At 37.8% G+C, this 266,000-nt stretch overlaps 1 protein-coding gene, 3 long non-coding RNA genes and 2 pseudogenes across 11 annotated transcripts; 4 read left to right on the top strand and 2 right to left on the bottom strand.

Annotated features, from left to right (window-relative positions):
- Positions 1 to 22,671: 22,671 nt before the first annotated feature.
- Positions 22,672 to 23,168, top strand: LOC107181136 (annotated as a pseudogene).
- A 4,285-nt stretch (positions 23,169 to 27,453) lies between these two features.
- On the top strand, positions 27,454 to 226,913 carry SRBD1 (S1 RNA binding domain 1). 6 transcript variants are annotated; one of them, XM_042981316.1, is made up of 22 exons: positions 29,528 to 29,604; positions 34,161 to 34,240; positions 36,938 to 37,118; positions 43,884 to 44,270; positions 54,146 to 54,312; positions 57,904 to 58,021; positions 59,324 to 59,462; positions 63,734 to 63,830; positions 65,117 to 65,252; positions 73,186 to 73,289; positions 77,989 to 78,096; positions 82,689 to 82,846; positions 86,070 to 86,160; positions 86,890 to 86,997; positions 132,034 to 132,125; positions 140,901 to 140,983; positions 196,798 to 196,904; positions 198,192 to 198,368; positions 202,233 to 202,415; positions 221,403 to 221,587; positions 225,083 to 225,135; positions 225,421 to 226,913. In XM_042981316.1, exons 1-22 carry the CDS (start codon positions 29,581 to 29,583, stop codon positions 225,454 to 225,456), a joined length of 2,814 nt encoding a protein of 937 aa, XP_042837250.1. In that variant the 5' UTR covers positions 29,528 to 29,580; the 3' UTR covers positions 225,457 to 226,913. The 6 variants fall into 6 exon arrangements, with proteins under 6 accessions (XP_007097916.2, XP_042837248.1, XP_042837249.1 ...); XM_007097854.2 differs by lacking the exons at positions 29,528 to 29,604; positions 225,421 to 226,913 and adding an exon at positions 27,454 to 27,532 and having other exon boundaries at positions 225,083 to 225,398; XM_042981314.1 differs by lacking the exons at positions 29,528 to 29,604; positions 225,421 to 226,913 and adding an exon at positions 28,984 to 29,001 and having other exon boundaries at positions 225,083 to 225,398.
- On the bottom strand, positions 57,593 to 57,697 carry LOC122237555 (annotated as a pseudogene).
- On the top strand, positions 100,095 to 110,534 carry LOC122237301. 2 transcript variants are annotated; one of them, XR_006215684.1, is made up of 5 exons: positions 100,095 to 100,177; positions 102,051 to 102,152; positions 103,720 to 103,800; positions 105,163 to 105,232; positions 110,464 to 110,534. It is a non-coding gene; the product is annotated as an uncharacterized LOC122237301 (long non-coding RNA). The 2 variants fall into 2 exon arrangements; XR_006215685.1 differs by having other exon boundaries at positions 103,717 to 103,800.
- Positions 159,256 to 181,356, bottom strand: LOC102955602. 2 transcript variants are annotated; one of them, XR_006215682.1, is made up of 5 exons: positions 181,095 to 181,356; positions 180,780 to 180,887; positions 179,732 to 179,824; positions 162,272 to 162,356; positions 159,256 to 160,441 (listed from the first exon to the last, which is right to left on the bottom strand). It is a non-coding gene; the product is annotated as an uncharacterized LOC102955602 (long non-coding RNA). The 2 variants fall into 2 exon arrangements; XR_006215683.1 differs by having other exon boundaries at positions 180,780 to 180,884.
- Positions 226,914 to 229,758: 2,845 nt separating the features above from the next.
- Positions 229,759 to 254,176, top strand: LOC122237302. Its single transcript, XR_006215686.1, has 3 exons — positions 229,759 to 229,956; positions 232,370 to 232,545; positions 254,125 to 254,176. It is a non-coding gene; the product is annotated as an uncharacterized LOC122237302 (long non-coding RNA).
- Positions 254,177 to 266,000: the final 11,824 nt, after the last annotated feature.

Here is a 266,000-nt window from a genome sequence, read left to right as displayed (position 1 = left end):
TGTACTCACTCCCTAAGGAACATTTCATTTTTATGGCCTTTTGTCCAGGTGGCTCCTGAACAACAAGGTTTGGGTGAAGGGTTCAAGCACACAAAGGAATTTGCACTGGGCCCAGCCCCCCAATGAGAATGGTTTTGAGACCAGGTCTGGGGTATCCCCCTATATACTGCTCTTTCCTGCAATAAGATAGAGGACTCTGCAGGACAGAGGAACTTGAATAAAAATACAAATAATAAGAAAACGTATGTGGCTAACCAGCTTCCCTTTGCAGCCATGGTTGACTTTTCCAGCCATTTAACCCAACCGGAACCCTAATTTATGTATACCCCTTGGTGGTTGTAAGTAGTAATTATTTCTCTGTCTCACAGAGAAGTAACTAAGACTGAAATGGCATTGAGCCACGTGCCATGAGGGGCAAGCCGCAGACGCACAAATGCAGGCCAGGTCCCTGCTCCTGCCGCCTTACACATGGCTTCCTGCCCCTGTCCTTCAGTGCAGGATTGACACACGCAGGCTCAATTAGATGCCGTTCCCATTCTGACTCTCCCATCTCGTGTGCGTGTGCCAATGCAAGAAACGACCTTGCCAACACAACGTCTAGAGTGTCATTGTGGTTTTTCTCTAACAAGAATTGAGAAGTGGTAAATGTTTCTCACGTTTTTTTGTTTTTTGTTTCTTTTTCTGGTGACGTCCACACATACTGTGTTTGCATGTGCCAGAGCTTGAAAATTCAACAGCAAAGTAGGTAGGGCATGCAGAAGGCAGGATGGAGTGGGAGAGGCATTTTAGAATGTATTCCAACGCAAGTTCCGCTATTCGTTTCTTAAAATAGTAATGGTAGTAGTGGTAATAATAACAACGATATAATCATAATAATAGCTAACAACTATTAATTGAGAACTATGTGCCAGGCATTAACATCTAACAACTTTTTTTTATCGCCAAAACAACCCAGCAGAATAAGTATTATCACATATCTCTAATTCTAAGACACACTTTTTTTAAAATCACATTTTAACATCTTATAATGCAAGATAAGAAAAGTACTGTATTACAGTATAATTGCTGGTGAGATTTGTTAAATCTCTTACTGGTACATAAAACTAGGGTACATTTTGCAGAGGAAGCAATGGAGATGGGAAAAAACTAAGCAATGTGCTCAGAGACCCATCACTAGTAGGTAGCACAGCCTGGATTCAGACACAAGTGGTCTAGATCTCCAGGGCCCACCCATTTATTTGTTTGTTGTCTCTGGCATCCTGCAAACATCTTCCCTAATAGCCATACATCTGTCCATCAGGAGCTGGATCCATGCTGACCACACCCTCTATAAAATAGGCATGTGTGTTTGCCATTCTTACTGATTTTAACTTGTACATGTAACCATGATTCTGCCTCTTACAGAAAACTCTGAATTTAGAAACTGCCTTAAGAAAAAGAGGCCAAATTAACCCTGGCTGGGTAGGCTTGGGGTGAAAGGCTGCAGAGATGGTTACCAAGAGAAAATAAACTCTCATGGTTGCTTCATCCTTTTTTTTGGCCTTAAGTTACTTTCACTTTCTGGCCTCAGTGTCCCCAGTTGTAAAATGAGGGGTGTGCACCACTTCCCAACTTTTTGATGATGTATCCTCTTAGCATTCAAAACATTTGAGCACACATCTTCAATATCTGTATTGTTTTTATTTCACTTACAAAGCATGAAATGTACGTGTGTGTGTGTGTGTGTGTGTGTGTATGGGTGTGTGTACATCTATGAGTTTTAACTCCTGTACAGATTTGTACAACCACCACCCCAATCAGAATACAGAACACTTCCATTACTGGCCCTGAATTCCCTTACTTTATCTTCAGTAGTGAAATAGCCTCCCATATCTAACCTCTGGCAACTACTGATCAGGTCCTCTCTAGAGTGTTGCCTTTTCCAGAATACGGTGTAAATGGAACCGTACAATATGTAACCTTTGAGCTTCGTCCACGTTACTGAGTGTATCGATAATTTGCTCCTTTTTATTGTTGAAAAGCTATCCATGAAAAGGTATGTTATACTTAGCCATTCACTCACTGAAGGGCATTCAGGGTATTTCCAGAATTTGGGTGATTATGAATAAAGCTGCCATGAACACTCATGTATAGGTTTTTGTGGGAGCATGAGTTTTCAAGTCTTGAGAGTAAACATTTAGGACTGGGATTGCTGGATTATGTAGTAAATATATACATAACTCTGTAAGAAACTGCCACAGCTACCACCTGTCACCTACCAAAACAGCAACAACTACAAAAATGTAAAAAGATAAGAAGATATTAAAGGAAGAAAAAAAGAAACTGGCAAACTGTTTTCAAAGTGTCTGGACCACTGTGCGTTCCCACTGGCAGTACGTGAGGGTTCTAGCTGTTCTGCATCCCCTCTAGCATTTTGGCTATTGTTTTACTTTTTATCATTCTGACAGATGTATCCTGGTATTTCATTGTGCTTTTAATGTGCACTTTTAAAATGACTAATGATGATGAGCATCTTTTCATGTGCTTGTCAGCCATTCTTGTGTCTTCTTTGGTGAAATGTTTATTTAGGTCTTCTGCCCATTTTTAAACTGAGTTGTTCTCCTACAGCTCGGTTTTGAAGTGTATTTATGTGTTCTGGATACAAGTCCTTTGTTGGATATGTGATTGGCTAATATTTGTTCCAAGTTTATAGCTTGTCTTTTAATTCTTTTAACAATGTCGTATGCAGAAAAAAGTTTCAATTTTGATGAAGTCCAGTTTATCATATTTTTTTCTTTTATGGGTCAGTTTTTTATGTTATTGCCAAGAAGTCATTGCCTAACACAAGGTCACAATCATTTGCTCCTATGATTTTTATTTTTTAAATATGTTTTAATGTTTATTTTTGACAGAGAGAGAGAGAGAGGAGAGAAACAGAGCATGAGGAGGAGAGGGGCAAAGAGAGATGGAGACACAGAATCTGAAGCAGGCTCCAGACTCTGAGCTGTCAGCACAGAGCCCGACAGAGGCTAGAACTCACAGACCGTGAGATCATGACCTGAGCTGAAGTTGGATGCTTAACGGACTGAGCCACCCAGGTGCTCCACTCATGATTTTTAGGTATAATATTTATGCTTTTGGTTTTACACTTAAATCTATGATTTTTTGAGGTTAATTTTTCAATATTAAACTCTGATATATAGGTTGAAGTTTATTTTTTTGCATATAGATGTCTACTTGTTTTATTTGTTGAAAGGACTATCCTTTCTCCATTGAATTGTTTTCATATTTTTGTTCAAAAATCAATTGATCATGAACTGTATGTACACTTTAAAATAATTAAAATAGGAGTGCCTGAGCGGTTCAGTTGGTTAAGCGTCCAGCTTTGGCCCAAGTCATGATCTCACAGCTCATGAGTTTGAGCCCCGGGTCAGGCTCTGTGCTGACAGCTCAGAGCCTGGAGCCTGCTTTGGATTCTGTGTCTCCCTCTCTCTCTGCTCTGCTCTTCCCCTGCTCACACTCTCTTTCTCTGTCTCAAAAATAAATAAACATAAAATAAAATAAAATAATTAAAACAGTAAATTTTTATAGATGTGAATTTTATCTTAATAAAATAATCTATCTATCTTAAAAAATCAATTGATTATAGTTGTGATTATCTATTTCTGGACTCTCTTATTTTATTCCATTGATCTATGGATCTAAACATTCACCACTACCATATTGTCTCGATTACTTAGCTTTAGATTAAGGTTTAAAATGGAATAGTGTGAGTCCTCTAACTCAGTTTTACTTTTCCAAAATTATTTTGATTATTCTGGGTCTTTTGCTTTTTCACATATATGTTAGAATCAGCCTCCCTATATGGACAAAAAAAAAAAAAAAATCCTGCTGGGGTTTTGACTGTTACTGCATTAAATCTCTAAAATCAATTGGACTCTGTAGGGTTGTCAGATAATATATAGGACATCCAGTTAAGTTTAGCTTTAAGATAAAAAGAAATGAATATTTAGCATAATAACATCCCAAATATTGTATGGAACATAATTATACTAAAAATTATTCATTGTTTATCTGAAATTGAAATTTAATTTGGCATCCTGAAATTTTTTTTTACTTCTCAATTTGACAACTCTTGCTTGGGGAGAATGAACGCTTAACTATATGAGTGTTCTGATTTATGAACACTGTATTTCTATTTATTTAGGGCTTCTTTCATTTCTTCAGTTCTTTTTAGTTTTTAGCATATGAATCTCACACATGTAGATTTATATCTAAGTATAACTTAAAAGAAATTTTTTTAATGTTTATTTATTTATTTATTTATTGAGAGAGAGGGAAACAGAGTGCGAGCGAGGGAGGGGCAGAGAGAGAGGGAGACACAGAATCTGAAGCAGGCTCCAGGCTCTGAACTGTCAGCACAGAGCCCGACTTGGAGCTCAAACCCAGGAACCCGTAAAGTCATGACCTAAGCTGAGGTCTGGTTTAATCATCTAAGCCACTCAGGCACCCTGGAGCAATAATTTGTTTTTAAAGATGCAGGATGTCAGGCAATAATGAAGAGTGATCCCTTTGAGATGGGAAAGAAACAAAGGAAGCCCTGTGATTGACCCAGCTTAATGCCTTGAGAGAATTTCCAGGCCATAATGCAATGAGGAAGAATCCAGATAGAGCTTGATGGACTGCTTGCTGAGCTGGGGAGGTAGAGCTGACAGTCTAGGAGATCACAGTGGCTGATAAGAGTTGTAGGACATAGTTAGTGGAGAAGTGAGAATGATACAGAGGGGTAATCTGGATATGTAAAGAGTTCTCACCCATGAGCTAGTTTAATATGTGTGTTAAACTATCTGCCTGAGAAAGAATCACCTGAGAGGATTAGAGCAGATAGTGATCCAGTACCAGAAATAGGGACTCTTCTCATCAGCCAGAATGGGAAACCTCACTACTCACAGAGCATTGAGTACTTGGAAAGATCTTCCCTTACTAATGGGGAAAATTAGCCTCAGATTGAGCACTGCTCTAGCTCTGCCTAATAATTGTAAAAGTATACCCAAAAGGATCAAATGATTTCCAACTAACTTAACTGTGCCCCAGAACAAGGCTTAAGAATATTTAAGGAAAACAAAAATATCCATTGTGTAACAACTTTAAAATGCACAATGTCTAACATCCAATCAAACATTACCACATATGTGGGGTGCTTGTCTGGCTTAGTAGAGCATGTGATTCTTGATCTCAAGGTCATGGGTTCAAGACCCATATTGGGATGTGTGGAGCCTACTTAAAAAAATTACCAGGTATACAAAGAAACAAGAAAATATGTCCCATAATGAGGAGAAAAATAAATTGAAATAATTGAAATGGATGAAGAACTGGCACAGATGTTAGAATTAGCAAAGACATTAAAACAGTTATTATAACTGAATTCCATATGCCCAATAGGTTAGAGATAGATAATATTAAAAAGACACAAATCAAACATCTAGTGATATAAACTATAATATCTGAGAAGAAAAACCACATTGAGATTAATAGCAAATTAGACATCACAGAAGAAAACACTGAATGAATTTGAAGAATAGCAATAAAAATTATCCAAATGAAACATACAGAGGAAAAAAGTATTTAATGAAAAGGTCATCACTGAGCTGTGGAACAACTTTAAGCAGCCTAATATATACAAAATCTGTAATTGCAGTCCTAGAAGAGGAAATACTGGGAGAGATAGAATAAATATTTGAATCCAATCCAACTCTATCACTTTTATAATTTTAAATGTAGACAACTCATTTAAAAAGTAAAATAATTTGCAGGCCAGACATTTCCAGTAGGCTGCCAGTTTGAGGTCTGTGGCATAATGGGATGAGTAAAGTAAGATACTTCCCATGGCAGTACGATTGCATAATGAGGCAATAGTTTTTCTCCCAGTGCTCCATTGCCTGAACTTAAACTCAGTGCTTAAAATCTGAACTTAAAACTGAACTTAAAATCAGTGCTGCTCAGTGGGTAAGATGCCCAAAGGATACTTTGTACTTTGGTGGAACTTGAGGTAGACTTGAAAGGTAAGACTAATAACAAGACAACAACAGTCAAGACAGTATCTCACAGGGTGTAACTTACATAAATTGTACCAAAAGCAAATACAAGTTCCATGAATTTAACACTAGTGAAAGGTGGGTTCCTGGATAACTCAAGGGCAGGGGCTGCTCCATGAAAATTGCTGTTTTGACATTTCCTCTGGAGGGAAAAGGTTTACCCTTTACCTGCAGGTTGCAAGTTCAAAATCAGGCTTTGTAAGATAAGACTAGTCTCCCTGCAGTCTCCAGGCTGATTTAAATGCAGATATCCCTGGTCATTCTTCCTCTAATAAAAAGTCTTGCCAACCTGTTTTCAGCCATATCTGCATAGCCAATCATTTTTCCAAGGAGACATCCTGAGTTCTGAAAAGAGCTTTTTCCCTGGTGCTTTGAAACCTCAGTAATTTAAAAATACTGAGTGGCCATGCTTGGCTATTTGCCTTATGACAAGGTAGCTGTCTTTTGAAAGAATATTTAAAAAAAGATCCAGTTGATATTCATTGAAATGCCTTCTCCCATAGCCCCTGGCATTTCAGAAGTATGAGGAGAGCACATGCAGAAATGCCAGATGCTTTTTTTTGCATCTTCCTTCCGGCCAAGTGCCCCCGACTAGGTATGTGCCATGTGGTAGAGCACTGCACACGGTAGAGGTCAGCCCTACAGCTGGTAGGAAAGGGGGTAGCTTGTGTGTAGTGTAGACACTGGTAGATGCCTTCCAATGACCATCCACTAACCCCTACTTCCTTGTTGAGATTGTTTTGTTTTGCTTTTTATGGGAGGTTACATGTTTCTCAGAGGCTGGACCATCCCTACTTCCCTAGCCCCAGGAGTGAATTCCTGATCAGTCTCAGGGGATCTTTCTGATAAGAAAATGATAAAAAGAAATAGTTCTTTGGTACTGCCTAAAATACCACTATTAGTGATTATTTTCCTTTTAAATTAATCATCGCCCTTTTCTTTAGGTTAATATATTTTTAATGCAAATACAACTGGAAGGAGTAATACCTGGGCTCATGTTGTCATGAATCAGTTGGACAGCAATATAGGAAGGATCTGGGTGGTTTAAGGGGATTTCATGGTAGCCCCCTAAAAGATAGGATTACCTCTTAATTTCTGGAATCTAATCCTTGGAACTGTGACTATTACCTTATTTAGAAAAAGGGTCTTTGTAGGTGTAATTAAGTTAAAGATCCTGAGATGAGATCATCCTGGATTATCCAGGTGGGCCCTAAATTCAATGACAAATATCCTTGGAAGAGTAAAGCAGAGGGAGATTGACTTAAAGAAGGTGATGTGAAGACAGGGGCAGAGATTGCAGTGATGAGGCCACAAGCCAAGGAAGCCAAAGAATGATGACAACCACCCAAATCTGGAAGAGGCAAGGAAGGATTCTCCACTAGAACCTCCAGAGGTAGTGAGGCCCTGTTGACCACTTGATTTCAAACTTCTGGGCTCTGGAACTGTGAAAGAATAAAATTTCTGGTGCATTAAACTCCTGGCTTATGGTAATTTGTTGCAGCAGCCACAAGAAACTAAGATAGGTGACCTGGGCTTGCTGAGTGATTAAATAAAATAAAGACCAAGAAAGGGAAGTCTTCAGGTCATGAAGAAGAGGTCATTGACTCTAAAAGTTCAGCTTTTCCTCAGAGTCCCAGCTTGGACCCTAAGTAAGCCAGTTAGCCTGTGTCTTGCTCCATACTCAAAGATACGCTCACAACTCCTTCTAGTCACACATTTCATCTCGACACTGGCTATAGATGTTGCTCCTCACCTTGACCATCTGTCTTTCAGATGCATGCCCTTCAACACAGGAAGTCAGATGAAACAGTATGGCACACCGTTCAGTACAAATTGTTCTCATTCTTGGGGATACAACTCAGAGGATGCTGTCCCTCCAAAAGCCTTCAAGTTTCCATGAGAAGAAAGACAGAGGCGCCTGGGTGGCTCAGTCAGTTGAGCGTCCGACTTCAGCTCAGGTTATGATCTCACGGTTCGTGGGTTCGGGCCCCATGTCAGGTTCTGTGCTGACAGCTCAGAGCCTGGAGCCTGATTAGGATTCCATGTCTCCCTCTCTCTCTGCCCCTCCCCTGCTCACGCACTGTCTCTCTCTGTCTCTCAAAAATGAATAAACATAAAAAAAAAATTTTTTTTTTAAAGGAAGAAAGACATGTTTGGTAGATTCACTCCCCCAGGTGACTCTGACCAGGTAAGTGACATAATTGAAGACTGGAAGAGAGCAAGGAAGAAAAGTTTGGGGAAAAGGAACCAATGTTTGTTGTGCAAGTACTGTGAACCTGGCCCTGTGTTAGGTATTTACATACACAATCCTATGTAATGCTCACAAGAATTGTATGTGGTGTTAGTATTCCTGTTTCACATATGGGGAAACTGAGACTCAGAGGGGACACAATGTGTCCATGACCACACAGCATGTAAGTGATAGAAACAAGACTCAGTGTGGTCTATTTGGCTTTAAAATACATGTTTTCTACACTAGAAATTGCTGTCTCCCTGTGGAAGTGAGAAAAGGCTCAAGACTGAGAGCAAAAGATGAATGAGGGAAACATTGGATTCATCCTTCTCTGTCACTCTTTCTCCACAGGCAGCAGAAAAACACCTTCAGTGTCCCTAGAAAGGAGTAATCAACTTTTTGATAAATATGTCTAGGCTAATTAAGGAAAACTGACAGTCTGCATATGAAATGACACAGAGCTATCATGTGGCTCACTGGAGGCCTGAGCTTCATGGTTACCCTGGAACCATGGATCATTCGGAAATGAAAAGATAAGAGTAGTTGCCTACCTCAGGCTTTGGGGCTTATTTCAAACCAGGTCTGATGACTAGTACTGGTGTGAGCCAAAAGTCTATTTGAAAAAGGAGGCAGTGTTGTTGACTTTTCCTATTCTTTCTTTTTTTTTTTTCTAATCTCTATTTATTTTTGAGAGACAGAGTGCGAGCAGGGGAGGAACAGAGGGAGAGGGAGACACAGAATCCGAAGCAGGCTCCAGGCTCTGAGCTGTCAGCACAGAGCCCGACGTGGGGCTCGAACTCACAAGCCGCGAGATCATGACCCAAGCCAAAGTCGGACACTCAACCGACTGAGCCACCCAGGCGCCTCATATCCTATTTTCAAATCAAGCAACCACACACTCATTCCTTCCATTAATAAGCTTAGTTCAGAAGAGGCAGGTGGAAGGCAATCTCTGGAAAACTGTTATGAGTATCTGCATTAAGACTGGCCTTTCCTTCACTGGCTTGTTTGCTTTACTTAGCTTTGAAGATTACCAAAAACTTCTCTCGTCACCACCCGGCAGGATCTATTTACCTGAAGTTCAGCTTTCCTTGTGACATTTCTCTTAGAATATGGACTGGATCCAGGTTGTAAGTCCCTGCCTGACCAGTTACCAGCTGTGTGATTTGGAGTGAATCACTACATGGCTCTGAACCGCAGCGTCCTCATCCACATAAAAGAGGAGAGTCATCCCTGCCACCTACTCACAGTGTTGATCTCAAACAAGAGAGAGAAGATATGTGAAAGCACAATGAAAATACAAGAAGCTGGTAGCAGGTGTAAATGATACCATTGTGAAAATCTTTGCCCCACCAGGATGTTAGCTGTCACCACTGCTCAGCATTCAGCACTGTTCAGAGACCCTGAACTCCAATATCTTGTAGTTTGATATATATAGAGAAGAACTCTTTATATCCATTTACACTAACAGCTCAGCTACGGCCCACTCTAAGTTGCAAATTGAGTATCCTAAAATAGGATACTATACCAGGGGGTGGGTGGTGGGAGAGGAATGCCTTTAGATGCCCCTAAGAAGATATCCTTTGTTTTCATGTTGGGAACATACACATTTCTGATGGTGCCATCAAACCTCAGCTGGGACCCTTCTGGGTAACTTCCTTTAAGGGTCCCCTTCTCATGTGGGTCAGTTACGACTGTTAGCAAATGCTTCATAAGTGAGAATCCAAACTTATCTTTTTTTTCTTCCTGCGGGAGTCACATAGAGAAGGTCTGCCCACTCCTTACAGGCTGGGAGATATTTGCTTGCTTTATATCTTTTTCAGATATCTTGTGGTTAGCATATAGAAATGCAACTGATTTCTGTATGTTGGTTTTATATCCTGCAACCTTACTGAATTCATTGATTAGCTCGAACAGTTGCACTTTTTGGTAAAGTCCTTAGGAGTTTCTACGTATAAGGTCATAATATCTGAGAACAGAGACAATTTTTTTCCTTTCCAATTTGGATGTCTTTTATTTCTTTTTCTTGCCAAGCTGTTCTGGATAGAAGTTCCAGTACCATGCTGAATAGGAGTGTTGAGAGCAGACACCCTTGTCTTTCTCCTGACCTTAGAGGAAAAGCTTTCAACCTGTCACCATTGAGTATAATGTCAGCTGTGGGGTTGTCATATATGGTCTTTATTGTATTGGGGTACATTCCTTCTATCCCCAATTTATTGAGAGTTTTTATCATAAAAGGAGGTTGTATTTTGTCAAATGCTTATTTTGCATCTATTGAGATGATCATATGATTTTTATCTTTCATTCTGTTAATGTGGTGTATCACATGTAATGATTTGCGTATGTTGAACCATTCTTGCATCCCAGGGATACACCCCATTTGATCATGGTTTACGATCCTTTTATTTATTTATTTATTTATTTATTTATTTATTTATTTATATAATTTATTGTCAAATTGGCTATCATACAGTGTGTAAAGTGTGCTCTTGATTTTTGGGGTAGATTCCCATGGTTCATCGCTTATATTCAACACCCAGTGCTCATCCCAACAATTGCCCTCCTCAATGCCCATCACCCATTTCCCCCTCTCTCCTGCCTCTCCCTCATCAACCCTGTTTGTTTTCTGTATTCAAGAGTCTCTTATGGTTTGCCTCCCTCCCTCTCAGTAACTATTTTTTTTCCCTTCTGCTCTCCCATGGTCTTCTGTTAAGTTTCTTCTCAAGATCCACATATGAGTGAAAACATACGATATCTATCCTCTGACTGACTTATTTCACTCAGCATGATACCATCCAGTTCCATCCACATTACTCCCAACGACATAATTTCATTCTTTCTCATTGCCAGGTAGTATTCCATGGTATGTATAAACCACCTCTTCTTTATCCATTCATCAGTTGATGGGCATTTAGGCTCTTTCCATAATTTGGTTATCGTTGATAGTGCTGATATAAAATATTGGGGTACATGTGCCCCTATGCATCAGCACTCCTGTATCCTTTGGGTAAATTCCTAGCAGTGCTATTGCTGGGTCATAGGGTAGTTCTATTTTTAATTTTTTGAGGAACCTCCACACTGTTTTCCAGAGCAGTTGCACCAGTTTGCATTCCCACCAACAGTGCAAGAGGGTTCCCATTTCTCCACATCCTCGCCAGCATCTGTAGTTTCCTGAGCTGTTCATGTTTGCCACTCTGACCTATGATCCTTTTAATGAGCTATTGAATTTGGTTTGCTAATATTTTATTGTGAATTTTTGCATCTGTATTAATCAGGGACATTGGCCTGTAGTTTTCTTTTTTTGCAGTGTTCTTAGCTGGCTTTGGTAGCAGGGTAATTCTGGCTATGTAAAATGAGTTTGGAAGTGTTCCCTCCTCTTCCATTGTTTGGAAAAGTTTGCGAAGGATTGGGATTAATTCTTTAAATGTTTGGTAGAATTCATCAGGGGAACCATCTGGTTCTGGACTTTTCTTGGGAGGTTTTTGATTACTGATTCAGTCTTGTATTCAGGTTGTATGTTTTTATGAATTTATTCTTTTGTTCCTGGTTGTCTAATTTATCAGCATATAATTATTTCTACTAGACTCTTTGATCCTTTCTATTTCTATGGTATCAGTTGTAATGTGTTTTCTTTCATTTATGATTTTATTTGAATCTTCTTTTTCTTAGTCTAGGTAAAGGTTTGTCAATTTTGTTTATCTTTTCAAAAAAAACCAGCTTAGTTTTGTTGAATTTCCTTAAAATAGCTATTTAGAATTCTTCATCGGGTGAATTATAGATCTCCAAGTTATTGAGGTCAGTTACTAGATTACTGTGACCCTTTGGTGGTGTCATGTTTCCTTGATTTTTCATGTTTCTTGAAGTTTTGCATTGCTGTCTTGGCATTTGAAGTAGTAATCACCTTCTCCAGTGTTTACTGACCTTTCCAAACTCATATATATATATATATATATATATATATATATATATATACACATATATACATGTATATTTTTTTTTTCCAAAAGTATGCTGGAACCTCTCTGCTGGAAAGCTGGAAGCCTTCCACAAATGCTATCTCATCCACAAGTGATTGTCTGAGACAACGTTTTCCAAGGCTCCCAGAACATGGTCAGGAAGGGTTGGAACTGGTTCATAGGTTGCTGTAGGGTCCACAGCTGGGACAGAAGTTTGTATGTCCACTGCCTGACACATACGTGGGTGATACTCCTCCTACACTCCTTAATGTATGGTGTTGGATCCCTCAGCTCCCAAAAAGGCACTTTTGTCCAAGGATGGATGCCAAATTGTTGTTGTTGTGGGATGGGACATGATGAGGGATGTTTTATTTAGCCCATGATGCTGATGTCACCGAGCTGGAAAATATTTGCACACAAAAGCCAGGTCCTCATCAGACTTTACTACTTGAGACAAAAACACCTCAAGTGCATTCCACACATGACAGGGCTTCACACCCTAGTGCCTTCCTGAGTGTCCTTCTTGGGACACACTTGTTTGTTAAAGTGTGTGCCTTAGTCATCTATTGCCATGAAGCAAATTACCTAATGTTTAGTTGCTTAAAGTTACAAGTGTATATCATCTTATATCATTTCTGAGTGTACAATTTGGTGATTTTTAACATATTCACAAAATTATGCAACTATCACTACTATCATTACTGTGTAATTCCAGAACATTTTCATCATTCCAAAAAGAATTGGACAGGAACCCAGGAATGACTTAGGTGGGTGGTTCTGGCTCTGCTCTTCATTAAGTCCCAATCAAGAATCAGTCATTTGAAGGCTTGACTGGACCAGCAGGATCTGCTCCTAAGAAGGTTCATTCACATAGCTGGTAAGTTCCTTCTGGTTTCTAGCAGGAGGCCTCCATTCTTGAAGGCCCTAGTTCCTTACCATGTGGACCTCTCCATAGGGCTACTTGAGTATCACCAAACATGGCAGCCTGCTTCCTTCAGATATAGTGATCCAAGAGAGAGAGCAAGAGGGAAGCCACAACATGTTTTATGTCCTAATATCAGAATGACATACTATTACTTCCTCCTTATTCTATAGAAACAAGTTATTAAGCACAACCTACACTCGAGGAGGGAAATTTGGCTTCACCTTTGAGGGCACCAGCATCAAATAGCTTGTGGACACAATTTAAAACCATCAGTGAGTTTTTCTAAGCTGGTCACAATGGCCACGATGGAGTAGAATCTGTGCAGTTTGCTCTCAGGTTATCATATCCCTTGATCTGGACTTTTCATCTTTTTTTTTTTTTTTAAGATTTTATTTTTAAGTAATCTCTACACCCAATGTGGGGCTTGAATTTACAATCCCAAGATCAAGAGTTGCATGCTCTACTAACTAAGCCAGCCAGGTGCCCTTGTACTTTTTATCTTTTCTTAATGCAAGTATGGTTCAGTGGTCAGGCACACAGGCCCCAGAGTCAGATAAACTGGGTTCAAAGCCTGGCTCTCCCTTTCCTAGTGGAGTGCTCTTGGACAAATAACTTCAGGTTCCCTTTCTGTAAAATGAAGAAAATAGCCATTAGCAAAGTTTTTGTGATGATCCTGGGAATACTTGACTCAATTTCAATGTCTTCAACAAGTGTTGATGAAACTCAAGACAGCATATTTTCTTTTTTTATTTTTTATTAAAAAAAATTTTTTTTAATGTTTATTTATTTTTGAGAGACAGAGAGAGACAGAGCATGAGCAGGGAAGGGGCAGAGAGAGAGGGAGACACAGAAACCGAAGCAGGCTCCAGGCTCTGAGCTGTCAGCACAGAGCCTGATGCAGGGCTCAAACCCATGAAGCACGGGATCATGACCTGGGCCAAAATTGAACACTTAACCCCTTGAGCCACCCAGGCGCCCTGTATCATATTGTTTTTTGTTTTTAATTTTTAAATGTTTATTTATTTTTGAGAAAGAGAGAGAGAGAGACAGAGGGCGAGCAGGAGAGGGGCAGAGAGAGAGGGAGACACAGAATCTGAAGCAGGCTCCAGGCTCCGAGCTGTCAGCACAGAGCCCGACATGGGGCTTGAACCCACAGACTGTGAGTTCATGACCTGAGCCGAAGTCGGATGCCTAACCAACCAAGCCACCCAGGCATGCCTTTTTCAAAAAAAAATTTTTTTAAGATGGCATATTTTCTTAAGTAGCCATTTCAGTCTGTTGATTTGTTATGAATGTTCACAGACAATTCAAAATCTCAGTTTTCAGGGTGCCTGGGTGGCTCAGTGGGTCAAGCGTCTGACTCTTGATCTCAGCTCAGTTCTTGATCTCAGGATCTTGAGCTCAAAACCTGTGTTAGGGAGGGAGGCAAACCGTAAGAGACTCTTAAACACTGAGAACAAACTGAGGATTGATGGGGGGTGGGGGAGAGGGGAAAGTGGGTGATGGGCATTGAGGAGGGCACTTGTCGGGATGAGCACTGGGTGTTGTATGGAAACCAATTTGACAATAAATTATATTAAAAGAAAAAAATGAATAAAAATTAAAAAAAATTATATATAAAAAGCCAAAGCAAACCAAAACAAAACCTGTGTTGGGCTCCACTCTGAGCATGGATGCTACTTAAAAAAAAAAATCTCAGATTTCTTTTCACTAGTAGTAAGCTGTAAAGTCTGGCCTCTGACACTGAATATCTATAAATGCCTTTTAAATTAATTTTTTAGAATAAGATAATCCACATGCTGTAAAATTCATCATTTTAAAGTGTATGTTCAGAGATATTTAGTTTATTCACAAGACTGTATCACTATCATCACTACCTAATTTCAGAATATTTTTATCATTGCCAGAAGAAATCCTATACCCATTAGCAGTCATTCCCCATCGCCCCATTCCAATTACCCTGCCAACCAACAATGTATTTTCTGTCTGTATTCATTTGCCTATTCTGGACATTTCATATAAGCAGAACCATATAATATGTGGTCTTTTGTGTCTGTCTTCTTTCATTTAGGATCATGTTTTTAAGATTCAGCCATACTGTAGTATATATCAGTACTTCATTCCCTTTAACAGCTGGATAATATTCCATTGTATAAATGTGCTACATTTTATTTATCCTTTCATCAACTGATGGTCAGTTGGGTCATTTCCACTTCCTGCTTATTACACATAGTGCTGCTATGAACACTTATATGAATACATCTTTGATTTCTCGGGGGTATATATCTAGGGTGGAATTGCTAGATCCTATGTTTAACTTTTTGAGGAACCTCCAAACTGTTAGAAATAGAGGAGTTCAAGGACAAATTTATTAAATTTCCTTTTACTGATTCCAGAGATTGGTTTTTTTTCCCCAGTAGACTGATTTTGTTTGATTTATCAATGAACACGTTGTGTGGAATTGCCAGCCTGATTGGAACTAGGTGGAAATCGAATCCACATTTCTTCATCACTTCCATGAAGATTTCATGAAAGACAGCAGACACTTTGCTTACTTACATAAACAAACTCTAGATCTTCCAAATTCTCCAGGTTATAGTTAAAATATATATAGTTATATATAATGTAATCACAACCAGGTTTAATTAAAATGTAACTCACTGGAACAAAGTTAGGAAATAATAAATGTAATCTCTTCATTTTAGAGAAAGAAAAGTAAGATGAAGTGACATGCCCAAGGTCACTATGCAGTGTCAGAGACAGGATTTGAATTGAGTTCCATTTTTCCCCGGGTTATGCTTGTTGTTCTTTTCTTTTTTGAGGGGGAGAATCTTTTTTTGTTTGAGTGTGGTTGACACACAATGCACGTTTGTTGTTCTTTATAGGTCACTCAGGGCACAGGTGAAGGGAACAGTCACCTGACTGTTGACAGGGTATGACCATTTAGGTCGCTGGCAAAGTAAGCCATCACTTTAGACACCTAGATGGCATAAGCTAGGCATAAAATTTCCAGCGAACCTATTCTGGGGCTTCCTAATTACCTCTTTTTCTTTAAATTACAAAAAAAAAGTATGACATTTTTACTTTTTAAATGCTAACGAACTATCTTTTTATTAAAAACATTTTTTTTTAATATCTATTTTTTTTTGAGAGAGACAGAATGCGAGCGGGGGAGGGGCAGAGAGAGAGGGAGACATAGAATCTGAAGAGGCTCCAGGCTCTGGGCTGTCAGCACAGAGCCCAATGTGGGGCTCGAACCCGTGAACCACAAGATCATGACCTGAGCCAAAGTTGGACACTTAACCGATTGAGCCACCCAGGAACCCCTAAACTATCTTTTTAATAATATATTATAGAAGTTTTGTGAATGAGAAACTTTACAAATCTGTATATAGCATAATCTACATTTTCGCCTTTTGTAAACACCTTTCATACCATCCCCAGTCACCTCTTCTTTCCTTCTGTATTTCACAGTAATTCCCAAGAATGATTTTGTTACATCTGTGTGTTGTTACATCTGTGTTTAGTTGTGATTTGTCTTTGTGCACACTCAGAGACTTTAACTTCTGTAAAAGGACTCAATATCATCTTAGAGTTTTTTTTTTCTTTTATGGCAAACTTAAGTCTTTCTTCATGATATTTGTTCCACGCTTTCCAATTTGAATATCTTTATCCATGGAGAAGAAACACAATAAGCATCACTGGGTTTTCTTCTCCAGTCCTCTGCAGCTTATTCGTGATCTTTTCCAAAGAGTGTCCTGTTCTTTCCCTTTTCACTTTCTGACATAGGACATACTCATTAAAGACTACTTTTCACAGTGCTCCCACGTTAAAAATGAGAACAAAATGCCTTAGATATTGATACGAAATAAGCTCCAGGAAATATTGTTAAGTGAAGCAAGCATGGTACAAATAATAAATGTAGGCTACTATCTTTTGTGTAAAATTTTAAAAAATATATAGACCATATTTCATTGGTTCTAAAATGCACAGGTTTTCACATTTTTGATGTCTTTGAAATTAGAATTCATTGTACAATCGACACCAAGACATAGTTTAATTGGCAGGGCTTTAAAAAGTCTTTTGTAGTATTATAATAATATACCATATTTATAGTATATATAATAAATAGTGTATACAGTATATATAAACATAATATTTGCATCTTATATGCAATTAATGGCATCCTAGGTTTGATAAAATATATTATTTCAATTGATTGCATATGCAAAAAATTTTCCCTAGGAGGATTTGCAAGAAATCAGTGACACAGGTTGCTCATAGGGATGGGTATTAAGTGGTTGGGGAACAGAGGTGATAATTTCTATTACATTCCTTTTCATATGTTTTGCATTTTGAATCCCATAACTATGTTGACAAATAAAATGTTAGAATCATAAATTCAAATTTAAAAAATGCAATTGGAGGGGCGCCTGGGTGGCTTAGTCAGCTGAGCATCTGACTCTTAATTTCGGCTCAGGTCATGATCCCAGGGTCATGGGACTCTGCATTGGGAACCGCACTGAGCGTGCAGCCTGCTTGAGATTCTCTCTCTCTTTCCCTCCCTCCCTCTGCTCCTCTCCCCTGCTCACACACTCTCTCTTCCTTTCTAAAGTAAAAAATTTAAAAAATTTAAAAATTAAAATTAAAAAGTCACCTGGACATGAGTCGACATCACTGCTTCATTCAGATTTGTACAGTTTTGTGTTTGTTCCTAGTAATGACAGATGAGCACTGTGAAGGAAGGGCTGTGCCTGCATGCATCACTCTTCATCCAGAGTCCAGCACTGTGCCCGGCCAGCTACTAACTCCAGCAGACATCACTCCTTTTTCCCAGGATTTTTGTCACTTGTAAATCATCAACTAGATATTTGCTGGTTTAAATTGAGTTCAATATAGCTATTTCCCTCATTGCTTCCTTGACAGTTCTACTGATGAATCTGTCCCATAAGGCAAGGCATAAATATATCAGATGTTCTGTTTTTGTTAGACTTTGACTTCCAGAAGAACCATCTAGCAGCATCTAGATGAGTGAGGAGGGAAATATCTTGAAAAGAAAAAGAAAAACATTTTAATTGGCACCAGTGCAGTTGGCAACAACTGGGATACCATGATAGCTCATACATGGTGTTTGCTAAATAAACCAGGAAGCAACTGCAGTGAACGACTCGAAGATGTTGGCAGTTATGCCATTAAAACAGCACTGCTGACTCATTCCTGTTGATGATGGTATTTAGAAATGCAAAGATCCACTTCCCAGACCACTCTGAATGTCTTATACACACAAAACGTAGTATTAAATCTCAAGTAGGCAAAATCAATCCTAGCAATCCTGAGTGGCAAAGAATAACTGATAACCAGTGTTGAAGAGGTGAGATGATACCAGGACTATTGTGAAAATAACTCAAAAGAGTTTAACACAGAAGTAAAATTTTTAGGGTCAGAACTTTTAAGCTTGACAGAGATGGGAGCTGGTTGGGTGAGGATAAGAGCGGGAGCCAGGTGGTTGCCATCAATTACTGTTGGCATTTGTGTTCCTTGTTGTAGGCAGGCTGGTGCGAAGTGAAGCAAGCTTAATGTCCCAGCAGCGAAATGAACAATTCTCAGTGGTTTGTGTTTTCGGTTACAAATACACCACTTCCTAGAATTAGGACAGACCTAACTTTATGTAAATTTATTTTTTAATAAGATTGATTGTTTAATGTGCAACTAACATAAAACATTTCCACGTGATGAAAACTTTTCAGATCTTACTCTCTTAGTAACGTTCAAATATACAGTATTGTTAACTACAGTCATTATGTTGTACATTACATCCCTAGAACTTGTTTATCTTGTAATTGGAAGTTTTTACTATTTTATGAAATAGCCTACAGACATATTTTAAGGCATTATTAATATATTTTTAAAATATGTACTCTTACTTATCTAGACTCTGTCTCTCTGGACTCCAGTTCATTCAGTTTATTTACCGGGAGATTATTTAAAATATTTACAACACTAAAAAAATTATTTTGGGGTATTTGTTTTGTAGCGATAGGTAACTAATACATAAAGGTCTAGTTGAAGTAGGCATATAACTATATATTTTTTTAGTTCTTGAGGTTTGTGGTACATATATTTAATTGTGTTCTGTATTTGGGGTGAATTAAACTTTCTAAGCTTCAGTTTCATCATCTTAAAATAGGGATAAATATATCACCTATTTGCTTTAAACAGTTACTTTTAAAACAAAGTATATACTTGGCAGAGTATCTTACAAATATCAAGCAATCTGTAAGTGTAAGCTATTTTCAATTAATAAACTACACCATGGTAATTAGTGTGGCTAGTAGGAACTGAATATCTGGTCTTCCTTTTGGAAGGGCATGTGTAAGGTTAAGCCTCGTAAAACACTATATTTAGAAACCATATGGCCACAGCTCAGTCCTCTAACTTCCTTTTTTATTTTAAGATTATTTGTTTGTTTGTTTGTTTGTTTAGAGAGCATGTGCAGGGGAGGGGCAGAGAGAGAGAGAATCCAAGCAGGCTCTGTGCTGTCAATACAGAGCCTGACTCAGGGCTCTGATCCCATGAACCATGAGCTCAGGACCTGAGCCAAAATCAAGAATCAAATGCTCAACTGACTAAGCCACCCAGGCACCCCATCTAACTTTCTTAAATCAAGTGCCCAGTAAGAATTAGACCAATCTTTTTGTAATGCATAGATACCCCATCTGATCACCTGGTGTTCTCATACACGTGTAGACACCAGCTTAAACTCATTAACTTGGGATCCTGGGGGCTAGTGGGTGGAAATCAGCATTTAAAAAGAGCTCTGCTGGTGATTCTCATGTATATTAAAGTTTGGGAAACACTAGTTAATAATTTCTAGAAACAGGTTTGAAAGTTTTGGGAATTATAGACCTGCGTCTTTTAACTGACAGAAGCTTGTGGCAGAAAGCTATAGATGGCCCTTATATATGCAATACCTATTTCTCCTTTTTTTTCCTTAAGCTTTTATTTTTAAGTCATCTCTACACCCAACGTGGAGCTTGAACTCACAACCCAAGATCAAGACTCTTGTGCTCCACTGGCTGAGCCAGACAGGCACCCCTTTGGTACCTACTTCTGCTAAACTCTCTAAGTTGCAGGATCCAGCAGGAGTTTCTTGGTAAGCTATTTGAATTTTCTTATATTCAGATCATGGTCCAGTCTAACCAAAATATCCAGTAATGTTGTATGAACATTATGGTTTAGCTAACTTTCCACATTATTTGCTAAAGCTTGTGGGTACCACCTTCTCAATTTTAAAGCATTCTTTTAGGGTGATCATCTTTCAGTGTGAAATTAGGTCATTTTTTCCCTACAAACAATGTTTTCTGTATGTGGTAATGTTGGTTGCAGGAAAATTGATGTATGTAAAAATGTTGGTGGTTTTGATAACATCTATTAGCTAGCTTCTTGAAGAACATTTGGCTATGGCAGAGTTTTCTTTGTGGTTAGAGAAGAAATCAGTTTTCTGTGTACTATTATGCTGGCAACTGCCTGTGCTAACTTATGACTCTTAAAGCTAAGTGTCATATTTGATAAAGGACTAGTATGCACAATATATAAAGAACTCTCATGATACACAAATCAAAAAACCCAATGAAAAACTGTGAAAATATTTTAACAAACACTTCACCAAAGAAGATATATGGGTGGCAAATAAACACATTACTAATAAACACCATTAGTCATTAAGAAAATGCAAATTAAAGCTCTAATGAGATACTCCTACACACCTATTAAAGGGTAGAAAAAAAAAGAAATAAAGAAAAAACATACTAACTATATAATATCAAGTCCTGGCAAGGGTGTGGAGATCTCATGCATTGCTGGTGGGAATGCAAAATGGTACAGCCACTTTAGAAAATAATTTAGTAGTCTCATAAAGCTAAATATTTACCACATGACCCAACAATCCTGTTCATAGGTTATTTACCTACCCAAGAAAATGAAAATATATGTTCACACAAAACACCTGTACATGAATGTTCATAGCAGCATTAAAAATAGCCAAAAAGTGGAAAAAACTAGATGTTCATCAACTATTGAATGGATAAACAAACTGTGGTACATTCACAACGGACTGCTAACCGGCAATAAAAAACCCTATTGATATATGAAACAACATGGATTAATCTCAAATACAGTATCCTAAGTGAAAGAAACCAGACTCAAATGGCTACTTACTGCATGATTCCATTTATATGACAATCTGGAAATAGAAAAATTATTGAGACAGAAAACAGATGAATGGTTGCAGGGGCTGATGGGGAGGAGGCTGACTACAAAGGGGCATTTTTTTTAGGTCATGGAAATGTTTTATATCTTGATTGTGGTGGTGGTTACATGACCGTATGTGTTTGTCAGAATACAATAGTTAGGTTTTACTGTATGTAAATTATACTAAAAAACATGATAAAAAAAAAAAGGCAGGTGCACAAATGTGGACATAGACTGATCTGACACACAGTGCTTTTTTGAATTTGAATTCCAGTTAGTATGTGAGGCTTCCAGTATTAAAACTCTGACAACAGGCATTCTGAATAAGTATTTCTAGCAGGCATTTTGCGGGACAGTTCCAGCTTCTTAAGCTGTAAGATGGACCAACGGTGTTAGAAACAAAACCTAGGTCTGATGTAGAGTCTCCAGACATGGCTCCTTATGGTGAGGAACAAAATAAATCTGGCCCCAAGATGCTGCCTTTCATCCCTTCCCTGCAACCCAACCAGCCATGCCATCATCAGGATCCTAATGACTCTTGTGGGGTTTCTCTGCTTAGATCTCAGGTTATTTAACGGATATTTTAGGCCTTTGAGGGGGTCCCTGGACACTACTTGAGGATGAAAAGCTCATCAGGAGAAAATTGTACAATATGTTTGCTCATGAATGCAACTGATTGAGCCAGTGAATTTGCCAGTCAGGTGATGAGCAGAACAGTGGACCTTGCAATAGATATAGTATTTCATCTATTATTCAGGTATTTTTTTGTCTTAATTTTGCTTTTAATTGCATTCATTACAAAATACCTTGAGGGTTTGTAAAAAAAAAAAAAAGTAAGTGGGACAAAACACTGGAAATCTCAGTTTTCAGCTAAAACAGAAATTATATTTTAGTTCAACATGTACGTCCTATGATTTTACTTCTTGTAAGATAAATGTATTGAATTCCTTTGAATCACACCTGAATATCCATTTCCTAGAAAAATCTACAATTAATTTTCTCAGGCTTAACTGATGGCTCTTCAAGATCCATTCAATATTTTATCAAAACTCAGGATTTTAATCCATTGAATCTATTTTCTTTTACACAAAAACTGACATACTTACCTGTGCTAGAACAATGTCCTCAGACTAGACTAGCCCTTTGGAATTATGCTGCTCTTCCCAGACTGAAAAAGTAATAGGAAAGGCCAAGTTTGGGAACCCATTCACCAGCCTGGTCTAGCTCTCTTAACAAGAAACCCCTTTGCCCCTTTCATGAAGATGGCACCGAAGGCGAAGAAGGAAGCCCCTGCCCCTCCCAAAGCCGAAGCCAAAGCAAAGGCTTTGAAGGCCAAGAAAGCAGTGCTGAAAGGCATCCACAGTCATAAAAAAAAGAAAATCCGCACATCACCTACATTCCGATCATCCAAGACACTGCGTCTCCGAAGACAGCCCGAATAGCCTTGAGAGAGTGCCCCCAGGAAAAACAAGCTTGACCATTATGCCATCATCAAGTTCCCCGTGACTACCGAGTCAGCCACGAAGAAAATAGACAACAACACTCTTGTGTTCATTGCGGATGTCAAGGCCAACAAGCACCAGATCAAACAGGCTGTGAAGAAGCTCTATGACATTGACATGGCCAAGGTCAACATTCTGATCAGGCCCGATGGAGAAAAGAAAGCATATGTTTGACTGGCTCCTGAGTATGATGCTTTGGATGTTGCCAACAAAATTGGGATCATCTAAACTGAGTCTAGCTGGCTAAATCTAAATTTTTTCATCATAAAAAAAAAAAAAAGAAAAAAGAAACCCCTTTCTCATTTGGAAAACACAGGCCATCCCCTCTCTGCTTAATAATCATTTATATTTTGCAGGAAACATCTAAGTTCGTGGCTGAATTATTGAGAGAAGCTCATTGAAGCCAATGAGTTTCAGTATGAGGAATGAGAGCTGCTAGAAGTAGGAAAGTGGATGGGTGAGGCTTATACGCAAATTCATGAAATAGGGTTTAGTTTCAGTTTGTGCATTCTCTAATCTGAAACACTCATCTGCTTTTGCCAGGTGATTACCTCTAAGGGATAAAAAGTTTGAACTTCCATAAGTACACTTGAGTTTTTATTTATTTTTTTAACATTTACTCATTTTTGAGAGACAGAGCATGAGCAGGGGAGGGGTAGAGAGAGAGGGAGATACAGAATCAGAAGCAGGTCCCAGGCTCTGAGCTGTTAGCACAGAGCCCAACACAGGGCTTGAACCCATTAACTACAAGATCATGACCTGAGCCAAAGTCAGACGCTTACCCAACTGAGCCACCCAGATGCCCCTACACTTGAGTTTTTAAATGGTAACTCACTGGTGGCAAGAACTTTAGATTACTTTCATAGTGCGAGGAAAGATGTATTTTTTTTTTACTATAGGCACATTCTTTGGGCCACGCATTAGTCTACTATTTTATTAAGTACTTATTATTTGTCAAGCATTATTGGGCACTATGTGGGTGGAGGGAAAAGTTAGAGAAGGAGAGACCAAAATGACTAAGACTTATTTCCAAGGCTTAGATCCAAGTACCTTACAATTTAGCGGGTGCAAAATATAGTGCATCTTTATTAAGAATTTTTGTTCCCATGGAACTTTGATTAGTTTGAAGTCAAGGGAGAGAAGACCCTTGTTATATCCCAGGTGGGTAGATAGTACTTTATTTAGTGTATTTAGAGATTCAACAGTTCCTGAGCATCTCAAAGATTCAGTCTTGCACTGGCCAATGTAACAGATAAGGAAAGATCTTTGCTTTGAGTGGAGGTATATGCAGGTCTTTCAGAGTACTAGGTTTAAATCCAGATCTGCAATTTAATAGCTGATGTGACTCTGGATGAGTTATTTAACTTCTCCATACCTTGGTCTTCTCATTTATAAAAACAGGATAATAGCAGTATCTCATTGAGCTGTTATGTGAGTTAAATACACACTTACATGTAAAAACTTAATTTAGTGCTTGGCATAGGGTAGATGATCAATGAATATAAGTCATTACTATTATTACAGTCTCCTTGGGGAGACAGAACCATAGGAAAGGACTTGAAAACACAGATAATAACATATAAGTGATAACATACCAAGGAATATCATATGAATAGCTACATGCTTTGCAGCAATAAAATAAATAGCCTCCAAAACATGTTTCATTACTCCAAAACTCTGTTGCAATAAGTCTCAGGTGAGCAGCCAGATTATTCCAGGCTAAAGTCATGACGTTTTTGAAATTCAGCACTTAAGGTGCAAAAGTAAACAATAGATTGGGCAAGGACCTGGAGAGAAAAGGCAGTCTTTGTGGTGGGGCCTGGTTTATACTTCGTGATTATAAATTTCCCTTGACAGCTTTTAGTGGGAGTGGCTGTCTTGCAAAATTCCAAGAGAAATGTTTTCTGGACAGTCTTACTTATCTTTGGAGCAGGTTGCCACCTGCATTACTTTTAGAGGACACCACCCCAGCTTTTATTTTTCCCAGATGTCTGATGTCTAAAACCTTACAGGTTATTTACTTTCACTTACTAATCATTTTTCTTCCCCAGTTGAAAGGCAAACATCTCTGATGGAGGAGTCAAGATCCAACACTCCAGTGTTCAATCCTTATACTCATTCTCACTTTGCCACTGTGGCTACTTTGATATACATCTAACCCTTGAATCCAGACTGTCTTGTATGGATCTCTGTCTCTTACGACTGTATATATTCTCCAGTCTTGTTTGTAAATTCCTCCAGGGTAGAAATTATGGCAAAAGATTTTGCAAAATACTGGTTTATCTTGACCGTTTTTACTTCCTACCTTAAACCTGTATAGCACAATTCAACATCAAAAATAGGTGAATAGTAAATAGTAAATTATTGTTGATTATTATGGCCTGGTTTCCCTTCCCATAATTCTGGACTGTAATGTGTTCTCTAGTATTTTCAGAACTAGAAATTATGGAGCAGACTGTGATTGCAGCAGACAGTTCCAAACCTTCTGGAATCACTGTGAAAGGCAACAGAAGACTACAAATTAAGGAGGAAAAAAAAAAAAAAAAACCAACTCTGAAAAATCTCAGAAACTGATCCTTACTGACCAAGAATCTTAAGATACAGATGAACAGACTTACTAAATTGAAAAAGAGTCCTATTTTCTTCCCATAGCAAACATTATCTAGTAAAATTTATGTTTACTTTGGGTGAATCTATAGTTAGCAAGGCCCACTCATAAGGTATTTCAATACCTTGCTTGGCCTTTCAGTACTCAAAACACATGGAAATGAGTCATTAGTATGGAAAGCTGCTCTATATAATCTTCTAAAACAAATTCATGTTTGTTTTCTCTGTAGAGATTAAAAAAAAAATTGTTTTCAGGTAAACTGTATGCCAAATATGGGGGGCTCAAACTTAGGACCCTGAGATCAAGAGTCACATGCTCTACTGACTGAGGTAGCCACACACCCCAAATCCAGGGTTTTGATCTAACAACAGACTTTATTCCCTAATTTTACGTCTAATTTTGTTGTCTGTTTTTGTGAGTTTAGAATTTAGTGTGTTTGGCAAAAAAATACATCACCAAAAAACAAGTCATTTTTTCTTTTTACTGAATACTGATTTTGAGAAAATATATTCAAGGTAAAGGGAAAGAATTGCTGGGGAGGCCTTTATAGCTCTTAATTTGGGTTAGTCAAAAAAAAAAGTGGAGCTTAGGGAATGGCAGTGGGGTTAAAGCTTCTGACTTCAGCTCAGGTCATGATCTCATGGTTGCCGAGTTTGAGCCCCACATCGGCTCACTGCTGTCAGCACAGAGCCTGCTTTGGATCTTCTGTCTCCCTCTCTCTCTGCCCCTCCTCTACTCAGGCTCTCTCTCAAAATATAAACATTTGGGGCACCTGGGTGGCTCAGTCGGTTAAGCCTCCAACTCTTGGTTTCGTCCCAAGTCTCAGTCTTCTGCCCCTCTCCTGCTCGTTCTCTCTCTGTCTCTGAAAAATAAATAAACATATATATATATATTTATTATATACTTATATATACATAAACATTTAAAAAACAAGATACCTTGGAGTCATTCAAACAAAAAGCAGGAGCTACTTTTGTGTTTAGTGGAAAGGGAAATGGAAATTTGGGATACAGAGGAAGACTCACCTAGGACACTGTTATTAGGACTTATAAGTAAGTCATAGCACTCTCCAAAAATCTGAAAATGAAATGGATCAGGGTTTTCCCATTTTTGCCCAAGGTGAGTTATCTGGGACCTGCGTTTATTTGAGTAAATTAATTGAGTTTTTACCTCTAATATGGAACGGGGTACCTTACCAGGTGAGGGGTAGGATGGAAGGGAAGCCGGGAAAACAAGTTCAAAGACATAAAAGGATTTGCCCAAGTCTATCAGTAAGTTTCTAAGAGAACCCGGTTTCCAAATCGGTGTACCTGGCAGTACCAGCTGCCTGAGAGACTGAAGCAAGGCAGACGTGACTCTAGGGTTAAACTCCATTAAGGTAGCATGCACCTCAAGGGCTGTGTGAGGGCTTCTCAGAAGAGGCCAACTTTGTGTATTTCCATAAGACTAGAGCAAAACCCTTATCTCGGGGCCCAGGAAATAATGAAACAGGCTAAAAGTATGCTTAAAACACACTGAGCGAAGTTCATTAACGACACTTAAAATTGACTTTAGAAAGAATATAACTTGCTTCTCCTTTTTCTACTGCAAATTAAAAATAATGTAATGAAAAGAAACATTTTTGACTGAATTTCAAAGAGCAGGATGCAAAGGGTAAGGCGGGTGAGGAGAAAGAGAAAGAACAAGGAGGTGGGTCCGCGTTAACAGCACCTCGGGCTCCGCTTCTGGCAGTATTCGGGGAGAAAGCGCTCGTTTTCAGTCTCGCCACACCCCGGGTAGAGCCCCGCCTCAGAGCTCCCGAAGGATCCTCGCCTTAGCCCCGCCTCCGTCCAGCTTGGCTCCATCCCGCTCCGGCAGTCTGAGCTGCTGCCGCGAGTCAGGGAGAAGCGAGGCGGGACTTCCGGCGTTTGAAAAACTTCCGGCGGGAACCGGAAGATGCGGTCACACACAGAATCCCGGGCCTTCTGACTCGCCGGGCGGGAAGGTGAGCTGAGCGTCCGCCTTGGCGGTGTTCCTGCGGGCTCGCGTGAACCCGGCGCCCGGGCTCCGGTAGTTTTGGGGCCATTTAAAAAATTCTAAGCGCTCATTTGGGAAATAACATCCCTTTTTAAAGTGAGAAGTGTCATTACATATTACGGTCTGCGGTATCTTCCAACCTACACCCGGAAAACCCCTCCTAGCTGCCGCGTGTCACCTGGCGCGTCTTCTCAGTCAAATCGCAGCTCTTAGCACGTAGGGACAGACGTGGGAAAACCCAGGCAAACCTAGCTTGTTTCCACACCTCAAGTTATCGGACATGGGGGAGGAAGCACCCTTTTTACCATCAGATCATGGCCTTGTCTGCATCATCCGCATCCTCAGCAGCGTGTCTGGCATTTGAAGGCGCTGAATAACTCGAGGGAAGGAATGAATGGGAACTCTCTAGGCAACTTTCCTTAAACCTCCCCCGGGCTAGCATGTTATACTATAATGTTTGTGGAATGGGAAACAAGGCTGGTCTTGCTGTTTGGGGCTTTGGATTCTACCTACATAATTAGAACATTCCCTTTGAGTAAACCATCTCATCTGGATCTCAGGCTTCTTATTCATTAGGGGGGTGGGGAAGGACTGTCTGATTTCTTAGGATCTTTACAGGTCTGTTACTTTGTATTATGTAGGAATCTTTGCTGACATTCCAAGCACTTCTGTTTGTACCTTGGGGAAACTTCTTCAGCTGCCTCTTAAAAAGTTGTTCCCCTCTGCTCTTAACATTTCTAATTGTGGTTTTCCCATTTTTAAAGTAATATTTATGTGTGTGCAGGTTTCTTCACACCCCCTTCCCGATTTTCACTCACCCTAATTTAGTGCCTTCTCCCTTAGGACCATCACAGCAACTGATTTTGAATATGCTCTTGTGTCCACAGAGATAAGACAGCGTTGAGAGGGAAAGATCTTAAGCCACTAAGAATAAGAATGTTCTTCTGTACCATCACTTTTTCAAAAAGAAAACAATGAGTGCCATGTGTGATATTGCCTAATAGTTATGGGGGAAAATGTATATTCCTTTATAGAGACCATTTTGTATATATTCTTATGTTCATTTAATACACGTATGTTATAGGGTAGCTATTAAATGCTAAGCTCTGTGTTATGCAGAAAAAGGCAAATGTGGTTTCTTCCTTCATGGTGTTTACTGCCATGAAGTAAACATGGGGGATGCAGACAATAAACAAGGATAATTCTAGATTATGTTATATAGTACTGTATAAAGGAAATAAATAGGGTCCTATAATAATACTATATTTTGGAAACCCATTTTAGGCCTAAAATGCTGAGCTGTAAGAAATGAGAAAGAGCTAGTCCATTGATAAGCATCGGGAATAGTGTTCCAGAGTGAACCTGAGATGGCAAAGAATCGTGGTTCATTCAGGGACTGAAAGAATGTTGTAACTGGCTGAAGAGCTGCAACAAATGGTAAATGTGGTTAGAAAGACAGGCAGGGGGCAGTCCTGTAGGGCATTTTAGAAGGTCATGGTAAAAATATGATTTGATTCTAAGTGGAGGATGGAGTGGGAAGTGGGAATGGTTTTTAAGCATTTTCTAAATGATCTTTTGGGTTCATATGTGGAGAATGGGTAGTAGAGGCAAGAGTGGAAGCAGGGAAGCCAGTTAAGAGGTTATTATAGTCTAGATAAGAGATATGGGGACTAAAGAGATCATAGAAATGTAAGCTGTATTTTGGAGGAAGAATTTATGTTGCTTATTAGTAGACTGGGAGATGACAGGAAAAAAAGATTTGCAAGGCTTTAGCTTAGCAAATGAAACTTTGGAGGATGATAGATGTATTATCTTGGTTGTGGAGATGTGTATACATATTCCAAAACTTACCATGTTTGTACACTTTAAGCATGTATAATTTATTGTATGTCATTTATAGCTCAGTGAAGCTGTTAAAATTTTTCCAAGGTTCTGGCTTAGCCACCTATTTAGATGGATGATGGTGCCATTTACTGAGATGGGAAAGACCGGTAGAAATGGGTTTTAAGACAGGAAATGGTTATCAAGATTTCATTGTGGGTATGTTACATTTTAGGTAAGTATGAGGCATCTACATAGTTTCTTAGGCAATATGAATAATTTATTATGTAAATCTGAATCTTAGGCAAGATTTGGGTTGGAGGTATTAGGATTGTTAATAAGTAGGTGATACAGATATTTAAAAGCATGGAAATGGATGGAATTTTGGTTAATTGAATGAGTCCTATGATATGAAGACGGGAACTTGGGAGGAGTGGAGATGGAGAAACAGCTCCTAGAAACATCAGTCTTTAAACTTGAATATGTATACCCTTGGGAGTATACCTGGCATAGGCAGTTTTGAAAAAATAATTTCTAGGTCCTTAGCTTCTATATATACTCTTTCTAGAACTAGTCTGAAACTGGCCTCCGTGCTCAAGCATATTCTCCTTCCCCACCTCCCTTTTCAAATTCATATTTTTCTTCTTGTCAGAGGATAAGTTTACATCTTACTCATCATTCAATGGTAACATTGCTTCCAGGGTGCCTAATAAAGGGGAATTTGGACATATTTGTTTCGGGAAAGAACAATATTTGTTTAATGGTTACTCAGAATTTTATGAGATTACCATGGGTGTGTCTACCCCTATTTTAAACACATTTCTGTTAAAGTGTGGAGTGAGAATTGGTGCATGGTGGTCTGTATGGGAATGTTCTGAATTCCGGTATATTGTAGAATGGAGAGGTGCGAGTAGATGCTCTAGTTGGGTTGTTTGTTGGGGGAATTTAGTATCTTCAGGTTTTTATTTTTGGGCTGGTCAGATTCTCCAGAGAAGAGCCTTTCCATTTTCCTCCCTGGAGAAAAGGTCTGACTAGGAGCTTAGTAGCAGAAGAGGACTGGTGGGGAGGGGTCCTCTTCATTTACTGTTTGGTCTGTATGTTTCTCATGCCCACAACTGTATTTGGTGTCCTGTAGTCTAAGGATGGTTTTATTCTTTCCAGACTTTTTCCCCGGGCAGTTGCTTAATAGCATGAAGTGGAGTAGGGCCTCTAGAGATATTTCTTTGCCTTAGACAACTTACACCAGCCCTTAGTCCCTTCATTCTTAGTTCCAAGGTATCAGGTACTGCTTCTTGTGATTTTTTTGATGATAGTGCAGAATAAATTGGTTTAGTTCTGAAGCACTCCCACTGCTGACTTGGAATTTTAATTTTTATATAGTGAAATCTGTTTGTCTTTTGGCTTTTGAAATTTTGAGTTATGCCTAGGGAAACTTTTCTTCCCCTACCTCCACTCTAAATTATGAAAATGGTCATATTTATTTTCTGTAGTACTTTTGTAGTTTTATTTTTTTTAATGAAATTTTTTTTATTTTAGAGAGAGAGCGCATGAGTCGGGGAGAGGGGCATAGGGAGAGAGAGAGAGAGAGAGAGAGAGAGAGCTTTTTAAAAAATTTTTATTTATTTTAGCGAGAGAGAGCTCGAGCAGGGAGAGGGGCAGAGAGAGAGAGAGAGAGAGAGAGAGAGAGAGAGAGAGAGTCTTAAACAGTCTCTATGTTTTGCACAAAGCCTGACTTGGGGCTCAATCTTGTGACCCTGAGAGTATGACTTGAGTTGAAGTTAAGAGTCAGACCCTCAACTGACTGAGCCACCCATGTGCCCCTTGTAGTTTTATTTTGTACATTTTATTTTTAATTTATTTTTTATTTTTTGACTATCTCTTTTACATTTATTTTTTAATTATTATTTTCTCTTTTTTAAAATTTAAATTTTAGGTAACATACAGTACAATATTGGTATCAGGAGTAGAATTCAGTGATTCATTATTTATGTACAACATCCAGTGCTCATCACATGTGCCCTTTTTGGTACCCATCACCCATCTAGACCATCTCCTACCCATCTCCCTCCATCAACCTATAGTTTGTTCTCTATTATTAAGAGCCTCTTGTGGTTTGTTTCCTTCTTTTCCCCCTCTTCCCATATGTTCATCTATTTTGTTTCTTAAATTCCACATGTGAGTGAAATTATATGGTATTTGTCTTTCTCTGATTGACTTATTTTGCTTAGCATAATACATTCTAGCTCCATGTTGTTGCAGATGGCAAGATTTCACTTTTTTGATGGCTGAGTAATATTCTATTGTGTATATATACCACAACATCTTTATCCATTCATTAGTCAGTGGATATTTGGGCTCTCTCCTTAGTTTGGCTATTGTTGATAATGCTGCTGTAAACATTGGGGTGCATGTACCCCTTCAAATCTGTATTTTGGTTTTTATCCTTTAGGTAAATACCTAATAGTTCAGTTGCTGGATCATAGGGTAGTTCTATTTTTAGTTTAGTTTTTTTTTTTTTTTTGAGGAACCTCCATACTGTTCTCCAGAGTGGCTGCACCAGTTTGCATTCCCAGCAACACTGAAGAGGGTTCTCCTTTCTCTGCATCCTTGCCGACACCTGTTATTTCTTGTGTTGTTAATTTTAGCCATTCTGACAGGTGTAGGGTGGTATCTCATTATTGTTTTGATTTGTATTTCCCTGATGATGAGTGGTGTTGAGCATCTTTTCATGTGTCTGTTAGCCATCTGGATGTCTTTGGAAAAATGTCTGCTCATGTCTTCTGCCCATTTCTTAACTTGTTTTTTGGATGTTGACTTTGGTAAGTTCTTTGTAGATTTTTGGATACTAACCCGATATCAGATATGCTTTTTGCAAATATCTTCTCCCATTGTGTAGGCTGCCTTTTAGTTTTGTTGATTGTTTTCTTCACTGTGCAGACTTTTATCTTTATGAAGTCCCATTAGTTCATGTATACTTTTGTTTCCCTTGCCTTGAGTGATATGTCTGGTAAGACGTTGCAGTGGCTGAGGTTAAAGAGGTTGCTGCCTGTGTTCTCCTCTAGGATTTTGATGGTTTCCTAGCTCACATTTAGGTCTTTCATCCATTTTGAATTTATTTTTATGTATGGTGTAAGAAAGTGGTCCAGTTTCATTCTTCTGCATGTCGCTGTCCAGTTTTCTCAACACCATTTGTTGAAAGACTTGTCTTTTTTCTATTGGATATTCTTTTCCTGCTTTGCTGAAGATTGATTGACCATATAGTTGTGGGTCCATTTCTGGGTTTTCTATTCTGTTCCATTGATCTTTGTGTCTGTTTTTTGTGCTGGTATCATATTGTCTTGATGATTACAGCTTTGTAATATAGCTTGAAATCCAGAATTGTGATACTTCCAGTTTTGTTCTTCTTTTTCAAAATTGCTTTGGCTATTTGGGGTCTTTTGAGGTTCTGTACTAATTTTAGGATTGTTTGTTTTAGCTCTGAGAAATATTTTGCACGTTTTAAATTATTAGTTGTGTGGAATATATTTTTGTTCAGGGTATGGCAGTAGGACTTAAATATTTGTTTTCCTCCAGAAGGATAGCTTGTTGTCTTAATACAACTTTTTGAACAACTCATTTCTGCCTTGATTTGAACTGGCACCCCATGATACACTAACTTTTTCTGTTTGTGTTTTTGTTTTGTTGTAGTCAAGTTCATATAACATAGAAATCAAAAGTTACCTATTCCTTTATGATCAGTATCTAGAAACACTTATTTGAAGAAGGCTGACTGGCATAAGCGTACAGTGCCACAAAGGGAAGTGAAGGAAAAGATGGAAGATTATCCTGTCCACTTCCTGGAGACTGTTTTCCTTTTGTTCTACTGGTTTACTCTGGGTGCACTCTTGACTAATCTGCAACTACTGGACTGAATTGAGCTAAAGAGCCGAGGGCACGTGTATGCTTTTGTGACAACCCCTTTGTATTTCTATGAAGCATTCCTTCTTCTTCTAAGTGGAAGTTAGAACTGGAGGCATTGTAACATGACTGGTTAAAGGGTTCCAAGCATGTCAGAGTCTAATGTAGATTTTAGGGTTTGACATACACTCTTTAGGTAATAAAATTTATTAGCTGAAGTAAATTTGCTGACTTCCTATATTGTAGGATGTCTCAGGTTATTTGTCTCCGTGTTTTGAAGAGCTGGTAACTATTTCTAGTGACATTAGTGATTATTTTTTATTTTCCAATAAGTCTTTTATTTAAATACCATAAACTAAGGGAATAGATGTTCTTGTTTTAAGAATAACGTGGCTGCCTTTTCAGTCCATCAGCATTTATTTGACTGTCAACTTTATAGATAGGCCTTTATATTGTAAGAAGATATAAAAGTGAGAAAATACTTCTTATCCTTAAAATAGTTTGATAAAGGACTTTATAATTTGCTGTCTGATAAAACATCTAATAGTGCTTGCGGTATATTCACGCATGTAACTCTAAAAAAACCTAAAAGTTGTCACCCTACCGGAGCTTACATTTTTCCAAAGGTGGCCCACATTCCTCAGGCTTTTGAAACCATTGGAAGGCTGTTAGCTGCTCTTATATTTGGTAGCCTCATAGGAGGGGAAACCGGTGTTTGGGCTTTTGAATACTTCTCATTTTTTTTCTGTGGCATTTTTTTTTAACAGCGGAGCTATTGGAGTGTTAGTTTTGAGTGGCACATCGCTTTGTAGACAACGTAAGTGATCAGTTATTCAGGTGATTCACATCATGCTGATTTTATCTTCTGTTTGTTCCAGATGTCATCATTGCCAAGAAGAGCAAAAGTCAAGGTCCAGACTGTGGTATCCAAAGATGAATTCTCTTCCTTCTCAGAGTTGTAAGCATATTGGTTTCCTATGGGGTTGGGAGAATGATGTATATTTTAAGGACAAATGCATTCTGTTACTTACTAATGTAAGTCATTTGGGTTGAGGAAGACTGTTGTCTTTTTCATTCATTCACGGGACAAATATTTATTGAACTCATGTTGTGTACCAGGCTCTGTTTCGGTGTTGGTATTCAACTATTGAACAAGGAGAGAGAAAGTAACCAAGTATATACCATGATATTTACACTAGAGTGTAAGCTCCATGAGAGCAAGGAGTTTTTTTATATCACTTCAGAACAGGGTTTCTCAAAATCAGCACTATTGACCAGATAATTCTTTGCTGTGGAGACTGTCTTTTGTATTGTAGGATGTAGTAGAGACCAGGAATGCTGGTCTCTACTAACTAGTGCCAAAAGGATCTTCCCAGTTTGATAAAATTGTCCCAGTTGTGACAATCAAAAATGTCTCCAGACATTGCTGGATGTTCCCCAGGGGGAAAAAATTGTCCTCAGTTGAGAGCCTCTGCTTTAGAGCACTGTACTGTATGTGCCCTGAAGTTATTTGTTAAATAGTGACTGATAAATATTAGGCAGTAATAAGTACTCTAAAAGAACATTAAACAGGGCAAGGGATAGCATGGTGAGTGTTCTGGTCAGGAACCATCTTGGATACAGTATTCAGGAAACTTCTTTTGGAGGATGTGGCAAGAGATCTAAATGAGATTTGGAAGTAACAACTTGCAAGGATACGGGGATGGGTGTTCCACGTGGAAGGAGCAACAAGTGCAAAGACCCCGAGGCAGGTGAGTTTGGTGTGTTTAGGCAACAGCAAGACAAGGGTGGCCAGACAAGAGTCACCAAGGCTGAGAGTGACTAGAAATGAGATTGGAATGGATGGGACCTAATAGGCCTTGACAAGGTGTCAGCATCTTATTTTGAAGTTATCTAACTGGACCAACCTGAGTTTGCTCCTAAGTGAGTCACAGATACACCAGGTGGAGTTGTCACACAAAGTAAACTTTATTTGCAACAAGTAAGGAGATCACTGGGAATATCTTGCAAAGCTGTGACTCCCCAAAAGAGGGTGAATAGGTACCTTTTGTTTAGGGTTAGGATGACAAGAGAAGCCTTGTCATTGTATGTGGAGGTGGGCATAAGGTCACACATGCACCTTAAGGAAACATGCCCATACATACATTGCATGTTATGTAAGTGAGGCTTGTGGCCCTCCTTGGGTGGAGGTTTTAGTATTATAACAAGGTAAAGGTAATTGCTGGACATTTCAGGGGTCACCCTAAGGTCTGTCTGTGCAGGTGCGAGTCAGGTTTAGCCCAAAGGGACTGGGTGGACTGGCCCTGCAAGAGGTCTTGTCAGGGAAGTCCCATCACCTGAAGGGTGGTTTTGGGTTTCATTTGCCTGATTTAAGGGATAAGTTGCCAGAAAGAAGAACTTAAAGGAAAATGTAAGACGGGAAAAATGTTAGTACAAGCAAGTGGGCAGTAAAGGTTAGGTCTTGGGGTCTAGCTGGTGACAGGGGGTTGGGAAGCCATTGGAAGGTTTGGGCAGAGATGTGACATGATCCGGTTTACATTTGTAAAAGATCATTCTGGTTTCTTGGTGGAGAGCAGACTGTAGGGGAGCAAGAATGGAAGCAGGGGATCAGTTAAGGAGATTATTGTAGAAGTCTAGGGTCCTGGAAGTGAACGTGGTGAGGAGTCTAATTTGGGATATATATATTTATTTATTTAAGTTTATTTAGTTATTTTGAGAGAGAGAGAGAGAGAGAGAGAGAGAGAGAGTGAGTGAGCTGGAGAGGGGCAGAGAGGGAGAGAGAGAGAATCCCAAGCAGTCTCCACGATGTGGTCAGTGCATGGAGCCCGATGCGGGGCTTGAATTCACTAACCGTGAGATCATGACTAGAGCCGAAGTCGGATGCTTAACTGATTGAGCCACCCAGGCACCCTGGTGCTGGCTTTTTATGTAATTTAGGATGTTTCCTACAGCTATTTCCCACTCTTTACATTGGTTTGAGGAACTTCATTTAAATTAATTTGATTACCACTTAGGAAATTGTTAAAGTGCTTTCATTGGTATAATAGCAAACCTCACAGACTGTGGTGTGACACCACCCAGTAACTTGCGATACGTAATGAATGATTTCCTCTGTCTTGAGTGAGTGTGTGTGTGTGTGTGTGTGTGTGTGTGTGTGCGCGCGCATGTGCGCGCACACGCCTGTGGGTGCATGCGCTGTATAGGTGAGAGGGGAATGGAGACACCTGTGATTCATCGCATATCCGGACTATTTTTACATTGGCCTTTGATCAGCTCTTGTTTCAGTACTTAGCAATATGTATTCATAGCTTGTACTCACATCCCATTTTACATTAAACACCTCCTACTTTATTCTTTTTTTTTTTTTTAAACGTTTATTTATTTTTGAGACAGAGAGAGACAGAGCATGAATGGGGGAGGGTCAGAGAGAGGGAGACACAGAATCCGAAACAGGCTCCAGGCTCTGAGCTGTCAGCACAGAGCCCGACGCGGGGCTCAAACTCAAGGACCGCGAGATCATGACCTGAGCCGAAGTCGGCCGCCCAACCAACTGAGCCACCCAGGCGCCCCCCTTATTCTTTTTTCGAGAAGCGTGTCTTTTTGCCTTTAACATTTGGCTTCATTTTTCCTTCATTTTCTATCAATTTACTCCTAGATCATCTGCCTCTGAAGAAGATGACAAGGAAGATAGTGCCTGGGAGCCCCAAAAGAAAGTCCCCAGAAGTCGTAAGCAGCCTGTTCCCAAGGAATGCAAACCAAAGAGGGTGCGACGGGTAAAGAAGACCACCCTACAGATGAGTGATGGCTCTGAAGGTGTGGCTGTTAAGGAGGAGCTGGTAGGTGCTTTAGTTGGATGGAGAGAACACTGCAGTGCTTTCCTAATTGGCAACGCTGCTTTCTTCTAACAGAGAAAAGGATGAAGCAGGTAGATGACAAAACTTCTCGGGCAGTGGTATTCTCTGCTGTGGGCCTTAATAGTATTTATCATCAGGTCCACTGTATTGGAATGGAAAGGGTATTAATCAACTCACATATTTTTTGCTATAAGCAAACACTATATCTCTACCAAACTGGATTTTAAAAAAAAGCCAAAAAATAAGTTATAGACTTTATTGCATTACAAAAAAATTAATGCATCTCCAAAATCATTCTCTGTGCTATTCCTTTAAATAACTGCTTCCATAGTACATTTGAAAGAATACTCTTAATATGTAACAGAAGCCTGACTTTCCAGGGACATATTTATTATGTATGGTTGGGGACATTACATTGTACTTTCCTGTGCCCTTGGATAGGGCTTTTATTTAAATCAGTCTTTTCTCCTATTATCCTCTGTTTCTTCATCTTTGCATACAAGCTTTTCACTGAACACACTTTTAATGGGCGAATGGGCATTACCTATAGCTGAGAAAGTGTTGACTTATATCATCTTGTTGGCAGAATTTGGAGGTTTTTTCATTAAGCATGGCATGGCTTTACTTAAAGGTAGCTTGCTTGCCTAACCTATGAAATATCTCTTAGTTCAGTGGTTGTTGGTATTAGAGTCATAAACCCTTTGAGAATCTGATAAAAGTTATGAATGCTCTCTTCCCATGCCTGTCTTCTAAATTTTAAAGTATGGTTCAAGAAGTTACAGTTTAAGAAACCTTGTCATGGTGATTTCTTGATCCTTCCAATGATGCTCAGTTATATGTGTATAAGGGGAAAAGAGAATTCAAATAGAAAGTCTCTCACTTAAGAAACATTCTGGGGAGCATCTGGGTGGTTCTGTCAGTGAAGCGTGCAACTTCGGCTCAGGTCATGATCTTGCCATCCATGATTTCAAGCTCCGTGTTGGGCTCTGTGCTGATACCTTGGAGCCTGGAGCCTGCTTCGGATTCTGTGTCTTTCTCTCTGTTCCTCCCCCGCTCACACTCTGTCTCTCTCTCTCAAAAATAAACAGAGATTAAAAAAAATTACATTTAAAATAAGAAACATTCTGGGAAGTTTTTAGAATTTCTTCCAGAATTGTCAAAATTCACATGTTTTATACATCAGTGAAAGTACTTTTAGCATGTTAGAAGATTTCATTTCATTGGATTTGGCATTTTGCTCCTCTAGCCACCGCCAAACAAAGTAATTGAAAACCTTATTTTGGGTCGAGCTAGAATTGGTAGCCTGCTGATAACTTTGTTTTTACTAAACATCATAGACAAAATTCATCATTATTTAGTGTCTTCCTCTCTGTGTTGCTGGCATTGGCCAACCCATTGGCCACTCCTCTTTGTTTTTTGAAGACTTCAGCTCAGCTCCTACTTCACATCTCTCTTTGCCACCTTCTGCCATTGTTTGTAGTGATTTCCCCTCCACTGGGATGAGCTCCCTAATGCCCTATGTTCCTGGTTCTTTGACCTCCTCATCTCCAGGGACTGTTTCGTCTTCTCTGCCTCTATCACCCCTCTCATGAACTCAGCCTGAATCCTGTCATCATTAGAAACTGTTACTACTGGCATTCTTATTCAGCCATCCCACTTTTGGGGCACTATCTCACCATTTCCTGTTCTCCCAGCTCCCTGTTTAGGTACTCTCACTGCCACTGTTTTATAGCCTTGACACAACTTCTCACTGGTAGCTCTCAACCTGTGGAACTTGAAAAAATGTCAGTGACAAGGTCACTCTAGTGTTCTAGTGACAACCTCTGTTCTAGACCAGTTAAGCCTGGAAAGAATTGTGGGGGTTAACCTGAGCATCCGTGGTATTACTTTCCTAAAGCTCCTCAGGTGACTTCTGTGGACAGCCAGGGCTGAGAGCCATGACCCAGATCTGCATCACAGATCACTGCCAGTCAGCCCTTTTCCTGCCTTACCTAGTCTAGACTACATAGTGTCTCATTTAAATCACTTTTTATTAGTCACACCAGTTTTGCCCTTCTTGCCTTCAATCACATGTGGATGATCAACCCGACACTGGGTGAGCCATCGCCTCTCTTCTGCCAGCACTGAGCAGCTGACTGTTGCTGAAAATGGCCTTGACCTAATTTGTTTTCCTTTAGATTCATAATCTCAGACCTCAAAATTACACTAAAAATACCTGGTAGACTCATTTTTTTTTCTCTGGCAGATTTGTTTTTCCAATTTTTTCTCTTTTCTTCAACTTCCTAAATTTCTTCCTCCTCTTTCCCTCTCAGCTGATGACATTGCCTTTTGCATATTTGAGAATATATGGAGCTTCCTGTTGTCTCACAACCGGGCTAGCTGTATTTGTGTTCATTGTCCTGTTACAGTGGAGGAAATGTCATCCCTCCTATCCAGAGTTAGTCCCACTGCTGGGGCTGTCAATGCCATCCCCTCTGGATCAAGGTCTGTGTCGTTAGGCATCCCCTTTCTTTTTTCTTGTCAACTTTTCTTCCAGTGGCTCAGTTGCTACAGAGTGTAAAAATGCTCTTTAAAGTCTAATTTTTAAGAAGCGTCCCCTTGACTCCTTATCCCTCTCCAGTTCTCTGTCAAGCTCACACAGTACAACACAAGGCAAGGCCAAGGCCTGCTGACTGATTTGACTGGAAAAGACACAATGAGCCACATTTTTACCTTAGTTTACTACTTTTGGAGACAGCAAAAAGAGGAGTGATCTGATTTTTCTTGGATTTAGTCATAGGCTACATAACAACCATTTGGAGTGTTAAGGCTGATTAAAAAAACCAATGAAGGCAGAAGAGAATGAGCTTTGATTATTTAGTCTGCCAAAGATTGAGGTTGAATATAAGGAGGGAAATGTTCTGATGGAGGCATGTTAAACTTGAGTATGTCACTAAGACAGGCTATAGAATCTTATAAAATGGGGAGATATTTCCCTATGTTTTTGATAGTTTAGATCCACATTTCTCAAAATTATTGGTCTTTGAACCCCTTTACACTCTTAAAAGTTACTGATGACCACAAGGAACTTTTGGTTATGTGGGTTTTTGATACTGATATTTACCATATGAGAAATTAAAAATGAGAAATTAAAATATTGATCAATTTAAAAATAATAAACCTATTATATGATTATGCAACTAACACTCTCGTGAAAAAGAAGTATATATTTTCCCAACCCACTACAAAAAATTAGAAGAATGACACTGTTTTACATTTTTGCAGATGTCTGACTTACTAGAATATGACAGAAATTGTATAAAGAACACCCGCCTCCACACAGATACGTATTTGGAAAAGGGAGAGGTGTTTTAAAAGCTTTTTTCAGATAAATGTGGATATTCTTATTCGATGCAGTACCAAAACTTAGGAAGTGGTAGTTTCTTAAAAGTTTGTTTCATTGTGGAATCCGAAATCAAATTAATGAACTTTTTTAGACAATTACATTAAAACCCTTTGGTCTGTGTTATTTGGATGGATCTTTCACCCATGCATGAATATGTGACATAAAGTATATCAGTCTTTTGCAAAATATCGGTTCACTAATTTATGCAGATCTCCCAAATGTTAGCATCTTTCATTATCTGATGATAAAATGTTACATTTATTAATATAATCACCAGTCTCATCACGGTGTTGGGAAGCTGTCAAGTTCACAGTGTATACAAATTTTTCAAAATTCTAATTTTCGCTTTTAAATCTTGAATTTTACTGTTGGTTGCAAATGTCAGGTGTGTCCTTAACAGTGACAGTCTCAGTTCATTTATGAGAAAATGTCTGCCAGATCCCGTCTGAAAATCCATAACTTGTCAGTCATTATTTCAAGTAAACATGGTGGTGTATGGAAAAAGAAGCCAGTTCAGTTCACAACTGACACAGGTGCAGGAGAGCTTTGCTCCAGACGACCGGTGCATATCTGTATGCACCCGCACGCAGCAGAAGTGCTTTACGTGGACTGACCAGTTCAACATAGAGGATTAAAGAGGTGTGTTTTCAAGGAATGAAACCTTAAAAATTAGTAATTTTTAACTGCATTGTGGAACTCAACATTGTTTTATTCTAAGTGTGTGGCTGTGAAGGGAACGGTGATTGCTAGTACTGCTTTGTGTCATTGCCTTTGGGTGTTGCTACCGTTGCTCTCGTACCATCAGTGAATGTCAAAAAAAAAAAAAAAAAAAAGGCAAATAATGTCTTAGCGTTATTTTGAATGGAGTTGGATCTCATAGACCCTGAAAGGGCTTTAGGGCCCCCAGGGGTCCATGGACAACACTGAGAAACACTAGGTAAGTCTTACCCAAAGACTCCAGAGAGGATACCCTTAAGGGTCTTTATGACTGTTGACTTTTCTTCTTTTCCTCTTAGTCATTTTACTTTTTCTTCGTTTTTTTGTCTACTTCCTTTTCCCTCTCCTAGGAGGTGGTCTAGGTGTGGTAGTGGTGGTGTTCACAGATATTTTAGTGCTTACCCTTAGTGAGGCAACATGATCAGCACTTCAATTGTATGAGCTTACTTCATCCTCACAACAACCCATTGAGGCAGATGCTGTTGTTATCCTGACTTTATAGATGAGAAAGCCAAGGTGAGAAATGCTAAGTGACTTGCTCATGGGTAGCATGTAAGTCATGGAACTGGGTTTCTTTTTTTTTTTTTTTTTTTTTTTTTTTGACGTTTGATTTATTTTAGAGAGAGAGTAAGAGAGAGAAAGACAGAGACAGAGTGTGAGCAGGGTGTGAGAGAGTGTGACAGAGTGTGAGAGAGAGAGGGAGACACAGAAACACAGAATCTGAAGCAGGCTCCAGGCTTGGTGCTGTCTGTGCAGAGCTCAAAGCAGCGCTCGAACTCATGAACTGTGAGATCGTGACCTGAGCCAAAGTCGGACGCTTAACTGACTGAGCCACACAGGCGCCCCTGGAACTGGGTTTCTAAGTTAGCAACATGATTTTGTCAGCATTTCAGGAAACGGTATTATCTCTCTTGGGTGGTTTTACATCAGCCGTGCTCATAAGAGTGGTTTAATAATTAATGACATTTTTCTGACTGGTATCATCACTCCTCAGAGGTTGAAGTAAGTAGGCACTTAAATGAGAATCAGAAATTTACTTGATGAGCATGGATTCAGATTGGGAGAATTAGATAAATCCATTTTTTTGGGTCTATTGAATGCCTACTGTGGCCTAGGTATTATGTTTGTCACAATGACATCAAATGTTTTAAATGCACATATCTAAGGTAGTCTGGTCTGTCCATCTCACAGGAGGGCTATCTTACCATTGGGACCAAAATACTCAGAATCTGTATGCTAAGCTTCCCTCTTCCTTGCACCTTGCTTAGAAGAATGCTGGTCATATTTGCTTTTTACAGTTCCTCTTTTTCTTCTCTTCTGTGGCTGACAGCCCTCTGTATGATTGACACCTTTCTTTTGCTATGTCAAGTCATATGATCAGAGTTATTATCAACTCATATGGACCTAGGACTTGTTCTATTTTTATATCTCTGTTCTTACCCATTATGTTGCAGCTAAAAATGTAATACCCAGAGGGCTACATCATTTCCAGGTTAGGTGGTGGGAGGGGTGCTCTTTATTGTAGTTTCCAGTATTTTCAGTAGTCAGGAACTCTGGAAAAATACTTGATAAAGGAGAGAGAATTGGATTTTGACTGAAAAATAGTTAGGGAATTCTTGCTTTGGTTGAGTTTGTGCCATCTGCATCACTTAGGCAATCCCAAACAGGCTAGCTTGTGAAATTGTAAACTCCATACAGGCAAGGTCTATATGTCATTTACCACTCCATTGCCAAAATGAATGCCAGGTATCAGTCCTTCACACTTGAGCTGTCACGAGGGCTGGGGGCGGTTGAGAGAGTAGCCCCTGAACACTAGTGTGGACTGCTACTCAGACTCTTCCTAAAGAAAAACTCCTGGCACTACTCTGCTGTCATGCCATGTTTTCTCTTCCCTAGCCTTCTGCATAAATTGGTGGCAGGTATAGCCTGTTGAGTTTTATGAGTGTGTGAGTGTTACTTTTTTCCCCCAAAGAGTTGACTTTTGATTGTAGGTTTTAAATCTTGGTTTTTCCAGCACGTGTAAACTTATCCTTTACTCATTGTTAAAAATTAAACTTTTTATTTCTAGATAATTATAGTTTCACATACAGTTGTAAAAAAACAATACAGAGACCGTGTACCCTTTAATTTCTTCCAGTGATAACATTTTGCAAAACGATAGTAAAATGTTACAACCAGGATATTTACATTGATAAAATCCAGGGATCTTATGAGATTTCTCCAGTTTTATATGTGTATATCTGTATGTTTAGTTCTGTGCAGTTTTATCACATGTATGCCTATGTGTATCCACCATCCAGAACAGTTCCATCACTACAAGGATCCCTAGTATTGCCTAATATTTGCCTTTTTGTAGCTGCATCCACCTGTCTCCTGACCCTTACCCCAGTCTCTGACACCCAGTAACCACTAATTTTGGGGGAATGTTATATAAATCATAAATCATTAATATTATGTAAAATTATTAAGTGTGTAACTTTTTGCAATTGCCTTCCCCCCCCCCGCCTCCATTCAACATAGTTTCCTTGAGATTCTTCCAAGCTATTGTGTGTACCATAATTTGTTTCTTCTTATTGCTGAATAATATTCCAGAGCATTCAGTTTTTCTCTTTTAATTCTCATGTGTTCTATTTACCATTTGATAGAATAACTCTGTGGCTATTGCTGATGTTGATTTGGAAGACAGAAAAAATAAGTTGGATACTGTGCAGACTCTGAAAACAGCAAAGACAAAACGGAAAAATTCAGCTCAGTTACCTTCAGGTCAGAGGACCAAAAAGCTAAAAGTTGATGAAGAAGGCAACAGGGCCAGCACCATAGAGAGTGGGCACGAGGCTGCAGAGATGCCGTCCACAAGCACCATGTGGGAAGGTGCGTGCAAGAAGGAAGAGAATGGAGATGACTTTACATTTGGTCAGTCCCCTTTAAAGAAAATGAAGACGGAAACATGTCCCCAAGGGCAGCCTGTGAGGCTTCCAGCAAATGCCACCAGTATTAAGGAGGAGGTGGAAATGAACTGGGACATAGTACAGGTATGTGCAGTTGCTTTCTGGCGTTTTAGTTCATTTGATTCCTTTCTGTTTCACTAAGTAGGAGTGGCACTGGCTAAGGAAAGGGTTGGGAGTTTTTAGTTCTCTTTTGTTTTGCCAGTGATTTCCGGAGGCTTTGGGCACTGGTTCCTGTCCCAGGTACGCCGTTGTGTATTATAGCACTCATCATCACATCATCGCCAGCTCTTGAACTACGAGCTATGACCTTGGGCAAGGTTGGTCTCTGCTATGGTGTTGGAGTGAACATGCACTTTGTAGAGAGATTGTACCAACAGACTGGGCCTTCAAAAGTTCATTGTTAAGTTTTTGTTTTGAACTTGGCCTGTGTTTCCCTGTAAAAGTAGGTGAGTGATTAGGTCATTAGCCATTAGTACATCTCTAACTCGTAATGTAATGTTGTAATATACTATAAACAAGGCTAGAAATTTCTTAGGAAAATTCTGAATTTCAACTTGAGCTGCCATTGACTTCTCCCAGTTTCTTGACTGGCTTTGGGAATGGCAGAGAAGACCTGAAGAGTGACTTTTAAAGAGTGATTCTCAACCTTCTATGTGTGCCAACACACTCTGGGGGACATCTCAAACTTAATTATGGCAGTGCCCATCCGGGTAGATGGGCATGACCTCCCTCTTTCTTACCTGTCTTGTGGTGATTCTGATGTAACTTCTTCTGCTTCTGTGAATTACTGCTCTGCAACCTGGGGCCTCTGCTGGCTTCTCAGCCTGGGACTGTGTGTGGGTTACCTTTTTCTTCAGAGGAACTTTTTTTTACCCATGCTGTCTCTTCTATTACCTATTAGTCGAACATCGCCAGTAATTTTTAATTATGATTTTTCTTTTCTCTGGTCCACTAAGGAATAGGATGCTGCCTCAGAGTTTTCTTCTCATCTTTGTTCCTCAACTAAATAGTTCAAAGTTTCTTGGAGAAACAGTGTATAATTAGGCTCCTTTGTATACCATCTTTTTCCTTATTCACTTAAGCCTACAAAGAAATGTTTTAAAAGGATGGTTTATGGACCACCTGTATCCGATTCATGTGAAGACTTTCTTAAAATGCAGACTCCTTGCTTAGTTCCAGTCCAGACTCACAGGGACAGGTGGATATGTCCCACTTTCCTTTCACTAACGCTTACAAGCTTATTTCTGTTATTGACACAGGTCTGCCTCTAGTAGTGGACAGTGAGCAGGAGCGGGGGGGGGGGGGGGGGGGGGAAGGTTTCAAAGACGATGAAGTCTCTTGAAGTGTGGTTGTAAGTTCTTCAAAATTAAGGGCTCCTTACTCTGTGGTACCTTGCTTCACACCCATCCCCTAATCTATGTAACAGAAAAAGAGAAGAAAATGGTCCTGCCTTACCCAGTTGTCTCTCGGTTACAAATAATACAAAACTACTTGTAATGAGTTTAAAATGAAAAGAGTTTATTTATTACCAAGAACACCGAGGTCTTTCAAAGAATGTAAGGGACAAAGTGTGATCAAGTCTCCTAAAGGCCTTGAACCAGAAATTGAAAAACCATGAGGACTTGAGGAAGATACTTTCTCACTTCTCTCTCTTTCCTTTCAATTCCAAGCATTGTTTTCTCCTCCCCTCCCTTGTCGGAAGTGATTTTTGACAGCTCAAACAAGCGTGTCCTGGGGCACCTGGGTGGCTCAGTCGGTTGGGCATCCGACTTCAGCTCAGGTCACGATCTCGCAGTTTGTGAGTTCGAGCCCCGTGTCGGGCTCTGTGCTGACAGCTCAGAGCCTGGAACCTGCTTCAGATTCTGTGTCTCCCTCTCTCTCTGCCCCTCCCCTACTCACACTCTGTCTCTGTCTCTCTCTCTCTCAAAAATAAATAAACATTAAAAAAAAAAAAAAAAAAAAAAAAACAAGCGTGTCCTTGGAATCTGGCACTCCTTGCTTGTGAATTAGGAGAAGTGGTTGCTACAGCGGCCACCTTCACTGAGCACCCTGACAATGAGTAAGCTCAGCATTTTCTAGGTGGGTTTAGGGGTTGCCTGGGGAACTTTAGGTGTGATTTGCATTTGGGTTTTTTGTTTAACCAGATGTAGTCATCCTTGTCCAACCCTGAGTTACTTTTTCAGACAATTCTTGTGATATATATGGATCTTTTTCATTCCTTTCTTATTCCCCATAAGCAGCAGAGAATAATTTTATCTTGGCACTGCATTCCTGCTTCCAACATGGTTGACAACAGTGGCAGGTGTTAGGGGAGAGGGGATTGAGAAGAGTGAGATTGACCAGTGCTGAGTCTGATGATCAGGAAGGCCTTGAACCTGTGGGTGAGGACCAGACTAATTGAAATGGCTTTGATATGCATATTATCTGCCACAGAACACAATATATGGCCAAGGTCTTTGGGAAATCCTGAAAAATACTTAGTAAGGAATGGTCAATGGAAATTAATTATATAGAGATTATTAATCATTACTAATTGAACATGTGGGAAATGTCTTTTATATTTCTTTCATTTTGTGTGCTGTTCCCCGTGGCTCCTGCCCACCATGACACCATGACCTTCTGTTTTTTTCCCTTCGTGGTGTGTTTCTCAACTCTGAAAAGTCCACTGATTTTTCAGGACATCACCATCTTGTTTGGGGACGGAAAACTGCATTGCCATTACTTAAGTACTTAAGTTATTTATAGACTTCATTAGAAACATACTTTGTGTCCATTTCTTAATCAGGCTTTGGGGATCAATGGATCCCTTGAGCAGAAGCAACCTATTCTTCAGCCCTTTCCCCAAAACTACAAATGTGTGGTCACTATCAGAAACTGGTTTTTGTTAAACACATTATATCATTATGCAAATACAATATAAACACCATGACCTTTATGAGAGTTTGAAGAGGTGACTAGCTACAACCAATTTTTGAGAAAAATTAAATGCTTCAAAATGGTGATTGCTATTATATAGTTTCTTTATTTTGAGGGGGCTGAAAGTAGGTGAGTAGAACAGCCACATATAATATATTAGTAAAGTTTGCTAAATTAGGAAAAGCAAGCCAACCCTCTTTATTAGCCATTTTTCTTGCAGGAAATGATCAGGATGATGGGATGACAAAACTGGGGAAAGAAGGGGGACAGGAAGGAGGTGGGTGTCTCTAAATTGGCTTTTTCACTGTAGTTTTGCACATAAGCACACACCACCCATTAGGTTACCTGTTGTTCCAGGAGAGATTAAGCACAACAATGGAATTAGCCCTTTTTGTTTCTTTAATTCATCTGGTATTTGTGATGGGCTTTAAAAAAACCCCAAAAAACTGAAGGGTGCCTGGGTGGCTCAGTCGGTTGAGCATCTGACTTCAGCTCAGGTCGTGATTGTGCTGCTCCTTGGTTTGAGCCCCATGTCGGGCTCTGTGCTGACAGCTCAGAGTCTGTAGCCTGCTTCTGATTCTGTGTCTCCCTCTCTCTGCCCCTCCCCCACTCATTCTCTCTCTCTCTCTCTCTCTCTCTCTCTCTCTCTCTCAAAAATAAAAAACATTAAAAAATTTAAAAAAACCTGTTTTTGAAGTATGTATACAGAAAATTATACTTAAGTGTATAGCTCTTGAATATTTGAAAGTGTGACCATGTAACAAGCTTCTAGTTCAAGAAACAGAACCTTACCAGCATCCTACAGTACTCTATATGGTCCAGTTTCCTGTCGTCTTTCCTATAACCACTATTGATTATAACAGCATAGTTTTTCCTTTTGCAGTCTTTAAGGAAGCTCCTGTGTGTGATAAATAAGTGATATAATAAAAATAAATAGACCAGGGTAAAGAGAACAGCAGGGATCAAAAGCTTTTCAGAAAGGAGGTGTCCAACTGCTGATTTGGAGATGATTTTGAGTAGAAAATTGCATCTCTCAATTCTCATTAGGGTTGAATTTAATTTAGATGTTCTTTTAAAATGTAGATGCTGCCCGGGTGATTAAAGCTATAGTTTGTTGATACCCAGATGTTTCCTTTTTTAACTGAGGGAATCGAATATAGATTTGGAGAAGTAAATCTCAGGACACTCTGGGAGAAGTCCATTTTGTTGGAAGTTTAGACACCAGAGGGCAGTATGAAGGCACCATGTTTCATCTCTAGTGGGATTCAGGAAGAGAAGTGAGGATGTTTGATTAATTTATATTTTTGCCTGAAAAAATCATCTTGCTTTGCACACATCAGATTTTTGAAAAGGTAATATAGCTTGTGGAACTTTAAGCAATTTAACTTTTTTGGACCTCAGGTTTTCTGTCTCTAAAATGGGAGCACTAATACCTATCATATAATTTGAATTAATGCTGAATAAGTGAAAATGTTTAGAACATAATAAGCCCTATTCAAGTGTTAGCTTCAAATGACAGTCACAAAAGGTGCTTCTATTATTTAAGTGTTAGGGTTGAAAAAAATCTTGAGACTGCCTTCCTTTTTACTTTACTCTCAGTCTTATCCACCAGTTAACTATAAATATTATTAGATATTAGCAAATGTGAATAGTTTAAAAGTAAAAACTATAGTATTTCTCTGCCTTACCCCTACCTATCCCTAAGGTTTGGTCTCTGCTTTTAACTCCTTTAGTTATGTCTTTGTTGTTCACCTTGTTCTTCTGAAACACAGATTTCTGGGCCCCACTCAGAGTTTCTGGTTCAGTGGATCTGGGTGGCATTCAAGAATTTGCATTTCTGACAAGTCCCCAGGTGATGCTTATGCTACTGGCTTGAGGACCACACATTGTGAGTCACTTGCTCTAGTCCACAGATCTCATTGACTCGTAAATGTCACAGGGTTCATAGGGGGATTGACTCAACAACTGCAATTCAGTAATGAGCAGATCATTATTGAGTGGGTTACTGTTGAGTATAGAATAATGTTCAAACCTATATGGAATTCATCCCCTATCTCCATCCACCTTTCCATTTTTCACCTCATCTCAATATCCCTTGTACATTTTAGCATTGCTGAACTTAGAGCAATTAAAAAAAATTTTTTTTAATGTGTATTTGTTTTTGAGAGAGAGAGAGAGAGACAAAGCATGAGCGGGGGAGGGGCAGAGAGAGAGGGAGACACAGAATCCGAAGCAGGCTCCAGGCTCTGAGCTGTCAACACAGAGCCTGATGCGGGCTCAAACCCACGAACCGCGAGTCATGACCTGAGCTGAAGTCAGATGTTCACCCGACTGAGCCACCCAGGCGCCCCTGAACTTGCAGCAATGTTAAAATGTGCAGTGGTTTCTCATCAGTGGCTTTTGATATGCTGTTCTCTTCCTGGAATTCCTGCCCCTATTGGCTGCCTGGAGATACTTTCATTCTCTTTGGTGCTTTTCCATCGCTGCAGAGTTAGATGTTTCTACCTTTCATTTGCTCTTAAAACAATCCATATGTGCTTCTGTCAGAGTACAGATCACACTATATTTCAACTTGTCTGTCTGTCTTCTTTCTAGCTTGTAAGCTCCTTGGGAAGAGGGACTTGGTTTTTTACATTTGATTTTCACTGGCTTGGTATGGTTATTGGCATATAACATGAGCTAAAATAAACGTTTGACTAAATTAAGACAGAAGAAATTGGGTGATTTGGAGGCCCAAGCGTGGTGACTGCTTATGGAGGGAGTTCTCTTGTCTTAAATTTCAAGGAGCAAATCTATACAAGCAGCAGCATACACTCCCTTAACACATATGATGCTTCTGGATTTGTTAGGACCTAGTATGACCCAGATGTGGAAGTTGGACTGAGTTGGAGCCCCTTTCAGTTAACGGTAGCTGAGGTAGTTTAGGGTAGTGGGAACCCATAGGTTGCTGTAACAATCACATGGTTCCAAAATAATGAGTATTTTGGTCATTTTCATTTCTGCAATCTATCTTTCAGAATCTGGCCTATCTTTTAAGAAAGGGCCAGCTGAAATACTACCCCTGGAGAAAGTCTTTCTTGATTACCTTTCTCTTCTCTGAAAACATTATATCACTGGCACATCCTGTTTTATTTGTACTTATTTACATTAACGTTTGTTCTCCCTTCTAGATTGTTTACTCCTTTAGAATAGTGATATTTGGAACCACACTTGGGAAGGGATTTTATTTATTTTTTTATTTTTAAAAAAAATTTTTTTTTTTTTTTAACGTTTATTTATTTTTGAGACAGAGAGAGACAAAGCATGAACGGGGGAGGGGCAGAGAGAGAGGGAGACACAGAATCGGAAGCAGGCTCCAGGCTCTGGGCCATCAGCCCAGAGCCTGACGCGGGGCTCGAACTCACGGACCGTGAGATCGTGACCTGAGCCGAAGTCGGACGCTCAACCGACTGAGCCACCCAGGCGCCCCGGGAAGGGATTTTAAAACTGTGCCACAGTGGCTGGACTTTTACCAGTAGGTAGATAAGAGTCATTGGAGCCTGTGTTCAGAAGAAAAAAAAGAGAAAAAAATACAGAATTCATTATGTCTATGTTTTAGAAATATAATCAGGGGCTCCTGGGTGGCTCAGTTGCTTAAGTGTCCCACCCTTGATTTCGGCTCAGGTCATGATCTCACAGTTTGTGGGAGTGGATCCCTGCCTTGGGCTCTGTGCTAACAGTGCAGAGCCTGCTTGGGATTCTCTCTCCCCCTCTCTCTCTGTCCCTGCCCTGCTTGCATGCGCTTGCATGTGCTCTCTCTCTCTCTCTCGCTCTCTCTCTCTCTCAAAATAAATAAATAAACATTTAAAAAATGCATAGAAATATCAGCAGTAATGCAGAGGCTGAGTGGAAGGCATAGAAAACAAAACTGCTCTGTGGTTCAGATAAAATAATGATACTAGCAGAAAGGGAACTCAAGAGGAAAGAAAAGACATTTTAGAAGTTCAGTTTGCTTCCTTGGTGACAGATGAGATGGTCATGATAGAGAACACACAGCGATACTGAGGACATTGATTAGAATGCTTTTGGTTGCAATAAGAGAAAACCCATCTCAAACTAGCTTAAGCAATAAAGAAGATTTATTAACCTGTATAATAAGAAAGTTTGGTCATTGCACTGAAACAGTCTTTCCACGATTATCTTAGCGCTGCCATCCTCAGCTTCAGGAGTCTAACATGTACAAGCTGTGTTTCTCCAGAAGAAGAAATTGTACCTGGGTCCGGAGTTGAACCTAGATTTTGAGCTTCATGCTGATTGGACTAATCTTTCTGGCCACACTCTGGCTGTCAATTATAAAAGTCATTTTTTTTTAAATGTTTTATTTATTTCTGACAGAGAGAGAGAGAGAGACAGAGCATGAGTGGGGGAGGGACAGAGAGAGACTGAGACACGGAAGGCTCCAGGTTCTGAGCTGTCAGTACAGAGCCTGATGTGGGACTCGAACTCACGGACCGCGAGATCATGACCTAAGCCGAAGTTGGACGCTTAACCGACTGAGCCACCCGGGCGCCCGTCTGGCTGTCAGTTATAAAACAACTGTGTTATACTTGTGGACAAAATGCTGTGAAGGTAGAGTTGAGGTCAAGTGCTCTCAAGTCGCATGGCTGCTACATAATGAGAAGGTGTTGTTGGAGGAGATAGCCATAATATTCCTGAGGCTTTCTGTGGTGGAAGATGATGTTGGCTGGAATAAGAAAGAAACAGGAAGAGGTTCAGGTTTGAGAAAGCACTGATAAGTGATTTTTGGAGGGGTCAGGGAAGATAGCAAGAAGAGCATTTCTGAATGAGGGAGCAACCTTAGGAAAGCCTCTAAAGAGGGAAGCAGCTGGGCTTGTTCTAGAATTGCGAAAAAGCCTTTGGGGCTGGCATCTAATAAGGGGAAGGGGAAGGCTGGAGGCTCATGTTTTTTGAGTTGTGGTAAGGAGTTTGGATTCTAAATGTACTGGGAAATCATTGAAAGGTTTTGACCAGTCAAGTGACATGATCCAGTATACATTTTAAAAAGGTAATTCTTGTTGGTTCACGGAGACTAGACTAGAAGGGATTGGAGTGGATGCAAGAATAGTTGAAGGCTACTAAGTAGTCCTAGATTGAACTAGGTGGGTATGGGGAAGAAGAAATGAAGAGCAGTGATGAACTAAAGAAATATTTTGCAGTTAGAGTCAAATGTACTTGTGATACAGTATATTTAAGAGTTGAAGTAGACAAAAGGGTTAGGCTCTTAGTTTTCTGGCTTGAACTGCTGTTTGGACGTAATAAGGGGAAAACTAGAGGAAGTTTCAGAGGAAGATCACTTTGTAAATGCAAAGTGTGAGATGCCCATTATGTTTTCAAGAGAATGTGTCAGGTAGTTGGCTAAACGAGTTGAGCTTACGTGGAAGAGAGCTGAGGCCAGAGATGTGATGTGGGGGTTCTCACTCACCAGAAGCTGGTATTGATACATCCAAGTGTTGATAAGATGTAGGCCTCAAAGGGCGACTGGGTGGCTGAGTCGGTTAAGCGTCCGACTTCGGCTCAGGTCATGATCTCGAGCCCTGCGTCAGGGTCTGTGCTGACAGCTTGGAGCCTGGAGCCTGCTTCGGATTCTGTGTCTCCCTCTCTCTCTGCCCCTCACCCACTCACACTTTGTCTGTCTCTCTGTCTCTCTCAAAAATAAATAAACATAAAAAAAAAAGGGTGTAGGCCTCAGGATTTAAGATTCCCAGTAGAGTGAGAGTGTACTTCATAGTCTCTGGACTACAGCCTTTTATCTCGTCTGTAGTTTTGAAATTCATTCTGTTTTGTATATTAACTTGATTTTGTTAATGAGTTGATTATGATAATTCTTTAATATTTTTCTGGGTTTTTTCCTTTCCATTTTTGGCTGATCTTGGGCATCAAGATTGAAATAATAATAAAACTTAATGCCTTATGTATTGTGCTTTGAAAAATCTTCTTCATTTTTGAGAACAGTTACTGAAATTTGCATTTCCCTGTCTCTTTTTTTCAAACTGACTTTTCTGAACTTTTTTGCTTACATGTATATTCTGCTGAAACCTATAGGTTTGTTTTTTAAAAAAGAATTATTTCACATATGTAGTGTATGTGCATGATACAAAAGATTTATAAAAGAGTTTTCCTAATTAAGTCACCCACTTACCTTTTCTGAAAGTAAGCCATGTTCTTGTGAATCATTCCTTATCAGTTCACATAAGATTAGTTGCATGGTATTCTACTCTATCGTGTCATGATTTATTTTTTAGTTCCCCATTGTAGATTTAGGTTTTTGCTGACTTTTACTATTCTGGAAAAAGTTCTTCAAAAAATATCATTATATTATTATTATTATTATTATTATTATTATTAAAATGTTTGTTTTTGAGAGAGAGAGAGCTGGGGGAGAGGGGCAGAGAGAGAGGGAGACACAGAATCTGAGGCAGGCTCCAGGCTCTGAGCTGTCACCACAGAACCTGACACGGAGCTCAAACTCAAAAACCGTGAGATCATGACCTGAATTGAAGTCTGACTCTTATTTGACTGAGCCATCCAGGCATCCCCAAAAATATCATTATAAATAATATAATTTTCCAGGGGTATGACTATATCAGGATAAATTCCCAGGAGTGGGAATGCTGGGTCAAAAAGAGTTTATGCATTATACGTTTTGATAGATACTGCCAAATTGCACTTTCTCAATAGCAGTGATTGAAAGTACCTTTTACTGTCACTCATGCCAACACAGTGAGTTACCAACTCCTTGATCTTCACTGCTAATCTGAGAGGTGAAAATTGTGTCTTATTGAGCCCTGTAGAACTTGTTTACAGAGTGGCTTTGATTGGATTTTATTTAATTAGTAAACTGACTATTTTATGGTTGCCAGTACATATGTGTATTTTTTTAAACCACAGCAAGTAGTTTCTAAGTGACTGGAGAACGATTATTTCATGCTATATTTAAACCATATGTTACAATATAGATGTGTAATTTTCAGAATTTTAAATAACTACATATCCTTAATTTGCAGGTTTTATCTGAGAGAACTAATATTGAACTTTGGGTTTGTGCCAACATTATTCGTCTCTTTAATGACGATAACACAATTCCCTTCATTATACGGTATCGAAAAGAACTCATTAATAACCTTGATGCTGATTCCTTGAGAGAAGTTCGACAAACCCTAGAGGAGCTCCGGTAAGAAACCTGGGAAGGGATGAATGTACTGTGAGTGGAAAGAGAGCCCATGAGCCAGTGAGGAGAAATAGTGAGGAAGTGAATGGCAGCATATTTCAGCAGTTACGCTGTTTTATTTTCTTGAATAGTCTGAATATAGTCATCTTCTGACAGAGAAAAGTCAGCTCTGTTTTCCTTATTTAGGTGTGCACTCCCTCTGCTGGAGTGTTTGTGCATAGCTTGAGTGCACATGGGGAGAAAGGAGCTTTGCATTAAAAGTGTGCACCTGAGAGTTTGACCTCATATTCTCTCAGAAATGACTGTGCATAACGGCAAAGGAAGGACACTTCTCCACAAAAGGAGAAAGGCACCTCTCCACAAAATACTTAATTACAAAGAAATAGAGTGCCTGCACCATGGAGAAACCCACAGATACTATCAAATGATCTAAAGTCATAAGTAACAGTACAAATGAAAAGTACATTTTAGTCTGAATCTTCAACAGCTTATTTAAAACTTCCCTCTTAAAACTATAAAGTCCCTAAATGGACTTTTTGGCAGTATAGAGTTTGGTGGGAAATATGTCTATTTCCTTTTTCTGTTCTTTTAAAGGGCATGGTAGTTTGATATTAATGGGTTTTACGTTTTGTGTGGTTATAGAATGAAAAGCACCCTTTAAAAAATTATTACTCTGGTCTTACTGTAATAACTCAGAAATAAGCATACAAAGACTATCAGATTAACTGTAATTTTTAGTAGAGTTTATTAAAACACTCTTCACCATTTCTGCATTTATTGCATGTCTCTTACATGCCAGCCACTGTGATATCAGTGGGTGTGTTCTTCAACTTTATGACAATGTATATAGTCTTACCATCAAGCCATTCTAAAAGTGCTAAAGGTTATTTTTACAACAAGCCTAATAACCATCCTGTGATTTCAGGGGAACTTGCAACTCACTAGCATTTATTTCTACATCTTTTGTTGACTTTCTTTTAGTGCCAGGAGGATTAAAATGCTAATTGTGGAGAGTTACATTTCATTGAGAGGCAAATCAATTAGCCAACTCAGTGGTATAAATGACTAGTTAATCAGATTCAAGTCTTCTAGGACCAGGTTAGTATAATAAGGCATCAAGGGATATGAACTGGAGACCCAGACTTCTAACTGCTGCCCCTCTACTCCAGCAGATTACTGACATGCAGACTTGTCTACCCAGTTTGACAGCTTGTCCTATTTTTTAAAAGAACCCTTAATCTGAGTTTTTATGTAAAAAATTTCTGGGTCAAACAAAACCATCTACAGGCCACATGTAGAAGGCCAGTAGTTTATAAATTCTGAAGCTTTCTATTTAGGTGAAGGCAAGGTAATGAGGAAAATCTGAGGATTTGGGGATCTGAAGTTGGGGAAAGTGTCACAAACAAGCAAGAATAGTTTGTTTTAAAAATTAGAGGTATTCTAATAATATTTGGTTGTATGGAGAACAAATGGAAACTTAATGTCAAGATTATTATTATTTTTTCTTTATCTATAGAATTACTTCTGCAAAAGAGTTAATTCTCTGGGTATCTATTAATAGTGAAATGTATTGAATATTAGGAGAAGAATAGTTCTCTGAGTGAGTGAGAGCATTGACTGGGGCTTGGAAGATCTTTTTATATTATATAGAGATTTGGTAACGAGTTATGGTCTTTATTTTTTTTAAGCTCAGCATTTTCTATTCCTGGAGCACTGCTTTTTCAATCTGTTAATTGCTACCCGTAAAGGAGTAGTGAAACTAATTTAGTAGGTCATTACCACTTTAACAAAAATGAAATAAAGAATAAAAAATGTAAGACTGCAGTTTATGTAGTAAAAGTAAATAGTGTTTCATGAAACTGTTTATTATACGTTTATATAACTTTACTATATATATTTATGTTATGTTTATATAATTTTATTATATATGAAATTATATATGTGTATATAATATATGCCAGATTGCAAAGTAAAAAATATGTTTTATTGATGGTCTCTGTTAAAAATGTGAATGAAAGAGGTTGATTTTGGATAGTAAGAAAAACTTCCTGAATTTTCTCTAAAGATGCCTTTCCTCCTTTTTATATGAAGACCAGTAGTTCATTGGCCTTTTGTCAAAATGACCCTGGTGGTCTTCAGCCCCTGAAAATAGTCTTGGGTTACCAGGAATGTAAAAGATACATCGATTGTAATCGAAGAACTCATGTGCCTCCTCTTTAATTTACCATCTTCTCTCTTTTTTTTTTTTCTTTTTTCATAAGTAGATTTAATTTTTTTCCATCAACCATTTCTAATAATGTATATTGTCATCTAACTTTTTTCTATTATTTTAGCAATTTCAGTTGCTAAATATAATGATAAGATTGTACATTCACAGTACAAAATCATCATAAAGTGGTGGAACAACTGTGCCTTTGCCCCTACCTGTACTTCGATTCCTGGTATCAGCTTTTTTCTCTGTGGTATCCTGGCTCTCTCCATTGGAGAACTGTGTTCAGAAACCAGTTATGGATGGTGTTATGCATGCTGAGCCTGAGTGGTGATACCCAGTAGCAGTGAGCACATCTAGCACCCATAACTTGGTTTCTATGTACTATTCGTTTGATTGCAGGGCCGGGGCAGAGAAAGTAAAAGCCTGGAGTATCTTGTGCCAGAGAATAAGAAAGTACTCACAGAATGATGGGGACATGTCTAAAGAACACAGAAACTAGCTTGAAGAGGTTACTTCTGGTCAAATTTGGAACAATTTGAGCATCAAAATAAGTGTTAGTAATGGATTATAAAAAAATCATGAGTCCATGGTGATATAAATAAATTAGTGAATAAATTGAGAGTTTAGTAAGGAATGGGATAATTAAATAGTTTCAGAGCACCTCTCCACAAAATACTTAATTACAGAGAAATAGAGTGCCTGCATTGTGGAGAAACCCACAGACACTATCAAATGATCTAAAGTGATAAGTAATAGTACAAATGAAAATTATTTGCTGCCTAACAGGATATAGTGATAAGAACATGGCATTACTCTATTACAATATTCCTGATCAGAGATAGACCATCTGAATCAAATTGTGAAGAAACATCAGAGAAACTCAAAAGTGTAGGACATTCTACAAAACAACTGGCCTGTAACATTCTAAAGGATCAAGGCTCTAAAAATCAAGGGGAGACTGAAATACGGTTTCTGCTTGAAGGAGACTGTAGACACATGGCAGTTATATACAACCCACTCTTAACTGAATTCACTATCATGGACATTATGGAAATACTTGGTGATACTTACATGAGGTCTGAGGATTAGAATATAGTAATATATCAATACCCATTACCTGATTTTGATGGCTATATTGTACTACACTTGATCTTAGCCAAAAGGCCGAGAAGCGATTGATGGCTATATTGTTACATAGGAGGAGATTCTTGTTTATAGAAAACATACACTAAAGTATTTGGGTGAAGGTAACTTATCCTCAAATGGTTCAGAGAGCGAAAATGTTTTTATCTCCCCTATAACTTTGTTGTAAGTTTGAGACAGCTTCATAAAGGATGTTTTGACATAGAAGTCTTGTATATTATGAAAGTTTTTATTTTCAGGGCTGTTGCAAAGAAGGTTCATAGTACAATCCAAAAAATTAAGAAGGAGGGGAAGATGTCTGAGTGCTTGTTAAAAGCCTTACTGAACTGTAAAACTTTTGAAGAACTAGAACATGTGGTAAGAAACTCTTTTAATCTTTTAATATAATACCTACCTAAGTATATAATTATATGGATCTTTTTATAGTTATAAAAGATCTGGAAATAAAAAGCTAAAATCATCAGCCACCGTTATTTAATTCAACAAGGTGTTTATTCTTTATTCAATAAATATCTATCAAATGCTTTTTTGTGTTTTCTAAGATAGGTGATACACAGTCCTTGTCTCCAAGGCATTTCCAGTTAAGTGGGGGGCAAATGAAAGTAGGTTATGGAATTGAATTGGGAAGCCTAAGGGGGAATGCTGAGCTGGAGACCTAGCTGTGAGCGTCTTCAGCATGTGGTTGGTATTTATAACCAGGAGAATGGAAGATTTCACTCAGGGAGAGTTTGTGGGTAAGCAGGTCAAGATAGACCATTGAGGAACACTAACTTTTGAAGCACGGGTGGAGGAAGGGTGAGCCAAAGGCGGAGACATGGAAAGAGTGGTCAGAGAAATAAGAGGAGAATCAGGAGATGATGACATCTTGGAAGACTAGGGAAGAGAGTCTTAGAAGGAGGTAACGATCAGCAGTTAAGTAAGTAAATGTATCAGTGAAGCTTGGCAAGGTGAGGACTGAAAGATGTATATTTGGTAATTAGGGGATCATTGTGGTTCTTTGGGTTACGACTTTCAACAAGGTATGTGGGCAGAGAAGTCTGATGGCTCAGGTTGAGGAGTGAATGTGTCTTAGGCAGTGGAAGCCTTGTGTATTTGCAGCTTTTGGAGGAGCTCCCTTGGGTTGAGGAGAGGGCCTTACAGTTCTTTCTGTCCAGGCACTGAGGTTTTTTTTTTAAATAAATATTCAATATTTACTTAATATATAATGAGAGAGAAAGAGACAGAGTGCAAGCAGGGGAGGGGCAGAGAGAGAGAGGGGAAGCCACAGAATCTGAAGCAGGCTCCAGGCTCTGAGATGTCAGCACAGAGCCTGACGCGGGGCTCGAACTCATGGACCTTGAGATCATGATCTGAGCTGAAGTCAGATGCTTAACCGATTGAGCCACCCAGGTGCCCCCGGCACTGTTTTTGAGATGAGTGAATCCAAATAAATGCCTAATGTCAAGTGTGTAGAAAAGTATAAAGAATCAGATGAGGAACAACCATCTTTGTATAGCTAGTAGTCTCTGGTTAGTATTAATTTGTCTCTGAAGGGTTGAGAAAAGGATGTCTTTAGCCTCCCCACCATGTCTTCTAATTGTGTGTTTTAATTTTAACTTTTGCTTTTTAACACTGAATGGTGTGGTGTATTTTCTGACTTTTTTTTTCCTCCCCCTGCAGTCAGCTCCATATAAAACTGGGAGCAAAGGCACTAAAGCCCAGAGAGCAAAGCAGTTGGGATTAGAAGGAGCAGCCAGGACACTGCTTGAGAATCCAGGGCAGCTCAATCTGCTATCTTACATTAAACCCAACATAAAAGGTACCAGCTTTACTTCAAGAGATCATCCCTGTTTCTTTTTCTTTTTCTTTTTTTCCAAATTTGAAAACTATGTTAAAAAAATATTTCATTAAGTAATGACTATACAAAAGAATATTATAGCATATAAAGAATAAATAATTCTAATAAAACAAATCCCCATATACCTCCTGCTTAGCCATCCAGCTTCTTCTTTTGATGAAGTGCCTGTTCTAGTCTTTTGCCCATTTTTATTTTGTGTTGTTGTTTCTCTTTTCTTATTAATTTATAAGTACTTTTTAAGATATTCTTTCTCAGTTATGTGTATTATAAATCTTATCTCCCAGTTTGTAACTTCTCTTTTCACTTTCTTTATGCTGTCTATTAAATAAAAAGAAAATAGAAGATCTTAATTTTATTGTAGTTGAATTATTAATCTTGTCAATTTTGCTAACCTTTTCTTTTAAGATAATTGCTTTCTTTTCCTTTTTAAATAATTTTTTCACATCCCAGTGTTATAAAGAATGTCCTATATTATCTTTTAAAATACTCTGTTTCTAAAAAAGTATTTAATTACAAAAGTTGTATGTATTCTTTAAAAAGAATTTCAATGATTCTGACATACATGAGTTATAAAGTGAACGCCTGCTTCCACACTTCTACTCTCCAGGTGTAAAGTTTCTTTCTTCTGAAGTGTATCTTCCTCTCCTTTTGTGTGTGTGTGTGCACAAGAGAGAATGAGATGGGAAGAGGGTAAGAGAGAATTCTAAGAAAAACCCAAGGAAAGTGACAACTGATGCATGTCAGGATACATTGGTTTTATTGACAAAATAAACCCTAGAGTGAGAGCTTTGAGTAAGCACGGCTTTTTTTGGGGAGTGCTCTGACAGGATGGGATGGGGAGATTGGTGCTCTCCTAATTCCTGCACTCATTCTAGTTTCTTTGGCCTTCTGTTGATTCTTTAGGCTGGGAGACTTAAGTGTCTATAGGGGGCAGTCTCTGATAAGAAATTCCACAGTATGTACTACTACACTGTAGAGAATCCTAGCATACTGTAACCTGTGTTCCTTTTAAACAATTCAGTGTGAGTTTGTTATTAAAAAATTAAGGATGAGTGTCTGTAAAACTCCGTATGTCTGTTCACATACAAATACACTTATCTTAATCTCTGTTTCGAAAAAGGCAATAATTAAAAGAAAAAGCAAATTAGTATTATTTGTGTTTAGAGATGGGTTGAAATGAGTAAAAGTGAAGTTTGTTTAATTTTTTTTTTAATTTTTTAATGTTTATTTATTTCTGAGACAGAGAGAGACAGAGCATGAGTGGGGGAGGGGCAGAGAGAGAGGGAGACACAGAATCTGAAGCAGGCTCCAGGCTCTGAGATGTCAGCACAGAGCCCGACACGGGGCTCGAACTCACGGACCATGAGATCACGACCTGAGCCGAAGTCGGACGCTTAACCGACTGAGCCACCCGGGCACCCCCCTGTTTACTTTTTTAACGTGTGTTTTTTAGTTAGATTTTCAAATGATTGCAAATTTAATGTTTTAATAGTAGCTGAGACTGTATAGACAAGCATGAAGGTCAGCCACAGTGGGAACTTTCTTGGCCAGTGATAGTAGGTTTTCTTAGAATCAAATGTTGGAGTTTTCGGAATATCAGATGCATAAAGTTTTGTTGTCTGTTCTTATTTTTCTCTTATGGTCGATTTCTTTTCCTTTTACCCCCTTTGGTACAAAGTTTTCCTTAGTTCACTCATATACTGAATTCCTACTGGATAGGTTTGATAACTGTATCTCTGAGTGGTTATATGTAGTGATGCTCATGGACTACATGGTGATGACACTTGGTGATACTTCTGATAATGCGGATCGGTCAAGGCTTATTGCAGCTAAGGTAGTATTAGCACATGTTTTGGACTTCCTGTTTGCTTTATTCCCTTTTTCTTTCACTCTTATCATAAATGTCAAAGAATTACAATTAATTCCAAACAATCTAGGTACTGGTTTTTAAAGTTCGCTTGGAGTGTTCTTTTCTTTGCTCTTTTAGGTTATCTACAGACTCATGATCACCCTCAGATCTCTTATTGTTTCTCTAAAGAAGTATTTTCATCATTCCCATCATTTCTCAAAGAAATGTCTAAGAAACCAGATATTTCAGTGTGAAGTAGAAGACACTTCTTGCCACAGACCAACAAGAATTTGATCTGAATCAGAAACATATAGATGCCACAAATGGAATACATCCTAGAATTTCCAGAATATCCCTGTTTTGTTTACGAAGAGAAGTAGCTGATTGCTCTGTTGTACAGAAGAGGTAGCCTTAGTGCAGATAAAGTGAAAGAAATGTTGGTCCTTCAGTTTTTGTTAAATTTGTGGAGCTTTGAAGAATCTGTGGCTGGAAAGCTTTCACTACAAGAAAGGAAATAAGATTTTTGGCTCCTGTAGTCCTTATTTTCTCCTGATTTCATTGAGGTGCTAAACTTTGTGGACTTACATTATTCTTGGCTGTATTAAGCCCCAATGACCGAGTCTTTCTGATGGAAGAAGGTGCTTTTTAAAACACACAAGTCTCTTTTCCAGTCTTTCTCTTGAGAGGGCTTATGTAATTTGGATGAGTCCAGTGATTGATAATTTCTACCTCCCACTAAGAACCACTGCTCTAAGAGTTCAAGGCACCTCCCCAGCAGTGTTGGTTTTTTTTTTTTTTTTCCTTAAACTTGAATGAGTATCAGAATTATCTGGGATGCTGTGTAACACAAAAGTCCCAAAGCCTAGGAATCTATGTTTGTAATAAGTACCTAGTGTGATTGTATTCTGGGGTCCTTAGACTATAAAAACATTGCTCTAGAGCTCTAGCATAATTTTAATTATATAAGATTTATTAATTATAAAAAGTTTACAAATTGTGTTCACCCAAAATGATGGGGGCTTTTCAGAGGTCTTTTGTTATAATAGCAAAATCTATAACTTCCTCTTTCTGTTCTCTCTCATCGATGGTTGTTATTGGAGATGGGTTCCATCTTCACTTTTCACTTATCACCCTGGTATTCTCATTAAACTTTGTGTAATGATGCTGTGAGGTGCTTTTTAGTGCATAGTGACTGGTTTTCTAAGATGAAGACTGATCTAGGGAGATAGCTCACCAAGAACAGACATTTATTGACTGCTTACTGTATGTCACAGCTGTTCTAGGTCCTTTACATATACAGCCTTCTACTTCTCAAAGGTAATTCACTCCTGAAAATCCCCTCATGGGGAAATTCTCTTAAAATGTAAACAGAATTTGTATTAATTTTAATCGTTAAATTCCTTTAAAATAAATGTAGTTACTCAAGATTAGTTATAACAAAACTCAACAGCGCATTTCTCTTTGTTAATGACTCCATAAGTCTGTCCTCCTGTTCTCTTCGTCTTTTGTACCTATTACTCATTAAAATTATGCTCTCAGAAAAACCTACTTATGATACTTAGTGCTTGTGTAACTCAAGCTTTAATGCAAGAAAAAAAAGAAGCTTTAATGGAGATAGAACAATTAAGATAGAAGAAACGGAAGAAGGCAATGCAGATGATTTCTCTCAATGTATATAGAAATTGATATCACAGGGGCTATAATGTTCAAGAGTCACTGCTATAAATTAGCAAACCGGAAGCACTTAGAAAGAACATAAAGCACCATTGGTAGACAGTTCAACTATGAAATAGATGAACAATCACAAATAGCTCTTGTTTTGTGCTCCTGAGATTTGAGAAATTCAAGTGGGTCATTAAAAATGTGAGTAAACGCCTCAGAAGTCAAAATAAGAATATTAATAAAATTACTATTTGTAAAGGATAATTTTTCTAAGTGGTATGAAATGGTATATCTTAGGTTATGACTCTGTTAATACATATTTCCCATAATACATTTAACCTCTGTAAATACTTCGTGAAGTAGGTACTATTTTGCATTTTTATAGGAAACTGAGGCACAGAGAGGTCAAGTTACTTGCCCAAAGTCAGACATTTGGTAAGTAGTGAACTAGGATTAGACCAGGCAGATGGTTCTAGAGTTGCATTTTTCACCATTAGGTTATATGGTATGTAAAGGTCCTGTATTCTTGCTTTGGAGACTTGTTACTTTTTTTTCAGAGGTAAACTGGTCAGTGCTATGATACTTTTCTGTCTTAAGTTTTTCCATTTAAGGGTTTATTTTGACTGGAATAAATTTATTGTGATTTAATTATAGATTAAAAAAAAAAAAAAACCAATCTGTAGTTCTTGCTTTTGTTTTCCCTCTTACCCATTTCTTAAAGGACTTTCAGCACTCCAGGATATTGAAACGGGAGTGCAGCATATTTTAGCAGACATGATTGCTAAAGACAAAGACACGCTTGACTTCATTCGGAAATTGTGAGTAACTCTTTTATAGAGTTCTCTGCTTTGTGGACTCATGCTGGTAAGGGTCATATGGTTAGTGCTAACACCAGTGTTCATTAAAAACTTTATTTTTGGACTGTTTTTTGGTAGCAGAACTCTTTGTTCAAGCAGCAGAGCCCTAATACATAAAACAGATAAAAGTAAAGTTGCTTTAATTGAATTCTAGGCAGGGCGTCTGGAACTCTGCCTGCTCATCCTCCTTACACTGAAACCCCTCAATGGAGGGCTGTGAGGAACAGTTTAAAAACTATTGCGTGGTTACACAGCGTGTGCTAGAGAGATCCATGTTCATTTAGAGCGGGTGGCATGCTTTGTGAACATATGTGATGTGTGTACTATACATGTATTATATAATACCATTTAACTTTAATAATAGGTAAAGATAAAAGTGTTGACCTCAAAATGAATTTCAGCTGATGGAGAGAGCAGCTTATCCATGGGATCACAGTCCCAATGTATAAGAGATTAAAACTTCATGACCTAAGCCCTACTTGGGCCTTTGGATTTTATGCCTCATTAAAGAAAGATATCTCAAAACCCTGTTTTAATATATTTTTCAGCTGTGTATCAGCAGACAAGACAGGGTTTTCCAGCAAAAACCTTTATGCTCTTACTCTTTCTCCACATCCCTGGCTGAGTGAGGTGTGCAGAGGAGAGGAAGGGAGAGATGAACCCGTTGACTACCATCGCTTGTCAGGGTTTTTGTTAATCCAAGGGAGAGAACTTTCCTATTTCCTCAGTGGCCCTAGTAGGAATGAGTCAGAGAAGGAGAACTGCCCGGATTTTAATTGTGTTTTTGTAAGTAATTACACTGCTGAATTTGGCCTGTCATTGGAAGCTGTCCCACCACATCCTCTTGTTTCCCTTCTTTTTAGCTTTTACTTGGCTCTGACTGCTTCACTCAGTGGTTAGGAAAGATATCTAGACTAGAATTATCGATCTGGTATCTGTAGATACCAGATGGTATCTGAACTGACATAGGCATTTTATAGGAGGATTGATATACACATAGCTCTGGAGGACCTATGCTAGCATGAATGGGCAGAGTCCTCTTTTGACGGGTCAGTACATTTTTATAGTTGGGCATCATTTAAAAATTTTTCATTTGGTAATGGCTTAAGTTTTTGCTAACGTTATTTCCATAAAAGGTGTTTCTTTACTAAGGCATAGTAATAACTATGCCTTAACTTTTTTTTGTTAATTTTACATTAATAAAATGTATTTGTAACTGCTTGTTTTGTGCATATTTATCTGAACAGGTGCCAAAATAGGTATATTTGCATCCAGTCATCTCTGGCAAAGGTGTCCTCAAAAAAAGTAAATGAGAAAGACGTTGATAAGTTTCTGCTCTACCAGAATTTTTCATGCAACATAAGAAACATCCAACATCATCAGGTAAATAAGGAAACTGCTTATCCATGCTGATAGTAATAATAATGATGATACTTTGAATTTGCCTACTACTTTGGTTTTTAAGGAATTAAAGTTTTTAAGGCAACCATTTTTTTTTTCATATAAATTCTTACAATATTGTCATATCCTTCCCATTTCAAAATGGGGTAACTCAAGACGCAGAAAAGTTGCTAACATTGAGAATTATTAGTAGGGCTGACAATACACTACTTCAGATATTTTGACTTTCTGGCTGGTGATCTTTTGTATTAGACTTTGCTTCTCAGTGTGCTTGGATTTGAGCTCAATTCTGGATCTTTTTCATATGACATACAAATTAGAGGTATTCTGATTTAGAATAAAGTATGAGAGATCTCACTTAGTTGTATAAACATAGTTGTTTTATCTCAGTGTTTTAATTTCATTTTTCAGTTTACTGATTTTTTTCCTAATTGTAGTCATAGGTTGTCTCTACAGTGTATAAAGTGGCTTTTATGTCACATAGGGGAAAAAAAGATTATTTACAAACTGAAATTTTAATTACTGTTTTTTACTTATGTAGCTACTTTTACCAGTGTTCTTTATTTCTTTGCATACTTTTGAGTAATTGTCCAGTGTCTTTTCATTTCTGCCTAAAGTAATTCCTGTAACAATTAAATGTAAGGCTGGTCTATTAGTGACAGACTCCTTCAGTTTTTGTTCATCTGTAAGGTCTTAATTTCTCTTTCTTTTTTAAAATATATTTTTAATTGTGATAAAATACACGTAACATATGTGTTTAACTTATAATTTTACCATCCTGGTTTTTTTTTTTAACTTTTTTTTTTTAATGTTTATTTATTTTTGAGACAGAGACAGAGCATGAACGGGGGAGGGTCAGAGAGAGAGGGAGATACAGTATTCGAAGCAGGCTCCAGGCTCCGAGCTGTCAGCACAGAGCCAGATGCAGGGCTCGAACTCACGGACCGTGAGATCATGACCTGAGCCAAAGTCGAAAGCTCAACCGACTCAGCCACCCAGGCGCCCCATTTACCATCCTGTTTTTAAATGTACAGTTCGGTATTGTTAAGTATATTCACATTGTTGTACAGCCAATCTCCAGAACTTTTTCAGGATATAGAATTCGTGGTTGACATTTTTTTTTTCAGCAGTTTGAATTTATCATCCCACCGTCTTTTGGCTTCCATAGTTTTGATGAAGAATCAGCTGTTGATCTTACTGAATCCTTAACACATAATGAATTACTTCTCTTACTTCGAGGATTCTCTGGCTTTAGGTTTGGACAGTTTGATTATAATGTGTCTCACTGTGGATCTCTTTGAGTTTATCCCTCTTGGGATTTATTATGATTCTTGGGTGTGTTGATGAATGTTTTTTTTATCAAAACTGGGAAATTTGGGGCCATTATTTCTTCAAATATTCTTTCTGCCTCTCTCTTCTCTCCTGGGTCTCCTGTTATATGTATGTTGGTATACTCGATGGTGTCCCATAGGTCTCTCAGACTCTGTTTATTTGTTTATTTTTCTTCTCAGACTTCATAAATCACAATTGACCTATCTTCAAGTTTGCTGATGAAATTCTGCTTCCGCTTGCTCAAATTAACTATTGAACCCTTTTAGTAAATTTTTCATTTCAGTCATTGTAGTTCTTCGCTCAGAATTTCTATTTGGTTTCTTCTTATAATTCTCAACTCTATTTATATTCTGTTTTTGTTGAGACTGCATTCTCTTAATTCCCTTTAGGTCTCTGTCCATGATTTCCTTGAACTTGGAGCATATTTAAAACAGTGGTCTAATTAAGACTAATGTCTGAGCTTCTTCAGGGATAGTTTCTGTCAGTTTCTTTTTTTTCCCCTGTAAATGGGTCATACTTTACTGTTTCTTTGTATGCCTTGTGGTTTTATGTTAAAAACTTGACATTCTGAGTGTTATACATTGCCAACACTGAAAATCAGATCTTCCCCCCACCCCCATCCTTGGTATATGTTGCTGCTACCTTTGGTGGGGAGGTTTGTTGATTTTTTTTTGTTTAGTGCCTTCTGAATTATTTTTGAAACATCTGTATTCATCTTTGTCATGTGTGACCACTGACATTTCTTCCATTAGCTTTGTGGACAGCTAGTTATTTGACAGAGGTTTTCTTAATGCCTGGAGCCAAAACAAATAACAAACTCTCCCCAGTTCTTGCAGATTGGCTGTGTGTGGGTAGTCCTTCAACATTGGCCTAGAAAGGCTGTTTACACCTCTGCCTTAGCTTTCACTTCCTGTTTGCATGGAGCCCAAAGGTCCGTCAAAGGTGAAAGCTTAAGGTCTTTCCAGAGTGTGTGTCTTGTCCCAAGCATGCACGCAGACTCCCGGATTCTCTAATCTATGCAGGAACTTTACAAAGACTCTTTCCCCTTTAGTATCTAATTTTCAAGCCTCTTTTTCATTGAGGTTTTTTTGACGTTTGTTAGTTGCCCTGACTGTAATCCCTACATCTACTGTTAGCCCTCACCCCTCAACACTGTGGCACAATCATTTGCCTTTAAATACTTCTAACAAATGCCACTCAGGAAACGGCTTCTGTCCTGGGGAAGCTCTGAGGCAAAACAAAGGCCAGCCCTTGAGTCTGTCCTTCAGGGAGCCATCAAACAGGTCAAAACACAAGATCACAAATATTTGAGACGATGATCCATGTCGCTCCCTCTGGCCCTAGCAACCTGCCCTAGGAATGAGGCTGTTATCTTCATGGCCGCTGCTCATCTACAGAGCAGAGGAGAGCAAATGGTAAGTTCAAAGTGCTCTTTTACCAAGATTCTGTGGCTTCTTGTTTCTTTAAGTGTTCCTCTGGTTGTTATAAGCTTTTTACTAGGGTCCAGAGTTCTGAAAAAGTTGATTCTGACAGTTTTTGCCAGCTTATTACTGTTGTAGTAGGATGGACTTTTGGAGTTCCCTACTCTACCATGTTAGTGATGTCTTATGTAACAGCATCTTTAAAGTGTGATATGTAGTCCCCTTGCTCTATTCCAAAACCAGAATGTGGCTTTAACATTATAAAGTGTTCTTCTTTACCTCATTTAATGGTTTTTAGCTTGAAGTCTACATTGGTATCAGGATTGCAACCTGTATTTTCTTTCTTTTTAAAAAATTTTTTAATGTTTATTTATTGTTGAGCAAGAGAGAAGGAGGGACAGAGAGAGAGGGAGACAGAGGATCTGAGACAGACTCTGCACTGACACAGGGAGCCTGATGTAGGGTTTGAGCTCACAAACTGCGAGATCATGACCTGAGCCGAAGTCAGACACTCAACCAACTGAGCCACCCAGGCTCCCCGCAACCTGTATTTTTTAATGGATATTGATTCCATTTTAATCTTAGCCCTACAGTTATATGAAGTGCCTGGCCTTAGTCCTTTTGCCAAAACTTTCCAGTCCTCTTTTGGGTGAAGCTTATTCTCTAGTCGAATAGAGAGTTGGCAAAGTTTTTCTGTAGAGGACCAGAGAATAAATGTTTTAGATTTTCTGAGCCAGGTGGGTTTTCTGGCAATTACACAGCTGTCATTGCAGCATGAAAGCGGTCATAGATAATACACAAACGAGTGAGCATGGTTGTGTTTTAATAAAATTCTATTTATGAAAACAGGTGTTATCTGGATTTGTCCCATGGACCATAGTTTACTGACCGCAACTCTTCTGTATTTTTCAAGGATGGCATATATGAACAGTATTTTCTGAGTTCTAACACATTCACAATTGTTTCCTATGGGCTTGATACATAGACAGCTTGGATCAGTATATTTTTTGTTTTCACTTTCTTCCCTTAACTTTCTTAAATATGTTGCTCTGCTGTTGTCTTGCTTTGTATGTTGTTTTAGAGAAATCAGATGGCAATCTAGTTCTGGTTCCTAGAAATGCCATAGATGTAAGTCCTGTGTTATTTTATTTTTATTAAGGTTTTATTTTATTTTACTTATTTATTTTTAATTTTTATTTATCTTTGAGACAGAGAGAGAGAGAGAGAGAGAGAGAGTGACAGAGCGCGAGCAGGGGAAGGACAGAGAGAGAGACACAGAATCCAAAGCAGGTTCCAGGCTCTGAGCTGTCAGCACAGAGCCTGACATGGGACTCAAACTCACAAACCACAAGATCATGACCTGAGTGAAGCTGGACGCTTAACTGACTGAGCCACCCAGGTGCTCCTTATTTTATTTTTAAATGGTTATGTATTTATTTTGAGAGAGAGTGATTGCATGTGAGTGGGGGAGGATCAGGGAGAGAGGGAGAGAGAGAATTCCAAGCAGAACCTGATGCAGGGCTCTATCTCACCACGGTGAGATGATGACCTGAGCAAAAATCAAGAGTTGGGTATTTAACTGACTGAGCCAGTCAGGTGTCCCTCTTTATTAAGGTTTTATAGGAAGATGAAGGGGAGATTTGGAATCAAGAGATTGCCAGTTTCTCCAAACTTGGAAGTGCTCACTATAAACATTTTTAAAATTGAGTTTTTCTTCCATCTGCATTTTACTGTTAAAAGAGAGGATAACGAAAAGATTAGAGTACATTACTTTTTGTGGGATATTTCTCATCATAACAGCTGTTAATTTTTGTAATTTACGATGATACAGATGTGAAAAGGTGTTTTTTTGGTGTAGGGGTAACATGGAGAGTTGTCAATTATCCTACAAATTTTTCTTGAACACTTATTTTATATCAGTTCCTACTTGGAGTGTAGAGGTGACATGGTCTTTGCTCTTGTTGTAAGTATTATTTATATGTTCTAGATCTAACTCTTTTATGTGATAACCGATTTGTAAAACTTTTCTTCCATGTTATGTGTTCTTTTCACTTTCTTTTTTATTTTTAATTTTTTTAATGTTTATTTATTTTTGAGAGAGACCGCATGAGTGGGGAGGGGCAGGGAGAGGGAGACACAGAATCCGAAATAGGCTCCAGGCTCTGAGTGTCAGCACAGAGCCCCACGTGGGGCCCTAGCCCACGAACCGCGAGATCATGACCTGAGCCGAAGTTGGACGCTTAACTGACTGGCCACCCAGGCGCCCCTCTTTTCACTTTCTTAATTGTATCCTTTGAGGTATACTGTTATTGAAGTCCAGTCTATTTACTTTTTTCCTTTAGTGATTGTTCATGTAATATTATATCTAAAACCTTACCTAGTTCATGGTCACAAGGATTTTCTCTTATATTTTCTTCTAAGAGTTTTATAGCTTTAGTTGTTATGTTAAGGTCTAAGGTCAGTTTTGAACAATTTTTGTGTATGATGTGAGGAAGGCGACCAGCTTCATTTTTTTTGCAGTCAAATACTGTACCCCTGTAACTTCATTCTTTTGAACATAGCTATCCAGTTGTCTGGGCGTCACTTGTTGAAAAGACTGTATTTTCCCCAATGAACTGTCTTGGCATCCTTGTTGAAAATCAGTTAATTCTGGGCATATGCATTTATTTCTAAACTCTTTTAATTTTATTCCACTAAGCTATGTATCTATCCTTATGCCTGTACCACACAGTTGTGATTACTGTTAGCTTTGTATTAAGTTTTGAAATCAGAAGGTGGGAGTCCTCCAACTTTGTTCTTCTTTTTCAAGGTTGACTCTGGGTTGCTTGAACTTCTATATGAATTGTAGAATTAGTTTGTCAGTTTCTGGAGAGAAGCTAGCTGGGATTTGATAGGTGTGCATTGAATCTGTAAATCAATTTGGGGAGTATTGCCATCTTAGCAATATTAAGCCTCTGGTTCATGAACATGGGATGTTTTTCCATTTCTTCAATTTCTTTTAACAATGTTTTGTAGTTCTCAGAGTTTACGTTTTGCATGTCCTTTGTTAAATTTATTCCTAAGTATTTTATTCCTTTTGTTGCTATGGTAAATGGAATTAAAAAAAATACTTACTTTCAGAATGCTTACTGCTAGTGTGTAGAAATCCTGCTGAACTCTTTTTTAGTTCTGATAGCTTTATGGTGAATCCCTTAGGGTTTTCCATATATAAGATCATATTATCTGCAAATAGATATATTTCTTTCTTTTCAATTTAGGTGTCTTCTTTTTCTTTTTCTTGCCTAATTACTCTGGCTAGAACCTCCAGTACAATGTTGAAAATAGAAGTGGCAAGAGTAGACCCTTGTAATCTTAGAGGGAAGGCATCCAGTCTTTCACCATTAAATATGATGTTATCTGTGGAGTTTTTGTATGTGATTTTTATAGCATTGAAGAAGTTGCCTTCTATTTCTAATTTGTAGAGTGTTTTTATCATGAACAAAGCTGGAATTTTGTCAGATATTCTTTCTGCATATGTTATGTAAGAAGATAATTTTGTAATTTTTGTTTTTTATTTTATGGGTATCACGTATTATGCTAGTTGATTTTTGGGTGTTAAAGCAACTTTGCATTCCTGGAATAAATCCCTTTTGATCCTGGTGTGTAATCCTTTTTATATATTTATGAATTTGGTTTACTACTTTTTTATTGAGTATTTTCATGTCTATATTCATAAGAGATAATGATCTTTATTTTTTTCTTGCAATGTTCTTGTCTGGTTTGGGTATCAGGGTAAATAGAGTTGGGAAGTTTTCTATGGTATATTTTGGAAGGGTTTGTGAAGAATTGGTATTAATTCTTTAAATGTTTGGTAGAATTCTGTGGTGAAGCTATTTGGGCCTGGACATTTTCTTGTGGGAAAATTTTAAATTTCTAATTCAGTCTTCTTTACTTAATTTAGATCTTTTTGGATTTTCTGTTTTTATTTTACTGTTTGGCAGTCTGTCTTTTTAAGAATTTTTTTCATTTTATTTATGTGATGTAATTTGACGTGCAGTTGTTCATAGTATTCTGTTATGATCTTTTTTATTTCTCTAATTTCAATAGTAATGGCCCCCCCTTATTTTTGATTTTGGTAATTGGAATGCTTCCTCCCTTTTTTCTTGGTCTAATAAAAGGTTTGTTAATTTTGTGACATTTTCAGAGAACCAACTTTTGGTTTTGCTAGCATTATTTTCTATTATTTTTCTGTTCTCTTTTTATTTTCCCTCTATATTATTTCCTTTCTTCTACTTGCTTTAGGTTTGTTTGCTCTTCTTTCTTTTTCTTTTTTTTTTTAATTTTTTAATGTTTATTTTTGAGAGAGAGAGACAGCATGAGCAGGGAGGGGCAGAGAGAGAGGGAGACACAGAGTCTGAAACAGGCTCCAGGCTCTGAGCTGTCAGCACAGAGCCTGACATGGGGCTTGAACTCACGAACCATGAGATCATGACCTGAGCCGAAGTTGGATGCTCAACCTACTGAGCCACCCAGGTGCCCGTTTGCTCTTCTTTAAAGGAGTGTTTTTAATATATTTTAAGACAGTTACTCTTTTAATATATTCATTAAGAGATAGCTTGAACTGAATTTAAATTTTTCCTTCATTTGTAATCTTTGTTATTTGGGACAGAGTAGTCTTAGAAAAATTATTATGTAAAATGAAGAAAATACATACCTCACTGGTGGCTTTGAAAATTAAATGAGGTAAGTATTTAAAGTGCTTAGATGGACTTGACAATTAGTAAATGCTAAATAAATGGTGACAGTTAGTAGTTACTGTTCCACATGGGAATTTGCATGTTTGTAAATCTCAGCCATAAATTTTCACAAATGTGAAAAATATATTTTTTAACTCCAGATGATCAAAAATTTTCAATTAATCAAATCTGAAATGAGATTCTTAGATCACCAAAGTCTCTTTCTGTGAATGTCATAGGCTTTATACCAGTATTTTATTAAAATAATTTTTTTTAAATATAAAGAAGTGATTATTTTTAAATACATTTTGGTAAATAAATGAATGAAAAATTCATATAGCTCTAGACTGGATAACTGCTCTTTTATTTCACAAATTTTGACTGATTAAATTGACCATTTATATATTTTGTGGATCATCAGTCTTTGCCATATATGTTTTCATTCAGATCCTGGCAATTAACCGTGGGGAAAATTTGAAGATACTGACTGTTAAGGTCAACATTTCTGATGGCGTGAAGAATGAATTCTGTAGGTGGTGCATCCAAAACAGGTCTGTTTATAGATTTTTAAAGAATTTCTTTCTTTTCTAAAATAAATATAAATGTTGTGTATGTTTCAATAGGAAACAGGATGTATTGAGTATTTAAATAAATTATTCATATTACTTATCTCTAGGGAGAGGGATTTTTACTTAGTACTTTTTTGTACTGTTGGAATCTTATAATAAGAGTGTTTTCTCTTATGAAAAGCTAAATTAACAAAAACATGCTGTATATGACAGATCTGAAATGTTTTGATCATTAAGGATAATTGAAGCAAAAATATAATTTGTCAGATATAATATAAATCTCTAAAGCTATATATGCAGTTTACCTAAAATATTTTGCACAGTAAAAATGATTGCAGTTAACATTAAATTTATTGGAAATTTCAGAGAAATGTCTAAGCTTATGTAACTTTTTATAATCTTTTTTCATTTGTTAACAGAACCTTTTAAAATTGCACCATATGTTTGTATAGAACTTCTAACTTTTAGTTTTCCCTTTTCAGAGTGTATTTGATCCTTATAACAATCTGGTTCGTTGGTAGAGCTGATTTGTAGCTGCCATTTTGCGAGTGAGAAAAGTGATACAAAGGTCAAGAAGATTGCCTGGCAGTTAGGATATGTAATTCTGTGTAACCTTAAGTTAGGGAGATTGCTGGGAAAGCTATTTGAAGAGTCGGATGAATTTTTCTTTGAGAGGAACCAGTACTGTGTACTTTAGAAATTAGCTCTCTCATCCAACATAGTACTTTCATCAATTCATTGGAAGCCGCTTTGCCAAAAACCAGTTCCATGAAGGATTAACTTGCTTAATGACCAAATAATGCTAACCAAGGACTCATGAAGTGAAATGTCTATCTCAATGTTACTCAGTAGGTAAATTGTGTAAGCTAATTATGTTATAGCCATACATGGAATTCTGTGCAGCCATCTTGAAAAGTTGAGATAGAGCTGAACTTGAGATACAAACATGTCTTACTGGGTTAAAAAGACAGCTTATAATTAGTATTTATAGTATGGTTTCATTAATGGCAAAAAATGTCTGTGTGTAAGAACATTTTTTGGAAAAATACAAATGATCTATTCCATAGCTCTGGTGTGAGATTTTAATTTTCTGTTGTATACTCTCTTGTGGATTTTGTAGGTGTTTTTTTAGTGAATGTTTATTTTCTTTGTAAACAAATAAATTTCATTAAAAATAAAAAGGAAGTAAATACCTAAAAGAAATCATAGATTTAAACAGTAGTGTGAAGAAATTAGATAATTTTAATTTAAAATATGATGAAACTCTGAGATAGTTGCATAGAAAGAACAAAATCTTGAGGCCCCTGGGTGGCTCAGTTGTTAAGCGTCTGACTCCTGATTTTGGCTCAGGTCACAGTCTCATGGTTCGTGGGACTGAGCCCCGCATCGGGGTCTGTGCTGATGGTGCGGATTGGGATTCTCTCTATCCCTCTTTCTCTGCCCCTCTCCCGCTCGGCTCTCTCTCTCTCAAATGTAAATAAGTAAACATTTAAAAACAAAACAAAAAACCCCAAAATTCTAAGAAGCAAATATATCTGAGTTTGAATTCCAGTTATATTACTTCTTACCCTTGTGACTATGAGCATGTTATTTCTTTCTCAGTTTCATTATTGTCTAAATGATAAGTAATACCTTTTTCACATGTTTGAGAGAAGTAAATGATAGTCCATTTAATTGTGTAGCCTTCAGTGGTATCTGTTATTACAAAGTAGTGGGATTATTGTGCATATTTCCTTTTTAGAAATATCTTTTATAAATAGGGGGACAACACCTATCTTATTTTCCTATGAATATTCATAATACTCAGTATCAGTTAAGGAAGTATTAGTTATGGTTTTAGCCTATTATCTTCATACTGAGTAGATGTTAAGGAGTGGTTTCCTTACAGTGATTTAAATGGTTTTTCTTGGCTCATCTATATTTTATTTTATTCAATTCTTCCTCAATTGAATAATTGGTAGTATTATTTAACCTATACTATAATACTTTACTATGGTATAGTGATATGTTTCAGTTACATTCTAGAAGTTTCTCTGTATATAGATAATTGAAGAAACACTTCTATGGGAAGTAAAGACCCAAAACAAGAGCTAGCTAAATTATTTCTCTGGGAACCAAAGAAACATTCTCAGGGAATTGTTTTCTTTTTTTAAAACACATTTGAATGACTGGAGATGCTTACTCAAATCTTTCCTTCTTCATCCTCTTCTGTTTTGTTTATTCTCTATGCCCCTTCTTCTTTCACCTTCCACCTCTCTCATGTATTCATCCATTCAGGTTATATGCTAGATGCTGGAGATCCACCTGTAGCCTTATGCTACAGATAAATACGCTCTTTGTCCTTGGTGACAATATAGTTTAATGGAGAAGATCTTGACAAATGGTTAAGGGTATGCTGAGGTTATAAAGGAGAACTGCAGTGTTTCATGAGTCTGTAACAGGGAACCGTAATGGAGTCTGGGTTGCATGCATATGTAGGTCAGAGACAGAAGGAGAGGAACAAAAAGCAACATGAAATGACGATTGACTTGTAGGCATGGGCCGGATCGATCATACCTAGCCTTCTAGACAGGGAAGGACTTTGTTCTTCTTTATCTTAAGGGTAATGGAAAGCCAATAAAAGGTTTAAACAGAGGATTATCATAATGATCAGTTTGCATTTTAAGATCACTCTGGCTCAGTATAGGGAATTATTTGGAAGGAAACCAGAGTAGATGTGGAGGCAAGAGATAAGGTTTAAGGAAGACTGTTGAGGCTTCCAGAAGGATCAGATAGGCAATGTTAAGGATTTCTGGTTTCTTCCTACTTGCAATGGGGAAACCTTGGTTTGGCCTTAAAGGGAATGATCCCCAGCAGATATCAGGTACATACATCTAAAAAAATCTCTCCTTTAGGGCCTTCCTGCCTCTAAGGACTGTCTTCCTATCTTATTGTCTCATGACCCAGGACTGTGTTCTCTCCTAACTTGCCAAGCTCCATAGCATGATGTATAAGACGCTTAGTGATCTGGGCTCTGCCATGTTTTCTAGCCCCCTCTACCCCCCCACCTGCTCCTGGCAGTTATGCTCTAGCAGTACTAATCTACTTGTAGTCACTTAGACTCATCATGTGCTTTCATGCCTCTGTGCTTTTTCATATGCTATGGTTTCTTACCAGTATGCTTTTCTTTCTGGGTCTTGTTTGATAAAGCACAGTTAATTTTTTCAAAACCCATCTCAGATGCTTCTTCTGGGACATCTTTCTTGACATTGGGCTCTCCAAATTAATAATAACAGTAATAATAATATTAATTTTAATATTAATTATGTGTATCCAATTCATATCCTACTCCTCCCTACCCCTCATGCCCTCAGATAAAGGTGACAGTAGAGAGTTACAGAGATTTGTGTGGAAAGATGTATGTCCTGAAAGCACTTTCATTTAAATTAAAAAACAAAACTATATGCTACTCAGATAATAATCTTCTATGGAAGGGATTCAATTAGTTATTATGAAATCTTTGGTATACTATATAATTGATTCTTGAATGTTTATTCACTGAAGTTTAGTTAATTTCCTACCTGAGATAAGTAAGGGAGATGACAGTGTCCCTAAGGTATATTAATGGTTTATTTTATTATTATTTATAAAGTAAATATTTATTAGTGGTTTATATTTAAGAGTCATTGAAGGGCAAGGGCAGAGATACTCTAGATGGATGGAAACACAGAAGGGGTAAGGCTGAATCTGTCCTTTTTAGCTTATGCTTTTCTCTTATTGTTCTCTATCCAGTGTCCACTGACATTTATATCCATCAGCATGTGTGCAGATACACTGCATGGTAGAGCACTACAGCCTGAGGAGTAGAGTGAGTTCTACTCAGGAATGGCAAGAGGCAAGAGTTAAAACAGAGTTTGTCCTTTGCTCAGTCTACTCTCTCAGGAAGAGATAAAGAAATGGGCAAAGAGGATACATGTTTGTCTTAGCTTTGATGCCATAACAAAATACCATAGACTAGGTGGCTTAAAGAACAGAAATTTATTTTCTCCCAGTTCCGGACACTGTAAAGTCAAGGTGCAGGCTGATTTGGTTTCTGGTGAGAACCCTCTTCTCGGCTTGTAGACTGCTGCCTTCTCACTGTGTCCTCACCTGACTGGGAGAGAGAGGGATGGAGAGAGGGCAGGCTCTCTGATATCTTTTCTTTCAAGGCACTAATGCCATCATGAGGGCCCTTACTCTCACGACTGTATTTAAACCTAATTATCTCCCAAAGGCCCTATCTCCAAATAACATCTCACTGGGGGTTAGAACTTCAATATATTAATTTTAGGGGACATAATTCAGTTCACAGCAGTGCATTAGTCATTTTCTGGTGACTTTTTTTTTTTCTGGTGACTTTTTTATATCTTAATGTTTTCACCATTATTAATAATGCTTCGGGAGACTCTTCCCAGAATAAGAAAGTTTTTTCCTCCTTTAAGTTTTATGTGTGGCTGTGGTTACCAGGTTTTTAAAAATAAGAACTCCAGATGTCATAGTAATAATTTCCAGACATCACAGTCTTTCCTCACAGATTATGTTACTTTGGCTTCGATAAAGTTTTCCCCCTCTTCTGTTCCACTTCCTCTCCCCTCTTCCAGGAGCCCTTTCATGGTCTTGTTATTGTTACATCAGTTTTAGTGTAGGCTTTTCTTTTTTGCAGGTGGAGACCACGTGGCTTTGCAAGGCCGGAGTTAATGAAGATCTTACACAGTTCACTGGATGATTCTTTTAAACGCCTTATTTATCCTCTCCTCTGTAGAGAGTTCAGGTATGTATCTTATTTAATTTTATATACCATTTATTATTATGTATGGTAATACATACATTACCATTAAAGCATGAAGTAAATATTTGTTGATCCACTAACCAGTCCAAAGAACTGAGTCAGAATCACAAAGTAATTATAGTTAAGTCTCAGTTTCAATCTGTAGAGGCAGTCACATGCATAGATCACAAAACGTAACTCTTAGTTACAACATACTTTTCAAATCTTGACCACTTAATGTATACCCCTTCCAGTCTTACAATACCAGTTTTGCACTTCGACAGCCAAGACAAGCAAATGGTTTTATTGATGAGAGATTTGACTTGGGAATAATAAACCAAGAAGTTAATGAAGAATTTAATTGGAAGCGGTTTTTGGAGATAAGAGAACCAAAGACACCATAAGGAAATCCATGGAGCACATGATGCATTTCTTACTATGAAGAGAGAAGGCTAATATATACGTTTTTAACTCCCAACTGGGAGTTATTTGGGTGAATATTATCAGCAATGATGAGTGAATATTAGAGGAGATGATTAAAGTGACCATCTAAGTGGACTAGCAGAAGGACTAAGAGTTACAAAGAACTGCGGAAGAGCTAAGGTGCAGATTGTGAGTTTTTGTCGGGGAGGAGACGGAAAGAAGTTGTGGGAGGCAAAACCCTCTTTCCTGCTTCTCTCTTGCCTTTGTAGTCAGTCTTCAAACCCGCCATTCCCTTCTATATTCCTTCCTATGTGCTTTAGACTTTTCTTCATTCTCTTTTATGGGTTTCAGCAAGGATTACTTGAGAGTAGATTTCCAGCCATCTCTTCAAGCTCACTAGAATTGATAGCAACCTTTATAATGTTTGGCTGTTTTTCTTTTACTGGACTTGGCCATTGACTTTGGAGGTGTTATGAGCAGGGTTTGAGGAGGGGCGCCTGAGTGGCTCAGTTGGTTAAGCGTCCGACTTCGGCTCAGGTCATGATCTCATGGTTTGTGAGTTCGAGCCCCGCATTGGGCTCTGGGCTGACAGCTCGGAGCCTGGAGCCCGCTTCAGATTCTGTGTCTCCCTCTGTCTGCTCCTCTGCTGCTTGCACTCTGTCTCTCACATTGTCTCAAAAATAAACAAACATTAAAGAGTGGGGTTTGAGGAGGTACTATTGAAAAAGACACACAGCTTTTTTAACCAGCTTCTTTTTATCAAAATCATGCATTTTCTTGATTCATCCTTCATAGCTCAGTTGTCCCTTAACAATATTGTTTCGGTTTGAATCCTATTTCATTTCAAGTCTGTGTGAGGTACCATCTCTTGCTTTTGAGTGCTAGGGCATAAAATTTTTAAATAAGGGATTTTGTTTATAATGAAGGAAAAAGAAAATTACTTTATTCAAAATTTTATTTCCTTTTATATATTTTTTCTTTATCTTGTTTTTTCATATTGCATGAAATGTCCAGTAGTGCTTTTGACATTTTTGCATACATTTGATTTGAGTAGCTTTACTGCCTATGGAATGATTTCACTGAGATTTAATGTAAGCCATTTAGGTGTGGGTGTGTTAATGTATAACCCTTCTTTGACTTATATTAGCAGTGGGCAAGCAAGACCACTTTTCTTCTCTTTTTCTAAAATGGCTGTGGTTAAAAAAAATATGTATCTTATTTTAGTCTGTAAGTTGGTTTGCAGACATTGTCTGCAGATGTGTCTCTTGATAGAAATACTTGTAATTACCTGAACAGCAATTGAGGGAGAAAACTCCCAATTGATTTTTCTTTAAGGAAAATTAACTTGATTCTCTAATTAAAAAGAAATTTGTCCTAATGTAGAAAAATTGAAAGAATTAGTAAAACATAAAGAAAAAAGCTCACAAAATTTCACTACCTAGAGATAATCATGAACATATACATTCAGTTCAGTTGACTATATATATATATGTATATATATATATAAGGCAGTCTACTTTGGATTTCTTATTTCTGCAAATATCAAGATTATTCATCCATGTGTCATTTTTCACACCTATCTCTTTCATCAGTCCTGCATTGTCAGTTACCAAGTACTGTCTATTCTCCCATCCATCCTTTATCATACCTTGAATTTCGCCTCCTCTTATTCTCTGTGGTTACGGTTTTAGTTCAGGACATCATAATTAGTTGTCTGGATTAGTCTTCTAGGGTCATAGATGATCTCTGTCTTTGTTTTGCAATAACACATTTCACTTTGCCATCCTAAAACTCTTATCTGATTATTTCATGCTCTTCTACTTAAAATTCTTCAATGGCTCTTCTTTGTCTCTAGGATTAAATCCAGGCTCTTCAGAAGAACATGCCTAACCCTTTGTGGTTGGATTTTGTTTTGACTTATATCTTGGTATTTCTTTTTACCTTAGCATATGAAATTAGTTGGTTTTCCATCGCTTGGAACACTTCCTCTATGTCTTCCATCCACTCTCTCTACCATTGTTTTCTTATTACTCTATTAGTATTCTTTTTTTTTTTTTTTTTTTTTTCTATTAGTATTCTTAATTCACCTGAGAAAGTTCTCCAGTTTAGGGGCACCTGGGTGGCTCAGGTGGTTCAGCATCTGACTCTTGATTTTAGCACAGGTCCTGATATGACAGTGGTGAGATTGAGCCCCACATTGGGCTCCTTGCTGGACTTGGAGCCTGCCTAGGATTCTCTCTCTCTCAAGGGGTGCCTGGGTGGCTCAGTTGGTTAAGTGGCTGACTTTGGCTCAGGTCATGATCTCACTGTTGTGTGAGTTCAAGCCTCATGTCAGGCTCTGTGCTGACAGCTCAGAGCCTAGAACCTGCTTCAGATTCTGTGTCTCCCTCTGTCTCTGCTCCTCCTCTGCTCATGCTCTATCTCTCTCTCTCCTTCAAAAATAAATAAACATTGAAAAAAATTTAAAAAAAAAACCTCCCTGTCTCTCCTGCCCTCCCCCACTCACGCACAAATGTGCATGTGCTCTTTCTCTTTCTCTCTCTAAAAAAAAAAAAAAAAGACTCAAGACAGAAAAGCAGAAATTAGTTAGCTGTGTCTTCAAATGTTTTTTTCATTTTTTAATGTTTATTCATTTTTGAGAGAGAGAGAGACAGACAGACACAGTGCACCAGTGGGGAAGGGGCAGAGAGAAAGGGAGACACAGAATCCAGAGTGGGCTCCAGGCTCTGAGTTGTCAGTACAGAGCCTGACACAGCGCTTGAACCCACAAACCATGAGATCTTGACCTGAGCTGAAGTCAGACACTTAACCGACTAAGCCACCCAGGCAGCTGTGTGTGCCTTTGGATATGTAGATAATTGTACCTCAGCACTGATATGAAATGTACTTTGAGTGGCTTTTGTACTCTTTTCTTGTGGCCGTGGCATAAATTTCTTAACCTAGTCTAATGGCGAAGACATGCTTGTTATGTCTTATTACAAAATTCATTAAGAATTTCAGGACATGATAATGTTCAGGGCTTTTGTTAAGATGAATGGTGTTGAAAACTTAGTTTCCAGTGGACTTTTAAGTCCATCGTGGACATATATATTTTATCCTAGAAAAAGCTTTAAAATTAGACTCTTACTAACTTCTTTGGAGTAAGCTGGGAAGTTATGTACATGAGGCAAGATTCTGGACTGCTTACTGGTATCCTTGATCATGTCACATCTCTGTGAGAATGACAGGGTGGGGACTCAGTGTGGGGAATGGAATTGAATGATTAGATACTCAGATTCGTACAGATAAAAGTGTAAAAGTTTAAGTGTTGATAGAAGAGATTACTTAGGATTTGATAATTTATCACTAATTTTGTGTTTGTGGGCACCTGGGTGGCTCAGTCAGTTAAGCGTCCAACTTTGATTCAGATCATGATCTTGCAGTTTGTGAGTTCGAGCCCTGCTTCGGGCTTTGTGCTAACAGTTCAAACCCTGGAGCCTGCTTCAAGTTCTGTTTCTCCTCTCTGTTTCTCCTTTGCTCACACTCTGTCTCTCTCTTTCTAAAAATAAAGAAATGTTACAAAAAAATTAAAACAAAAACTAATTTTGTGTTTGTATATTTAATCAGCTGGTAAGCTTTAACTTGACATTCTATGTGATGTCCAAGTCTTTATATGCTCTATTTCTCTCACATACACAGATATTTATAGATATAGATTTTTGCATAGAGCAGATAGAGAAGGAATATAGGCATGACAAACTCCTCAGATTTGCTTCAGAATTATTTGTGGTTCCATGTATTACTGCAGTTAGCAAAAATCGACTCATAGTATAATTTTATATATGATGTTTTTTTCCTTTATTTTTTATTTATTCTTTATTTTTTTTTGAGAGAGAGAGAGGAGGAGCAGAGGAGGGACAGAGGGAGAAGGAGAGAATCTTAAGCAGGTTCCATGCTTAGCGCAGAGCCTGACATGGGGCTTGATCCCACGATCCTGACATCATGACCTGAACCTAAATCAAGAGTCTGTCACTTAACTGATTGAGCTACCTAGGTGCCCCTCCTTTATTTTGTTACAATAAGTATTCCTGTGAAGAATAAGTGGAATGAATTTTGTTCTTTTTCAGGAAGAGACTTTGGGTGAATGAAAAACTAAATCCGTTCTTTTTCCTTTTATTTTTCGGTTTCTAAAGGGCCAAACTAACATCAGATGCAGAGAAGGAATCAGTAATGATGTTTGGACGGAACCTTCGTCAGCTCCTTTTAACAAGTCCTGTTCCAGGGCGCACCCTGATGGGGGTGGATCCTGGTTACAAACATGGTTGCAAATTGGCTATAATTTCTCCTACCAGTAAGCACATCTTTCAGCTTTTCAAATAAAAGTTGGTTGGCTGGTCATAACTTTTACATGGTATATGTTGTGAGGGTTTGGAAATTATGTTAATTTTTGAGGCTTAGAAAATGGTTGTCTCACATATATGGAAACTAGAAAATCAAACTTCATATTTGTCTTCTTTGGTGACCAAAAGTCTCAACATACTACTATCATTTATGAACTTTCCTATGTCACAGTGGAGATATTGAGGATTAACTAGACTCAATCTTTAATAACTATCCTCTAACAACTTCTGTTTATTGTAGTGTATTTATATATGATGCATTTTAACTCTGTATATATTTTAATACCAGAAATTTTTGTTTTGCCCAGCATTTTTTCCCTTACTCTCTACTTTTTCTGTTGCTCTTTATTTCTTACTGCATTTCTGTGTTATTATTTGAGATCATTTTCTTTCTGCCTGACACTCTAACTTGTTAAATTTAGTGTGGGGTCAGCTGGTGACAAATTGTGTCAGTTTTTGTCTAAAATATTTCTGATTTGCCCTTGTTTTTGAAGGATATTTTTGCTGGGTATAGAATTCGGGATTGGTGTTACTTTCAGTACGTTAAAGGTGTCATTTCATTTTTTGTTGGTGTTTTTTCCCACCTCTGGCTACTATACTTTTTGTTGAGAATGAAAAATCAACCAAAAATCTTATTATTGCTCCTCTGAAGGTAATGCTATTTTTTTTCCTCTGACTGCTAAGATTTTCTTTGGTTTTCAGAGATTTTCTTATGATGTGCTTAGTTGTGTGTGTGTGTGTGTGTGTGTGTGTGTGTGTGTGTGTGTGTGTGTTTGTTGTTGTTTTGTTTTGTTTTTTGCTGGGTTTTTTGCATGAATTTGGCTTGGGGCTTGTAGAGCTTTTTGCATTTCTTTCTGGGATTCCAGCTACATGCATATTAGATCTTTCAACTTCTTCTGTTTTTCATTCTTCTATTTTCTATTGTTTGTCTTTATATTAATTATGTTTTATTGTATGTCTGATCTGCAATTAAAGCTATCTATTGAGTTCGTTATTTAAATTTCTATGTTTTTAAGTTTTGGAATTTTCATTTGGTGCTTACAAAAATTCATTTCAGTTCTATAGTGAACTTCACTTTAAATTTTTTTTAACTTTTATATTTTTCTTATACCTTATGGTTCTCTTATTTATTTATATTATTATATGCTATTATAGATTACATGTAATATATATATAAAAGGATATTATTATATCCTGTTATATTTATTCTTGTGTTTCTTTTGGTTTTGTTTTTTCTTTCTAAAATAACTTTTTCTTTTATGCTAATTCACTTTTGAATTCTCATTTCTGGGGTTTTTTAATTCTGATTTATGTTATTCTTTTTTTATGATTTTTTTGTAGATCATTCTTCTATATTAGGTTACCATTTTTCTCTGTTTTGTGGACACATCTTTCTGTGTCCTCTTTTTAATTTCCTGTTTTTAAAAAATAATCATTCTATATGGCATTTAATTGTGATCCTTTTCTGTTGGTCAGTTTTATATAAAATTCATTTTCTCCAACTTTTAGGATAGAACACCAGGAAAGGTTTTCTAACAGTATATCTCTAGAACTGTCACTTATTTTTTTCCCAAAATTATTGTGGGGGAAAAGCTCCTCTGTATCTATATGAATAAAGAGATGGTCTTCTACTTTCTGGAGTCTGTTTTCCCAGTGCTTTCCTCCCTTTTACTGGGACTTTCACTCCCTTTTCCTTTGCCCCTTTTATCCTTGCCTTGCTCAGTGTGGATATGATTCTCAACAGTTTGTCCTCAGTTGGGGTTTTTGTCTTGAAAAGCATATTCTGCTTGTTTGTTTCAAGAGTTCATAGAGAGCAAGGTTTTCCAATCCTGCCTGAACTCAATGGGCAACCTTTATACTGACCTATAAATTAAGAGTGTGCAAAGGTCTTTTTCCCAGGGAAGTGCTTTTTGATATTTTTGGTCCATGAGATACTTCATTGCTTCTTTCTTCTTGCTCCCACAGAAATGCCCATACATGTCGGCCTTGATAGTTATGTTATTCCCAATTGATCATCCTTTGGTTTTCTGGAGATGCTTTGTTATAGATATAGTCATGGGTTTTTCATTTTGCAGTTCTACTTGGTCTGTTTTTTTTTTATGGTGTACATTTTTACAGTAAATGGGAAGTATATTTTATTAGTGTTTTTTCCTGCATCTGTTGAGATAACATATGTATTTGTGTTTGGACATGATATTATTTGTACTACTTGTAAGATGACTTTAAAAATACCATATACACTCCCACACGTATATATGTATGTATATATTTTCAATCTGTTTTGGTAAGACATTTCCAAGAATTTATCCATTGTATCATTTAATCTGAATTAACATGAAGTTGATTATCATAGTCTGTATCTTTTTAATGTGTGCTGAAGCTCCAGTAATATCCTCTTCTCATTACTAATATGATTTATTTGTATCTAACTTTTTTTTTAAGTTATTTGTGTCTTCATTCTTTCTCTTGATAGGTATTGCTAAAAGTATGTGTTTTTCTCAAGTGATTTTTAACTTTAAACTTCACCAATCCCCTCTATTATATATATTTTTTTCTGTTTCATTAATTTCTGTTTTTAACTTTATCATTGCTTTCCTTCTGCTTTCTTTGAGATTTTGTTGTTTTTTTCATAACATTCTAAATTGGTCACTTAGTTCATTATTTCTGTTCTTGAGGTCATTACCATCAAATATATTTTTCACTGAAATATAATATAGAGAAGCACACAAGTCATAAATATGCAGCTGAAAGAATTATACAAGGTAAAGAAATTCACATATCTGTTTATACAAGGTAAAGAAATTCACATATCTGTAACCCAAAAGAAGAAATAGAATAGTATCACAACATTGCCTGGCACATAGTTAATATTCAGTAAATGTTAGCTTGGTATTAGGTGTTGTTAAAAACCATTTCTCTTTTAGGCATCATGACATTTAATCTAATGATTTTGTTAATAATAATAAATAGCAAAGTAGTGTCCTTGTAACTTTGGAAGTAAGAAAATTTTAGAGTACTTTGGGAAAATTCAGTTTAGTGAATATGAATGATTCATGCAGCATTTTAAAAGACAAAGCAGTTCTCTTTTTTGGTTCAGATTGCTCAATCAGATCATCTGTGTGTTATGTTTTGTAATTTGTTACAAACTGTCTTCTTATTTTCATTTTTTCTAAGGTCAGATACTTCATACTGATGTGGTTTACTTGCATTGTGGACAAGGCTTCCGAGAGGCAGAGAAAATAAAGAGGCTTTTGCTGAATTTCAAGTATGAAAATAAGTAACATTTTGAGTACTTCACTGTCTCAGCCAATCAGAGATACCTTTGACGCTTCTAATTTGGAGGGAGGGATTAAGGGAAGTGCCTTGGTGAGAGAGAAGGAACCATGTAAAACAATGCTGGGGCAAATTGCTGGAGAACTCTACATTTGGAGACTCAGGAGGGACACTGCTCCCTTCCTCTGCCGCCTTCACTAAACAAAGGTGGTAATATGAGCAAAAGTGAGCATTGACTTCTTTTATTTGGGCTTCCTCTGTCTCCTTCTCTCTCTCTCCCTCACTTCCTGTCCGTCTGTCCTTCCTGCCTTCTTTCCTCTTCCATTCTTTTTCATGGACTTGAGGATTTGAATGGATATGATAGTAGTTTGAAGCTTCAGAGATTACTTGACAATATATCACGTAGTTCAGGCATGACGTCTTCATTATGGCGTGGAATGTACCAGAGTTTCTTATCCATGTCTAAATTTGGTTCCTTCTAGATGGGAAGTAAGCTGATTGTTCTTAATTGTGTCACAGTGAAATATTTGTCCACTGCCTCCCATAGCAAATGCAGTGGCATTGCCCTTAATTCTACCTAAGTCTGTGTCTCCCTTGTGATACAATGGAGAGAGTAAGATCATCGTATGATAGTATTTGTGCATTCTGTACGTTTTCTCCTGATTGATTTAGAAGCATGCCTTGAGCTCATTCCATTTCTCATCTTGTTTATCCCTTGAAGCTGCAGCACAGTGGTGATTGGAAATGGAACTGCCTGCCGGGAAACAGAAGCTTACTTTGCTGACCTGATAATGAAAAATTACTTTGCACCACTGGATGTTGTTTACTGGTAAGGATGTTAGGAATGTTTGTTTTCTTTGAGGGACAGGGGAACTTCTGTAGTTCCTTCTGTGATGAGTTCTCTCTTCTCTTTTTATGATATGCCTCTTTTTTGCCTGTAGACCATGTCTTGCTGTTCACGAGAGCTTTGCAGAACAATGTAAAGTGTCTGTCTCTCAGAGAAATTTGAGTTTCAGTATCCTGAAAACTCTCACAGGAATAGCAATATAGGACTTACCTGTTTTCATGGGGTTTTCCAGGCTGTACCTTGCATGAGGGCTCTAATTAACTACTAACTGGTACATAGGACTGTGGATAACTTAGCTTTTTTCTCCCAAAGTTCTGATGCCTATAAATTGTTGGTTTTCAGAACTGAGAGCCAAGGTAAGTATTATACATTCAGAGCACTTCTGATATTCCTTTCTTATTTGTGTCTTCATCACAGGCTTTCATTTCATATAGTTATCTAGTTAACTTCTGAATAGCTTTGGATTCGCATCACCCATTTCTCTAGTCCTGCCCCTAGAACTATAATAGTTGTACTTTCGTTCACCATTGTTTTCTTACTTTCCCTTTGTACCTCAGGTAGCCATGCTTACCTTTTCCAAACTACAGTAGAATATTAAGTTCTTAAGAGTTTAATTCTACAAGAGAAGAGAATTACTATACCTGATATCTAGGGAAGAGTGCACGAGCACCATTTTCCACTCCTGTTTGAGAAATATCATAACTAACTATAAGTCACAACTGATGAGTATGTGACTGACAGGACCAACAAACAAAACCTAGCATGAGAAGAATTCTAGGATCCATGGAGATAGGCCAAAAGAGGGGGGGCCTCGTATTTAGTATAGCGTTCCACGTGCCAAGAGTGTAATCAAGATGTCAGGAAAACAAATGCAGAGTAACCGAAGGGGATTAGGAAGTCAGGGACAAACTGTAGGTACCACAGGGCCATGGTCAAGGAAAGGACCAGATTGAAATGTCTACCTCAGCTTTTTTCCCTCTCCCTCTTCTTGTTCAGGGTAGTGTGGGGAATACTGGGGATCTTCCCTATCCTGGGAAGTGTGCATATACATCTAGTCCTTTTGAGAACCTAATACAAGGACCTGATAGAGCTAATTCAGTTTATTTCAGGCAGCTTCTCTGATTTTTCTGTAACTTGTTCATGTTACTTTCCTAAAAATATCTTGGGTACATTTTAAGTGCTTATAAATAGAACTTTCAGGGCACCTCAGTGGCTCAGTTGGTTAAGTGTCTGACTTCGGCTCAGATCACTATCTCACAGTTCGTGGGTTCGAGCCCCGTGTTGGGCTCTGTGCTGACAGCTCAGAGCCTGCAGCCTGCTTCAGATTCTGTGTCTCCCTCATTCTCTTCCCCTCCCCCACTCATGCTGTTTGTCTCTGGCTCAAAAGTAAATAAACATAAAAAAAATTTTTTTTAAATAAATAGAACTTTCAAATCATTGAAAATATTAAATAGTGAAGGTTTCTTGAATTTTTCTGGTTTTGCTTATGGAGTATCCGTTGACTGAACTTTCAGCAATATCTTGCCGTGGAAAAGATGAATTTTGGAGTCCGACAAATCTAGGTCTGTCTTTTTTGTCACCATTTACTGGCCAGGCAAGTTAGGAAGACTTCCTGTGCCTCTCTGAGCTTCACTTCACTTCATCTTTAAAATGGGGAGTAGTTTTGCTTTCAGTAACACTTTGAAGTTTTCTTCATAATTATCTTGTATATTAAATATTAAAACTTTCTTTTGTATTTATCTCCTTTTGTGTATCTATTAAGAATTATTTTACTACATTACTTTATCTCTGTATAAAAGAATACCATTTTTTATGTTAATTTTGTCCCTAGCCATAGCACAGAATTCTTTCATTGTTTATAATTAGCTTTTTAGTTGATTCTCTTGGATTTCTAGGTAAATGGTCATATCATTTGCAAAAGATGATGAATTCCCTTTCAAGTTCTATACCTTTTGATTTTCTGCTCGTTTAATGGTACTATGCAATATCTTTGAAAAACTATTAAATATTAGTAATGATATTAGACCCTTTTTTTTCCTTCCTTTACTTTTATGAGAATGCTTCTAGCACCTCCCTCAAGTCTAATACTGACTTTTGTATATTTCTCAAAAATCACTTAAAGGAAATCTTTTTTTTTCATGCATGTTGAAAAATACTGATTCCTTTTTTATTGTTTTAAAAATCAAGAAAGAACGTTTATGCTTCTTTAGAATTCTGCTGTAATTGTGTGTGTTTTTTCCTCTTTTGGTCTATCATTATGCTGAATTATAGTAGTAGATTTCTTACACTTGAACCATCTTTGCAGTTCTGATTTGAGCCCCACTTAATCATAGTGTATTTTTTATGTACTGTAAATCTGTTTGCTAATATTTTAGTAGGTGGTTTTGAAGTCCTTAAACAATGCAAATACCTAATCAGAATTTATAGTGAGTGCTTTAGGAAAATCAGCTGATTTCATTTTTTTGTCAGTTCACCTTGCCTCTACAGAAAACACTATTTTCTCATCTAACACTTTGAAGTTACATTACAGACTATATTGAAGTTGAAATTTCCATACTTTCTTTCGCAGTCATTTTTACTACCCCCTGTACAGATAATCTGATATGCATTAGTATAATCCTGTCAGTTATTCATTCTGAAAAATCTTTTCCTAACACATCCACCAGCATATTTTCTCTTATCTGTTCTTTCCAATACTTTTTCCTTGGCATATCTGTCATAGGTTAACATACTGTGTGACTTACCTCCTGACTCATAAACCCCATGTACTTTGACCCATCCATCCAACTTCCCTATCCCATTTCTCTCCCTACTCTTAAAATATCTTAGACTCTACTATTTATACATACTATGGGGGAAGTCTTTGAAAGCTTCAAATCCCAATTACTAAAGGAGGAAAAAAAACCCTGGAATTAAGTTGTAGAACTTAATTAGAACTATGCTAAGGCTTACTTATACATGTTTAAAGTTGGAAGTGTACTATAAACTACACATTAGACTTCTTTCTTCTTCTTTCATTCCAGTAGTGTGTCAGCCATTTCATAGAAAAGAAATATAATTTAAGGAATCGCAATTTTGTTGCTTGAGTTGTTGTATCTTCCAGAGTCTAACTGAAATGCAGAGAAAAGCTTGAACCTCGAAGGGTTAAACTCATTTGTTAAAAATGCCTAAGACTGAAGGTAATGAAAATCTTTTGCCTTAAAATTAAAAAACAAACATCATTTCTTTAAAGATTTTAATATTTATTATCACACGTTGGAAAACACAGATAAGTGATAGGTTTTTCTATTAGCAAAATTGTTATTTATATTTTAGAGCATTTTTCTAGATTGTGTGTGTATGTTATAAAAAGGAACCCACACTGTACATGTTTTACATTTCTCCCACTTAATATATTCGCATGCCAATAAATGGACTTTACAAAATCGTTTAAAATTACTACAGATAAACTCTTATATGAACTTCTATTTTATTTATTTATTTATTTATTTATTTATTTTTTAACGTTTATTTATTTTTGAGACAGGGAGAGACAGAGCATGAACAGGGGAGGGTCAGAGAGAGGGAGACACAGAATCTGAAACAGGCTCCAGGCTCTGGGCTGTCAGCACAGAGCCCGACGCGGGGCTCGAACTCACGGACCGCGAGATCATGACCTGAGCCAAAGTCGGCCGCTTAACTGACTGAGCTACCCAGGCGCCCCTGAACTTATATTTTAGACATTCCTCATTGTGTGACAGCTGGCTTTTTCTAATCATCACCATTATCAGTAAAGCTATAATAAATGTTTTTGTGCTTAGATCTCTACACATCCTTTATTTCTTTACAATACATTCTAAGAAATGGAGTACAGGTTTAAAGATGTACCTGACCACTGCTCCTAAACTGAAATATGCTTAATTACCAAACTGAGTCTATTACTGAGATTATTTCCCTGCTATTTCTCCTTCTTCTCATTGTGTTGGCTAATTTGGGATGTCATTGCTTAAAAACATTTATGTCACAAGTCCATATAAAGGTCCAGATAAAATGGTAAGGAAAGAAAGGATTTCTTATTGTGAAATATATCCAAAGAATATAGAACCTCTGTATACAGTTTAAAGATGAGTAAAGTGAATGTCCTTGTTCCCAGCTTTTAGGCTCCTTATGTGTTTTTCCGTGGAGTGCCTCCACCCCATGTAATCACTGTCTTGGGTGGTATGAATTATTGCTTGAGAAAATTTTCAAATATTTGTAGGGCTTTTGAACTTCATTGCCATGCTGTCTTTTAGAGTGACTCTGCCAATTGATACTCTTACCTAGGGTGTCTGTTCCCATTTTCCGGGGACCTTGGGTATTAGTACAGTGCATGCTTGCTCTGTCATTTTTGTTTCAATTACATAGTTGAAATCCCAGCATCACTGGTTATTAACTACTTGTGTGAGTTTGGACAAATTACCTAACCTTTCAGTTTCATCATCCATAAAAGGAGATGATAATAGTACCCATTTTACAGAACTGTTGTGATGGTTAAATAATAATAAATATAAATGTATATATAATATATATATATAAACTGCTTATAACAGTATTTAGCATATACTTGTGTTATTAATGAAGTCAAATATATTTTTGTATGTTCACTGGCCATTTCTGGATTTTTTTGTGTATGTGTGGATGGCATGTGTCCTTTGCTCATTTTTTTTTCTTTTGGAGGTTTTCATCTTGTTCATAATGTTTTGTACATGTTTTTATATATTAATTATTGATCGATTTGTCCTAATTTTTTGAGAGACAAAGTGAGACAGCATAAGTGGGGGAGGGGCAGAGAGAGAAGGGGGACACAGAATCTGAAACAGCCTCCAGACTCTGAGCTATCAGCACAGAGCTCGATGCAGGGCTCGAACTCATGGACTGCAAGATCGTGACCTGAGCTGAAGGTGGACACTTAACCGACTTAGCCACCCAGGCGCCCCTGATTTGTCCCAGTTTTTGCAAATTATACAAGTAGTTTTCTCTATTTTGTGTTTAAATTTAAGAATTTAAACCTTATTTCATATAGAATTCTAAATTTTATTTTTTAAGATGTATCTGTCTTTTTTCTTAATGGCTTTTGAGTTTTTTATTATTCTTGCGTCTAGAATATTAAAAAGCTTATTAGTATTTGTAGAAAATATGAACCTCTCCTATATCCGGAGAATCCGTTCTGCTAGTCTTCTGGAGGTTTTCTGGGTTATTTAGGCAGGTGTAGGTGGAATCTAAGTGATCAGCAGGACGAGGTGAGCCCAGCGTCCTCCTATGCCACCATCTTCCTAAACCTCTCCTATATCCAAGAATATCAAGGTTTTTTTTTTTTTTAAGTGCAAGTTTTTATTTCCCTAATTTTTCTTTAAGTGTTTTGACTTTTCTTTGTGAAGACATAAAACCTCATTATTTTCTCAGTTACTTATATGGTTGCTTTAAAGCTTTATTCTTTAAGAAAGAAACTAAAAATTAACCAGAGAACCTTAATCAGCTTAGGTAACAAAAACAAAGAGTTGAAGGCTGTAAATTAGCTTGAGAGTAGTTTTGAAAGAAGAATGGATGCTGATTTTTCCCTTTCTTTCTTAAGGCCTTTGTGACCAGCTGTAGTATTTTGTAAACAGAGCCATCTGATTTCTTTCTTTTCCTCCTGTCTTCTCCTTCCTACTTTCTTTCTCCTTCCTCATTTTTCTCCTCCTTCTCTTTCTCCTTTTTTGTCTTTAATTCTCTTGTTTGGTTTCACCTTATTTTAGTCACTTCCTTTTGTTTGGCAATTGATTATTTTTGATCTTTGATGTATCTTTAGTTTTAAACCTGTTAGTAAAAACTTATCAGCCATAATTTCAGTATTTATTTCCAGGCATGGGTAGTATGGGATTTGTCCATAACCTGTTTAAAGTTAATTTTTATACATGGTATAAAGTTCTTTTTTTTGCCTATAACTATGCACTATTCCAGTACTATTTGTGAAAGGTTTTCCTTTCCCCATTGAACCGCTTTGACATCCTTCTTGGAAATCAGCTCACCATACACCTGTGAATGTATTTCTGGAGTCTATTCTGTTTAATTGATCTATATATCTTAACACTAACAAGTCATGAAATTACATAGTGTAAGTCCTTCACTTTTGTTCTTTTTAAAAATTGTTTTGGCTATCGTAGGGCTTTGTTCTTCTACATAAACTGTAGAATTAGCTTTCCATTTTCTACAAATGGTCCTGCTGGGATTTTGATTGGGATTAAGTTGGCTCTACAATTTAATTTGTGGAGAATTGACATCCATTCATGTAATTTTTTATTTTATTTTAGTGTAGTTGACACATGATGTTACATTATTTTCAGGTCTAGGATGTAGTGATTCAACAACTCTGTACATTATACTATGCTCGCCACAAGTGTGGCTGCCATCTGTAGTAATTTTTATTGTCAGTTCTATTTTTCATTTCTAGAAGCTCTGTATTTTTTCAAACCTGCTTGATCATTCTTATAGTCTTTTGTCATTCCTGAATATATTTTCAAATCTATCGTTTACTTCCTTAATCATACTAACCATTGTTATTTTATAGTCTGTGATAATTCTAGTAATGACAATCCTTGAAAGTCTATTTCTGCTATCTGTTTTTACTGCTGGTTCTGCTGTTTTGTTTCCTTTTCTGTTCGGTTAATTTATATTGAAAACTTCTATTTTCATGGAACTTTATCTGTGGGAATTCATCGAGGCCTGCATTGATGGGGAGATGCTTCAATGAGGATTTGTACTTACTTCTGTCAGGCTCCTGTAGACACCACTGGTTTGGAATCACTTAAATTCCCAGGTTGAGATTTTTTTTCTGGCTACCTAGGTATTGTGAATTTCGGCTGCACACTAGAGAGATGACTTATTGTTCCATGTTCTCATCAGAGATTCCCCCTATGACAAGGGTTGAGATAGTCCATTTTTTAGCACAGTATCCAGGGGGTAGGGTTTAGTGAGCTTATTTTTCTTTGACCCTTATACTGGGGGTTAACCCTTTAGGACCATATATATATATATATATATATATATATATATATATACTGGGGGTTTAACCTGGGGGTTTTATATGTGTAAGGGTAGTTGGGGGAGTCTTTTCTTAACATATATTGTAGGTGGACCCTGGGTTTTATATTTTAATCCTCTAGTTGTGTGAAGCTCTGTGAGACCTTGAAGATGGAAAATAAAATTCACCTGGTTGAGCACCTGCCCTCAGGTGAATGTCAGCTTCAGAAATCAAGGTTCCCACATTCACTTCACTTTTTTTTAGCTTGAGTATTTCTTTCTTGCCAATTTACTTTTTAAATAAGAAAATGTATTACATCTAGGACTTTTTGTTGTTTTCAATAAAATATCGGTCCAGGAGACTGATCTTCCATATTACTGGCAAACAAGGTTATAACTTGATTTTCTATTTTTGTTTGCCTCCCCTCCACTTGCTTTTCTGTTTTTAATCTACTTTAAATTTAAAATTTGGTGTTTTCAGACATGAAAGACATAAAACATAAGGTAAAATTCAGTCATCATTTTTAATCATCTCAGTTTACACTTTTGAATTAAGAATTACTTATTTCTTTTATTTGCTTACTCTGGGTATGAATGCCTACTGAAACGTGTGTGACATTGTTCTCTGGCAATTATATATATATATGTATGTATATATTTTGAAGCATGCTTAAAAGAGATTTTGAAAAATCCAGGAAAATACAAAGAGGAAAATAAAAATAATGTGTAATCTCACCAAGAATGGTATCAATATTTTTATATATTTTATTTGTGTATTCATTCCACAAGTATTTATCACGTGTAAACGTGTCATCGAATGAGATAGACTCAGTAAAGGTGCAAGAAGAAAACAACTACTTCTTTCCCTCCCATGCCCACTCAACTCATGTTTGGAGTAGTTCTTTCATCCCTGGCTGAAATAATAGGTCTCAGCTCTGTCAGTCCTGAGAACAGTCTCACTTCAGTAATTGAAATATCTTCTTTAGTGTAATAATCAAGCCTCCAAACTTGATAGGCATTAAATTCCATGTCATGTCTGTTTCACTCTGGGAAGCACCACTTCACCCTAGGGGTTTGCAGGGGGCATGGTTAGCTTCCTCACTCTTCCCTCCTTGTTATTGTTTTCTTTCTTCTCAACCCACTAGCTGAATTTTCTGATTCCTTTAAGTATAGTGTTCAGAGTTGGGAAGAAGTGAATAGTCTACACAGTGGTGACAGTTGCAGTTTGAGCATAGGGCCCTCTGGGTGGCGCACATGCAGTTGGTAATTTATATGGGGTGTTTTTTAAAAACTTGACTTTTATTTTTGTTACCTGAAATCTTTCCCAATAGGATCTTTGAAATGTCATTGCTGTGACTTGGCAGATAATATTCTCAGGCTGACCCTGACCCCCCTTCTTCAGTCCTGGGTTTTAGGCAGACTGCTGTTGTCTGAATCACTTTGCTACTCAGTCCTCTTGGACAGAATCTCTTTAGAGCACCCCACCCCCCAACACTTCCTTCTACAGGCCTGTTTGGTTCATACATCCTTGTCTCCTCTAAAAGGGGGATCAGCAACTTATCCCTGGTACAGATCTCTGCCTTTGTTATTCTCTCTCTGTCTCTTTCTCTCCCCTTGCATCCCCTCGCCTACCCCTGTGCTTGTGGTTTGCATCTGTTCTCTTTCTAATGTCACACTCACATATTGGACCCAGGGAGGCCCCTCTCACCTGGCACAGGGGGAGTGGGACACTCCTCTCCGTGAGATTTTCAGATTTTCAGGCAGCAGGAGAAAAGCCACAGCATTCCAACAGTCTTCTTCAAGAAATGTTCTCTTTCAGGGGTGCCTGGGTGGCTCAGTCGGTTAAGTGACCAACTTCGGCTCATCTCAATGCATAGAATGCCGTTGAGGCATTCTATGAATAATTTTTTTTTTTTCTTTTCTAGAAGAAGGCTGTAAATTACATTACACAAGAATGGTTCTTTGCCAAATGAAGTTTGGATCAATTTTAATTTTACACTCACACATTTTTCTTAATTTTTTGATATCTGCCAGTATCTAGTATTTGATTTAGCCCTGTGTGTTTAATCATATGATTTAAAATTCATGTATTCCATCATGTTCCGAATAGTGCATGTTGACTTCCAGGGGATTTACCACCAGTAAAAGACTGGGAACTAAATCAGTTTATGTGTGTTGGCTGCAGGTTTTGAGTCCATTGTATGTTTCAGTATATGTGCTGCGGAAGTGAGCACGAGTCCATTGTATATTTCAAAAGGACAAATACAAAGCTGAAAAAAGTGTAAGTAACCAAGAGTGTGTAACAGAAGAATCACCGATCTGCCAAAAATAGTACAGGAAGACTAAAGCTTCAGGCCTGAATCCCTCTGTTTACTACCTCCCCACAAACGTTAAGTGTATCAGAAAAGATTTATAATGATTATCTTAGGAAAAAGAGTGAGACAAGAGATCCCACTGCTTGTAGATTATGTCACCTCCTCATCAGGGGCTATGAGAAAGTAGAGTTATTCACCTCCTCTTTTGATTGGCAGGTTAGAATGATTTGTGGCTGACAAGATAGGATAAGGATCACCAACGAAAACCAAAATGTAACTAAAATAGGGCATCAGGAAGAGAGTTCACATTTCTTATTTCATCTTTCAGCTCAGATGAAATATTTCCTGGAGCTCTGGGTGGACTTGGGAATAAAATTTTGGTGCCACCGTTGGTTAATTATTGAGAAACTGTGGAAGCTTAGAGAGAGGCAGATGTTGTTTTAATGTTCCAAAGGAGAATTCAGATAGATAATGCAAATGACTGTTGAGTGTGATCTTGGTCAGGCAAGGCCTTTATGAAATCAGAAAAGGATGGTTTATGTGCACTTAGGAAATGACAATAGAGTATATCCACTGGAAATCAGTGTGTGTTGCTTATAAATAAAATATTTTGGCTTTATCCTGTTTCATTTTCTGTGTGGAAGGGTAGAACTGGTAGACACAGCTAGATCTCAGCACAGCTTTGAATAGTCTCTTGATACTTTTATGGAGGAACTAGAGAAATAGAGATTTGGTTACGTGGCTCCCAAAAGGAACTGATTAACTACTGAATTGATGTCTGGTGTGAGGTCTCTAGCGGCTTGCCACAGACATTGTATTAACATTCTACTCACTGATTTAGTCAAGGTTTTCAAGTTTGTGGATATTGAGGTGTATTAGGATCAGGATCAAAAAAGTTTTTGAAACACTTCAGTTGTCGAACCTAATCTAAGATGAACTGGAACAGGGACAAGTGACTTTTGTGATGCCCGAAGGAATTTTCAGTAGAGATTTCAATGGGATGATTTAAAAAAAAAATTTTTTTTTTAACATTTTATTTATTTTTGAGACAGGGAGAGACAGAGCATGAACAGGGGAGGGTCAGAGAGAGGGAGACACAGAATCTGAAACAGGCTCCAGGCTCTGGGCTGTCAGCACAGAGCCCGACGCGGGGCTCGAACTCACGGACCGCAAGATCATGACCTGAGCCGAAGTCGGCCGCTTAACCGACTGAGCCTCCCAGGCGCCCCGTCAGTGGGATGATTTTAAAGTTTCCTTCAAATCTGACCGTTGAGGATTCTGTCAGAATAACGTGTAGCAGATACCCTGAACCACCTGGACCTATTTTTTTGTTTTGTTTGGGTTTAAGGATATTTGCTTTCCATCAAATCAATAAGCTTAGCTATGTGACTTAAGATTATCTAGCTATGTAAAGCTCATTATGTTGTGAAGTTGAAGTTATTTTATATGGAGGAGAAACTGCTGTGGTTACTGTTATTTACTTATCTTTTTTAATGTTTATTTATTTTTGAGAGAGAGAGAGAGACAGAGCACGAGCAGGGGAGGGGCAGAGAGAGAGAGGGAGACAGAAAATCCGAAGCAGGCCCCAGGATCTGAGCTGTCATCACAGAGCCCAACGTGGGGCTCAAACTCACAAACCATGAGATCATGACCTGAACTGAAGTTGGACACTCAACCAACTGAGCCACCCAGGCACTCCAATTGCTATTATTTACTTTTGACTAGTGCAATAATTTCTGCTTTCCATGTGGAATGTAAAAGCAATTTGTTTGTATTTAAAAATATGGTCTTCTCCATCTTCAGTTTATAGCAGTGATAAAGGCATGACTTAGTCTTGAAACTTGGGAGAGCCTAAAAGTGTTTTTTGGATATTAGTTTGATTATTATGCTTAATGACAAGTTAGAGTGATAGAATATTTGTCTCACTTCTCTCTACACTGATAGCTTGAGAAAATGTACTGTGATATTCTAGGATTTTATTGCCCTTCACCTATTTTTTTATATAATTTTTTTTTTATTCTTTAGAGAGAGAGAGAGAGAGTGCTAGCCTGTGAGGGGGGAGAGGGAGGGAGAAAGAAAGAGAGCGAGAGGGAGAAAATCTTAAGCAGGCTCCACACTCAGCATGGAGCTCTGATGCAGGGCTCTATCCCAGGATGCTGGGATCATGACCTCGGCCAAAATCAAGAGTCAGATACTTAACCAAGCCACCCAGGTGCCCTGCCCTTCACCTATGGATTGTTACTTCTCTCTCCGTTTCTGTGACTGTCATAAACACTGGACTCTTGTTTATAAAGGCTTCCTTTCTGGGATGCTTGTGACAGTAAGTAAATTTTAAAGAAAAATTATTTTACAACTCATATGAATTATGTTCATTTTGTTGAAGTGGCCAGAGTACTTTTAAAAAATACATATTTAAATGACCATTTCAGTGAGCTAGTTGGAGAGGAAACATAAGGAATGAGTCATTATGGGTGGATGTGGATGTGTGTGTGGTTTTAAAATACTATTTGGATTCAGATTCAGTTTGACAGTTTTTGATGAAAATAAAATATTTTTTACTAGCTTTGTAACCCATGTGTTTCTGTATCCCTAAGTCCGATCTAAGTATCTGCAGGAGGTACATCCACCCCCCTTAGCTGTAGCCCTTCTTGCAGATCTTTGTTTATTGACTTAGATTAGAACTGGCCAAGAGCCCAGTGATGGTCATTTCTCCTCTTAAGGTTTTTGGTTACAAATCTGCTTTTGTTGCCAGATCCAATAAAGATTTTTGATTGTTTTTGTTAGTTTTATTATAAGTTCTTGCCAAAGATACAGTGTATTATAACCAAAACAGATGTTCTGTTTAGACAAGTGTATTTGCTATAACAGAACCTAAAAATGTAAATTAAAACAATAATGTGTTCAGCATTAAGGTAATAAGTGATGAACTTTGGGACTTTGTGAGTATTTTTGGTAACCTTTAGAAATAGAAGGAACAACACCTTATTTTAAGCAATTGTTTTATTTTTTTCTCCATCTGAGTTTGTGCATGTATACTCTTACACTCCTAGATTCTCTTCCAAACTGACATTTTACTGTGATCGTAAAAGTGGAGTGGGTTTTACCATTTTCATATGTACATAGTTCTGTTATTAAAGTGTATACATCAGATAAATCGTATTTTCTGTCATAGAGACATCAGTTGCATAGAAGAGTTTTTAAGATTCTAATGTTTATAAATGTAAATGAAATAATTATTCACAGACCTCTCCGTAAATGGTGTACTTGGTAAAGGTAGGAACCCTATTATAGGGTTGTAGTATAGATCTTTTGGGATGCTAAATGTCTCTGTGATTAGGGCCCAGAGCCGTCTTGATTTACTCTGAATTCTGTGTTGTAGTGAACATAGCTATGTAGTAAATACAAAATGAATGTATTTATATTCTGTAATTTTAAGTCTTGTTTTTTATCATAGTCCCTCAATAAATTAGATGTGTAAGGAATAAGATCACATTATTAACAAATTGTGAATGGATAGAGTTTTACCTTGAGATTTTTAACTCTTTGGCCCATTCTGATTCATATTTTCCTCTTTTCTTTGGCATTAAAGAGCTGTTTTCTCTCACTTTTGGCTGACATTAAAAACAACAACAACAAAAACATGTTCAATCGATTATTTGGGAATATTTAAGTTTTTTTTTTAATTAGGAATGTTCAGGTTGTACAGAATCACTGTGATGTGTGTCTCATTTCATTTGCATTAGGAGAATGCAAGATTGCTAGAATTCTTTGTTGTTGAGATCCTTTTCATTTGATTACATAGGACTTGAAGATTCTGCGACCAGGAACCGGTACTTGCAAATAGTTTTTGAATCCATCTTTATTTGTGTTTTATATTATTTTCTGTTTTGTTTTTGTTTTTTGAAGGAGGAACCTTTTGAGTCTAATATATTTTATGTGGCTAAATCTTTGTATTATGCTCTTCTAACTTATTGAAATACCACTTTCAAGTTCCCCCACATCCATACATTTCTAAGGTTACACCCAGCTTAATTCCCATTACTTTTCTGCTTCACAGCACTTGCATTTTGAAGGGACCCTAACATTTGGGTTCACATTATGATAATTAGGTTTCAGGGGCAGGGGGGATTAAAGATGTCTCAGGTCTAGTTGCAGAATAAAGTTCAGAAGCACTTGTAAAACTTGCCCGATTGGTGGTGGAGGTGCTTTTATTTATTCACTACTCATGCAGCATTAATCCGTATTTCATCAGGTACCTACAGTGCTGTAATTCTAGATGTGACCTTGGGACTTGATTTACTTCGGCTTCGTTTTCTTTATTAATGTGCCATGAAAGAGGTACATGAAAGATAGCCAACATCAAAGTACCTTTTAAAGTAAAATGGTTGATAGGAATTCCCTGGTATTTAACACTGTCTGTCAAATGTTTCAGCTGGTTTGCATCCTTTTACAAGCTATTGCTTGCTGCACTAAAAGAAATTTAAAGGAGTTGTTTCAAGTCTTTTGTGTGTGGGGGGGGGGGGGACACTGATCATGGTGGTGGTGGCTGGGGTAGTAGTGGTTGGGTGGCAGTAGTTAGCCAGAGCCGCCAGTAAACGAGAGGAACAACCTCATTTTCAACTATGCTCCTCCCAAGATGGTTCATTTTGGTATTTTTCTTTGGGTTGGGGAGTCTTTAGTCCAAAGTGGTGCTAGAGTTGAAGAGGCACTCACCTTGGTTATAAGGAGATTGAAAAGGGTGGCCAGATAAGATTCATCAAACCTCAGTGAAAGAGAGAATAAAAGGCAAAGTCAGTATCTTATTCAGAAACAGTTTACCCAGTTTAACTTTACAGCCTGTTTATTCTTTACTGAGCCATCTGAGAAAAAGCTTTTCAACATAATAATGCAGGAAACTGAGTCTGAAGAAAAACAAAGGAAACAGGACTCAAACAAGGTCTGCCATATGTATTGTGGAGTATTTATTTTCCTGTAAATGCATAGTTTAGAGGCTGTTGTCTCTGTTCTGGGCTAAATATATGGCGGTAGAACTTCTCGTGGCTCATTTTTATTTTTATTTAAAAAAAAATTTTTTTTTTAATGTTTATTTATTTTTGAGACAGAGAGAGACAGAGCATGAACAGGGGAGGGGCAGAGAGAGAGGGAGACACAGAATCTGAAGCAGGGTCCAGGCTCTGAGCTGTCAGCACAGAGCCCGACGCGGGGCTCGAACTCACAGACTGTGAGATCATGACCTGAGCCGAAGTTGGACACTTAACCGACCGAGCCACCCAGGCGCCCCTCGTGGCTCATTTTTAAAACTGCTTCCTTCTTTGTTTCAAATGTTTTTTGGATGTTTCTCTCTACTTGAGAAAAAATATATAAAAGCATTTTGCTTTTTAGATATAATCATAAGGATTATCTGCGGATCTATTCCTATCATCTTTATCATAGAACTTATCTTAATCTAAACAGTGAAAAATAAAAATCACAGAATGTTTTAGAAAATGAAGTTTACTTTCAAATTTATACTTTGTTTTCAAATTACTTCATCTTGACTTACAGAAGGCTTTTAAAATCATTGTAATAAAAAGCTTTTTATAATTAGTATTTGTTAAAATGTATTTGTATAGTATTAAAATGCTCTAAAAATAGCATATTCTCTTGATATTCTATAATTTTGTTTGCACTTAACCTGCTTAACTTTTTATTCCTATATGGCAGGAAAATAAATTTCAAGCCACACCTGGTCTTGGCAATTTATTGAACCTAAAGTCTTTGGCCTGTCCAGTGTAAGAAACCAACGGTAAACCTGACACAGAGGAGGTTGGTAATGGCCTTTCTCACTGTCAACACAGTGCTACAGGGCTACAGAGGTCTCCTGAAGACAGATAGCTTAGTTTATGTGGGGAATGAGCAGTGCATGCAACTTATTTGGCGTTTGAGTCTACGATTAAGGAAGTGGGTGGAAGAGGTACATCTTGGCCCTTTTACTGATACGGGAAATTCAGAAATTCTTGCTGCCCTAAATGACTCACCCCTGGCATTAGGAAGAGTGACCTCGGGTTGAGAAGGGAGGATGTTAGGAAATCGGTAGTAGAATGAAGGCTGGAAGATGTGTACCTTTCCATTCATGCCACATTTTCCTCTGCCCCTTCATAGTTAACAGCATCTTTTTTTTTGCACAGAAGATATGTTCCTTTAAGAATTTGCTTTGCCTCATTATAGTCCGAGGGAATTGGGAGACAGAGAAGCATGATACTGCCTAGAAAGTCCTCAGGATCTTATTTTGCCAGCATTTTAGCGTTCATGAGACAGAGTATTGTCTAGTTCTTTGGTTAACATAGTGATCCACGCCTTTTTTTTTTTTTTTTTTTTTTTTTTTTTTTAAGATTCTGAAGTTTTGTGTATCCCATCTAATTTCGGGCCAATGTAGTTAAAACACCTGAATTAGCCCTAATATTGTATAATTAATCTTCCAAACATATTAACTATGTTAATCTAAAGCTTAATTGGAAGGATCAACAGAGTCAAGGATCATAAGTATATTTCTCAGTTACTTAGTGGTAAGCAATTTGAGCTTGTGAATGAGCCACCAGCTTATAGTAGATTGATATGTTTTCGACTGGTTTTTAGGTTTGCTTAGTTACCCCATTTACCTAAAATTCCTCTTATTCTTCAAAGCATTTTATTTTTCCTCAGCAGAATGCTTTTCATGAATCTAGGAATATAAGGGATGACAAGAAGTGTGATAGACTCCCCTCCCAGTTCCCAACAGGTTTGAATTCATACAGTTTCCGTGGTTTAAATGGTGACACTGTCATCATTGCCATTGTCACGTTCTACTTGTTATTTTAAGTTACACTCAGTAATATATTGCGGATGTCTGTGGCTCCAAATTCAGATGTTGGCATGGCCAAAATGCTAAAACTCTGAGGAGGGATATGATGTGAAGAAGCTTCTGTAGTGTCTTCAACGTATAAGAAATATTTTGAAGATGTGCATTTCTATTCAAATCATGTGCTCTGATTTGTACGAGTCAGTGATTTCCTTGTCTTCCAGGTCCTAGACTTATTTTGAATTAAAATTCACTGGTTATATAAGAGGAACCCAAGTACCTATTTTCTTTCTTACCTGAACTTCCTTACTGGAGGGCCTTTACCTCTCAAGCTCTTTAGGAAATCCTGTATCTTGTTCTAAATATGAAGTGCTACTTTTAGGTTTTGACTTTGGTGGGAAAAGTAACAAGTAAAATCTCTACCAAGAAGTTGGTCTTTTTCTGTTTTAATAAATTTTTGTTAGCTGTAGAAAGACTGGAAGGATGTTAAAGAGCCATGCTTAAATTTTCAGATTTGAGACTTGATGTGTTTCTGATTCATGGTTTTGGCAGCAGGGTATGAGAAGTGGATAAAGGAAGCTGACTGGAGAATCTCCCAGTAACATGTTGAGCCTTTGGAGCATCTTAATCTTTCAGGTTTGGTTTGCTTCTACTCTTCTTCATTTTCTTACTGGCTTTTTTTCCCTCCTTCTGGCTACCTTTCCTTAGTGAGAAGTGACAAGTCTGTGTTAAGTGGGAAAAATTTAAATGTACCTGTCTTGTTGAATTTAATAACTTGGAGGAAAGTTTGTCTCCAGAATTCAGTGTAAGTACAGCATCCTTCATTTGTTTTTACATAGAAGCAATATTTTTCAATTAATATTTGGTTCAGCTTATCTGGACTCCTTTTCAGTTTATATTCTCATATTTCTCCCACTTCTTTTAAATACTCTTCTATTTCTGATCATTCTTTTTTTCTATGCGTCCTTCCACCTCTTCTTTGCTCTTCAACTTAGTGCTCCAAATATTTTCTTCATTCCCTTTTCCTTCTCTATATATCTTCCTTTCCTTGATAATTTCTCTATCCATTCTTCTGGGGCTTCATCTTTTCATCTGTGGGTTCTAAATGTATATCCTTAGTTTAAAATTCTCTCCAGAGATCTGGACTCAAATTTCAGTGGCTAGTGGCCAGTCATTTGAGTATCACTCTGGTGCCTTAGATTCAACCAAATTTAATTCCATGCTTTGGCTCCCAAAACTATTTTTCTTCATGTGTTTTTGTTCTTTTTATAAGCCCCTACTTTGCTAGTGATTCCCTTGGGTACAAAATTGACAAATTCAGCTATATACTCCATTCAGACTACTTTCAAATCCTGTCGATTCTCCCTCAGGAATGTTTTTACTATTTCTTTCTTTCCTTCAGTGTCTCTTGTTGCCATTCTACTTTAAGAGTTTGGGTTTTTCATTAGCTGGCCTCAAGCTACATTTCCGAGATAATCTCTTGATATTCCCTTCTCAACCCAAGACGTGGTGTTTATCTTTCAAGCACTTGTAGTGTGAGTCTGCATAGTTTTTTTACGTTATGCTGCTGATATCATTCATTAAGGAATAATATGGGGCGCCTGGGTGGCTCAGTCCGTTAAGGGTCCGACTTCAGCTCAGGTCATGATCTCATGGTTCGTGAATTGAGCCTTGCATTGGACTCTGCTGGCAGCTCAGAGCCTGGAGCCTGCTTTGGATTCTGTGTCTCCCTCTCTCTCTGCACCCCCACCCCCCACTCGCATTCTGTCTCTCTTTCTCTCAAAAATAAATAAACATTTAAAAAAATTTTTTAAAGGAATAATATGTTACCCTTCCTTATAAGAGTTAGGATAGAGTTATAATTTATAAACCTGTATTTTATTAAATAAAAGCTAAAATAAGTCCATCTTCAGTATTTTATTTTTCAAGGTATTTCATTTAAATCTTCCCCTGATCTGTTTCTATTATTTATAGTGAAATTGTGGTTCTTATTTTCAGTGGATTCCACTTAAATGCCTTCTTCTCTCATATTGGGTATCCTCAGATATCAGAAATTCTTATATGCCAGGTAAATTGGAATATTTGTTCTTTGAATATGGGTGGGTTTCTTTTTCTACTTTTGTAGTTAAGAAAACAGTCTGTGGATAGCTTCATTCCTTACTGCCACAGTGACTGTAGTTAAGTCGCTTAATCTTTTGGTCTTTTCGTCTCTAAAGTGGGAATGATAATATTATCCACCATAGGATTTGGTGAAGATGAGATGGGGTGATACACCACAAAATGCTTAGAATGGTGCTTGGCACATAATTTGTAATCCATAGTGTTTGTAAAAGGGTCCTTGGCTGTGCAGTATGGCTACCCCTTTGGTCATACCACCATCTTACCTCACACCCCAGCCCTTTCAAGCTAAACCTTGGTCTCTGTTAGCTCAGGGAAGAGAAGGCCTTTACCACAGCAATATAGGGACAACAAGCTCATCTGGCCTGTTGTGTGCCCACTTAAGGAGCTCACGAGGTTCTCTGGAGTAAGCACAGTTTCGTTGTGCTCCATCGTCCCCATCGCACACTCTGGGGAGTGCACCGTCAGCATACAGGCTTGTTCTGCTTGTGGTAACTCCTATAGCCGTGTCTATGTGCTGGTTCAAAAGCAAATTTTGTTACTTCTGCTGACTTAGGCACATACATTACGTGATTTTTTTTTTTTTTAATTGTGTGTTCATTTTTCCTGGCATCTCAACTCTAGAAAGTCTTGATGCCTGCATTTAAGGTGTTTTTCTTTCAGAGAGGATGGAATTTGCCTCTGTTAGAGGAGTGGTGCAGTCTTTTAAATACTTTCTTCATTAACTCATTTCATCCTTACAACAATCTTATAAAGTTGCTCTTCGTGTTTAAAAATATATATCTAAAATATGAGACATAGAAATGACAAAAGTAAAGAATGGAAATTTATATCCCAAGCAATTACTAGTCAAAAGAAAGCATTTCCAGATGTCAAAGGGGGCCCATCCAGCATTGAGCAATGAGCGGTGAGCTGTGCAGAGGCAGCAGCAGCAGGCTCTGTGGCCCCATTGATACTTCTGTGCTGCTGCCGGTTCGAGTTAGGCCCATGCCTGCAGGAGTGTATCTGCTCAAGCTCTGAATCTGGTTTCACTGAAGTACATCTGGAAGAGATACCCCTCCAGCCCAGGATGCCTTGTGAGAAAGTGGATTCACACCTCTTCACACAAACTGCCAAAGAGCAGTTTGCTTTTGGCATTTTTGATGACAGCCAGAAGATCTCCACGTTTACCACCAGGATGCAGCCAGAAACCTACAGAGATCTAGCAAAGCAGCGAAGAAAGGGCTGGTTCCAGCATTATACATACAGAACTCCCACAACTCTACCAGAAAGACAGCCCAATTCAAAAATTAGTAAAGGACTTGAATAGACATTTCTCCAAAGAAGAGATACAAATAGCCAATAAGCACATGAAAAGAAGCTAGACACAGGACAAATAAATATTGCATGGTTCCACTTCTATAAGGTACTTAGAATAGGCATTCTTCATAAAGACAAAAGGGGAATAGAGGTTAACAGGAGGAGGGGTGGGAGGAAAGGGGGTAGGGCAAATTATTATTTTTTAATGGCTATAAAGTCTGGGTTGGATATGATGAAGTTCTGGATATAGACACTAGTTTGTTAAACAACATTGTGAATGTATTTAATGCCACTGAGTTGTACACTTATGAATGGTTAAAATGATAATATGTTGTGAATACTTTACCATAATAAAAACAAAATTTAAAGCAGTGATGGTGATGAACAAATAAAATATAAGAGGGTAGAAACAATATAAAGCATGCTCCATAAGCACAATGAAATGAAATTAGAAATTAGAAAGAAAATTGGGAAATTCACAAATACATGGAAATTGAATATTAAATAATTAACCATAAATAAACAAGAAATCCAAAAGGAAATTAGAAAATATATTGAAAGGAAATACAGGCATAACATACCAAACTTTATGGGATACAGCTAAAGGAGTGCTAGGAGGAGAACTTATAACTGTAAATGCCTGTGTTCAAAAAAGAAATCTCAAAGCAAAAACTAGCCTTTCACATATGACAAAGAAGAGCAAACTAAACTTAAAACAGGCAGAAGAAAGGAAATAATAATAAAGAACAGAACATAGAGAAGAGAACAGAAATAGAGAAGAGAAAAACAGTAGAGAAATTCAACTTTGAAATCAAAAGTTGTTTCTTAGAAAGTATCAACAACATGGACAACTTATTAATGAGACTGACCAAGAGAAAAAAAGAAGACTAAAATCACTAAAATCAGAAATGAAAAGAGGAAATCACTACTGACTTTACAAAAATAAAAATTTATATAAAGGATTAATAATGTATAAAAATATATAACATTATATATAATATGTAAAAATTATATACCAGTAAATTAGATAACTTAGGTGAAATGGACAAATTCCTGAAAAGACAAACTACTGAAAATGACTCAAGAAGAAATAGATTATTTGAATAGGCCTATAACATATAAACACAGTGAATTAGTAATCAAAAAACTAACCACAAAGAAAAACCAGATCCGGTTGGCTTTACCACTGAATCCTACCACACATTAATTCCTCATCTACTCTTCCAGAATGCAGGAGGAACACTTTGGAACTTCTTCTGTGAGGCCAGTATTACCCTGATACCAAGACCAGACCAAGAAAACTATAGACCAGTATCAATTATGGATATGAATGTAAAAATTCTCAACAAAATACTAGCAAGCCAAATCTAGCAACCAATAAAACAACACACAATGACCAAGTGAGACTTATCCCAAGAATGTAAGGTTAGTTCCAAATCCAAAAATTTGTGAATGTAATAGATCATATCAAAGAATAAAAACCAAAATTCATATGATTAGTAGACAGAGCATTTGACAGAATCCAACGTTTTTTTCATTATAATAACACCAAAAAAAACAAAGATTAAGAGAACCTTCTCAACCAGATAAGTAGCACATGAAGAAACTTAGAGCTAACATCATAGTTAATGGTGAAAGACTGGATACTTTCCCTAAGATCAGTAACAAGATAATCTATTCTGGGCACTTCTATTCAACATTGTATTGGAGGTTCTAGCCAGGGCAGTTAGGCAAAAAATAAAATAAAAAACATCCAGATGGGAAAAGAAGAAGTAAGACTATTTCTGTTCACAGATGATATGATCTCATATGTAGAAAATACTAAAACATATACCTAAAAAAACCTTGCTCAACTAATTAAAATGTTCAGCAATGTTACACGATACAAGGCCAATTACAACAATTATATTTCTATATACCGGACAATCCAAAAATGAAGTAAATTCCATTTATAATAGCATCCAGAAGACTAAAATAAATTTAACAAAAGAAATGTAAAACCTACCCTTAAAAATTACAAAACATTGTTGAAAGAAGTTTCAGGAGATCTAAATTAATGGAAAGACCTCACAAGTTCATGGATTGGAAGACATTATTAAAATGGCAGTAATCCCCAGACTGATCTACTTATTCAGTGCAATCCCTATCAGAATCTCAGCTGACTTCTTTGTAGAAATTGGCAATTCTAAAATTCATATGGAATTGCAAGGGATTCTGAATAGCCAAAACAACCTTGACAAGGAAGAACAAAGTGGAAGACTTGCACTTTCTGATTTCAAAACTTCAAGCAATTATGGTATGTGGTACAAAGATAGACATATAAATCAATGGAATAGAGCTGAGAGTCCATAGACAAACCTTCACTTCTTTGACCAACTGATTTCAGCAAGCGTGCTAAGATCATTCAATGGGAAAAGAATAGTCTTTTCAACAAATGTTGGTGGCACAACTGGAAAGCCACATGCAAAAGAATGAAATTTGACTCTTACCTTGTAGCATATACCAAAATTAACTTAGAATGGATCAAAGACCTGAATGTAAAAGCTTAAAACTGTAAAACTCTGAGAAGAAACCATAGGAGTAAATCTTCATGACCTTGAATTTGGCAAAGAATTCCTACATATGACCCCAAAAGCATGAGCAACAAAAGAAAAAATAGGTAAATTGGACTTCATCAAAATAATCTCCTAGCAGTGCTCAAGGAAGTTGGGAGGTATTGGGGATAATTACTTAAATATTCAGTAGATTCTTTGAAGAGTCTGTATTGTGTGGGAGAGCCAGAGGAGGAGAACTAAGTGTCACGATGACTGGTGAGGGGTTGTGGAGGTGGAGGAGTCACTGCCTCTTTGGTAGATGAGATGTCTAGTGCTAAGTCTAGGAGCATAGACTTCAGAATCCTACGGTCTCGAGTTTGAACTTCAGCTCTGCTCCTTATTAGCTGTCTGACTTCGGGCAAGTTTCTTCATCTCTCTGAGCTTCTGGTTTCTAATTGGCAAAATTAGAATAATATCTGCCTCTCAGGAGTATGAAAATTAATGAGATGGCTGCATTGTGCTGAATGTAGTACACAGCTCAAAATAGCGGTTAAGAATTTGGGCTCTTAGGTCAGACTGTGGGTTCCTGTTGTAACCCTGCCACTTCTAGTTGTATTAATTTCAGCAAATTACCTAACCTCTTTGTGCCTCAGTTTCCTCAGCTGTTATATGGGATAACAGCAGGGTTGTCGTGACAATTAGAGAAAGCTAACGCATATTGGAGAACTACAGTGTCAGACCCTGTAAATGCTACCACTCAGTAGCTAATCTTAAGTCCCGTTTCATTCAGAAGTGCCTCCACACTTCATGTCCAATAGGGTATCATCACATCTGCTCTTATTCCTAGATTCTCACTGAATGTGCTGTTCTGGAGCTTAAAGCACTATTAGTTTCCAAGTGTCTCAGTCATATTGCTCAGTGGTATGTTTTCTCATGAGATACAGAAATGCCTTTGAAAATGAAAGAGTGACATCCAGTGATAAAAGGACTGAATAGGATATTTGGTAAAGAACACAGTCTATGATAGCTGTTCATAATCTAAGACAGACTTGGAGTTTTGGGCTGAAAATGCTTTGAAAATTGTTAGTGCTATAAAATTTGAAGGTATAAGGAAGTTGTTAATAATTTTAAAAGTGGTTTAAATGAGAATTGGAACACTTTGAAAAGCATTTATTCCAGAGGGACTGTGATGAAAATAGATATTTCCTCTGGAAACCCTGACTCAGACTGTTCATCGATTTCCATAATGATGGAGCCAGAAGGTCTCAGACAGTTCCAGCACCCCCATTCCATTTTATTCTTGCTGAGAAGGGCCCAGAAGTGTGACATGCATTTGTTTTCATTTCAGTCATGGATTATGGAAGCATATAAAATTGTTTTTCTGCTTAATTTGAGCCTGAAAACTAGCTGAAACTAAGTCACAGGTAAATTATTTGTTTTGGGATGCATTTCTGAATGGTGTTTTTGCATTTTAGGAAATAATGTATGGCAGTAAAATAATCTTTTTTTCCTTTTCTTTCATAGGTGAGTTGCCACATAAATTTGATTTCTCACATTTGTTCTTTGTTGAGATTCATACCAGTTTTCTTGGGAAGTTATACTTGTATCATTTAGTGATTACCCAGGACACTACCTCACCACAACCACTTCTTCCTGCTGATTTGCTCTGTCAGTACGTCACTGCCTTGTAGAATGTGATTTCATAAACTGGGAAGTCCTCTCAGTAAGAATTTCATGTGGCTGGTTTGTAGCAAAAAGGTTACTTCAGTCAAAAATCAGGAACCTTGCTTTCAAATATTGACTTTAGAGTTTTACCTAGAAAATGTCCTTTATAGTAAATCATTTTGTGTTCTGTTATGTATTTCTAACTTAAATCATGATATCCTTCTCTTATAGGTGAAAAGAAGTAGATTTTACTAAATTCTTTACTTCAGGCTTCTTTGTAATACTATCCCATGGCTTTCCTACTGCCTTCAAGCGCCTTTGCACCCATCCGATCTGATCCGTATTTGTTTCTCATGGTAAACCCCTGGTTGTTAAGTATTCTTTGCATTTTACAGGTGAGGAAGCTAGACTGCAGGCTAATAGGGATTAAAGACTTAGTGGAATGGGAACTTGGGTCAGGCTACCTGATCTTCAGTCTCACACTATTTCCAGCACACATGCTTTTTCACCTCTCTATTGTTTAAATATGGTAGGCATTTCTGGGAAGTTTGACTTAAGGGAATAAACTTGCCTATTTTTAACACTCTTAATTTACTCTTTTATCTTTGATTGTTCGTTTGGAGAAGTTGGAGACAACAGCAAAAACCTTCCGAACAGGACTGAGTTTATATTCAGATTAATCCATTTTCATCTGTTTTTAACATTAAAGAATTTCCCCAAATCATGCATAATACAGTAGTAGGGTCAGAATACCCTCAAAGACCTCATGTTCCTGAAGGGGCCTGAGGCTCAGTGATCAATCTAGCCGGATTTTGTTCTGTGTGGGCCCTCAAACTCTTTTAAATGGTTTGTTATTAAGGTAGTGGAATACAACACTTCTTGAGTTTCCCACCCTCTTCCACTTTTAAATGTTTTAGAATTCACCATGAACTAAGTTTGTCTCAATGCTGAGTTGAAACCATTTCATCAACTGGTCATTTTTTTAAGGAAGCATTCTGGAGGAGTGGCCTTTTGGGGGTAAACTCGCCCTTGTTACGTAAGTAGGCAGTTTTGAGCCAGAAATCTTAGCAGCTGATAGGAAATAATCACTGAGGGATTACCTTTGGCCTGACATAGTTTTTATATGGTGAAGAATGTGGAGGAAGAAAGAGATCTCTCCACCACTTCTGGTGTGCTGTCCTGTGGATATGACCTCACTGGAGCCTTGGGTTAAGTGTTCTAGAAGAATAGTGGCGTGACGAGGAAGGAAAGAATTTGAAGGTAGAGCTTGATTGATTTCTTGGTTTTGTAGAGGAGGGAAAACTTTTCCTTGACTTAAAGTCCCTGACTGGGTCTGAAAGTGAAACTGACAAAGATAGATTAACAGAGAAAAGCCTGCACATTTATTTCATTTAAGTTTTATGTGACACAAGAACCTTTATAAGGGAATGAAGACCCAAAGAAGTGGTTAAATCTGAGTGTTTTGATACTAGGTTTGAGGAAGAGTGGATAGTTGTGGAAAAACATGATAGGACAAAAAGCGTATGAGCTTTGGGTAGTAAATTGGTGGAAACTTGGCAAGGCCCATGTATTGGGTTTCTCGGCATCCCTCCATTTTCAGAGGTAAGGATGCTTCCTTACTCAGATACAAGGAAGGTAGCTCTGACAGGAGAGTTTCATGACCTGCCTCAAGGGGGAAGGGGTTCCTGTACCTGCTGTTTCTCAGATTCCTTCAACTTAAAATAATTATTTTGTCAAAGTGGCAAATTTGGAGGTGACATATCCTGAAATCCTTCACTTTCAGATTTCACTTCCAGTTAGCTGAGGGGATGTGTCCCAAGGGTAATTAGTGAGTGATTATTGTATTTTTGCTTGGTCCTTCTCAGCAGGAGGTTTTTACTTCTTCCCATTTCCCTTAGGAACACAAACTAGCTTTAGGTGAAGGGGGACAGGCCTTTCTTTCTTCTAACAGTAAAACATGGAGGTTCACGTTTCCATGATTCATATAAGTATGGTGCAGGCGGAAAGAAAAGTATAATTCAATTATGCAAATTCTAAACACAGAATCACAAGTTAAAAGCTCATAATGGAAGGGATGACCAATTGCTTTATCAAGTAATTTTTTGCACTATTAAATTTCACTTTGTAGTTCCTTTAGCTGGGGAGCTGTCTTGTTGCATTTAAAATGTATTTAAAATGGAATTTGACTTGTGAAAATTCAGGTTAGGAGCAGATTTTCATGAATCCACCTACACCTAATGCAAAATCATCCTCTTTTTGTTCAAAGCCCAAGCTGATTGTCACTTGGAGATAGTAAAGACTTCAACATATGCTCTTGGCATAAATGCCTGAATTTGATGTGCCAGAAAATTGTATTATTCTTTGAAATTTAAAAAATCTCTTCGGGAGATGAGTGTAGTTTAGTATGTTGATACGATTATTTTTTATAGATTCAGGTTTTCTTTCCATTTGGGTTAAGTGATGGGTATTCTTCTTGAATAGACCAGACTAAAAGTTTCTACGTCCAGAATTGTGGTTAGCAGTAGGGCTCCGAAAATTAAGTATACTCAGATCATGCAAATCTAGGAAAACTAAGGAAGGATAATCCGTAGGCAGAAAACTTGGGGAAATGAGAGTCAATTACATGAAGATTTTCATTTCCTGTCTTTAAACAGCCTTCAGGTTTAGAAGCATACTTAGAAAAACAGTGTTTTAACCAGTCTTAACCAAGACTTCTGTCTTGACAAAGGCATGTGGGTCTGCATGCTACTTTGCATAAGAGATGGATGGTAGTGATGGGAGTGGAGAGAAAGGATTCAAGTGTATTTCAGCCGCTTTGCAGGATAAGGCAAAGCAAAGAAAATAGCCATGCTGTGTGTCTCAAAGGGCCCTTGTGTGGGTATTTCAGCTTGAAAGGGGATTAGCATTGGAAGTCTGTGATCATGTCAAACATTTGTAATTGAAGGTGGCTGTTGAAAATAATTCTTAACATAACTGGATTCTAGCAGTCTTGTTGATGATGAGGTAAGTGGAGTGAATAGGAAATGATCTGTTTGTCATCGCTTGAGCCACAAAGCCGAGAAACTTAGTCTCCGGGAATGGAAACTTTAAAAAGCAACCACACTGGGAAATGTTTGATATTTCAAATCAAAGAGGCTTTTGGTGAAAAGTACAGAAGGGATATATAGATGGGAATATATACCATTGAATTTTTGCTTTTAATATTATCTCTTGATTTAGTTAAAACCAGACCTTTTGATTACTTTAATAGCCACAGGTCATACAGTGCTTTTGCCAAATTGTAAGACTAGATAACTTAAGTGCATGCCTCATGTAAACGGTTGTATTTTGTGAGCTTGTCTGTCCTGTTGCTTGTATGTATTTCTTGTCCTTTGAAATCAAGGTTTAGAACTTTTGGGGGGGAAGTTCATGGACAATCAGTAGCTCTAGTAGGTGCACATGCCTTCTATGTCTGTGGGTAAATGACAAGTATCATATTATGTAAATTCATCTGGACTTTTTCAACGTTTTTTGTTTTTTTTTTTTAATTTATTTTTGGGACAGAGAGAGACAGAGCATGAACGGGGGAGGGGCAGAGAGAGAGGGAGACACAGAATCGGAAACAGGCTCCAGGCTCCGAGCCATCAGCCCAGAGCCTGACGCGGGGCTCGAACTCACGGACCGCGAGATCGTGACCTGGTTGAAGTCGGACGCTTAACCGACTGCGCCACCCAGGCGCCCCAATTCATCTGGACTTTGAAGTGATAAAGATACAGTAGGATTGGCTGCCAAAGAACATCTGTTACGTCTGCACACTTACACTGCTAATGAATGAACACTTCCCCAAGGCAGTCTGAGTGATATGCAGCTTTTGGGAAACAACAGAGTGAACAGGAAATGTTTTCCTTAGAGGTTTTTATTTGCTCATCTGAGGCAATAGAGAAACATTAAGTGATTTGTGGTGGATTTTATTTTCCTGAAGCTCCTTCTATAACTTGAAATTCAATCAGTTATTGTGCTAAGGGATGGGTGCACTGACCTTGTCAAAAGAGTGAGCAAGGATTTCATTTGACTTTGGTTTGTTAGTTCACAATACTCATGTATATCTGGGTCTCTAACCTTGGCTTTTTATAACTCAGTAATCCTACACAGTCATTCACTATGAAAACACTTGTGTTTCTCTTTTTTCTTTGTATTTGTTCATTTGAAAAGCCTTTCAAAAGGAATTGCAGCCTGCATGTGATTATAGCTATCAGTAGCACTTAAACTAACTGCTGAGATGAAACTTTTCTTTCTGGACCCTGCTAATTTCAGTTATCAATAGAAAAAGAAATTTTTTCTCCATTAAGAGGCCCGACTTTACTAATTGGTAGCTGTGCTTTGGGTTGAGCCTACATTCCTTAGGGACAGCATTTGATAGAATAATTTTTGACATTTTAATTTGACAAGAAACAATTCAGAGAAATGACCTAGACATGTGCCCGAAGTGAAGTCTTCTCGCTGTGATTGTGATACTCAGTGCCAGGAATGCCTTTGAACGTCTGCAGCACTTTGTAAACCCTGTGATCCATTTAATATGATAGTTCAAGCTTCTTGGCAGGTGTTTTCATAGGACCTTCCTTCACCTAAATGATTCTTACACAGTTTAAAGACTTTTTTCCCTATAGATACTAAGATGTGGGGCTGATGCCATATATTCTACGTTTGTGATGAAAGCACAACTTTCCAGGAGAACAATAAACTTGGGTATGAGTTGTGTAAATTTTATGCCTTTTTGTTCTCTGATTATACTGTAGACTCCATCTTTTTAACTCAGAAGTATTACTTGGCTTTAAAATTTTGCTCCTCGCATTTGAAAATGGTGGAATAGGCTAATTTCAGATACAAGTGATCTGTTATGTATGTATCTCTATATAATGAAAAATTTACATTTTTAAATGGTGAAGTTAAAGCTTGAAGCAAATCTAGAGTGTACACACACACACACACACACAAAAGCATGCATGCTCACTTATTTCTTAAAATTCATCTTAGAATCCTGCATTATTCCAAGTGTATTGGGGAATATTTAAAGGACCAAACACTTAAATGGGTGTTTGAAAAATATATGCTGACAGAAGCCTGGTTTCTAAGCCTGGGAAATAGGCTGAAAGAAAAGGAAAAAGTGATTTTTAGTTTCTTCTTTGTATGTGTGTGTTTCAAATACGTGAGGTTTTGTTTTTTAACCACCAGATAAGGTTAGAAATGGATACTCTCAAACTTGCTCATGATGATAGTGATTTATTCCAGGTGAGGAAAATGCATTCTTTTTACTACCAGTGTATCCCCTGAGAGTGGGGTGGGTAGATGGTTTGGCAAAGAAGACTGCTTTGAGTCGACTGGTTACATTCTGTTACTTCTTTATAAGCCGTTATTAGTTTGTATCCTGTGTACTTTCGTGAAAAAAAATACTTTAATGGATTTGCCAGCCATGTATGTGTTATGTGTGTGCTTGCTTGCTCTTTTTCTCTCTCTCCTGAAAACACTTATCTGTCTGCTTCCTGTGTCTCTCCCCCTCCTTTTCTCTCTTCTTTCTTTTTCTTTTCGCTCCCATTTAAATATGAGGAAAAAGTTAACATCCTCCCTCTCACTGTGTAAGAATGCCTCTGTCTACAAATAATTTGTTTTGTTTTATAAAGACCTATTATTTAAATCATTTTTATATTTGTTTTTAGTAAAATCATTTATTTACTGTATTTAGCAATCCAGTGTTTATAATTGCACATAAAGAAGAAACACCACTATTCAGTTTTCCTCTAAGAATCAAAAAAGTCATAGTTAACATTAACATACATACACTTGGGCTTGTATTTTAACACTTTTGTTTTTGTTTTTACAACTTTCAAATGAAAATGATGTTGGAATATTACTCCTGACTATGTGATGTGCTACATTAACATTACTTTAAATATTGTAGTTTTACTTATAATCATCCTAAATTTGAGTTAGAAAACTTGAAATTAACAGGAAAAATTCATTGGATCCCTTTGATATAAAATATATTTTTAGAACAACATCAAGTCATTTAAAATTTACTTTGGAATAGAGACTTCATACTTAAACAGACTTAAGGGAAATAAAATCATTTTAAAACCTTTTTCAGCCATTGTGCACAGTTACTGTTGGAGGTGATTGCCAGCACTGGAGAATCAGGAAGTGTGTAGTTTAAATTCTTCAGGATCAGATTATATCACAGATTTTCTTTACACATGGTGTTAAGTAGATATTAAGTGACAGCATAACTTGCTTTTCCTTTCTTACCTTTGGGAGTCTCAAGAACTCAGCTTTAGCTTCTAATTTGTGTTATTTTTAGGTTTGTTTTTAATTTTAAAGAGTATATGCCTTTACATTGTGACTAAATATCTGAACAACTTAACTTTCTTTAGTATAATGTGTTTTTAAAAGTATGTAAATATCTAGTGGCCAGGTTTTAAAATTTCGGGGCAGGAAACTTTATGAAGGAATGGGGGTGATGTCATTACTTTTAGGTAAGATTAGACGTGGAGGTTATGTTTATTCATTTGTTAGTTTTAGGATCCTTTACTTCCTGTTTATGATTTTCTTAACATTGAGTGTTGTTGAGATAAAATATGTTTGCCAAAAACATAGAACATATGGAGTAGAACATATATGTGAGAGTACTCTTCAGTCCTTATGTGAATGTGGGTCTGTGTTAATCGATATTTACTTTAATCCTTCCCATAAGAATAAGATCTAAAAGTACAAAGATGAGACATTATGTGAGCAACTGCACACAGTTGAAGAATAGTGCTTGCTTGTTGCTTAGAAGGCAAGACAAGATAATGTAGATTCCAACGAATTATTTTAGTATGGAAACAGACACAAGTATATGAAAAGTGAATGAATTTCAGTGGTGTAGCCATAGTAAGTAAAAATGTAGAAAAAAACCAACTGCTAACTTGAATTCAAGTGAGGTCCTGGTTCCTGTTTATGCTTTGTCTTTTGAAGTATGGGAAGAAGTCAGGTGTTTTAATGTATAAATCTTTGGTGCAGTGATCCCTTTGTATATTTGAATAGAGCAAAAACCCTAATGATAATGGATTTCCTATTCCATGGATGGATTAGATCATTATATTGTGTACTCTTCATCTGAGTGAATCCTAGTTTATTTAGTTTCAGATGTATCTAACTAGATGACCTGATAAATGCTCCTCCGTAAACAAATAACTTATTTTTATGCTTCTCCAGCATCTCCTGCTTTGAATATTCCTCAGAAATCATTATTATGTCTTTTTAAAAAATTTTTTTCAAAGACTTGATTTTTTCATATGTTTTATTTATTTTTGAGAGACAGAGCACAAGTCGGGGAGGGGCAGAGAGAGAGGGAGACACAGAATATGAAGCAGGCTCCAGGCTCTGAGCTGTCAGCACAGAGCCCAACGCAGGGCTCGAACTCACAAACTGTGAGATCATGACCTGAGCCAAAGTGAAGATGCTCAACTGACTGAGCCACCCAGGCGCCCCTAAAGACTTTATTTTTAAGTGATCTCTACACCCAGCTTGGGGCTCAAACTTCAAGATCAAGGGTTGCCTACTCCACCAACCAAGCCTTCCAGGTGCCCCTCATTACTGTTTCTTAAGAGTCAGATCTGAGGAGAAACCCGAGACCATCATGCCAATTACATTAACCTCTGGGAACAAAATGCTTATTGATTGACCTTCACAGACAACTTTCAAAAGGCTCCAAAGCTTTATTATCGGGAAAAGATGATTGGGAGGCAAGGAACAGACAAAAGTAGCTATCTAAACAGAAAGAAGTCTGGCCAAATAGTTTGGAGATCACTTTTTTCTTTTTAAGTCTTGGTTTCACATGATCTTGGCCTAACTTGAGCTCTTTGGTTCTCTTTTACTCCTTTTACTCCATAGGTAAAATGAAGAGGTATTTGTGATGCTGACTTCCTTATGGGAAGTTAGAGTTAGTAGATTTTAAAACGCTTTCAAAAAGGTAAAAGTACTATGCAAATGCAGGAGATGTACATTATTACTTTAGAATAACTGAAAGGGCCCTTGTGAAAATAATGCCCATGTTTAGACTAAGCAAAGCATACTATAGCCATTTTCTTCTCTGCATGGAAGGGGCTAGTTTGACCAAATTATCAGACAGACAGGATAGGGATAGGTACCATTGCACTCAGCTATTTTCCCTTTTGTGAGAATCTTGAAGTTCAGTGTTTCTCCGGGCAGCTAATCTTTGGCAGCGAGGCTTTGTTCCGATAGTGGCATCTGGCACCAGATTGATTTAACCACGTCTGAGGTTTGCTCTTTTCAGAATGTGCTCTCTAGGCAGCTTCTGTGTGGCTGTGACATGACCACACGCTGTTGCTGCTTTTCCTGCCTTCTAGCACCACATGTGAGGCTAAGGCCTTCTGACACCTGCCATTTGGAACTTTTACTTGCTGAAAGATGTCAAGATTTTCAGACAAGATGAAGACAGATATAACTGATCGTTCTTTCCTTTCTCAGGAATCAGATGAGGGCATTTGTTCCATGGATGAATTGCTGAAGTATGCAGCTCTGTTAGCTTTGGAAAGCACATGGGGTTTATGTAGATTTGTGTGTGCTTGTTTATGTGCTCTTATTCTCCTTCATACCTATTTGGTGTGATACCCATTTGCTATTTGTATAAGTAAAGGTTTTAGTGTTTACTTTATGGATTTCACTGGATAAATGGTGAAGGTTAGGGCAGAGTACTCCTCTGTATTCCTCATTTTTATTAAGAACCTCACTAAGAAATTGCATATTTTCAAGGACGAGCTGCTTTTATGACCGTATTGCCATACACATGCACACACTAATGACTGTCAAATCTTCAATGGCCAGGAGTAAGACATCTTACTTGAGGTCCTTGCTGCTTCTGTTTTTTTCTGCCTTGAGCCATCCAGAGGAAAGACTGGTGAATAAGACAGAAGTGCTAACCTGTTGAGTTTGTTCCTTGTAGTAACTGGTATCTAAATGATTGAGGAAAGGAGCTGAACTCTGGTATAAAATGAAAGCTTAAAAAGCTATTATATTTTGCTTATTCTTACCCTTCAGTTTTGTGGCTAAATCATAATTGGCTGTGTGCTATTATGTAAACTCTTCTGTTTCTCATATCTTGATATTTATGTTGGATCACAAGCCCAGTAACATCACAAAGATGGTGATACCCTAACTTGTTATAATTTAGGAGTTTTCCACTGACTCGAGTTATTTAATTGAAAAAAACCACCACCACCACCACCACCAACAAAAAACGTAAATGGGGTGGATGAGAAGATGACTAAAAGTGAAGTTATTGGGATTGTTGAGACCGTGTTGAGAAGCCATGGATCACCTGTGAAACTATATCTTCTGGCATCTCTTTGGACAGCTTCTATTTAGTGGCCTTAAGTGGCTAAGTGGAAAAGGGAGAGTGAATATTGGCCAATAGGCTTGTTCCTTGTAGTGTAATGTATGGAAATTAGTAGAAATATAAAATCTGTCTCCAGCAATTGGAAGGCAGTGAGGACTAATGACTTCTGTGTTAATCAACAGTATCCATGCATTGGAACAGAAATATTTGCAAACATTTTAGTGGAAGCCTGGTAGTCTTACAGTAATCAAAGCTTCCTGCTTTACATTCTAGGTTAACTTGAATTATATACGGGACTCGTGCTGCAGATGGATTTTCTTTATCTTTTAACTGGATCCTTCCTATTTTTAGGGTTTTTCCATAAGGTCACAGAATATGTATCTCAGGTCATGGTTATAGAAACAATGTTCATATAAACTTCTTAATCTTATGATTTACTTTTTGGGTAATCATCAAGGGATAAACATATAGTGTTTTGGGTTTCACCTTAGAAACTACTAATCTTACTACTGCTTCTACATGAATTAAACCTACCCTATATATTCTTGAAGTATGTTTCATACACTTGCAAGTTATAGTTCTAGACAAGATTAAAACTTTGGTTGCCATCTTTGGCTCCTCTTGATTTAAGGTTCAATAGCTTTTCAACAAAGGAAAAGTTGTAATGATATATGAATTATCTTAAAAGGCCCTTAAGTGAGGAAGGCTAATAAAATCAGACAAAAATATCAAGATAAATGTATCTTTCAGGGAATGCTCTTGTCTCGATAATCTCTACCATGGCGCACGATTTATCTTTGTTCCCATTAATTTGTAGAGTTGATATATTTCTTACATCTTTAAGCATGGTGTTAAAAGCCATAGGACTGATTAATAATTTTGAAAATACTGGCTCAGAAGTTCATATTGTGTAGTGCTAGCATTCCTTCCATTGTTCCCAGTTGATATCTCAGGCCCATTTGCAGCTGAATATATTCACCCCATAATATGTTAAAGCCAATTAGTTCCAAATTCTCTTTTCCTCCTAAAAACAGTAAATATATTTAGGATGATAGTTGTGATAGGCTTTGCTAAAACAAAACAAAACAGAAAAGTGGATGTGAGTGACGTTTACATATTTGCTGATGTAGATGGGAAACCACTAAGCTTTCACATTTTTGAAGGGTTTTTTATTTCTTTTGAATTTTTGAGGCTTTAGAACAGTGGTTCTCAAAGTATAGCCCTAGACTTCATCAAAATTAAAAACCGTTGTGTTTCAAAAGACCATTAAGAAAATGACAGGACAAGCCAAAATTTGGAAGAAAATGTATGCAAGTCACGTGTCTGATAAAGGACTTGTATTTATAATGCATAAAGAACACTTCTGATTCAATAACAAGGAGACAAGCCAATTAATGGGCAACAGATTTGAATAGGTATTTCCTAAAGAAGATTAGGGAAGGCCAACAAATACGTTGAATAAATGCACAGCACCATTATTAATTAAAGATATATGAATTAAACTACAAGTAAAAAGATACCACATAACTACTAGAATAGCTTTAGTCAAAAAGGCAGACAATAACAAGGATCATCAAGGAAATGAATAAATTGGAGCCCTCGTTAGTTGCACCTAGACAGTTTCTTTTAAAATTAGGCATAAACTTATACTTCAGCATTTCCACTTCTGGGAATCTGTCCAAATGAAATGTGTGTCCAACATAAAGACTTATTCTTTTTTTTTTTTTTAATGTTTTTGTTTTGTTTTTTATTTTGTTTGTTTTTCTGAGAGAGAATCTCTGTGCCAGCAGCACAACAAGGGGGCTTGATCTCAAAAACAGTGAGATCATGACCTGAGCTGAAATCAAGAGTCAGATGTTTAACCGACTGAGCCACCTAGGCTCCCTGCCGCATTATTCTTTTTTTTTTTTTTTTTTAATTTTTTTTTTAACGTTTATTTGTTTTTGAGACAGAGAGAGACAGAGCATGAACGGGGGAGGGACAGAGAGAGAGGGAGACAAAGAATCGGAAGCAGGCTCCAGGCTCTGAGCCATCAGCCCAGAGCCCGACGCGGGGCTCGAACTCACGGACCGTGAGATCGTGACCTGAGCTGAAGTCGGAGGCTTAACCGACCGAGCCACCCAGGCGCCCCCCTGCCGCATTATTCTTAATACCAGAAAATTGGAACCAACCCCAAAGTCCATCAACTGGTGAAAAGATAAATAAAATGTGGTGTACCTAGAACAATGGAATACTGTTCAGCACTAAAAAGAAAACACTGATGCTACAACATGGAAGAATCTCAAAAATCTCATAAGTGAAGAAGCCAGACTCAGAAGACCATATATTTTATGATAACATTTATGACACATGTCCAGATGAAGTGAATAGAAAATGGATACCTGGGGCTGGAGGTGGGAATGAAAACTGTAAATGGGCACACACTGTCATTTGGGGATGAAAGTGTTCTGAAATTGGATTTTGATGATGCTTGTGTAACATTACTAAAAGTCATTGAATTATACACTTTAAGATGGGTGAATTTTGTGAACTGTGAATTATACCACAGTAAAGCTGTAAAATGAAAAGTGTGGTCCTAGGCCTAGCAGTGCCAGCACCACCAGATAATTTGTTAGTAATGCAAATTCTTGGCCTCAGGGGAGCAGAAACTCTGGGGGTGGGGCCCAGGGAGCTAAGGTTTAATAGCCTGCAGCACATTCTGATGCAGGATCGTGTTTGAGAACCTTTGTTCTAGAATCAAGGAAGGTCAAATGAGATGATAGTTTGGAGTATGGTGTGTGTACATTCAGACTACCCTGTTCCTGTAACTGCAGGGAAGGTTTGAATTAAGAACTGTTGTAGTAGAGCTAAAGAAAATTACAGGGCAGTGGGAATAAAAATAAACTGGCCTTTCATGTTCTTGCTATGTCCCCACGAGAAGCTTTATGATTGTGATGTTTGTGTACCACATATGTTAGTAAATTCCTGTGTACTTTTAGGCTTGCTGTTACTTAACAAACATAGCATAAACAGGTTCATTTGCCATAACGACAGTGGAAATTTAGATCCTTGAAGGGAATTATTTCTCCTAAATATTTACACAGTATAATACAGCAGAGCCAGAAATGTGCAGTGATCCCAAAAAAGTAAAGATCTGACTATAGATAAAGAAGTAAATGGAGCAGTCAGCTGAACTGAAATTCATTCTCTCCTTCCATCTGTTCAGTGTATCTTTAAAAACCATGATTAGAAAAGTGGTTGATCTGGAGTAGTGGTCTTATTTATTCATGGCCTGTGTGTTCAGGTTTGATTTTTTTTTTTTCTTTTTCTTTTGTTTCTCCCTGGCATTATCCGGGTGGCCAAAAGAAATTCTGACGGTAGAGGCTGCTCCAGAATTGGGCTTGGTAATCCAACTTGCAGGCTGCTAGCTGGTGAATGTGTAAGATGATGTTCCTAGATAGGGTCTCCCTTAACAGGGATTGGGCAGCGGCGGGGGAGGGGGGGGATGGGTATGAAAATTGATCAATGTGTGTCATTAGTGAAATTCACTGAGATTGTCAATGGTATTATTTAGAAGAGTATTAGGGAATGTAACACAAACCATTGCTGTTACCAAAACTTTATTCTGTGGGTAGAAGGAACTGGGCTACAAGTTGTTGGCAAAGTAGGTCTGTGTCCTTTTAATTATTGTTATTATTTTACTTTTCATTGTCTCATTTCCTTTGCTTCTCCCCTTTTTTGTTATTGTTCTTTCTTAAAACTTTTAATAATTAGTATTGCATTATTGAACACTTACTATTACTGACAAATATTAGAATAGTATATCTTCTAAGTTGGTAATTCCGATTCTGGGTTCTTTGGGTTTTGTTTTGCTTTGTTTTGTTTTTGTTTTTTTAGAGAGAGAGAGAGAGAGAGCTGGAGAGGGGCAGAGGGAGAGGGAGAGAGAGAATCTTAAGCAGGCTTCTCACCCAACGTGGAGCCTGACGTGGGAGCTCGATCTCACAACCATGAGATCATGACCTGAGCCTAAATCAGAGTCAGACACTTAACTGACTGAGCCACCCAAGCTGCCCCTGACTTCTGTTATTGGGTGGATAATAAAGGAATAAAATATTTTGCAGTAAGTTTCATTCTAAAAAGTCTGTGCTCTAGCAATCTGAACTCATATTTACTAGTGGATAAACTCCCATAGATAAACTAGAAAAGGTGAAAAGATGAGTTAATGAAGCAAACTTTTCCCTTTGTAAGAAAATTCTACACAGTTCTCTGTGCAACTCTCAAATTTATATCTGAATAGCATTATGTTTGAAAAAGAATAAACAAATGCAGATAATTGGTTTATTATATGAGTAAGTACACATTGAGTCAATGAATGATTTTGGAGTTAAATGTAAGAATCAGAAGAAGCATACTTTTTGATGTATGGGGGTAGGGGACTCGGCAGATAGGTTGACATCATGTTCTTTAAATCAACACATTTCAAAATGTTGACCAAAGGACATTTTCACTGTAAAATCAGGTCATTATTATTTTTGTGTCTTATCAGTAGTGAACGTGGAATGTTTCCAGTACTGCTGCAGACGACAGTTTCCTCTGCAGTTAATGCTCCTCTCTTTGGGCCGGATTTTCTTGTCTTGGAGTCAGGAGGCCCTGTCCTTTTGCTTAGTCTGACATCACGTAGGCTCCAGGCCTTGTGGTTGCTCCTGTGGCAGCTTTTTCTTGAGCTCCCTTCGTGGTACCATGCAGTACTTGTGACAACTTCATGTTGATCTCAAACGTAGATGGGGAAAAAGAAATAAAGAAGGGATTTTTAAAAGAGAAAGCAGACAGTGAAGGGAAGGGAGAGAGAGAATAAAAGGGATGCTTACTGTGGAGAGTAGTGGAGAGTAGTGGAGACCAAGCCATTCTTGGTCAGGAGTAGCTTCTACCTCACTTGAGGGACCCAGCCTACAAATGGGAGACTAGGGGCACCTGGGTGGCTTAGTCAGTTGGACGTCTGACTGTGGCTCAGGCCATAATCTCACATTCATAAGTTTGAGCCTGTGTCGGCTCTGAGCTGACAGCTCAGCCTGGAGCCTTCTTCAGATTCTGTATCTCCCTCTCTGTCCCCTTCCCTCACTGGTGCTCTGTCTTTGTCTCTCTCAAAAAATAAATAAACATTAAAAAGAGACAAACCAAATGGGAGACAAGCTCTGCATCCTTTTTGTCTTTCAGTTTGTTAATTTGCTTTCCCCTATAATAGCATTTGAAGATACCAGTGATTTTTGGCATCTCTGGCATTGAATGTCCTACTGCCAGTAGTACCAGGGATTTCAACGTAATATTTTGACACAGTGGTCCACTGTAGAGACATAGCATCCTTGTGAACATAGACCTCTGATACTAAATAGCATCAAAACTAACCGTTGGTTTGTTTAGAGCCTGGAAGGATAGGTAGCTGGTGCTCTGAGGAAGCTCAAACTCCAAATTAAAGTTCTGCTCCATAGTTGCTAATTTGGGTCTTCCTTTTTTTTTTTTTTTTCTCTGTGGCTGCAAAGTGTTCTTTATATCTATGTATGGAGCACTGAAGGAAAGGTAGCCAAGGGAATTCTGTACTGTTGAAATCTTGCTGTGTGGGTAAGGTATGATAGGATGTCCATCTGAGAGTACATACCCACCTTTGGTAGACATTTGAAGTTCTCCCGGGATTATGATGGGTCCTCTGTGTGATTACTGTACCTTTGCCAGGCTTATTCTCTTTGGAAAATGCTCAGATTTTGAAAGAAGGCTTGGAATTATGTTTTTTTCTTTTCTTTCTCTCTTTTTTAAAACTAGCAATTGAATTGTTTCTAACGAGTCATCCACCAGATGGTGCTAGTGTTACATATCTGAAGGTGAACTTCTTTGGCGCTATTGAAATCTTGAGCTTGTGTGTTTTCTTTTTCTCTTTCACCATATTGTTTTTAGCGGTTTTTGTTTTTTTTTTTTTCCACGCACCCTGCTTTCCTGGCACGCTAGCGTGTCACCTTGCTTCTGGTACGCTGTGGGTAGTGAACTGATTGTTCCTTGGTGATCATGAAGGATAACTTGGGAAGTGGATTCAGAGGCCAAGGACTGAGTAAAACTTAAGGATATATGAAATATGTAATTTCTAGTAAAACTTTTCATCATACATTTGTTTCTTATCTAGCCTGTGTGTATAAATTGAGAACTTGTTCTTTCTGCTCCAGCTTTCTTTTGTTATGGCAATGTCATAAAACTTATTGTTTGAGATCTAGAAGCCACGTGTGGAAGTTATTTGTAACAAATGATATGTTTACCCATATTAAATTCAAAATAACTTTAATAACTGTACAAGAAAGTTTGGTAGAATAAAAGAGAATGTTGGGTGCTATGTGACACCATCTTTTGTGGCAATTAGGAATTGTTATTTTAAACTTAAATTTTAAACTTTTTCTGTTTACAAATACTACATGGCTATTGAAGAAAAATTAAAAAAAAAACAAGAATGCAATTAAAGGAGTAACTCATTTAAGCACTTTTAACATCACATAAATCTTTTTTTCTTTTTATGTAAAAATTTAGGTAAATTTGAAAATATTAGATTGGTCTTATAGCCTTTTTTTTTTTTTTTTTTTAAGTTTATGTATTTATTTTGAGAGAGAGAGAGCATATGAGCTGGGAAGGGGCAAAGAGAGAGGTAGAGAGAATCCCAACTAGGCAGAGCCTGTTGCAGGGTCTCAACCTCACAAACTGCCAGATCATGATCTGAGCCAAAATCGAGTCAGAAGCTCAATTGACTGAACCACCCAAATACCCCTCATGTTTTAGTCTTATAACCTTTTTTTTTTTTCACTTAGTTTTTGGCAACTAATTTTTAGTGACAGTATAGCTTTTCATTTAATGAACCCTCTAATGATAGGGGTTTTGGTTTTCAGTTTCTTTCCATTAAAGCTATGCTCTGACAAATAGCACTTGTTCATTTTTTGTGTATTTTTAAATATCTTTTGTATAAATTCTTAAAAATATAATAACTGATTCAGAAAGGATGCATATTTTTTTAACTTCTGATTTATATTTTCAGGATACCATCCAGAAGAGTTCTACAGCTTAAACCTCTTTAACAGTTTATGATTTTGCTTGTTTCCTTACTTCCTTATCATCACCAGGTTACCCTAGTTTTTAAAGTGACTAGACATTGCTCATTTGAAACTCCCTGAAATGACAGTTCATCACTAAATATAGGAACTTAAAATTGCTTTGATATTGTCCTAGAAATAAACTTTGTACTTTAACCATTAAATCCTAGAGTGCCTTGTGTTCACGGGGTTTTGGTTTGGGCCTTGTTTCCTATCCCTAAAGGACAACAGCCGTCCTTTCATACTTTAGAACAGGTTATCTTGTGTGCAGAGCACAGAATCCAGGTCTGTGTTGCCTAACTTTTTTAGTACTGTGTATTACTTGTTGCGGAGCTTAGCTCAAAGCATTTACTCTCTCTCCATATGAATGTTTCTCAGTCTGAAAATTTGGAAGAAGAATTTTTAGATCAATTATTTTTAAAAACTGTAGTGAAATAAGCTGTGCATTTAACGTAGTAGTTAGTGTGTATTATTATTATTTTTTTGTTGGGCAGAAGGAAGATATGAAAACTGTTAGCTAACAGTAAGGTTTGAGGAATTCCAATGTACTTTTGAAAAGAATTAAAAACACATCAGTTTTTGTTAATTTAAGCAATATATCCTGGCTGATTTTGATATCTTCCTAAATAACTGCATTTTCATTTAAGTAGATTACCTTTGAATTAAATTCTCCTGTTAACATGAGGAGGCATGTGATTTAAAATAAGAGAAAACAAAGCTATTTTCATATTTGGGAAATGGGGAGAAGAGAGGAGACATCATGTAACCTTGTAAATGAATGTGAAAACTATTAGCCTAATAACTTAAAAAAACAAATGGCTAGTTCCCCTGTCTCATGAAAGGAATCCCCACCCCCCCATCTCAATTTCGTAAAAGAAAATTGCCATTTTCTTATTGTCAGAATGAATAGTCACTCTAAGAAAACTACTTGAGAACTGGGTTTTAAAAGATTCATCAACATACAATCTCTTTTGGCAGAAGATACTTACAAATTCTGTAGTTTAAGCCTAGCTTTAAAAAAAATAAAATTATATTGATAAATGGTCAGATTTATGTAATATTGAATTTTACTTGAGATAACAAAATTTAGCATTTTTAACTTAAAGAGTTTTTATTAAAATTTTAAAAAATGAATTTAAGAGTAAATGCATCTGTGTTGTGGGCATTTCAGTTTTTAGTTTTGAGTGTATGGTTTGTATATTTTTAAATAAAAGAGACCCTAAAATCATGCTGAGTTTGATTAGGTGTTTTTAAAAATGCCTATTTAATTACAGAGCATTATTACAGTAACATATATATCTGGTAAAATGTGAGTCCAGTGTGGTAGCTCCTGAAATGTACTTTCATATTTTTAACACTTGAGATATTTGCCATATGTATATATATATTTAGGTATTTACATGTACCAGCAATTTCATTGAAGGAACTTCAGAGCACTGTAATAATATTGAACCCTTAGTTCATTTACAATTCTCTCATTTAAATTCCCCCCAAATAATAAGTTCTGCTCAAAGTCTTGTCTGCTTTATGGCAAAATAAAGAAAGTAATCAAATTGCTAAGATTATGAGTCCAGTTTCTTTACACCTGAGAGAAATTTGTTTTATGGAATATAATATTTATTAAATCAGGAGCTGTCTGAATTTTATGTAAAGTTCCTTTTTGCTTTTTTCAAAATATATTGGAGATAATTGGAGTCCTTTTCCAATAATTTATTGGGAAACTTGGAATACACAGAAAGTGGCTTATAAAATCTAGCATGCTCTCTGAATGTCTATCCTTGAAATCCAAATAGGAGTGAACAGAATGGGGGTGGGGTCATTATAACTTTTGTTCTTCTCAGCTTCTCCTGGAAAAAATCATCACCACTCCCAGCTTGATTTGTTTCATTTAATTCTTGCCACATACACTTCTTAGGTCCTTCAATGTTTTATATTGAAGAAGTCAGTGTTGAGGTTTTTCTGTTCATTTAGATTATTGGAGCATTCTGATCTGTGCTTAGTACTGAACTGTTTATTGGACCCATGCTATGTAATAACTAAAGCATATGAAATTTACTACATTTTGTATTGATTTAATATTAATGTTAATCTAAAATCTTTTGGTGCAGTGTGTCACATCTGTTTTGTATTCCTCTGTTTAAAAGAAGTGGCAGTGTGGTATTTGGAGGAATATTTATTATCTGAGTGTTTTTCTTTGCAACAGTTTCCCTCAGTCTACTGAGAATTATACCTTCCAAGAGACAGTGAATCACCCAGAAAATTCTCAGGTACCAAGTTGCTAAAGGCCACACTTAATTGGAATTTGTATTTACCACTTCAGTCTCCTTTACTTAATAGTGGTAATTTTGGAGCCTTCTTGAAATGATAGAAAATAAATTTGTGGTGAAATTTTAAAAAGTATTCTTTTTCCTTAATAATAGGTCCAGCCTGCACTTCATGGATGCTCTAGGTTTTTTTAGGAAAAACAAAACAAAACAAAACTTTGTTAGACTGCTGATTTGTGTTTGAAACCAGATTTTCCATGACTAGTGACTGAATATTCTTATACTGTGATGGTGCTTCCTAACCTCTTTTGGGGTTGTGGATTTCTTTAAGTAATCAGTGAAAACTATAATCCCTTTTCCTAGAAAAAATGGATAAACACAAATATTTTGTGTACAGTTTTTATTAATCCTGTTTTTCCTTGCCTAGAAGACCAAGGGCCCCAGGTAAGGAAGTACCACTATGATGGAACTGAAAAATCCCTTCTAGTATGTTGGTTTTAACATCCTATTATGCCACACTAAGAGTTTTCTTCACTTCAAGCTTTATTTGACATTACATTTTCTCCTTGATCATTACATAGTAGAAGATAAGCAGAATCGTAACTCTTATATTGAAGAAAAAGCACAATTACCTTTTTATTTTAAAGTCCATCTCTGAAATCATAGAACATATTTGACCTTCTCCATGCTTTAGGTTCTATGTTAGACACAGAAAACAAAACCCATTTTACCTTTTGATTGGAAGTGAAGGCATTGAAAGAGAGAAATGTGCTCCTATGGATCCATTATTTAAGAAAATGGTTCTTCTTTAAAAAGATATTATTACATGTATTGTTTAGTACAAAAATATGGGTTTTCATTTTAATGAGGGGTTGTAAAACTATTCAGAAGTTATTTGTGCTTCTTTCTGCTGGTTAAGAGCTCATTCTTGGGTTTCAAGCAGATTAGGGTTCAAATCTTCCTCAGTAGTTGACCTTCCAAACGACCTTGGGCATATTACTTATCTGTTAAAGCAAATTTTGTAATACGCACTCAGTTACCTCCTTTTGTATCCTGATGGTAGTAATAAACAGCTTTGCTTTTCAATCGCAGCGTGTTCATTTTTCCTATTATGAAATTTAGGACAATAGACTTGGTTGCAAAAAAATATAAATCTTCATATTCCCCAAAATAATCTTCTCAAATCTTGGTGGTTTTTAATTGTTGTCAAAGTTCAGTCAAGAGTTCTTGAAACACAAGGGGTAGCAAACTAACTTTTTCACACTTTTCTTTATCAGTGTTCAGCTCTTAAAAGGGGACAATATGTTAAAAGGTATCCACTAAACTTGTCTCATAATTGAAGTAAATATTGAGGAACAGAGAAGGGAAGAAGTTTCTAATAGTGGATTAAAAATTAAGTGCTAATATGCTTCTGCTTTTGAGTCTTAATGCCTAGATGGCATGGCAGAGAGGTATAGGTCTTGTAAATTCTAAGGGTAGATGATGTTTCTTTGCGTGTTTTGTCATAAAAAAATGCCTCTAATTTTAAAAATGTTGAATGAACTGTAGTGATGTCAACCACCATAAACAGGTCAGCTGCAGAAGAGTGGTGTATGAAGTGTTTGGAGGCAAAGAAGAAAGGAAGAGGATGATGTATGGGATGCTTTGATTAAATAGATGCTGAAATGAAATGGTTTGACCAACTGCCTGAAGTCAAAGGCTTCAAGTTTACTGAAGGATGATTTTAGATTCTCCTGAAAAGATGTGGGATAATATCCCATCTGATCCCCTTCCTGTTCACATTGCGGTTGTTGATTATAATTGAGTAATAATAATGGAAGTGTCTATCGCAGTGGTTTTTGTATATATCCATATATGTACATATCCACACACATGTGTATGTGCTTTCCATGATGCTTTAGAATGGTTAACTCAGTTGGGAGTCATTAAGTATCAGTCAACAGTGGATTATAAAGAGAATTTCAGTGTATTCTGGAAATTTGAAGTTGGCATCAGGGGAGAGTATCCATTGTGTTTTTCTATAATCTATTTGATTACTATGGACAGGAAACAACTGAATGAATTCATTATGTATTTAAACCTGTGTATTTCTGGGGCACCTGGGTTACTCAGTTAAGCATCTAACTCTTGCTTTTTGACTCAGCTCACCATCTCATGGTTTGTGGATTCGAGCCCTGCATTGGGCTCTGCGCTGACAGCTTGGCACCTGCTTTGGAGTCTCTCTTTCCCCTTCTCTCTGCCTTTCCCCTGCTCGCTCACTCTCTCTCTGTCTCTCTCTCTCTCTCAAAAAATAAATAAACCTAAAAAATAATAAACCTCTGTATTTCCTCTGTGCAGAACACAAACATTACTTGATCACTTATGTTTATGAAAAATTAAATGCTATAGGTACCACTGAAATAAAAAGAGAACAGGTGTTTTGTTTTGTTTTTTTTTCTTATAATACCCAGTCTTACTCATTTATTTTCTTCGACCAGGCAGAAAGTTTGGAAAATTATATTCCCCCTTTTGTTTCTTCTCAGTATCGTCAGTGAAGCAGGGGCATCAATCTACAGTGTCAGCCCTGAAGCTAACAAAGAGATGCCGGGGCTGGACCCTAATTTGAGAAGTGCAGGTAAGAAACTACGAACCATCACAAAAGCATGTGATTGTGATACTTTGGACTTATGTTTTAAGCAAGCAAAATATTTACCCAAAATCATTTAGAAGATATATATGTAAGAATTGGCATGTTAGGAAGAAAGTGGTTGATTAGGATAATTAGAATTATGGAACAGAAGAGGAAGAATACTAGAAATTAGCCCAAAATCCCTTTAGTAAAATTAAATGCTTGAAAGTTAATAATAAAATTAATAAGATACTCTAAGATCTCATATTATTACTATAAAATATTATTTATTATAGCTTTTTATTGGCAAAATTAATATATTAACCTAAATATATTTATATTGCAAATTAAACACGCATAGTTTATTGCTAAATATTTGTCAGATGACCAGTTTCTCTTGTCTTGCTAATGCGGTTTCATTTAATGTTTAAAACAGCCTGCTTTGAGTTTAGTCACATTAAGTTGCTTTGGTTTCTGTTTTGTGGAATAGTTAAAATCTTGTGTGTGAAGAAATTAAGATAGTTTGATATGTCCTGTGAAAATAATTTGTATTATAAGGAAAATGTTAACTCTGGTCAGAACATTTTTCTGTGTAATAGCTGGAAATTTAGACTTTGTTAGAAAGGGACTTTTGAAAAAAATTTTAACTTAAAATTTCATTGGCTATTCTTCAAGTTTCATTGGCTATTCTTGAAATATGTACCTGGAGATACATATTTGAAATTTTTTGCGTTAATCTGAGGCTAAAAGCCTACTTACATCCAAAAGAGCTTGTAGTTTCCCTTTGATTGTTTGCTCCATGATACAGTCCCCTGTCTAACATGGTCATCTTCTCAAACTCAGATCCCAGCTCAAAATTTTGATCCTTCTGTGAAACTTCTCCCTGTCACAGCAGTTCAGTGTGGGCTTTGTCTCCTTGCCATGTGCTCGGTCAGAGGAGGAGATATAGTAATCATATTGGGAACTGCTAATACTAATCTTTTTTAAGCACTTAATATATGTGAAACATTGTGGTAAATGCATTACCCGGATTATTTTGTCTTAGTCTCATAATTGCCCTTTGAGACATTTATTATTCCCACTTTACAGATGAGGAAACCAAGGCTTAAAGAGGCCACATAACGAATAAGTGTATATATATGTACTTCTATAATAAAAGGATACTTTTCTTTCTTAAATAATAAAATTCAAAACCTTCCAAGTTGGTGGCACTGAAAGATAATCTTCTAACAGAACGTTTGAGAGAAATATCGTCTGGGGGGTGGCAGTCTCTCAGACCTCCCACTGCTACGGGGGCTGCTGTTTCCTCTTCACCACTGGCCTGTGTGGGTGTGTAATTGTCACAGTGTTGTGGGTGAGACAGGATTACAACATCCCAACAAGACTCTCTGAAAATAGGAGATAATAAAAAGGGGAATCATTCTATGGTCCTACTTACTCAGATTCCAAATGCTGGCTGTGTCTTCAGTGTGTGATTCACCGCAGGTATGCCTTCCTTCTGTGATTCAGCTTGCTCTCATATGGCAGTGACTATGTTTGATCCATATCAACTCAAAAAATCTACCTAGACATACTGAGTCTTCCAGGAGTGGTCCTGAAGGCAAATACTGAAAGAAGCTTGGAGTCTCCATTCTTGGTTTTCTAGGGCCACCACCTTTTCAATTCCTGATTTCTGACCAGAGGTCCTTCTCTTTCTTAGTGACTGATGCCAGGGATGACTTTATACTTCATTTGAGACCTGTGCTACCTATGGGTGTGGGTTTTACTTTTTAACCCTCTGTAAGTTTACTCTGTCTGAACGTAACAGAACCTTAACATTCATACAGTGTTAAACATAACGTAAGATGACCTTCCGATCACTACATCTTCTGACCTGTTTGTCAGCTTATTGAAAGCAGAGGTTATCCTTATATATGCTTATAGTCTCCCATAATAAGTTCATCATACATGAGAGGCATTTCAATTGGATAGATAGAATAGTAGGTAGGTGATATTAAAATGTTTATTATAGATTTCTGACTTAAAAAAGAAGATTGAGTATACCTGTTATTCCTTTACTCCTTTCTGAACTCCCACCAAAATGACAGTAACATGACAGAAAGAAGGCAGAAACTCAGGACAAGGAGGATGGAGAGGAAAGAACAGCAGCAATCATTTTGAAGCTAGAAAGCAGATGACTGAATAAGAAGTAAGGTAGCCAACTTGAGAGAGTTGAATACTAAGAGAGCATGTAGAAAACAGAGAACTAACCTGAAATGGGCATGGAACCCTTATAGGTTCAGGAAATTCACCAGGTTACCTTTAGAAGTATCTTGTGAGGGCAGTGGGTGGGTCTAAAGTAAGAGGATTGATTGAAAGTTTTGTTTAAAGGGCAATTAGACCAAGTTAAACCCAGCAATTCCACTCCTAGGTGTATACTCAAAGTTGAAAACAAAGACTCAAACAAAATACTTGTACACTGTGCTTATAGCAGCACTATTCACAATAGCCCAAAGCTGGGAACAACCCAAAGTCCATCTGTGGCTGAATGGATAAACAAAATGTGGTATATCCATACAATGGGATATTATTTTTAGCCATAGAAAAGAAGTACTGACATGTGCCACAACATGGATGAACCTTGGAAACATGCTGAGTAGAAGAAGCCAACACGAAACGCCACATATTGTATGGTTGCATTTATATGAAATGTACAAAATAGGCTGAGCTATAAAAGCAGAAAGCTGATTGGTTGTCATCGGGCCCTGAGAAGAGGGGAAAATGAAGAGGGACTGCTTAATGGGTACAGGGTTTTCTTTGGGGGGCGTTGAAACTGTTTTGGAGCTTGATAGAGGTGGTGGTTTGTACAACAGTGTAAGTATAAAAAATGCCACTGAATTGTACTCATTGGTTAATTCTATGTTACGTAATTTCACTTCAATTAAAAAAAAAAAAGACCTTCCATTCCACACAGTTAAGTGATTGTTCTTTCACCTTTGCAGAAGACCGGAGATTTGTTTCTCTGGAGAGGGCTAAACAGAAAGTCTGTATACTGGAGGACACAGGTTATACATGAGAGTTGGGATACCTACTGAAGAAGGGATTAAATAATTACTTACATGCTGATGTAGAGATCTTGGAGAGCACTAAGTCCTCCATGCAGGAGATAGGGGAATTCTGACACCTAGACAAGAGAAAATACCTAAAGAACTGAGATCAGAGGCACAAACAGAAATGGGCCAAATCACCATATAATGAAGCCCACAGCTGATAAACTTCACATTTAGGCAAAGCACTTAGAGGCAGCTTTTTGGTACCCTCTTCCTGATGGACAGTCAAGGGTCACCTGTCATTTAAGGAAACTTACACTGTTAAAGATAGTTGGGGGGGGGGAGGGGACAGTACAGAAGCCACTTAGGTGAAATAAAGACTTTAGAAAAAGAAGAAAAACTTTTACATCCTTAGAGAAATGAAAGATATTTCATTCATTTAAACTTTACATAAAATAAAATTCACCCTTTTTAGGTGAATTTTTGAATTTGTCTATGCATTTTGAAAAGCTTAAACTAGTCGGGTAACCACAACCACTGACACCACAATCAAGATAAAGAATATTTTTATCAGGTCAACAGATTTGTCAACTTCTTGTTCAGAAATGTAGTTATTAATTAGGGGATCAAGATCATTAATAAGCTTTATAATGAAAAAATTCTTATTTGGAGTTGTTGAATGAAAAAAGACAGCACTGGGAAATTTTACTTACCTTCCTCTGTTGCTGTCTGATGGCAAGGGGAAATTTAAAATGAGGTGAGTGTTGGACTTTAGAAATAAAAACTTCCACTTTGATATTCTTAGATAACAGAATATGTCATATTTTTAGATAACAGAATAAGGCAAATTTTTTTAAATCTCACTAACCTTGAGATCATGACCTGAACCAAAATCAAGAATTGGATACTCAACCAACCAAGCCACCCAGGCACCCCCAGAATAAGGCAGATTTAGGAGAATACAGTTATTACAGTCTTTTAAGCAGGAAGTTTATTTGCTTTAGAAGCTTTAAGATTCTAGATATTTCATAGAACTGAAGACCAAAACCCGTACCTTTTTATCCTTCAGATAGAAGGTATATTATGAAGGAGAGGGAAACAGTGCTTTCAAGGGTGCTACATACAGTGGTGCAGGTTGTACACTGTACATCCTGCCTAACCACATGCCGAAGCTCTGGTTGCTTACCTTTAGCACTCAGTCTGTGCTCCCTGCCACTCTTTTTGGTGTAACTAACAGAATTTTTTCCTCTAATGCTTAACTTTTGTCTTAGTAGCAGTTGAGTTGTCTCCCTTTACACATCGAGTTACATTTTTCCCATTTAACAAGTTACCATATATTAAAGACTAAATTCCTGTGTATCCTTTTTGTCATCTTTTCATTGGTCTGTCTAATGTGCCACAATGCAAGAAGCTCTCAATTACTGTGGCTTATGACGTGATTTGCTTTAATCTTCTTTTAATGGCATTTTTCTTAATTTTTTTTAATTTATTTTTGAGAGCGCACGCGCGCGCACACACACACACACACACACACACACACAAACACACACAACAGACACGCGCGCGCGGGAGGGGCAGACAGAGAGACAGAGAGACAGAGACAGAGACACACACACACACACAGAATTGGAAGCAGGCTCCAGGCTCCGAGCTGTCAGCACAGAGACTGATGCACGGCTTGAACTCAGAACTAGGAGATCATGACCTGAGCTGAAGTCAGATGCTTAACCAACCGAGCCACCAAGATGCCCCTTAATGGCGCTTTTCTTATGCATTTCTTTTTTTCCATATAAATTTTAGAGCCATTTAATTAATATTTTAAAATCTCTAGAATATAAAGTGAACTTCTTTCTGTTAAATTGGCACTTTTATCTACATTCTGTACACTTAAAAAAAATTTTTTAACATTTATTTATTATTGAGAGACAGAGAGACACAGAGCGTGAGCAGGGGAGGGGCGGAGAGAGGGGGAGACAAAGAAGCAGGCTCCAGGCTCTGAGCTGTCAGACACAGAGCCCGATGTGGGGCTCAAACTCACAAACCGTGAGTCAAAGTTGGATGTTTAACCGACTGAGCCATCCAGGGGCCCCTGTACACTTTATTTTTATTACTCGCAGGCAATATACAACACAGTAAATGGATTGTCCTCCATGGTATTTTCTTATTGGTTGTTGATGGCATATGGTACTGCTTAGTTATTGTCTGGGTGTCTTTTAAAACCAGCCAGTTGAAATGTTGCTAGTTTTGATATTTTTTCAGTTGACTTGCTTGGGTTTTCTAGGTAGTCAGTCACCATCTGCAAATCATCGTCATCATCATCATCATCATCTAGTTTCTATCTCTTCAGTAATTATACCTTCCTTTTCTTGTCCAGTTGCGTTGACTAGGATTTCCTGAACAATGGTGAATAGTAACAGTGATATAGGGATATATTGACATCATGTGGGCAAAATAGTATTTGGCATATGTTTGGATATACTACATTTAAAAAAATATAGGGGTGCCTGGGTGGCTCAGTTGACTAAGCATCTGACTTGATTTCAGCTCAGGTCATGATCCCATGATTCATGAGTTCAAGCCCCACGTCGGGTTCTGCTCTGGCAGGGCAAAGCCTGCTTAGGATTCTCTCTCTCTCTCCCTCTCTGTCTTTTCCTCCCCCACTTGTGCTTTTTCTCTCTCTCTCAAAATAAATAAACCTAAAAAAAATAAAAATACATAACCACTTCATTGACATATAACTTACACAGCCTCAAATTTGCCCTTTTAAAGTGGATAAGTCAGTATGTTTTAGTACAGTCAGAATTGTGTGACCATCACCTCTATCTAACTGTAGAACAGTTTCATCCCAAATAGAAACCCAGCACCCATTAGCAACAGTCCCCCTTGCCCTCTTCCCCCCAGCCTCTGATAAATACGAATCTACTTTCTGTCTGTATGGATTTGCCTATTGCCAACATTTCATATAAATGGAATCATTACAACATGTGGTCTTTTGTACATGGCTTCTTCCACTTTAGCATAATATTTTCAAGGTTCATTCACGCTGTAGCATGTATCAGCACTTCATTCCTTCCCATTGCCAAATAACTTTCTATTGTATGAGTATATCACATTTTGTTCATTCGTTCATCTGTTGATAGATATTTGGGTTGCTTTCACTTTTTTGGCTGTTATAAATGATGCTGCTATGAACATTCATGAATAACATTTTATGTAGACATATGTTTTCACTTTTCTTGAGTGTATACCACCTACGAGTAAAAATTGGGGGACATATGGTAACTCTGTGTTAAACATTTTCTAGAATTTTGTTTTCTATCTACTGCTATACTTTCCTCCCTGTTTATTCTCTGTCTCTTTCACTGTGTCAACCTTTTCTTCTCTATCTCACAATGTGAATGTGTCCCCAACCTTTGGGCCATGACTCTTCCTTTCTCTTCATTCTCTTTATCAGCACTTTATATAATTCCCTTTGCCTGAGCTACCTATCTGTCTCTTACCTTCAGGAATCTGTTGTCAGCCTGATCATTCTTAACCTACGGGTAGGCATTACTGTTAATTAAATAACTTCTTTCTTGTGTACCCTGACAGCACCATCTTCTTTTGAAAGCCTGGACATACAACTTTCCAGTGCTACTTCAAACAATGTTTAAGTTACCTCCTTCAAGAACAATGAACATCCTTCAAATGAACAATGGTCATTTTCCTCTTGTCTCCCATCTCTCCCATGCTTGGGTTTTTATGCTCTGTAGAGTGAGTTGCTCTGTAGAGTGAGTTGCTCGGTAGAATGAATAGCATCTGAAAGCAAAACACCAATTCTGGAAATATTAGGATCTATGTAGAGGTTGTGTATTGGGGACACTGTAATTCCAGAGGCTCTTAGGACGTACTGGAGAACTGTCATGTCCAGTTTATTGTTGCTGCATTTAGCAATATCAGGATGAACAGAGGAGATGCTAGCAGTGAACCAGTTAGGAACCAGGTCGAAAATAAGATAAAACCCTTTTGTGTATTTAAAAACTTTTTAAAATATGGAAATCTGCTCACACTTAACAACTTATACAACTGTCTAACCAGTTTCTAAGTATAGATTTTCATAATGTGGGTTTTCCTGAAGGGGTAGATTTGAGAGATTTACTTATTTAATATCTTTTTTTTTTTTTATTTCTAATATTGCCTTCCTGCAATGAATGTTCTGATGCTTGTATTTTTTCACTTGGTTTACTGTTGTGGGTTCTTGTTTGTTTGTTTTTTGTTTTAAATCTGAAAGTATTTTGACTATGTATGTGTTTGAAAATCAGTCTTATTGGCTAGAATAAAGGAATGCTGCTTGCTTTCAGAGACTATGAGATGTTTCCCTGGTGGCATCTATTCTTACTGTGTAATTATACATGTGATTACTGGGGGGAGGCATTTCCCCTGTAACCTGCAGTGCTTGCACTCATTATTAACCTTTTGTGAGGTTTGAAAAGAAAGTGTATGTGAAGGCCTTGGAGTCCCCATCTCTTTGGTGGGGAAATAGGCAGATTATATGACACCAGCTTATCGCTGTCTGCTAGCTTTGTAAGCTGCCATTATCACTGTATGTTAGAAGTAATAATAAAGATATGAAAAAGACTTGAGTGACCATGCAGTGAACTTGATGCTCAGAGTAGGTCTTATCTCTGGTGAGGAGATGGTACAAATCAGTGACAAGAGAACATGATAGTCCCTTGCATGAGGTGGCTTCTGTTGCCAGACCTTGAACAGTTTAACACAAGAACAGGCATGGGATCTCCTCTGATGGCCTTCATGTTTTCACTAACTGAGTTTGTATTTCATCCAACTGTCTGTGTAAGTAGATGACACTGACTAGCTTTCTTGAATTTAGAGGAAAGCTGTTTGTAGGTAAGGACCCAATGTAACTATATTACTGGGGAAAAGAAAAAAAAAAAAGAGCTGTCTTTGGAGGCATCCTTAATATTCATATTACATTTCTTTTCTCCAGCTAAATCTATCTTTTAATCTAAGTTAGATATGAAATTTTGTTAACATTTTGTAAAAAAAAAAAAAAAAAGACAATAAATGATGACCAAGTATAAAACCATGACAACAGATAAAGGAGTGTTTGAAGCTAACTCAAATCTCTTGAACATGGATTGTGATGTTCAAGAAAGGGTTGTGATTTAGAACTGTGAATGTGTTAAGAGTCAAGCATTTGAGACTCGGATCACAGTCAATCTTGCAATCGTATTTAAGGCAGTACAAGTGTGTTCAACAAGCAACTGACGTGATCTCTGGTTGCAGTAAAATATGATTCCGTCAGTTACTCATCATTATCAGGATCTTGTCCTAGTAACATATTTGATGTGCAAATGTATGTCATAATCAGGATTATTTAAAAGTAAAACAAATATATATATATACTTGTTTGTTAAAGCGTGAGGTGCCCTACTATGCTGTTTCAAAGAATGAACAGATAATTGTGTACGCATTGTAACTGTTTTCTATGTTTTTCCAAATGTATAACCCTTTCAACCTGTTTGTGCTCAGAAATGCCTAGGGATTCTGGTAACAAAATTAATCCTGAAATTTTGCCTTTACTGTTTTTGTGTGAAAAAAAAAAAAAAGATACTTTGAAACTTAAATTGCTGGTCTCCTTGTGTGGGAGAAGAGGGAAGGAATTAAATACTTGCATTATGAGGAAGTAACATAAGTAATTATCTGGATACTGCTTTTCACATTAAGCCATACTTATTTTCTGTTTTTTCAGTTTCCATAGCAAGGCGTGTACAAGACCCATTAGCTGAGCTGGTGAAAATTGAGCCGAAGCACATTGGAGTCGGAATGTACCAGGTAAAGCAGTGTGGGTCATTTACTTTATGAAACCCATCAATAGTATGCAAACTTGGCATCGTAATTAGGTGTCAGTGGAAATAGATTCCTACTTCCAAAGGTTTTACAGTTTATGGGAAGGTAGTTAGGAGTTATGTTATTAGGGAAGGAGGGAATTTTTTTTCTGGTGTTTATGGTTTGGATCAAGATTTAGAATTGACTGTAGTCCGATTTAAAGATTATTAAAACATTAGCTCCAACTAGTAACTTAATCCAGAGAGTCTCTCCTTTTACCATTATTATAAAACAGGAGAGGATATGAAGCAAGGTGACTATGTTGGCTCTTTGTGTAAACCAGTATGAAATATTGATCTTTATTGATCTTTGAGGAAGAAGCCTTTGGTACTTACTGTGCCTTCTTTCTTTTTTATGTCCCTATTTGATTATTATAATTAATTTTTGGCCATTACCCAGGATGAGCTAAAGCCTTTCAATTGTTACTGTGTAGCAGTCGTGGTAGTGGTGCTTCTTGTTTTTACTGTATTTTCAGTTCTTGAGGTCGTATGTGTTCATTGGGCAATCAAGGCCGACACTAAATCTTCGCAGAGTGAATCCATGGTAGCTTATCTTTAGAAACCTTGAGTTGAATTATTTTTCTCTTCAATGCAAGTCTTTTCTAAACCTGAAATCAATGTTATCTTCTGTGTAATTGCCATGGGAGCTGAATGATACGTTCTATACTTTTCTCTAAGGAAATGTATTAGAGCACGGAATCTGTGACCACTAGAAATGGAAGAGATTTTAGAAATTATTTGACAGAAAAGGAAGCTGTGCCCTGCAGTAGTTAGGATTTTTACTCAGAATCACACATTGGCAAAGCCTGAACTAATATACTAGACTTAACTGGGAGTTTTCCCATTTTATTGACTGGGCCAGCTAGGTGCCCTCTGGGAGTATTCCCATTTTTCTTTTCTTTTCTTTTCTTTCTTTCAACATTTTTTTAAGTTTATTTACTTATTTTGAGAGAGACAGAGATAGCATAAGTGGGGGAGGGGCAGAGAGAGCGAGAGAGAGCGAGAGAGAGAGAGAAAGAGAGGAAGACAGAGAATCCCAAGTAGGCTCTGCACTGTTAGCTTGGAGCCCTATATGGGGCTTGAACTCACAAAACCGTGAGATCATGACTTGAGCTGAAACCGAGAGTCAGATGCTTAACCGACTGAGCCACCCAGGTGCCCCCCATTTTTCTTAACGTTTGTTTATTATGAGAGAGAGAGAAAGAGCGAGTAAGCTGGAGCAAGCAGGGGAGGGGCAGAGAAAGGGGGAGAGAGAGAATTCCAAGCAGGCTCTCTGCTGACAGTAGAACTTGATCCAAGGAACTGTGAGATCATGACCTGAGTTGAAATCAAGAGTTGGAGGCTTAACCGACTGAGCCACCCAGGTGCCTCAGAGTATTCCCATTTTATAGCAAGTTAGACTAAGAAGCACCTAGACCTTTGACTTGTTCATTTGGGAAGGATTGTTGCTGAAAGGACAGACCTAGCTTTAGATAGATAGAAATGCCTAATGTCTAAAGAGTACAACTAAGCAATTTTATTATATAGGCATTGTAGTTAAGAGGAATTGTGGCTATATTAGTTCAAGATGAAGTTGTGGAATGCCTCAGCAAGGTAGTAGAACAAAGAACAGTCAAGCTTATAGAACCCAGGCAGGCTAATAAGCTATTGGCATCAAAAAAGTCTTTAATAAATAGCAGAGACCTAGCCTCCAGATTCTTCAGATATATAGCATTTAACATGAAAGAGTTTGGAATTCATTCCAATAGCAGTGAGAAGTAATGGTAGAGCTTTATGCAAGGGAATGATATGATCAGATTTGTATTTTTAAACATTGGCTCTGGCTAATCTGGGGAGAATGCCTTAGAAGGGAAGAGGAGAAGCAGTTAAGACCAGTTCAGAGACTTATATAGCTCAGGTGAGAGATGATGTGGCTTGGACAAAGTTAATAGCAGTAGACATGGAAAGAAGTTAAATCTCTTGCAGGGACTACTTGGTAATAATTGGAGGAAAGGGAATTGTCCAGAATTTGCTCCAAGGGTCCTGGTTTGTGAATGACACCTGACTAGAACAGATTTGGTGGGGGTAAGATGAGTAATTCAATTTTGGATGCGTTAAGTTTGAGATGCCTGTAAGAAATTCAAGAGATGGCAAATAGAAGTTGTATATACAAGTCTGAGATTTAGAGGAATGGTCATGTTAACATTGGAATACATGCTTCTCAGCAAATAATGACACTGAGAAAGTGATCAAGATGGTAAACTGTCATATCTTATGATATCCTTTAACTACACGACCACTACCACTGTCATATCCACAGTTCGACCTTCCATAAGATGACAGAGAAGGTGAACATGTTTATTGGTATCCATATAAACATGTATTTACATGAATAAATTGATAGCATGGGAAAAGAAGAAAGGGTTGGTGGATGGGAATTTCAGGAATTCCTGAAAGCTCTTAAGCATGAGGAAGCAAATCCATGGACAAATAAAACCTGATGGAGCGATAGCTCAAAATATACAGATCAATAGTGTTCTCAAACCAGTCATGTTCAAGTAGTGGGGAGGAGGCCTGTAGTATTAGATAAGGAAATGCATACAGAGTGACCAGTCCCATACTGACGCCCTTCCTCCATATACCACGAATCCAAGCGGAAGCACTGGGTATAACCCAGAGGCCACAGAGAGGCTGGGAGATCCCTCAGGTAGCCTCTGATTGTCAGGAAGCTCAAGGAGCCTCATGCTGGGAAGACAAACTCCTGACATATGCCTGACACCAGGCATCATATCTCACATTCCCTACGTTATCACCAGATGCTAGATAACCCAGGTAGGCTAATAAGCTACTGGCATCAAAGAAAGAGAGAAAGAGTTAGAGCAAGCAGGGGAGGGACAGAGAAAGGGGTGGGAGAGAGAATCCCAAGCAGGCTCTGCGTTAACGGTGGGGCTTGATCTCGCGGTTCGTGAGATGGTAAACAAAAACAGCACACACAGACAAATGGAGACTCTGAAATGACTTTGCTACTAAGAATCACTAAACATTTGAGGGAAACCTATCTTAGCAAAAAGAAGCACCAAATGTAATAAGCAAAAAATAACAAACCATGAATAGGCAATAGACTTTGAAATAACTAAAATTAATATTCAGAGAGGTAAGAGAGGTTATTGTATGTATAAAACAAACCTAGGATAGAATGAATTAAACCAATCTTAGCATTAAGAAATACGCTTGTCGGGGCGCCTGGGTGGCGCAGTCGGTTAAGCATCCGACTTCAGCCAGGTCACGATCTCGCGGTCTGTGAGTTCGAGCCCCGCGTCAGGCTCTGGGCTGATAGCTCAGAGCCTGGAGCCTGTTTCCGATTCTGTGTCTCCTCTCTCTCTGCCCCTCCCCCGTTCATGCTCTGTCTCTCTCTGTCCCAAAAATAAAATAAAAAATGTTAAAAAGAAAAAAGAAATACGCTTGTCAAGATACAAAAAAAAAAAAACAACACAAATGGAATAAAGTGGACACAGCTAGAAAGAAATTAATGAATTGAAAGATCGAGCTAAGAGATTCTTCAGAATGCAGTCTTAAACTGAGAAAGATGGACAGTATGAACAAAAAGTCATATATAGAGGCCATTTTATTTTTATTTTTTCTATTTTTGTTTTGTTTTGAGGCCATTTTAAAGCTTCAACATTCATCTTCCAGAAAATTCAAATAAAGACAATGGAAGAGAGTTAAACTCACAGAAATGATAGGAGGAAATTTCTCCAGACTGATGACAGACAAGTCTTTAAAAAGCCCAGTGAGTACTGAATAAAAGAATAACTGAAGACCTACACTCAGACACCTTCATATGAAATTACAGAATGCTAGTGATAAAGGAGGAACTGACTAAAAGCTTCCAGAGAGCACACAATTCACTTCCAAAGAGAAGAAGCAGTCCTATTACAGGGAAAAACAAGTCATACAAGATAAAATGCAGTAGTTTTGAAGTTGTGGGAAAAATTTTATTTGAGCCCATAATTCTATATTCAGACAAATCAGCAATTCAGTGGGAGCAGAAAATAAAAACATTTTTGGACCTACAGTGATTTACCTTTTTGGATTGTTACAGATCTTCTTTGAAAGAATTATTTATGGAAGTACTCCTGAGCCCGAAAAGGGGGGAGTAGGGACCAAAGAAGGGAAAGGCATGTCATGAAGACACAGTATTGAGGTAAAGAAACAGTGGAGAGCTTTACAGTACACACATGTGCAGTAAAATGTTGAGCCTCATAGTTTCTGATCTATGATGTTCATCTTTAAATATGTCAGCTTAAAATGGGAGGCAGAAGAAAAAGAAGTGAAGTATTAGGATTCTTTCTCAGGAAGACGATTAAGATATAGATTAGCTCTACACTTGTTTAGAGAAGCATAATCTGAAATGTATGAAGAATAACCGCAAATAGGACATTTAATGTAAATCATGAGACTAAAAAATTAGAAGTTAATCATTCCAACCGAAGGCGGAGAAAACAAGGAAGTATAGTAAATAAATAAAGTATGTGATGACAGGAATAAGTATAGGTAATAGGTAAAGGTGAATGGGTTGAATTCCCCTTGTAGTAGAATCCCAGACTTTTAAAAATAAAACACAGCTCTTAGCTGTATGTCTGTGTGAGATAGTTCTAAAGAAAAAAGTAACCTTGAAATTAGAAATGTGGAGAAAAATATTCCACACAAATGAAAAAGCAAGTCATAGTTCTGCTAGTATCAGATGAAATAGAATTTAAGGGAAAATGCATTAACGAGGTCAAAAAGGGATATTTCATATTAATAACAGATACAGTTTCCCAAAAAGATGTAATTGCCCTGAACATTCTATGTTACCTAACAACATAGCTTCAAAACATATGCAGTATTAAAAACTTCTAGAGTTAGAGTAAGAGACAAATATACTTTTTTGGTAAGTCTTAATAGACTACAGTATATTAACACATAAAATTTTAAAAGCAGCTTTATTAAGATATGATCACATACCATACATACATACATAAGTTCACCTATTTAAAATGTACAAGTCAGTGAATTTCTATATATTCAATGGGTTATGAAACTATTATTGCTATCTAATTTTTGAGCATTTTCATCACCCTAAAAGGAAGCCTGGTGACCGTTAGCAATGACTCTCCACTGCCCCCTCCTTCCCTGCCCCAGGCAATTACTAATCTGTTTTGTTTTTATAGATATGTCTGTTTTGGATATTTCATACAAATAGAATCATACAGTATGTGGCTTTTGGTGACTGGCTTCTTTCATTTAGCATAATATTTTCAAGTTCATCCATGCTGTGGCACAAGTCATTACTTCATTTTTTTCTTTTTTGTTTTAAGTTTATTTATTTATTTTGGAAAAGAGAAAGAGCAAGCACAAGCATGGGAGGGGCAGAGAGGGGAGGGGGAGAGAGAATCTCAAGCAGGCTTTGCACTCTCAGTGCAGAGCCAGATGCAGGGCTTAAACTCCTAAACTGTGAGATCATGACCTGAACCGAAATCCAGAGTCGGATGCTTAACTGGCTGAGCCACCCAGGTGCCCCACTTCATTCTTTTTTATGGGCAAATGGTATTCCATTGTATGTGTATAGTACCACATTTTGTCTATTAATTCATCATGTGATAGAAATTTGGGATATTTCCATTTTTTGGCTATTATGAGTAATGCTATTATGAACATTCTGTACAAATTTTTATGATGTGTATTTTCATTTCTTTTAGATACATACCTAGGAGTATGTCTGCTAGGTCATTTAACACATAAATTTAAAGCTAGATAATGAACTAGGGAAATTATTTGCCACAAATATATATGTACATATGATAACTACATATTTTATTATTAAGGTTTTGTTCTTGTTGATTTGCATACAATTGTATATTATTTTACATAAAACCTTTACATAAAATATGTAAAGAACATTTAGACACCATTCATCATAGATGAAATAAAAATTTCTCTTTAACAGGGCACCTGGGTGGCTCAGTCTGTTAAGCGACCAACTCTTGGTTACCACTCAGGTCATAATCTCATGGTCTTGGGATCTAGCCTCACATTAGGCTCTGTGCTGATACCGTGGAGGCTGCTTGTGATTCTCTCTTTCCCTCTCTCTCTGCCCTTCCCTTGGTCACTCACTCTCTCTCAAAATAAATAAATAAACTTAAAAAAATGTTTCTCTTAATCAAAGAAGCCCAAATTAAACAAGAGGATATCATTTCAATCTGACAATTGAGTAAAGTTGTAATAAAATGATAAACATCTGTGCAGGTGAGAAGGCTACAGTGAAATGATCATTCACATACACTGCTGGTGGAAGTATAAATTGTTATTTCTAGCAAGTAATACCTATCAAGACGCACTTTTAAAGAATGCATCCCATTGACCTGGTAGTTCCCCTTTTAGGGATCTCTTCCAAGGCCATGTTAAGAACTGCTGATAAGGGTGCCTGGGTGGTTTAGTGGGTTCCAACTCTTGATTTCAGCTCAGGTCAAGATTTTTTGGTTCCTGATATTGAGCCTCATGTCAGGCTCTGCACATACATCATGGAGCCTGCTTGGGATTCTCTTACTCCCTCTCTCTGCCTCTCCCCTTCTGGTTAGCGTGTGCATGCACGCTCTCAAAAATAAATAAACATTAAAAAAAAAAAAGAACTGCAGAGGCTCCTGGGTGGCTCAGTCAGTTAAGCATCTGACCTTTGACTTCAGCTCAGGTTATGATCTCACAGTTCGTGAGTTTGAGCCCCACATTGGGCTCTGTGCTGGCATCGTAGAGCCTGCTTGGGATTCTCTCCCTCTCTCTCTGCCCTTCCCCTGCTTGTGCTCTCTCTCTCTCAAAATAAATAAATAAACATTAAAAAAACTTGCTGATAATATTTATACACGTTTGCTATTATAGCAAAATTATTGGAAGCAACTACAATAGAATAATATATCCACCAATTGAAATATTGTACAACCGTTAATACAGGCTTTCAAGGAGGATTTAATGACATGAGAAGTTGTTCTTGACATAATATTTTAAAATTGCAATAAAATTGATACAGAATAAAGCCAATTTCTGTTTGGAATACATAGATATGCATTTACACTGAAGAAAAAAAAACTGGTTGGTGACTGATATTTATATTTTTGTTGGTGTGATTAGGAGGTTTTATTTTCTGTTTTACTTTCATTCAGACTTTCTATACGGAATATGTATTAGGAAGAAATTGTTGTAAAATATATATCCATATCCATATCCCAACCAATGGTCCACTTAATTTTTAAGCCTTGACACAATAGACTTCCAATATAACCAGAGTGGGACTGAATTTCTTTTCAGTTGGGACCTCTAGATGCTTTGAGTATAAATTTAATACTTGAATTTATTCTGATTTAAAATATAAGTAGCTAGACAAACATTGTTGATTTTAAAAATGAAAGCTATTCAAAGAAAGAATGTTAAATACTTAGATGAAATAATAGAAGCTATATTATTATTTCAATAGAAACTAAAATGCTTTTGGTTTAATAACAGCTAAAAATGTTAAAGGCAGCATTCCAATCCTTGTCTTAGAAAATAGGGAGACCTGATTTTAAAAACACATGCCTGTCATAATTTCTGGAGAGAGAGGCCGCCAGTGTGGTTGAATGACAACATATCCCTAACTGACCCCTAAAGACTTTGCTGGAAAGTGGCTTGGTGTTACTCCCAAGCAAACACTCTAGGGTGAGAGCAGGATGATGCAGGGTTGGCTCTGTTGAGTTCTGTGGGACATAGAGAGTGTGGTTTAGCTTGGCCTTTTCATATCCTGAGAGCACAGCTTAAGTAAGTTGGATTTACTTGTTCTTTATTTCTTCTCTGGACCGTGTTTTAGATACTTTTTTGCTCATTAACACCTCAATTTGTTAATGAACATGTACAGTAAAGTAGGAAAGACAAAACAGCCCTCTTCCTCCTTTCGTGCCTCTCTGTTAGATCATTTGATGATTTTAGAGAATGAAGTGGTGTTCCAAAATGAGTTTTTGGAACCCTTAGTGGATTTTCTATATCCAGGCCATTTTTATTCCTTAATATTATGGATAATGGAGAAGTCACTGTGAAAGGAAAATCATCTTCCCAGCTGAAATTTTTCATGGTAGAACTTCAAAGGTGGGAATTTGTATTTTATTTCCCTACTGCCCCACTGTGGGATCAGTTCTAGGTAAAAACAAAAAAGCAACTCTTCAGTAGTGATATTACTCTGTTAAAACTGTTTTATTTTTTTTTAATTTTTTTTATTTTTTAAATTTTTTTTTCAACGTTTTTTATTTATTTTTGGGACAGAGAGAGACAGAGCATGAACGGGGGAGGGGCAGAGAGAGAGGGAGACACAGAATCGGAAACAGGCTCCAGGCTCTGAGCCATCAGCCCAGAGCCTGATGCGGGGCTCGAACTCACAGACCTCGAGATCGTGACCTGGCTGAAGTCGGACGCTTAACCGACTGCGCCACCCAGGCGCCCCTGTTAAAACTGTTTTATAGGTAACATGGATTATGAAATGTTTTAGTTTAGATCTGTAAAAGGTAATAATATTATGCCTGCAAAATACCTGTAAAAGGTAATATCATATTGTTTGCCCAAATCCTTTTAAACATATTAATCCCTTAATTATTTGTTATTGTAGAGTGGGATATAGGAAAGAGTAGAGTGGATGTTCACTTAGATGACTTTTACCTGGATTTTCGCTCCCTACACTAAAGCAGTATTTTGAAATAGATAAAGTAAGAAGTAAAACATGGAGGAAATTTGTGCTAAAAATCAAGCATCACTTACGTAGATGAGTTCCTTGCCAAAATGTTTTTACAATCTTGTCCCTTAACTGTAAGTCCCAGCTAATGGCCTGTTATCTAAATCTGTTTTATCTGGTATTGTAAATGAAAGTCAAACTTAGCCTTGCACTTTAGATATTTCATTCATTTGTGACCATAACTGAACTATTTGTGTAACTGAACAAAAACAAGTAATTGACTTTGGGAGTATGAATAAACTCATGTATTACAATTTGGTAATTATTCCTTAAACTTAGTTTTAAAATGTCTTTTTTTGGGTATTTTTTTCACTTCAGGATGAATTATGCATCTTTTCATTGAAGTATTAGCTTCAGTTTTCTCAGATTCTTAGAAATTCCCGACAATGTAATAAGTCTTGTATATGTACACACACCCTAGTATAACACCATACTTATCTTTAAATGAAATGTGAAATGTTAGTATGATTTGAAGAAACTGTTATCAATAATGCCTTAAATTATTAACAATGAAATATCTAATTTCCTTTATCTTTTGTTTGCTTACTCTTTGTATATCATTGACCTTGGACAATGAAACGAGATCAATTTCAGTTTCTACTCAAGTTCACCTTTTAGTTTTCATACATCAGCACAAGGTGGTAGGATTTCTAAAACATTAAGCTGTTTTCACGGTGTTTAAAACTAGTAATTGTTTAGGATGATTGAAAAAAATTACACATGACATTAAAAGTACTACAGTAAAGGAAAAGATTAATACATTTTACTGCATTGGAATCTAAAACATCTCTGGATCATAACACAGTATATAGAAAATCCACAGACAGGGAGAACGTTATTTGCAACACATATAATCTGTAAAGGACCCAGAATACATATAAAGATCTTCAAATCAAGAGGAAAAAAGACAACAGTTCATCAGAAAAATAGGCAAGGCATATGAACAGGCAGTTGACAAAAGCAGACACACACACAGACACACACGCGCACAGACACAAATATTTTTTAAATGATCACTTTCACTAGTAATTGGGAAAATGCAAACTAAAGCCAGTATAGGAAACCTGTCAGGTTGTCGAAACTTAGTCTGACAGTTTGGATGTTAGCAACTATGTGGAGTATTGGGAATTTTGTATATAACTTGTAGGAGTATAAACTGGTACAACCTCTTTGGAGAGCAATTGGATATTAATAAAGCTGGTGATGGGGATTCTTTTCAGGTCAACAATTCTGTTGCTAGATATACATAGCCTTGAGAATTTTCTGAAATTTGCACAGGAAGACATGTATAAGAAATTCAATGAAATACTATTTATAGCAGTGAAAATTTGGAAACAGTATGTCCAACAACTGGATAACAGGAAAATAAACTAGACTATACTGAGACAGTGGAATATTATACAGGAGTGGAGATGACCCAATTAGAGCTATTGGTATTAATATGGATAAACTTCATAAGTATGTACATTACTATAGGATTGGTATAAAAATTTTAAATATGAAAAGTAATACTGCATACTATTTGTGAATACCAGTATCTATAGTAAGAATATAGAAATAAGCACTGGAATTTACAATTGTGATTACCTTGGATGGGCATGGAATGGGAATTGCAGTTGGTTCCAGTTGGTTTTAATTTCTTCCTTACATTTGTGTATGTGTGTGTGTGTGACAATGAAGTTTTAAAGAGTCAGGAAAAAACAGCTACTTTCAATTTTCAGTGAAAATGAGAAAAAAACCCACATTTGTTATTAAGTTGAATTTCTCTTGATAATATTCCTTGAAATTTTCATCTTTAAGTCCCTAATTTTGCACCAAATACTTTTTTTTAATTTTTTTATTTTTTAAATATGAAATTTATTGTCAAATTGGTTTCCATACAACACCCAATGCTCATTCCAACAAGTGCCCTCCTCAGTGCCCATCACCCACCCCCCATCAACCCTCAGTTTATTCTCCGTTTTTAAGAGTTTTTTATGGTTTGGCTCCCTCCCTGTTTTTTGTTTTTTGTTTTTTGTTTTTTGTTTTTCCCTTCCCCTCCCCATGGTCTTCTGTTAAGTTTCTCAGGATCCATATAAGAGTGAAAACATATGCAATCTGTCTTTCTGTGTATGACTTATTTCACTTAGCATAACACTCTCCAGTTCCATCCACGTTGCTACAGAAGGCCATATTTCATTCTTTCTCATTGCCAAGTAGTATTCCATTGTGTATATAAACCACAACTTCTTTATCCATTCATCAGTTGATGGACATTTAGGCTCTTTCCATAACTTGGCTATTGTTGAAAGTGCTGCTATAAACATTGGGGTACAAGTGCCCCTATGCATCAGCACTCCTGTATCCCTTGGGTAAATTCCTAGCAGTGCTATTGCTGGGTCATAGGGTAGATCTATTTTTAATTTTTTGAGGAACCTCCACACTGTTTTCCAGAGCGGCTGCACCAGTTTGCATTCCCACCAACAGTGCAAGAAGGTTCCCATTTCCCCACATCCTCGCCAGCATCTATAGTCTCCTGATTTCTTCATTTTAGCCACTCTGACTGGCGTGAGGTGGTATCTGAGTGTGGTTTTGATTTGTATTTCCCTGATGAGGAGTGACGTTGAGCATCTTTTTATGTGCCTGTTGGCCGAGATACTTGCAAATGACATATCAGACAAAGGGCTAGTATCCAAAATCTATAAAGAACTCACCAAGTGCTCTTTAATGCAAAGTTCTAACACTATCTTTAAATTTTTTCTCATTTCACAAATTTGAATTTTTCTTCTGTAAATTTTAAGAATTAAATATTGTTTGTTGGTCCTATTATTTGAAATGGTCATTTCAGAGATAAAGCATAGGACAAAACTGTGGGTGATCATCTTTCTAGTGCTTATTTACAGGGCAGAGTTAGGTAGAATCAATGTTTAAGGAATTGTTAGTAAGTTATAATAATGGTGCCATAATATGACTAGCATTCATATGTACTAGTTTCTTTTCACTGCTAGCTACTCCCCCAACACACTCCTAAATTATCCAAATTAGGAACTTTAAGATCAAGCAGGGGAGCTTCTATTTTTGTTTTAATGTTTATTTATTTGAGAGAAAGAAAGAAAAGAGAATTTGAAGCAGGCTCTAGGCTGTCAGCACAGAGCCTGATGTGGGGCTCAAACTCATGAATTGTGAGATCTTGACCTGAGCTGAAGGCAAACGCTTAACCAACCGAGCCACCCAGGTGTCTCAAGCAGGGGAGCTTTTAAAAATAACTAGCCTGGGGCATCTGGGTGGCTCAGTCAGTTGAACATCCGACTTCAGCTCAGGTCATGATCTCGCGGTCTGTGGGTTCGAGCCCCGCATTGGGCTCTGTGCTGACAGCTCAGAGCCTGGAGCCTGCTTCTGATTCTGTCTCTCTCTCTCTCTCTCTCTCTCTCTCCCCCCCCCATCAAAAATAAATAAACATTTAAAAAAAAATAAAAATAACTAGCCTAGGCCACATCCTCATAGATTTTTGTTTAATTGGTCTGGGTGTTGGGCCCAGACATTAACAAACATTTTAAAGTTCTGCAGGTGATTCTAATGTAGACCAAGTTGAGAACTGTTGGTTCTTAGAGACCAGCAGCATCAATATCACCTGAGAACTTGTTAAAAGTGCATCTTCTTACACCTACTTCCCAGGTTTATAGAATTATAAATTCTGGTGGTGGGGCAATGTCAAGCTTGAAAGTGCATTAAAAAAACCTTTTGGAGTCTTGTTAAAATGCAGATTCTGGTTCAGTTGGTCTAGGGGTGGGGTATGAGATTCTGTGTTTCTAATAAACTCCCAGGTGATACCAATGCTGTTGGTCTGAGGATTACATCTTGAGTAGCAAGAGACCCTACTGAAAGCCGCTTGGGCCCCAGCCCAGGCCTGTTGAATCAGAATCTGATTTTAACAAGATTTCCAGGAATGCACATTACAGTGTATGTAATGAAAGAGGAAGATCAGGACACGCCAATATCTAAGGGATATGAGAATTTGGAGAAGCAGAAATCAACATGGTAAAACACTGCAAAGATAAAGGTAGGATAAAAATTGAAAATGTATCTTTCACATTTAATTAAAAAAAAATGTTGGTGGCCAAGAATTTCATTGGAGTAGTAGAAGCAAAAGTCAGATGAAATATTGAAAGCTGAATGGAAGATGAGCACGTAGAGACATGTGTATACAGATCTCTAACGAAGAGAGGTTTTTAAGGAGGTCGGGATTTGAATGTGCTTAACTGTTGATAGGAAGGAGGTAGAAGTAGAAAGGGAGAAGTTGAAGATGCTGGAGAGGCAGAAGCTGGAGGAGGCCTGAGGAGATGGCACCTATCACTTCCCTAAGGGAAGGGAATGGGCAAGAGTTCAGAAGAGAGAAGCCCCCACGGTGGCAGGTGGCTGGGAAGAGGTGGAAGAGAGCAGGACTGGGAGGGGTAGCTCCCCTACCTGGATAGTTTTATTTTTCTGTGAGCTAGGAGCCTACTGTTCAATACCCCTTCTTCCCCCCAGGAAAAAGAAAAAAAAAAAAAACAGCTGATTTTTTAATTTCTGGAATCATTGTATTATTTTGTTTACTGTCTGTCTCTTCTAATGGAGGACAAACCCTTATATGAGGACAGGGTATTTCCACCTTTATATCTACAGCTCCCAGGGCCTGGCACACAGTAGATACACAATAAGTATTTGCTGAGTGAATGGCGGAGTATCAGTACGGTTGCTCTTTCATTGTACTTTTCAACTCTGTTGTGAACACACCATAAAATTTTGTAGCCTCTCACTTAAAGTTTTTGTTGGGTAAAGGTGAAATGTGAGTTACTAGTATTTTTTCTAATGAGTCCTATTCAGGCAAAGTGAGAATTTCAGAGCAGAGAGCATTAGCATAGCCAAGTGGTTGCAGTGAGAATGACCAGAAAGTGAAGAAGGCCTGCTATGGCTGGAAGAACGGGAGTTCTCCACTTCAACACCTGTTGCTTCCTTCCTTTCTCGCTCTATAATGCATATTCTGTTCTCTGTGGAGATAATTCTCCCAGATATCAGGCGGAGCACTCACAGAGGAGTGTTCTTTGTGACAAAATCTGCCAGTCAGTCTATATCTTTATCATAGAAAAAGTTTTGTTGCAGTGGGATTCATTGAAATAGAGTCTTCAAAGTGAAATGATCTCCTAAAATGTAAGTTTATGAAACTTCTTAACAATTTTATCTGTGCTGCCACAGGGCCCTGAGGAAGTTTTGGTATACTGGTTAGGTCTGATATTGATTGTGTGCGGATGGGCAGTCTACAGACTAAAAATGGTGGAATAAGATTATTCCAAAAGTGTTTAATTCTGACATTCAAATAGATAATACGTTCTGTTTTGCTGAATACATAATTATGTGTGGATAACTGGCATACTAAAAGAGAATCTTGGATGTAATTCTTAGTGGAAGAAACTACTATCTGTATAATACAGTAATGTTCATATTAGAAAGGATTCTTGAAAGTCCAAATATAAGATTGTGTTAGGTAATTATAGCAATCAGGAAGAGATATAAAATGTATAAATATTGGGGGGGGCCACTTCTGAGAATTTAAAAACTATATTCTGAATACCTGATATCTAATATTTTTAAAGAATATTAATGAACTCATTATGTGTGTGTCTTGGGGTAGGTGTTGATCATGGTCTTTAAGAATATCACAGGTTAAAAAAAAGAATAGCACAGATGTAAATTTAATTACTTGTAAGATTATATTATATTTTAAATTCAAGGGGAAGGCATTGTGACAGAATGCCTTAAATGCATAGGAAAGAAATGAACCCTGCCGGCAAAGTGATAATAATGTGATGCAGAGACAAGAAAGATGGCCTCATTAAATTATGGCATGGATTCACTCACAGCACATTTCTCCTCGAGATCTCTCTTATATTGTGGATGGTTGTATAACAGTGGCTTTCTTTCTGGTGATCACGGAAAGGAATTCTAAGGGGAAAAGTCTGTATGGAGGAAAAATTATACTGATGAGAAGTTTTTGGGGGGAGGGGTTGCTCTCAAGACCTTCAAATATCATTACAGGTAAGAAAAGTTAATTTGCCTGCATTTGTATAGAATGAAGATTGTTTTCTTAGTTCCACAGAGAGAAATGTCATGTGTCATTTGTCTTGTTGAACAACCAACTTTAGAAGGGATCTTTGGTTTTGGGTAGGCTAGTTGGCTGCTTTCTCTGTGCACTGCTAACTCTGGTGATGTATTTTCTTTAATAATCCAGATCAGGCTCCCAAGCTGTTTATCGTATAGTATTATTAAAAAGATGTATTTCCCTTTCAAATGTATAATTGAAAGCGAGAATTTTTTCTGGACATATACACGGCTTTTGTTTCATTATTTATTTGGGATAAATGGGGCCAGACGGTATGAGTGCAGTTAGGTTTTGTTGGAGGGGGGCTTGCAAAGACTTTTTGAGGCATGATGTGCAAGTGAGTGTTTTCAAATCTCAGAGGTGTGATTATGTCATAACAGCCATAACCTCTGGGCTTGCTTTATTACGTTTATTAAAACAAATCTGTATGGGGGTGCTATGTATATTTTGGTGATGAAGGAAATGAGGTGGTTAATTTATTATGTGAACAGCACTTTCAGCTAACCACAGTGTGATTCACTGAGAGAACGGTGGAAAAGCCTCGCTCTGTAGAAATGACTGCTTTTTGATTTGTGGACCATAACTTTCAACGCCAGAGCATGAAGTTTATCTACAAAATGGTTCCCCCCTTCCCCCCCCCTTTTTCCTGTAATGTTTCTGTCCAATCTTAAACTTAATTTTTTTTTCCTTCATTTTATTTTGGGCATTTACTGAATATGAATGATCTAAATCAACTTAACTTGCCAGCAAGTTAAGGGGAAAAAATAAAAGAAGAGATCCATGTGTTAAGAGCATTAGGGAAGTTGGTAGCATCTTTATGGTTTCCAACCCATATATACCTCATAGGAGGACTTCATAAAGTAAATCAGTATTACAAACCTGCAGCCAATGAGGATAACTACCTGGTATCAGATGTGAATTAAGGGAAAGTGAGGAACCTATTGTCCTTCCCTTTTGTAGGATGTGTTTAGAAACGTGCTGTTTCGGAATACTATAGTGGAAAGGAAATCATTCTCATGCAGAGTAGTCTCTGACAAATGTCTGTTCTGAAGTGGGGCTTGGCTGTGGGAAGAGGTGAGGATGTAATGCCACATAGAGGCACACATAGTATAGAATGGAATCACGGGATGCCTGGGTCACTCAGTTGGTTAAGCATCCGACTATTGGTTTCATCTCAGGTCATGATCTCATGGTTCGTGAGTTTGAGCCCTACTCCGGGCTGTGCACTCACAGTGTGGAGCCTGCTTGGGATTCTCTCTCTCTCTCTCTCTCTCTCTCTCACTCTCTCGCTCTCTGTCACTCTCTCTCTTTGTCCCTCTCTCTGCCCCTCTCCTGCTTGTGCTCTGTCTCAAAATAAATAAATAAACTTAAAAAAAAAAAAAGAATGGAATCAAAAGAAGATCTGTCCATCTAATGAGCACACAAGGTATAAAGCACTTGTTATATACTCATAAACAGCCATTTCAAGATCAAGAAAAGTTTGTTTTCTGTGGAGTTATGCCATAAACAGCATGTGATGATGTGAACCTGCCTAGAGAAAGAGTGGAAAATAGGTCATCTTCCTGGCAATATTTTTGAAAGACCCCCTTCATTTTCCAGATGTGCCACGTACCAACCATTCACAAACAAAGTCTTGGAAATCAGTAAGGCCTTTAACTGATAAGAATTCATTAAAGCATTTTATATTTGGGATATTACATGGTTCCATGAAAGACCATGGATGACCATCAGTTTTCTATTTTATTTCTGCTGCTTTGCAGTGGCACACCACATTTTTTCAGAGTCCTCAATTTGCTCTAAAAATTATGTCATTCCCTCATAGCACTTCCCCGGAGAGTTGGTAAAGACCAGGAGAAACATTATTTGTGTAGTTTCAAGACAGAGTGTAGAGGAGGGAGGTCCAGGCCTGTGGTTTATGTAAACAGGGTAGACTGAGAGGGGGCACTTGCACCCCTGGTTAGGTTATTACTCAGTCATCATGAGCAGTCAGTCCTGGTGAGAATGTGTCCACTCTGAGACTGCTCCAGCCCCGGTGATTAGCCATGATCATCCACGGCCCCAGACTGGGATAGACATTTAATTTTAAAAGGAATTGGCTTGTAGGCAAAACTTCATTTTAGTGACGTTGGTTGGGGCTCTCAAACTTTTGAGACTTCCTCACTAGGAGAATGAAACTATGTTTTGGACATTCCCAGAGACATTACGTTTGATACCATGTCAGCTAGCTTTTACTGGGCTCAAAGTGGATTTATCTTCACAACGGTTTGGTTACTTTTTAAAAGATTGAAATTTTAAAATTATTCTTGAGAATTGGCTTTAAAAAGTCTGTTACCCTGCCTTCCCCTCCTAAATGCCCATCACAAACACACACAGAGCGTAACAGTTATTTTAAAAGCATGGCTAATGGAGAAACCTTAATTCCAAGCATGCCCTCCATTTTTCTCTGCCTTCCTCAGCATTTTCTCCTGCTGAGTCCTTTTGCTTATGTGCCTCTTTCCTCATCTCCCTTCCAACCTCCTGTGAGCTGTTTTTTGAAGAGGTAGTTTGTTCCCTAGTCCCTTTTCTCGGGGCCCCTCCCTTCATATGGTGTGAAATACAACCAGGCTTTTAAAAAAGTGAGTCTACCCTCGTTTACGATTTGAAACCTACTCAGATATGTGTTGACAAATTTAAGCAACTTTGAATTTTTCAAAATACAAATTTACGGGCATGTTCCCAGAGTAGCATTAACCGAGCACAGACCCACTGATGGCAGCAGAATACAGAAGATATCCAGCCCAATCTGCTAGATGGTAAGAGCATGATTTTAAATAAAATGGAACCCTGTGGTTGTGAGAGAGATAGGAGCTATCTTCTTGTGGAGAAATCCTCTGTTTATCATTAAGTTTGCAAAGGAAAGTTGGATTCTAGATTAAAATACTTGTTAGTCATACCTGGGATGCATTAAGTATGCCCATTGACATATACTCCTCCTTGTATTGGGTAGTTATAATGCAGGGTGTGTTTAATCAAAATTTCCCAGAGAGGTAAAGCTTCTATATGGATAGGGAACCTGCCTACCACTGAAATTGCGTGAACATTTTCACTGGCCTCCCAACTCATTTCATTGTGGTTCAGTGGAAAGAACACAGGGGACCAGCAAAAGGAACTGTGATCTTACCTTGGTTTAGCTACATTTGCTGTGTGACTTTGGGAAAGTAATTTTACTTCTTCGTGGCTTGTTGGAAAATAAAATAAGGTTACCTATATGCTTTCTGAAAGGGTGTTAAAAGGAAATAATGTATATGTATTAAAAAAAAAAAAAAAACCTCACACACAAAAAGTACATGAAAGTGCCTGAAGGTGCAAATGTGAAAGTGATTTTATTTCATATGACAAGGACATCAAATAAAGATTCCATTTACGTTTGTGGATTTTTTTTTTAACCTGTGATGTTAAGGTTCTTTTTATTCCCATTATTGATTCATACGCTAAGCTTATCAAGTATTCCTAGAATCATTTAGTTTCAAGTTACAATGGACCTTAGAGTTCACACTGGCAGATCTAAGCATGCTCATTCCCTGCTGCTAAAAGGGAGGATGGAAGAAGCTACGGAGAAAGCTTCCAGAACAAAGGATCAGAGTGGCAGCATTGCTGGGTCATAATCCAAGAATGAGGAAACAGGCCCATTGCCGGAGCTGCCTCTTATAAATAGTAATGACAGGACGTGTTGCACAGGGAAAGATAGCCATTTGAAGTTGAATTGGAAAGTACACTTTAAACTTCTGTTAGTTATTACGTACAGAATTTTTTTTATAAGTCTGTAGTGCTTTACTTGTTATCCTTGTGTATCCGATTCTTCTGTTGTGGTTTGCATCTAATGTTTAAATCGACTCAGTATTTTGGACGTGGGAGGGGAAGGGGGTGGAATAGTTAAAAACAAACACAACAGCAACAACAGAAACAAACTCCTTAGTTTGTTGGGATGCACGATCTAGTTATGGGTTGTCAATAAGAAACAGCTGTTTGTTTGTTGACAGCCCGCCTTGCCTCTCCCATAATCAAGCTGTTTCTCATCATATAATTACCAGCTCTTTAGTATTTGAGGCTTGTTGTGGATTTATAGTTGGTTATATAACGTTTGCCAAAACGTCATAGTTTAGATAAAAAATTAGTGACTCCCTTGTAGTTGTTCTACTGAAATATGAATGTGGGCTGTAATAAAAGAAAGATGCCTGAAGAGACTTATGAAATTCATTTCGAACTCAAGGGAATGTAGAGGGTGTTGTGTGTGTGTGTGTGTGTGTGTGTGTGTGTGTGTGTGTGTGTGTGTGTGTTTTCTAAGGAGGGAGTGTCACCGTAAGTCTTGCCCGTCCATCTCGTAGACTCTATTGCCATTCCGAAAAGCGTTCAGTGTTCTTCTCACGAGTGTAGTTAAGCAGCACAGATGTGGGTGGCAGGATTGATTTCGTTCTGATCTAGAAGGACATGGTTTCGTTCTCCCATCCATTCTCTTCTTTTTTCTGTCTTTTCAAAATCCTGTTCTGATGTTGAAGCCAGAAATGAAAGGAAATAAAGTCAAGTTTCAGTTCTCTGAGAGTCCAAGGTGATGTTTCAGCCCCCTGGGTAGCTTTACTAGTTGAACCAAAGCTGGATGTGCCTCCTACCCTAAAGAGAACCTATCTAGGACAGTTTTATAAACAGACCCCTTTTTCAGTCTGGGTTATGCTGAGTGAGGTCCTTTTTGAAATAAGGATAACCTGTGTTTTAGGAAAAGAAGCCAGAAAGGTGACGTTTCCATTGCTCCATTTAGTTTTACTCTTCAAAATAGAGCAAAAACATTTCCTAATCGTGCTTAAGTCACAGCTTCTTTTGGAATGAAAGTTTCTGTCCATAGTCTTCTCATAGTACCGTTACTTCAAAAAAAAAAAAATCCCTTTTGAAGACTATAGTTCCACAAATTTTAATTTTCATAGATTCCAAAGTAATGTAACAACTTCTCCTTCCTTTAATAGGTCTAAAATTATAATGGAATTTAGAATATTTTTAGTAATTTTCTCTCTTCGGTCTCAAAGGCAATGTTACATAAATTAATTTTTTCCTGTATAAATATTTATCTTGAAAGATAAAATAATATGGGAATACTAAGTGCTCTTCTTGATAGAAGGTGTGACCAGGAAAAGGGAATACTTCAAAATTTGTAAAAAGTAAAATTTTGAGGGGAAATGTATATTTTGCGTGTGTATAGTTTTTGTTTCTATCTTTTTAAAGGTTCATGCTGTATCTTTCATCAGAAGCCCACATCTATTCTTTCCTAAAAGCAAAAGTCATAGAAATATTTTACTTTCCTTTAAAAGAATATGTCAAAATGCTTACTCTCTCATAGTCCATGCTCCCAAACGTCAGTGGGAATTTGTCTAACAATGATTTCCACCAGGTGGCCAGGGATAGTCAGTACTTAGGATTATTACCAGAATATGAAATGTTCTGATTTCGTGTGTGTTTTTAATACATCATGAGAATGACATTTCATATAGCTACTTGAAACTCATCGGAGTTACTATCAGGGCAAGATTTAATTCTTGATTTTAACACCTGGACTGTGCCATGAAGTTGGAATCCAAAATTAAAAGATTATGTCTAGCTTAATCGGGACAGGTAGGATTGATGGAGTAAAAAAATGAATATTTTCCTTTGTACAGCTGTGCATATATTCTTAGGATCCGTTAGTTAGCCGAAATCTGTTGTCTTAGCAGTATTCAGGTGCATAATTCAGTCAAATGAATCACAGATGATCCATTTTAGAAGCACTTTACTATTTGGGTGTTAGGAAGATAATTTAGTTGTAATTTTAAGAAAATCACTTAATGGTATATTGAGTTTTAGCTCCCCCGAATCTATGTGGACAAAAATTATTGTTATAAATAAAAGAAGTGCAAATCCTTTATTCCAACTGCCTGTTTTTTTTTGGGGGGGGGGGGATGAAGGAGATTTAGAGATGTTATAGGATGTAATTACAGTTTTCTATTTTGTTTCTCCATTAGACATTTCTGTTTGGAGAAGTTTTCTTAAAAACTATGCTAAAAATCCATTGTTACAGGGCCATTAAAAATGCTGTTTTATTATCCAGTGATTAATATCCATGACCTTTATTTTTGGATCAGGTTCATAAATATATACATTTTTCTATGTCAGTCATTGTCTAGAATTTCATTTTTGTTCTGCTTTCCATTACATACCATGAATTATATGAAATTAATTTAATCGCTCCTACAAACAGAAATTAAATGTGCCCTAATCCAGAGTTACGTTGTTTGCTTTTACAACTGTAAGTCATAAGTAATTAATTTTCCTTGGAAAATTAATTCACTTACCATTCCCAGTAGCATCATATGTTGACACAGGGTTATACATAGTTTAATATTTTTCTTCAGCATGCTGGCCTCAACTTTAGAAGACCTTAAATGAAAACAAATTAAAATTGACTCAACTGTATATAATTTGGAGTCATTTAAAATAAGTGTTGTTGTTATTGCTATCATCCAGGTGACTGGAGAATTACATTCAAACCTTACAAAATCTCCATTAGTATATTAACAAGTCTGAAACAATAGTAGTCATTAGTATTTTCTGTTCCTCAATTCTGGGTAAAACAGTTTATACAACAACCACCAGACAGCAGCAGCATGGTGTTTTACCATCACTTAATTGCTAGGGAAGCGAAGCAGGTAGCTTACTTGCTGGACGTTTTACCGCCTAGAGTATCAGCCATCATATCTGATTCTTACAGAGCTTATTTTCGGTGTCCGACATCAGTCAGTAGACGGATTTTCTTCAAAGTCATCTTAAAACATAGACTATGAAAGATATTTTGTTTTAACCCCCTACATATTTTTTATTTTAATGACTGCCTTTCTCTGATTCTTTCCTGTTTAATACTTTTTTTTCCTTTGCTTTCCATAAAGGCTAATGTGGAAAATGAAATAAGCAAAAGTCTTTCAGTTAAATAAGTTAGGTTTCCCCTAGCTGCTTCTTATATTCTGGGAACTCAGAAAATATGAGCAAACCAAATTTAGCTTTTCTTTTGCATTTGCCAGGAGGTTATTTTGTAAGGTGATTTTTTTTTTCTGGTTCATAGAACTCTATAAAACATATAGTGTTTATTACTTTATTTATATTTATTTAAGTCACTAAGGTGAAACTCTAGTGATGGTGGCAATGTTACAGTTTTAACAAGTGGGGGCTTATTTTATAAAGGTGCCTTTGTGGCCACAGCTTTCAAAAATGCAGGGGGTTAGCAGTGAAATGCTCTTTATGCCTTTTGGAAAGAAAATCTGCTGTTTAATTCCAGTGTAAAGGTACTACTATAATACAAAATCACCACTGTTATTTTTTATTATTTTATTCATTGTTACAGTTAGTTTTTTTGATCTGTACTCAAGGAGTGAGCTATGTACATTCCAAAGCTGCATGAAGAAGAAAAGTGTTTTACTTGCTACTTCTTTCATAAGGAGGATGACAGAGGAGTCCCCTTCCCTGTGCTTCAAAGGGTTTCTCTGAGTGGCCTTCAGAGTTATGATAATTAACTTTAAATGATAATTAAAATTAAACCATCGCACGTGTCAAGTCATATACATTTATGCTTATGCTCTGACTCAGACACAGAGTGTTAGGCAGTCAGGTTTAAGGGAAAGCAGTCTTTCAAAAATAATTTATGTAGGCATTTTAGGCAATCATTATTCTAAAAACTTTCTAAGCCGCTCATCATATACCTACAGTGCGATTACCTATAAATATGTATGATAATCCTGAGTGCATTCTCACACAGCTTCTAACAAAAATGCCTTTGCCTTCTTTCAGAAATGAATACAACAGGATTAGTTTATCCTTGTTTTGAGATAGAAAAGTAAACGTGTGCCGGTAGGCATTTGCTGGTATAAATCTGCATTGCATTTTATAATATACTCTCTCAAAATATTACATTTAAATGGGAAGAATTTGTCATGTCCTTTATTGACTTTTATTTTGTATCAAAATGAACACCTTTTAGAGAAACATTTATTTTTCTATTGAGCTAAGAAGTGTAGAGGGTTGTATGTGGGGCGCGTACACAAAAAGGTTGCAAGAGTGTGGAGAAAAGAAGGGCTGAGTTTCAGCGACGTGGTACTTTACTCAAAGCTGGCAAATGCACGTTATGTTAAAATTTATAAGAATTATGGATTCAAGAAACAGTGTTAAGAGAAGCAAAATCTTTCACTTTCCATGATTATTTTGTGGATTCAATTAGAATGGAACTAACAAGACTTTGTGGTAGAAATGAGTGCTCTTTTTAAAAAGTGTATCATATGGAGATAGTACAAAGCTTATAATCCGCTGAATGATAGTTGTGACAGATGTTAAAAACTATTTGTGCTATTTGTGACAAGTCGACAAACAAGTGTGTGTGTGTCAGGAGGATTCTGAGGAACTTTGAACACATGCTGGCTTGGGTTTGGTCAATAAGATTTTATTTTTAATCTGTAAGCAGAGCATAAATAATAGCTCCCTAAAGTATGGTGGAAGTGGGTTTTGCCGATGGCTGATACCTGTTGGAGAGTGACATTGATGTCTTATAACCTGTTAATTGTTCAGTAGAGTCCTTAGCAATGCCACTAGTAGAAAAGCAAACTTGTACTTAATGAGATGTGCAGCTATTATGTTCTGTTCCACACTGCTCTGTCAGAAGATTAAACTTAAATGAGTTTGTAGTTCTATTCACGAAAGTGATACTTAAATTAAAGGGATGTATAGAAAGGTAAAATGGCAATTTACCACCACCTGAGGTTTACAGAACTTTTCCAGATCCTTCAAACTGAACCATGCTCCCAATCACATCCCATTCAACCTTAATCTTACACATTGACGTGGGATAGGTTGGGTTACATTTTTGCTTTTACTAGAAACTCAAAGAAAATGGTAGTCAAGGCAGAGAGTACTACATGGGAATATCCTGTTTTTATGCTTCTTTTAATTTTATATACAATATTATATTACATCCTTTTGGCTATAGTAAACAGCTTACCTAGATATTGCCCTTTTCTTTTGCAAGCACCATTCATCGTTTTGGATTGTCTTCAGTCTGATATATAAGAACCCTGCTTCAAAAGACTCTGTGTATATATAAGAATGCGGAATAATTTAATGTCCCCTTTTGATGGGTTTAAATAACCTAGAGACTTATGTTAATTGCAGTGGATGGATTTCCTCATTTGTCCTACTAAACCTGCTAATCAGAAGATGAAAGTGGCAGGAGAACCTTTAAGTAATGTCCCGTCTCCAAGTTGTTGTGTCGTGTTTGCATATTAACCCAGAAGATTTTTGTCTGTAACACACACACACACACACACACACACACACACACACACACACACTAGAGGAATCATTTTTGGATTTGATTTTTATTAAATTTGCAGAAACTCCAAGAACTTCTTACCCATAAACATTGCTACTACGTTTATCATTTTTAGAAATAACACTAGTTAGAAGCTATTTAATTTGTTTTAGTTTTAATATTTACCAAATTTATAGGAATCCTCACAGTGTTGTTTTATTTTTTTTCCCTCCATATATGTAAACAGAATGAAGTTAAAAATAACTGGTGATTCTCCCCTGGAGTGATTAAAAGAAAAGTAATGTATTGTGTTTGCTAATAGCAAACTTGGACTTATTTTTAACTTATCTTGAAGTTACTATACACTCTATATGATATAACGTGGAAATAAGGAAGGAAGATAGAAAGACTATTCTAGCTAATAAGAGAGTTTCATTCTAGAGGGGCCACCAAAGAGTCTATTGTGATTGACAAGTATTCTAGTGGAGTCTTTCTTCTTTCTTTCTCTCTCTCTCTCTCTCTCTCTCTCTTTTTTTTTTTTTTTCTCCTATAGCAGTGTTGAAGTCAGTCAAAGTATATATACAAAGCTGAGTGAATACCAGTTTCCCCAGTACAGGGGCTATTTTTTCAGGAAGTCTAACTCAAACCAGATGTTTTGCCTAGACCCAGAGTTTGTTGCTGCCAAGCATCTCATCAGAGGTCAGAGTTCTGGGCTCCGGGCCCTGCTAGAATTCTTTCACAAATTGCTATTCGGTGAGGTTTTAATCCTAATGGAAAGAATAATGTGCTTGTAAAATCTACAGTTATTACAAACACAGTATACATATTGTGGACTTCAAATGACTACATATTTCATTCCCATAAACAGGGAACACAGATGAATGCCTTGTGTGATAGCTTTAGACATTCTAACTAAAATCTAGTATACAATTTATACCGCATTAACCATTTGCATTTGTAATACCCCCATAAAAGTAACTGTTATCTTTGGGTGACAACTGGTAACCAACTCATGCCCCCCTCTCCCACCAACTTTTTTAAGAAGCTCTGCCACTTCATACAGCTGTTCAAATGCAAGAATTAAAAGCATTTGGAACTAAATATTGGGTATTCTCTTAGGAACCTCTATGAATGCTATAGCACTAAATGAAAAGTTCTTAAAGTAGAGCAGAAGATGCTGTTGCGCCAAGGCTTCACTGTCCCGTATTTGGAAGCACATATTAAAACTGAATTCATTTACTCACATTAGAATGAAGACTATTTCTCTGTAATGGAGAATGTGATTGGTGTATATAGCTGACCTTGAATTGTGGCTCTTTTGAAAAGATTAAGGGAGATTAGTGAGACTTATTATATCTCTGCTTACTTAATTTTATATACGAATGGTATTAGGTGCTTATTTTGAGTCTTTGCTGTTGTTGATTATAAGCCCAAGAGAAATTCCCAGGTAGATATAGGTGTGTGAAACCAGAGAATCACAATTTGGGCTAGAGTTAAGTATGTTAATTAGACCATACCTACTAAAATTAAATCTGCATTTGGGAGAGATGTGTTTCAGTTTTTGTGTCAGCAAAACAGAGAGAGACTAAATTTCTGAAAATGAGGGAAGTTGAACTTAAAAAGACATAAGACAGCAGATTCTCGCATCCCTGAATTATGTCATACCAGTATGAAAACACTTCTTGGTTTAAATAGTTTGTAGCATTTATTTGGGAGTTGGAGTCTAATTTCTAAATACCACCTGTTTGTTTTCATATTTAAGTGTCAACAATATGGGGTATAATAAGTATATAAACAAAGCTCAAACAGGTTCTCCAAATCTTCCAAATACATAAAATTTGGTTAATCTTGGGAGCCCAGAAAATTCTAATAGAACCTTATGTATGGTATAGGTAGTACTTTTTAAACTACAGTTTTGACTTTCCCTACCATTTCTACAAAAGAAAATCAGTGTTAATATCCTCTCTCCTGCACAGACAACTGCATTGGTGTTCAGAGGAGTCATCATTTCTATGAACATTAAATTCTCCTATTAGCTGTCAATGAGTGGGAAAAAAAATAATTTGTGGAAGTGTGTGATGTAAAAAGAAAATGTTTGTAGGGCATTTGTGTTGCATCACTCTCTTTCCATTGTGCAACAGTTTTTAAAAGCTATTTTCTGGTCAATCTGTATGCTGCTTTATGCCTCTGAAAATCTAGTGTGCTGACAGGTCTTCTACAGAGTCTTACTTTCTGACGTGCATGTTCCTGAGTAAGTACTAGCTCCTTTCCACATACAGTACATCATATTTGCTACCCTTATGTAGTTTCACCTTATTATAGCATTGCTTAGAAGGGATTTTTTTCTTGGAAGAAAGGTGCGAGATCTCGTGGTATTTTTACTGTCTTTGACATTCTAAAAGTGAAATAATGTTTTTTAAAATTTGATTATAAACTATAATTGGTGACCTCCCCCACACTCATAAAGACAGGTGATACCATTATCAATTTCTGTAAAGAAGTTGAAAGTAAATGTCAAAACTTGAGGCTACATTTCATTCTGTATTGTATAATCATTCAAGTGCAATTAAAAGAATAGTCTGAGACTGTGATCAGTTAATGAGAAACAAACAATTTCATATTAATGAGTTCCCATTTGCCAATAATTCTGTCATTTGTAACTTGAATCAGTCATCACTCCTGCAAATAGCCCTTTCAAGACATTATTTGCAATTTTGCCCTCTGTTTTCTGTCCTTGATGTTGTGAAAATGGCCGTCTACTGTTACAGGAATGAAAAGAGATCCCGTTCAAACATCTTTTGTGTTTCCACTTTCAGTGAAAAATGTTTTTCAAACCTGCAGCTGGTTATTTCTGCAGGAGTTCCCACTTATGCTCAGATTTGATTGACATTTTGAAATGGCAGCTTTTCATGAAAAGCTGTTAACTTGTAGAATTCAGTTATGGTACTAAGACAGACTGACTTTGTTCTGTGGCTGGGACCTGTCCAAACTAAATAGAACCCTGCATCTGAATTTAATAGTGCTACTCAGCCAAGATAGGGCAGTTTTGCCTTTTTTTTTTTTCCTCCAAAACTCTGATGCTTCTTATGTGTTCTAAAACTAACGTGATGGATATTCATCCCAACATCTTTCTGTTCTATAATTGCTTTAATTGGCATATATATTCATTCTCTTACTTCCCCCCTTGAACATCTAATGAACAAGGGCAGTGCTTTATTTTAAGATACGGTGCTGAGAGGAACTTATTTCACAATTAATGTTATAAAGCACAAAAAAATTAGGAATATTATAATTGTTTTCTTCCAGCATAGAGGATATAAAATGTTTGGAAACATGTTCCTACCAGGACTTACAGATTCAATGGTTCTGTGAAAATATTTTGAAAGCCATTTTGCATACAATACTAATCAAATATAGTTTATTAATATTATTTATTCATTTACTCAATAAATAATTATACCCTCAATTTCAAAGCAAATGTGCTATAAACCATGGGAATCACAAAGAACGTGATCCCTGCCCTTAAGGAACTTTGAATTCAGTATCTTCATATTAAACTTAACTGATAATTAGTGCTTCCACATGTACCAATTTATAACATCTAGTGATAATGACGTTTAATTTTTCAAATGCCTCGCTGTTCTTGTACTTGATTTCCGTATAATAGTCTCATGAGATGAGTAAGAAAATTTAGTATCCTAGTCCTTTGTGTTTTTTTTGTTTTGTTTTGTTTTGTTTTGTTTTGTTTTGTTTTGTTTTGTTTTGTTTTGTTTTGTTGTTGGCGTTTAGGTGTGTGTATGGTCCCATGCTATCCTGTTAGGAAATGTAAAACTCTGGTTTCACTTCCAGATTTTGGGGCACTATTTGTTTTGTTATATGGGGCTCTTAAACCTGACCATGATACCTGGTTTCACCTGTCCTAGAGAACTGAGACCGTTAATTACTAAAGACCCTGATCACTTTTATGAAGTGATCAGCTTTACCCCTCCAAGTTTCATTGAAATAGGTGACTCAGGTATGATTATACAGTTTGTATTAACTGTAGCTGGCGAATTGCTACTGCTTTACTCTTAGGTAGATAGACTTTAGGTTCCATAGCACATCCCGGCGGGAGCTAGAGCTCTACAGTAGGCTCTGTGACAATGTTGATGTAAGTAAGATGCGGTGTTTTAATTTTTATTCCTATACTTCTGAAACAAAAAGAAATTCAGGGTTGATGTTGGTTGAAAATATTGCTAGGATGATAATTTTAATGTTTCCCTGGACTTTAATTTCTTTTGATGATGTGTAAGGAGTAGTTTCAGAATCTTAATTTAACATATGTGTTAGACATACCATAGATTCATAGTTGGCAAACAGATAGCCAAAAGGCATTCCTTAATCTTTCTGTGGGATTAGTTACTGATGTAACTATTTCAGTGTTCAGATGGACAATATCTATCAAGGGACTTTAAAATGTCCTTTTTCATTTTGACCAATTCTTGGGGGGGGGGTGCGATTATGTCCTAAAGAAGTAAGTTAACTTTTAAATTTTATGCATAAACATATTCTTACAGTATTACCTATAATTAAATACTGAGAAAGCAAAGGAAAATGTTCGATTTTTAAAAAGACTTTGGATTACTGAAGTGTGTCCATATAACTGAATAAGCTACAATTATTTAATGTTAAGTTTCCAAAGAATCTTAAATCAAACGTCCATATATTCAGTCAAAAACTTGGGTTTGTATTTGTATTACAAAAAGAAAAATATGCCTAGGAAAAGTTGAAGGAAAAAGGAAAATCCCTAAACATTAAGATCAGTTGCTCCCCAGTGATAAGATTGTATGTGTCATTTTCTTCTCCTTTGTGCACCTGCACACTTTCCTAATTTGCTGTAATTAAAACATGTAACTCTTATTCTGTGGGGGAAAAAAAGATTTATTAAAATGAGAAGCCTAGAAAAAAATCATAGCAACACATTGGAATCTTAGAATCCTGTTTTCTGGTATCTTTCTAAGGGGCAGCTTGAGAGCTTAAATAATGGTTTTAGTTCAGGCAGTGAAAACCAGTTACCTATGGGCCATATTCCACCAGCAGAGGATTTCATTTAGCTAGCACTGGAATTTTAAAATAATTTTTAAGTTTGATTGGAAAGGACACACCACCCGTGAACCACCAGCCCTTACCCATCTCCGTCATATTCCTGGCCTGATTTGTGTAACCTCCCAGGCCTCTGAGATGCATATATTGTATTTGTATAGGGTCTGTGCCTAATGCTGAATACTTCTCTCAATAGTAGAATGATCCATTCCAGTTTTGGGGTTTTGTTTTGCCTGCCCAACAGATGAGAATGGTGGTGGTGGTGGTGGTGGTGATGTTGATCATAGCAGTTAGCATTTGTTGAGCCCTTATTCTGTGCCAGGCTTATAATAAAACTTAGATTAACCATGTAATCTAATCTTCACCATATTGTTAGGCCAGGCAGTATCTCTTCTTCCATTTTATCGAGGAAACAACTGAAGCTCACAAGGTTAAAAATCTGTTAATAGTAGAGCCAAGATTTGAAGCTAAGTCTACTTTGATTCAAAGTCTGTGCTCTTAATAGTTAAGTTGTATGCATAATTAATATAATTGAGCATCGCTGGGCATCTGTAACCATGCTGCTTATGTTATTGAAGAGAGGACTTGGTTACAGTTGCCATTCTTGTTTATGCATGTCACAAATGAAAGGAGAAAAGGGTTTTGGTAGTATTCTTTATACTTCTGTTAAACAATAAACCATGTTACTTCATTTTTAGTTTGTAACTGTACACTGTATGTTAAGATATAGAGAGGAAATACTGGCATTTACAATGAAAACTTGGTATAAATGTCATTTTCTATACTAAAGAATTGAATACCTGTTTCTTAATATAAAATTATGTTGATTTCAAATATGCAATTCTTATATGTTCAGTCCCTGTTACGTAGCATATTCAGGAACATTACATACCCATGTCGTAAGTATCTAACTAAAAACAAGGCTCTCTGGTAAATACTTTGGTACATAGCTTTCATACCTCTGTATACCTAATGCCTATTATTTCACATATATGCTTTGTTTTACCATTTGGTTTTCTTTTGACGAAAGAGACCAATTTGGGGATTCTGTGTAGAGGGAGAAAATTGGTTTATATAGAACAAAATAATGCTTTCCAAAGTTTTTAATAATCTCATGAGGGTTAAGTCACGTGACTCTGATCTCTGAATCCCATTTAGGAACTGTGACATGCCATTTTCAAATTGTTTACAAGTGATGGGAAAAGGAAAAAAAGAAGTGACCTCTGCTTTAAACTCTCCTTCATTCAGCAAACACAAAGCATTTATTACACTAGTAGTACGTGGAAGGTTTGAAAAGAGGAAAAAGCAGTAAGTAAAACCCTACCATTGATAGATAACTGTTTGGAGGTGTGTAAGAGGTAAAGGCATTTGACTCTCACACTTGAATAATAGTTTCCCTGGGTGCAGAATTGTAGGTTGAAAATAATTTTCCCTCCAAGATTTTGTTGCTTCCATTCTATCACTTTATATCATGCAGTGGTATTGGTGGTGATCCGATTCTCATTCCTTTGAGGGGGACCTGTTTTTCACATCCCTGGAAGTTTTGTTGTTGTTGTTGTTGTTGTTTTTCCATTTTCCTTTATATGCCTAGGTGCTTGTCTCTTTTCATTCCTTGGGCTAGACACTTGTATCTTTTATAATCTGAAGATGTCATTTGGCTCTATTAAAATACCTTGTGCTATGCATTTGATTTATTGTCCTGTGTTTTCTCTAACTTTGCTAAGGTAGATAAGGACCATCTTAGGTGGAATCTGTCTCTCTTTTCTGAAATTTTCAGCCTTTGAATTTTGTCATTGTTGTGCTGGGCCAGCCCTCAACTTTACCTTCTAATCATTTTATTTTGAATATATCATTTTGGTAATCTTTTTTTTTAATATGAAATTTATTGTCAAATTGGTTTCCATACAACACCCAGTGCTCATCCCAACAGGTGCCCTCCTCAATCTTAACTTTAATTTCTAAAAAATGATCTCTTGATCTATAATTCCTTTCTTATGGTATTATTTCTTGTTTGTTTTTATTTTTAGCTACAACATTTTATTTTCCTAAGAATGCAAACCAGAGGGATTTCCCCCTCTATCTGTTTCTCCTACTTTTTTTGTTTGTTTTGTTCTTCTGTTTTCTTGATATTCCTTGAAATGGAGACTTTTTCAGTTTTTAAGAGAGCCATGGTGATCTCTTCCTATTTAAGAATATGGCCGTATGAGGCCAGGTGGAGCTTTGCTATATGCAAGTAGTTTGCTTTATTGTGATCTCTTGAGGAGAGGTGTCCGTTCTTTAACTGGGCAATGTCTACATGCCACATTTCAGAAGACTTTTTCCCTGGGGCCTTTTTAGTTTCCTTAGTGAAGAATCCTACATTTTTTTTCCTCTTTGGTGAGGGAAGGTAAAATAAATATTTGCTGTATAGGTGGAATAAATGTTTTGGATGCTGCTTGTGGTGAATTTGGAGGTATACTGGGTTGACTAATGTGCCCCCCAAATTCATAGCTACCCACATCCTCAGAACATGGTCTTACCTGGAAATAGGGTCTTTATAGATATAATTAAAATAAAGCCATACTGGATTAGGGCTCACCCTAATCCAATGACTGGTGTCTGTATGAGAAAACACACACACAGAGAAAAGAACACTATGAGAAGATGAGATAGGGATTGGAGTGAATATAAGTGGAAGCCAAGGAATACCAAGGACTGCCAACAGTACCAAAAGCTAGGAGAGTGCAGTGGAGCGGGTTCTCGCTCAGAGATGGTGGACTTCTAGGCTCCACAGCTGTGAGAGAGTACATTTCTGTTGTTTTAAGCTACCTAGTGTAAGGCAATTTGTCGCGACAGCCCTAGGAAACTAAAACAGGGGGTGCAGCAAGCAGTCTTAACGATCTGACCAGCACGCTCACCAGACCTTCTGAGCAGTGTCTGTTGCCTTCCGGCCTTCTGCATCTGGGCACTGTACAGAAGAATTGCAAACGGCCAGACCTCAGACTTGAGAACTCAGGCAAGAGTAAAGGATTTCCAATCCTTAGGTCTGTGAGATTTTAGCTTTAAAGGTGAGGGAAGGATTCGCCTCTCCCCTGGTGTGAGTAAGGGCTAGAAAGACTCAGTCGTGGCAGGGTGTGGCAGAGTTTTTTGTCTACACTCCTGTTCTTCTCTCTCAGCATGTGTAGTTGGGAGACCACCAGCCCATCCCTGGCATGGTAGAAAGGACTGTGGTCTCTGGACTTGCGGTTCCAACATTAGGAGCATTTATGAAGTAGCGACCTGATTCCCCACCTCAGATTTCTATCAGGATTGATTGTCTTACGCACCGGGCTCCTTTTTCCATGGTGTGCTGTCCTGAACCATCTCCTTTTTATGTGAAATCAGCCTGCCGAGAGTCCTGGCACGTTAATTTTTACCTCTCACAGAAGGCAACTGTTTTATAGTCTGACTCAGAATGAATGCCCCAGGTCTTATTCCAGTATGGTCTCTGGCGTACCCCAGGCCAGAGCTTCTCCAGAGGTTCCGCCTGGTTCATGAGCGCCTTCCTCATCTGTGTCCTCTGCGTGATGTACCAGCCTGCAGCCTCTTCCTTCTGACTTTCCTTCCTCAAGACACCTAGACTAAGGCCTTGAGGAACACATGTTCCTAGCCACTGGACTTTCTCTAGTACCAGGTACCATGGAGGTTTAGGCAGGGGGGAAAGTCCCAGCCTTTTTGTCTTTTTAAATTATCTTTCTATTTTTGTTACACTTTCTAGGGAAGATTTGTAGAACTCAAGCCTTTAAATTCAATTCCTGTTAAGATGGATAGTTTCCCAGGTGAGCTATCAATGGTTGAAAAGTATATCTGATTTTTAGAACTAGCCATTATTAAAACAAGTATGGCATGGTTTCAAGTCACTGACGACATGTGGTTTTCTATGCTGTCTATGCATTGCTTTCTGTAACGAGTTTCTCACTTTGTTCCATGCCTTGACTAGCACTACTTCCTTTTCTACCACTTCTTTGCTTCTGGGAAGGTATTGCTTCTGTAGATTTCACATTGTAGAGTGAAATTCACCTTATGGTGACCCCTAACCTATGTAGTAAATCCTCTGAAATTAATTTTGGTTCTTTCTGATCTGTGCCCCCATATGACTCCCCCCAAGGTTTCATTATTAGATTTTGACAGCCTTTTAAATTTGTAAGTGCCACAAATTTGTCACTAGAGATGAATGGGTAAAAAGAAAATTCCTTGCAGTGGAGGATATGGGTAAAATATTTCAAGCGACAGATCTGCATCAATAATGTTAATGTTTATAGGGTGATGAAAACCATATAAGTCTTAAGCCAGAATCTTGTTTCAGCTGAGTCCCAGAAATTTTGACCACAGAAGCCAAGGCACATTCCATTTATTCCAACAAATGTTTTTTTCAAGTCCTTTCCAACTGTCTGAAAGACAATTGTCACTCTTGAATGCCTGAAACATTAATTTTTTTCTGCCATATTAGTGAAAAGCAATGGAAACATTGTCTACTATTCCCAAGGTGACTTTTGTCTTGCCTTGAGTTCTAAAATGGAAAGCAAATTTGACAATGTTATTTTGCCCTCTATTTTTCATGTTCATTCTCTGGCGAGGTTTTTAAGAAATTTTGCATCATTCTTTTTAACTGACTTCTGGCCTTGTTTCATGCCAGAAGATTGCCTTTACTGAGCACTGAGCAGCCACAGTCACAGATTTTCCTTGTTATTGATACCAATGGCGTTCGCTCAGTGGTTTCTAATTTTGGTGAAAAAGAGTATTAATATTTGGGGGACGAAGAAGTACATTCAGAAGACATCTAGAAAAAACATAATTGAAACTATCATGAATATGATGCCAATGAGCATAAATGTGTATGTATATGTATTTTTTTAAAGAGAAGGATAAATAATATTAAACCATTATAGTATGGTCTTTTGTTTATCTGCGTAGTGATTGTCATATTTTCTTAAAAAACATTAACGAAAAATGATTTATTAAAAAGTCAGCTATTATAAAGTTTTCAAGGGAAATTAAAAGTAGTGCTTAGGAAGAAGAAGAAAGAAAAAGGAGAGAAAAATACCAAGATTAAAAATTAAAAATTACTACCACCACCCCCCTCCCCCTCTCCAAGCCTGCATAGAAGCTTTCCTTGACTATGGGTATTTTTTACCAAAGTCATCTGGAGGTGATACCCTAACAATATAGCAAGCATGTTCATTTTACAATGGAAATTTCATATTACAGAAAGCATTATTATATTACAAGTTGTTATGAAGACAGGTTTCTTGAAGTGGGCCCTTATATTACGTTGTCCTAAGTAAGTTATAATAAAATAGCTAATTAGTATTTATGAGATACTTAGTAAGGATGGAATGAGATTGTTTTCTCCCTTTTGCAGTGGATGAGAGAGTAAGGTAGCAAGATGTTACTTAACTTGTTTAGTGTTTCTCACTGTCTTTCATTTTCATTTATTTCCAAGGGTTAAGATATGTAGCATAGGCTATACAGTCGAATTTCCTGAGTTCAAATTTTGGCTTCATCATTTATTAGCCTAGTGAACCTGGGCAAGTTATCAAATTTGTCTTCATTGTCATCTTAATCATCATCATCACCATCATCATCATCCCTAGTGTAGAATTGTAGTGTGTTAGCACTGGAAAGTATTTAAGAAACTATCAAATCCAACCCCCTTATTTTCTAAAGAAACCTAGGCAAGAAAATCAAGTGACTTAATTTTTCAGTAACTAGAAGAGTAATCTTTTAACTTTTATGTCCTTTCTATTGCAAAAGTTTTCAGATTTGATTTTGTGGTCTAGTAAAATAACTTAAAAAAAAAAAATAAATAAATGTGGTCCTGGTAGCCAGTCTCCAAAATGGTTTAAAGTAATCCCTACCTTGTGGTATTAACACTCTGATATAGTCCCTTCCCACATTGTACTGGTCTTTGTGACCAGTAGACAATGACAGAAGTAATGGCATGTCCCTTCTGAGATTAAGTTACAAAAGTCATTGTGGTTCTGTCTTGGATGCTTTCATTCTCTTGGATCACTCACTGGAGGGAAGCCAACTTCCATGTCGTGAGCAGCCCTAGGAGAGACCTATATGGAGAGGACCTGAGGCCTGTGGCCAACAGCATTTGAGGAGCTCAGGCCATCAGCCAACCATGATGCGAGTGAGCCATCTTGGAAAAAGATTTTTCAACCCACTCAGATCTTCAGATGATTTCAGCCCCAGCTGACAATTTGACTGCAGCCTCATGAGAGCTAGAACCATCCAGCTAACCTGCTCCTGGATTCCTGACCCATAGAAACTGAGATAATAAATGTTTGTTGTTTTAAGCTGCTAGATTTTGGGGTATTTTGTTACACAGCAGTAGATAGCTAATATAGTAGGGTTATGGAGAGTGATATATTTCTGAGATTTTTTTCCCCCCACATAACAGGGAAAAATTAAAGGACTGTTTTAGTACCAAAATAGCAGGAGTGTCATAATTATATAGTACAGGACAGTTCTTTAAATTGAATAAATTCATCTCGTCGAAAAACTTTGACATTGTTCTTTTTCTCATTTTGCAATTGACCACTAAAAAGTTTGTCATGAACTGACATTTGGGAACCATTGTACTTCATCATACTGTATTGCAGTTAGTAATTTTTTTTTAAAACGTTTATTCATTTTGGAGAGAGAGAGAACACAGGCAGGGGAGAGGCAGAGATGGGGAGAGAGGATCCAAAGCACGCTCTGCACTGACAGCAGTGAGCCTGATGTGGGGGCTCATGAACCAGGAGATTGTGACCTGAGCTGAAGTCAGATGCTCAACTGACTGAGCCACCCAGGTTCCCTGCAGTTAGTAATTTTTGACTTTGCCTTCTTTTGTGTCCTCAGATGTTTGGTGAATAAAGGAAAATTTGTTGTCTTTTGAAATGCAGCTATAGAAAAACCAAACTGAGAAAACTTGGGTTGTATTCCTTGTTCATGGTAGAAGGTATAAGAGCACATGAAGACAGTCCTAACTTCAATCACTGTAGCCAATATCTGTGTACAGATGTTCTCATCTGTGAATTGAAAGGTTATACTATGACCTCCTGTAAGACTTTCCAGTCCTAAAAGTTTTGAGAAGTTATTGTAATAGAAGGCCTTCTATTGGAATATAGTCTAATATGGGAATTTACTTAACTTAGGAGAAACGGGAGCATAGGTCCTGAAGACCTTTGGCCATCATTCTTTTCTCTTGTACTATTTGCCTAAAAAAGGGAGGTAGCCATGAAATAATTTGCTTTTTACATTTAAAAAAATGTAATTGTTTAGAACTTATCAGGACTGATAGTTACCCAAAAGGAGAAAGAAGGAAAACCACCAATAGAAGGGACATAACTCCTTTTCTTCTGACTCTGACATGAACATACTTATGTCCTAACCTCCATACTTACTGTTCTGCTGCTGTGAAGGAACCAACCATAAATGAAAATGTCCCGGGGCACCTGGGTGGTTCAGTTAGTTAAGTGCCTGACTTTGACTTAGGTCATGATCTCATGGTTCCTGAGTTCGAGCCCTGCATCAGGCTGTCTGCTGTCAGTACAGAGCCAACTTTGGATCCTCTGCACCTATCTTTCTCTCTCTCTGCCCCTCTCCCACTGGTTCGTGTTTGTGCGCTCTCTCTCGTGCGCGCGCGCTCTCTCTCTCTCTCTCTCTCTCTCTCAAAATAAATAAAAACAAACAAAAACCCAGAAATGGAAATGTCTCAAAGCAGTCAAGTTTCCCTTGAGAAAAAGAAAAAGTATCTGTCATTCATAGCTGAGCTGGTTAGGTGGCAAATCATAATTATTTTCAGTGTGTCAAAATGCCGTAATTGATTTTTCTTATTGACAGAAGGATAGAAAAATTAGAGGGAAAAGGAACAGGAGAAAGTAAATTATAGTTTTATAAGAGAAAAGACTAGTACCCTGTCAAAACAAGGACTGTACTTTCTTCACAAATCTCCTTTTTTTTCTTTCTTTTCTTTTCTTTTCTTTTCTTTTCTTTTCTTTTTTTTTTTTGTCATTACATAGACACTGTCACCATTTACATCAGATTTGTAATAAGAACAATGTGGTACAGAATTTTAAAAGCATACCTATTTTGTCAGAATATTTTTAGTTATGGTAAGCCTTATGAATGAATAGAAAATATTACCTTGTAAACAAAAAATTTGTTCCTGGTTGTTACAAAACTTTCCCATAAAAAAAAAAAAAAATAGGTAAAGTCAGTGGGTTTTCTTTGCAACCCAAGCAAGAGAGCTGGAATTAGCATCGCTAGATCAAATGATACCACTTCACTTCTGAGAAACAGAGAATGGCATTGTGTTCAAAAGCTTGGGCTCCAGCAATAGACCCATTGCATTCAGCTACACCCTGGCAGTGTGACCTTGGGCAACTTGCTTAACTGCTCTGTGCCTCTTTACTCTTAGGCAAAATGGAGCTAATTATACAACAATAATAACAACCACAGGGGTGTGAAGATGAATTAAGTTAGCAGTATAAAATTCCAGACATTTATTAACACCCAATATAAATATTTTCTGGTGTTATTACTAAAAAAATGGATTTTCTTGTACAAGGAACTTGAAGAACTTTGACAGCTTAGTATATAGCTTCTCTGCAGCCCTTTGTATTTTGCCCCTTCATGGTGGTAACACCCGAACCAAATTATGAATTCTCACTTGACAATTCAGTCCTGTCATGATCATTTACTTATGGAATATCTATCATTAAAGGTTAAGTGTCTCATCCAATGAAAATTACTAGGTGTTCATAAAAAGGATTCTGGAGGGAACACTCAGTATAAACCAGTGTAGTTTTTAGATGAATTTCAGAATTATTTGCAAATAGCAACTGCAAAAGAATTGTATTCAGTTTTTCATTTTTATAGCTGCTTACAGTGCACACTTCCACCTCTGTCCCTTGTTGCTGCTCGAACCTTTCCCTACACTTTGCCTCCCTCCCCAGGTTTTAGATGTTTATTATGTTCATACCTGGAATGCTTCCCCTTACATCTCTCCCTTGAGCTCCAGATCCCATATATTTAGCTGCCAACCTGACTTTTCAGTTTGGAAGTCTAATAAATAGACTTGTCTAGAAAAGAACTCTTGGCCTTTGTCTGCTAACTCTCCCTACCTTCCCCAGATTTAAGATGGAAACCATTAAGTGAATCTCTGCCATCTTTCCCTATTTTCGATTAATGACATCACCATCCACCCAGTTAGTAGAGCCACAAAGCTATCCTCATTAAAAATTTATTTTTATTAAAATCCTTGATCCTTTCTTTTGCTTCATCATCTCCCAAAATTGACTGCTTCTCCTTTTTTCCACTCCAACCTCCTGACTCTAGACCACAGTCTAGGTACACTGAAAAAGCCTCTTACCAGGACTCCCTGTTTCCACTTCTGTCTGTTTTCAGTCCATTTTATACAGCATGCTTTTTTGCAAATGTGTGTTAGATCCTGTCTCTGTCCCCACTGTAAAAAGAATAAAATTCAGACTCCTTGCCATGGGACCTGTCAGACCCTTGTCTGCTTTATCTCTGACCACTTTTCCTTTTGCCCATTATGTCCCAGCCACACTGCCTCCTTTCAGTTTTGTGAACATTTAGCACAATTCCCTTCTTAGGGCTTTTGCGTTTGTTTTTTCAGCCTAGAATGTTCTTTCTCTGGCTCTTTGCATGGCTGGCTCCTTCTCATTCTTTAAGTGTCTGTTTTACTGTATTTCTTCAAAGAGTCAATCCCAAATCATTCACGTAGCCACCTCCATTCTCTGTGACTATCATGTTACCCTATTTCCTTTATAGCATTTATCACATTATAATTATAATTTTTATTTGTTTACTTAAGTTTTCATCCTGTTTGCTGCTGTAATCTTATTAATTAGAACAAGGCCAAATACAAAGCAGACACTCAAATAATTTATAACACTCATTGAATGAATAAGTGAATAGGTTTTTATAAGCATTAGAAAGTTTGTTTTTTATTTGCTTGCTTTTGAGTCCATTCAAGGCACTTCTAAGCTTCACTTTCAAGCTCATTCAGGTTGTTGGCAGAATTCATTTCCCAGTTGTATGATTGAGGGCTTCAGCTTTTTGCTGGCTGCTGGCTAGAGACCACTTTCAGGTTCTAGAGGCCACCCACAGTTCCTTGCCACATGGGCTTCTTCAATATGACTGCTTACTTCATCAAGAAATTAGGAAAATCACGTTTCCCCTGTTAGGTAACTTGATCAAAAGAGTGGCATCCTGTCACCTCTGTCATATTCCACTGCTTGGAAGCTCACACTCAAGGTGAGGGGATTATACAAGGAGTGATCACCAGGAGGTGAATCTCTCTGGAGGATCTCCTTGGGGTCTGTCTGCCACAGTAATTAATGATAAAGTTAAGTGTGACCTGGATCAATGTGACTTTTAAAAAGAGTGAAACTTACTACTTCTTCCAGTTGGAATGACGGAATTGGGTTGCCTCTTGAAATTTTCTGTTCAAAATAGTAGGTGTTATTTATAAACCATCTCTTATGAACCAAGAGACACCCCTGCTTCAAAGGGAAAGAAAGAAGTTTTGTTAGAATATTATAAAAGGGAAGGGACATAAAGAAGAAAGCTTTCATATAAAGTGGAAGTAAATTTCTAATTCACTTTAAAAGTCAAATTTATTTAAAATTGTCAGTTCTGAGATGTACTCCATCAGAGTATTCCTCTTAGTGGTTTGAGAAATGAATACCATGAATTATTTGTGCTCTTACCTGCTTGTGTAGCTGATCCTATAAGGACCAGTGTTTAGTTCTTATATCCTAGAATTCTTTCCTTAGTAACATCTGTATCCCTCTTCTAAATTCTGGAATTCTCCAATTTGTATTTTCTTTAACTCTATGACCTAACCCTTGTCCATGGCCCAGTTATTCTATGGATCAAATGGGCTTGATTCTGCCCAATTCTGCAGTGACAGAGATATCTTGGGAAAATACTACATTGAGTCTTAACGAAACAATTGTGTGTAAATATAACATATTTTCATATCAAAAGTATTTTGTCCCCAGGGTGCCTGGGTGGCTCAGTCAGTTAAGCGTCTGACTTCGGCTCAGGTCATGATGTCACAGTTCATGAGTTCAAGCCCCGCATTGGGCCCTGTGCTGACAGCACAGAGCCTGGAGCCTACTTCGAATTCTGTGAATTCGAATTCAGAGAGAGAGGGAGCTCTCTCTCTGCTCCTCCCCTGTTCACACTCTGTCCCCCCCTCTCTCTCTCCAAAATATAAATAAACCTAAAAAAAAGTTATTTTGTCCCCAAACCTATTAGCGATATCAAGGTTATGTACCTGTATCAAAGTTTGCTCTTTGACCTTCCTTTCTGGTAAAGGTGCCTAAGTCCATTTTTATTCATCCTGGTGATGAGATCGTCCATGGTAAATGGAGTCCTATGAATGAGTCTCAGAAATCTTGACCTGAGAGCTGGCAAGTCAGGACTTTGTAAAGATTTTTTTACATTCTAGGTCAAATCTCTTAGCTTCCTTGGTCTTCTTTTATTGTGTGACAGGATGCTGTACTTTAGCTTATGTTCAAAATGGCAGAAGCGTAAGTTTAATTCAGTTGCCAAGAGAAGAAAGACTTAAGCTTTTCTAATTAATAGCCTCAGAGATTAGTCTATGAGTTAACAAGAACTGTTTTTGACCTAGAAACATACCAGAAACTGTTCACCAGAGGATTTGGTGGCTTGGAATGAGAGACCCTGTGACCATGGTTAGCCTTAACATGCCATGTTAGGGCATCTCAGATTTCATTTTCGGATTTCACCTGAGCGTGCTGTTGATTGGTGCTTGCTAGGACAGTTTTCCCATAATATGAATGTGGGTTGTAGTGCTGTAATGCCCTTAAACAATCTCTAGTCACTGGCATCTCCTTTTATTTTAAGGCAACTCTTTTTCTTAAACCAAATTCCCAGCTTCATCAAGAAGAATCCAAAAGCAAAACTGCCAGAAATTGGCTCTTGATTGTTCCTTCCTTTATGCCTTTAAGTTGTAATTTATTGAGTCTGCACCATGTGCTAAGGAGCATAGTGTTAGGAAGTGGGAATACAGAGGAAAGTCTAACTGGCTAGCAAACACACAAAGAGATCCTCAACTAAACCAGTGCTCAAGGAAATGCAAACTAAAACAGTAGTAGGATTGAGCACCTATTGTGTGCCAGGATATAGAAGTGAATGAAATATAAATATAAATTTATATATTTTAAACACACAAACACACACACACACACACAACAAACCCGTGTGTAGTAGATGATAAATACTCTAGATAAAAATAAAAAAGGACCTGGGGATAAAAGTGATGTAGAGGATGGAGTTTGGGAACCCTGTCTTCACTCCCACTACAGAAAGCTAGGTGCGGAATAATTGTTTCAGATTCTGTGGAGCTCCTAGGCTGAGCCATACAGAGGCAGGGGACAGAGGCAAACAAAAGGGAACCTTGCCTTACTATATTAATGCTTCACCTGTGGAAGTACATGAATATGGATTCTGTGCTGGTGTTGTCAGCCTCAGGTGTAATTGGGAAAAATGTACTGTCCACAGTTTTAATGGACCGGAAGATGTTTCATATATGGCTGTATGTGTGGCCACATATGAGTATATGTATGTGAATTTGGGGAGACAAAATGTATCCTTAATGCTTATTACTGGAAATATGGACAGGGAACCTAGTTTTTACAATTTGGGGAGGAAACAACATTTTTTATTACTTTACATTATATCCTCCTTTTATCTCTACCCCCTGTCCCCACCTAATAATTTAAATAGTAGACTGTCAAAATTTCTATGCACAAGGATCTCTTTTTCTCTCTCTCTCTCTCTCACGTGCACATTCACACACACAGAAGTTTCAGATCAGATTTTCTACACACTGTGTTACTTTTAATTTATTAAAAGGGAAATTTCTCTCTCATGGCTAAATGTTTGTACCCTACATTTTTCTTAAGTCTGCTTTTATGACTAAGCTATAAATCTTATAAACAGAGATTTACAGTGGAAATGCCGACTTCTTTGTATTATGTCAGGTCAAAATGTCTAGCTAATTGGTATGCATTTGTTCATGCATGTGTCATAAACTAGGATTATGTTTTAGTCCAGGTCCTATATTTGACCACACATGGGGCAGATAGGTGTGGTCCAGTTCAGATGTGTTAATGTTTTTCTTTTTTTGTGGTGAATTGGGTGGTATGAGGCATTGCTTTGGAAAAGCATGTGGGCAAGGCAGGCATTTAGGATTTATGGACCTTTACTTAGCTAGTATTGCCCTTATCTTTCTTCTACCATATCGACCCGTATCCACTAGGGGACATAAGAGCACCTACTAGAAGACAAAATGAAAGCCAAACTAGATTAGAATTTTAACACTGAACTAGTATGATAGCAAAGACTCATTTTTTAGCTTCATACTTCATAAAGAAGTTACACATTATGTTTAAATTTTTTAATCATCATGATAACTTTTTAGGGCAGGATCTCAATGAGATAGTTCTTAATGAGAACTAACAAGCGGCTAACTAGCCAGTCTGTGCCATCTAACTGAGTGCATTTGTCATTAACTAAGTTCCTATGCGGTCTACTGAAGCTGTGCTGAGAATGATTCTGGATTTGCAAATTACTTTGTACAAAAAAGAATTACCTTTTAGGTTCAGGAGGTGAGATATCTGGGAAGAACATCTACCATCGGATTCCAAAGAACAAAAACCAGAAGTGGTCTATATGTTGTATCCCAGCCATCTGTTCCAGAGCTATGAATCCTGAGACTGAGCTGTAGTTAAGGGCATCACTGTTCCCAGCTTAATGATTCAGAAACTTAGGTATTTTTATTTATTTACCATTCTTTTTTCTTTTCTTTTAAGATATAATCTACAAACAAAAAAGGGCAAAGTGATACAGTGCAATAAGTTTTGACATGTGTAATCCATGCATATCAAGATGTAGAACTTTCCTCTCATCCCAGAAAATTTACAACTGTCCCTTCTCACACTCAGAACACGTATGTTTTCACCATAGATTAGTTTTGTCTGTTTTAGAATTTTACATAAATGGAATCATATAATGTATAGTCTGTTGCACCCGAGTTCTTCCAGTCAGCTTAACATGTGTGAGATTCATCCATGTTTTTGGATGTATCGGTAGTTCTTTTTAGTGCAGAATAGTATTCCATAATATGAACATAACTACATTTTTAACCCATTCTCTTATTAATGGACACCTGGGCTATTCCTAGTTTGGGGGGTTTTCTGTTTTTTCTTATTAGTCAATAAAACTGCCATAAATATTTTGTACAAGGTTTGGGAGAACATATTTAAAATTTTCCCTTAGATGAAAAAAAATTTTTTTTCTCTTAGGTAAAAACAATTAACAATTGAATTGCTACAGGTATTTTGAAGCTCTGTAATTAGGTAATAAGCATTTTGTGTTGAAGTCTTTTTTGTCTAATATTAATATATCCACTCTAGTCTTCGTAGTCTTAATATTTGCATAGTATATTTGTTTCGATCATTTTACCTCCAACCAATTTGTTTATAATTTACTGTATGTCTCTTGTTAATTGACAATCTTTGCCTTTTAATAGAAACATTTACTTCATTAACATTTAGTGTACTAATATGATTGAATTAAAATTTACAATTTTGCTATTTGTTTTCTATATATCCCATCTGTTTTCTATCCTTTCTTCCTTTTCTGCTTTATTTTAACAGAAAATGAAATAATTTTTAGTTTTCTGTTTTAACTCTTTTAGTAACTTTTCATCTGTACTTCTTGGCTTTTTTTTTTTTTTTTTTTGGTGGTCACTCTAGTGATTATAATTTATATTCTTTTCATAGTCTGCTGAGAGTTAATATTATACCACCTCACTACCCTTCATTCTTTGTGTGATTATTTTCATATATATATCCCAAACTATTCTGTAATTTTTGCTTTGAATGGTCGTATGTCTTTTAAATAAAATTAGAACATAATTATATATTTATCATATTTACCATCTGGTATCAATTTTCCTTAGTCTGAAGAATTCCCTTTAACATTTTTTATAGTGCTAATCTGCTGGCAGTGAGTTCTCATCTACCTTAAAGTGCCTTTATTTTTCCTTCTTTGAAAGATACAGAATTTGGTGTTTTTAACTTTGAGTCTTATTTTTTAATGCAGCACTTTATTTTTTTTTATTTTTTTTATGCTTATTTTTAATTTTTTTAATTTATTTTATTTTTTTTTTAATATATGAAATTTATTGTCAAATTGGTTTCCATACAACACCCAGTGCTCATCCCAAAAGGTGCCCCCCTCAATACCCATCACCCACCCTCCCCTCCCTCCCACCCCCCATCAACCCTCAGTTTGTTCTCAGTTTTTTAACAGTCTCTTATGCTTTGGCTCTCTCCCACTCTAACCTCTTTTTTTTTTTTTTTTCCCTTCCCCTCCCCCATGGGTTTCTGTTAAGTTTCTCAGGATCCACATAAGAGAATGCAGCACTTTAAAGATGTCATTTCTTCATCTCTGGCCTCTGTTGTTTCTGATAAGAAGTTAGCCATTTCTCCTGTTGTTCCTCATATGCAATGTGTCCTTTCTTTCTGTCTGCTTTTATAATTTTCTCTCTCTTTATTTTCCTGTAGTTTGACTATCATATCCATAGATGTGGCTTTCTTAATATTTATCCTTCGTAAGATTCTTCACTGAGCTTCTCTGTTGTATACATTAAGTTTTTCAAAATATTTTGGGAATTTTGGTCATGACTTTTTCAAATTCTCTCTTCTTTTCAATTACACCTATTTAAATGTTTTGATATTGTCACACAGGCTGTGAAGGCTCTACTTTATCTCTGTTCTTCAGACAGAATGATTTCTGTTGATCTCCCTTTTTTCTGCTTTTCTCCAGTCTGCTGTTAAACCCGTCCAGTAAGTTTTTCATTTCAGATACTATGTTCTCAGGTCTAGAATTTCCATTTTGTTATTTATAGTTTCCATTTATCTTCTGCTATTTCATATCTATTCATTTATGACCATATTTCCTTTGCATGAGTGAAAGTTCCTGTCTACTGTTTTCAATATCTGGGTTTATCCAAGGTTGGTTTCTATTTATTGATGGTTCTCCATGCCCATTCTGTTATGGGGCATATTTGCCTGCTTCTTTGTCTAGTTATTTTTTTATTGTATGGTGGACATTGTGATGATGTTGAGATTACAAATTCTGTTGTCTTCTTTTAAATAGTATTGAATTTTATTCCAGCAATCAGTTAATTTTCTGTCACATCAGATTGAATCTTATGAGGAGTGTTGTGGGTTTTTTGTAATAAACTTCAAACTTTTTAAAAACTTTATTTCTAGAACAGTTTTTAGATTCATAGCAAAATTGAATGGAAAGACAGTTTTCATATCCTCTTTGTCCCCACATATGCACTATCTTCCTGTCAACTTCCTGCACCAGAATGGTACATTTATTACAATTGACACATTAATATCGCCCAAAGTCCACAGTTTATATGAAGATTCTCTTTTGGTATAATACATTCTGTGGGTCTTGACAACTGTTTAGTGACATGTATCCACCATTATAGTATACAAAGCAGTTTTACTACCCTAAAAATCCTCTATGCTGTGCTGATTCCTCCCTCTTTTCCTGATAATCACTGGTCTTTGTATTATCTCCATAGTTTTTCATTTTCCATAATTCGATAGAGGTAGAACCATATAATGTGTAGCCTTTTTAGATTGGCTTCTTTCACATAGTAATATGCATTTAAGGTTCCTCCGAATCTTACCAGGGCTTGATGGCACATTTCTCCTTAGCAGTGATTAATATTCCATTGGCTGGATGTGCCAGTTTATCCATTTACCTCCTGCAGAACATCTTGGTTGCTTTTGTGTCGTGACAGATAGTCCCCTATTTGTGGTGGTTTCACTTAGGATTTTTCAACTTTAAGATGGTGTGAAAGCAATACACATTCCGTAGAAACCGTACTTGGAATTTTGAGTTTTCATCTCTTCCTGAGCTAGCAACATGGGGTATGATGCTCTCGTGATACTGGGCAGCTGTAGCAAGCACAGCTCCCAGTTAGCCACATGAGCCTGAGGGTAAACAACAAGGCTTACAACCATTCTGTACCCATACAGACATTCTGTTTTTCACTTTCAGGACAGTATTTAATGAATTACAGGAGATATTTAACACTTTATTATAAAACAGTTTTTGTGTTAGATGATTTTGCCCAGCTGTAGGCTAATGTAAGTGTTCTGAACATGTTTAAGGTAGGCTGGGCTAAGCTATCATGTTCAGTAGGTTAGGTGGATTCAATGCACTTTTGACCTAGTGATATTTTCAACTTTCGGTAGGCATATCGGGATGTAACGCCATCGTAATTCAAGTAAGGTCTGTATAAATAAATCTGCTGTTTTCTGGAGGGGATTGTAGAGAATTGGTATAATTTCTCCCTCAAATGTTTCGTAGAATACACCAGTGAATTTATCTGGACAAGGATTACTTAATAAACTTTGTTAGGATGGGTGTAGAGTCACCCCCTACTCTAGAACTACAATAGCTCCACTTTTTTTTTATATGAAATTTATTGTCAAATTGGTTTCCATACAACACCCAGTGCTCATCCCAAAGGATACAGGAGTGCTGATGCATAGGGGCACTTGTACCCCAATGTTTATAGCAGCACTTTCAACAAGAGCCAAATTATGGAAAGAGCCTAAATGTCCATCAACTGATTAATGGATACAATAGCCCCACTTCTAAGGCCTGTCCATTCTAGAGTGTTATTGGAGTATCTGGGTGTTCATTGAGGTTTCTCCACTGTTGGCTGATAGGGACATTCTGTGTCTCCCAGCTCTGTGCATTTTCAGAAGTCTCTGTATAGTCCAAAACTCCCAGGCAGCTGTTTTCTAACTTGTCTTATAGAGTCTTGTCCTGGTGCCCTGGGTATATGCAGCTTAGTATTTGGCTAAATACTTTCAGAGTGTCATACAAATTTCTGGAGTTCTACTCTTTAAAGCTCCGTTCTCTCTGGTATCCCACTCTTAAAAGTCCAGTTACTTCAGCTGGCCAGAACTCTAATCTTTGCTTCCCCAGCTCAGTGAGATGGCTGTGCTCTGCTAGCCACTTCCCCGTGCCACAGTCTCCAAAGTCAGACAGATCATGGGCAGCTATGGGACTCATCTCATGTAGCTCTCCTCTCTCTAGAATCATAGACCTGCATTGCTTATTGTCTAACATCTAAAATTAGATATATTATGCCTGGCTTTCTAGTTGTTTATGGTGGGAAAAATACTCTGGTACAAATTACTCGATTGTAAATAAAGGAGAAGTCTTAACTGAGAATAAACTAAAGGTTGATGGGGGGTGGGAGGGAGGGGAAAGTGGGTGAAGGGCATTGAGGAGGGCACCTGTTGGGATGAGCACTGGGTGTTATATGGAAACCAATTTGACAATAAATTTCATAAAAAAAAAAAGTAGAAGTCTTGCTTTTTTTCAAAATATCTTTAACCAGATATTAATGTGCACACATGTAGGCACAGACTCCATAGGCCTAACATAGAAAAGCTGCCGAGGCTTTGGGAGCTGAGTGGAGATTCCAGAGGTTATACATTGCCCTGGAAACACAGGGGTTCTAGCCATCCATAGTGGGAAGACGTCACTGGAAGAACTGTAGGCACTCCTCTGAGAACCCCCAGAAGATCCATGCCTTAAGAGTGGGGCTACTCTAGCCCTAGAGTCAGGGTAGAAGGTTGGGTTCTAAAAATTAGTTTCCATTTGTCTTGTGCAGGACAAGGAAGACAGTTGCCCCAGGGATCTTTCTGTCAAGTTGGCTTGAATAAATTGGTTTCTGTTAAATAGCGTAAGTTAATGCAAACTAAACTGGGTGCCTAAATACTGAGTTAGCAATAAAGGAGTCTTCAGCATACCTTCCATGTGATTTTTTTAAGGGAGGAGGATTTACAAAGATAATCTCTTCCTGTGTTGTTTTTCCCCCTCTTATGACCACTGGCCATACTTCATGTTTCCAGGTCTGGAAAAAAGTCCCTCCAGTACTGAAAGACTGATGCCCTTTGCCGTCTTAATTCCCAGAGTCCCATAAGCATAATGAATTGTTCACTGTATAATTTGTTCATTTAAAAATAAAAATATGCTGTTAGTGTTCAAACTATTTTTTCTTAAAAGAATGCGTTTATGAAGAAATATTTTAAAGGCTTTTATCAAGAGCATTTGTCTCATTACATATAAATATCTCTGATCTAGTAGAGCTAGAACACGTAGGTTTTTAGAAGATTAAATACAGTATTTCTATGGTGCTGACCGTTGTCTTAGTCTTGAAAGGGAATATACTGTATACTGGCTTTGAAGAAGTAGAGAAGGAGCTACTCTTAAGCACATATTCTATTTTCTGAAATGTCTCCATTCTTCTATCAGTTCTGCCTTTCATGGGTCATCAGTACCCACTCCCCTAGATGACTTCTTAAAACTGTCACATGTCAAAGAAAAGTCAATGCAAGATGAGGAAGTCACCTTGCTTTATGTGATTGACTAGACTTTCCCTGTAAAGCTTTTTTGCGTCTTTAATTCCTAATTGCATTTTGTATTTTGATGATAGTAAGAGGTAAGAAGAACCATGAGTGAGTGATTAATTTATAAAGAAAATACTCAAGAATATTATAGGGAAAACAACTTGGGAATAAATTTAAAGTTTAATATGGAATATGCGAAGTGCAGTTTCACTGCTGTAAAAGTTATAGTCCACAGACAAGGTTTCATCTGGAAGGACTTTTTAAAAATAGTTGTGAGATAATTTTAGTGCTTCAGGACAAAAAAAAAAAAAAAAGAGCAGTTTGGATCAGCAATTCTTCAGAAGTTTGTGGTGGAGTAATAATAAAAACGTGGATTCTGACCTCAAAAAAGCTGACTGGCATGAATGAGTGCTTATATTCCTAAAATCTCATAAATTTTAGGTAAAAATGTAATGGCCCAAACAATATTTCTTAGAATTTGAAACAGACTGTTTCTACAATTCAAGTAACTTATCCAACAATTCAGTTAGATAATTTTTTAAAAAATGGAGTAATTCATTTTTCTGGCATCAAGGCCTTGACCATTAGCATAGCCAGTCCTGGGGTCCTCCTGCTCTTCTACTCATGACTGCCAGTAGGGGTGTGTGCCTCATCTCAGCTTTTCACAGATGTCAACTGGGCTTCTTAAAGGCATGGACTTCATATGTTTTTTCCTGTACTCACAACACCCAGCACAGCCAGCCCAGTGCCTGGTGCATAACAGTCGCTTAGAAAACGTTTTTAGAATGACAGAATCAATGCCTCTGCTTTACTGCCACAGATATTATTGTGGGACAGTATGGAACTTCGTTCATTATTTCCTCCCCTAAAGGTAGGTGATTTGTACTTTTAGAAAACAGTGTTTATTTTTTAATACTTTTCCTAAGCAAAAAGTTGGGGAAGAATGTAGGCCAAACCCAGGAGTATAGGTCACAGCAATTCTTGCAGAAAATTTTCTAACGTAAGTCTCCCTACTAGAGGAATTAAAAAATATTTGAACTCCATAAGTTATCTTACAGGGTGTTTTGGTAAATAGCTGCTCTAATTTACATGTTTTAGTGACTTCATAATAGTTCACATTGGTGACTATAATTTATTTGTATCAGTCCCATCTGAGTGTATTTTTAGATTGTGCGTACACACACGTCCTATCTTTGCACATATCTTTCTATTTCCTTAGAATAAATTCTTAACGTGTGAAGATGCCACATTATATTACATGCAAATTTTGTACAGTTGTAAGGATTAAATTAGATAATATTGTAAAGCCTTATAACAATGCCTGACAGTAAAATCTCAAGGGTTTTTGGTAGTAAAGTTATTGGTTGCTGTTTTTGTTGTCTCAAACCTTCCCACTAGACCTTGAGCCCCTTGATACAATAACATCCGTTAGAAAAACATCAGAGATCCCAATTCCACATGACTTGAACAATAAGTAAATTTATTATTCTTTATTAAATAGTAGAGAAATTTCATTACAATAAGGTCAGAGTAGTGGTGAGTTCAGAACTGGTTAATATAAAGTCTCAAGAGTATCATGAAGAACTACATTCCAGCCATGTGTGCCACCTGCCATCCTCACGGAGTCAGCTTTGTCCTCAAGCTTGTCCCAATCACATGATACAGTGCTTACCCTGGCTCCAGTAGTCCTATTTGAATGAAAAGAAGAAAAGATCCAGCTCTTCATAAGGCTCTATATACAAGGGTCTTTATTTAAGTTAGTCTTTAACCTCTTAGTAAAGAAGGCTTATTCTAAAGCCCTTAGCAGATTTACCCTTGTATTTCATTTGCCATCATGGAATAAATGGAATGGGACCACCATGACTGGCTTAGACCATTATTTTTCATACCCTTTGATCGTGATACACAGTAGGAAGTACATTTTAGACCATAACCAAGATACCTATCACACATGTATGTGTATATGTATACGTCTTACACAATTAAACATAATTCAAAATAAAAGCTTCTCAAAGTAATACCCTTATACCTATGATAAAGTTAAATACCATTTTTCTTTATAATTAAATACAAGGTTTTTTAACCCTCAAATACAAAAAAAATAGGAAGATTTAATTCAGTGTATAGGTATAATGTTCATGAATTTGTTCCAGTCTGGAATAAATGAGGACAATGAGCATATATGGTACACTATTAAGTCTACTATTTTAAATCCTGATTGAATCAAAATTGAAAATATGGAGCACTTGGGTGGCTCAGTTGGTTGAGCATCTGACTCTTGATTTCTGCTCAGGTCTTGATATCACAGTTCATGGGATTGAGCCCCGCGTCGGGCTTTGCGCTGTGGGATTCTCTTTCTCTGCCCCTCCCCTGCTTGCACTCTCTGTCTCTGACTCTCTGACTCACTCTCTCTCTCTCTCTCTCTCTCTCTCTCAAAATAAATAAATAAATATTTTAAAAGGACATAATTTAAAAAAATTGAAGATACTTTTTCACATAACTAGGTCACTGAGTGGTAAAATAATCTTAGTGATAATTCATGCAGATAAGACTCCTGAGTGAGTTCTACACTCAAGGAGACAGGCTGCAAAGTACCTGCATACCAGGAGTTGGATCAGTGAGAACCATCTTGGAAGCTGCCTAGCACAGAATATAGAAACATAAGACAACTAAGTGTAGTGTGTGATGCTGGATTGAATTCTGGATGGGGAGGAAAAATACTGTAAGTACAATTGGGGGAGTTGATGAAATTTGAGTATGGGCTCTACATTAGATAATAGTACATCGGTGATAACTTTTCTGATTTTGATTATTCTATGGTGGTATGTAAGACAGTGTCTTTGTTGTTTGCAAATATACACTGAGGTACTTATTTGAGGGAAAGCTAAGGAAATTCCTTGCATGTTATCCTCTGATTTTGAGATCACTTCAAAATTTTTAAAGTTTAAAAATGCCAAGAGAAAGTATTTTTCACCTGAAAAAAAATACGTATGTGGTTCTTGAGTCCACATATACTGAATGCATCCTATGTATATCATGTGTTTAATCCTTCTAATATACTGTTGGGTTTTGTTTGCTAGTATTTTGTTGAGGATGTTTGCATCTATCTTCACAAGGAATATTGGTCTATAGTTTTCTTTACTGATGTTATCTTTGTTTGGCTTTGACTTCAGAGTAATGCTGGCCTCATAGAATGAGTTAGGAAGGGTTCTCCTCTCTTCTGTTTTCTAGAAGAGTTTGAAAAGGATTAGTGTTAATTCTTTTTTAATGTTTGGTAGAATTCATCAAGCTGTCTGGTCCTGGGCTTTTCTTTGTTGGGAGATTTTTGATTACTGATTGAATCTCTTGCTTTAAGTCTGTTCAGATTTTCTTGTTTCTTCTTGAGCCCATTTTTGGCAATTTCTGTGTTTCTAGGAACTTGTCCATTTTTTATTGCTTTGCAGTTTATCTAGTTTAATTTGTTTTTAAATTTTTTATATACATTTATTTATTTTTGAGAGACAGAGAGAGACAGAGCACAAGTGGGGAAGGGACAGAGAGAAGAAGACACAGAATCAGAAGCAGTTTCCAGGCTCTGAGCTGTCAGCACAGGGCCTGATGTGGGGCTCGAACTCACAAGCCGTGAGATCATGACCTGAGCTGAAGTCGGACGTTCAACCGACTGAGCCACCAGGCGCCCCTTATCTAGTTTAATTTGTATTGAACAAGAATGCATTTTTATATTGTGTATATATATGTGATTCGGTTTTATGTGAATTTATACTTAAACCATACAAAATAAATCTGCCATAAAACTGCCTTCCCTTGCCTTGCATACGTGACCTAAAAGGCATTTATCATGTTGGTGTTTTGAGCATTCCATTGGCTTCACATCCTTACCAGTACTTGGTATTTTCCATCTTTTGCATCTTAGCCATTTTGGTAGGGATGTTCCCAGTGTTTTTGTTTGGTTTTTAATTTTGCAGGTTTTATACTGTCATCTACAAACGCATTGTTACCAACAATGCCATCTGGGGTCGATCATTTTTATTGTTTTGTGTATTTGTAAAATCATTTTTAAGTTTATTTTAAAGTCTTACAGGGTTTGTTTGTTTTTTTTTTTTCTATTTAAAATGTGCCTCAAGTCCAGTTGAATGGAGGAGTCAGCATTTTCTCTCATTTTTGTCACTGTTAACACTTCCAAATCTGGTAGTTGAGCTTGCTTCATTGCTTTTCTTTTTCCTCAGAGTTTATGGTGCTTAAGGTCAACTTGAGCTAACTTAGTTAAAATATTACAATTGCTGATAATTCAAAAAGTGTTACACTCAGTAACATCCTTTCTGAAAAATACAGTGAAAGTTTGTAACTAAACTTGGTTGAAAGAATCAGAACTTTGCCAATAGATGATAAACTTCTCATACTTTCTTTGATACTCTGCTTCATAAACTTGTAAAGTTACTCTTTAACCTTTCCGTCAATCTGTGACAGTCATTTATTAAAAGATCTAATGAGACAACCAGGAACATTGAAATTGAAATTGTCCATGTTCCTGGCCAATTTATGTATCCCTCTCACGTGGTACCCTCACCTGGTTGCATTATTGATTATACTGTTTATTCCATGTTGAATATGTGCAACATGCTCTGTGTGGGTTATTTCTGTCTTGACTTTTCTGTGCTGCTGGCCAGCCACCAAATTAACTTTATGACCCTCTAATTGATCACAACCCTCAGCTTGAAAACCATTGATTTTACGGTTATTATCATCTGCTGCAGTGAGGCCAGTCTCCCCAAATCATATGGTCTTCCAGGGATGGGGTGGATGCATGGAACACAGTCACATTTCTGTTTGGAAGGAGGAAAAGAGGGTTGGAGACTAGAGGTTAGGCAACCAAGACCGTCCAGCTACAGGGACTACTTACCAAGCATCTGGTGTGGTTTGACATATGTGGGGTTGTTTGCCTTTATTCTAATGGCTCGCAACTATGACTTTTAGTTTTTCCTATTTGCTTATAGTTTTGTCTCTTTCCTCAGATACTTTTCTTGTCCCTGTCATGGTGCTTGCTGCTACGTTGTCTGCCATCTCCTACCTTCTCATTTTTAAACTGTCCCTTTTCATTTTGCTGTTTCTCATCTACTTAGGCCAAGAAGACTCTCCAGCTTCTTAAAAGTTGTGCCTCAAAAGTAATCAGGTTCTTAGCAGGGTCTTAGGTTTTTCTTTATGATCCTTTTCATGATTATGTTTGCTTATTAGGACTTTTAAAATTATGTCTGTAGTTTTTAGCTGTGGCCTAGATAACTAGGTTATCTCTGAAATATGAGAATACTCCTGCACCCTTCAGTCTTCCAGAACAAAAACTTCTATTACTAAAAGATAATAGTGTAATTACAATCCTTAAGGACTCTATTTACTCTATGGTCTTTGTAAGAGTTTAAGGTTATCAAACTTAACCTTGTTTTCTTGAGACAAATGGGGAAGGATGCTGACCTATAGTTTCACATCTGGGAACAACAACTAGAGTACCTTTAAGTTTAGAATTATGAATAACATCAAGTGTATTAGGAGGTACTCATTGTGGTAATCTGGCTTCAGTTAGCCAACAAATATTTACCTTCAAATACTGTGTTTCATAAATACTAAGATGCACATTTTCTTACATTTTAACATCTCTGAAATCAGGATGCTTAACAATTAATGGTGTCCCAAAAAAATTAAAAAAAAAAATTAATGGTGTCCTATGGTTGCTGTTGGCCCCGGGGCATATCGTGGTGTAGTTTCTGTGCGAACTTGATTATTAATCTTGGAGCCATGACTGAACTGCAGGCCCTTCGCTGTTTTAGTCAGCAAGCTATTGAACAATAAAACACTTAAGGATCTTTAAGGAAAGAATAGGAGTTTTGTTGCTGTCCAAAATCTCTTCTGTTGATACTTTCTGTTCAGATTAAGGTAGAACTACTACCACAGCTTACAGAATGAGCATCAGAAGCTTTAAAGAAACTCTCAGAGACTATGGAGTATAACTGTTTCAGGAAATGCTCCATGACCTGGGATCTTAAGAGTTCAAGGGCAATACTGAATGGAGAAATTTGGACATCTAAGGCTCCGAGTAAAAAAGTGGTTCAGAAGAGTTGAATGCTGAATGTGAAGAAATTTTAGAAATACCTTAACCAGTTTAGATTGCTTATATTTTCCTTTTTATCTGTGCATAATAGATGATTTAAGAACTTCCTAATAAGTCTAAAAGAATTCTTTCAGTATTTAAAAAAGTAAAATTTTCAAGCATCGTGTCATGATTTAGCAGGTTTCTTTCTTAGTGGTACGTCAACTAACAGTGCCTTTGATAAGCAATAATATCTTCACTGTGATGAAACAGAGTTTGATTTACTGTCACACTTCTTGTGTATTAGTGTACTGCTTCCTACGATAATTTACGCTGTCTTCTCCTAAGAGGAACTAAGGAACAATGCACATGTGAGTGAAGGTAACACCACCAGGCAGCGTGTGAATGATGGAGACCAGTAGGTCTCCAAGTGTGTTCCTGGAAGCAACAGCGGCAGCACCACCTGGGGGCTTATTCGCATGCAGATTCTCAGGCCCCACCCCAGACCCACTGAGTCAGCCTGTGTTTTAACAAGCCCTACGGGTGATTTTGATACCATGCTAAAGTTTGAGAACTACTGTTCGGGCAGAATTCTGGGAAAGGGAAACTTACTGGTGCTGTTCTATTGAGGTTAGGTATATGAGTGATTTAGAGGGTAAGAAAACATAGATTCCTTAAGTTCAGCTCAGTTACATGCTCACAGTGTGTTTAAGAAAAGTGAAAAAATGTACTACGTTGTGTCTCAGCCAGCTGCCGGTGACACAGGTATATAATGGAGTAGGCCAAAACCTGCCTGTCTTGCTTTCACTTTTGGTTGACTTTTGATCTTTGTCTTTTTAGCATGACGTATCTCAGACTTTGCTCAAGGCAACACTGGACAGTGTTGTAGAAGAATGTGTCAGCTTTGTGGGAGTGGATATTAACATCTGTTCTGAAGTTTTGTTGAGGTGAGACGAGAGGTCTGTGGCTGAAGAATACAGAATCTTCAGTTTAACTGGCTGTTCAGTTCAAACTGAGCTAACGTAAGGAGACACATGTATGAAGTTGTCAAGTATAAAAAACCTCTGAGTTCCTACCTTGCTCTAGGTAATCAGTTTGAGGGGAAGACATCGTTCAAAAAAAGACTTATAACAATTCACATTATCCTTTTTAATACTGCAAATCTAAAGTGAAGAGCATATGGTAACCATTGAGTGCATTAGTGTTGCTAATAGAACTTAAATAAGGTTAACATGGAAAAGAGCTATTTCCCACCACATGAGAGTAGATATTTTTCACTAGTTCAGTCTCTTGCATACATCTGTCAAAGCTGGCAATAACCAGAAGATAAATTCTGAGGGTTCAAAGTATGGTTACCATATTTTTACCTGGAATCTGCAAGTCACATATCAAAATCTTTATCGTACTATAATCATGTCTTATATACCCTTTTTAGTGTGGTTATAGAAGAGCTGCTTTTTTCCGTTCATAGTTTGGCATTTATTACACAAGTCTGCTGATGCAGCATGAAATTCTGGACCTCTGTAAAAGATCTAGACTTCTTTGCTTTGAGATTAGTATAGCAGAAAATATCCCTTACATTTAAAGGTGTTGACTTTCTACCACAGCTACAAACAGTCCATAATTTCATGTATAAAATTCAGTAATAGAATTAAGAATCTCTTAAATAGTAATTTTTAAAGTTAGCACCAAGCAAACTACTTAATGATAGAGTTTTTATATTTTTAAACTAACCAGGACAGTCATGACTTTCTATAGTTTAAGGCTTTATGTTAATGAGAATAGGCTGATTAAAAAAAAAACAGGGTACTACAACACAGCTGAAGCTATTGTAACTTTTGCTCCTAACTCACTTTGTAAACTAAGCAGGAAAAGGCAGAATTATTACTTGATTCAGAAACACGAGGAACATGAATAGTATAGAATTACTGTGGGGAACAATTCTTTTCTTTTCTTTTCCCAGTGTCCATCAGTTTACCAGCATCTTTATGACAGCTGCTGGTTTTGTCATTATTTTGCATTGTGTTGTCCTTGCCTCCTCTTGGACAACTCTTTCCCCTTTGTCTTTTTTATTTAACTCCCCTTTGGATTTACTTAACTTAGAGCCATATGACAGTATGTAATTGCAATGGTTTTTATGATGCATATCGTTGACTTTCCAGATGAGATCTTTTCTTTGATTATTCTTAGAACTATTGTATCTACCACATTATTCATTTTGTTTATTTTTTTAGGCATATTGCAGGACTCAATGCCAACCGAGCCAAAAATATTATTGAATGGCGAGAGAAAAATGGACCCTTTGTCAACCGAGAACAGCTAAAAAAAGTGAAAGGGCTGGGTCCAAAATCTTTCCAACAGTGTGCTGGCTTCATCAGAATCAACCAGGATTATATTAGAACATTTTGCAGGTGATTATTAAAGTGTGCGCTTTGGGTTCTGTTACCAACCTTCTCTGTTACTGTTGCCCATCCTGCTCACTGGCCTAAATCCTAGGTGTCCATTTGTTCAGTCCTTCAGTATATGTTGACTCTAATCTTTGCTCGGCACTGGGAATCCAGCAGTGAACAAATCAACAAATTCCATGTTCTCGTGAAGTTAAATTTTAACACGAGGCAAACAATAAATAAACTAGTAAAATAAATAGTTTCAGATGTAGTAAATATTATACACATTAAAACAGAGTGATACGACACTGTCTTGGGGAGCGGTACAACTGCTTTCAATGAGTTATTCATTGAAAAGTTATTTGAGCTGAATTTTGAATGAAATGAAGGAGCTAACCACACAGGGATTAGAAGGAAAGCATTATAGGAAGAGCATGCGGGATGTGTGCAAGGTCCTAAGGCACGACCAAATTTGGTGTATTCGGGAAATGAAACTAAGGCCAATGGGATTGGAGCATCACAAGTGGGAAGGACCGGTACAAGAAGAGGTGACAAAGAGGACTTCACAACAGCCACTTCATATTGACAGCTGTTTCCCTAAGTATACTTGGGCCTCCCCACACCCTCCTCCCTGACCAAAGCATAATTGTCAGTTGTGTAGATTGAGAGCTAAATTCTTGCTCTTAATTTCTAATCCTGCTAGCACAAAAGCAAAGAATTTGGGTAAACTTCGCATTTTGTAATCATGAAAGAATAGTTTTTATGTACTTGCTACTTTGGGACTACCTGTCTATATTCGTTTCTATTATGTTTTTCTTTTGACAAAATTATAATAAAGGGGCGCCTGGGAGGCTCAGTCAGTTAAGTGGCCGACTTCAGCTCAGGTCATGATCTCGCAGTTTGTGAGTTTGAGCCTCACCTTGGGCTCTGTGCTCAGAGCATGGAACCTGCTTCGGATTCTGTGTCTTCCTCTCTCTGTGCCCCTCCCCTGCTTGTGCTCTGTCTCTCTCTCAAAAATAAGTAAACATTAAAAAAATTTTTTTAATAAAAAATTGTAATAAAAGTAATATGGAAGAATAATCTTTAGTCTGGCAAAGACTAATAAGGGAAAACCAGACCCACTGGACAGTAATAATGATAATAATAATAATGGAAAACCAGCCCCACTGATAATAATAATATTAACAATATACAGTTATAGTTTCATAACTGGTTTTGATGTAGAAATAGATGAGAATAAAGTCTGCAATTCACCAAAATATAGACAGAATTTAGTTTATGATAAAGGTGGAGTTTCAAACACTGGTATTATGACAGCTGGCAGGAATTTGATATGTGTAGGGGAAACTGTAGTTGCACCTCATACCTTATACCCAAATAAATCCCAGATGGATCACAGACTTAAAAAGAAGAAGTGAAACTGCAAAAGTACCAGGAGACAACATGGGTAAACTTTGCAGAGGATTGGAGTGGCAGAAGGCCTTTTCTGAGTAGACCACAAAACCCAGAAGCCAGAAATGAAAAACAACGGAGGATAAAATAATCCCATGTTTCTTAGTTTATATGTTTTTTGAACACTTAGTTAGAACAGTATAAAAAATAAATGAAAAGGAAAGAGTACCTCAGCTTCTGACTTCAAATAGTTTCTTATATATTGCTTCCTGAAAGTAAATTTATACTTCTATCAACTTGTATGTTTATTATTTAAAAATTCAGGGGCGTCTGGGTGGCTCACTGGGTTGAGCATCCAACTCTTGATTTTAGCTCAGGTCATGATCCCAGGGTTGTGGGTGCTGCTCTGAGCGTGGAGCCTACTTAAGATTCTCTCTTGCTCTCTCGCTCTCACTCTCCCTCTCCCTCTCTCGCTCTCTCCCTCCCTGTGCCCCTCTCCCCTGTTTGCATGCTCTTTAGAAAAAAAAAAAAAAAAAGGATTGTGCTATGCAACTATTTGCAACTTGCTTTATTTGTTTCAGTAATACATCTTGGTTTTCTTTCCACATATTACATATCGATATAGATCATTATTTATGGTGTCTGCATAGTATTTAGTTTGTGGGGGAAACCATAGCTTAATCTAATCAGTATCCTATTGATGAACATTTGAGTTATTTTTAAAGCCTTATATTTTTTCAACTGATAATGAAGTACTTGAAGTTTCATGACTGTTACATCTTCTTGATAACTCATACCTTTGTTCGAAATGGACTGTTGCTATGTCATTGAGTGTTTTGTGCATTGAAATCTATTTTGTTTGCTAGCTATGTTGCTACACTTGCCTTTTCAGTATGCTTGGTATTTTTTTATTTTCAAACTTTCTATGACATTTAATTTTTGTTACAACTCTTGTAGATTGATAGATTTCATGGGTTTATCCAATTTTAATTAATACATTCACATTTACTACATTTATTGATATTTTGGACTTCATCTATCGTATATTTTCTCTTCATCATGCTTTCTGATTTTCTCTCATGCTGTTTGTTGGATTTCTCAGCTAACAAGTTTTCCTTATTTTTCCACCTCGTTTTTATCTCCCCTTAGTGATTTCAAGTTGTTTGTGTTTCTCTGGTGATTATCCTTAAGTGTGATTTGGACTGGCCTCTGCAGTTAATAGGTGTCTCTGTCCTCCCGGAAAAGACTAGCACCTTAGGACTCTTCCCAGCCTCTTTCCTTCAGCTGTATGTTCCATGATGAGATGACTTGGGATTTTAGTTTCAGACTATCCTATATATATATATATATATATATATATATATATATATATATATATATATATATATATAATATATTTATTTATATATTTATAAATATACATATATTTATATATTTAAATACATATGTTTATATATTATATATTTATATATTTATAAATAAGTATATTTATATATTTATATTTATATTTATATTTATTTATTTTGAGGAAGGGAGAGAGAGTGTGTGAGCAGGAGATGGGCAGTAAGAGAGGGAGACAGAGAATCCCAAGCAGGCTCCATGCTGTCAGCGCAGAGCCCAAATCAAGAAGCAGAGGCTTAACTGACTAAGCCTCCCAGGTGCCCCTATACATATATTTTTTACATTATTCATGAGCAGTTTTTTAACGTAGCAAGATTTTATAGTTTCTGTGCTCATCACTGTTTCTTGTAGCCCACATGATCACTCTTCTTGAATTTGTTGTTTTTGCTGGAATGTATTCTTAAATTCTTTTCAGAGAGAGTATATATATTATATGGGTTCTACTTCAATCCTTACATGTCTGAAAACAATTGTCATTTGCCCTCCTCTCTGAATGCTAGTTTGGCGAAGTATATGATTCTCGATTCAAAATCATTTTCTCTCAGAACTTTTAAGATACCAGTTCACTGCATTCTAGCATCTGCTGTTTATCAGGGAGTAATCTGATGCCAGTCTGATTCTAGTTCCTTGGGAAGTATTCTGTTTTATTTTTCTTTCTTGATTCTTAAGTCCTATTCTAAAGTTGCCCCACAGTATGTCAAATCTGAGTCTTTTCCCATTCATCCTATTCTGTAATCAGTGGGTTCTCTTAATTTGGGAACTTGTATTTTTCTTCAGTTCTGGGAAATTGTTTTCTCTTTCTCCTTCTCCCTTTCCTTTTTATTTAATTTATTTCTCTGCGGTTTTCTCTGTTCTCTCCTAGAATGATACTTTTACAGGCTAAATCAGTGAGGAATATTTTTGGCTTTAAGTAACAGGAAACTCTGTTAACAATGTTTAAGCAAATATGTGTTAATTTCTATGAAGGGAATGGTCAGAATGTGGGTGCTGTTTGTGCGTATTTGTGTGGCAGAAAAATAAGCACATTTTAAAGACTTTTCTTTTCTTCCCAATTTTCCCTTCCCTCCTACTCCTTGCCTCTTTCAATGGTGATAGTAGTCAGCAAACCGAATCTGCGGGCCAAATTCAGGGAGTTGCTGTGACATCTTCAGCAGGTGTTGAGGTCACAAATGAGAAGCAGGGCAAGAAGAAGAGCAAAACTGCAGTAAATGTTGTACTGAAGCCAAATCCTTTGGACCAAACTTGTATTCACCCGGAATCGTATGACATAGCGATGAGGTAAGTCTGAGGTCCATGTGAGAATTCTCCGTGTCCAGAGTGAGTTCTCTACAGCAAACGACCTTTGTTTTGGCATAATGGAGACTTAAAAAATATGGCCATATTTAACATGACAACATTTTTCAGAAGTTCCGCATTGCTGAGTTATGTGACACATTATTTTATTTCAGTGAGGAATGAAACCATTATTCCTGGAGCAGTGTCAAGCTAATAAACCCTGGTACTAATGGTGAAGTGTGTGTAATGGAAATTGCATGGCACTCTCCTCTGTTTGTTTTGGAAATTAACAAGACACAAATGACTAGCACCTGGCTTAAAGCTTGTGCTTATCTAAAGATAAAGCCCTTTTGGAAGTAAACAGCCAACTCTCAGATTTCTAATAAGTATTGCCCAGCTAGGTTATTACAAAGTCTAAGAAATGATGTACTTTTAATGAGCATACATTCCACAGAATGATATGGCGGAGGTTTTTGAGTACATGGAAAGATTTAATGCTAGGCATTAAAAGAAAAAAAAAATTAGCACCACATTGAATTAGTTTAAAAATTTTTAATTAGTGCAGAAACTGTCTCGCTACAACACTAAATAGTTTAAGGCTTTTAGTGAGTTAAATAACAGTAGGTTTTAAGATAGTATTTTAACGTTCATTGAATCTGAAGTGAGATTTTTAACTTGTTTTGAAAAATTTATATTTGATTATTTTAGTAAATGGAAATTGTTTTCTTTTTTAAAAGATGTTTGAAATTATACATTATATACCACATGTAGAGAACTTAGAAAATAGGGGAAAAAGAAGAAGTGAAAAATAATATTCTGTCAACATCAAAACAGTGGTACCTGTTTTTCCCCCAGCATTTTGTCATGGAAAAATTTAAGCATAAAATTGAAAAAACAAAGTTTACAGTGAATTCCTGTATACCCACACCTAGATTTTATCATTAACATTTTATTATGCCTGTTTTTCCACTTACCTGTCCATCTATTTGTTCCTCAGTCCTTCTTATTTTATGTATTTCAAAGAAAATTGCAGACATCAGTACACTTTCAACTAATACTTCAGTATGCATATCATTAACCAGAATTCTGATTATTAACAACATTTTTTCCTTTGAGGTAAAATTCACGTACGATTAAATTTTAAGTGTATATTAGCTGAGTTTTTGGCAAATACTTATATGTGTATAACCCAAACTCCTCTCGAGATCAAACAAACAAACAAACAAAAAAAACCTTGCCATCATCCTAAAACCTTTCCCCATCCTGGACAATCCCTGTCCAAGCCTCCTGGAGCTAACTGCATGTTCTGTCTTTTTCTGCCAAAGGTTACTTTGCCTCTTCTAGAACTTCTTATAAATGGTGCCATACAATTGTACTCTTGTGTAAGCCTTCTCTCAGCCTAAAGTTTAGAGATTTTTATCCATGTTGTAACAAGTTTGAGTGGCCTGTTTCTCTTTATTGCTAATATTTCGTCGTATGAATGTACCACAGTTTATTCTCCTTATTGAAATACCTTTACTATTTCCAATTTTGGGCTATTATGAGGAAAGCTGCTATGAATATTCTTATACAGTTTTTGTTGTTGACATTTGCTTCCATTTTTCTTGGAAAAATACTTAGGAGAGGATTTTCTGGCTCCATAAGGTAGGTGAATGTTTTAGTATTCTTAGAAACTTGTAGCCAATGCCATTTTGCACTCCCATTAACAATATATAAGAGTTCTGGTTACTGTGCACCGTTATCATCATTTGATGTTAGTCTTTTTCATTTTAGCCATTCTCTTATGTGTGTGGTAGAATCTCTTTGTGGTTTTGATTTGCATTTCTCTGATGACATTGAGTACTTTCTTGTGGGCTTATTAGCCATTGACGTACCTTCTTTTGGAAACTGTTCATATCATTTAACCATTTTCTAATTGAGTTGTTTACCTTTTTATTATTGGGTTGTGGGAATTTTTTAAATGTATTCTGGGTATTAGTCTTTTGTGAATATATGTTTTGTCCTGGGTTGTCGTTTACCTCTTTATTTTCTTATTGGTGTCTGTTGATGAGCAGAAGTTTTAAATTTCGATGATGTCTAATATATTGATATTTTCCTTTTATAGTTATTGCTTTCTGTGTCCCGTCTGAGAAACTTTTGCTACCTCAAAACATTTTTCAGTGTTTTCTTCCAAAAGCTTTTAGGTCTGTGATGCATCTGAAATAACAATTCATGTATGATTTGAAGTAAGGATCAAGGTTCGTTTTCTTTTGTCCATTATGAACATTCAGTTATTTTGGCACCAAGTTTGAAAAACAACAACACAACTTTGTTTTTTACCCGTTGCTTTGGTGGCTTTGTTGCAAACCAAGTGACTGTGTAAGTGTGGGTCTCTTTCTGGCTCTCTTCTTGTTTCATTGATCTGTTGGTCAGTACCATACTATATTGGTCTCTATAGCTTTATGCTAAGTTTTGAAGTATGAGAGTGTTAGTCCTCTAATTTTTTTTAAATACTACTCTGAATATCATAGATGATTTGTATTTTCCTGTACATTTTATAGTGAGCTTATCAAGTTTCATTAGAAATGATTGAGTTATGATTGGGATTACATGGAGTCTGTAGGTGAATTTAGGAATAGTTGATGTCTTCATAATACTGAGTCTTTTCACCATGAATTTATCACATCTTTTCACTTATTTTGGTCTTTCATTTCTCGCAGCAGTGTTTTAAAATTTCCACTGTACAGGTCTTATCTTGCATGTATTTTATGTTTTCCAACTTATAAATGGAAGTTTTTGAATTTGTTGCTAATTTTTGCTAATATGTAAAAATACAATTAATTTTTCATAGCAACTATGTATCCTGCAGCCTTGCTAATAAGTTCACATACTAGTTCTAGTAGGTGTTTGTAGGTTCTTTAAGTTTTCCTACATAAACAATTATGTTACTAGCAAATAGATGGAAGCGTTACTTCCTCTTTTTTAATCTTAATGCTTTTTCCTTTTCTTGCCCATTGCAATGGCTGGGACCTTTAGGACTGTGTTGAATAGGAGTGGTGAGAGTGGACTTCCTTGTCCTGTTCTCAGTCTTAGAACATGGTTCTCGTTTTTTTGATATTAAAAGAAAGTGTGGTCTCATGTTATAGTAATTGTGTGTGGTCTCATATTATAGTAATTGTGTTTTAAGTGTTTGTTGTTTGAGAAGATGCATGTGTACTGCACATGATTGTATACACTTCTTGCAACAGCTGACATCTTCATGGGTACTAAGTCAGCATTTTGTTATATGCAGCTCAGTGTCTTTTTAATAATGTATATTTTTGTTTGTTTTCCTAATATAGTTCTAATATAGTTTATAAATTTTTCAGCTTGCCTTCTAACATAAGCACAATTTTTTATTTTATTTCTGCCTATCTCTCTTTTTAAAAAGCTGGGTAATATTCCATCACATGATTGAAGTATAATTTGGTAATAGCAGTGGTTCCTCATGATGGATGGATTCCTAGAAGTGGAATTACTCTGCCAAAGGGTTTGAGAGTTTATGTGGCTCTTGATATATGTTGCCAAGTAACATACCAATTTGTAATGCCACCAGCAGTGTTGAAGCTGGAGAAATCTTGAATTTCTCCTTTTAAGCAGGACTTTTCTGCCAGTTTTCACATGGGCCACTGTCTGCATGTGGAGCATAAAAGCCCTACCAGCCCTACCCGTCTCTATGCTTCCTTTGGGAGTAACCTTGTCTCTCAGAAGGAGGATACTTGTAGACTATTTCATGGGAAGTTGTTTTCTACATGAAGTTCAACTCCGGACCTTTAAAATCTGGCAGCAGAACTAGTAATTTATCTGATTAAGCTTACCATCCCCATTATCCACCTTGGAACGATGATAGTCATTTCTGGCTCTCAAACATACTTAGTATAGACGTCACTCAACATACGTAGCTCGTACTTTCATATAGTGTTACACAAGGATCTTCCCAGGGAAGGAAAGCTCATAAAGCTTATGGGTAGGTCATCATTGGTTTGACCTCAGTTCTGTAAAAGTAAGTTCGACTGCAGTAAAGTTCATTTTTAGTTACATCAGAAAACCGGTAGGAATGTAATAATTGGCTTTCATGCCCCCCCTACCATAATGTCACTCCCAGATATACACCAAGATATGAAGCTGTTAAGTCTTTTTACTTCTGTATTTATGGTATTCTTTCTCACATAATATTTAGAAATCGTGATACTTTTTAACCTAACTTAGTCATTTAGTGGTTCTTTAAAAAGTCTATTTTTAAGCTATTTTTATTATTTATATTACTTTTTAAAAGTTTTATTTTACCAGTTTTATTTACATGTAGGGATTCTCTGTTAAATATTGAAGTGATTTGTTGTGTGTTTTCTAGTTTGTTTACCTTTTTTATCTCCTTACAATGCTATTTTGTTTTTGAAATATGGATGTTTAGCTTCTTTTTGCTTTTATGCAAATTGATATTCTCTTAATATAACTGATCTCTAAGATCAATACAGTATTTCCTATACTTTTTTCATATTCTTTGTGGTTTTGGTTTTTTACTCTATGAATTGTATTGATGATTTTATTTATTGTTTGGAATGTACAGAGCATTGTGGTAGGGCCTGAAGAATATGAAAATGAATGGAGGCACTTCATGCTTTCAGGGAACCTACCAAAGTAGAATAAAACTTACTCACAAATAATCATAACAGAGGTCAGCAGTCAATGCCCTTTGTGAAGCACAAAGGTGTTCACCGGACTGAGAGGTCATTGCCCAAGGGGATTGTCTTGTAAGGGCAAGATGACTTGAGGCCATTTGGATTGAGAAACTGAGAGGATGAACTGCTCTATCTGAGATGAGGAAGACCATGGTTGGAGCCAGGTTTGGGGGAAAGACCAGGAACTGGGTTTAAAGCATGTCCGGTTTGAGGCATCAAGCAGGGAGTTGGATGCACGAATCTGGAGTTTGGAAGAGCGGACTGGGCTGAGGATATTAATTTAAGACCCATGTATTTTTTTTTAAATTTTTTTTTTTTCAACGTTTTTAATTTATTTTTGGGACAGAGAGAGACAGAGCATGAACGGGGGAGGGGCAGAGAGAGAGGGAGACACAGAATCGGAAACAGGCTCCAGGCTCTGAGCCATCAGCCCAGAGCCTGACGCGGGGCTCGAACTCACGGACCGCGAGATCCTGACCTGGCTGAAGTCGGACGCTTAACCGACTGCGCCACCCAGGCGCCCCAAGACCCATGTATTTATGCAGGTCCTTAAATCCATGAGAAAGGAAGAAACAACCACAGGGGTGACCAAAGTTTGGTTAGTTCTTCAACTGCTCTTTTCCTCGTTCCCTCCAGTAACAGTTTCCACTTCCTCCTCCAGTGTCTCTGATGTTCATGTTATTTTTGCCATTTATATCCAGTTACTGTCTTTTATACCCTTCATCCAGTCTGTCAGACAACAGTATTGGCTGTCCTTTTATTATTTTTAAATTTTTTTTATTTATTTTTTTAAGCAGACTCCACACCCAGTGTGGAGCCCAACGCGGGGTTTGAACTCGTGACCCTGAGTTCAAGACCTGAGCTGAGATCAAGACTTGGACGCTTAACCAACCGAGCCATCCAGGCTCCCCATTCGTTGTCCTTTTAAAATATACCCAAGGTCTGACCACTTTTCATCAACTCTTGTGCTGTCATCTTTGTCTCAGTCACCATCATCTCCACCTGGATTACTGCATTTAGTCTAACAGGTTTCTCTGCTTCTACCACTGAGCATCTATCTGGATAGTCTAAGCATGACAGACAACTAGATTCTTTCAACATGTAAATCAGAGTGTGTCACTCTTCAGCATAAAACCCTGGTCTCAGTTTCACTTAGAATTAAGGCCAAGTCCCTATGCCTTCCAATGCCTTTTTGACCAGTTTCCTATTTTTCCCTCCCTTGCCCGTTCTACTCTAGCCATGCTGGCCTCCTTGCTATTCCTTGAACATGCCAAGCCTGCTCCCACATTAGGACCTTTACACTGTCTGGTCGACCCTCTTCCTGGAACACTTTTCCTCCAGATATCTGCACAGCTAACTACTTTACCTCCTTTACCTCACCAAGACTTTGCTCACATGCCACCTTGTCAACAAGACTGACCCTGACTACCCTACTTAAATCTGGAAGCCCTTACCCATAAGCCTGGTAATTCTGAGCCCCGTTACTCTGTTCTTTCTCTTTTTCCTACAGCACTTATCACCTTTATCATACTTTACAGCTTATATATTATGCTGGTTATATACGATCAGTCTCCCTGAGAGCAGGAATCTTTGAATGTATTCCAAGATTGCAGAACAGTACCCTGGAATACAGCAGGCACTCAGAAGGTATATGTTTAATGAATGAATAATTCTGTGAATACGAGCCTCGGTTAGTGGAAAGAAGTAGTGCCATTAACATTCATTATGCAACAAGAGAGGAGGACCAAGCCTTTGTATTTGTTGTTTTTGTGCGGGGCTGGTGAGGGCGGATGGGAGGTAAGAGATATAAAGAGAGGGAGAAAGGAGGATACAAATTTCAGCTTTAGATACGTTGAGTTTGAGTTGCTAAAATATTCATGAGAACCTCTCTTGCAAGCAAAAGGAAAGGTAGAGCTAGAGTTTAGGAAAAGGGCCTGGACTAGACATGATGACACATAGGATTGGAATTATCAGTGGAGAGGCAAGAGATAAGGAGTCATGTGAGCAGAGGCACTCATCCAAGGAAGCATGTAGAACAAGAGGAGAAGGTGGCTAAGGTCAAACACTTGAAGAATATCTACATTTAGAGGGCCAGAGGAGGGAGAGAAGTCAGAGAAGATAGAATATGAAAACAAACATCATGAAAGAAGGTCAGTAAGTTGATGGTGTCACATATGGCAGAATGGGTAAGTGGTTTAAGGATGTCACAGTCAGGGGGTCATTAGATGGGAAATTAACTTTAGTAGAGTGTCAGGGAAAGAAGCCAATGTGTAAGAGACTGGGGAAAAGCAAGCGGTAAGAATTAGAAGCAGGTAATTCTTCTGAGAAGTTTGGCAGTGAAAAGAAGGAGCCATGTGATGGAAGTCCAGGAAGAGGTAAGATAAAAGGTGGTTGCTGCTTTTAGCTTTTAGGGAGCGTAGAATGAAGAGACTGCAGCGATAACACATCTGTGGCCAAAACAAGAAGAGTAAGTAGTAGAGACATGAAAGATACCAGAGCCAGTCATAAAATTTTATAAAGCTAACATGCCTTATTCATTTAGCTCACTCCCCATCCCTAACCCCTACCTTTAGAGGTGAGACAACTATACAAGGTGGAGAGGTCAAGAGTCCTTAGCAGCCTGTGAGGAGTGAGGGTGGGGAGAGGAACAGAATCACCAGATGGAGCAGTAGCTTAGGGAAGTATGGATTAGGATGAGTAAAGATATGAAGACATCTAAGGAAGGGGATTCAAAGGTATTTTTGAATCTTTCAGTGAAGTAGGATTTAATGGAGTAAATGTGAAAAAGGCCCTGAAACAAGTAAAAGAGATTTAGAACAGAATGGCTTCAAAGGATTACTGAAGGAAGATCGATCTGTAGCAATAGTAGGTTTCTTAATCCCCTGTTCCACTTAAATCTGTAATAGGGATTCTCTGTGTTTTTTTCATTGACATTTCCCAAAAGCCTTGCATTATTCCTTACTCTCTCTCTGTTACTTAAAAATATCTTCTAGTAGAGGTGGGTATATTTCTGGGATGAATATGCTATTCCTGCTCTACACCCTGTTCCTCTCCTAACATGAGAAGATACCAAATTCGGTCACTATCAAGTTGCTTCTTTTGAAATGCACAGGCCCTCATTCTGAAAAACATAACGGAAGGGAATTCTTTTAATGCAATATTCAGGAAACATATCTGCAGCAGAGCAGCATAAAATCCTGCAGACTCTATGTGAAGAATTCATTTCCTACAGATCCCTTAATAAAATAAATAGGCCAAGTTTCCTTTAATGGAGGAGGTAATGTTTTCTCCAGAGGAAAGGCAGAGTCTAATTTCAGCCATGTGATGATAGAGAATAACAGTCAAATCCAGCGTATTCCAGCTACTCATTTCTTTTTCCTTTCCTTAGGAAACACATATACACATCTTGGTACTTTTCTGTGCTAAACACATACCATCTTTAAGGATATGATATCCTTAATCCGAATGATCGTTATGGATGTATGTATGATTATATTTAAATATATGGTTCCACTTAAATCAGGTTCCAAACCAGCTTTTTAATTGTAACCCAGTTAAGAGATCAGGCTTTGGAGCTAGTTAAAAGCTTAGGGTTTGAAGTGTCATAGATCTGGTTCATATCTTGGTTCTGTAAGCTGAGTTCTGTTAGTTTAGGCAGATTGCTTCACCTACCTGAGACTCTGTGTACCTTAAAAAGTGGGAATAATAATACACCAACCTCATAAGATTGCTCTGAAGTCAACAAGATGATGTTTCTAAAGTGCCTGATAATGAGGGAGATACTCAATGAATGTTTATTATTTGTATTGAACTATTAGCTATTCCCCAAACCTGACTGAGCTATATTTTCTTGTCCCAACGCTTTAAACATCTCTTTTCCACATTCTACTGGTTGAAATTCTTAAAGACCTAGCCCAAATGTCACCTCCTGTATGAAATCTTAGAAGGATACTCCTCTCTGGAAACGAGCTCTTTCTCCTGTATACAACTTCTGTACTTCACAAAGGCCACTTACTAATTATTGCCCTGCGTTACGGTTATTTGTAAGTTTTATCCTATTTTGGCTAAAAATGAAATGAATGAAATGTCTAGCTTTACTTCACTCCAGATATTTTTTCTCTCATCTAAAGTGGCTGAGGTCAATGCAGTTGCATAAGCCAAATTATTGATAGAACATCTAGAGCATCCTTTCTGCAATTGCCTATCCCACAAGTTGAGTGACATTTCAGAGTCCCTTATGGATTGAAGGTGTTTTCAGACCTCCCCAAGTTGAATCCCACGCCTTCACAGAGCATTGTGTCCAGAACCTTCCTAGATTTTACAGACTAGAAAAGAAGAGAGACTGTGAAAGATTACTTACCATTTTCTGTCATCAACCAGAAATTGTCACACTGTCCTCATGTGTGAGTGATTTCGTTGTGTTGGTGATAATGGGTCATGAGGAAAATTTCTGCCGTACTATGAGTAGAATGAAGTCCAGAAACAACCTATTTAGGGGTTGCCACAACCCCATGCCTCTTCTTTTTTGCCTTACCATTTTGGTTGGTCAAGAGAGCCAAAGACAAGCATCTGATTTCTCCTTTTTCTTGAATAAGGTATTAGGAGGTAGAGCTTTGTGCTGCGCATTATGCTGATTTGTACATGTCACCGTGAGACCTGGCACTGTCCCAGAGAATGTCCTGCATTGAGAATTTGATTCACTGCAGATAGTTAACCTTGAAAGTTGTGATGTTCTGAATTTAGCTTGAAAAAAATTCCAGGAAATTTAATGTCAAGACTGTCACGTGGCGCTCATGTCGATAAAGTATTGGCTGGTATTTAATTGTCATTTCCATTTTGGCCATTAGGGAGACATTTTAAAAGACTAGTTTCTGGAGGTGGTTAGTAGCCTGCATAGCAGGAACACACACGCAGCACCATTCTGATGGACTAGGCAAATGTGTATCAAGGAATGATTTGTGTCAGTGGCTGTACTGTGCCGTACTAGCACTATCATTTCCTTTATTACTGCCGAAGCACCTATTCCTGGCCCTTACAATCAATGCTGAAAGTATGTTTTCAGAGAGTAGACGACTATCCATTTAAAATCCAGGTCAGGGACAAGAGTGATCATGTAACTTGACAAAATATTTACTTGGGGAGGGCGAGGATATCTTCTATATAAAAGCCCAGTGATGTGTATTCTTAATTTACTAAAAACCTGTATCAGGTTTTTAAGACCAACAGTTGGTAAAAGGGTACAGACTTTCAGTTATGAGTAAGTCCTGAAGATCTAATATACAGCACGGTGATTATACCTAACAGTACTGTATTATGTACTTGAAAGTTGGTAAGTGAGTAGATCTCAAATGTTCTTACCACAAAAAAAGAAATGATAAGGGTCTCCTGGGTGGCTCAGTTGGTTGAGTTGTCCAGCTCTTGATTTCGGCTGAGGTCATGATCCCAGGGTTGTGGAATCGAGCCCTACATTGGGCTCTGTGTTAATCATGGAGCCTGCTTAAGATTGTCTCTCTCTCCCTCTGCCCGTCCCCTGCTTGCACACACTCTCTCTCTCTAAAAAAGAAGTAAATACCTAAGTAAGAAAAAAAAAAAAAGAAAGAAATGGTGATTATGTGACCTGATGGAGTTGCCACGATGGTAATCATTTTGCAGTTATGTAAGTGTCAAGTCAACTGGTTGTATACCTTAAATTTGTATAGTGTTTTATGTCAATTATGTCTTAATAAAGCTAGGGGGTAAAAACAAAAGTAGAATTAAGCCAACAGATACACAGGATTCTGTGATGAGATAAATGGATAAATGGATCCCAATGAGTGTTTCTGGCCCAAAAACAGTTGGGGACTAGGGTTTGGGGAGGCCCCGTAGAGGTCCTTCCTTGTCCCTGGCACGGAGCTACAGTAAGTCAACCCAGACAGTGACAAGTGGCCCATACTGAAGACCTTTAACGAGTGAGCACATCTTAGACTCGGTTTCTTTCCCATTCCTATTCAAGGATTTAGCATCTCAGAACTGCTCTTTTGGAATGATTTTCAGAGGCTTCATCACATTCTTCCCAAACTTAGCTCTCTGCCCAGCAAGAGCTAAGTTTTTGGCTAACGAGCAGCTGTAGTGCAGGGAGTTTAGATTGTTATTTTAAAACGAAACAGAACAACAAACAGCAGCATTAGAGCAGTGAGGTTTACAGATGTGACATACTTAGCTTTGACTGTGAGCAACCCAGAAGGCGCAGGACTTGAGGTGATTTGTAACTTTCCTGAGCTCACACACTCACACACCTCCTCACATCTAAACTTCACCGCAGCTTGCTTCTGCGTTCGCATGCCAGCTCACTTCTGCAATGATAAAAACATGTCTCTTTGTGGGGAAAGTTGCCTGAAAAGAAACCCAACAACAAATAAATGCCGTGAAAAAAAAAAAAAAAAAGTGAAGATTAGGTAAACAGATGTAAGAAATTATTTGCACATTTGAAAGGTGCATTTTTCTGGGCTTGCCTCACAAGAGTTGGCAGCTTTGGGACGTGAAAATTAAGACAGAATCGTTGCTGACTTGTGACAAGTGATGTGTTAGCATGTGTGTTACCCAGCCGGTTACCCTACGTTAGTTCCTGTGGAGCTGTGACTGCCTCTTCAGAGAGATACACAGCCTCATAAGAGGGTGGCCAAGCCTAAACTATTAAGGTAAGTGGGCAGGTTATAAAAGTGATTTTAGGTTTTCTTTTCTTTTTTCTTCTTTTTGGTAGTTAAAACCCCCAAACATCAGATCGTAATTCCCAGGAAGTAACATTTATCACATTTTTGAAAGGGCCTTCACAAAAGAGCCGGTCAAAGAGCATCTGCCCATTTGACAACCAGATGACCAGGCTGTGGGCTCTTAGGAAGGGACTGTCATGTCTCATGCCCTGCTCGCTGTCCTGACACACCCTGTTTCAGGCAAGTCTGGTGGAGGGAACTGGGAACTTGAGGAATCTGAGACAGTACCTGACTGTCCCCTAGCTCTGTCTGGAAGCGGTACAGTACCAGACTACCTGGGTTCACACCATGCCTGTTTGATCTGGGAAAGTGATTTAATCTCCCCATACCTCAGTGTCCTTGTCTGTTCAGTGAGGAAAAGCATAGTACCTGTCTCATGGGATTACATGAGTTAATATATCTAGAATTCTTAGCCCCTGGGGCAGAGGAAGCTATTGTTGTTGCTCTAATTATTATTGCTGTTTTCTCTAAGTTTATGTATTTATTTATTTAGGTAATCTCTACAACCCAACGTGGGGCTCAAACCCATGACCCCAAGATCAAGAGGCACATGCTCTTACAGCTGAGCCAGCCAGTTGCCCCTTATTGCTGTTATTTTTGTTGTGATTGAGGAGGGGCTGTCAAGCTGAGCCTTTTATAAAAGAAAAGGGGGATGTGGTTTATAAATATTGGTCTCCCAGGAAGAAATTGTTCTACCATGTGATCTGGCGATAATTTGGGTCATTTAACATTGCTAATTAACATTAACTCTGGGTCTTGGGACTAAAGAAAATGCTGTGGTTTCTGTGCTGCGTTGTTGGATCAGCCTGTTAGCACCCAGTGGAGGAGGAGTGGCAGGGACTTGCCAGCCAGCCACAACATTGCGTTTGCTTCAGTCTCTCTCATCTCCAAAGTATCGGCCCTCTCCTTCTCTCCTCTTCTTCAGGCTTAGATCACTCAGTCTGGAGCCTGAAATTCAGTAGGGTATCGATCTAGTCTCCCACTGTCTCCCTCCTCCCTTTCCTGTCCCCAGTCTCACTATGGATTTTAACTTTAGCCTGTCTTCTAACTCTCTGTGGGACCAGAAGCAAATTACTTTCACCTCAATTGCACACTCTCTAAATGGAATAAAAATGGCTCTGCCCATTCAGAGGACAGCTAGGGGTTTTATGGAAATGACAGATGTTTAGCATTTTCAAATTCCTTGAAAGGAGGATTCTTTGGCAGTACCAAATTCATAGTAAAAAGGCTGTTTTCTCAAGGAGGAAAGGCCTTACCCTAATACCTGAGCTTTATCTCCTAGTAGTGCCGGAGCTATTTAATTTCAGCTCTGCCATCACTAGCCTATATGTTTTTGAGGACTACTTTTTTTATTTGCTCTCTTCTTTCAAATATTCATAGGCACTAATCCACATTATGGCTTTACAGCCAGTAAATTAAATTATATGAATTCTAAACACAGTGTTTTTGAGCTGTAGAGAGTGTACAGCCTTTGAAACCACTAACTTAATTTTGTCCAACTTTTACTGAGTAACTCAAAAAGAGCCAAACTTTTTCCTTTTGAATTTGGTTTGAAAAAAAAAATAATAAATTGTTCCCAGGCAGTGGTCCTTGGGTGCCAAAGTTTAGCCGTGATCTAAATCTTCTGTCTGCATTGAATATTCCCCAAACTAAAGGGTTAAGGAGTGTTAATGAAGAGGTGATATATGAGAGCTTTTTCCTTACCTACATCCTTGCGGTCTCCGATGTGTGACTTGGGGCACATCACTTAATCTATCAGAGTTTTGATTCTCTTGTCTGCAAATCTATATCCACAATAAATTTTTGAGAGAGTTCAATGAAATCATCTTTACTGAGCACTTTCAAAGTGTGTTTATCTGCAGGTAAAATCCTACTTCCTGCTTCTAGAAGACCAGGTGGAAGTGGAAGATTATTTATTCTGACATATTGTCTTTGCTTAAAATTAGACTTAGTAAGCTCATCCGAGGCAGAGGCTCTGTCACCGTCTTTCATAGTCTTCTTCCACAGTAAATAAATACTTAGTGAAAAAAGCTGAATATGCTTCTCTAAATTATTTTTCAGATGCTTCAAAATGCTTTAGCATTTTGTCACATTCCTTTGAAGAGCTGTGTGTGTGTGTGTGTGTGTGTGTGTGTGTGTGTGTGTGTTTAAAGCAACCAGACTCCATGGAAAGAGGATGATCAAGCTGAGTAATATAGGATTGTTGGGGTTTTCTCTGGTTCTTTTTATTCGAGAGGAGGTGTTGTTGTTTTAAAAAATGTAAGAAAACTAATTTCCCTTTGTCACTTATAAGTTTATTTCTAAGGCAGCTCCTAAAACAGATTTTAGAAATGATGTGATTACATCATTTCAGTGCATGATGCCTTCCCATTTTTATCTACTCATACCCATTTGGATGTATATGTATATACATTTTTAAAATTACAGTTTTAATTATATTATCATCACACAGTATACCATAACCTAGCAAGTGGTTCTGAAATAGGAAAAGCCACATAAAAACCAATACTACTTATTCTTTGTGGCATTGGTTATTTATTATTTCACTGATCGTAGATGTTTTGTTTGATGCAACTGTGTAAGCACACTGGCATTTTTTTTATAAAGCTAATTCCCTCTACTAAATTGCTAAAATAAAATAAAACAGCTTTCTAAGGATATGTTCTCTACAGACAGTTAATGCAGTGTGCATGCCATGTCCAGTTTCTATGCATGTATACCAGATCTTTGAAAAAGAAGGAAACATTTGAAGTTCTTCAGAAGTTAGAAGCAGGTAATAGTGTGATGCTTCTAAACCAAGTCTTTTGGAAGACAAACTGCTTCTTAGTCTATGACAGCTCCTTTTCAATTGCTCTTGTTTTTTGTTTTTATTTCTGCCACTCATAGATGCAGGGGGGTGTTCAGATGCAGGGTTTGTTCAGATGCAAGAGGTGCTCCAAAGACACGCCAACTGATACCAAGCCAGTGCCGCCGAAGATGCCCCTGGCTGCCTCCTGGATAGCCCCATACCATTTAAAACTCTACTCTTAGATAAAAGTCCGTAAGGGCTTTCAGAGCAATTCCTGTATCCTTTCTTGAAAGGGTTACATTTTTTAAAAGTTTATCTGCAGGCCTCAGAAGCCAGTTGGCTGTAAGTTCTTGTGAAAAAATTGCTTGCGGTAAGTTTCTCTGGTTGATCACATGCTAAGAAAAACCACTGAAGGGTTATCTTCAGTTACCTACCAGCTTCTCCAATACAGTAGATTCTGTGGGCCTCTCCCTGAACGCACTCTACTTGAATTTACCATTACTCATGGATTTTGCACCAGCAAAGAGTTTTAAGGATTTTGGCCCAGTTCAGTGTCTCAGTTTAACACAGAGGTTAGACGATTAATGATTAAGGTGCAACTCACATTGCTGCCCCTTTGACATGGCTGCTGACACAGCAGATGCGATAAAGCCAGCACCCTCCCTCCAAGCTGAACTAAGCGTGTACTGCTGTGTGCCCACCTGTGTAGATGCAGCTCCTGTAGGTAGTGTGAAAGGAGTCCCGGGTCTTTCTTTTCTGCCACAGTGGAACTTATAGTTGGTCTTTAATATTAAGAGCAGTACATTTGAAAATACACATAGAACCTGTGGTATTGGCATAAAAAATTATTTCTGAACTTTCATTTGTGTCCCACCACTTACTCTGCAATCATAGTTAGAATGTCGGGCTTTCTCCTAGAGTACAAGCTCTCCTTTTAAATCACTGAACATCTCCCTGAATTACAAATCACGACCTGCTTTGTCTGTACCTACTCACTTACAAAATGACCGTGCTCTTGCATTTTATGTTTTGTTTACTGATAAAATTGCAACTGAGTCAAACGAATGGATAAAAATAAACCAGTACGAAAGTCTCTTGGAAATGTTGAGAGTGGACAGACGACTTCAGGCCCTCAGCCCTTGCAGCCTGGCTCTTTGCGAAATTGCGAAGCCTGTGTGTTGGGCCCACACACAGGCTAGGAGCCTGTTGCTAAGAGCAAGTTGTTTTTAAAGCAACCGACTTGCATCACCATGGTTCTCCTGTGCTCCGTGGAGTGCCTTGGTGCTTTAATGCCACAACGCCAGTCCCCGGCTCCCGAACTGAACTGATATATCTGAAGTCTTACGAGTCTCAAGAATTTCTTATTCTTTGGGGGAAAATCTTGCAAAGATTAACTCTGTGAGAGGAAAACCCTTGAGTATGTAACAAGTTTCTGTTGCAAATATCAGCGATTTTAGGTTATATAAGCATTCTGCTTGAAAAACAAGCATCATCTCTGCTGCAAGGTCTGTGTTTTAACTTTGTGCAGATGTGCGCTAAAAGAACATGATGTGCTTATTTGTTGCATTTATGCTACTTTCTTACTTAAGTAAGATGGATGAAATTTCATATTAAATAAAAACAGCAGCTCTGACGGCAGTCCTTAGCAAACTGAAAAGCCTTCCAAAGACAGTGGAGAAAATGACACTGTGACTTTAATAACTCATTCACGTTTGAGAGAATTGTCTACATAAATGCATGTATGTAATAATTTCTGTGTGGGATTTATCAGTATTAGCTGTCTCATGTGTAAAACTAATCTGCCATTAAATCATGTTGGTGAAATGTTACCAGAAGTATTATGTTTTATATATAGCCCTTATTTTGACATGACTGCAGTTAGAAACACGCTGATGTGTATGGCATGAAACTCCAGTCAGTGAAAATGGCTGTGTGGCCTTGGGCAAATTATTTAACTTCCCTGAACCTTAGTTTTCCTTTTCTGTGTGATAGGACACTTAGCCTTTAGGATTATTGTCAGGATTAAATGAGGACATCGATCGAGCACTTGCGTAATTCCTGGCACTTACTTGTTAGTACACGTTCACCTCCTTTCTGTGTTCCAAGCTTCATAAAAGGCAGTGTGTTTTTATATGGTATTTTTGAGGCAGAAAGTACTTTGTATTGAGTATTACTTAGCCTATCCAGTTCTAAAATGAAACTTTGTATTACATGTTACTTACCACATTCAACTCCAGGGTGAAAATTCAGAATATGTAGAATAAATTTTTCTTAGGCTATTTAAAGAACACATATTTATTGAATGATTACCAACTGTAAAACATTGTTTCCTATCATTTACAGTTGAATGTATTTGAAATCCAGGAGGGGAGCAATCAGTCTGAATGCTATATTCCCAGTTCATTTTACACTCCCTCTCCCCCTTTTGTTTGCTATTTTTCCTTTTTCATCAACCCTGTTGTAACTTTAAGAAAGTTGTCAAAATAAAGTAGCATTTGACTTTGTTCCATAGTCATTTAAAAATAGGATTGATCAATACGAAACATTAGCCAGGAGCACAATTTGGTACTTTTTTATTGATTTCAGTTACCAGTGCCCTCGGGCTTCTGGTGTGAGAATGAAAATGATATATGAAATATGCACCCAGGTTAAACAGACTAATTTTCTTTTTACATCTGCAACCACTATAAACAGAATTCTTTATATGGAAGTGGCTTTGGAAGCAGTTTAGTCTCACACGCATGGGCACGCGCATGTACACACACACATGCACACACACACACACACACACAACCTTAAGACTCCAAGCAGCCTCCTAAGCCAGTGTTTTTGTTATTGAGGCCAAGACTTGTACAGTGCTTTGGAAATTTTCTGCCATTTAGTTACTTTTATTAATTATAAAATGCCATTCAAAGTTATAGATTTACAGCCCATGAATCTGCTTTGGCATCTTAATGGTGATTATAAGCCAGAATCTTGAGGATTTGAAAGATGTTCTACTAAATAACTAGTTACAGACCAATCAAGCCAAGAGGATAAATACCGGGGAAGCCTGCTCAGCAGGGCATATGCATCATTTAGAAAGTTGTGCACAAAAGTTGGCTGTGGGCAGAAGTTGTCATAGGTCAGCTGTCCCATCAGTCAGCTTCAGCAGCTGTTCCCTGTCACCAGGGCCCTTATGTGCTACTGCCTGTCCAACAGCACCAGCAGATACCGGCTACCTCTCTGGTGGGCTGGAGAAGCCATGGACACACACACTTACAGTGTAGGTCTCACTGGCCACCAGCTTGGACAGCGACCAAGCACCAATTTTTTGGTCTTTCATTAGACCATTCACCAAGATCTACTCTCTAGAGAATTAGTTGGATTTTGGGGAATCTATCTGTTTTTCAACAAAAATATAGCCATGGGAATATAGAAAGATGGCACATTTGGGCCCAAAGAGATGCCCTCAGTGAGAGATGAGAGAGCTTTCTCCACCAGGTGCCAGATGATCAGTACCACATGATCACTGAAGAGGCTTTTCTGGTTGAACACAACAATGCAGAACGAGACTGGAAATGACAAGCATTCCTTTTGTGATAATGCAGCACCCTGCCAAATGGGATACATCCCAATTCTGATTATAGACAAGCCTCCAACAGTTTTTTTTTTTCCCTTCTTGTGTTCCAGAAACATCCTTAGAGGAAAGGATTTGAGGGCATTAGTATCACTATCTGTCTGATTACTGTGTTGACATTTTTAAAGTGCCATTAATCATAGGAAATGGAACTTAATGATGTTGAAAAATACCCAGCCAAGAACTGTCAAGAAAGTTAGCTACGGCCCAATATTCAGATGAAACTGAAGGGGGTAATTCCTTAACCCTTTGCTTTTTTCTTAATTATTACTGAACTCGGAAGCTAAGTAATTGAGAGGCAGCAAATAAGGGAATGCTAAACATAGCAAAGGGAAATTGAGAAAGACAGGTATTTTTATTTTGTAAATATTGCAACTACAATTTATACAGCATATGACGATAATATTCATCTTAAGATGATGTAATTGAGATCTTACTTGCCTATACCCCTTCCATTTTGTAAGAAAGTTATTTTTTCTTTTTGATATCTCCTCCCATATTTTTTCTGTGGACTCAATACTTAATATACTTGATATAATCTATTCCGTGTGAAGCTTGACTGGCGATGAGATTTGAGAATTCGTAGGCTGACAGTATACCTGTACAGGTAACACTGCTGTCCTGGGGCCACAAAAGTAAAAAGCAGTGATATGGCATATGAAAAGAATAATTCATTTGTCAAAAGCTGGCAGTTCTTACTGGATATTTTGCTGGATTTTGATAGCATCAGTTCTTGTTTGCCTGTTAGCGAATTTAAATTCAAATAAGTGTTCCTAACTCAAATTTAGGAAACATGAGGTAAACTGAGGTATCCTTACTTAGAAAATATATATGACACTAAACACTAATGAACATTACACTGTAAAGTGTTTCTGATCCTGATTTTGAGCAGGTGCTTCATTGGGAAACAGCACAAGAACCTAAATTTATCGCCTCCTCTTTTTTTTTTTCCAAGATAGATCATTCATCATAGCACGGGACACATAATAGATACTCAATCAAGACTGATTGATTGGTTGATTAATGGTACATGGATCTGACATGAATGAATTTTAGGGTGACCTCTTTGAAAAATAAGTAATATTTGGAAAATAAGTAATACTATTAATAAGTGTTGGGCTTTTTTTGTCCCTGCAGGTTTTTGTCATTCATCAGAGGGACGCTGTATGAGATTGGAAAGCCTGAAATGGAGCAAAAAATAAATTCGTTCCTTGAAAAGGAGGGCATAGAGAAAATTGCAGAAAGTTTGCAAACAACAGTTCACACCTTACAGGTCATCATAGATGGTCTCAGCCAGCCTGAGAGCTTTGACTTTCGAACAGGTAAATAATTAAATGTGAATAACAGCACCTTTTACTTGTATAGCTCACGTTATCTCCCGTGGCCCTCACAACAAACCTCTGCCATAAGCAAAAACGGATATTATTCTCCATTCTGTACGTGTGGAAACTAAAGCACAGTGACCTTTCTTCAAAGTCATTGCAGGTAGTTAGTATCCAGAGCCAAAGCTAGAAGCCCTGTCTTCCCACTCCTTATCCCATGCTTATTTTCCATCACACTAGACTTAAATGCATCACACACTGGCTGCTGTGTGCATGGAGGCACACATTTTTCATAATCCTTTTGTAAGCTGTTATCTCGTAGGAGCCAGAAGTCCAAGGTGAGGCATTCAGTTCATAAACTAAAAAGTGAATCTTCTTCCTAAATTACAGCCTTCCAGGTTACTGGATTCTGTGTCAGCGAACACACTGAACAAATAAGATACTATCTCTCTGTTGATTTTCCTTCTAATTAAAAGTGCTCTCAGTTTTCAGCATAGGTAGATGGTGAGGGAACAGCCATAGTTGTTGAGAGCAATGACCCGATGAAAAAGAATTAAGGGATCAAGTGACCTACTTCCTAAAGAAGTTTGAATAGGAAGCACAGATTTAAATGAATCTGTACTTGTATCATAACCAGTTTTATGACACCATGTTTAGGGCCTGACTCTTTTCAGTCTGAGTTAGGCTCTGTTGAGGGGGTTAGACATGCTTCTTTGAAAAGGTTTAAAGGAGTTTAAAAACACACCCAATAAGGGGTGCCTGGCTGGCTCAGTCGGAAAAGCAAGTGACTCCTGATCTCAGGGTTGTGAGTTCAAGCCCCACATTGGGTATAGAGCTTACTAAAAAATAAATAAACTTAAAAAAGAAGAAAAACTCACCCAGTGAGTTATACTATTCCCTCAACTTTTCTGTAAGTCAGAAATTACTTTTTTTTTTTTTAAGTTAGAGAAAAAATACACAGTAAGATGTATGACAAAAATGTAGGAGACCCCAGGGTGGTCCGTCCAAAGTGGATGTTTCAGTAGACAGATCCACCTTCATTTGGAGTCCTGATGTCCTTGTATGTGAATTCTCTGTTGTTTAGCAGGATACCAGGAAGAGCAGCAGTTCTCAAACCTGGTGGGATACGAGGCTGGTATGCCTAGGGCCACCACATATAGAAGACTGGGAACTATTCTCTCTCTAGCTGCAGGCCTCCTGTACTGGGTTTTCTTCTCCGTCTTCATTTTTCTGTCTTGGTGTCGATTGCTCCATTATCCTAGTTACATTGTAGACTAAGAGCAAAGATCGACATTCAGATTATATGGTTCAATTAAACAACCAGCTGCTAAGTAGAGGTCCTCACCTTGTCATGCCCTTAGTGAGCAGAAAACCTGGGCTCTGGACCAAGCTTACCAGTTACTGTAGTGTTTTATCAGTGTGACAAGTGAAATTTCAAATAAGTCTCTTTTAAACTCACTTTGGAATTGACCTTTGCCCTAGTGTAAGTCACAATTCTCAAAATGTCTGAAAACTTTTATTTTAATACTAAAAATATCCCCAAGAGGGAAGGCAAACAGTCATACTTGAGAAGAGGCAGTTAGTATGTTGGATATTTCCTCATTACAGTATTTATAAATGTTACATTTTTTCTTTTCTCTGTCTTCTCAAAAATATTCCCTTCCTTGATGCCACATTCTTTCCCTGTACCCATCCCGTCTTCTATTTTCTCAGTGGCGTGATCAGTTCTATTTCTGTTAACACTCTGGTTGCTAGTTAGTTCCTATAATTGGGTTTGTCAGAAGCAGCCCAGTGACAGGAGACTGACTATGTAGGCTTGGCCATCAAAGTGTTAATGTTTGCCTGGTACATGGAGGATTTTCTGATTTCTCAGTGGCCCAGGCTGTCTTCAGGAACATGTTAAGTAGTTCCTGACTCTGATTTTCCATGCAAAATTAAACTAAGCAGCTGATCAGGAACCCTTGGGGAATCTGTGGCAGCTGAACCTCTGTAAGAAAAAAGAATTTCCAAGCATAAAAACAACGCCTGTGAGACCTCAAGACCATCCTACCTCTGATCCTGATCAATGACTCAGTTTCACTTTGCTTTGATACAGTCGCTGCCCAGTGTAATATTACAACAGGTTTCTTGCTTCTGGAATCCACTGCTTCGGTGTCAGGGGAAAATCTAAAGAATCAATTCATTTTTGCATATTCCTTTTTTATGAGGAAAATGAGATTTGAGGTTTAAAGAGGGCTTTTTTGTTTTACAGGCAAAAGGTAAATTAAAAAAAGAAAAACAAACTTGATTTCAGGATGGTTGGACTGGGGGAGGGGAACCAAGAGGTGGCCAGTTGTTAGTACAACTGTAAAGGATAGCTTTAACAAGTAATCAGGATCAAGCCAACAGCTGTGGAGGAAAAGGAAGTGGGATGGGTGGAGGGAAAATGAGGCCTTGGTAAAAGGAGATCCAAGCATAGAATGTTCTTTGTTATTAGAATCAACATTCAGTAATCCTAGGAAAGGGGGCCAAGAAGAGCATGGGAAAATGGAATCCACAGATAACCCCAGAGTCCCACTTAGACTTTTATTTCTACCCTTCTCCCTCATGAAACCTCTGTTGTTGTTTTTGTTTTGTTTTTACTAGAGCCATGATTCCTTGGCACGCTTAATACCCACTTTTTGGGAGGACGGTGTTAACAAACACTGTACACATACACCGGGGCGAACAAGAAAAGAGGGCTGTGAGGAACTTGAGAGCAGAGATCTGTGTGTCTTCATCTTTGTAGCTCTAGCACCCAGCAGAGTGTGTGGACAGGAGCTGATATATGTTTGATGAGTTGAATTGAAGGAGGAGAAAGAAGATTAGGTACTGGCCGATCTGAGTTTCCGAGCTATAGATAGTCAAGAATCTATTAAGTTTTTGATTGGGTAAATATATTCAAAATGGAGGGAAATTGATTCCTGAATCCCAGATTCATAGAGGGAAATGAGAGAGGAGAGCATTTTAATTTCATCTACACTTGACCAAATGTTGACATACTTTCTACCACCTGTAACCAGTTTGAGAATTCAGGAACTGGGGGGAAAACTCCCCATCTTCTGTCAGGGAAGATCTTACTTTTCTCAGTGTTTGTCATTTGGCCTTGTGTATTCATTGAACAAAGATGTTTTCCTATCACCTCCTCATAAAAAGGAACACAAGACCGTCTATTCTTCTCGGTCCTTGTGTGTACTGCTAATGTTTGCATGTTAGCAAGATAGAGTTTGGAGGGAAAAAAGTGTTCAGGTAAATTCTCCTGACCGTTCCTACTATGCGAATGCTGCTTCTCCAGCTGAGATACATTTTCCCTGAAGGCAGGCCTGGGTTTCAGCTTCTTTCGTGGCCCCTCTCAATGCTTACTCCTGGTCCAGCATGTAACTGACACGTGGTAAATACTTATTTACTAATGCATATTGTGTCTAGGAGGTACAGGACCTACTATTTACACTGTCTTTTTTTCCTGTTTCCTTGTAGATTTTGATAAACCTGATTTCAAGAGAAGCATAGTCTGCTTGGAAGACCTGCAGGTTGGGACAGTTCTCACAGGCAAAGTCGAGAATGCCACTCTGTTTGGAATTTTTGTAGATATAGGAGTGGGGAGATCAGGGCTGATTCCCATACGAAATGTAACAGAAGCAAAACTTTCTAAAACAAAGAAGAGAAGGAGTCTTGGACTGGGCCCTGGAGAAAGAGTGGAAGTCCAAGTACTCAACATTGACATCCCCCGATCTAGGATTACTCTGGACCTCATTCGGGTGTTGTGAGTGTCGTACTAAAAGTCAAATACTGATTTTATTTCCTCATTTCTACAGGTGGGCAAGAATAAGTCAGATGTTTGTGAATTCTAGGTAGCAGGTGAGAAAGAATTCACTCAATATCAGAAGTATTTTTCAAACGCTTTCCTTATTTTTCTTTCTGAATAAATAGAAAAGTAACAGCTCAATTTCTTTTCCCCTTAAAGAAAACAACTAATAGACATCCTTATGGTCTTTACTTAGTAATGATTTTTTGATCCAAATCTTATTTTTTGTACTTCATCTTAGACTCCTTTTGCATTTTGTATAACAAATTGTTTCATTTCTACTTGCCAGCTTGCCTTGCTGGACTTGTATGGAATTGCTTTCTTCATCTGAATTGTACGATGTTTCTTGACATAGAAGGATGGGCAGTGTTTCGCCCTCCCTTTTTTACAGATTTTTTTAAATCAGGTCTTTTGGACTTGATTCATGATTTTCTCTTGCCAAGTAAATAAAAAATAGGCCAATTAGATCCTGATGTGTTCATAACCATCAAGTGAATGGCTCAAAACATTTCTGAGAAGGATATATGTATCGACCCCTACAATAAAGTTCTGTGGCTGGTGATCTTGTTTTTGTTATGTTAACTCAGTGAATGACCTAGGAGTACATCTTGATTAAAGATGTGGCACATATGGGAAGCCTCTGGAAATTGGAAGGATGGCATTCGGTTTGACTTTGCTTAGCACAGAAGGGTATATATTCTTTCTTAAGCATTCAGATTAAACTTCAAAGGGGGGAAGAAATGGCCTTCCTAAAGACTGACTATAGATCAGGTATGAAGGGGCAAGAAAAACAAGTAGATAAAGCAAGTGACTCTTAACTCTGTTTTTGTTCAGTGGAGATGGTGAGTATTAGCATGCCCATTCAGGGTCAAAATTGTTTAAATAGAGCCCATACTAGACTGGTGTTTTGTCCATTCTGGCTGCTCTGGCTGATTTGCTTAATGGAGTCATTTGCATGACTGAATGAATACCTGGTTTTCTCCATGTGTAATGAGTGGAAGATGGTTCCTAAAGAGGGTAACCAGTCCTGCGCTTATTGCCTGGAACAGTCCTAGTAAATACTCATTTGTCCTGGTATGATTTTTCATAGTGCTTCTTTTTTATTCCCAAACTGTCCCATTGTGCATAATAAGTCATATGATCACCTTAGTAATACAGTCCCTTACAAAGTGGTAAATTGGACTGCATTTATTGATAGTTCTGCCTGGTAGTTTGCCAGTCTCAAAATATGCAGTCTTCCAACTGTTGTACGTAGATTTTTTTTAAGGCAGTAGGTCCCTTAAAAGTTGTATAACTGAAGGCCTGTTTTCCTGACAGTTTCATTTCTGAAATGCTTTTCTCTCTGTTACTGGTCTTTAAGAGACAATGGATCTTAATGTTGTACTTTAAGTTGACCTTCCTACTCCTTCCAGTGTTCTTCCTGGTTCATAATTTGTAGATCAGTGATGAGTGATATGCACCCAAAGAGTCTTATTCTGAAGCCTGCAATGTAATTTAAAAAAAAATGCTTTTTTTTTTTAAATTGAAGCATAATTGGCATATAACATCATATTAGTTTCAGGTGTACAACATGATTTGATATTTGCATATATTTCAAAATGATTGCCATAATAAATCTGGTTAACATCTATCACCATATATGGTCAAACAGATGCTTTTGGGGAAGAGGTCCTCTCCTTGGCCACTTTAAATGCAGGAACGAGAGCATTTGAAGCATCTCTGTTGACCTGGTAGCTAAGCCTTTGTAGACACAAGAAGAGCTTGATATTGAACTGGGTTGCGTGGCTGGTCCTTTCCAGCCCAAACATGGTGGAAGCTCTATAAGGCCTACACTGGGAAAAGTGGGGCATGTCTCATTCATCATGTACCCCTAGAAAGTAGCATGGCGCTTGGTGGTCAGTATGTTCAACTAATCCTAGTCCCTATACTACTGATAATCCACAATGTGACTTTGAGCTGGTATCTTTACTTCTCTGGGCCTCCTTTTCCCAAGTTTAAAATGGGCATGATTGTAATAAAGCATTAATTCTCCCAAAATTTATCGGTGGCCTCCTGACACTGACCATACAGTTATGATGGGAAAATAGACCTTATCCCTGCCCTTATGGAGCTTAGAGTCTATTGAGGAAAAAAGAATCTTTAATTGAGAAATCACATGCAAATATAAAGTTACATTGAGGATAAGCAATATGATAGCTAGCATGTAATAGAGTGGTTTACTTAGTCAGAAATGTCAAAAAATGTTTCAGAGGGGTTTCACTGAAATGTGAAAGGTGTCCAGAAGTTAACTAGATAGATATTTTGCTGACCTTAACAAGAGTTGTTTCTGATAAATGGTAGGGGTGAGAGCCTGATGGGATTGGTAAATAGTGGGAGGAGTTAGATTGGGGATTTTGAATATAGACAATTTGTTCAGGAGGTTTGGCTGTCAAGCGAGAAGAGAAATCATATCGTGGTTGGCAGGGGAAAATGGAGTCCAGAGAGAGTTTTTGTATTTTTTTAAGAAGAAATAATAATATGTACAAATGGAAATGAGCTAGTAAAACAGGAAAATTTGAGATGGGAGACCGAGAGGAATCGCTGGAATGATACCCTTGAGTAGATGAGACTGGGTGGGATCTAGTACACAGTGACTGGTCTGAAATAGGAATACAAACAGTGTGTCCATCTTAACAAGAGAGAAGATTGCATGGGCCCAGACATAGGGAGGAGGACGTGATGATGGAAGCTCATAGAAGGTCTCCTTGGGTCACTTCTATTTCTCTCATTGAAATAAAAAGGAAGGTCATCATAGGAGCCTGAAGATCAGGGGTAAAGAGAGTTGGAGGTGTGAGAAGAAAGGAAAAGGAAAGAAAAGGATGAAAAGAGTGAAAAGCCTAGGGAAATAGAGTGTGACTTCCAGTCAATGTTAAATGTTCCACTGCAGGTTAAGGGTCAGGCAAATGGAAGATCAGTGCACTTGCTTATATAATTTTCTTCCACCACATCAGCTGGATGGGCACAGGTGGTGAGGTGGATCTAATCAGGTTTGGGAGTTTGCCAAGTGAGTAAAATGGAGAGAAGAGCAAGGAAGTTGAGGGAATGTGGACAAAGAAATTGTTGACCATGGAATTTAAACTCCTTAAGAAAGAGTGTAATGGGAAAATGAGGGGCAGTGAAAAAGCACAGAATTAATGATTGTAGGTCCTGATGGAGTTGGAGGAATGTTAGAGTGGAGGTAACAGAGGACATAATGGGCGAAAGAGTGGCCATCAGCAGTGGGAAGCTTAACTTTGAAGTTACAGCTTTCAGGGTTGCAGTGCTTGGTAATTATAAAAAGGGGAGGGGATGATCACAGGAATAGGTAGCAGCGGTAGAAGACCAAGGATAAGATCATTAGAAAGAAAGTCAAGGGGCTCCTGAGTGACTAGTGGATTAAGCAGCCAACTCTTGATTTCAGCTCAGGTCATGGTTTGTGAGTTCAAGCCCCTCACTGGGCTCTGTGCTGGCAGTATGGAGCCTGCTTGAGATTCTCTCTCGCTTGCTCTCTCGCTTGCTCACGCTCTCTCTCTGCACCTCCCCTGCTCACTCTCACGCACTCTCTCTCTCAAAATAAATATTAAAAAGAGGAAGTCAGGGAATTGAACCTTCAGGAAGAATTATCTATGTGGATAATGATTTTAGGAGGCTGTCACAGTAATGCAGGCATAAAATAATGGTGGCTTGGACAAGAATGTTAGTGGTAGAAATGGTGAGGAGTGGTGGGATTCTGGATATATTTGGAAGATGAACACAGAGCCAAACAGGATTTCCTGGTGTATTGGATATCAGATGTAAGACAGACTGGAATCTAGGATGGTTTTTGGCCTAAGCAACCAGAAGGATGAAATTGTTATCTACTGACATGGAGAAGACTGTGTTGGATGGTTTGGGTGAAGGACTTTATTTTGGAACAGTTGAGTTTGAGATCCTTACTAGACATCTAAGTGGAGATGCCAAATAAGCAGTTGGCTCTTTCAGGCTCTTTCTGAAGTTCAGGGAAGAGAGCTGGGCTGGAAGTGTCAGTTGGTAATCGGCAGCATAAAACTGTACTAACAGCCCCAAACTGAATAAGATTACCAGTGGGTATAAATTCTTTGAACATCTCCCTAAGGGCAGGAATTTGTCTTGTCATGGCAGGGCCTGCCTAGATACCTATTCAGAATTCTCCCCCTCTTCCTTACTAAAAGAATTCTGATTTGAGGGGAGCGATAATGTGACTAATGGACACGGATGTGGCTATGTGGTGTAGTTCTGGCCAGTGAGTGTAGGCAAAAGTCATGGGGTGGGATTCTAGAAAGGCTAGAAACAGTGGTTGTCAGGACCAGCTATCATACTTTTCTTATCCGGTACCCTTGCCCTCCTTCCTGCTTGGAGTGCAGACAGAATGCCGGAAGTGCTGGAGGTCAGACAGTGACAAACACTCAATAGCGACTGCTGGACAGAAAGATAGAAAGTTCCTGAATCCATCTTGGCATTGTAGAGTCACACAACAGTCCTGAACTGCCTACTCTGGACTTCACGTTAGGTGAGAAAAATAAAAGTTTTATTCATTTAAGCTATTGAGGGGGCAGGGGAAGGTTTAGAGCAAAGTATATTCCATAATATATATCTGTGTTGTGCCGTACTTAAATACCCTATATTTAATACCAGCATGTGACAGGTACTCAATAAATGTTGATTGGATGAGTACATACCTAATAAAAGAGTTTAATAAAAATAGTTGAATATAAAATGTTCTCTAAAATCCAGTTTTCCTTACTCATGTTAGACAATATGATGGAATAAACAGTTCCCATTTATTACAACAACACACTGTAAAATATCTAGAAATAATCTTACAATGTACAAGATCAGTGTGAACAAAATGTGTAAAGCTTTACTAATGAATATAAAATAAAAGCAGAAAGCATGAAGGCATACCGTGTTCCTGGATTGGAAGACATGGTATTGTAGAAAAATGAGTCCTCCAAAAATTATTATATATGTCTACTTTTGGCAGAAATCTAGTTATTCTAATCAGCTTTGCTTTTGCTTGTATGTGTATTTAAACTTAAGCTAAAAATTAAACTTATTTCAGGGCGCCAGGTGGCTGAGTTGGTTGAGCATCCGACTTTTGATTTCACCTCAGGTCATGATCTCACAGTTTGTGAGTTTGAGCCCCACAGTGGGCTCTGTGCTGATGGCGCAGAGCCTGCCTGGGATTCTCTTTCTCCCTCTCTGTCTGCCCCTCTCTTTCTCTCAAAAATTTAAAAAAAAAATTTTTTTTTTTACAGTTTAATTAAAAAATACTAAACTTATTTGGAAGAATATGTAAAAAAAATTCAAAACAATACCTTAAAAGAATAATATGAGGGAATAATATGAGGGAATTTGTCCTTCCAGATATAAAATATAGTCAAGAGCTGCCATAATTTAAACAGTATGGTAATAGCACAGGAGATAAACAAAACGGTAGAATAACCAATTCAAAATCAGTGGGGATTTGGGGGACCTGGATGGGTCAATCCATTAGGCAGCTAACTCTTGATCTCAGCTTAGGTCTTGATCTCAGAACCATAAGTTCAAAGCCCACATTGGGCTCCTCCCTGGGTGTGAAGCCTACTTTAAAAAAACAAAAACAAAATCATTGGAGATTTAGTGTGTGTTAAAAGTGGCATTTCATATTGAGGCAAAATCATATTGACATGCTGTACACAAAAATAAATTCCAGATGGGTTAAACCCAGATAAAATTGTAAAAGAACTATAAGCAAACATAGAAGAAAGAGCTTTAAGAAGTGATTGAACAGTCATGGTTGTAGAATGCAAGAAAAAATAGAACATGGGCCTATAGACCTAAAAGTTCCATTTAGAAGACATTTATTGGATACCTCCATGAGATCCCATGCCAGGTACTGGAGACAAAAGATGAATATGATATCTTTTGAGGATGTCTGCAGCCATGGGGAGTTGGAATTTAAACTGCGGCACAGAATATTTTAAGTTAAATATCATGGGCGGTTTGGAGTTAAGCCTGGCTGCTATCTACTTCAGAATATGGTGTCATCCCATCTCATTTGCAGCCAAAAGACCCTTTGGAATACTTGGTTTTGCATTAATGGAGTGCTCATGTTGAGGTGTCTATACCTCTAATCCTGACCTCGGAGTTAGCACTTGTGTTAAAACTAGAGATGGAAAGAAGGGACAGAATGGAAAAAACAAAAATACGTATTTAGTCAGTCTTGTCATTTTGGCTTCCTGCCTGAAATCAGTCATAATGAGTTGGATTTAAATAACAGATCATGGAGAACTTCAGAATGACTGGGCTCATTGCCAAAGCAGTCTGTTCCACAGGAAGAAAGATATAGATTTCTTCCCACTCACTCATTTTATATGGTGAGGATGATTCTGTGCGTGGAGGCTGAGTTTATTATTTAGAGGCAGAGTAGGATAAGCAGACTCTGGTCCTGTCAGCACTAAAAATTACCTTTTTAGAAATTAAATGTCACCCCCGAAAAGATTCGCTATTCTCTTAGCTCATCTCAAGAATCTAAACAAGGATTATAATCCCCCTCCTCCCCAGTATTTTTAAGGAGAAACGTCTATCCAAGAAGAGAGGAAATAAATTATCAATCTAAATACTGTGGGGAAACCTCTCATGTACTGGAGAATTTGTTACAGCTATATAGTCCATCTCATGTGACAGGTCAATCCTAGCAGAAAAATCTAAAGTTAGAGATGCAGTGTTGAAGGGAGAGATGGGTGAGGGAGGGAGAGCAGTGGAATAGCCCAGCATTGTTTTGTCTCAAGTTTTGAGAGTCTTGTTTTATCTAAGTAATGAGGCCAAATGTAAGTCTCCAGATTTGTTGTAGTATTTTGCAAAAGCAGTCAAGTAATAGATGGACAAAAGCCTGCTACTGAAAGCTTCCCACTTCTGATGAACTTTCCACCTCCTTATAGCCAAGCGCACAGTAACTGGGGAGGTTCTCCCCAAGAGAGCAACTCGCCTTTGGATGTCTTTCTCCAGTCCCAGCCATGGTTCTTTGATCACTTGATGACATTTACCCACCTGCTTCCCAGGTTTGAATCTCTTGGCCATGAAGAAGAGAGTGGCACCAGTGAAAGTCACACCTAAGGTTTGTTCAAGTTCTTTGCTTCACAAGGTTAAAAATGATTCCATGAAGCTAAAACTTAATATGCCAGCTGAGTCAAATTTGGTATAATTTGCTACTTGGGTAACCAAAACCACTGAATTTCTGGTAAACCAACAACCTCACTTCACCTATAATGGCACCCTCAAGGAACATCTGAAGGTATTTTGGTCATTTTCTTTTAACTTTATTTTCATTATTTTTCCCAATTGAAAGAGTAATACAAATATTGTCAAAAGTGCAAATAATGAAATACAAAAGCTGGTGAAAAACAAAAATCCCCTGTAATTTGAGGAGTAGCCACCTTTTCTAGTTTATATTTTTTCTCAACTGTTATTCTGTACATAGACTTCTTCATATATAAATATTTTTAACAAATCAGGGTGAGATTATATACACTATACCTTTTTATAATGTAGTACGTACATCTTTCCATGTTAGTACCTACGTATCTACCTTGATATGTTTCATCGTATGTATGTAAATCACTGCGAACAGTTCTGTGGTGAACACCGTGGCACATTGTTCTAGTGCTAGTACTCTTTCCAAGTATACACACGTTTCATTGTTCACAGCTATTATGGAAAACCCCATAAAGATAAAGATCATGTAATGAAACTTCCATTTTGGTATGTCTGTCTGTATATTTGTATTGATACTAGGTTAAGATGTAAAATACATTCTTTATTGTGGGTTGAGATTTTTTTTTTAAGTGTGAAAACTGAGGGGCGCCTGGGTGGCTCAGTCGATTAAGTGCCCAACTCTTGAGTTCAGCTCAGGTCATGATCTCACAGTTGTGAGGTCGAGCCCCACATCGGGCTCCACACTGGGCGTGGAGCCTGCTTAGGATTCTCTATCTCACCCTTTGTCCCTCCCTTGCTTGTGCTCTCTCTCTTTCAAAAAAAATTTTTTTTTAAGTATGAAAACCAAGGCTGGGAGGCATCTTTCTCTGTGGAGAAATCATTTCTGCTCTCCTGAACTGAGCATGCTCCCCCTCACCACAGAGCCTGTGTAGGTGTCCTGTCATTCCTCTTGCCCGGAGCAGCCTCCCTTTGTTCTCACCCCCACCCCTTTGGATGTCACCCCAGATGGCATTTTCTCAGAAAAGACTTACTGAACTCCCAGACTAAATCAAGTTCACTTTTGTAGGCTCTCCTTGCACCATGTGATGCAACTTCCCTTCACTTCCTACACACAGTTTATGACTATACATTTATGTATGTGATAATAGCATTTAACTAATATCTTCCTCTGTCGATTGGAAACTCCACCAGGACACCAACCTTGAATTCCCATCGCTATCCATGATATTGGAACCTTCCCCCCTTTTTATTCATTCCTTACATCCTCAGATTTTGACTCCAGCTTCACCAGACCTGAGTTGTCCATTGTTTACCTTGATTCCTCCGGATACAGTGGTTGGCCTTGGTCTCTGCATTAACTCTGCATTAGGTTTTCTAGAAAACAGCATGAGAAAAAAGCTTATGTACTCATGTTCTATTGGGGTTTACAATTCCAGGGCAGGAAGAGCAAGGGAAAGGGGAAAATGAGTCCAGGTAGTGAGAGGGCAAAACGAGATGTGCATACAGCCTCATAAGAAAACCCTGCCAGCTTCTTAGAGGCCAGGTTGTCTTTGAAGAAGTTATATGGAATGATGGTGGCTCAGATGTTAAGAGGGTGGAAGGAAGGTAGGAAAGAGGAGGAGTTTATCTGCTTTCTCCTTCCTGTCTCCTGTTTCACACTGGTCACAGTTCATCCTACCAGGCATGGACTCCCCCATGCTTCTAGGTTGCCTTCTGTGGACAATTGCTAAGGAGGTAGGTATGGTTGGGTCAGCCTTTGTGTTGGAGCTACTTTGAGTCTCACTGCAACAAATGTGATAGAGGCCACACTGAATTCTAGTCCTTATCCCCACTTCTCCAGTAAGCAGCACTAACTGCAGTGCTCAGCCTCTGGCTGAGGATGAGAGTAGGGGTCACCTATTGAGGCTGGGTGAATCTGGGAGCATAAACAAGTCCAGTACAGCCTCTGGAGCATTAGAATTGAGCTTCTTCCAAACTAACTGTTTCTGTGATCCACTAGCTCATGAATGCCCACCTTCCCTCCTTTTCCCCCCAGTTATCCCTTGCTCCTATTCTGTACTTGTAGAGCTCAACTCTCACCCAGCTGCTTAGCCAACTCTCCAGCAAACCAACCCCAGCATCTACCCATCCCTGGCCTCATAATGTATGGCAGCACTGGGTAACCTAGGTGCTGAAAAGCCTATGAACCTATTTGTTCATTATTTACAAGGTTCCCTTAGATTACTTCCCTCCCACCTGCACCTCTAAGAACACTGAGCAGAGACTGCACTTCCACTAAAGAAAGAAAATTAGAAATTCAGAGCAGTGGGGAGATCTCTGTGCCTCATAGAGAGTTTGGCTCCTGTATGATTGATACTGGAAGCTGTTGGAGTTGAAAATGGACATGAGTCAGGGGCCAAGAAAACTAAAACTGACAATTAATTGGCCCTTAACCCATCACATTTTTCAAAGAGGAAAACATACCCTCCATACTCCACCCCATCCCCAAGATAAAAACATCAAAAACCCTAGGAGAGGATATGCAAAACCAGACTGTGTATGTCTAATTTGACAAAGGGTTATTTAAAAATAAATTGCTCAAGGCAAAGCACAGATGAAGAGAGTTCCTTTGGGCTTTGGCCAACTCTTCACTAATACTGTCTGCTGGCCCCAGTGAATAGAGCCAGGACCAAAGAAAATAGTCTGCAATCACAAATTTGCCTCCAGAAACTTTACCTTGGTCTTGTTTGAGTTTGGGTTTTGCTAACAGCTTTATTGAGATATCATTCACCATTTTTAAAAATTTCTTTTTATGTTTTTTCATTCTTGAGAGAGATAGAGACACACACACAGAGAAAAAAGCCGGGGAGGGGCAGAGAGAGAGGGAGACACAGAATCTGAAGCAGGCTTCAGGCTCCAAGCTGTTAGCACAGAGCCTGATGTGGGGCTTGAACCCACGAACCGTGAGATCATGACCTGAGCTGAAGTCGGACACCCAACTGACTGAGCCACCCAGGCGCCCCAGTTCACCATTTAAATAAAGAGCACAAAGCAATGATTTTCATAGAGTTATGCAACCATCACAGTGAACTTTAGAACATTTTCATTACTCCAACAAGAAACCCTGTTTTTCTACATCCTCCTCACCACTTGTTATTCATCTGTATTTTTTATTACAGCCATTTTAGTGGATGTGAAGTTGTTTCACAGTGTGGTTTTAAATTGCATTTCCTTCATAAATAATAATATTGAGCATTTTTTCATGTGCTTATTGGCTGTTTGTATATTTTCTTTGAAGAAATGTCTATTCAGGCTCTCTGACCACTTTTGAATTAGATTATTCTTCTACATTTTTAGGAGTTCTTTATATATTCTCTATGTAAGCCCCTTATCAGATAGATGATTTATAAAAACTTTCTTCAGTTCTGTGGGGTTTTAACTTTTTTTCATAGTGTCCTTTGAAAAGCAAAATTTTTGATAACATGTTGAATTTATTTTTTCTTTTGTTTCCTGTGCTTTTGGTGTCATATTTAAGAGAACATTGCATAATTCAAGGTCATGAAGATTTACACATTTGTTTTCTTCTAAGAGTTTAATAATTTTAGTTCTTACATTTAGGTCTTTGATCCATTTTGAATTTTTTTGTATATGAAATGAGGTAGAGCTCCAATTGATTTTGTTTTAATGTCCTGGCATTATTTGTTAAAAGATAGTTCTTTCCTCATTTAATTATCTTGGTACGCTTGTCAGTAATCAATTGACCATAGACTTATGGGTTCTATACTAAAAACAGGTAGGTAAATTCTATTCCATTGGTCTTTATAACTGTACTTATGCAGTACTATCCAGTCATGAGTACAGTATCTTTGTAATAATTTTGACATGACATGTGAGTCTTCCAACTCTATTCTTTTTCAAGATTGTTTTGGCTATTCTAGATCTCTTTCATTTGCATGTGGATTTTAGGATCAGCGTGTTAATTTCTGAAAAGAAGCCAGTTGAGATTTTGATAGGGATTGCATTGAATCTGAACCATTTTGGGGAGTATTGCCATCTTAACAATATTAAGTCTTTCAATCCATGAACATGGGATGTCTTTCCACTTACTTATGTCTTTAATGTCTTTCAACAAAGTTTTGCTATTTTCAAAGTTTAAGTTTTACACTTCTTTTGTTAAGTTTATTCCTAAGTATTTTATTCTTTTTGATGCAGTTGTAAATGGAATTGCTTTCTTATGTTAATTTTTTGAATGTTGGCTGCAGTGTATAGAAATACAGTTGATTATTTTATACTGATTTATGTCCTGCAAACTTACTGAACTCACTACTTTTAATAGTTTTTTAGTGGATTCCTTAGGGTTTTCCATATATAAGATCATGCTATCTCTGTGAATGAGATAGTTTTACTTCTTTATTTCCACTCTGAATTTCTTTTATCTAATTTTCTTGCGTAATTTTTCTGACTAGAGCCTCCAGTACATTGTTGAACGGAAGTGGTGAGAGTGGATATTTTTGTCTTGTTCCTGCTCTTAAAGAGAAGGTGTTCAGTCTTTCATTGTTAAGTATGATTTAGCTGTGCATTTTCTGTACATACCCTTTATCAAGTTAAGGGAGTTCCCTTCTATTCCTAGTTTTTTAGTGTTTTTATCATGTAGGGGTATTGAATTTTTTCAACTTCTTTTTCTGAATCTATTAAGATGAGCATGTGAGTTTTGTCCTTTATTCTATTAGTATGGTATATTACATTAATTAATTTTTGAATGTTAAACCAATCTTTCATTCCTGGGATAAATTCCTTTTGGTCATGGTTTTTGTTATGGGTTGAATGAGCCCCCCCCTCCCAAATTCATATGTTGAAGTCCTAACCTCCAGTATCTCAGAATGTGACCTTATTTGCAGAGAGGGCTGTAGAAGATGTAATTAGTTAAGATTCGGTCATTCTGGATTGAGGTGGACCCTGATCTGATTGACTCAGGTCCTTATAAAAAGGAGAAATTTGGACACAGACATGCACACAGGTAGAATGTCATATGAAGACTGAAGTTATACTGCTACAAACCTAGAAACTACCAGAAAGTAGGAGAGGCCTGGAACAGTCTTCCCTAGCACCCTCAGAATGAACCAATCCTGCCAATACATTGACCTCAGACTTCTAGCTTCCAGAACTGGGAGGTAGTCAATTTTTGTTGTTTAAACCATTCACATTGTGAAACTTTGTTTGGGCAACTCTAGCATAGCAAACTTACACAGTGAATTAATCTTTTTATATATTATTGGATTTGGTTTGCTAGTTTTTTGTTGAGAATTTTTTGCATCTGTATTCATAACAGATGTTGATCTGTAGTTTTCTTCAATTGTGATCTTTGTCTGGAGTCATTTTCTTAGTGTTTCAATAGGCTTACCAGATAAGATGATAGGTATCAACCTACTTTTATAGTAGTTATATTTATATATATTTATATTTATAAATATAGTAACATTTATAGTAACTTATTCCCAGTGAGATACAGAAACATCAACCCTATATAACTCTATTCCCTCCCCCCTTTTTAAAATTTTTATTATTGTTATATTATTGTTACATCTATGTATGTTACAAACCCAACAATAATACATTGATATAACCATGACTACATAATTTTATGTTAATTAAAAACCTGATAAAAGAGAGGAAAGCATTATACAGAGTTTATTATATTAACCTTTTTATCCACCATTCCTGGTTCTCTTCATTTGTACCTGATTTTCTAAGGAAAGAGGATCCACTGAAGATTTTTAGTGGGGAAAGGGGATATGCAGCATTATTTGAGGACAGTTGCTCTGACAGACATGTGAAAGTGCATTGGGGGTGGTGCTAGGGATAGAAGTCCAGGAGGTATGTTAGGAAGCAGTTGTAGCAATTAAAATACAAGTTCATGGGCTGGGGCGCCTGGGTGGCGCAGTGATTAAGCGTCCGACTTCAGCCAGGTCACGATCTCGCGGTCCGTGAGTTCGAGCCCCGCGTCAGGCTCTGGGCTGATGGCTCAGAGCCTGGAGCCTGTTTCCGATTCTGTGTCTCCCTCTCTCTCTGCCCCTCCCCCGTTCATGCTCTGTCTCTCTCTGTCCCAAAAATAAATAAAAAACGTTGAAAAAAAAAATTTTTTTAAATACAAGTTCATGGGAAGCCAATGAGTTTGGCTTTATTTTAAGTCTGTTGCCTTGTATTTTGCCTTCTCAAACTGGGAATGTCTAAGTCAGTGAGAATAGACACTGATTCAGTCCAGATGCATAAGTACACTCATTAGTACTTGTTGATGAACTGATAGCAATCCAAGGATGAACCCAAGATGGGAAAAATGCCTGGTCTGGTTATTTGAGGGGGCTCAGAATGAGAGACTTTCCCATGGCAATCCTCTGTGGAGAACATGATGCCTAGCAAGTAAAGCCCATTGCAGGCCATGGTGATAAAAGTAAATTGCCACACAGTTATGTGTGAATGCCAGGAAGGAGGGGGGTGGGGGGGGGGGAGGAGGAGAAGGAGAGATTCTTCTTCTTGCACGTGTCCCTGCAGCTGTCAGGGATGAGGTTACAAACCATGGAAGAGAATGCAGAATCCCCTTTCCCGTTCCCAGGGCAGATGACCTTTCAGAAATTAAACAAATCAATTCTGTGTCCTCAGAGGAAGCACGTTTGACTGCCCTAATTCAATGGGCTCTATTGTTTCAGGTGAAGCTAGGTGATTCAATTTATCACTGATATCCCTCCTAGGTTTTGTCTGTGAATTGTCCTCTGGAATAATTTTGTAAGATGAGGATTAGACAAACCACTACATACAGTATTTTTAAAAATACACAAAGAATAAAAAGCACTCTCCCCTAAGTGTAAAGGCATAGATCATGTGTAGTGGTTTTTCCAGTACAAGCAAGAGGTAACCAAGGCCTGAATAAGATAGTAGTGATATTTACTTGCAAGGGCACCTGGGTGGCTCAGTCTGTTAAGCATCCGACTTTGGCTCAGGTCAAGATCTCAACGGCTCATGGGTTCGAGCCCTGTGTCTGGCTCTACACTGACAGTGAGGAGCCCACTTGGGATTTTTCCCTTTCTGTCCTCTTCTCTCTCTCTCAAAAATAAATAAAAATAATAAACATTAAAAAAAAAAGATTTGCTTGCAGAGTGCTCATAGAGGTAGTTGGGGGTAGCAAAAAATAATAATAAAAATGGCAAATGTTTGGAAGTTTAAAAATACTTCTAAATAACATATCAATCGAAGAAATCAAAGTGAAAATTAGAAAATACTTAGAACTAAAGAAAAGAAGAAAAATACAAACTATCAAAAATAGTAAAAATGCTGCTTAGCACTGCTGATTTCATACTACTGGAGTGATCTCAAAATCCTCAAGCTAAGAATTTTTTTTAAATGACTGTGCCCCTTGGCATCTGCAGGAGTGAATGCAAGTCTTCTCTGTAGGAGAATTCTCTCAGAAAAGTTCAAGGAATATGACACCATAATCAAAAATTTTAAAGCAAACAAACAAGTAACTATAAGAAGCAGCAGGAAAAAACAGCTGAATGAGACAAACCCTTCACATATTAGAATTATTAGACACAGATTATAAAATAAGTGTATTTAATATCTTTTAGTGAGAGAAGAGGTTGAACACAACTCATTTGAAGGAGAATATTTTTTAAGTGATCAAGTAGGTGTGATAAACTAAATGAATACTCGGAAATGAAAAATATAATTGGATAATTTTGCCATAAAGAAAACAAAAATTTTTATAAAATCAAATGTGTCATTTCTGTTACCTTTATGTTTATTTTTTCTTTTAAATATTTAATCTATCTGGAATTTAATTTGGTGTAAGTGAAAGAGAGAATCCAATTTCATATTTTCCAGAAGGCTACTCTCTTATCCTCTTCATTAAATATGTCATTTTAGCCCACTAGTTTGAAATGTCAACTTTATCAGAAACTAATCCCAATATTTATTTGCATCTATTTCTAGCTATCTATTTTGTTCCATAGATCTTTCTGTTCTTGTGCTGATACCAAACTTTTAATTACTATAATGTTTATAATACCTTTTAGTGTCTGATAGAGCTATTCCTCCCTCATTACTCTTTCCTCACTTGATTCCCAAAGTAATGGTATTAATATTTTTCTTGAGAAAGTTCAATTTATATATGTATTTATAAAGGATTGCCATCATATTCCATCATCTCTATAAGAATATGTCTATTTATTAAAATATTTTTAGATGACCTTTCATAATGTTTCCACATTTTCTTCATGTGAATCTTGTACATTTCTTAGATTTACTCCTAGGTATTCTATAATGTTTCTTGTTTTTGTAACTTGGGTATTTTTTGTTATATTTTCTAAATAACCATTCAGATATTGGAGAACTATTAATTGTGTTTTAATTTTATGCTCAGCTACCTGACTAAATTATCTTACTCTTGGTAATAATGATTTTTTTTAAGTTGATTTTTCTGAATTTTCTGCCGTAGCATCATCCTATCTACTAATGTTTTCTTCCTTTTCCTTTCTGATTTTATATATTTTATTTCTTTTCTTTAATAACATCAGCTAGTAGCTAAAGTTAAACAATACTGGTAATGTACATCCTTGTTTTGTTTCTGATTTTAATGGGGCTCAGTGTTTCACTATGTAGTTTCTAGCCTTTGAAATGATATATATACTTTTTCATGCTAAGAAGCTATTCATCTATTACTATTTTATGATAGGGTTTTTTTCAGATGCCCTTTCAGCATCTACAGGAATGTTCATATAGTATTTCTCTTTTTTTGATATATATTTAAGTTGCATTACAATAATAGATAATATTGATCCATCTTTGCATTTTGGGTATGAGTTTGACTTAATCATGTTAGAGTCAGTTGGCTGATATTTTAGTTGCAATGTTTAGGGATTGGGACTATCTCAGTATTATGCTGAATTGGTAAAAAGATTTTGGAATTGTTCCTTTTTATAGTCTAGAACCATTTAAATAATATTAGAGTTACATATTTCTTAAAGATTTGCTAGAATTCACTCACAAAATTTTCTGAAAATTGATCTATTGCATTTTCTTCCTTTTCTGGGGTCAATTTTAATAATTTGTATTTTCCTAATTATGTATTATATATATTTGCATAAAGCTGAACAATGTATTCTCTTATGATTCAATTTCCTAAGTATGCTTATTTCTATGTACTCATTTTTTCATATTTATATACGTGCTTCTTTCTTTATTATTTATATTGTTTGACCAGCTTTCCTAAATCTTTACCTTTTTGTTTTTATTTAAGAACATTCTCTAGGACATGTTTATTTGTTCTATAGTTCTTCTCTTTCCTAATTCTTTAATTGTTTTTGTCTTTACTAGTATCTTCTTGCTTTTGTTCTTCAGATTGCTGTTGTTCTTTTTCTAACTTGCTGAATTGGACACGTAATCATTTTCATTCTCCATTTGCCTTTCAATTGACAGAGGCTATTTTTAGTGGTTTTTTTCAAGAAAGATCCCTAGGATTTGTGTTCTGTAAGTATTTGTGTGTTTTAAGTCATCTGCATGTTGCCTTTATGCTTGAACTATACTTTGGCTGGAAATAAAATTCTTGGGTCATAGTATCCCTTAGAATTTTGAAGACAGTGAATTTCTACAATGTTGAATGCTGCTTTAAAGAAGCCTGATTTCTCAGGGTGCCTGGGCGGCTCAGTGGGTTAGGCATACGACTTGATTTCAGCTCAGGTCATGGTCTCATGGTTCGTAAGTTCGAGCCTGGCAGTAGGCTCTGTGCTGAGCAGACCCTGCCTCTCTGTCTCAAAAATAAGTAAACGTTAAAAATAAATAAGGAGGTATGAAGCAGCCTGATTTCTGTCTCTTCCCCTTGAGGTCATTTGGTTTTCTGTCTGAATGATCGTATCTTTGAAGTCCAGTAACTTTATTAGGGCATGTTCTAGTGCTGATTAATCTTTGTTCTTCCTGGAAGATGGTGCGCCTGTTTAAATATATAGAGTCAAATTTTTTATTTCAGAAAATCTTCTTGAATTATACTGTGAATGTGTTTCGTGTGCTGATTGTTCTGCTGTCTTCTGAATGTGTACTTGAGCATTAACCTTTATGTATATGAGTTTTTCCTATAATTCTATAAAATTCTTTTTTTTTCTTTTTGAGTTTTAAAAAATGTTCTTCACGTTCTTAAAATGTTACTTGACTTTTTAAAATGTGACTCAGCTTCCTTAAGCCTGTCTTCCATTTCTTTAGCTTGTTTTCAACGATATCTCATTCTTTCTGCAGTTTCCATTTCTGTGTGTCATTACTTTTCTACATCTTTCCTAGGCTCATTCAGGTTAATTTTATCTTTTCCGATGTTGTCTTATCATTTCTTCCTTCAGTCCTTTATCTGTGCTTTGAACTCTTGATTCATGGAGGCCACTTTTTCACTTGAAGTTTTTCAAAGAACTTCACTAAGTTCTTTGAATACATAAGAAGTTACTTAGTCACAATTTTCAGCTATTCCATGATACATTTTCTGACATATGTTGAATCTGTTTTCTTATTTCTTTTGTCTTCTTTCCTGCAATGGTTTTGTCTCCTAGTCCCTTTTTAAAAAAAGCTTTATTGAAATATAATTCACATATAATATAATCTACTGATTTAAAGTGTACACTTTGATATTTTTTAACATATTCATATGGTTGTGAAACCATACGTAGTTCCTTTTATGTCACTCTCATTGTTGGATGCAGAGTTCTTTCAGAACCACCTATATGGGGAAAGAAAATGTGAGAGAGGTGTCAGAGGCTTTGAACAACCTCTGGGCTAACAAGTCCTAACTTACAATAAAGCCCTACATATATAAGGTCTAGTGGAATGTATTGTGAGTGTGGGTTGAGCCTTTATAGGAGAATTCAAGATGGCAAGCAGCATGGAGACCCTGAGCTTGTCTCATCCCTGAAATGCAGCCAGATCAGCACCAACCGTTTTGAATACCTACGAAGTTGATGGGGGGGGGGGGGGAGGGGGTTAACACAAAAATCTGCATAACTCGAGCCACAGAACTCAGCAGGTGTGCAGTGCAGAGAGGTGAACTGGGGGAGAGCCTTTACAAAATATTAATTGAGTAGAATTGGTAGTTGCAATGCCATCCATTCACCTTAGTTTCCCTACTTTCAGAAATTTTTCCTGCAAAAATGTCATGTCTGTGTGGTTTCAAAGGGAGTCATGGAGAATTCTAGAACCGGTTTGCAAACCTCAGCCTTCTTTTAGACAAGCAACTATTGCTTCTGCTTCTCAGGGTATGCTACTAACTTGGAAAACTGTGCCTTGTTGACTCTGCTTGAGATCTGCAGCCATGGGTGTCGTCTCTTGGCACCCTTTCTTTGACCTAATTTTCACTGTACTTGGCAGCCTTTCTTTATAAATAATAAGGTTCGGGTTATAAGTGTTGCCCCATTCCTCCTAGACAGACTTTTTATTTCATTTGTATCCTTGTTATTTCTGATTGGTTTTAGAAAAACAGGTTCTGTCTTAGCTCCAGCTGCTGTAACAATATGCCATAAACTAGGTGACTTATAAATATCAGAAATTTATTCGCACAGTTCTGGAGGCTAGAAGTCTGAGGTCATGGTTGGGTTCCCGTGAGAGCCTTCTTCGAGTCTGCAGACAGCTGACTTCTCACTAGGTTCTTGCATGGTAGAGAGCAGAGAGAGGAAGCAACCTCTAACTCTTACGGGGGCAGTTACTGCATTTATGGGGCTTCCACTCACCCCAATTTCCTCCCAAAGACCCTATCTGCTAATTCCATTGCACCGGAGGAATGGGCGTGAACATATGAATCGGGTGGGGGACACAAACATTCAGTCCATAACAGAGTCAGAGATTTCTTTATTCTTCCATCTTAAAACATGAGGCTGATAGTTTTATTATTAATTTATTTCTTCTACTGGCTGTTTTTTCAACTTTAATATATTTCCTGTCCAATTTAGACTATATATATTTTGATTCACTGCTTTGTAAAGTAAGAAAATAAAGATATCTGCAATTCTGACCCCTTTTTCCTCAATTTTTCATTTCTTTTTTCTATTTTCTATGTTACTCTGCCACATCTGCTAGCATCCCAGTATTTTCACAGCTCTGAGATTTAAGGCATTTGTATTCTTTGTAACTGCAGTGAAGTGTCTGGGTGTTTTGTTTTTGTTTTTTGTTTTGTTTTGGGTTCGTTCGTTTGTTTGTAAGTGTATTCTAAAACCTAGAAAAAATAGCAGTCAGTTGAATTTTTAGGACTCTAAATGTTGTGAACTACAGAGTAAAATAGTATCAATGGACCCTCAGAAAAGGAAACATAATTCTATGCCACTCTTTTTTTTTATTTTATTTTTTATTTTTTAAAATTTACATCCAAATTAGTATATAGTGCAACAATGATTTCAGGAGTAGATTCCTTAGTGCCTCTTACCTATTTAGTGCATCCCCCCTCCCACAGCCCCTCCAGTAACCCTCAGTTTGTTCTCCATATTTATGAGTCTCTTCTGTTTTGTCCCCCTCCCCGTTTTTATATTATTTTTCTTTCCCTTCCCTTATGATCATCTGTTTTGTCTCTTAAAATCCTCATATGAGTGAAGTTATATGGTTTTTTTCTTTCTCTGACTAATTTCACTTAGCAAAATACCCTCCAGTTCCATCCACGTAGTTGCAAATGGCAAGATTTCATTCTTTTTGATTGCCGAGTAATACTCCATTGTACATATATACCACATTTTCTTTATCCATTCATCCATCAATGGACATTTGGGCTCTTTCCATACTTTGGCTCTTGTTGATAGTGCTGCTATAAACATGGGGGTGCATGTGTCCCTTCGAAACAGCACACCTGTATCCCTTGGATAAATGCCTAGAAGTACAATTGCTGGGTCGTAGGGTAGTTCTATTTTTAGTTTTGTGAGGAACCTCCATACTGTTTTCCAGAGTGGCTGCACCAGCTTGCATTCCCATATGCCACTAACTCTTTAGGGAGAATGTTCCAAGTATCATGTCAAGTGAATTATCTTTCTTATACTGGGAGAAAAGTATGCTATATTTTAATTGCTTCACATTTTCTGTAGAGTGCCCCTTCCAGGCTTTTAATTGCCTTTTTTCCTTATCAATATATGCATTATTTCTAACATACACAGTATTACATTTACCATAACATTAAAAAGTACATCTTTTTCACTATACTAACTTCTTGATAAAAATCTACTTTCTTCTTTGAAGGTAGCTTGCTGGGGTCCAGCTGGGGCTTGGTCCTTTCAAAGCTTGCTCCTTATTTGTCACCTGGGAATTTTTTTTTTTTTTATCACACTCATAGGTACACATCATTTTCTTGAAGCTTCAGTCTTTCTCATACTTTTTTTTGTTTAACTTGAATACATTCTTAGGTTGTTTTGTTTCTTAGAAAATATGCATGGGATACAAATACCTTGAGACTTACATGTCTGAAAATAGCCATTGATCTATTTAATTACTTGATTGCAAGTTTAGCTGAGCTAGATAGATTTCTAGAACAAAGGTAATTCTTTCTTCTGAGGACTTTTAAAGTATTGCTCTATTCTAAATCTTTTTTTTTTTTTTAAGTTTATTTGTTTATTGTGAGAGAGAAAGAGAAGGTGCATGTGCAGGCAAGCAGGGGGAGAGGCAGTGAGAGGGAGAGTCTCAAGCAGGCTCCGTGCTATCAGAACAGGTGCCCCAAGTATTGCCCTAGTCTAGAAAATGATTTTACTGAAAATAAATCTGATGCCACTTTAATTTTTACTCCATTATAGATGATATACCTCCATTAAGAAATAATTGGCATTCAATAAAGTACATTATTAATGTGCAATTTGATAAATGTTAACATTTGCATACACCCATGAAACCATCCTTCTTTCCTCTCTCCACTCAGGATCTCTTTTAATGATGATGTGTCTTTTAGTTAACTAATCCTCTTCTTGTCTATTCATTTTTTAATTCCTATTGAACGTTTTAATTTCAGCAATTTATGTGTATCCATTTGAGAATTTACATTTGATTCTCTCTTTTCATTATCATTGATTCTAGTTCTCTGGTAAAAGTCTCCCTTTTGTCCTATATTTTCTAGAACATATTAATCATAGTTAAAGTCATGCCTGATAACTCCAATATCCGTATCATGTGTGAGTCTGTTCTAAAGTCTGTCGTACTCCTTGGTTTTGGTCAGTTGGTTTTATCTCATGGTGTGCGTGGTAATCCTTTGATTGAATGCCAGATTTTATATATGAAAATTGTAGATACAATTTGAGGCTCCGGCAAATATTTTCTTCTTCCAGAGAAGATTTACCCTCCACTTGGCAGGCAATTAGAGTAGGGACAGATGACTTTAAACCAATCTGGGCTGAGCTGATTTGAAGTTGGACTTGAGTAGAGCATACTCTTCTACTTCCATCTTAGCCATACACCTGTGGTATTTTTTCTTCCAGAGGCTAATTGCAAGTCAGAGATCTATGCCAGGACCTCTCCCCATTAGTAGGCACCGGTCTCTAATTCTCTCACCGGCCTGAAGGATTTGTGCAAAGACTTGATTGGCTGCCTGGGTTCTCAAGGGCTGCTCTTTGCTTTGTGCTTCAGCTCTTGCACCTGATACATTCACAATGAGCAAACTCACTGAAAGGAAAAGTTGTACAGAGTGTACCCCTCTTCTTCCTGGAATTCTTGCCCCTCAAGTCCTGTCAGTGATCTTGGCATCCAAATTAAACTAAAAAAAAAGGAGCAAATCAAATCCAAAGAAAGTAGAAGGAAGAAAAAGAATACACAGAAACCAAAACTAATGAAATGGAAAACAGAAAAACAATAGAGAAAGTCAATGAAACCAGAACTGATTCTTTCAGGGAAGAAAAAAAAGGTAAACCTCTACCCAGCCTGATTTTAAAAAAGAAGAAAAAGAAAACACCAGTTACCATGATCAGGAATGAGAGGTAACATAACTACAGGACCTATTGATAAGAAAAATAATAAAAGAACAACTTTATTCAAATCAATTCAACAACTTAAATAAGATTGAATTTCTAGTTTAAAACCTTCCTACAAAGAAAACTTCAGACCTACATGGCTTCACTGGTGAATTTAACCAAACATTTAATAAAAAAAATAATACTAATTCCACACAAACACTTTGAGAATACTGAAGACAGAAATACTTCCCAACTCATTCTATGAGGATAGCATTACCCTGTTACTGAAACCATAAAATAGGGGGATCAATATAATGAACATGAATGATATAAAACTTATTATCTTGAGGTGTTTAAAATATGTAGAGGGGAGCCTGGCTGGTTCAGTCAGTGGAGCATGCAGCTCTTGATCTTGGGGTTATGAGTTTGAGCCCCACGTGTGGTGCAGAGTTTACTTAAAATTAAAAAAAAGTATGTAGAATTATGTATAATTCATGACAATAATAGTACAAAAGGCAAGAAGAGAATTAAAAAACTTAAAGTGTTCTATAGTCCTTGCATTGGTGGAAATACAAATTTATGTTAGAGTCTAGCAAATCAAGATACATGTTGTATTGTAATCTCTAGGCTAACCATGAAAAGAACAGTCAAATAACGTATAATTAACAAGCTAATCAGAAGAGAAACAAAATGATTAAAAAAACATTTGGTTGATTTTCTTTTTTTTATGCGCAAGAAAGGAGAGTGAAAACAGCATAGAACAGATGGGACAAACAGAAACACAGGTAAGATGATATATACAAACCCTAATACATCAATATATACTTTAAATGTAAGTACTTGGATTAAAAGGCAAAGATTATTCAGTCCGGATGAAACAACAGAAACAAAACCATGGAGCTCAAGCAGGAGAGCCTGCGCGAAGAAGCAGAGAGGATACATTTGCAGGCACATTTCAGAACAGCCTACCAAGGTGTGTTTCCCCACATTGAGGGACACATCCCGAAGTGTGACACCTGATCCTTCGTGAACAGTAGCAGGAGTCAAATGCACAGGCCGGTGGCAGATGCTTCCCCGAGACCAGATTTGGTTTTGAGAAACAAAAAGAAGATGGACTGAACAAGGAATCACACACTTAGAGTTCACCAACGGGTGCCGCTGATAAAGGCATAACACCTGGCTCCCCAAGTGTAATTCCAAGAATGTTGATATTAACAAGTTGGATGCGAGTGAAACAATGAAGATGTGTTGGAACCTCCCACATCCACCCATTGTGTGACTTCTTTGTGGAATTGGATCATAGTTTTGGAATACTGGAAGAGTAGGGGTTTTTCTTCTCCTCCTCCTCCTCCTCCTCCTCCTCCTTCTTTTTTTCTGTTCACAATGTAGTGGCTGTAGACGTGACATATTTTTAAGTTTCATCTGTATCATTAACATTTTCTCCATCACTTTCTTAGATCTAGACCAGGGTCTGGCAAACTACATCCCAAGAGCCACATTAAACTTAGTTCACCTTACTGTTTTAAATTATCCATTCAGGTCTAAATATCATAAGACTTTGATAGGCACCAAAATATGTGAATAAGCTCTTGTTAGAAGTACAAGAAATATTGTACATCATTTCTTTTTCCCTTGAGCTTCTATTTTCCTTTCACTTCTTTCACATAATTTTATCCCAGTGGAGTATCATTATGCTTAAACATTTTTTGTGTTATTCCTATCATATTTCTCTGCAACAAAAAATGTATGAATTAAAATTTAATTTGTTTTAATTTCTTATGTCCATAAGTCTCATAAATACTAATTGTTTCCTCTGATGGGAGTTTTTGCAGTTATTAACGGTATACAGTTAAACAAAACAAATGTTATGAATTTTGACAAATAATGATTAAAAAGTAAAAGTGTATTAGAAAATTATCATTTCATGATATTGAATGAGACATTTCTCAGTTCATGTAAGCACAGGTAAATGTTCAGGTATGATTTATTTTCAGAAAGAGACAGGCTTAGCATCAATTCTCTTCCTCCTTTTACATTTTATAGATATAAGCACTGAGAAAGAACCCTTATTGACATAAATAGCTGATAGAGAGAAAAGGAGTTTTACTAAACATCACTCAAGGCTTGGAAATCTTTTCAAGTAATATGCCAAAATAATGTAGTAATCAGCAAAAATTGTTCATAATGGTATATCACTGGTAATTTGAGTAGATCCTCCCTCATCTTTGTCAAAACCCAGGAATTAGAAACCACCCAACTTGTAAAAAATTTTGTTTCTAGTCTTTAAAGTCATTCAGTTTTTCAATTTCTGATAGTTTTGACAAAAGAGACTTTCCAAGTCTTATCATATTACTATTATTTATTCTTGTTATTCTTAGAGAAATCTCATTTTTTAGCTTAAGTTAAAGTGAGATTTAAAAAACAACAACACAAATATGAAACTTGTACAGCCTTTGTGAAGAAAGTATAATCATGCTGAATTTCTGTTTTGTAAGACATCCTGAAATGTCTTTAAAAAGCAAGACAGAGTTGGATACTCAACAGTTGTTATATAGAGATAAGTTGGTAATTTATTAGTGATTGAAAAGGAGCATGTTTGTAATTAAATATTTGATATTATTAAAAAAGCACATCAAGTCTGAGAGGGAGGAATTATCCCTAATTAAATAAAGTTGGTTTTGTAAAGCTCAGGATATTATGTTCTAGTTTATGTTTTGGGAACATTTTATCCTACACCTCTACAGAGAAAGGTGTTTAATTGCTTTTAATAGAGTTTATTATTTTTTTTTTTTAGAGCAGTTTTAGGTCAGCACAATGGAGCAGAAGGTACAGAGATTTCCCATATACTTCATGCCATCATCCATGCATAGCCTCCCCCATTATTAACATCCCTCGTGAGAGTGGTACATATGTTAAAATTGATGAACCTACTATGACACAAAGTCTATCGTTTACACTAGGTATTACTCTTGCTGTTGCACGTTCTATGGGCTTGAACAAATGTGTGATGATATGTTTCTACCAATATAGTATACAGAGTAGTTTTACTGCCCTAAAAACCCTGTGTCCTACCAATTCATCCCTCCCTCTCCTCTAATCCATGGAAACCACTGATCTTTTTACTATCTCCATTATTTTGCCTTTTCCAGAATGTGATGGAGTTGGAATCATTGAGTGCAACCTTTTCATGTTTGCTTCTTTTACTTAGTAATATGCATTCTTTTCATGGCTTAATTCTTTGTTTCACTTTAGTGCTGAATAGTACTCCATTGTCTGGATGTTCCAGTTTATCCATTCATACTGAAAAACATTTTACTTGCTTATAAGTTTTATCAATTACAAGAAAAAAAAATCTGCTACAGACATTCATGTGCAGGTTTTTGTGTGGACATATTTTCAACTCCTTTAGGTAAATACTAAGCAGGATTGCTGTATTGCATGCATAAGAGCATGCTTAGTCTAGTAAGAAACTGCCAAACTGCCTTCCAAAGTGCTGTACCATTTTACATTTCCACCAGCAATAAATGAGAGTTCCTTTTGCTCCACATCCTGACCAACATTTTGTGTTGTCAGTGTTCTGGATTCTGGCCGTTCTAGTAAGTGCACAGTAGTATCTCATTGTTGTTCTAATTTACATTTCCCTAATGGAATATAATTTGGAGCAAATGCTTATTTGCCATCTAGTGAGGTGAGGTGTCCACTAAGGTCTTTGACCCATTTGTTAATCAGGTAGTTTGTTTCCCTATTGTTGAGTCTTAAGTGTTCTTTGTTTATTTTGGATAATAGTCCTTTTTTCAGGTATCTATTGCAAAATACCTTTTGCAAATATTTTCTCTCCATTTGTGACTTGTATTTTCATTTTCTTGATAGATGTTCTATTTTTAATAATGCAATTTAAACTGGTTTGTGGAAAGTCCTAGCAAAAGGAAAGTATTAGACGGTCAGTAAGTGGAAGACTTACAAAAAGTTTATTAATGTTGCTGTGTGGGGGCGTCTGGTTGGCTCGGTTGAGCACCCAACTCTTGATATCTGCTCAGGTGGTGATCTCAGGGTCATGGGATCCAGCCCGGTGTTGGGCTCAGCAGTGTGCATGGGACCTGCTTGGGATTCTCTCTCTACCTCTCTCCGCCCCTCCACCAGTCATGCACACGCATGCTCTCTCTCACAATAAATAAATATTTTTCAAAAATAATAATAATTCTTGCTATGTATATTATTTACACTAAAATCCGTAACATGTCTGTTAAAATACAGTAAGAATACAAACGTATAAATATAAATACATATAAAAGTATATATAATAATATAACTCTAATTCCACATGTGGTGGAAAGAATAATTGATCAACAAGTGGTTGGCTAGTAACAGTAAGGAGACACATGACCAAACAAAAATAAATACTAGGGACGCCTGGGTGGCTTAGTCAGTTAAGCGTCCGACTTCGGCTCAGGTCATGATCTTGCGGTTTGTGAGTTCGAGCCCTGTGTCGGGCTCTGTGCGGACAGCTCAGAGCCTGGAGCCTGCTTCGGATTCTGTGTCTCCCTCTCTCTCTGCCCCTCCCCGACTTGTGCTCTGTCTCTCTCTATCAAAAATAAATAAAATGTAAAAAAAAAAAAATTAAAAATAAACATTAGGTTGGGGTTTTTTTTTTGTTTTTTTGTTTTTTTTGTGAATAAGAGCATGCACTGTAGTTACCTAAGAGAAAACTAGGAAAGCTGTAGTAAAATAATCTGGTGGTAAACATTGAGTATACTTAACAGTAAAACTAAAATTAAAACTAATGTAAATATCTATTATGAAAAAGGAATGAAGTAACAAAGTTGAGAGGAGAAGGAAAAAAGACATGAGTGTTAGTGTAAGCATAACAAAACCTTTTAAAGTTGGGAGGTAACAAGATATCATTTACTAATAGAGGTATAAATATCCTTTTTAAATGATATCTTAGGATAATTTTTTATGAAAGTAAAACATACATATACAAATACAAAAATTTATGTTTTTTGTATTCGATCATGTTGTTGCATGTAACAGTAGTCCATTCACTATCGTAAATGTAGGACACTCAATTATATGAGTATATTACAATTTATCCACTTTTCTGTGAATGGACGTTTACTTGATAGGTTATAGGAGGAGACTTTTATGAATAACTTTGCTATGAATATTCTTGTACTTTTTTGGTGCACATATGCCTGCTTTTCTGTTGGGAATAATTATTTAAGGGGGAAAATAAAAATATTAACTTAATATGCAAAAATATTATCCCGATATAACATGTACACTTTGTTGATTTAACCAAAAATTAAAATATAACTATAAAATAAAATGGGAGAGAAGGAGTGGATAGGTTTAAGAGAGCTATAGCTTTACCTAATAATACAAGAAATCAGTAGATAATGTGGATAAATATAGAGTATTACAAAATATTGAATTCTACTCTTTAATATATTTAATATTTATAATATATAAACCAAATTTTTCTATTCTAAAAATTATTTTAAAATAATTTATATAAGGAAGGTTTACATGCCTGCAGGTTTTTTTTATGTAAAAAATTGAAGCATTAGGATATCATTTAAAAATACAGAGATAAATGTCAAAAGAGATTGCCCAAAATAATTGAAAGTAGTTATCCCAGGTGGGTGGAGAAGACTTGTTTTTATTATAAGTCCTGTAATATTATCTAACTTTCCTCTAAGCCTCCTCTATAATTTATTACCACGTGTATATATTATTTTAGTAAAATTAAGGTTTTTGTTCATTTGGTTTGCTTTGGTTTGGTTTTGCACAAGGACAGCCAGCAATAACTTAACATGAAAGTGATTATGAAGCATATAAACGTATCTGACTGGTTCCTAAAAATGCCCCCCACTTGAAAGTTCACCTTAGGTGAACGAGTCGGAGAGGAAAGTCTGAATGAAAAGAGACAGTGATTTTCAACTACAGTTCAGTACCTTATTTTTGCAAATGTTACACAAATACATGACCATACAAACATAATGTTAGGGCCTTTCCCGGGGTCCAGGAAGGACAGGTGCAAGTGCGGACCTGATAAATCTGGGAGCAATAGGAAGAAAGTAGACTAAAAGATTCAAGTCCATCTCTGCCTTTTAGGAATTATGGAATGTCAAGTACTTACTCAATCTGTTAAGTGACAATAATAAAACCTTATGTGTTGTGCTGAGATGCTAATAAGATCACAGTGACATCATGTCAATGAAATACCAGCTAGCTTCAAAGTCACAAGCAGTTGGCCCACATCCCACAGAGAAGGCTGGGATCCTCCTATTTGTGGTGCTGTGTGAATTTAGAAACCTCTGGTTACAGTGGGGTATGTCCTTAAGTAGCTCTGATCCCAATTATCTCAGGACAATCTAGAACTCCAAATTAAATCAATTTTCTTTCATCTTTGACAAACACGTTGAGCCAGTCAGATTACTAGAAAATTGTATTCCAAAAGCAGACCTACCTAGGAAAGGATGTTCTAGCTATCTCCCAAAAATCACAGTGAAAGGAGCAAGTTCTGACCGGGGTCTTTTGATCTTTTTCTTCCTCCTGTTTGTTATCTCTAGGAGTAAGAAAGCAAAGCTGACCAATCCATAGCTGGCCTCTTAGAACAAGATGTTAATTGGCAATGCTATATAAAATTCAGATGTAGGAAAAAGGGTAAAAATCAAAGAATCTACACCTTCCATTCGGAATTCCTGCAGCAGTTTCACCAGGTCGGTACCATTTTACTTGCCACTTTATTTTCAACAATTTTGTTGTTATTGTCCGGCCTGTGGCTCTATAATTTCATGGTATGGATTGTATTTTTTCATTAATTCATTTCAACAAATATTTTTTTAATGTTTTTAATATTTATTTTTGACAGAGAGAGAGAGAGCGAGAGAGCGTGTGCACACATGAGTTGGGGAGGGGCAGAGAGAGAGGGAGACACAGAATCTGAAGCAGGCTCCAGGCTCTGAGCTGTCAGCACAGAGCCTGATGGCCCGATGTGGGGCTTGAACTCACAAACCGTGAGATCATGACCTGAGCCAAAGTTGGACACTCAACTGACTGAGCCACCCAGGCATCCCTCAACAATACATTTATTGAGTCCTTTACTATCTATATAACTTTTGTGACTGTGCCAGGCAAAGGAGCAATAAAGATCTTAATACATTTGTCTGGTCTGAGGGAGCTTAAAAACTAACTGCAGAGCATTTCCAGTGCTAGAAATTCATCCTACAAATCTACTCACAAAAGCTCACCATGTTATGTTACAAGAATATTCATTGCAGCCTTGTAATAGGAAAAAGAGCAGGGGACAACCTAAATGTCCACCAGTACGGGACTGGTTAAATTATAGTTCACCATCCAGTGTAACACTCTATCAGCCTCTCTTAGCCAGGATCCTCATCCAAACCCCAGAAAACAAAGTGATTTGAGTGACTGGATTTTCTCAATTCTCCTGAGGATTGTACACAACTACTACCTTTCTGGAGGCACAGGAGAGAAGTTAGTTCATGACATTCATTGTGGCTTCCAAGTATTAGGACTTAATTCTTTAATTGGAACAAAGTTGATTTGGAAATATCTGCAACACGTAGTATAGAGTGAAACAAGCAAGATGAACAACAAAGCGTCCCTTTTGTGTAAATAAAAAAGATCATCTATCTGCTTATCAGAGCAGAGCGTTGGACGAGCAAAGGCTGGCTGCTGGGCCCAGGGAACACGGAGACCAGGTGACAGGTCTGGATTACCAGCATCTGGCTCCTGCAGGTACAGGCCAGAGAGGTGGGTCCTCTGTCCCTGGCATAAGCCAGCCCTGGCCTTTCTTTCCCCATCTCTTAGATGGGGCCCCACTAATTTGTCAGTTTGAGGATGGATTTCAAGTATGTTCCACAGGAATGAAATCAGTAGGAAAATAAATCCAAGGGAATTTCCATTTGGTCCTGCCTTCTGCTCCACATGGCCCCTGCCCCATCAGCCTTGCTCTGGGATTGTGTTTCAGGCCAGTGCTGGCTGCTCTGGGCACGCTTCTGAGGCAATGCCTGGAGCCTCGCACACTAGGGCCAGAGATTGATATGGTGTGTGCACACCAGGGCCAATACAACTCTTTTGATCTATTTCCGAAGGCAGCTTTTTGCCTCCTGCTTCAAGTGATTGATTAAGTTAGGATCTCTTTTAGGAATTCTCTCCACTCATGCTGCCTCACAGGCTCACAATAAGCGCTGCCAAATTTTACTCTCCTTTTATGCTACAGATTGTTCTGTTCCAAGTGAGTAAATTGAAACTGTGTTCTTAATATGCACTCAGTTACCTAGTCCTTTATACACAATCAGTTACCTTGGAATTCCTGTTTTGCATTCAGTGTGGTATGGGCACCCTCTTATCACATCATCAGTCATGTTTCTAGCAAGGCTTTGGCCTTATCGTTAGTTAGAGAGTAGCTTTGCTTCAGAGCTTTCCTTCCCCTGTGCGCGCCCCCCTTGCCCCCATTTTGGTGTGAGAATCACTGGGGAATCAGGGTGATACCATTTGTTTTAAAACAAGCTAGCACACATGTTTGTAGACTTTCCAAAGACCTTAGAATGTAAGTGGACTCGTGATGTCCTTTAGGCTCCAGCTAGAGAAGGGGACCTTGGATCAATGGGTGGAATGGAGACCCAGTGTATCCCAAAGAGCACCAGGTTTCTGGTCATGTAGACCTGGTTTCACCCCCTGTCTCCAAGCATAGTGTTTGCTTATAAAAATTGGGATTATACTTCCCATTGTGCATGAGCGGAGAGGGACTAGAGTGAACGAGTGAATTCCCATCACTGCTTAAGTCCTCCTTCTACCCCCCAAACCTTACATTGTCTTTTCTGCAATGGCCCATACTGCAGCATATGTGAGACTGGTCCTCCGTGAAATGACGTTATCTGGAAATCTTTCTTCCTCTTTTCTGCAGCCCTCGCAACTCCTGGTATCCCCTCACCATACATCAAGCCTTTCCTTCGGTTTCCATGGACCTTTGGTGACATCTCGTTTAAATAGTCCAGTCTGAGCTGAGCTCTATTTCAAGATGTGAGAGCTGGGGTGAATGCAGCAATGGTTCCAAAGCTCTTAGGACAGAGGTCCAGCCATGCCTCCCCTGGCATCCTTTTCTAGGCCTATATAGTCTGGGTTTTACTTTATTAAGGGAGCTAGACGTTCTCTTTATGTCTGTGCTACCCTATCATCAAGCCTAGTGTTTTTCTTTCTTTGGGCAACCATTTTCTTCCCCACAAAGAAACCTGCTTTTTTTTTTTTTTAATTCATGAGAGTTACTGTGTATGATAATGAGGATAATAATGTCACATTAGCTTACAGCTTACATATTTATCCACTCACTGATTTACTCACTCAACAAATGTGCATTAAATACCTTTAATGTGCTAGGCACAATTCAGTCACTGGGAATGTAACAGTAAACAAGAGAGACAAAATTCCTGCTCTCCTGGACCTTAGGGAGATATCAACAACAAAATAATACATATAATCTCAGATGGTGAATGTGAAGACTCATGAAGCAAGAAAGGAGGAAAGGAGTGACAAGGATGTGGGATCCTGAGGGTAGTTGTTTGGAAGGTGACCTTGGGTGGAAGCTAGAGTGACCTGAGGCAGAGCAGCATGCAAAGATACAGGAGAAGAATGCCAAGGAGGTGGCGAGGCAGGAAACAGGGTGACAGGTTCAAGGAACAGCAAGAGGCCCATGTGACTGGAGCTTCAGGAGGGCTTGGTGGGAAATCAGGCCTCATCAGGTAGGGTGTTGCAGCCACTGTAGGGATCTGGGGTCTTTTAGGCATAAGGGAAGGCCAGGAGAGGGTTTTGAGTGGTGAGAGCACGTGGTCTGATTTTTGTTTTATTTATTTTTTATTTTGAGAGAGAGAGACTGAGAGAGTGAGTGCAGGAGGGGCAGAGAGAGAAGGAGAGAGAGAATCCCAAGCAGGCTCCGCCCTGTCAGCACAAAGCCCGACGCAGGGCTTCATCTCACAAACTGTGAAGATCGTGACCTGAGCTGAAATCAAGAGTTTGATGCTTAACGGACTCAGCCACCCAGGTGCCCCTGATTTGTGATTTTAAAACATCACTCTGGCTGTTGTGTGGAAACACATGGTAGGCAACAAGATAGAAGCAAGAAGACCAGCTCCTGGGCTGCAGCGACCCGGGCGATTGTTGGCAGGTTTGCGCACTGTTTTAGTGGTCAAATCGAGTTCAGGGAATCTTCTGAAGATAGAGCCAACAGAACTTGCTGAGGGATTGCATGTGGTGTGAGGGAAAACTCAAAACTGATGTCTGGGTTTTGGGCCTGAGCAGTTGGGTGAACGGTCACGTTATTTCCTGAGAGAAGTGGGGGCAGAACTGGTGTGGGGCAGGAATCAAGAGGGGTGTTTGGACATGTGAACTGCAAGATACCCATTAGACATCTAAGTATCTGGCTCAGGAAGAGGCTGAGTTTGGCGCTTTAAGTACAAGTATCATCAGGACTTTGATAATATTGATAGTATTGGGGCCTTTCCTCAGGGAATGAGTGTAGCTGGAAAAAAGAAGAGGTCCAAGGAAGGAACCACCAGGCACTCCAACGTTTATAAATTTGGAAGAGGAGGAAGAGTAACCACTGATCGAACCTTTCCTTGTCTAGCAGTTTTGTGGGCATCTCCACCTAGTTTCCTAGGCCTCCCAGACCAGAACTAGTCTTACCTGTTGGTGGCTAAGGCCCCTGTCCCACAGTGCCCTTGGGAATCTCATGGATCTAGTCCTGGCCCAGGCCCTGGTGGCCTCCTCCTTTCAGCAGGAGCTCTAGATCCCCAAGCATCTGTTTTGGCCTCCTTCCTAAGCAGGGAGCCTACCCTAGACCCAGAGCCGGCAGACTGATGGCTTCAGCCCCACTTGTAATATCATCTTTCCATTTTGTGTCTGAACCAGAGGCTGATTTTGTTTTAGCAAGAGGATATGAATATGTTGTGGCTTCTTAATTTTCTCCGTCATGCTATGTGTTTGGGGAATATGGGCAAGGGATGTTGCTATTCTGACTGGAGCACTAACTTTTGATTTTCGAGAGCTTGTTTTCTTTATGGTTCACCTCCCCCTATGCATCTCTCCAACAACTGGTTATCCCTGAGTCACTCACTCAACTAGTTTGACCGGTAACTATGAACATTTGCAAAATACCGAGTAAGATGTGGTTCTTGCCCTCCAGGAGCTTAAAATCAAGCCAGGCAGTTGGAACCACAAACCTAACATGAGGAATATCTTTGGAGTATATATTCTCGTGAGGATCTGCTGTGACACGTTGCTTATTAACATATAGGAGATCCTCAACAAATGTGAAAGGCACAAGCCCACTGGGGCTTATCATTGTCCGGTGGCCTAAACTGGTGGCCCGTCCAAAGCAAAGCAAGCAACCAAGGCAGCTGCCTCGATACCACTATTATGAACAGTTGTTACAAGGTTCCATATTGTTAATGGCAAAATATCCCCCTACTTGGCAAAATGCTCTGGGCTATAGCTCGGAAAGTACTTCTACTCACATCTCTCAATTCTCACAACCTTCTGCCCTAAGTCTCTGCATTTCCACCTAACAGAAGGAGACACGCATTCACTGAGTGACCTCCTGGCCTGCTACTATGTGCCCCAGGGCACTGAGGCCCCCAGCTGGGGTGATTTTGGCAGTCCACACACCAGCACCAAGTGCTCCCTGCTCCTATAAGTCTTCCAGGGTGGAAGACACAACAGGGAGGGAAGGAGGTGTGACAAACCTTGGGGCCAGGCCCCACAGTGGAAAGCAGAGGGAGGGGGAACGAATGGGTTTGTAAGGCTTCTGCAGTCGGCATGGTCGTGTGCCCCTCAGTGGACCGGGATCGGTATTCCTGCCACGCAGGGCATGGTAGAGTCAAGCTCTATCCTCAGACCTCAGCCCCGGTGCCTAGAGGGCTGCCGATCCTGCCAACAGGCAGACACACAGATGCCCACTGTGCCCAATAGCAGATGGCACCAAGGTTAGTCTTGGCTGTGGGGCAAGGCCGGGATCCGGCACGGAGAGGAGGTTGTACTTCAGTAGCTGATAAAGCGCCTGGTGCTACAGGATGCCTTGGGTCCGGATCCTCTTAGTTCCTACCTCACAAGAACAAAGTCCCAATTTAAAACAAATGCTCAGTTTACCAAACAGAAAAGGAAAGCAGTAGATGATAAGAAAACAAAACAAAAAGGAGCATGCTCTGAGCCATCTTTCTTCTATTATCATCATACTTTGTCTTCCAAACGAAGCATCTTTACATGCAAATCCATTTTTGTATATTTTGACTGATTGCTGGCAAGATAGAGAGACATAAATATTTCTGGAAATGGACATGACATAAACATATCATTAGCAGGGCTGCAACTTTGTGTGTATGTGTGGTTTGCAAAGATGTTTATGGCGAGTTCAGTCAACAGACCCTCCTCGTCTTTGTCTGATCAAGAGTCTTGAAGGTTTGAGAGCATCAGGCCTGGAGAGGATAGACAAGAAAAGTTCTGGGAGCTGGAGGAACGTCCCGGATTTTAAGCATTAATTAAGTTAGAAACCCACCATCTGCACACTTGCTCGTAACCCCTCTGATTATCTTTCTTAATTTTTAAATGTATGAAGCGTGTTTAGTTGCCTCCCATGACACCGCTTCAGAAATTCCAGCTGTTGCATAGCTTTTCTTAACGACATTACTGAGCAACTCAGCCACTGCGGGGTGGGGGCGGGGCAGTGTGTGTGTGTGTGTGTGTGTGTGTGTGTGTGTGCGCGCACGTGCGCGCGTGCCCTCAAACTCGAGCAGAGCCCAGGCCTTGAAAACACATGCAAAGAGGCGATTGCGACTTTTTCTTTTCCTTTTTAAAAATCAGGCCTAGTCACAGCAAGGCCCCGCGCCAACACAGGAGGATTGAGAGTAAAGACGTTAGCAGCCGGGTTGAGATGGCAGCGTTTTCACGTCTGGGATATATTGCTTTGTCTAACAAGGCGCCCCAGCAGGCTTCCAATTGTGGTCTCTCTGCAGACCCTCCCAGCTGCATGGGCTGATTGACAGGCTGTGGGCAGATGCAGTGCCAGACTCTAATAAAGAGAGGGCCTTGGGAAAATATAAGGCAATTATTGATGGGCAGCAATCCACTAATCAGACAATTTCAAAATTAATCCCATATTCCCTTACTGTATTAGCTTTCTTTCTTGTTTGTATTTATATAGCAAATTCATGACTTCAGTGAAAATTCTTCCCTCCAGCCCAATTATATCTCTCTGAGGGCATTAAATTAAAAAACAAGAGCTATTGAAAGTGGCTTGCAATTAGTTTCTTTAGTTAAAGGTGCTGCGCGCACTTAGTGACAGTGGGGTTCATAACAGGATGTATTATAATAAAAGTAAACACTCGTCTTTTCTTCCTTGTCTTGACAGCGTGAGGGCTGGTAAGAGTAATGTGCCTGCCATTACTCTGGACCAGTGATAATGGGTTAAATAATTATGATTTGATTTGGGGGCTGATTAGATTTGCATAAAATCCTACTCAAATGTCTCGACAGGCCCCAAACATCTCAGGATACACCGGCCCTCCTTTGCCGTGGTCCATCCTGGTGGCCTCCTCTGACTTTCCTGTGCCTCATTAAGAATGTGGATTTCTTACAATAAAGTCATTCAGAGAAAACCTGACCAGTTTCTGTTATAGGCTTCACAGGCAGAATTACCTTCCAAGTCATGATATGAGACTTTTAAATATACATAAAGAAGTCTCAAATATTTTGCCAGTTACTATTCTAGAAGTCAATCTCTCTGTTACTATTTCCACCCTCTTTTCATCTCCCTTCTCCACTTCACCCCCATTTTTTTTGACCCGAAACATATGGAATTCTCTTTTTGTTCACTGTAGAAATTGCTTCTGCAGAGTGCTTCCTGAGTGCATACCTCCACTACCTAAACTGAGGAAGGTTGATTATCAGGACATTTCGGAGGGCTTACGGGGCCAGAGCCTCATGCTGGGGGCCTGAAGGCTGTGGCTGCCCCTGCCCACCTGCTCTCCCACTCTCTGTCTCCCCCACACTCGCACAGGCTTGGCGACGTTGCAGTCTGCTCCGTGGGTCCTGTCCTTTGGCAGGAGGATCTGTAGCAGCTCTGCTACAACAGCTTGGAGTACCATTCTGATCCCAGGCCCATGTCTAGCAGCTGACCTTGTCGCTAGTTTGGAAGTCCTCAGCATTCATGCCATTACTCTTCCCTCCTATGCCTGGAGCAACATTGGTAATGTAGTCGTGAAACTCTCCCAGAAGCTGTCTTAGAATCTTAGAATCTAGATGAATCAGGTGTGGGGGCATCCAGGCAGCTAAAGGCTGACTGTGAAGCTGCGAAGTGTGAGGAGATCTTCCTGTTCCAGATTGTTGGTATGGGGAGTGAGAGAAAGTGATCAAGGGAAAATCCCAAGGAAGAGTGGAGAATGTGCAGAGTATGTGGAAGGAACCGTGAGAAGCCCAGCCTGCCTGGACAAAAAGGGCAGAGAGGAGGCTACCCAAGCAGAAGGGAACCAGAATCTTGTTCCACACAGTGCCCTTGGACCAGTCAGTCACAGCTGGCACGCAAACTGGCCAAAACCAAGCCCCGAGCCCAGACCCAGATCTGGGGCTCAGTTCTCTGTGCCCCTGTGCTGATGGCCTTCCCAGAACAACAGCCTCCTTAAGACTAGAGATCTGAGCCTGAAGCTTGGCCACTTACTACAACTCCCCTAGTATTGACTCTCTGCCTGGCTTTTACAGCATCACTGTTGCCAGATGTCCATCTCTACACCTATGGGGAGATCTTCCTTGAGCCCCTCTCCACTGGACTGACTTCCTGATGGCTGCCCCAGTTTGGTTCCATGCCCAGTAGATGTCACATCTGTAGCCCTGTAGAACCTGCTGTAGCCCATTTGATGTGCCTGGTCCCAAGTGCCCATTGCTGTGGCTGCCATCCATGCGTGACCATGCGACCAGATGTAACAATGGGGGAGTGAGGAGGAGATAAAACCATGCCTATGCTAAAGTTTTCTATGCAATGCTAACCCACAGAGGGGAAGTTCAAAAGTATCTCAGAGAAAATGCAAAATATGCATTTTTTCCTCCACCAAAAAGTGAATTGTAAGAAACAAGAGAGCAAAATGAGAGGGATGGTGTAGAGCTTCTATTCAGCATCATGTAAGAAATACAAAGAAGAGAAGACTCATCGAGTGGGTTAAAATATTGAAGGTCCATCATGAGCAAGGTGTGTCTGAATGGCCCTAAGAGGTGGAATGAGGTCAATGAGTGGAGGTCCCCAAGAAGTCAGATTTTGACTTTATCTAAGGGTATAGGTTCTAAAAGCCAGATACATCTAAAGATAGAGTTGTCCAATAGATAGTGACAGCCCTGTCACTCTGGAAGCAGGTGGAGGTTGGACAACAGTTTGGCAAGGATGTTACATCAGAACCTCGGCTTCACATGTAAGTGCCAGTGACTTCAAGGTCCTTTCTAACTTAAGAAGCAATGCTTTGGTGTGGCTACAGAAAAAGTGATAAGGCCATTATCTTTGCGTCTATTGAATCTGATCACTTCTGAAGGGGGTCAGCTTCTCTGGTGAGGTACCAGGGGGGTCAAATAAGGAAGAAAGCATTAGAGGGTGCCTGGGGGGCTCAGTCAGGTAAGTGTCTGACTCTTGATTTTGGCTCAGGTCATGATCTCACAGTTCATCAGATCAAGCCCCATATCGGGCTCTGTGCTGACAGCATGGAGCCTGTTTGGGATTCTCTCTCTCCCTCTCTCTCTTCTCCCCCACTCACACACACTGTCTAAATTAATTAATAAAATGAAATAAAATAAAATAAAATTAAAATAAAATAAAATAAAATAAAATAAAATAGAGCATTGGGATTTCATGACCTTTCCCCAATGTCTCATGGTTTTTGTTCAAAAGCTTTATACTCCCTTAGATCCATTCCTTATGAAACAGTCTTCAACTTGGTTGTTAAAGCCTTTGTTGGCCACCCACAGAAACTACATCTGAGGCCCATGAGCAGGTGTTTTTAATAGCTTTTCCATATGGACAATTTATACCTTGGAGACTAATATGAACTCTCGTATCAGGCCCCTACTGAAGAAGTTCCAGTGGCTCCATGCTGCCTGCTGGCATGGCCTCCCTGCTTAGCCTGGTGCCCATGACCTTTTATATCTGGCTCCCATCTGCTCCCCCAATTTTATCCCTGCTCTTTTTGCTCTAGGCACGCCAGGCTCTTCAGGATTCCCTTCACATACTCTGCATAGTCTCCACTCTATCCCTTGGTTTCCCCTTCCTCCATTTCTCTCACTTCCCCTCCCAACATTCTGGAATAGAAAGCCCTCCTCACTCTTCTCAACTTCTTCACATCTGTTCTTTTCTTCTCGACCCACTGCATGGATGCCCCCAACCCCGGATTCTTTCTTGTACATGAAAGCTTCTGAACGATGCAAAAAGCCTTCTTCCAAGCGGAGTAGGACTTACACAGGGCAGGAAGGAGACAGAAGCAACTGAAAACAGGGACTTCCTTACCGCCCCTTGTTAGTCTGAGGTGTTTAGTTAATGTCAAAAGCAGTGGGACACTTGGGGGAGCACCTGGAAGCTGGATAAGTGAGTCATGCTTTGTGCAAACCCCTTCCCTGGGTCAAATGGGAATTGGGTGAGGCTGTGTCTCTGACCTGAGGGATTTGCACAGTGGAGGCCCGCAATTGACAGAATCAGGAATGCTACCCATGTAGGTGCGGTGGAGGGCTGAAGTCACAGGTAGTCAGGACTCTTGTTTGGAAATGGCTCGCCATTGTGAAGATCTGAAAGCACTGTTGGTCAAATTGTGGACCGTGCGTAGAAAACATAGAGGGTGTTAGAGTTGGAAGGCTTGTATTCCACTTACTAACTGGGCAGTCTTTGCCAAGTTGTTTCGTATTTCTGAATGCCAGTTTCCACATCTGTATAACAGTGATGACGATACCTGTCTTCATGGCTGGTGTAAGGGATCAGATTGGAAGGTGATTTGCAAATTGTAAAGTGTTCGAAAAAATTTTATAATGTAGAGGCTTCACCTTGAAAAGTCATTGGTTCTGGTTCCAGACAACAAGATGATGGAGGGGGCCGCCTGCAGGGCATGTGCATATGGATGCAGTTAGAGTGGGTGCTGGGCATGGACCCCTGGGGGCCTGATACATTCTTTTGGTTTATTTGTTTGTTTATTGAGATACAGTTCATATAATATAAAATTCACTACTTTAAAGTATACAATTCAATGGTCTTAAGTATCACTATGATGTGCAACCATCACCACTAATTCCGGAACATTTCCATCATCCCAAAAGGAAACTCGCACCTCATGGATGTATGTGGGGAGGCGAGTAACCATAGCAACCCTAATCTGCCTTCTCTTTCTGTAGATTTCCCCATTCTGGATATTTTGTATAAATGCAGTGATAAAATACACAGCTTTTTGTGTTTGACTTGTTTCACTTAGCATATGTTTTTAAGCTTCATCCATGTTACAGTGTGTATTAAATTTCATTCCTTTTTTTAAAAATATTTATTTATTTATTTTGAGAGAGAGAGACTGCATATTCAGGGAAGGGGCAAAGAGAGAGGAAGAGAATCCCAAGCAGGCTCCATGCTGCCAGCACAAAAGCCCACATGGGGCTTGAACCTATAAACCGTGAGATCATGCATGACCTGAGCCGAACTCAAGAATCTGATGCTTAACCAACTGAGCCACCCCGGTGCCCCTAAATTTTATTCCTTGTTATGGCTGAATACTATTCCATTAGATCGGTTTACCTCATTTTGCTTTTTCATCCATTAGGTAATAGACATTTGGCTGGTTTCCGCTTTTTTGGCTATTAAGGATAATGCCGCTATAAACATTGGTGGACAAGTGTCTGTGTGAGTCTCTGTTTTCAACTACTTGGGGTATATACCTCAGAATGGAATTGCTGGATCATATAGTAACTCTATATTCAACTTTTTGTAGAACTGCCAAACTGTTTCCCACTGAGGCTGTACCATTGCACATACATACCAGCAGTGTACGAGGGTTCCAATTTCTCTACATCTTCACCAATGCTTATTTTCCTTTTTTAAAAAAAAAAAATTATAGCTGTCCTTACGGGTGTGAAGTTGTATCTCACTGTGGTTTTGATTTCCATTTCCCTATTGAGGGAGCGTAATGCATTCTTAACAGAATTGAACAGTCTGAAACAACATAGCTTCAAAGTTTCTTAGGTGACCTTCCTACAGAAGTAGCGGCTCTGAGGTTTAATTGTCACCTCCCCCTTTACTGCCTCCATCTCTGTTCCTAGTAGCCAATGCTAAAGGGTTTCTATGTGCCAAAGACTGTGACAGAGGCTTTAAGAGTAACATCCCTGTAAATCAGATATTACTATTGTCCCATTTTATAGCCATAGAAAC

Source organism: Panthera tigris, chromosome A3, assembly GCF_018350195.1.
Source record: "Panthera tigris isolate Pti1 chromosome A3, P.tigris_Pti1_mat1.1, whole genome shotgun sequence".
Classification (NCBI taxonomy): Eukaryota; Metazoa; Chordata; class Mammalia; order Carnivora; family Felidae; genus Panthera; species Panthera tigris.
The sequence above is the reverse complement of the archived record's forward strand: the minus strand, read 5'-3'. Positions and strand labels throughout refer to the sequence as shown.

Coding starts and splice junctions, on each gene's coding strand:
- SRBD1 (XM_042981312.1), top strand. CDS start 29,581: ATGGTTATCAAGATTTCATTGTGG. Junction 37,119..43,883: donor TGGCTGTTAAGGAGGAGCTG/GTAGGTGCTTTA, acceptor ACCATTTGATAG/AATAACTCTGTGGCTATTGC. Junction 58,022..59,323: donor TTGAAGAACTAGAACATGTG/GTAAGAAACTCT, acceptor CTCCCCCTGCAG/TCAGCTCCATATAAAACTGG.